The 288,358-nt window shown below is 37.7% G+C and overlaps 1 protein-coding gene across 1 annotated transcript; it reads right to left on the minus strand.

Annotated features, from left to right (window-relative positions):
- Positions 1-77,167: 77,167 nt before the first annotated feature.
- ANOS1 (anosmin 1) lies at positions 77,168-210,100 on the minus strand. The gene is made up of 14 exons (XM_054271968.1): positions 209,887-210,100; positions 185,338-185,385; positions 139,792-139,854; positions 136,434-136,656; positions 131,637-131,821; positions 124,586-124,715; positions 115,089-115,291; positions 111,756-111,903; positions 106,858-107,007; positions 88,722-88,816; positions 86,533-86,704; positions 85,107-85,327; positions 83,357-83,498; positions 77,168-82,664 (listed from the first exon to the last, which is right to left on the minus strand). The coding sequence occupies exons 1-14, from the start codon at positions 210,076-210,078 to the stop codon at positions 82,606-82,608; spliced, it is 2,031 nt and encodes a 676-aa protein (XP_054127943.1). The 5' UTR covers positions 210,079-210,100; the 3' UTR covers positions 77,168-82,605.
- Between the last annotated feature and the right edge of the window lie 78,258 nt (positions 210,101-288,358).

The raw sequence follows: 288,358 nt of genomic DNA on the forward strand, positions 1-288,358 counted from the left end.
GTATGGATTTCATGGAGCTTTCAGACAAATGGCTATCACTTAGCCATTATATTTTTCTACTGAAAACTCTTGAAAATCCGTATTTTGCATTTTTATAAACTATGAGCCACATTCTGCTATCTTCCTAATTGTTTAATTAATGTAGTATAAATTAAAAGTTTTTCATAATGATAGACCAAAATATAACATTATATAGCCTTAACTTTCCCATGAGCAAGTGGCATTTTTTAAGGAAAAATAAATAGAATAAATCCTTTGATCAGTGAAGGGTTTTCTTAAGCTCAGAAACAGCATTAAGTTACAGTTCAAACTCTTACTTTCATGTGGGAGATATGAATGTGAAGAAAAATTGTACTGATCCTTTTTATTAAAAGGAACTATTCATCTAAGCACTGTATTGCAGTGTCTGAGCGCTGTAAAGAGTAACATTCTTCCCTGTTCAGCTGTAAGTCACAAGCAATGAGGAAAACCTCCAAAGATACACAAAAGATGTTGGTCAGACTGAGTAGGATCATTATACCAACTCATACTTGGTTCAACTGGCAAAACAGAATACTGGCCAAGTCCCACAGATGCCAAGAACTCAGAAAGAAGGCTTTGATGCACAGTCTACTTTTATGATTTTAATTTGTATTTATTTAGGAAATGTATTGCAGTCAGCTATGTAGAACACTTTCACAATACTCTATTTCATTAGGCTGTGTTCTGAAGCTGATGCAATCTGGGCATGAGCTAAAAAGACCATGAAATAAATAATTCGATCGGTAGAGCAAAATGCAAAATGTGCTTATTCAGTGGTTTCTTAAATGGACAAACAAACCATATTTTGGTTGGAAGTAGTGTGTAAATTTCACTTCTTATTAAAAGAATTTTTTTGGTCTTTTTAATCTTTAAGAAGCAGTAGAATGGAATACTGTTATAATTCCATCCATGTGGAAAATACAAATTCATATTTAGAGCAGGTGATTCTCGGGATGTTGCAGGAAATGCTTGGCATGTATTCACATACTCAGAATAGATATTTGAATACTTTAATATCTAAACAGGTAAGCAATTTTCAAGTTATTTAAATGTAGCTGGCAACCATCAAAGAGAAGACAGCAAGATTCTGTTGGTACACACTGTGGGAATGGCACAATCACTGGCACAGGATGCAAAACCTTCTCTGGATTTGAGAGCAGACTCTAAGTGGCAGCTATACATATCTGTACCATTAGTACCATTCTGCATCATTCCACAGTACATGGGGATTTCCTACAGTGTTTTCAGACATTAAGAAATTCACCACAGAACAGCAGAACTGAATGCTTCAGAGCTCCAGACAAACATAAATCATATAAAACATCCCTTTGAAAATATCCTGTGAGTGTGCCATTTTCCCCTAAAAGGATAGTGCTGATGGAGCTCATCTAAACATCTGGGCTAGTCCCTTCACAAGACTAGGCTTCTGCACAACTGATGGAGAGAAACAGCTCACCTAAGATATGCTCCTTTAAAATAAAAATATTTAAAAACTTCAAAAAACCCATTGAGTCAGATACAATCTCTCCTGGGACCTTTCTTCAGTTGCAGGTTTGTTTGTTGACTGATTCAAATTTAGAGTCAGGTTAAGGTGAGATAAATGTTGCTGTATGTGTGAAAAACATCAGATACAAACTCACTGATCAAGAATTATGGTTGTAATGTAAGCCTATTTTTCTGCAGAAATTTTCCAAGAAGGATGAGACAAACTTTTCATGTAATCAGACCCGATACTAAAGATATAAATCAGCTGAGTCTTTAGTTGTTATGAAAAACTGACTTTTAAAACACAGTTCCACTGTCTATGTTTCTGATAGTCTAACTCAGCTTTTTCTTTGAAGAAAATCTTTATTCCCAGTTGTTTTCAGTCTGGGTCTATTTGGATGGTTTTAAATTTTTCCAGTCCTCTGAATCTCTCACTGGCAATGCTAGAAACACTGCTGTGGCCAGAGAGTCTGAAGCTCTTATAGAAGACAACAAATTTTTATTTGTTGTTTCAGCCACCAGTAAGTAAAGCACATTCAGAGGCATTTCTATTACACTTTGATGGTTCAATAATTTTGTTTTCCTGCTGGTCTGTTAGCAGAATGACAAACATCTATGGCAGAAAGGTTTCTGGGTGATATCAACCAAAATGAGTAATTTCTTTATTTTTATTGCTCATGAGAGTTTCACTCATGGGCAATAAAAATAAATTTTATTTAAAAGATAAATTAAGTAATGGTTGCTTTGCAATGCTGCTTTGCTAAACAATAAGGGCCCTTTCTTCCTGGGAGGCTGGAAAGACACAGGCATTAGTGGTTATGGTTACCTCATTAGATTTCACAGGCAAGTGCATATTAAAATGTGTAGATAGCAGCAGATCTAGCTGTCCAGAAGAATATGAAGAGCACAATTTTGGTCAGAGTTCAAGTTCACTCAAATGTTGTAATTGAACAACAATATAAGTCATAGTCCAGTCAGGGCAGATTTCTTAAGGGAAGTGGTTTACCATAATAACTTGATAGCAGTGTCACATTAGAAATATTTGGAAAATGTAACATTAACCAAGAATGTAATTCTGAGATGTCAAAGAATGTTTTGCCTAAGGATGTTTCAAACATCACAGTTGAAGCTACAAGAAAAGTAAAAGAAAAGACTTAGCAAGACTGCTGTCTCATATGAGAGTATGTTGGGGTTTTCCCATTGGTTTTAGCATAAAATGGAATAAGGAATATATCTCCAATTTATCCTACCCTTGATCCAAAGTCTATTGAAATCTGAGGGAAGATTGCTGTTATGTTCATGAGTGTGACCCTGGGATTGGGTATCAGGACCGATAGATCGCTGCTTGTGTTTGGGAAATCCCCCTCCCATTGCCTGTGTACCAGCCCCTGCAGAATAAAGAGAAGAGAAAAAAATGTGAAGAGCTGGGTGTCATGGCATGCTACAAGGATTGACAGGTATTTTTCCTAGTGTCAGATAGGACATCTCAAATCCTGGAAGAATTGAACCACTCTGTTCTTTGTTTGCTTTTCCTGATAAACACTCTAGCAGTGACTAGACGGTCTCATCAAATGATAACAAATTCAGCTGTCTAGCTCCCTAACTGGGACCCTCTGTGTATTACATTACTTATAGTATTTACATTGGATATTTCTCCCTGACCACAAAAAGCATAAAGCTTTGTTACCATTAAACAGATAACCAGGGAAAAGTAATATAACTCAAAAGAAAGAAATATCCCCATAAAATTCTGATCCTCATTTCAGTGGCACATAGCTGGGCCACAGAGTCTTATTTAATGCAATTCTAAAACTACAGACCTGGCTGTTCAGGTCTTGCCCCAGTCAGGGGTTGAAACTCTCTAAGGACAGAGACAGTAATGCCTCTCAGGTGACCTTCTCCACTGCCTCACTCCCCATGGAAACAATGAAGAAAAAATTATTTTTATGCCCAGCATGAACCCCATACAATCTGTATTTGTTTTCTCTTGCCCTCCCACCCCACACCACTGTGAGGCACCCAGCTCCATCTCCTCGATGACCCCTTGTAGATAAGCAGGGGCTATCAGTTGCCCCTGAAGCCATCACTTTTCCTGGATGATCCAGCCAAGCTCTCCAGGTGCCTTTTCACAGGAAAAGTGGTCCAGTCCCACTGCCTTGGGGACCATCCCCCAGACCTCATAATTTCTGCTGATTAAAACATTCTGTTAAGGATTTTGAATCTCTCCTTTCCCTAGAAGTTATAATTCCTTTCATAAATTGTCTAAATTTCTGTGAGTGATGTTTAATTCACTTAATCCACTTTAATCCATTCAAACTCAACACTGCATTTGTACAAAGAATATTTAAATACCAGACTAAAATACACAAAATTTTTAAGCTATAACATTTAAATATCAAAGTAAAATACAAAAAAAAACCTTTAAGCTTTAATTTTAATTCATAAACAACTATAAACTTCAAAACTATATCTATCCCATCCCAGGCACAAAACTTCATCGGTAAATGGCTGCAACTGCCAGTTACACACATATTCCTACACTGTACATTCCCTCAAAATATCTTAAGCTGCTATATTATTTCATTTGCACTTTTCAGTGTAAACCCTACCCTGAAGCTCTTCCATTCAGTTCCAAACCTTCTGAGAAATTTTGCCACTCAACTATAAATAGCTGGCAATTTAGCTAACTGTGAAAATGCTGACATAACGTCAATGTTTGTGGGATAGAGTTAAAATGAGAAAGACCCTGGATAGTGCAATCAGTGCCACTTGAGTAAATTAATTCAGTCCCTGAAGAGCTATATGGCAGCATGTAACTGTGGAATATATTTAAAGACCCAGAATAGAAATCTCACTTGAGAAAAATGGAAAATTCAGGTAATTATAAAAATAGTTAAGGAAAGTGAGTTATTACTACAATTAATGGAGGAAAAAATCTCTTCTTGTCGCTGAAAATAATTTTTCAATCATTAGGGCCTGGAAGAAATGATAGCAAAAACATCTTTTCTGCTGTCAGAATGCGAGAAGAATTCCCATTGTTGGGTGTAATCCACAGACTGGAGAGGTGGGTGCATGGGAGCCTCATGGAGTTTTCAAGACCAAGTGCAAGGTGCTGCACCTGGTGTCAGCACAGGCTGAGGGATGAGGGGTTCAAGAGCAGTCCTGCAAGAGGGAGATGGGGGTGCTGGTGCATGAGAGGCTGAATATGAGCTGCCAGCATTCCCTTACATCCCAGAAAGCCAATTGTACCCTGGCTGCCTCCAAAGAGTGTGGCCTGCAGGGTGAGGGAGGGGATTCTGCCCCTCTGCTCCACTCTGGTGAGAGCCCACCTGGAGCGCTGCATCCAGCTCTGGGGTTCCTAACACAGAAAGGACATGGACCTGTTGGAGCAGAGGGGTCCACAAAGTTCATCAAAGGGGGTGGAGCAGCTCTCCTGTGAGGAAAGACTGAGAGAATTGGGATTGTCAACCCAAAAATCTTCAGGGTGAGAAGAAACCCAGAAATCTTCAGGGTGACCTAATTGTGACCTTCCAGTACCTGAACGGGGCAAGACTATTTGCAATGGTATGTAGTGACAAGACAAGGGAAAATGGGTTTAAAAGGAAAGAGGGTGGTTTAGATTAGGTACTAGGAAAGTAATTTTTCACCGTGAGGGTGGTGAGGCACTGGAACACGTTGCCCAGGGAAGCTGTGGATGCTCCATCCCTGGAGGTGCTCAAAGCCAGGTTGGGTGAGGCTCTGAGTAACCTGGTCAAGTGGAAGGTGTTCCTGCCTGTGGCAGGAGAGCTGGAATGAGATGATCTTTAAGGTCCCCTTCCAAGCCAAATCATTCTATGAATCTATGGCTCTATGATATATTGATTAATCCAGCAATCTTTTTTGTAAGGGGGATACCTATTTCAAGAATTAATGATTCGACAGGATAAAAATTTAACCCTGATTTATCAGCAGAGGTTAAAGAACACTGCTGTTAATGGAAACAATTACAAGAAGGAGGGTCAGAGGATTTGGTGTTGTTGCAAAAGTAGAAGTCTTTTCCACAATGGATCTGCAGGTCTTTACTGTTGTGTTGAGCTCAGCAGGTCAGGGTGTTTCCTGTATCTGTTTTTGTTCCTTCTCCAAGAACAATTAGTAGAAACATGCTGAAGGGAAATAAACCACTGGGTTTTGTTCCTAAGATGACAATTGAACATGGAAATACTAGAAAATCTATGAACAGCCTCACCTCTCTTGAAAATTCTCTGGCTGTCTTTAAACCGTGTGGACACTGAGCCTCAGTCCTCAGCATTTGCCCTGCAAAGTCCACACTACCTGACACTGAGAGGGAGCCAGTACCATCTTTTAGAGTTTCCTTCCCTGAGAAATTAATTGCATGGTGAGAAATGTGGGCAATGAAGAAGTCTAGGCTGAAGCAAGGAGTTGCAAAGCTCTGGGACAACATGGCCATTAATCACTTTTGCAATTCAGGAGGCAAGAACAGGGAATCTATGCTAATCTTCCCTCCAGTCCATGTACCTGGTGATAAATGTGGAAAACTGTCTTCAGAAAGCAGCAAAAATCTCAAGGGATCTTTCAAATCAGTGTCCCAGAGACAGTAAATTCTGCAGCTTAGCCAAGTTTCAACTTCAAGAAGTGACTAGCAACATCAGATGGCTCAGTTTCTAATAATCAACTTCAGAAGTTCAGCTAGATCTAGACATTTGGTGCAATAAGTATTCAAGTACAAGAATATCTCAAATCTTATCAAAGAGAAGGTGTGAGAAAAAGAATCAGTAAGAGGAATATGAAACACTCTCTCTATTCCAGCACAGTATTATAACAATATTTTCAGAAAATTTTACTAGTAGCATTAACTTAAATTATATAATTAAAGATATTTAGATAATAACAAATACTTGATTTTAATGTTGAAAGCACTTGAATAGGTAAAGCTATCCTTGTATTCTAGATGGGCAAATTAGAAGATGCCATAAAACCATGATATTATGGTCACTATATATCATGCTATAATGTTTTGAAACAGTATTTTTAAAAAAGGCATCTCACTACTGTCTATTTACCATCCAATAGCGAATTATTTTTTGCTCCTATTTCAAGTTCTTGAGATGAAGACTTAGAATGTGTCATTCAGTTTCAGCTTATTTGAAGGGGCTTTTTCTTTCCTGAAAAAATATGGAGCAGTTCAACCAATTTTAAAGGAATATCTTGTATTTAAATTGAATTAAAGTTCTCAGGATAAGATTGCATTTAGGAAAAAAAGGCAGTCTTTGTCTGGGAAATGCCCACATAACTATCGTAGATTTGCTGTAAGTTCATTCCTGTAATATATACAACAGCTTTTTATTTATTTCTTCTTCTTCCTCAAGAGTATTTATGGGGTGAAAAAAGTAGTGACATTTGTGTGAATGCAGATTTAGATGCACTGTTCCCACTGTTTCTTAGAATCAGAAAAACAAATCCTAAAAGTGTTCTGAGAGATTGTCTTCCCTGTTCCTCTTCTCCAGGTTAGGATAACCAGAATGCACACCATTCCTCCTATGGTGGTCACACTGCTGACAATGTAGACATCACTTCAGGGTGACACAATTCACACTCAGATACTGATCTGTGTGTCACCAACCCTGTCACAAATGGCTTTTTGAGCCATCCTCACTGAAGACACCTCAGATCACCAAACTTCAAGAATAAGCTTCAGAATGGACTGAGAATATGAAATATTGACACCAATAATCATAGTGAAAGGTCCTCAAATAACTGTATCTTGAAAGTTATTTGCAAAGAAGTGTTTTTCTCAATGCATTTGTGAACACTTTAATCTGTTCTTAGTGAGGAGATAAACCTTGGCATACTGCTGTGTTCACAGTGCACTATTGGGATGGCAAGATTGATACTTTAACTTTATTAAAAAATTACATCAAAATGTACTTCACATTTTTCATAAAAAGGAAGTTAGCTGTTGAATCAAATCATGTTTTATTTTTAATGAATTGTACGATAAAACAATTTGATGTTCATAAAGAATCTGAAAGTTTCATTTCTTCAGGATGCCCTGATGAAAAAAGTTAAGACGCAGAAATGACTTCCAAAAATGGACAAAGGTGGGTCATTTTTTATAGAGATAAATAAGGTATGTAGAGAAAAATATCTTCCACCTATATGTTAAAAAACAACACTGTAAAAATATACTATACCACACTACAAATATCCACAATATTCTCTCTCATTAGCAGTATTGGAAATCTGGAACAAGCTTATGCCAAGGACTTTAAAAATCAATAACTGCTTCCAAATGTGCTATGAAAATATCATTATGTATTCTATCAAAATCAAGGTTAGAAAAGCCAATTTTCTATAACAAAATTGTAAATTGTTAAATGTTTAAGAAAAAAAAACACTGGCAAGTCACTGAGCATCACACATTCCATGACAACCTTGGGTTAAACAGTGGCACATACCCCTCTTGCAAGCTTTAGGCTGTAGCTGTAACTTGCTAAATTGGTGTGATTCTAAAAGAAGTTGTAATCCTTTGTTTCATGAACAGAAATAATGATAACAAATGTGTCAATTGTTGCATTTAAATGCTGTAAACAATGTTTGTATGAGTTCAAAACTTATTTCCTATTTTAGAAAATCATAATAGAGATAGAATTTAAACTATTCATAGAATTCTTTAGTAAAACACAGTGGGATGAGGGGTTATCAAATTAAATCTATAAAAAGAAAATCTGGGAAACTTATCCTAAAATGTATCCTCCTATTTTCTAATTGAAATCTGGAAGGAAACTTACTGGATGATTAATATATAGAAATGGTATTAAATAATAAAAGAGATTATGAAGAAATTAAGCAAGTTCTAATTCAAATAAATCTCTGAAATATATGAAAATTTTTGCACAAAGATTAAAAATAATGGACACAGAAAAATATAATTTGCTTGCCAATTGTGAACACAGTCTTTCTCATACACTTATGAAAGTGCTACCTCAAAAATATATTTTCACTCATCAAAGAGGTCAGTTTTAGTGTTTATAAGGAAAACCCAGCAGATATAGCCTATTTAAGAGTCCAAGAGTTATCAGGCTTTTATTATAGGTCTTTACAGAAACTGAGCACTCATTAAATGAGAACACATTTTATGCATCGATGTATGAATAGTTATATTGGAGGAAAATTACCATCAAAGTTTTGTATGCACCTATTTTGGGATACCTGTTATTTATTCTGTTTTGAATAAATTTTAAATGTAAGTGTGGCAGAAGGTTGTATTTCCCAGAAAAAGGTTGTTCATAACCATAAGGAATAGTATGTAAGCACAGAGCAGTAACAATATATACCTTCTTTGAACAGGTTAGTATACAACAACACTTGACCTAATTTTTTTTTTTTTTTTAATCTGATGAGCTTTTAAATTGCCATTGTTATTCACAATGTTTGTCTCGGAATGCATGGAAAATAAACCCCCAGTATTCCACAACAATTATGTGAAGGAGAGTTCTCAGTGATCTCCTGTGTCACAGTTACTGTGTTGCTGAGGGTCTGGGCATTTCTGATAACAAACTCCCTCTGCCACCATGTTGAAATGGTATTCAAACTTCTTTTATCGTGACCCTCCATGTCCTTTTATTTTACTTTCTTTTTTTCCTCAATATCTCAATTTTTCTGCCCCACTATTGCTATCCCACTTCTCCCTGAATATTCATTTCTGTTCTATAGAGGATCAATATTTTTGCCAATATTTCTTTTCCTGAAAAATAACCCAAATCCCAGATTAAGAAGTACATACATTGTAGAAACACATGCCAAAAAGCTCTAATTGCTTCCTCAATTTCCTGACAGTACTGAAAGCTTTGCACTGTGTAGATACAAAATGAGAATAGCAGAGATAATAAAATAGTAGTTATAATTGTTGTAGCTGGTCACTATTAAGGTCATAGTTCAAGAATATCAACAGGGGAAAATAATCTATAGATTTGTCTGCAGTTTTCATTTTTCTGCTTTACTTAAGCTTTATGAGAAAACACAATACAAATAAGGCTTAACAAAGCATACCACTAATCCACCAGGGTCTGGAAAAGTAGTAAGTTCTAGCAACATATTAATCTCACAGAAGGAAAAAAAAAAAAGAAATAAAGAGTATTTGTGCAGCTCAACCACTTACCATGACATTTTGAGTTTGTACCATACACTCTTTTGTAATATTGTTTGATTGGACTTTGTCATGCATTTTAGGTTTCTTGCTGCCTGAATTTGTAATCCTAAATAAAGACTTAATTCTGATGGAGTTGTCACTGTTGCATGGAAATTCTGCCACGATTTATTAACTAGCTTTTAAAACTGATTTCCCATGGATATATCTGTGTTGAATCTCTTAGTGTTATTCAGCATCTTAGTGTATGTAGAAAAAGATGACTTCCAAGACAAAAAAGTGACACTTCAGAGACAATGATTCAGAAATAGTGGATTTACTTGTTTATTTTTCTAGTATTATTTTAGGCCTTTTAACTATTGCAGTTAAGGTGTGTAAGCTTCTTAGCAGCTTTTATTTTTATTTTGAGTAAATACTATGCCTAGTTTCTAAGACAGAGCCTGATATTGTCAGTAGCCATCTCATCATTGAGAGATGGCTACTCTCTGCATCCAGAAATTCCACATGAGATTGCCTTTCCTTCAGGATACCTTGAACTGAAATACTGTCTCACAAACAAGCTGGACTTCAATTTCTAGTGAGTTCTCCGTCTTCCAAGGCTATTTTACTGGCTATTTTACTCCTGATTTGTTCTGCCAAGCTGGGTATCACATCTGTGCTCTGGAAAGTTGCTTTACTACTCTTCAGTATGGCAAGAGAAAATTATTTTGTCTGCATTTGCTGCTCCTTGCCATTCCTTCCCAGAGCACTCCTAGGCTGTGATACTGCTGCTCCTCCTGAAATGATGGTACCCGTGGTACTGCTCTTCAGAAGCCAAGCACTGTTCTGGCAGCACTTAGTTATGCTGCAACATCTGAAGGAATCAGTCACGTAAAATCTCAGTGAGGATATCTATCCAGCAAGCCAGCTGTATTCAGCAAAATTTAATTTAAGACTAATCAGATGTTTAAATTTTGATCTTTAAATGAGGTGAAATTCTTATCTGTAATTGGAGCTTAAAAACTATTTTTGTTTGCCAGTCCGCATTTTAAATACGTATGAAATTCAGAAGAGTTAGGTCAGCATTTATCTAAATTGAGTAAAATTGAGACAGAATTGCACAATTGTGATAAACTTTTACCTTCCCAAATTACCCTCCCAGGTGGTTACAAGTACAGATATACTCAAACTAGCTCATTTCAAGCCTCAAATTAGGGGGCAGTCAACTGGTGCTCAACCTAAACTGAAAAATCCACTTCTGCAGGATGATTTATTCACCTCTGAGCTCTGCTCTGCTGTGAAATCAGCAGTTCAGAACCAAGGAGACAAGTCAGACCAAGAGACAGATGCTGCAGAGGGGTGAGTAGAAACCCTAGGGAGTGAGGTGCATTTGAAATCTTGCAGCAATCCTTGCTCTGTCTTGATCTTTACATGCACAGGCTATAAATGTCCCTGACTGCCAGATGTACTCGTCAAATGGGTTTCCCCATCCCACACCTCTGCAAAACCTGACAGGGATGGGAGTTGCATGTACATCTGCTTCTGTTCCCAGCTTACCAGGAGTTTAGAGGCAGTAAGGGCTGGAGGAGCAGCAGAGAGCCATGCTGGTCAGATGGAAGGACCTTCCTCCTGTAGTGGGGGCTGGATGGGCAGCGGGGAGCCTTGCAGAGAGCCTTGGTCAGATGGAAGGACCTTCCTCACTCACCCTGGGCTCTGTGGGGCTGCTGCCCCAGCATGGAACTGCACCCAGGGGCACAGGGCTAGGTCTCTCCAGACTCTTGGCATGATACCTCCTCTCACAGCAATTTCTCTGGGCAGGAATCACTTCTACTCCCACCTTCCCACACACCTTCCCAGCGGGACCCACCTGTTGCTGAGATACTGAGTGAGCAACTTTCACAGCAGTTTCCAAAGAGGACATCTGCTCTACTTTTTCAAATTTTGCTTTCTTCACACACCCTCAATATAAGGTTTAAACATTCATGTATTTTATGTCTTTGTCTTTGATCTTGAAGCAGCAAGTTTATTTCTTTATAATGCTCATAACTGAATTAGGTGTTAAGGGGAAAAAAAAAAAGAAAAAAGAAAAAAGCACAGGATTTTTTTTTCCACACTAAGAAATCTTCCCTATATCAACAACTGGGGGACATTGTGAGGCATTTTCAGAGCTGATTTAGAAATGCACAAAATTCTCTCTTTGAACTTAAAAATTAACCTGACCTGGGTTTTTTGCTTCAGTGTTGGATGAGCTAGTCCTGTAGGGATGTTTACAGGAAGTAAACTTGAAATTCCCCTTATAGCTCCCAATGACTTGGAATGTTAAACTTTGACTGCAAAGATTTGCACAAAGATCCTACATAATAAATCAAATGGGTTGTTAAGCACTGTACCCAAAATACTTTCTTAGTGCACTACCTCAAAGACAATTTCTAACTCAGAAAGGAGATCTGACTTAGTTCACAGGCACAGCTGCAAATTAATGCATTCTTACCTTGTGTGAATGTGCAGAGAATATTAACATTAACCTCTGCACTTAACACATAAATATGATGAAATACAACCTATATTAATTATTCCCCAGCTAAGATGTTAATTATGACCCAGTTGTCATAGAATTGTTTTAAATATGCTAAAATACCCTTTTATATCTTTCTGGAAATTTTAAGTTTAGCCCAAGAAGTTTGTTTAAGTGACTATAATATATAGCAAGAATGTTGAAATTTAATGTTTTCTATGATTTTTTCAAGGTAGAATAATCCCTCATTATATGTTTGCATATTGCTCTATATGAGTAAGGCCTGATTTCAATTACAGTTCTAGTCACTGCTCTAATTACTCATAATGGAATCAGGTAAAATACATGCTTTTTGGAGTTTCTATGGGTTTCATAAACGGTATACATTAAATATTTATGTGGGTTCCTTTCCACATCCACATAGGTAACACCACCATAAATGAGTACCATATGACTCACCAAATCTTTTCACTAATTGCTGTAATGCAATATCCCAAATTCTGCCTGTTTCCAGGTCCTGGGTGTTATCTTTCCAGGTGCTGGGTGAATCTTTGTGCTGGAATACACTTGTCATTCTCAAGGACTGAGCATGCGGAGGGCTTGGGTGTTTCTGATATTGGACAGCAATTCCTTTTACTGAACTGATGCATATTTAGGAAGTTACATTGTACTGATCTTTAACAGGACCAGGAATCTTCAATCTTTAGCCCCCAGAGGTAGTTGAGGACTTGATGGAAACTAATCAAGTGTAATTGGGCTCCTGGTCACATGAGAAGCTGTGCCCAGGTGTTTCAGCTATTCCTGAGGACAGATGTTTAAGGGATTATAAAAAAGAACAAATAAAATAAAACTGTATTTATTGTTGTCTCCTTCACTTAAAATGCTATATACCAGTCTGAACCTTTTGTCCAAAAAGTAAATGATCTGGGTTTAGTTCCTGTTTCAGTCTAAGGATATTCAGATCTCCCATCTACCTGAATTAGACATTGCATTAGTCTAAAAAGATAACCACTTGAAAAGAAAAGAAAAAAAACAAAAAAAACCCAAAAAAACAAACAAAAAAAAAAAAAAAAACAAAAAAAAAAACCAAAACAAAAAAAAACCCAAAAAACAAACCCAGAACCCAACACCACACAAACCCTCCACCAAGCCAAGCCCCACGGTCTTGGTGGCAGAAACCATACTCAAGCAGCCTTGTACCTCAGATGAACACTAGCACCAAGCTGTGGCTTCTGGGAGCCCCAGCTCTGGTGAGAGTGCCCAGACTGGATGGGGAATCATATCCCATCCTGCAGGCTGAGCATCTGGCAGCAGCTCTCCAGTACTGACTGTTCAATGGGATACAGCTCCCTCTCTCTTGTAATTTGCCAAGAACTCATTTGTTCTGTGAACTTTTAATTGTGTATAATGCCACATGTATTGGTGATGTTATTTCAAGTGACCAAATGGAGTTTGATCTAGTGGTTTTAATTTAGACCTAGCCAGATTTAGGTGAGTGCAAGGGAAACCAGCTTTTTAGGCCAGGCAGCCCTGCCAATGTGTACAGAGAGCTGCAGGCACAGGAGAACTCACTTTCCAGAGAGCTTCCAGTGTCAGGGAGCTAATGAGGAAAGTTTCTCCAGATCATAATTTTCAATGAAAAAGCTTAAAACCATTTTGCAATTGACTATAAGTCACAAAGATATTATTACCAGAGTTACTGCATCAGACTCAGAGGTGCTCTCTAAATGAAAAAATAGGGCTTTTATTTCTCCTCTGGAGCGCACATATGATTGCCTTTATTCAGTCTGGTGTCTTTATGCTAGCACAGCATATTTTTTCATTCCTATTTACTCCCAGATGCTTTGTTAATTAAATTTTCTTTAGAACTTATGAAAAACCTTCTCCATATTTGCTGAGTCTTTAAGTAGGAGTATTCTCTCTTCCTTTGCCAAAGTATGCATAGCTTAACAGGTTTGAAGTAACCAATTCATAGTGTTAGCATGTGGTGGAGTATATGATATGTTTGGTACACAAAGCAAACAAATAAAAAACTGTAGTTTGAAAGATGACAACAAATAAATAGCTTGTTTTAGTAGAAATTCTCATCCTTAATAAAAAACCATAATCTGCTTAAGACACCAAGAAATCAAGTTAACTTCATCATCTCATCTATCTGAATGTCTGTATTTCATATTTTGATGTTCTTTTTCTGTATAGCTTTGCTAGAAAATGTATTTAAAGTCAAACATAACATAAATGTAGCTGAAAGTCTTTTTATATGTTTTAAACCACTTGAGGTTATACTGTTAACAACTCTGTTTTTCTGGATTTTGAAACCAGTCTGACTTTTAGATGCATAATATGAATGGAAGTGTATACTAATTTACATGTAATTAGCATTGACATTTTATACGGCTGATACAGTTTTATGCCTCTTTTGGTTGTCTGCTGTAAACAATCCTATAAAGAGAGCATTCTGACCTAGCACAGAACATACTGTGCTCCTGGTTTTCACAAATCACATAACTATTTTTTGCCATGAATCTACTGCCATCAAAGAAGCACGAACAGAAACAGACACTGCTTTGCTTCAGTTCTACTGGGGCTTTGTACTTCTATCATATGTTGCTCCCTATCCTTTTTGTCATTTAGACTTGGATGAAATGAATACCAAATGCCACTAAATACGAGTGGAAACCTTTCACATTTATTCTGAAGTGGCTACAAAGGGTACTGAACAGTAGAAAATCAGACTGAGATTAAGCTTCTGTTTAACTTGCTATATAAATTCAAATGAAGTATAACTTTTTGAATTGAGAGTGAAAAGGACACTAAAATAGACTTCAAAGAGGGAAAAAGTGAAGAAAAGTTAACTCCCAACTGGAATTTCTGTTATGGCAATCGGTCTTTCTCACTGTGAATCACACCATGAGCATATGTCTCTCAGAACAGCTCTGCTGATTGCTGTGGAGCTGTAAGATTTGCATCAGCTTAAGATGTAACCCAGTATTTCAGTGTGGTATCTGCTAACAATTAGCCATGAATTATTTTACACAAACAAAGCCAAAGACATATTATTTTCATTTCCTCCACAAAGCTCCTTTTGGTTGCCTAATAACAGATGCCATGTATTTCCTCTGCCAAAATTGATGTTATATTGGCAACAGAGTGTTTTGTGTTCAGCTAAAAGTCTTTTTTGCTTTCTTCTAGATTTAAATGGGCACCAGAATAAAACTTAAAAAACACAGTTCTGTGGAGAGAGATTGAACACACAATACATGCAAAAGATGAAATAAAGAAGATACCCAATTCTGTCCACTACTGAGGTCAAATAACAAACACCTGGTTAAGATATGGAAAAAAGAGTGTCTCTTGTGATTTCTTCCTTTACACCAGAAAAATGCTGAGGCCTGTCAGGCACACTGACACCAGCCAATCTGGCTATTAGCACAACTGTTATAGTGAAATCATAAGTCTCTTGTGTTTCCTTCTTTTCCAGCCATAAAAAGGTGAGGCTTGGCTCACACTTATATCAAACACTACATTTAAATATTGTAGTTTATTTTCTCTTTAGGGAAATCACCCACCAGGGTCACCAGGCTAATCACAGCCCACTTTAAATCTTTGGAAATTGGAAAAAACTAGGAGTGAAAGAGGGAAAACAGACAGATAAATTGTTAGTGACATTTCTCAGCTTTGTAACTTTTTTTCCCCTGAGATCTCTATGAGCTTCCCAGCATCTTAGAAGGGATGATTCCGTGTTCCCTGAGCTCCCATTCCCAAAAAACTGAGCCAAAATTTTCTGAAGAAGTTTAGCAATTTCTCTTTCCCTTTTATCCCTGCAGTTCATTTCTGCCTTTCTTTTCTTTCTTTTGTTCCAAGTGGTGTCTCACTGTCTGATCCATGAAAGCCTCCCCTCCCACCTTTTGGCAGTGGGAGCATAGCAACTGAGAGACACTCTATTAATAATCATTCTGGCTGCTAAAGATCTTACTTGTTTCTTCCCAACTGGCAAGAGCAGGAATGTACCCAAAGAGTTTACATCTGACTAGAAGTTTATATGAGATACTGCAAGAAACAGCTAAATAAAAGGATTGTTCAACTGAGACAACATTTCCTTACAGCATCTGCTGTTTTTACTGAACTCAGGTAGTAAAACAGCATTGCTCCAAACTGTTCTGAATTGCTTCATGGCCTGGATGTAAATAATTTTTCTAAAAACACACTCTGATTTCCATCCTAATAATCGCAATTACAGTTTTGACTTTTTCTTGTACATAATTACTAATTATTGTCTTGGTCTACAAACACAAATGACTTTTGAGTTCAGTCTCTTCTAGTCACCCATAAGTTTATCCTAGTCCTTGTCTCAGATCCCAACCTCAATCATCCTGCTGCTGGGAGAGCTAACCAACAGCTACTCCTCCTTTGCAGGGTGCAGCATCACAGTCTGTCTTGAGGCTATGAATCAGTCTCATCGCCAAAGCAGACAAGAGACCAGCCCACAAACCAAAGCAGAAGATTATGCTGTTATTTTGAATGATGAGCTTCTCAGCAACTGCAGTTGGATTTAAACATATGATCCATTAAATACACATTCTTTAACATAGAGTACCCTTTGATGTTTAACTGGAAGGGATTTTTATGACTGAAATATGACATAATGCATAAGGGTAATCTACAAAAATGAAAAATGGCATAAACTTAACAAAGAAAAGAATGTAGGAAATCTGAACCCACTTTGAGTCTGGATTTACTTCTGTTGTCACTATGCTCTCTTTGCACGATCAGGGTAAGATAAAAGCAAAGTTGAATGTTCTTCAGACTTAAAAGATTTGTTCCTCATTTGAAGAAGGAATGGTGCAAAGTGAGAGATTTTTCTTGTGAATAATCTCTGTAGAGGTTTTACTTCTTTGAAGCAAGACAGCAACAAACTTCATGCTATCAGCTTTGTCTAGAAGAATGGCAATACACACTGTACCCTGCCTTTGAATTTACCTTCTGATGAATTTCTGACCTGTCTGGCAGCTAACTGTGTCCCAGACAATGCCTGTGTATGTGGGGTTTGCTTTAGATAGGCAATTCCAATGTTTCTACAATGTTCTGGAGGAGATTTTAGGTGTGTGGCTGTAAATCATGGTTTGCCACTTAGACCCATATTCAGAGAATGATTAATGGCCTGTCTCATTTTGCAGAAAAGATGTAGCCTTCCTCTCTTTGAGATCTGAGAAGAGCCCAATTAATTCAAGTATTTTCTTATTCTCGGTCATGTGATTTTTACATTTTGGGAAATTCCTGCCCCAGGTCTTTTTCTCCAAGGCAACACAATCTAGAAAGTTTATTCCAGACATTTGCCACAATTCAATGAGCTTAAATCCCTTTACTGGTGTGTTACACAACCTGTCTCCAAACAGCTCTCTCTGTATTTGCTGTGTACAGGTAAGTCAGAGAAGTTCTGGCTCCTGCTTCTTTGCATCTTCAAGAGCCAGGTGCCATCTCACTGCTATTGACAGCTCAAGGGTAATTGTAATTGTTTGCAGATATTTTTACTGACCATGTCTTGACCATGACATAGCAGAGAGCTTCATTCTCCTCAAAAGAGGGGTGGTCAACTCTCACCTCAGAAGTCACCAGAGGCTGTGTGATCCCATTTTCTTGAATGCAAATTATAATCTAGTACAATAAATGGCAATATTCGAAATAGAATGGCAGTGTACATACAGGAAAAAAAAATCTCCTCTTAGTATATTTCAAATTTGTATATCATAAGTGCCCATTTTTACTTCCAATAACATTATACTTCAATTTTCACAACCTTCAGCTTTGTTTTTAAAATGATACTAAAGTTAATATATTCCAATATATTTTATCATTAATTCATAAAACTCAATATACACAACTGCTACAATAACTTCACTGAATTATGAGTACTATAAAGGAAAGGCAATTATTTTTTTCATTCCAGCACATTTTGTTAACTGCAAGTAAGGAAGCAAGCAAAATTATGGCAATAGTAAGAAAAAACATAATTCAATTGACTTGAGTTTGAAGCTAAGCCTTAGTGGAATTGATATTTAACAAGCTTCTGTAATCTGAACAAGTGTGTTTATACAATACTCTTTCAAATGTTGTACTTAAAGTAATAATAATAAAAAATGTACACAATTCTGTAAATTCAATGGTTTTTAGGGAAGCTGGATTAGGACATAGGCCTGAACTCAATTTCCCGTGTATATTTCTGAACCACACAAACATGAGTGCATGCACACATATGTGCACACACATGCAAAATCTCAGCATATACCATTCCTCATATAAATTATTCATACCTCACCTTTTGTCAAGACTCAACCCTTCAGTAGTGCTTATGACCTCTTATAAAGTTAACACTTTATTCAGAGATACAGCTTAATCTGGTTACACTAATTATGCCTGCTGAAATCCCTGACCGTGAGAATGCATACCTGGTATATCTTTTCATACATATTGTTTTTTTTACCTTAGTTTCAGTAAGGTTTACATTCACTACCTTTCAATTATTTTTGTTATTATTTTTCACTGTTACACTCTTACACATTCTGTGATAAACACTTACATGTATGAGATCAAGTAATTAATTTCTTTTGCCAGTATCATGGGAAAAAATACAACACAACTTTTTAACACTGTTCTTAGAGAAATTCAAGCATTCATTGAAGAATACCAATCATGAAAATTTTCATTCAGCATCTCGTGTCTGTTTCATCCTTAATAAATCTTAGAAAACACCTGTTATTCTCCTGTGTGGATGATTCTCTGTATAAACAGAAAATAGAATGAAGCTTTCTATTTTCTCTTTGTGAAAGTTAAACTCTACTTGCAGTCATGATTTTTTTCCATTAGCATGCCCTTTTGCATGTTGCAGTCTTCTGCATATGGCTGTCCTTACAGCCAATCAGAGCAAGTCAACCAATGCATCCTGAATTTTTTTTTTTATGATGTTTTAGTCAGTCATTCTGAATTGCTGATGAACTGTCACAATTGCATTCACTGCCATGAAGTTCCCAATCTATGCAGAGATACATTTTGCCTACATAATAACACAATTGTGCTCTCATGACCACCTTGTCAGCTCTGTACTTGTTATACCTGTTATATTTTAAGTAATAAAAACAAATATTGTCCTTGTACAGAATGCTAATGGAACAGATCATCCTAAGTGCCATCATATACCTTTGCAGGACAGCCAGGAAATCAGGTCTGGACGACACAGGGTTATGAAAGGGAGGGACTGCTTGGCCAACCTGATCCTGTGACAAAGCGACCCTCTCTGTGGATGACAAAAAAGCTGTGGACACTGTCGACCTAGACTTCATTAAAGCATGTGACAGCATCTCCCACAGCATTGTCCTGGAGAAAATGGCTGCTCATGGCTTGGACAGGTGTGCTCTTCACTGGCTGGGTGGCTGGGCCGAGAGGATGGTGATGGATGGAAGAAAATCCAGTTCTAGTCCAGTCACTGGTGCTGTACGCCAGGGCTCAGTAATGGGGTCAGTCCTGTTTAATATCTTTGTCAATGATTTGGACAAGGAGTTTGAGTGCATCCTCAGTAAGTCTGCAGATGACCAAGTTAGGTGGAAGTGTTGATCTGCTGGAGGGCAGGAAGGTAGAGCAGCATAAGGATCAACAAAGCAGAGTAACAGGCCCTTTTTGTGATTTACAACAACCCCATGTGACATTTCAGGCTTGGAGAACAATGGCTTGAGAGCTGCTCAGCTGAAAGGGACTTGGGGGTACTGTTTAAAAGCTAGCAGGATAGGAGCCAGGATGTGCCCAGGCAGCCAAGAACTCTGACCAGCAGCATCTCGGCCTGTTTCAAGAATACTATAGCCAGTAGGACTAGGGAAGTGATTGTGTCACTGTATCCAGCATTGGTTTAAACCACACCTTAAGAAATGTGTCCATTTCTGAGCCCCTCACTTCAAAAAGTACATTGTGGTGCTAGGGCATGTTCAAACAAGGGCTGTGAAGCTGGTGAAGGGTCTAGAAAGAATGTCCCCTGAGGACCAACAGAGCAAACTGGGTCATTTTGTCTGGAGAAGAGGAGGGGAGACCTCGCTGCTCTCTACAGTGACCTGAAAGGAGGCTGTAGTGGCCTGGGGGTTGGTCACTTCTGCTATGTCTCAAAGGAAAGAACGAGAGGAAATGGCCTTAAGTTGTGCCATGGAAGGTTCAGATTGGGTATTAGAAAAACAGCTTTCACTGGAAGAGTGGTTAGGCACTGGAATAATTTGCCCAGGGAGGTGGTGCAGTGATCTTCTCCAGAAGTGTTCGAGAGGCTCTGGATGTGGCACTTGGGGATGTGGTTTAGGGTTGATTGTGATGATGCTGGATTGATGGTTGAACTAGATGATCTTGAAAATCTGCATCTTCCCACTTTAATTATATGATTCTGTGTTTCTGTGATTCTGTGAAAGTGTTAAGACTGCAGAAAATATGTGGGATAAACTCATTACATTTGAAATGAACTGAGTAGTATTTGCAGCATTTCTATGGATAGACTACATTAAACTGAAAATTCTTCCAATTTATTTCCATTTTTTTGTGGTTGAAGCCTTTCTTTGTAGAATTTATTCAGATTCTCGGACTTTTTACTTTACAAGTCCTCTATAAATGCAAACTGTGTTTTTGTGAAAAACTGAGCAAAGAAAACTTTATTTAAATGAATGAAAAGACCTTTCAGTGACTCACTGTGCCTTCCAGATTTTTTCTTTGCTCTGGCCAGGTTTTCTAAAGAAATCTTTATACTTACTATCCACAAGAGTTTACTGCACAGCTTTAGATGAAAAACTACTATTGAATTTTAATGGGAGGTCATATCTTTTTCCAATTATTCAGCACCATCTCTGAAACCATTTTTCTAGATCTTTCTCCAGTTTCTTAGCATTCACAAGCAATGCAAGACCCAGAATACATTCTCAGGGCTGGACTTCTGCCCTAAATGCAGGTTGATGAAGATAGGAAAATCCATCAACAGTTTTCAGAGGTAGCTATAGGGTAAAGAAATTGAGCTTATTATTCCTTAGGATCTTCAGTTAAGAATTAGAAAACTGACTGCATCTTTCAGAATGGGAGAAATAATCACAATACAAATTAACATTCATAGTGCTTCCACTAGTGTAATTCAGTTTGTCACTAGAAATAACCATAAACTCATAAAATAGTTTGAGCTGGGAGGGATCTTTAAAGTCATCCAGTCCAATCTCCCTGTAATGAGCAGGAACACCTTCAGTGAGATAATCTTCCTCAGAACCCCATCCAGTCTGATGAAACTTGAATGCTTCCAGGGATGAAGCATCTACAGTGTTCCACCAACCTCATGGTAAAAGTTTCTTGCTTATGAAAAAAAAATATTTCTAATATCTAGTCTGAATGGAACCTGGGAATCTTCCATAGTGTTCTGTCTCAAATCTGATAAATATATAACAGCAATTTTCTTGAGCCTTTGAGGTCTGATAGGTAATGGATAGGTAAAGAGAAGATTTGGATTCCAGCAGTGATCCAAAATAATCTGGGATAGTGAATTTTTTTGTAGATTTTCAGGCTATCTGATCCAGGAGTTTCATCCCCCTTTGTAATAAGAAACACATCTCTTTAGGGATGATTTCAATATTATCCAGTGATTTTGAAGTGACCAGTAGATGTCCACATCATTTGGCTTATTAATAATGACACCTTAGAGTATTCCCGCTAGAATATGTCACTTCATTTCCAAAGAATTCTAGCAATATTATCTTCTTCATTTGAATTTTCCTGTCTCTGTCATATACAGTTCCAAGACTTACTTCCAATTACTTGACCTCAACAAAAAAACCCATTTCAGAAGAAAGTCATGCACAGTTTACTGCTCTGTTTTGTCTTCACATTAGTTTTTTCCACACATCTGTGTGTTTCCCAAGGTATCTAGAGCCAGCTGGATATACACTTGTTAAAATATATTCATCATTCTGTAAGTATTAACAATCATCAAGGTCCCAAGACAAAGCAATATTTCCTCTGTGTTGGCTAACAGTTAAAAATTGCAAGGACCCAGACTGTAAAGAATGAGACACAAGGAAAAAATTTACAAAAATATTCTCATTTGAGTCCAGATTTAAATATTTTAGATGGTATCAATAAAGTGCACATCACTGGAAGCAAAACAGTGTGCAATCAACCAAACACATATATATTTATCCCGTGCCTAAATCCAAAACACACTATTGTACACCAGCAACACCCTCAGTAGGTCCCCAAACCCCAGAGTAACTGTGCACTTGAGTAGAAAGCCAGTCCTTTGTGGAAAGGAATATTTACATCACCTACCATTATCAAACTGATTAATGGGTCTCAGTCAGGAGGATAGTCTTGCCAATATCCATACAGAGACACTGAAAAAACATAGACTATTGCAAATATGTTCCTGCCCTGAATCACTGTATTTAGAGGAAAGAAAGGGAGAAACAAATTTAGGTGCCTAAACTTAGGCAAGGAGATTCCTCAGAGCACTCAGAAGGAACTTAGCCTGAATATGCAAACATGGTGAAGTTTCCAATTTAAGAAAAATTAGATTGGATGAAACTCAAAAAACAGTCTGGAATAATTTTATGAGTGAATATGTGCCTCTGCTCTTAAAATTGGCCAAATTTGATGAGGAACATAACAAATCACCTTCTCGCCCTGATTGTGTAGTTCCTGCATTTTCTGTAAATTTTGCCTTTAAAATCAAAATGGCAGACAACAATGCAAAATATGGGAATAGGTGAAGAGGGTTAATTGGCTAAAGAAGAACAGAATTTGTAAAAACTGTTCCTTAAAGCTCCCCCAGCTCTGCTTTCAGTCTTCTTAATGAAATAATAAAAGTATTTTTACAGATGTGCAATAGCAAATAATTTAGAAATTAAAATATCATCTAAAGCATGGTGGCTTATTCACAAGGAGACTTTTGGTGAAAAAAAATCTCTGGGTTATAGGAGGGTAAGAATGAAGAGTCAATATGGTTTACAAATGCCCAGTGTGTGGGATAATTCAGCATGGGTAATCAGTAAAATCTCTACCTCATTAAATGAAAAACCTCAATGTGTAGATTTCTTTGGCTTTTATGACAATGTGGCTGATGAAGGAAGAATACACCTTATATTTTCTTTGTACCCTGTATTTTTCTCATAGACTCATGTGTTGCTGTACTTTTAACTATTGATAAATGTTTTAAGGGTTTTCCTAGCTGCAGATAAGGCTTATATACAGGTCAAATTATCTTTTAAAACACACAAATGTCCTTCACTCAAGGAGATCTATAGGTCATGGCAATCCTAAGCACATCTACAGGCTGAGTGGAGGTGACTGAGAGCAGCACTGTGGAGAACTTGGGGGTGATGGTAGATGAAAACTTCAATATGAGCTGGCAGTAGTGAAAACTTCAATATGAGCTTCAATATGCTCGCTCATAGCCCAGAGAGCCCGAGCTGCACCCAAAGCAGCGTGGCCTGCAGGTCAGAGGAGTGAATTCTTATGGAGGGGATTGACAGCTGGCCTACAAGCAAAGCTGAGTTAATAGAAGAAATAACACTTGATAATTTTCAAGTGTATCCATAGCAAGGAAGAAGACAAGGCCGTCAGCGTAGAAACCGATTAGAAAAGATGCATGAAAATTTTTGGAAGCTAGACTAGGTGTCTAAGTAGATGTGTATATGTGTCATTAAATTTCTGTAAAATTTTGCCAATTATATTGATGTTAATTGCTTTGCACCAGTGGATACAGTAAGTTACTGTGATGTAGTTAATGACTTAAGATCATGCTTTGTTAAGAGAATATAAGCTGGAGAACATGCAGAATAAAAAACTTTTTTCTTCTTGGACCCTGATCATGTGTGTATGTCATGTCCAGCCTAACAGTGACAGATTCTCCTCCTCTACTCCTCTCTGATGAGATCACAATTGGAGTTCTTCATTCAGCTCTGGTGCCTCCAGCACAGGAAGGACATGGAAATGTCAGAGCAAGTCCAGAGGAGGGCCATGAAGTTGGTAAGGGGACTGGAGCACCTCCTCTACAAAGACAGGCTGAGAAAGCTGAGTCCGTTCAGCCTGGAGAAGAGGACGTTGTGTGGAGACCTCAAAGCACTTTCTAATATCTGGAGGGGGCCAAGTGGGAAGCCAGAGAGGCTTCTCTTTATCAGGAACTGTAGTCATAGGACAAGTAGTAATGGGTACAAGTTGAAAGAGGGGAAATTCAAGTTAGATATTAGGAAGAAATTTTTTACTGTGAGGGTGGTGAGGCACTGGAACAGCCCAGGGAGGCTGTGGAAGTCCCAACCCTGGCAGTGTTCAAGGCAGGTTGGATAAGCAACCTTTGAGCAACCTGGTCTAGTGGGAAGTGTCCCTGACCTTGGCAGGGAAGGCTGGGACCAGATAATCTATAAGATCCCTTCAAACCTGAAAAATTCTATGATTTGGCACCATTATCCTGGCACAGACTTAGCAGAAAGAGACCTTCTGAATACCTGTTGGATGAAGTAATTCTAAAATTACCTCTTAACTTGCTTTAGAGGCTACTAAGCAAGTTCTTTCATAGGGATACAGGTAAGAAAGACATGCAATTCACTGTTGGGCTAAGAGCTGGGTTGATTTAAGAAATTCCTAATCTGTGGATCGTGGAGAATATCTTTTGTAGATGGGACCAAAAATACCTGATGTGCCTGTTAACACGTGTACAGATTAAAGAGGGGGGTTGAAAAGTAATGTAACTCCTATAAATAATTCCCTGCACTGTGTATGAATTGTTTTAGATGCTGTAGCTCTGAGGATAAGAAACATGTTGCTGGTGCTGGTCAAAATACTGCCAGGATGACCATCATCATCTCTACACATTCCCATTTCTGCCCTGTATGAGATCTAAACCTTCATTATTCTACCTGTGTATCACATTTAAAGCATGCCTATTACATAGGGGTCCCATATTAATTTTACAGGCATTTTTAATTTTCCTAGATTATTAAAAATCAATTTTAAAAAAAGTAAAGCAGAATTTGTAGTTCTTAGTCCCTTCCTGCAATTTCTGTGGACATTGTTTATTCTGCCAGCATCAAGCAGATCCCAGTGGTCTGTGTTGTACAGCAGGTCCTCCCATCCCTTCTCCCTCTCAATTTTTAGAGAGGCATTTATAGATATTAAGACCAAACAATATCAAGTTCTAGCTTCTGGAGAATACAGTCTTCCCGATTTTCATGTGGCTGAGAGTTCTATGTGTTTCCAATACTCTCTTTACCTCTTTCCAAGACAAACCCAAGCTATTTTTTTCTTTGTATTTTGCCTTTTAGATTTCTGTTTGCAGAGGGAAAGATACCAGCATTTAAACTGTCTTTATGTCTGCATTAATTTCTCTGTCAGCTGCCAGTGGGTTTACAGCAGTTTTGGAAACATTACTGTCTATGTTTGGGATGCTTTACCAACATAATGTGTGGAGACAACCAGAGCTCTTTGACATGATGGATAGTAGGATGAAATTGAGAAGTGAAATGATTAATTATCATTCATCCAAATAAAAGAAAAACAGGTCTCCAAATGAAATGACAGGTTTAAAATGAAACATAATTCAGTTGCTGAATTCAGTGTCACAGGATACCATATGGCCGACACAGTGAATAGTTTCAAAGAGTAAAATCCAAAGATAAGCTTCATCAGAGGCATCCAAATAGAGTAAAAAGAATGCCACCTCCACTTCAGAAGTTTTTAATCTTGTAATAACCAGAATCTTGGTTATATGATTTGTTGAACAGAATCAGCAATTCAGGGTACTGAGCTGATGGAGCTTCAGTCTGAACCATGCAGACCATCTTCATCTTCTTACTTTGCATGCTGTAACGCAAGCAAGCAGTGTATTCTTCTTTTAGAGCCACTGTGATGGGCACTGATCTTTAGCTTAACAAGTCTGCTTTTACCCTAAAAAAGGCTTAATGCTTGTATCAAATTGAGAATGTGATGTGCAGAAGTACAGTTTGTAGCTGTCACTGAGCACCCCTATCTGTGTGGTACTATTAGCAGCCAGCTCACATTTTCGGACTGTCATCTTCTGAGTCTCCTGTTTGCAAGCTGTGAACACTTTGCACAGACACCAGAAGACAATTCTGTAGGCTTCTACATTTATTAAGAGCAATTTAGGTTTACTAAATTTTTTTAAGTACCCTTACCTTATTTCTGTATTTATTGCAAAACATGTCCTCTGCAGCTGATTTAAGTTTCTGAATCCTCTTCTTTATCTGCCTATTTTCAGTAATTTCTTGTAATGTTTTTGCTCTGTTCTCTCACACATTTTTAAGTAAGCATATGTTGTTCTGAGTAGGACATAAAATGTTTCCGCACTATGACCTCTGCTGTCAATCCACAGCTACGGTAAGAGCAATCTCTTATTTTCTAATCTAAAAATCAAGGGTCCCTTTCTTTGTTCACAGTATAGCAAGAAAAAAAACCCAAAAAGGAATATGTTTCAAGTGTTTCACTGAATAAGCCATTACCTTGAATAAGGCTTTTGTGATGCCAATGCACTGTGACTCATGTAATTCAGATGTGAAGCTAATATGCTGTTTGAAAATGTACCCGCTGCTGAGATGATTCCTAAACAGGGAGGCAAAGAAGTGATTATTAGATAGGACAAGACATGAGCTGAATTACTGAAATGTGTGATAAAGAAATCTAAGCCTCTACAATTTGCCTGTCAAAAATGAAGATTTTAATCAATTTAATCAGTGTAACAATATATTAGCTCAGCAGCCTGCCATCTCAGCATGTAATTTTAACTATAAAGAACATTCTACAAATATTATAAAGCACCAAAGTGCTCTTTAAAACGTCTCTAAAACAAAAACAAGGTTTTTAATAGCCTGTGTCAGAAGGACTAGAACAAATCACAGGAATGTAATGAAGAAGGCTTTTCTATTTCCCTTAAAAAAGGATTCTACAGTCCTTGCTAGATACTTTGACTACACCCTCATTCTTCTTTGGAGGCAAAATTTAACCTTGATTTGTCATCTTCTCTCCAAAATCTCACTATTTTCATGCCTCATCGAGCTACTTATACTAATCTTCATTAGTTCTCTCAGGGTACTGAAATCATCCATTCTTAATTCCAACAGTATCCTGGCATACACACTAAAACACAAAGGAATGTTATAAAACAGTATTAAGGGCAGTAAAAAAACTTACCTTAAAACTGCACTGCAAGGCAGAATGAATTTTCATAGGAAAGTATTACTGTGTATTATCAGCAAGCTGAAAAAGCATGAAATCATCATTTAAATTATTTTGTTGTTTTAAAAAATTTCAATGAAGGAATTACTGTAATTAACTTTCCCTCATGTTTTCAGTTTGCCAGTGTCTCATGGTGAAAAATGCCTCCCCAGGCCTCTCACACACACAAGTCACCATGTATTTGAAAGTGAAGAAAACTAAAGGATCAGACACGTATGCATGATGACTTGAGACAAAAAATGGCATATATAAACACATTTATCTCTGTGACCTTGCAGTAGTATGAAAGCTTGCAGTAGTATTTTAATGCACCATGGTCTGCAAAATGAACTTTGGGTTCATTTGTGTATCAGAAATATACAATTTTCTGCTTCCAGCAAAACTATTTTCTATTCTTCCACCTTCCAACAGAATTTTCTTACCCACAATTATGGGAAAGGATGTCTTTGTCTCTAAACTTCTGTGATGAATTCTCTCTATTGGAAATTAAACAAGGGAGCAGTGATGGAACCTTCCACAGGAACGGAAAAGTGCTCTGAGAATTGCCCTTCTATCAAGCTGAGTGTGAGAAGAACCTGATGAAAACTAGCCCCCAAAGAAAAGCATTTGTATCTTTGTTCTGTAAAAGGAGAAAATCAATTCTCAGTTCCCAAAGAAGGAGATAGCATGTGCAAAAGGGCAGCAGCTGCACCATCACATTTAAACCTTAGAAGTTTATCCAAATGGAGAAACAGATGTGAATTTGGAATAAATGTAAGGACATTTCCTCCTCAGTGCACTAGTAATAGGGACAAAAGGAAGCAGTAGATTAAATCCCAGGACTGCCATTTATGCCTAGGCAAAGCATATATGTGAACTACCACATTAAAGAAGAGGCACTGTAGGACTCTGTGAATCAGTCTAATCAGCAACAGCTTTCCTCCTAAACCAGTAGTTTTCAAGTTTAATAGAAACGTTCAAAAAATAAAAATCAGTTTGTGGAGATAAAGCACACATGACCATACACCATAGTGCACAGGTTACTTTGAAAAAGTACTCCCCTATCAAGATGCAGCAACTGCTCTACCTGTAAAGTGCAGTGGGATCCTGGCATGTTTACTGCTTCATATTTATTGTGCAAGTCAGTAAGTTACTTTGAGAAACTTCTGATCTTGTCATCAATTTTATAAAATGGGTTTTTCTGGGGTTCCATGAATCCCTGAAGTTTGCTGCTCTCTTGCAAGCAGTTACTAAGAAGTATGGCTTTCATTTTGTTCTTTCTTTCTTATCATGTGAGTACATATGAGAACATCTGTCAACATTGGTGAAAACAGCCAGAGTGCATTTGCTTCCATTATATGTATAACCCTTTTAGAGGAACTCACATGTGCCTATTTCATAAATTTTAACAAGGTTGTTTAACCTTAAGCATAATTCACTTCAAGGAGTTTGCTTGGTCTACTCTTGTTTCAGAGCTTTGCATTGTACAGCAATAAATACACAAGTAAAGTTCTTATAATAGCCATTATTATACCATTGAATTGGGTAGTCAAACCAAACAAGATATTTCCTATTTACATGTTGTATTAATTTGATTGACCATGAACAATGTGTTAGCTCTGTCAAAATAGATCCCATAGCATCAAAAAACACATCTGGTAGGGATTCTAACATTCTAGGCACTATATCTCTTGCAAAATAATCTTTCCATATATCTATCAGCAGCTAATTATTTTAGACAGTTAATCACTTAAATTATTAGCCAAATATTTAAAATCCTTGGCTTAGTAAATCTTCATTTTCTCTAACAAGGGGTGAAGTTACACAATGTGTTCTCTCTGGTAGATGAGTTAGTGGAAGTTTATTTCCCCCTCCCTATTTTAGTGTTCATTCTCATGTTAATGCTATATTCATCATCCTTAATACAATCTCTTATGAGACTACAGTGTAAACCAGGTCACTTAGATGATTTTGAGTTAAAATAAAACATTGTAAAACATTACTGCATTTCTGCTTATGGTGCAGAACAAGTGAGAATACAAATGATTTTGGTGGAGGGCAGGAAAGCATTCAGAAAAAAAAAAGGCACTTCAAGATCTTGGACTGCAAACAGACTAAGGAGTTTTAAATATATGTGGTTCTCCTGGTTCATTTCCCAGGAGAATGTTTTTATTATCTGCATGCAAAATATCTGAAAGGAGCCAGAAGTCAACCTGGTAAACCATTAGACAAGAGCACAGTGCCCACATGACTGGCAGTGGCGGGTTAGTTCTCTGCTGGGAACTCTCTGTCCTAAACTGACACAGATTTTTCCACTTTTTCATTCCAGTCACAAAACATAAACAAAGGCAAGCTTGGCAACACAGAGCTGAAAACACAAATATACTTGCTTAACTCAATGTCTAGTCATGAAAGAGTGGGTTTGCATTTATTTTGTCCTTTAGAGATCATTTTTTTTCTTCTGGTGTCTCAGAATGGGCAGAAAAACAAACACATTTGGGTTTAATGCTCCCTATAAATAGTAATGGCTCCCGACTAATGAGCCAACTTTTTGGAAACTGCCTATCTGAGGAAAAGTTCTGTCTTTATCTGTGGTGTTTAGGCACTAAGTTTCCATTGGACACTTTGCTAGGGCCAGGTGAGTAACTTTTAGATATTTTCTGTTCAAGCATCTCAGTTGCCTCCCTGACTCTTTATTCTTGTGATCTTTGAACCCCTCAGGCAAAAAGAAAGGTCTGAGAGACCTGTTGTTCCCTGAATCCTCTCTCTGGCCATTCTTGTAGGTGGGCATCACATTTACTAACAGTCAACTGGAACCTTACCAGTTTGCCAGGACTGACGATAAATGGTGGCAAACAGCTCTGTGAGAACTTCCACCAGCGTCGACAGTGTGCTTGGATGAATCACATCTGGCCTCATAAACTTGTGTGCATCTAAACATATTATTTGCTCCATTTTTACTTACTGTGGGACATTCTAGAAAACAAGCTCTGATGTAGAGGTAAAATACACTTTTACCTGGTCAAATGAAACCTACTGTCATGACACAGCTTCTATGCAATGTACATTCTTCGTTTTCTTGGGTGTGTTTTTTCTATGTTAAAGCAACTATTAAGCAGCTACATGACAATTAACCTTGTAATTTGTTTTTGACAGGAACAAACAAAAAAAGAGAACAAACCTATTTTTCACTTTACACTTGACTGAATTCTTCATTTTGAACTCATGGAGAGTTCAACATTCTAGGCTAATTGTTAGACTGTTAACATATATGTATTTGAACTATATGTCTTTATATGGAGAGGATTAGACAGATTAGACATTTATTTATATTATATGCCCTTAAAATACTGTCTTTAATGCACAAAATCCTATGTATAAGCAATTGAGGTCTTTAAGACTTTTCAAATTACACTACACTGTAGCAAAAATAAAAACCTATATTAGGCTGATTTGTGTGCTTGCTTTTAAAGAAGGGCCTAAATTCTAAGAAGTTGAAGGAAAGATAGTCAATCAATGTTCTTTAGCCATTCAGCATTTCAAAATTTATATATTCTAAATATATTTCTAGCTTTTTTTCCTGCAGGTATTCATGTGAATACTAATACAAAAGATGCTATAAACTAAATAGGAGCCTGGTAATTATTGTCTAAATGCTAGAATCACTGGATTTTGATTCTCTAGAAATTACAGCTACAGGCAAATATGATGTGACTTACATGTCAGGTGCACCACGATATAAACAATGACAAATCTTCAAATTAAGAATCAGAACAGTGCTATTCTAAAAGCTAGTTGTTTTTCATAGGTTCTTATTAATCCCTTTAAAATATATCTAGTGGCTTTGGTTTCAATCTATCAATCTATCACATGCACAGCAAACAGTCAGATTCTTAGTTTTATATATGAAAAAGGCAAAAATAAAGGGAAAAACATTACTTTGTCTTAAAATCTGCTATTTATCCCAGCTTCTGCAGCCCTGCCATTTAATGCTGTTCCTACAACTTCTGACCATTTTATGACGTGATGCATTTATTCCATCTTCCATTCTATTGAGGCAGCTGAGCAGAGATCCCCCCTCCTCACTGGAATGTGTAGACATCTAGGGTCCTGCAAAACATTACACAGAGCTCTCCATGGATCTCTGACTCTATCAAAGTGGCCTGACATTCACTCTCTGACCATGAGGCTCCAGGTCATTTAATTTATAACTGTTCTTTCAGTTCAGGACTTCCGTCTCATGTCAAATCTTCCCTTAGTATAATCTGTCAAAGATGATTCTTGGTTAACAGTTGCGATGAATGTACCAACTGTGTGTGTTTTAATGTAATCACAAAAACTGAAGGTTTACAGAACTTGCATCCTAGGCAAAAATAGACATCACTTTTTTTTGTTGTTGTTTTTATAACGTTAACACATTTACTTTCCATATTGGATTGTCCAAATCCATTTGAGAAAGCAGTTAATATGGTTCATAATATGCTAACAGGAATCTAATCAATACATCATGTAATAACTGAAGCATTTACTTTCCTCATGTCTCAATTATTGTAAACTGATTCTGCTGGCAAAATAACAGATTTAAAGAATTCGGTTATGTTTGTTTCAGTATAAATCAAAATAAATCTGATTAAATGAAATTAGTTTGGCTGAAGCGGGATGGGTGTGAGTGAACACATAGAAATGAAAACCAAAGGTCTACTTTAAGTAACAAAAGCCTTTCTTTGATGCACGTACTTGGAGATAGATAGATAGATAGATAGATAGACAGACAGGCAGATACAAACATGCATATGTATGAGATTTTTTTTACATATATATATATGTATATACACGCACATGTACTGATAGGTGAAATTTTTGGCCCAGACTTCTTGCTGGCCAACTACTTCTGATTCTGTTTGAGGAAGTTAAACAACTGAGGATCAAAGGTTATTTAAGAAAATTAAACCTATAGGTCAAATCAGCACACTTGGAGAGCAAAGAATGTTAACAAAAGGAGCACACATGAAGAACTGCTTGCTTTCAGTCTAGTGACTGATGAACCCAAAAGCCCACCAACCAATCCAAACAGTCGGTTTGGAGAGTTTTGAGGAGTAATGTTTACATATACATATTTATTGTTTTATTGTCCCTTATGTACACAGAGCATGTAAAGATCTAAAGTTCATCATGGGTTAAAATTACTACCAATTGGCATACTAAATTATATTTGCCAGACTTCTGAAAAGACAGATTACCCTAGAAGCTGAACTAACATTTTAAGCATACTTACTGTACATATTGCAGCCATTAATATTAATGCACCAGTACTATATTAAAATGCATTCCATCAGGCTGGAATAATGAAATCCCACTGTAACCAAATGGCCATTAAGTTTAAGGGTTTACACACACTCCGAGTGTACAGCCCTCAGACTTAAGGCCAATCGTAGAGAAAGGCAAAACAGAGGCTCTGCAACAGAGAGATCTGGAAAAGTTTGATACTATAGACTTCCTTGGAGAGATGCATGGATAACACGTGGGAGAGTGTAATAAAAATTAAAACTTAAGTGCCATGGATAATGAAGTATTACTTGTTTTGAACTATTCAGATATATGTACACTGTAGGCTGTTGGAATCATCTACTAATGGGGCCTAAAGGGAAAAGTATTGAGAGAGGAAATCTGAAGATCTGTCTTTCAGGTAGACGAAATTGGGATGAGTTCTATTCTGAGAAAGGAGCTCTGCTTCAAGTATGTGTCCCATAAAACTGCTAATGAAAGCATGAGCTGGTATTTTTCTCATTGCTATAAACTTAATAGGAAACAGATAGTTTTCGTTAGTTCATTTCAGTAACAACAGTCACCAGAAAGCTACAGATTGTAATGACTTTGAATGACCTAGTCATTTAGTTGAGACTTAAAGAACTGACTAGACTAGAATTTAAGAAATTAAAATTACAATGCACGTCTTAGTCACTCATTTTTTCTGATGACTCCTCTGTCTTTAGAGCCAGGCTTCAGCTAGAACTGGTGTATTACCCACCAGGGGAACATTTGTTGCACCATTTAGGCTGTTTTCTGGAAAAGAACAATTCATGTCTGGTTGATTGGACCACTCTTAGCTACTAATGTTTGGCAATACTCAAAGAATTACATTAAAATAAACATTGTGATAAGTGCTAAGAGGCAGTCATGAAATTTCTTCCAAACTCCTTATCTGGTGCACACATCTGGTCATGAAGAGCATATTATGCAGGGATAATTTTGTAAACATTTTACATCTACATGTAACAGTGTCTGACAGATTATATAGGTAAAGCTGTGCAAACACTTAAAACATAGCCCAGCTGCAGAAACTGTCTCTGTGAAAACTGAAAAAAGACCTGATCAAAATACAGGGGAAAGTCAGCAGCAGCTGAGAAGAGCGAGCTTGAAAGACAGCAGAGATGTTCTTGCAGCCCAGACAGATAATCATGTCCCAGGCTGCATCAAAAAAACACAGACAGATGGTTGAGAGAGGTGATGTTCCCCCTCTGCTATACACCCATGAGACCCCACCTGGAGTCCTGCATCTAGCTCAGGAGCCCACAACATAGGGAAATCAGGGACTGGTGGAGTGAGTTCAGAGGAGGAACACAAAAACTATTAAAGGACTGGAGCCCTTCTCCTGTGAGGAAAGGCTGAGCTGAGGTTGTTCAGACTGGAGAAGAGTCTGAACAACCTCAGTCTCCAGTCTGAACTGGAGAAGAGACTTCCCCAAGGTCTCTCTGGGGAGAACCTATTGCAGCTTTTCAGTACTTAAACAGGGCTTAGGGAAAGATGGGGACAAAATTTTTAGCAAGGTTTATTGCAATAGGACAAGGGTAATAGATTTAAACCAAAGAGCTGATTTATACAAGAAATTTGAAAAAAAAAATTTACAATGAGGAAACTAGAGAAGGTTGCCCAGGGAAGTGATAGATACCCCAATCCTGGAAACAGTCAGGGTCAAGTTGGATGAGGTGGAAAATGATCTGGTGGAAAATGTCTACACTCATTGTGGAGTGAATCAACTAGATGATCTTTAAGAGTTTCTCCCAGCTCAAATTATTCTATGCTTCTGTGATGATTCTATGATGAAAATTGATTAGTTTACCCATCAGATCAAGAGTTTCCTCAGTGAAAAGTCAGTTTCCAAGCCTTACAAACTGCTTACAAACTGTAATACGTTCCACCAAGAGGTACTGATGATGTGACATGAAAAATGAAGATTGTATCAAGGGAAAAGTTACTTAATTTCAGCAGTTCCAGGCCCTGGAACTTGATCCATACTGTTAAACAAGCAGAATCTCTGGTATGTCCCGTGCATGTTTTTGACTTTCACATTTTACTCCCAAACCATTCCAAGGACTAGACAAGAGTTGGCATGGGCTAGGATCCATCAACAGCAAAGTCTGAGTGCCATCTCCCACTTTTGCAGGACAAGGTGGTTGAATATAACAAATGTGGTCTGTTCCACATCAGCTGTACACGTCTGTCCTCAGCACACAAGTACCACCCCCAACACATTTAGTGCTCAACAGAAACAGACACACCTTACCGCAGGGAGATTCTGATTAGATAAAAGGAATTTTTTTATGGTGACAATGGTCAAACATCGGTCTAGATTGATTAGAGAAGCTCTGGGATCTATCTCCTTGGAGATTTCAAGATTTGAAAAAGCCTTCATCAACCTGATCCACCTCAAGAGGGGAGTTGAATTAAATTGTGTCAAGAGGTCTCTTAGAACACAAACTATTCTGTGATTTTGTGATTCATGTTCTGTTTCAAAATCCACATTAGTCTGCACACAGGTAAGGATAATTTCATCCAAAAACCCCATGATTTCTTAAACTGCCACTATATATCAGATGGATGAATTTTAAATTCTTTCTATGAGAGTAACTAATGTAATTTGAGTCCCAAACAAGACCATTATTGAAAGATGAAATGAGCTATATTATGTTACATAAGATAAACAATAAAAGTTTGTGCATTAACTTAACAGAAACATCCAATCAGCACATGAATTACATCTGGCAAACGTGTGAGAAAAAGTATGAAAAAACGTCAAGTTCAAAATGCAGCTGAAAGGGATCTGAACAGCCCTCCATAATGGCCAATTCACAACATCTCTAGCACTAGAAAACAGACCTGCAGAGACAGGATCTTGGACATGCATGCAATTTTATATGTACACTTTTATTATTTTAAAATTGTGATTTCAATTAGATTGGTATCTTAGGGTTCTCATTTTACTGAGCATAATTTTCAAAAGTCCTGAAATATTTCAGCAAAATATGACCAATTTTCAAAAGTAACCAACTCACCTAAGAAGTATTTCCCACTAGAAGTCAAAATAGCCATTAATTTATACATTTTATGCAACACATTTTTTATGCATGTGTCTATGTGTATTTTCTTACTATCAGATTCTTCACCATGAAGTTGCACAAAAAGATTATGTATGTACTATCTTTGATGGTAAAAATATTGATTTAAATTGTAAAGATATAAAAAAAACTGAACAGTCATTGCCAAATTCTTTCAAGACTTAAACAAATATCATGAAGAAGATAAATAATATCTTGCAATTGTGTCTTGAAGTAAACATTCTTTCATGCAGGTTTTATTTTTATTTTCCCATGACATGACATGATTAAAAACACAGAAACATTAAGTGGAACTTTCATTTCTTATATTAAATGTATTGCCATCACTTGCTAGACTCTGAACAATTCAATACAAGATAAATTGTCCTTACCCATGAATCATTTACAAAGATTACAAAAGTTATTAATGATTGTATCACTTCTTGCTTACAGAGACCTTACTCACATGGATCACTGGGAAAGTAAACTACAACAGAAACTGTGTCAGTGAATATATGTCATCCTTAATCTGCAACTCTGCAAATGAACCAAGTCCACATACTGGTTACAAGCATGTTTTTCAACACTGGCATTTTTTTTGATGATTAAAAAAAAAAATTAAATTAACATTAAGGAGTACTAATTAAATTATTTCCCTTCTAATATACAGACCGTAGTAAACAAGATTTTGCACAGAGGAGATTGTAAAGCTGAATAGTGGAAGTATTTCTTTCCCACCTTAATCTAGGAGAAGGAACATGCAGTCAGCTAAAACAGAGACCTAAAGGCTGGGGTCTGGTAGGGACCACTCAGCTCTGTCCTGAAGCATTTCAGTCCCATTCCCCCTGATCTCTCTCCTCAGAGTACCTTTGGTTTGAATTCACCAGCAGTCCCTTTCTGACCAATTTTTGCCCTACAACTTCTTCATTAATTTGCATACCCTTTTTCTCCTTTTACTTTGTTTAAGCACTTAGACAGTTGCATCCTACAACTTCCCTTCCTGAAATTATTCCTCTAGAATGGTGTTGTATGCCACAAAACTAACCTTTCTGTGTGTTTTGCCTCTGTTTTTTTTATCTGTCTTTCACTATTTATTTGGACTGCAATAAGGTTATGAGAGGCACTATAGTACCTAGTGCAATGTGCCCCAATTCCTGAGAGTTTACAAGTCACCAGAACTCAATAATAAAAATTGTATCAAATTAATAAAATGTATCAAACTTATTATTTTCAAGAGTAGGAAATAAAATCCTGGCTTTGAAAGGGCTAGCTTTGCAATACATGCCTACAATCAGCTTGACACTGTTGGTCCTATAAAGCACAGCTCCTCAGGGGAAATGCTGGAAAGGTTGTTTCACCAGAAGGAGAACACTGTTAAAAAAGATTCTTTGGGGAGAAATAAAAAAAAAAATAGGGGAAGAAAGAAAAATTACTGAATCACCAAAGTCTTAAAGAAATTGTGTATTTTCCCATATATAAGAATATGTGTAAGAAAAATGCATCTGCTAAATTATGTATGAAACATGTAGGTTTCATACAGAGATACAAATTCTAGTCTGTCTGTTAAAACTGATCATTTTCTTCCCCACCCTTTGATTATGGGGCTTTAGAAAGTTATTATGCTGCCAAAGAGGATTAAACTGGATTTGAGATGCCCGATGGTCCTATTATTTCAAACATTTAGAAACAGCTTTTTGTTTTTGTTCAGCATTAAGAAAACTGACAACCTTCAACTTACCCTTCCTGCTGTGGTACACTGTGTAATGTCTGTAGCCTGCTTAGCTGGGGCTGATTTTCATTTTCAACATTACAGAGAAAGACTATGAACATTCAGTTAAAGCTCATGTAAAATATAGCTTAGTCTATCCAGCAATGTTAATCTTGGCCCCAATCCAGCAAAGCTCTTAATATTTCTTAATATTCTCATTACATTCAGCAGAAGAATTCAAAATCAAATATATAACTAAGCATGGAGCCAGTTCAAGGTTTTCAATATAATCTTTGTCATAACATTGAAAACAGTAAAAAGCAAAATAAACCAGAACATTATAAATCAGGAAGAATATAAGAAACATTTCTGATAATAGGTTAAAAAAAGAATACATGAGTTTATTTTTACTCTAATTGATATAACTTGGATATGGATTCTTAAACTGGAACTATTAATACTGATCTCCATTTGAAATGTCCTTCTCTCATCTGGAGAATCAGATGGCTTCCAGTGGATAATGCCAGGCTAAAGTTCTCTCTGGATACCCCTCTACTGCATTTTAAAAAGGCCAAAGGCTGAGGGCAGCACTGGACCACATGACCTTTAATGCCTAATTGTTCACAGCACTTCCTGGCTCCTGTTCCTTTTTGGAATACTCCAGCTTGCTCTCTCCAAGACAAATTTCTTACAGAGGTAGCTAGCCCTCAGCATTGTGGACCACAGCCAGCTGGCAGCAGTCAGCCTTTCAGCCAAAGATCAATCCCTGGATTTTTTGATTTTTTTTAGCAATATAGATGGAACTTTAGCTTCCACAGTTAGGAAATGGCTCAGTAAATTAAGCTCCCTTTGCAAGGTGCCTTGCTAAAGATCATTCCTTCCCCTACTTTTTGTCTTCATGATCTCTCTGCTATTGTAAAGGTTATGAAATCTTTGTAGCTCTATTAATGGATTTCTCAGTCTCTCTGTCTTTCTATAGCTAAAATAGGCTTTCATTCCTCTGCCTCAGGTTTGATAGAAGTCCTGAAAACCTGGGAAGAATATTACTTTGAAAAGGACCAGTATAGGTTTTAAGTAGCCCTCTAATTTAAAGGGGTAGATAACCAAAATATAAAATTAGAATATTTATGCTATCACCAAGTTCAGAAGCTGTTTTCATTCTTCCTGTCTTTTTCTTGACTGACTCCCAAAAGAAGAAACCAGATCATGAAACCAGAAAAATGTTTCAGTCTGGTTAATATTTTGTGGGTTACATTCTACAGTCCCCTATTAGTCTTATCTAATGGTTAATGACCAACACAATTAAAGTAAGTTTTCACATTCTTGATATGAAACACATAAAACACTACTAAACAATAAGAAGGAAAAAAAATTCCAGAACAAGAAGAAAAACTTCCTTGGATGTCTTCCTGATGAGATGCAACATAATTTCCTTAAAGGCATTTCCAACAGTCATATAGTAGCTACGCCAGCCTGTTAGGAATTCCCACATACTCTCAATTTGTGTCTTGCACAGAAAATAAAGGCACTCTCCACATCCAGTTGTTCTCTAAGCTGTGTAGTCATGAAATTTGTGGAAAAGTTTTGCTGTAGTTTGGATACAAATTATTTTTGACTGTGCACAGGGAGCAAGTATCTTCTTCAACTGATTACAATTTGCAAAATAGTTTTAAGGGCAGTGAGTGTACTGAGCAATAGCTGACACATGTCAAAAAAAACCAAAAAAAAAGATAACTCAAAGTTATTTTTCTTGCAAAAGAAAAAGAAAGAAAACAAGGACTTTTTATACCTATCACCTTATTAAAAAGGACTTGAACTGCAAGATGGTGTCTTAAACAAATGGAAAATATCTCAGTAAAAGAACTCAGCTATTACTTCATTTTACTGATTGTTTTGTAAGCAGAATAAAATGTTTATCTTTCACTCACATTAAAGTGAGTGAAAGAAGGTCCATATAAATTCTTGCCATTCAAAATGACATAATGGTAACAGCAGCTGTGAAAAATCATGAGAGACTATTCTTGAGCAATTGCTAGAAAATGATGCATGTAATTATGGCAGGTTAAATAAAACAGATTAACACAAGGAGAGGAGTTCTATGGGTATCATATGTGAGTGATGACATTATTTTTCCTTAATTTATTTACTTATATAAGATAACTTGTATTTTACCAAAAGTATACCAATCATGAATGATGTAATATTGACTTTAAATATGTCTCTCAACAATTGTCAAGAAAACTATTATATAGTACAACCATGGTAATAGCCTTGGGAGACAAATATTACCCAAAAAATGCAGTTAAATGAAACAAAAGCTAAATATTGAAACAAAAGCTAAATATTCTCATTGCTATGAATTTTCCATGCCAGGAATCTGGCAAAAATAACATTGTGTTTGCATACTTCAGGAATTGTTCATGAAGTATCCAAATGAAAGTTTATATGTCAGGACATAAAATGTGAAATGTCAGTCACATCACTGACATTGATGTGAGTTTTATCTTGCTTAACTGAAGGGACAAGCAGAAGCACTGCTTTCAGTTTCTGGCATTAGATACAATTTGCCATGCTGCTGAGGATCTTGGAATATGATATGCAATGTTCTGGACAGTAACTTCCACAGAAATATTTTATTTTTCCAAGGCACTAAGTCAAAAGGACATAAACACAGCTTATCTACCCCAGAGTCTCAAACTGAAAAGGCACAGCAATTTAATTCAGCCCAGCTGATCAGATAGGAACTACAATTCCTTCTGGAAGGAAGATCATCAGAGAAGTTTAAGGTCAGATACAGTGAGAAAGCCAAACTTCTCGAGGAAAACAAAAGTTTCTAAGCAACATAAAGGGACACTGATTAATCAAACCACCTAAACTCATCCCACAAAAAGTAATCCTACAATCCTACATGTACTACCTCAAAGTAATAGATCATGAAATGTCTGGTATTCAGTCAAAATCAAACCATATACTAGTCTTGGAACTCTACCAAAGAAGCAAATATAAGACATAAGCAAGTTCAAAATGTTCCTTCAAAATATTTTTCTACTCTCAATCAAGATGAAATGAAATGATGGCTGCATCTCAGCTCTGTAAAACTAATGTCATCTTGCAGAAAGAACACTGAATATTTTCAGGAGTGCCTCTGTCGAGCCAAGTGCAGTATCATTGTTTTTTCAAAGCAATCAAGATGACAAAGAAAGATTCTGATGGCAGCAGAAAGCAAGGCTATTGCTGTGGTTAGTTTAACTCCTTCTGTGATATTCTGTAACAAAAAAAATAACACCTAAGCACATGGTATGGGGTCAATGACATGCAGCTTCTATGTGTCAGAAAATATGCCCAGTAATCCAGAGCTGAGATTATTGAAATAAAATATTTTCAGGTTTGTAAATTGTTGTTTTCACATATTATTTTTTAAGAAATGTTTTTCACCCATGTTCACACAACCACTATAGTAAACTGAACACGTTTCTTAATTCCTCTTATACATTACAATGATTCCTGTTGAGGAGGGGAGAAGGCCAAGGTTCCCTTAGCCATCCCCCTCTAGCTGTCCTTTACTTTCCTGATATAGTTGTCAAGCCACTACAAAACAAAAATAAGCACAGGAAGAGGGTAGAATGAGAATGGAGCAGATGAAAATGTTTTACTTTATGAAAAAAAGTTGATAGCCTAGGAAAACAGATTATGACTTCCCAAGCTCATTTTAGCAAAGCAGATACATAACATAAATATAGCAATGCATTTAAATATAAATGCGTTTTCCACATGTACAGATTTTCAGAGTTACTGCAGTTTCATATTTCAGAATTAGTGAAGTTACATATTTTACTTGTGAACAGAATTACCAAAATGGCTGTGTGCAGTTCATACAGACAGGGGCTTTCTGTGGTCCTAAGCATATCAGAAAAACTTCTTTAGCCCCTGTAAGAGCTCTTTTTTCCTTTGGTTAGCTTTTTGGACATTTGACCTCTAACCTAAACCTTTCTGCAGTAAGATGCTATCAAATCCTTCCTGAGTTATGAAAAAATATGGAAAAAAATTCTTTCTTTAGATTCTGTTATACACTTCATTCATCCTACCATTGTTTTCACTCTGCAAAGATATGTTAAGCTTTTTCCAAGGCCCCCAGGCAGCACAACATTATTACAATAACATTTGCTGAAAGGTGTCCAAAAGACCTCCTACACTGCAATTCCTAGTTGCCTGGCACATCCATGAGTCAGTTCTTTTAAATCATGTGTCTCAGCAAGTATTACACACAAACTCATTCATAACAAGTGAACTTGTTGGATTTGGGGGCTCACTTTCTTTTATCACAGGTTGACATGTTGTTGAAATCAATCACAAGCTGTTTTCCCTAACGGCTTCTGCAGGGAAGTTGGGTATGCTGGAAATCCTATTGAGATTGGGTATAAAATATTAATGTCAATAGCAGCTGCTTTGTCTTATAATGCTGTGTAGAGTTAAATAGTAAGGCAGTTAGTTACATTAGGAGTTTACCTGGCAAATAAACATATGATTTGTCATATTGTGATACATTGTATGGATGGGCCTAAATTATGATTTTATTTATCTTTCAAATGCAGTTTTTATTTCAATACACTTAGTTGTTTTTCAGAACAAACAACTATCTATGGCTCATGGTTCCTTCAAGGTCCCATGTCCATCCTTATGACCTTTATAGAATCTCATACCAGTAAATCAAACCCAGGCTGTTCTGAACTGCATTCAGAGCAAGAACATTTACACTTCATGACACATCATTGGACTATTCTGTGAACCAAACTAAACTATTAGGTGGGTTCACAGAATAGTCTAATGTATGAAAGCTGAATTCTGTCCTCCAGCTGCAGAAACACAACAGCATAGACCTTCAACAGAAATCATCTGGTGGTGTTTGTGTTCATTTACTTCGGTCCAGATGACCTGCTCATACTTGCTGAAGGCTGTCTAATGAGGAGAGGAGTGTTAAGAAAGAAACCTTAAATTTTTGTGTCTTTAGAATGCTGTTCTCATCAATATCTTTCCTAAGCTACTGATAGTTTAAATGGAAAATAGCTCATGCTCCAAGTGAATTAGGGATTCATCTGTTGTCTGAAGCTTGGCAAGCCATAATGGTCAGACAATGAGTATTATAACTGATGAATATTTAAAACCCAGCAGGGATCAAGGAAAATAAGAATTATTACAGAGACAAGGAGATGGAAAGTGAGCTACTAACTTAGAAGGTGAAATTCATGTAAATGGGGCTTTGCACACATCAGAATTAATCTGGAGAACAGGGTGCTCTATATACATCTTGCTGTTGTTTCCAAAACTGAGAAAGAACAGTCTTCCATAGATCTCAAGCAATTTATAAAGAAGCAGTTCTGCCCTGAGAAAAAAACTGAAAAATATCGATCAGACTCTCATTTTTGGAACAATTAAGGAACAGTTTCACCTGACAATGTGTGAGAAGTCACCTATGCTGTACAAAGTGATTATACTTAATATATTTTCCTCATTAAAAATTTCCTTTTTTATGGTTAGGTTTGGGTGAGGGGGGCCTGGTTTTTGCTTGTTTTTTGTTTGTTTGTTTGTTTGCTTGCTTGATTAGATTTTGGGAGAGGCTGCATTTACTTAGCAGGGAAAAAGCCTTACTTTAACATCATTTCTTCTCAGCTGAAGAAATCCACCCACAGAATTAGTAAAAGAAAATAACCTGGTAATATATTTTATTGTTACATCATAGGACTGCATTTTCTTCTAAACAGGAAGAACAGCGTAATATTAATTTAATGCATTAAAACCCCCAAACAATACTTCTATACATTGGGAAATTAGAAAAGCAGAAAGTTCTTGATGCTTGAAATGTTGCATATTCCAGTTCAAATTAAAACAGCTGAGAGTTAAAAATGAAACCTTTAAAACATTCAGATTCATAGTGCAAGTGATGACAGATTTATACTTGGGCCTCTGTATGTGTGTCCAAATGTGAGACTCAAGTGATTGAGCAATCCGAGCAAAGTACACAAAATGGGCAACATAAAAAGATGTTTTCCTAAAACCAACTTTATATGACCCAAAATAAAGCATTAGCATCATAATAACAATAATAGGCAGGGCCTAGCAAGCTAACTGAAGAATTTATGCCTGCAAATGTGTCCCGCATGTCTAATTTTGAAGTTGTGAACACAATTTTCCTACTTTGCTTTTTAACAGGATAAGTCAATACCTTGTTCTTTCTCTATCCTGTCCTGTGTATCCATTCTGACTCTTATCAGACCATAAATCTAAAAAACTGATTTTCAACTCTGCTCCTATTCCATAACAAGCTTATATGCAATGGAGGATTTGAGAAAACAGGTGACTGTAATTGCTTGGATAAAACAGTTTCAACAGAAAAAGTGACTTGTCAGAATGGGGACTGTGAACATTCACCACTGTTAACATGGTGGAGAGAGAAATTCACCAGAGGAAATATATGACTGGCTAAACCTGCTATCACTCGTAGCCATTGAAATTACTCACATCTATAAAGTAAATTATTGTAAGATATAACACAAATAAGAATGATAGTGAGAAAGGTGGGAGGGATTTTTTTCAGATAGAAAAGGAACTAAAATTAGTTTCCCAAATCCTAGATGAGAGCCACAAATGGAAATACAGTCAACAAAACTAAACTCCACTTTATTCTTGTCTTAAAAAATGTTATCTATAAAATCCCCCAATATTGTTTAATTTTTAAAAACCATCCCAGTTGGAGAAGGTTGGTTGTTATAAACTCAAAAGAGAAGTTATGAAAAGAAATGGTGTTAAAAAGCATCTCCTATTCCTAATGTTTGCTGCTAGATTAGTTTAGATGCTCCTGACTCACCATGCTGCCAGCTCTGAATCTCGTTCTGCACCACACTGCCCTCATACTCTACTTAGAGATAATATTTGTGCAGGACTTTTTCCTCTGTCAATTACCACACTGCAGATAATGTCAAGCCTCATAGGGATCCTTGTTGTCCTTTGGTAAATATGAGTGTAGAAGTCTTGATAACCTTCAACAGTACACTGTCTGATGGATATAAAAATATTTCATAAAGAACTGAATGAAATGCTGTTCAGTGCTGTTTCTCCATCAGGGCTTTGTGGTTGGCAGAAAGTCATAATTTGTGAGAACAGAATGCAGCTGCAGTGAATATTAAGGGTTCTGAAAAACATCATTCCAATTATATATATTCTTAGCTGTTTTTCTTGCCAAATATGCCAGCCAGCTTCATTGGCCCTATTAATTGCCAGTTGAAAAAAATTATCGTATTACTAGTACTTAAAATGGATTTCAGGATATGACTACGTAGTCTTCACTGGAAGACCTGTAATGTTCCTCCCAACACCAATCATTCTATGATTCTAATGCTTATACTCGACTAATATAACTTGAACTGACCAGAAATTGTTTGATGGGGGCTCTTTCTAGCAAGAACAGAACATTTTTTTACCCAGTAAACCTACAATGGCCTTCTAAAGCAGAAGATTCTCTAGTAGGGGTGGTCCATTTTACAGGATTTTCAGCATCTAGAAGAATCTAACTTTGCTCTTTCCATTTGGAAAGTTACAAAGCCAACATACAGGTGGCCAGGAAAGACTGGACTAACCTTTTCTAATTATGAACTAGCTGGGTCATTGGGAATGCCTGCTGGCATACATTATATTAGGCAACTGTTGGATGGTAATACAACACTGGCCACAGTTGATTTTTAAACACGTGGATTTGCACAAATCCCTAAGCATATGACAAAAACATAAACTTTGTACCAGAACTGTGTGCTATTGGAATCATGAATCATTTAGGTATCTCTGGCCTAATAGCGATCATTTGGAGTTCCTGCATATTCTCAACAGGAACTACAGAGTAGCATTTTATATTTCTTCCAACAGCCACCACGTGTTTCCAATAAGAGCAGCAGTCTGCAGGTGCAGTTATCTTTTGCAGTACATAAATTTTAAGGAGACTGAATTCTTTTTCTCCCTTAACAAACACCTCTGAGACTTGCCATGCAGTTGAGACCTTGCCATTGAGGTGTCACCTCTGACCTGCAGTGCAATAGGCTGCAGAAGAAAGCAAACTCCCTGGTCTGCACAGAACACCTGCCTGAAACATCTGCAAGCAGCCAAGTCAGCAATTTAATGAACTGGCCTCCTCACAGCCCTGTGATTGCAATCACTCTGCAAGGATTCTTAAGGAAGCCAAAACTAAAAGTGCTCAAACATTATGATTTATAACACCAAAATGTTGACCTTTTGCAGACTCAGTATGATCAAACCTTATATTTCAGTTTGATGTAGACTGTTAAAAACACCAGTGCACTTGCCTGTTACATGCTAATGCTTCATGTGCTTAGTGGCTTCATTCGCCTTTTTACCTATGGACTTGCACCCATTTGGAATACCCAGAGGAGGAAAAGCCCACTGTTGAGTCTTGGAAAGAAAACCTCTGTCCACCTGTGACAGTAATACTCTATCTGCTTATACAGTGATTTGAGATCCCAGCATAAAACTGTTTCTACTTAAGAGTTTGCAAGTTTGCACAATCTAGGGCACTGTAAGGATGTGATATGTAGGCTCCCATAAAATCCCACAGATCTGTGTTGTCTATCAAGCTTTCTAGGAACTCCACTGTGAATAGCATCTTCAGGGGGTTTTTGGCAGGGGAAGTGTTGGTTTGTTGGGGAGGGGGATGGTTCCTGAAAGGTAAACAGTATTCAGTGGCACACATTTTGACATTTCAGAAGCACAGTCTGCTTGGGAAAGTGTTCTGCTGTGGGAGAACGCAAAGCTGCTTTGAAAGGCTTGTGGGTCACCTCTCCCTGTGTACTGGGGACTATGCACCTACCCTATGTACCTGTGTACCCTTGTGTGTGCACAATGAAGTAAATGGTGCCTGTCCCGCAGCCCTTCACCACCTGTCTGTGCCTTGTGACAATCTTGGCAGAGATGAGCTCAGTAAATGTAGCAATCACACCCTATTCTGAGCAGTACATCTCCTCCCGAAGTTAGTAGTTCTCACTTGCTAAGTACCTGAAGTCACACTGAAATCAAGGAACAATTCTGGTAAGCAAAGAAGACTGCTCAGGATAGGGTATAACACACTTTTTCTATACACACAGAATAATTATTCTTCCACTGCATAACGAGTAAAAATTTTCTGCTGAGACTTTGCCAAATTATAAATCTTACTCAGTTATCTAGAACATCCTAATTGAGTCATTAGCTCTTCCCACTTATCTGATCATTGCTCGTCTTATCTTTCCTATTTAGGCACAATTTTTTCTTTGCTTCTTTCTACTGCAAAAGTGCATGACATAGTCCATGCCTTTCAACATACTAAGACTGATAAGCCCCTAAGGTTCCTAGGATTTTAAATGTGGCAATCTTGCCTTTTGTAAGCCTCAGTGTTTCGAGGTCAGGCTCTTTATGTACTGCAAACTGTAATGTTGCAGAGCATAAATTGAATGTCCAGCCTTATTTTCTTAGATAAAATATTTTATCTGAATCTCTTAAAAACTGGCATTTACCCAATCATCCTCTATGGTAAGACCTGTAATGCTGATAACCTGACTGTTCCAGACAAGTCAATCTGCTGAAGGAACTGATGTTTCCTCTCTGTTAACTCTTGAAATTCATTCCAAGTAATCTAAGGCACAGGGGTGGCATAGCTCAGGTAGGAGGCTCAAAATACAGGCTCATTTTAACAAGTTGTAATGTCATGGTATGACAAAAGATCACTATTTGTGCTTGCAGGTTCTTGAGATATCCTGCTCTATATAATTTGAAAATTAAGTAAGTTTGCATGACTGAAAAACTCTTTAATATCATGGAAGAAGAAAAATCCATTTTAAAAAATTGTTATTTACATAATCTGCAAAAGTTCCTTTCCAGCTCAGTTTTTAATGTACCAAGCTGTCATGGTTTCTTGTAAGCATCCCTACATTTTTATTCCTATTGTTCTGTTGTAAGAATGATTCAAACTTAAATAGGAACTCCTTTACTCTGATGGAAAAGATGTGAGCATCTAGGGACAGAGATGTCTGAGAATGAACAAATTTATAGGTTCCCAGTTCATTACATTTCAGGATAGGTCTCTGTTAATGCCTTTCTTACCCACCCCAGTATTGGGTCTGGTGAAAATTATATCTGATAAATATCCCTAAGAAAAATAACAGAAAGACTGTCTTTCTCAAGTGAATCTCTATACAAACAGTCATTTACAAGAGTAAGTAATTAAGACAGTCTGCAGGACGTGTATCCACTACAAATTATCTGAATAAACTTCAAGTACTTCCAAAGAGTATGACTGACTTTATCCATATCCATGTCATATCCCCCAAAGGAATTTTTTTTTCCTTCTTTTGAATGGAAGAGTTGTCCATTTTCTAGGTCTGAAAAATCCTAATCCTGTCATTAGGACTCTAGCTCAGGGACCACTGCTGGCTCCTATAATGTTCAACATCCCCTATAGTGTTCAACATTAATGATCTGAATAACGAGACTGTGTGTGCCCTCAGCAAGTTTGCAGATGATTCACAGCTGGAAGGAGTCCTTCATACCAGATGGCTGTGCCATCATTCAGAGGAGCCTCAGAAGGATGGAGAAAGGAGCATAAAAGAATGCATTAAGTTCAGCAAAGGGAAAAGCAAAGTCCTCCACCTGAGGAGGAATTAGGCCTGTACTTGTACAGGCTGATTGCAGAATGGCTTGAAAGAACCTTGACAAAAGACCTTTCAATCCAGGTGCACAACATGTTGTCCATGAATCTGTAGTGTGCTCTTGTGGCAATGAAAGCCAGTAACAGCCTAGACTGTATTAGGCAAAACATGGCCAGCAGGTCCAGGAAAGTGATCTTTCCTCTTTGCTCAGCACTGGTGAGACTTATCCAGAGTGCTGGGATTAGTTTTGGCCTTCCCATTAAAAAATAGATGTAGGCATAGTGGAGTGAGTGCAGCAAAAGACCACAAAGTGGATTAAATGAATGGAGCATCCTATACATAAGGAATGCCTGAAGGTGCTGGGACTATTCTTCTGGAGAAGAGAATGTTCAGGGAGGATGTTACCCATGAGTGTGAATATGCAATGGAAAAAATAAAGAGTGGGACAGACAGTTCTCAGTAGTATCCACTGAAAGGATAAAGGCATGAACATGAATCTATGCATATCAGTAAACTTTTTTACTGTGAGGGTGATTCAGCACCAAAGCAGCTGCCCAGGATGTTGGTGGAGTCTCTCTCTTTGGAGATACTCAAATCTGACTGGACACAGAACAGAGCAACCTGCTGTAATGGACTCTGCTTGAGCAGGAAAACTGGACTAAACAATCCCAAGAGACTCTACAATACAAATTCAACTATTCAGTGAAATTCTGAGTAACCTAGCCTTTTTATGTTAAAATTAAATGTCAGTTCTGGGATCTATTTTCAAATTACATGGGGAAAATGGCCAAGACGGCTGATCTTGGTATACTCTGACATCAGTATTAAAATCACTGACTCAGAAATGTTAATAGCAATGTAATTTCTCTCTGTGCAATAAATTATCTGACTACACGAAGTATAGCAAGCCAGGTGGAGAAAACACCTCTGTCAGGTTGCCACTTATCCTCTCTACTTCAGGTTGTACTGTAGGGAAATGGGGAAAACAGAATCTGTTCTTCAGTTAGTCAAGGCTCATATAGAACCAAGAAGTTTTTAAAGGATCTTTAATAATTTTAAAAATTGAGCAATAGTAGTCTAGCTTCTAGGACTTATATGGCCAGAGGAATAAGAACTTTTTTGAGCAAGCACTGGCATGATAAAGTAGTAAAGCTCTTCTTCCTCCCCAGGCAGCCAGGAGATTTCATTTTCTCCTTGAACACAAACTAAGGTGGAATAACTATGTTGGCTGTCCAAGCTGGATCTTGATGTACAGGCAAGTTTCATATAAGCTTCCTGATCCTCAGTTATTAACAAAGTAACCCTTCTGCCCCTGCCACACCAGTAAGGAAGTGATGCTTCCTTTGGTTTTATTTTAAAAATATATACTTGTTTATAAAACTTCAGCATGTTAAATTCTCTCTTTACTCCTTTGGAAGATTTACAGGCTAAAAGAGACTTTTACTGATGGCAAAGGCTGTGTTTCATTAACCATTATGGTCATGATAAAATGAAACAAAACCCTTTCATAGGATTCATTTCATCCAGTTTGCCTTCCTCAGTTTGCAAGTTCTTCAGTTCTTTTAAAATTATACTACATAAAGCAGAAAGAAATAGTCATTGGAAACTAAAAGTATTTCACTGTACAGAATACAGAAATGAAAGACCATATTGTGAAAAGTGTATGAAGTAATTAGCACATTGAGCTGTTCTAAAAGCTGCTGGCAGTGTTTAGAGATTAAGTCAGTCTCTGGCATTGCTGATCGTTATTATTTCAGAGTTGCACTTTTAAAGAAGGATTTTAATGAAAGGCTATGGGATTAGTAGCTGGGGAAGAAAAAGTTTGTATTATTAAGTAGGTTTATAATGAAAGCCCATGTTGTTTGCAATGGCAACAAAAGCAGCATCGCTCTGGTAATGCAAATTGCTGGCTTTGCTTTATTCTGAGCTTTTACCTGAAAGCATGACTTTGAACAGCAGCCAGTTCACCTGTGAAATGGGAAAAAATGAATCTTTTTCTTTGCAAAAGAACAGAACAAAATAATCCCAATTCAGGTTCAAGATGTAGCTCCAAGAAAGTCGGCAATTTTCTCTTGAAAAGGAATTTCAGAAAAATGTGTTGATTCCTGGAGCCGTGCCTCAATCCTTTCCCTGATTCTCCAATATTTTGTTTTCTCTTTGGAATTTGAATGAACTGTTGACTTCTTCTCACTGAAAATGGAATTGTTAATGTTTTCCCTTCATAGTTTAGATATAAATGAAATATTCGGCAATCAGCGAGCCTGTTAAAGGCAAAGGTGTGAGTTACCAGGTACAGACTTTATCAGGACAATAAACATTATTATTTGTGAAGCAGTTCACGAAAACAATGTAAGCAAACCATACTCAGAATCAGCAAATTTTCCCTTCTGTTTTCTATGTTTTTTTAGGTTAACGCAGCTGTCTAAACACAAATACATACTGCAAAATAGATATTAAAAATAATTTAAACTTGCATAAAACAATTTCTGACTTTAGATGTGATGTACTAATTCACAAGAGTACATTGCTGTATATTCTTTGTATACCTAGGAAATACTAGGAAATCCCTAACTTAAGGATAATAAGAAATTCCAGATCATCAGAAACTAGAGAATAAACATTAGAAAAAGATGTTTGTCATTGCCTCATTCCATCTGGTCATGTTAAAACAAAAAGTTAGCTTTTGGAACACTTTTTTTTTACAGAAAAGTATACAGATTCCTATCAACACAAAAAATCTGTTTCTATGTGGACAGAATTAAATGCTTCTCAACTTTTGCTGTTTAAAGATTTCTCTCCTTGTTTTATTCTTCAGATTCCAATAGAGACCATTATAATAATTTGAAATAATGACAGATCTCAGTGTCACCCAATCAGATATTACAAATGCAATAAGAACCATTTTCCTTTGGGACAAGAAACATTCATTCTGGATGTATCTTGCAAAGAAATTATTTTCAGGATTCAAAATTAAAGTTGAAAACAAAGGCTATGTTTTTTCTTTGTTTGATATGTTGCTACAGGCAATCCTGTTAATAATATATAATAATAATAATAATATACAATCCTGTTTGTAATATTTCTATCACTTTACTCTTATACCTTTTATAATCTGGTGGGTAGTAAAGCAATTTGGAGTAAGCAAATGCTTTCTGTTTGCTTCTTTATGCCATCAACACACAAAAAAACCCATTCATTAGAGAACTTTATTTCTTATTCAGATGAAGTCTGAGATTTACCATTTTACAAAAACATATTCTGTATTCTCTGCCAGAATGAGACAACAATTTTATCTTTGAACATAAGGTGAGCAGTTCCTTAAAATGCAAATATATGTAAAGAAAAACTTCATACTGATTTAAGCCATAAACAAAGTTATTCTATTCATGACTTCATATTAAATCCTTATTAATATGGTAATGTCTTTTTAGCTACAAATGCAGTGCTTAGAATCAAATTAAAGATTAAATAAAAGTAAATTACTCTGTCACAGCCTCAATCTTTTATAGATACTTTCCAGGTGACTAGTATGCCTGAATGTTAAACAGGGCAAATTTGAACCATTTGGAACTACTTGGAAATCCTTTCATCATTTTCTTAAAAGAAATGTGTCCCAAATAGTTCAGCACATCATTTTCTGGAAACCATTTAACTAATTTATAGAAACAAGACCACTGTTGAGAGTGTGGCCTGCATCTAACAGACATAATGATGCTGCCTTATGTTTTGTTCCTTCTGGAAACAATCAGTAACACACGTGCCAGGGATAATATTTACTACATGTTCAAAAAGTACCCAAACACCAGAGACACATGCATCTCATTGACTAGGTGGGGAGCATATATATAAATCTACAACAACAAGAGAGAATCATATCCTGATATACATAAAATATTTTATTTCAGTGGCTGGCAGTTTCAGATTATTTTTTATATGTTATGAATCATGGTTCAAAAATACCATGGAGATAATACGTGAGAAAAAGAGGGGGCTGAGGTGAACTGAAAAGAGAAAGCTGCAGAGAAAAACAAAAGACAAATAGAAGACAAATTAAGAGTTTTCTGTGACAAATTTTCAGAGCTGCTAGAGATATTGAGCAGATATCAGTAATGAAATATCTCATTTCTACAAATTCAGTGTAATATGCAGCCAAATTATACCTGTTAGAAGATAAAACCAGGATATCTGAGAAGCACAAATTACTTTCCTGGGTCTACTCATGGGATTAAGTGTACCATTTTGGGAAATTCAACAAAATCAATTCCCTAACAATTTTTTTTCATAAATATTGTTGACAAGAACTTGCTTTCCTAAAATCTCCAATAAGCATTTTAGAAAACCAGCCAATTTTCTACCTACTTCAAAACTTTTTCATCTCAGTTAACAGAGGGATTTGGGGAACATTGCTGTATACAAAAGAAAAAGAATACTGAAGGCTGTATCAGTTGTACCTGATTATAAATATTTTGTTAGTGCCTTGTCAACTGTTATATGTGCCTGTGTACTACAAAATGTCTTTTGCTCTTGAATTTATTCTGCTTCGAAGGATCTCAGCTCTTGTTGGAACTGAAGATACTTTCCATTTGTCAGTTATGGACAGGCACAACACACAACATTATTGATAACAGTCTCTTTTTCACAAAGTATTTATGGGGATAAATCCTCCAGTGACAGGACTGGCAGCACAGTCTGCCTTTTAGTCCTTTGATGTAAGAAAATACACCCCTTCAGTAGTGTGATTTACTTTATTATATATTCAGAATAACTACACATAGGTCAATAGGTTGAAGCAGATGCAAATCAGCATTTTGAGTCAGATTAAGTAGGTGAATTAAGCGGTAAAATGTACTTTTACATTGAGGAAATAGGCAGAAACCACAACTGACCAGCTACAGGCAGGGAAGAGAAGTTACAGTCTGAGGGGCCCACAGGTTGCCTTAGCATAAAATCAATGAGGGTTCAGATTTGATCACACCAGATGAAAGGATTAGTCCATCTGAGAAATGTCAGAGAAAACAAGATTACAGTGCATGTGATACATAAAGAACTGAGGGTTAAGTATGCAGAGGGCCTCTGCCAGGTCAGCTTGCTGTATCTGCTCTTTTTCTCTGAAGGCAGAGTAACCTACTAGCAAATCTTCACTGACAATGCACTAATAACTGTGTGTATTATGGTTCAACTTAGAAGAATTATAAATGTTATATTGACAGCTGCAGCTTTAAAGTGTGATTAACACAGAATTAGATGTAGGTAAGTTAACAGAGGACTGGATGGCAGTGATAAATAAGCCCTACATGGCCTAGGAGTGTTTGATCCACGAGATGAATGTAACTGGCTGCTGCTGGCACTGGAGGACTGAGCCCACCACTCACCTGGGCTCCCCACCTTTCCCAGGGCCAGAGCAGGGAGGCTGACTCAGCCTTGCTGCTGAGAGTCCAGCACAGCACTCGTTCTCCCTGCATCCTCATTACTCTCATGTTTTTTTCACTAAACTCTCTGGAACAATGAGAGGATTGTGCTGTATCCCACTAGAGCATTTTTACCGTAAAATGAGACTGGGGATAAGTGACACTGCTGGAGTTGCTATGTGGAGGGGCGCTAGGGTGAGCCAGCAGGGGGACCTAAACGTGTGGTTTAACAGAGCACCCTCAATCCTCCTTTCTCTTGCCTCTGGAGAGTCCTGTCAAGGGAAACTTATCCAAAGTCTGGGCTTTGTCCCAGGCCTTGCTAGCTGGAGTGATCCTACCTAGGGTATGAAAAAAGCCAACAATTAAGTGATGTGGCTCTTAAGCACCTGGCATTGGAGCTTCCCACCTGGATGTCTTTCACAGCCATGGAGCCAGCACATGCATCTTCATTACAAAGCAATTCTGAGCATATCCTGCCACAGAGCTTAAGATGGTTTTCTAAACTCCACTTACCCACCACAGGATCACAGAATGGTTGGGGTTGGAAGGGACCTCTGGAGGTCACCTGGACACCCTGCTCAAGTGGGACCATCTAGAGCTGTTCATGCAGACTGTGTGCAGATAGCTTTTAAATATCCCAAGGATGGGGATTTCACAATCTCCCCAGGCAACCTGAGCCACTGCTTGGTCACTCTCACCATGAAAAGCTATTTTCTGATATTCAGAGGGACATAGAGTTTAATAAGTTTGGGAGATATAATGGAATACATATTTCCCTCCATTTACAACACAGCATAAAATTCAAGCAGTATCTCAATCTTGCACCCTTCTAACAGGTGCATCAGTCACTAAGAACTGTTTAATATTAAAGAGGACTTAGTTTAATATATATTAACGCTTAAAAATCTTACATCAGACAAATTATTTTCTCAGAAATATTTGTGATAACATAAGCAACAATAAATTTGCTCTAGTTTCACCTGGAAAATCTGCTTTGGTAGCATATTTTGGCTACATACGAAAGTAAGATGGTCTTCACTTTTCAATTTAGATTATTCCTATATTACTTAAAAAGGAAAACAAAAGTTAAAAATCAATGGCACAAATATTTAATATTTATATTTAGCTGTTATTTTGTATATCAATACATATATATATATATATATACGCACACCCCTTATTGTATGCATGTACACACACATAGATATAGATGTATATATACTCCTGCTGTTTCTAGATAAAGTAAGACTTTATTGATAAACAAAAGTTGTCAGGGGGAATCTCTGACCTGGGTCAAGCTGATGAGGTAACACTGACAGGTCATGAATGTCAAGACCTCTTTCAATTAACCCCACACCATGTGAGTGGTATTAGGTAATTACTGGTTCAGATGTGTCAGGGGGGATTAATCGTGTCTCTATTAGCATTTAGACACTGAAGTAGTTGTGAGTGATACTTACTGAATACTACTACAGCCTATGACCTGTAACATGGTAAATACTGATACTAGAAATATTTTTAAGTATGTAAATTTCAGGTTTCCATCACTTAGCATGATGGCCAAAACACTGTAATCAGTCAATTGAACCTCCCTTCAAGGCTTCAGAGCTAGGGGTAAGCACACAACCATTTAATTAAAAGACTAGCTACAGACCCTTCTCCAAAGAGCATGGAAGTCAATGACTGATGAGAGCATTACCTGATGAAAAAAATATATGTAGCCTTTAAAATTATTTACAGACAATAAACCTTTAACAAGTGCACATTATTCATGTACAAATATAAACTTATTCAATCTAACATCATAACTAGTCTTTTGTGGCTAATTTTTCTACCTTTTCAAAATCCATCAGCATCTTGATTTTACTTAACAGAGAAAACTTATGTTCATAATTCCAACATTTATAAGCTTTCTGAGCAAGGCTACAAAGGTAATTTCACTGAATTAGGGCTCAGATTTCTTTTAATTCTTTATCTACTAGTATTCATTGGTTAAATTTTTTTAATTTGCCTATGTTAAAAGGCAAGGGGGTGGGAAATAAACATGAGAGCAGGAAAAATGGCAATGTTTCAAAAGAATGCTTCAAAAGTTTTGCCTCTTCTTGGTTCTCATAGACTTTGGAGGCACACTAGCTGGGTAAACACAGAAATGTAGTTATCAAACATTCAAGGGCATGACATTTACTACTGGCTTTTACTACTTTTTTACTACTACTTGATCAGAAAATTGTACCTCTATTAACAACTACACTTTAGACTCAAAGGTTATTTTTGTATTCCATTTTCAATATTAAGTTATAAAATATCAAGGCTATTTATCACTGCAAAAAAATTCAACAGTCTGTATTCTCATACACAAAGACTGCTGTCTTGATTTTGGATGGGATTTTGGGCTCATTTTCTTCCTAATAGCTGGTACATTTCTCATTTTCTTCCTAGTAGCTGGCTGGGATGGTGCTGATTTTCTTCCTAGTAGCTGCTGTGTTTTGGATTCAGTATGAGAGTATGTTAGTAACACAGTGATGTTTTAGTTGTTGCTGAGCTGTGCTTACATGAAGTTCAGAACTTTCCAGTTTCCCATGCACAGACAGTGAGCAGGTACACCAGAAGCCAGGAGGAGGCAGGGTCAGGAGAGCTGACCCAGACTGGCCAAAGGGATGCTCCAAACCACAGAACATCATGCCAGTACATAAAGTGGAGGAGCTGGATGGGAGCTGCCCATCACTGCTTAAGGATGGGCTGGAAATTTGGCACTGGATGGTTTAGCAATTGTATTGTGTTCCACTTGTCTGTCTTGGGGGTTATCTCCCTCTCTCCCTCTCTTTTTTATGACAATTATTCTAAGTAGTTGTGGCAGTAGCATTACTATTATTATTGTTTCCTGTTTTTACTTTGTTTCAATTATTATCCTGCTCTTATTTTGACCCACAAGTTCTATTTTCTTCTGTGATTCTTCCCCTTATCCCTTCAGTGTTGGGGATGGGGCAATGAATTCACTTTAATGTGGCACTTAGCTGACAGCTGAGGTTAAGCCACTAAATTGCTATAAGCAGATCCCTTCTGCATGATGGCTTTCTCCCAGTTATGACCTCTGAACAGTAGATTTCAGCCTCTTCAGCTGTCCCTGCCTCTGCTCAGGATAAGGAAATCTGGTGCTCTTCTTTCCCCATGAGTAAGTTCCTGTCCAGAAGCAAACCCAGTTGTGGTGTGAGACACCAGTCAGAAATAGGCTTCTTTCTTTCACAGGAGAAAGGAGAACCCTGGTTACAAGGGGTAGCAGAAGTACCCTACTGATGGTTGTGTGCTTTGATAACAGCAAAGGATTTATAGCCTAAGACCTGGAAAATGAAATGTGGGAGGAGAAAAGTCACAGCAGGTGAAAAGATGGTACCTCTGGAAGAGAAGAGCAGTGGTTGTGTGTAGGTACCCAGAAGAAATCTGAAATTCAAACCTCCACTAAGTTTTGGAGCAGGTCTTCCCCTCTGAGCAGCACAGGGCAGTGGCCACAGTAAAGGCTCACAAGTAAACTACTACTTCTTTGATGAAAGAGAGAATGTAGTTTTTCATCAGTTTTACTAAAGTCACTGAAGTTACATTCATGACATTAGCATCCCTTAGTAGATGTGTCCTCATGAAAGAGGGTAGCAATGTTTGTAGGAGGAAAATGTATTCTTCTCCTAGAGCAGACTTAATGCTTTGAGTTTTTATAACACAATAAATTAGATTGAAAGACTCAATTTTTCAGGGCACAACAAAAAGTTTCTGCTTGGATTAGCTCCTATTCAGTTTCTCATCTATATGCAAACACCTAGTGCAGAAAAAAAACTAAAGCAGAACCATGAAAAAGCCTCAGAAGACACCTCTATATCCATCCCATTGTGACTTTCTGGGTTTTTATCCTGTACATGAGGAGGTCACTCTCAATGGGAATTCAGGGAATATATTTTGTCTAAAAAGGTTCTGTATCTAACATTTTTGCACCTGAAAATACCAGTTAATATAAACTAAAGACTTTGCCTCTGAAAGTTTGAATTTCTATGTATCTATAGTAAAAATGTTTTTTAAAACCAGAATATAATTGCCAGTAAAAGAAACAAGGTGAAGGATTACATCACAGAGCAGACCTACAGCTGGGTCTCCATCATTGCAAGGAGGAATTTGAACAATAAAATTTTCTTTTTTATGGGCTGGACGTCTGCTTTTCCATGGCCAGGCTTGTTCCCTTGTAGAATAAAGTATGGAAGTTCTCCAAACAATCCTTACTTTTTCTGGATAGAGGATTTGATGGAGTGAGAGAGAAATCGGGTTCCCAGTTTGAGCTGTGCTTTACTAGCTACACTGAAGTAAAAAATAATCTCTTTCCCAAAACACGCAAAGAGAAACAAAGTGGCTTATAACAATCCTTGCCAATGTTTTATTGCAAACACTAATGCAGCAGCATTATTGACCTCTTTTGACCTTTTCACCTTGGTTAACTACATCTTTAAAAAATACCATTTGCTCCATGAATTTTTCTCCATTAATGGCAGTAATTTTTAACCTTGTGGTATTTGTTCAGCATAGTTCAAACAGGAGTAAGGGGAAAATAAATGTTGTAAGCATAGCTGGTGGCATTATGAATACTGAGCTTTATCATTGAAAAAGATGTCTACAGGCAGTATTTTCTTTCCTTTTTTTTTAACTTTATATTATAGAAAAAAATTATTCTATCAGTTTGAGAAGAGAATAAAAGATTGTTATTTCTAATTTTAAATCATCGCAATTTTCAAACAAAATTATAATCAGAAGTATCATTAAAGTTTATAAACAATTAGTCCTTATTTTTTGCTAATCACCTAAAATGAAAACAGTATGTACGTCATTAAGTATGTGACCTTTAGAAACACAAATTCTTCTTTCACCTGATGTCCCTGCTTCTTGCTTAGGTGTTGGCTTTAGTGACAGAAAGCACAAATTTGATGACAGAATAAAAGGCTGAAAGCACCTAATTAATTATAGCCATAAAAAGGTTCATATTTGTCCCTGCACACAGTGCACATACTTATATTTTAACTGAGACAGAATCAACACTTCCATGTACTTTTAGACAGAATTCTTTTAGGAAGCAAATTTCCATTTCAAAGCTTTTCCTTTTTTCTTCTAAGAGTGTGTCACAAGGATACATTTCTCCCTCTCCAGTTCTTTACACTAACACTGACTTTATCCACATTCTCTCACACAGGGCTTTGCCCTTTTTTTCAAAACCAGAGAAACAGTACTCCACTGCTTTGGTTGCACTGCTCCTCATAGAAATTTTTCTTTATAATAATACAATATAATGCTCCATTCATCTTGGTCTTGATTTTTGCATGCAAATGTGTTGCCTTTACAGTCTCAGAGCTAGAATACCCTGAAAGGCAGAAGTGACAGAATGTGGACTGTGCTAGAGGAACACCTCCATTCCAGTCCCACTGATTCACTGAGCTGTTTGAGAAACTAAACCTCCCACGTACAAAATTAGTTTCAAAAGATATTAAGGTGATAAGGATATATTGTTTATTAAGATTATAAGGTTATATTAACTGTTTTGTTCTAAGAGCAGTACCAACAAAAGGCTTAGCTGCATTTGTGTTGGCAGAAACCACAGATTTTCTGCTTTCATTACAGTACTGATAACATCAGAGCTACCAGGGTCTATGAAGAGTAATATAGTTAACAGTTAAAGATTTTTTATCTGTAGCAAATGATGTACATGGCCCTAATAAAATGTACTGTTTCACAAATGGGAAATAACAAACCATCACATATTTCAGTGTGAAACAAAGCCTCAGGTAATTTGAGATTTCACATCAATCTAATGGCATTCATGAGCTAAAGAGCAATTTAATGGGAGGAAAGAATTGAAGAAAGGATAACACACCCACATTTGCAGGTTTTTTCAGTCAAAAAAGAAGTGAAAAAAATGTCTTTCAGATGTAAAGCAAGATAGAAGATACTGCATACCGTGGTACAGTAACAACTGATGGACCAAAGCATTCTTCAGATATTTATCTACCTGATAAGACTGAGGCAGTTTTGGAAAAGTATTCAACTCCTCTATAGACTAAAGTGTTTGCTCTATCATGAATTAATATTAATTAAATCACTCAATATCTCCTAAACCTTGGTTGCCTTTTCAAAAAGGAAGAGGGGAAAAAATCATTGTTTTGCATTAACTAAAATGTAATATGATTTGGCTGATGTTCATAAATTGTATTGCAATGTGATCAGTCTATTCCTTCCAAAACTCCACATGTCTATTCCTTGGATTAATAACAATTTTGTAGGAAAACAGAAGGCAAAAAGGTAGACATCTGAGAAACTAAACTAATCAAAGTGGTTTCTTTCAAAACAAACTTGATTTTTCTATACCAGACCTCAAAAAACTTACCTTCAATCTACCGGGTGTGCACATTTAAAGCTGTCTAGCTTTTTTACTGGGATACCAACAAGCAAGACATGTAACTTTAGTAATTACGAAGTACAGTGCAGCAATTTCGTGCGCTGATTAATCCTGCTATACTGGTATGTTGCTCTCTGAATCCAGAGGCCATGCCTTGCACTGAAATTCAGGTGGATTTCTTAACTTTTTTTCTGAAATACTGCAATGTAGAAATACTGAGATTTTGTAGGAAAATCTTAAGTTCCTTCAATGCCATTCAAATCATTAAATCCTAACCTCTATATGGCCTTATTTTACCAGTTTCTGAAGTGGAACTAGACACCTTCATTAGCCTCTCAGCTAAGTATGCAAAACCTGAGTGTTGGCTAGTCCTCGCAGTACAGAACACTTCTTATGAATAACTTGGGAAATATTCAGAGAGAAAATGGGCCTTGCTCTCAAATCATTCCAAAAATCTTCCCTTGCATCATAAAATCCCTGGATTCCTCCTCAGGCTGCTGCAATTTACAGGCTGCTTCAAGGATTCAGGGGAGAACAGTAATTGATTACTGCTTTCTTCTTTTGTTTTATTTTCCTTTTGTCCCTCCCTTGGGCTATGCAAAGCAATAATTTACAAAAGAATCTGGATTAAATGGCTCTGGAAAATATCCAGTTCACAAAGTGCAATAGCTATGAAAAACCATCATACCATTAATGGCCAGAAATAGCTATGTTATATATCTATTTTCAAATAGCAGCAGCAAGTTACATAAATGTTTTCTTACATGATTAATACATTAATCTATTATGTAATGAATGTCTGTGCTCACACTTCAGTAGTAAATATCCTTATAGTAACCTCTAAGAGTGGTTATAATACATATTAATATCATTTGAGCATGTTTAACTCCTTATGTTATGGAAATATCCTGAAATATCAATAGTCAATACCCTGTTTGTAATTCTAGAATTATTTATTGTAGTTAAAATACTGGTTTTTATTTGATGAGTATAGTGAACAGGGGTTGTGATATTGCTCAAAGATAGCACCTGAAGTCCGACAAATATCTGTGTGGATTTTTGCAACCAGCTGAATACCACTTTCGTGACAGCAAAATTGACTTCTAGCCTCACTATTTTGACTTGACCAATGAGCACACCTTCAGCATTTAGCATACAGCTTTTTCTTAGATTCTGCTGAATAAACGCTTGACAATAACCTTAACTGGAAGGGGAGGTTTCTCACTTCTACAGTTAATTTCTCTGCTGAAGGTAATCTTCTTATTTAATACTCAGTGATGCATATTTTTAAGAAGTTCAGTCAGTCTCTAGTCCATCAAGATCTTACAGAATCTTGGTGGACTAGAGACACTTAGAAAGGGGGGGAAGATATTGTCACAGGCCTGGAAGGTTATTTTAGATAGTAGTTCAAAGCATTTACATCAAAGCTCTAACTTTTTTGCCATTTAACATTGTTGAGGTGAGTTTGGCAGACACAACATCTTCAATTCAAAGCCAAAAAAAAATGTATATATCTCTAGGCTTGCTCCATTCATGTTTTCATTAGTTCAAAAAAAAAAAATCTATTGTTTTATGATTTTTTTTTTACTATAGATAATAGAATCACTTCAGAAGTAGCAAGAATTCTTGAAATCATCCACAGAACTATCTATCTTAAATAAGACATAGAAAAATTTTGTGGTCCCTATTTTTTTTTACTAAAAAGTCCTTCAGATTTCTCGTTCTCTTTTAGAAGAAAAGCCATGCCCTCACTGGTAGAAGATAGTTTGCTGAACAAACTAACTTCTACTGTTATGCTCAGCAGTGCTGATGGTACTAAATCTCCAAACTGTTCCGAGATGGGTGAAGGAGTTATGGAAATGGAAGGAGAAAACTGAGTGGGGATGAGGTGAGTTAAAAAAGAAAAATATTTTAGCATTTATATGGCTCTAGAATATAGTGATTTTTTTTTTTGATAATTATAAAACTTCTGTGTTTGAACCAGACGCACCTGCAGGGACCCATATGGCCTCCATTTACAGTAGTGGACTGCCAGTGTCTCTGTTGGCTCCTCAGCTCTGTGTGAGAAAGGACAACAAAAAGAAGGGCATATTTGTTGATGGGATTTGTTAACGTGGGAGCTGCAGTGACAAATATAAAGGAATTAAGAAAATAAGAAGAAAACAGCAAGGAAAAACAAGTTATATATAAACAACTATTTGAACATTCAGGGTAACAATATTCATTTCTTCAGGAGGAAAGGAAAATCATAGATTTAGACAGCCTTAATTTCATATGTTTCTTATACACCATTTGTAGAATACATCCTAACCAACCAAACTTTAGTTCTGATAGGGAAGTGGCTGTTAAAGATCAAGAAGTAAGGAAAAAGGGAAAGAAAGTAAATAAGGAAAACCCTCTCCTGGGTTACCTTTAGCATAAAACCCTTTAGCATTTGGGCTCCCAGATGATGTGGGTGTCAGCAATGGAGAATCATGCAGCATGAAGCCAACTTCTCAGAAATATCCCTCTTCCAAAACCCTAGCAGAGCTGGGAAACCTCCTTATCCAACATGTAAACAGAGCTGCTGTGCCATATTTGTTGGGGCAGCAGTCCCTCCAGCTGGAATGGAATCAACATGCAGTCACTTCAAAATGCCTGGAGCAGTGATATGGTATTTACTATTTGTGCTAATACTACAATTTGTAAGCAAAGTCTGAGGTTCCTGGAGTCACCTGTGGTTGTAGAAGTTTTGTTCACTGGGTTTTCCCAAAGCTTGGTGTATGCATGTGTAACAAATCAATGAGTTTTACCTACTCAATTATTTATTGAAAAAGCAGACACCCAGACCAATACTCTTCCTTCAACTTGAATGGAAAGATAACAGGGAAGCCAAATTTTTTGGTCATTTCATAAGCATTAAATTATCACTGGGGTTTCTCAAGTTCCAAAGCCATCTTTGCCTTTACTAAAGGCTGCTCTGTTTTGCATATACACGAAGTCTCAAAGGATGAAATCTCTGCTTGTGCTTCTGGCAAAAAGGAAAAGCTTGTTCGTTTGTGGTGATATAAAAGCTTAGGCCAGAGTTTTTAACCATTTATAGAACAATACTTTCAGTAGTATTGTTAACCACAGAAAATTACAACAACAAAGAAGCAGCAGCTCAGTGGGGTAACATAAACACATGCTGGGGAAGAAAGGGATGCTTTTAAGAAATGAAGATAATGTTTTGGGTTAATGAAAATTTTCTGTAAATTCTTGGGAGGTCTAACTGCATTCTGAGATCTTTGGTTTCTCATGATTGCAAAGCTTCTGAATCCCTACACATACACACAAAAAGCTGGTGGCATGTTCTATATAGCTGTGCAAAGAAGTGAAACTCTCTGTAAGAATAGCTCACAATTTTCTCTGCATTCCAGTGAAGCCACCATTGAAATGCCATTGAGGTCCTGGCATCTGTGGTTTTAGTAGGTAGTTGGATGGAAAAAAAAGCCTTTTGGGAGGTTTTACCCAGAGGACAGCTGTAGCAACACAGGGGTTATCACAGTCAGCATTGCACATTTGCCTCACTCCACCCATGCATGTGTGTTTACTAATGGAGTAATTAATTATTTTTTAAAGATGTACTCATTTCTTGGTTGGCTTCATAATCAAAGACCTGAAAAGCAGAGTTATTTTATATGGTAGGGTTTAGATTATCTGCCTTTATGCTTGTGTTTAGTGCTGTCCCTTCTCAGTATCCTATTAATCCACTGCTGTTTGAATCCCTCACCTCCTCTGCCCTGCTTTTGGTGCTGTCCTCATCCCATCTTTCACCGCCCTTTGTTTGTTACAAATAAAACATGATCATAGTTACACACCTGCTGCTCTCATTTCATGATAACATCAGAATACTCCTTTCCCAGCAATGTGAAACCAACAGCAGTCAGAGCTTTTTGTTGCATTTTTCTTCTTTTTTTGCACATCTTTTTGAATATTTGAAAGTAATTGAGAAGAAGTCTTTTACATTACCACTGTTTTGAACAAGCAAGGTTTCTATTCCTTTGAAGATAAGAACAAAAACAATCTACTCTCTGGGTGCATTTTTGCTATTCTGCTCTATAACGACAATATTGACTCTTCTCATGTCATTAGATCATCTACCTCAAGGCCAGGGCAATAAAAATGCTTAATTTGCCTCTCACCTAGCCTTGAAATTTATTTTAAATATGTGATGTGTTACGGGAGAAGCACATATACCATCATCACCTCCCTTCATTTCAGATTATCCAAATGCATATCCCTGCTCATGCTACCTTTACCCCTCTTTCCAGTAAGTTATTTCAGAGTTAAATCCTCTATTTAATTCCTGACTACCAGAAGCTAATAGTTTCTTTGCTTTTTGTTTTGTTTGCTCAGCTCTACTCTAATTCCCTGAATATACCTCATGGCCATCCCCTTCACCTTGTTTGCACAGTTAACAGTGCCAGCTCTCTATTTATTGCCCTTTCTTCAACCCATTTTTCCAGTTATTGCCCTGTGTTTGCTGTTGCCGTCTGCCTGCTACAATTACATCTCACCTAAAAAACTCTCTGTGCACACCTGAGTTGTAGATTGAGAGGTTTTTGGGGTTTTTTTTGGTTTGTTCATAAGTTTATTTACTGTCAAAGAAAATGGAAAAATTACCTGATTACTTCCTCTTAGTCTCCATTTTGCGGGGTGGGAGAGGTAAATTAGTCTTGGGTAGAAATATAGAACCAAGTATATTGTTGGTGCTGAACAACTATTGCATATGTATTTATTAACTTTCACAGAGATACATATTTAAGTGTAACAACCATAAAAGACTTTCACAGTTCCTTACTTTGCTTTGAATAAGCCTTTCATGTTATCAGCTATCATGTTATCAGTACCTGAGTCAGAAGTTAATCTGTTGCAGCTTTGGGCTAACTGCATAATGCTAAGATTACAGGGAAAGCTGTTACCATTTGCATGCCCCTCACATCAATTAAATAAATGAAGCCAATGAAACAACAAGCTAAGTAACATCACAGCAGATTTTAGTCATGATTACATGCAAAAAAATCTGAAATACACTGCTTGGATCCTGAAATCATCTAATTGCCTTTGAATTTGCATTGGTTAACCTCAAGTTGTAAATTAATTAATTCTCCACGCAAGCAGAATTGTATCCTATCTTGGCAAACATGAGTGCTGTTTATAATAATTTTATGAATGGAAATTAATTATATTGTGCATTTGACAAATGTATTAGAATATAAGATGGCTAAATATGTGATAACTTCAACACCACATACTAGAACTATTAGATTCTAAAATATTTTTGAATATGCAGTCTTCTATACTAAGAGTATTTTCTATTACTGATAGTGTAATGCTAAAAATGTACAAATTCATTTGAAAAATTAAAAATCTATATGATCACACTTTTACTATCTATATGTATTATAAATAAATATACATATCCTCAAGTCCAATATTGTATACTTTCACCTTTCCTGAAAAGTTGGGTTTTTTTAATTAAAATTCTGGTGTAACCTACTTTGGTCTTACCCAGGGAAGAGTTTATGCCAAGAATCTGTAATGTGGAAATAATTAAATAAATAAACGACCTGTAAAAACATAGATAAGAAGTCTTTTCCATCATGTATCCATTGACTATAAAGAAAGAATGGGAAATTCTGAATTTTTTTTTTTTGCTTAACCATCTCTTATCAAATTTCACTTTTTTTTTTGTCCTGTGACCTAAGTTGTCTGTTTGCTCTAATGAAGCTGAGCCATTCTGGGACACTGAGAGGACTGAAATGAAAGAACATGATGTAGTCAAAGGTTCTTATTTAATAAACCTTTATTAACCTCCTTCACGTTCCTCCTCATTATGTTGATTCCAGTCTTAGGAAAGATTCAAAAATACATTCAGAGAAACTGCCTGCTGTGGAAAGGCTTGGTTTGTGAGGAATGTGGTGGTATGCCAACTCTTTCAGCATGGAAAGAGAAAAACTAAGAATACTTACCAATTAAGGTAATGTAAGTCAGCAAGCCACAGCCAACAGCAAAATAATCCTGCTAAGAGTGAAATAATGTAACGGCAACATAGGAGTGCAATCCTAGCAAGGATTTGTGAGAATCAGTTCCTATAAAACAACTTTAAAATAAAATTAATTTGTGGCTGAAGACTTTCACCAAGGAAAGGAATACCTGGGAGGAAAATAACTGTTTCACTCTTTATGCTGTGACCAGATAGCATAAACCAGTAGAGACTAAATAAAACATTATTAAAGTCCCTATTGAGCAAGAGGATAATGGACTCTTGCAAAAAAACACTTTAATTGGTAGCACCTTAAAGTCAAAATAGCCATGTTGATTTACAGTAGCTGAGAAGGTAGAGTTTTATCTTCAAAGAACTCCAGCTGAAGGAGCTTTGAATTATATAGGACTAAAGTAATATTATTTCCCTCAAGACAGTTTTTTACTATAAGGGATGCTGCTACAGGGTGAATTTATTGATTGCATCTTTGGTGCTACTGGCTATAAGGAAATGGCACTGTATTTTCTCATTGTAAGCTCAATTTTAAGGACTTCAACATCAGTGCTCTTGCCTTTTGGAATGAAAGATGAACTTGTTAACTTGTTCTTGACCTTGAGGGATAACTGTCATAAAAACATTGTTCCCCATACATAGATTAATATTTCTCCTGCATTTCTGATTTCTAATGAGAATGCAAACCTTTCCCAATAAGGTCATAGCAGTAAGGACGTGTCCTTTTTTACCTTTAGCAATCTGTTCAGCAATAGTTTTAGATGTTTAACCCAGGTGTGCTTGCATTCCTCTTTGGCTGGACCCCATCTGTGGGAAACTCAGATATAAAACACAACTCTGTCTTAATAACATCACTGTAGGTGACAATGAATATTATGAGCATTATTGAAGGAAAAAATATGTCTACACGTACTCTGAGAAGCTCTAGTAGCTGTGGGAAGGCTAATGTTATCCCTGGCATCCCAAATATTGGACTTCCACATCAAGCAGCAGAGCTGAAAAAGTTGAAAATATCTGTGGCATGATGCAAAAGTTAATCAGGGCTCAGAACAAAATTTTGCTGACCAGTTACATGTCTATTGAACTTCTGAATAAACAATACTCCCCTTGTTTTTTACTTTCATGTTTCAAACACAGCTCTAATCAATCCAATATCCTCAAACATGCTATGTTCTCTCTGTATTGATTTTTCTGTTACCTGTTCAGAGAAAACAGCTTGGGATTGTACATTTGCTTCATACATATATAATTTTCTGAGAACATGTACTTCTTTCTCCTCCTGAATGTACAAAAATGGGGAAGACACCAGCTGTACTGTATACATAATAGTGGGATTGGTGAAGAAACTTGGGAGAGGAATTAGCAAGCAGAAGAGAGAAAAGATGACCAGAAGGGAATAATTTATCATGTACTATAGATTGCTTGTTCTAGCAGCAGGCTTTAATTATCTTATTAAACTAATTAAATTTGGATTTCTTAAAAATATCCAATAAAGTAAAAAATTCTAGAATACAGAGTGCACACTTTTGAAATTTCCTCTCTTTACTTATTTTCTACTAAAGAAACACCTAAGAGCTTGTGAATATATGTATTGATGCATTATAGAATTTTAGGTAAAATAAATCTCTAGTCAGACAAATTTATTACCTAAATAATAACCAAGAAATTGCTGTTACCTATATTTCCGTAGGGCAAAAATCAGGAAACCGCAAAATTCAGTGATTTATTTGCCAAAATTTATAAAGCAACTTTGATGCTTTGAATGAAGCCCAAATTGCTCTGTCTCTGGCCCTCAGAAAGAGGTGAGCTTTGCCTGCTGCCAGGGCTGGTATCTGCAGCACTTGTGGTTTAATGCTCTGCAGCAGGGCTGTGCTGGGCTGCAGTCCTTTGCCTACACCCATTTGTGCAGTGCAGCCTGAGGGACACAGCACTGCACTGCCAGGTGCTCACTGCTTTTTCCATGAATAAACAGCATTAAGGGAAAGGTCATACACAGACCTGACAGAAAAATTGCACAAAAGTGATGAAGCATGGAGAATTATCTAGTAATAGTGGAAACTCCTAGTCAGTACTGACCTTTCCTCAAGTGGCAATATTTCTAGGTGATGAATAACTGCAAACATACAGTGCATATATATACACATTACCAAATCTTTGACTTTCTACCTGGTTTTTGTCTATTTCATCAATCCTTTTTCCTCTTCCACTGCATTTTTCTATTAAAAGATAGAAACTGAAATCAGTCTTTTTTCCCAAAGCTTTACTTAATTTACAAGAAATTTTAAATTTTTTTTTTTACTTAAAGCAAATAATGTATGACCTCCTGCAATATCAACTTTACATTCCGGGGCGATAAACAGTTTCTAAAATACATCTGGTATCTTTCATCTCTCAGTCATAACTTTGCTTCAAAACCAGTGAAAATATACCGTGACCAGTTTAGATAACATTCCTGAAAAAGTAGAGTTGAGAGTAAAAATGAGAGTTGACTAACCTCTTATGGGTAAGAGGTTGAGGCTAGGATTTCTTAATTTAATAATAAAATTACTCATGGACATAAGAAACTCATGCCTAGATATCTATATATGTAAAAATTATCTTTCCATGTAATGAAAAACAACAAAGAAGCTTTTAAGTCTTCTACTCCAACACATCTGTTACACCAGTGCAATACTGATGCAGATAAAATTCAGTTTAAAAAAAAGCTACCATACATAGGACAGGCTCTTCTCAAGATCTCCATTTCATGCTATAAAGAAATTTTAAACAAATACTCGACATTCACTGAAGTCAAAGGAACTGCTCTTAAAAGTAATGTGATTCTATGACCTCTTTCAATTTTAACAGCAGTCCTCTTAAAAATAAGACTCTTTATAAAATAATCAGTCGCAATCTTGCACTAGTAACAGTACTGTTGGAATTATATACACTGCTTCACCTATTTTCTGAGAAGTATAATAGCATATCCACAGCTAGGAATTCAAGTTCTAAATAGAATAAAAACTCATGTTGAAGTCAGTAATTTTTGATTTGGCAAGAGGAGCTTCTTTGTTTCAAATAGTATTAAATATTGAAAATTGAAGAGAATAATTTATTTTAAAGAAGGGCTAATTCCGCAGTTACCTACTTCAGTAATATATGAGTTATTTTTTTTCCCTCTGCATTTGATATTCATTCCAAAAATTTCAATTTTCAGAATTTGTTTGACACTGCATTCCAGTCCTGCCCACGTTAATTTCAATATAAAGTTATCTGTCATCATTTTGCATTGAATAACTGTAATCATTTCAAATTTGGCAAATTGTGCTCTCCATCCTGCCATTTTTCCTTCAAGTCCCTTGGGAATCAATGAGAATAACTTTGCAGCGTATTGAAGGATACAACTAAAGCGTTGCAGAAAAGATATGCAGGCATTTATGAGAAGAACTGGGAAAGCTTCTTTCAGGCAGGGTATTACCATGCTCTCAATTTTCTTTCTAAGTGAAGTAGACACAGAGCTTTTCTTGGATCCTGGACTGAGAACAGGTGCTCCACTGGCCGGGAGCACCAGATGCAATAGGTTATGGTGACACTCAGGCTTCAGCTGGGAATTGGAACAGGTCTGGGGATGCTCTTCAAGGACACTAAGTTTGAACAGTGAGACAGATTCCTAAACTCTGAAACATGCAGCACAACGACTGAATGAAGAGCAATGAGTCATGGATGGGAAACAAAGTGCGCATGTGGCAATCACATAAAGTGGGTACAACTGATAACTGTGCTGCTTTACACTGAAAACCAAACCTGGATGTAAAATGAAAGTCACTGCTGTAAGGTTAAACAAAAAAATAGAGATGATTAATGCAGTAAAAGCATTTTCATCCTTTTGGAATGACAACACATAACAACCACTGCATGACGATGAGGATAAGTGTAACAGACTGGCAAACAAAATTAGCTCGAAATATCTGATCAAATTTCTTGGAGACTTTCTCTCCGTCCATTTCACTTGTGCATCTACCCAGATATCTACCTCTCCTGAAAAAAAGTCTTTCAGGAATGAAGTAGGAGACTAGTCCTAATATTTAATGCTGGCTGAGGCTTTCTAGCATTCCATTTAGCATTCACATTATTGAAAACAAAATGAAATTAATAAAAATGGCTGTAGTTTATTTCAGTGCCTCTTAAGCCCTGGAAACCACATAGGGTCTCTTCAAGGCAGGTTCCCTAGCGCTGTATTTTCTCAACTAATATAAAGTACTTCCCAAATACTTTGAGTCCATTAGATATTCATCATCCCGCTTCCGCATTAGTCTTCAGCTTGCCTTTTCTGAGCAAACTATATCTGTCAATTATTAATGCTGCAATACATGCCAAACACCCAAGAAATTTTTAATCAACTAAATGTAATTTACAGCAAAATGCTGCCCATGCAATAAGGCCTCTGCTTCCTCCTAGTTAATCCCTACACTATCAAATATATTTGTTAACCAACCCATCATTCTCTTTTTTGTCCCTTCTCTGACCTTAAGGTAAATGTTGCTTTATTTACCAATATTTAGAATTTTTTTTACGGGCAGAATAGCTCTTACCAATCTGGTGAGTTTTGTGAACCTGTCTCAATAAATCAGTAAACTAGAGAGAGGTGCAGTTCTTCTTTGTATCACAGGGTTTATGGAACATTATTCCATGGCCAAGGCAGCCGACATCCTGCTGGCAGCACCATCTGTTCACAGACATATTTATCTTCATGTCACATCTGTCCCTAAGACTTGACCTTTGATCAGCAGAATTAACAAAAAAGCCACCTGAGCTCTTGACCCCTTCACCTCCCCATTCCACATCCTTACAGTAGCTCCTAATCTGTGTAAACCCATTCCCAGGACTGTTATAAACACCCACATGGAACACAAGCAAGAAGGAGTGTCCAGAGGGCTGGAGGAGTCTTGGCAATATTTCAGTATCACCAAGGATTTGGGTTCCTCACAGTGAACATCTCCTACAATGTCAAGCCACATCAACAGTTGGGCCACATTGTCAGGCTCATCACCACTGCCATTGGCAAATCCTGTAATCTCACAATAAAAGTGGTGTTACTTGGTGCTCCTCATTCAACCTAATCTTTTACATTCTAACTTCATGAGAATTTCACATTCTTCTCTTCCAACCTCTCTCTCTCCATTTCTCTCACTCTTTTAAAACTATAATTTTTCTATTTACAGGGGAAAAAAGATCAAAAACAAATATTGATTGTCAATAAACCAGAAGGTAAATTAAACTGAAAAAAAAAAACCAGAACAAAATGCAAAATGTAACCTCATGTTTTCTCTCTTTAGAAGAGTCTAGTACTATTTAAAGTATATATGACTGCTAATTCCAGTGATTATTTCACCAATGACAAATAAAAGCACTGTAGAATAAAAGGATCCAAACTCATCTATCCTTAGGGGGTAAGAGGTTGACGGGAAGATAAAAGTCTTTAGGTCTTTAGTTAGAATCCTTTGCTTTAGGAAAACCTCTGGTTGAATTCCTGAAATATCTCCTGAAATAGACTCTATTAAAAAGTCCAAGCTTACAGTGAAATTAACTATACACATGGAGTGCAGTCCATAGACAGCGTCATCCTTCAGAAGCATTTTAAAGGAAACCTAGTATAACATCAAGTCAATCTTTTTGTGACATACTGATTAGCTGCTGTGAAGATGTTTCTTTTCTTAATTCTAGCATAAAAGTTTGTTGATGTATAAACAAGAAATTGAAAATTTTGCAACTGAGGTGTACATGATTGTATTTTGTAATTGGAATTTTACTTGCAGCTACTAATTGCACTTTGTCTTAAATGAGTAATGAAGAAGCATCACTGTCCAATCCAGGAAAAGTTCAAGATATCCAATTAAATAATAGGGGAACAGCAGTCAAGAAAAAGAAAAGGAAGCTCCCTAAAGAAACAAGGAACCCATAAAAATGCTCTCTAGAAGAGTGGACTTCCCATGGCAGAATTATGGCTCTCAGGGGTAAGGCAGAAGACAGCAGAGATGACAGAGGTTCAGACAACAGAAGCTGTCAACATCCAGGATGTGCCAAAGAAAAGTCAGAAGGATTGTCTCTCAAAAAGAAAGAATTAGAAAAATCACCAAATTAAGGGTAAGTGGTTCACAGAACCAAGGATCTGTTTTCAAAGTCAACAATGATAAGCAGGTTTCGTTTGTTGGTTTCAAATCTGGCAGTGCTACTATTAAATTTAAAATGGATTTAAGGGCAGAGGTGACTGTGATTTGTAAAGAGACTCTGCAAGAGATGCTCCCTGGAAGCAGATGGAGGAGTTACAGACAGTGCTCAGTAGCCCTGGGGACACAGGATCTGCCTTGTTCAGTGCAAAGCCTACCTCAGTGACACAGGGCAGGCCTGTGCCTTCAGCATACTCAGCACTAATAGGATTCCAGACACCAAAACCCTTAACTAAATCACAGTCATTGAGGAGATTAAAAGCAATTGGGAAAAGCTTGGCCTAAATCTGGAAATAATGGCCTAAAATCATGAAAGGGACCTTTTTTCATGCCTTTTGCTTATTCATATTTGCCATTCTTTCTGCTCATCTGGCTGAAGAACATGGAAACACCAAAGCAGCAGTCATTACTAAGCTGACAGTGTAGTGGACCCCTCAGAGATGATGTCAGTCATCACTCAGCTAAGCCATGTTAACAGCATTAAAATGTGTTAACAGTAATAAAATGTTGGTAAATAGCTGCAGTATTCCAAAATGTCCAACCTCACTGAAATGCTGCAACCAAATGCTTAAATGCTTCCAAACATTGTACAGTTGTTTTCCTCATTCCCATGATACATTAGAAACATTTTTCACAGACTGACAGTATAGATTTGCAGAAATGTTCTCTCCAAGTTTCTGACAGATTTTGTCACTTCATTCTTTATATATTTCCATAATTTTCTGATGTCTAAGTAATATGTTAAAGAAAAATAAGGTTCTTTGAATCATATTTTTTCACTTTTTACCTCATTAAAATACTTCTTGCTTCCCTTGAAGTCATTTTAATATAGGTTTCTTCCTACAGTGACTTCAGAAATTATCTTTTCTCAAGATGTGGATCTGTTCATTTAAAAGACAGCTAAGTATTCCATGGGAATATATGCTTATTCCATATGTATACTATCAGAGAGTGTACTATAATAATGATGGCATGTTGACATAGACCAGAATCAGCTTTCTTTGTTCTTTGCAGAGTGCTGTCCCCTGTCAGTGGCACAATTATTGTATTTGTGGGCAGCCTGGCTATACCTTGAGCAGTCCAAATGCACAGCAAAGAAGTGTGCAGGGAGACCAAAATTCACACCTGTCTTCCTTTGACTTCAGTCCCATTTAGTACGCCAGCCACGGTGACACTCTGCACTGAGGTCCCAGAGTTGCAGCTCTGCATCTGCAGATGCCTGGGCCAACGGCAAACAGCTATTTCAATGAAACTTCAACAAACCAAAGTTCCATGGCAGAAGGCCTGCATGGATTCCAGCACGGTGGGATTTGTGCCAGTCTTCCTTGCATTGTGTCCACCCTCCCTCTCACCGAGTCTCCTCAGAAAGACACTGGGGCTGTGGGGGGGGTTCCTCTCTGCCCTTGCTGTGGACACACTCTGCTCCAACAGCAGGGGCACCTCCCTGTGACCAGGATGGCTTTACAACCTCTCTGCTCCTTTTGTCAAGGCTGTGCTCATGCAGTCATTGCACCTCTCCCAGCCAGCCTTAGTGGGCACCTCTGTGCTCAGTCTTTCTCCCCTTCTCATTCTATAGCTCTGCAGCAGGACAAGTGGCCTTTCCACAGCATTTCCACTGAAGGCACTCCTTTCTTTCTGCTCCCAGACAGCCATCCCCAGCCTCCCTAATATCCCCAAGCTTGGGGACACCTGTGACACAGGCACAGCCAGCTAGGGGCCCAGCACACTCTTGCTGTCATTATATTGCAAAGGTTCCATATTGTTGTCTCCTTATTGCAAGAGTTTCATACCTCCTTGATGTTTCTTGCAGGCAACTCCTCTAGGCACTGACTCTTCCTTCTCACAGCAGTCAACCAACTCCAGTTCCCCCTCAGCTAACCAATCCACTCTTTTATAACACTCTTCTTTATTGGCTACAGCTGTGGCCTGTTAAAGTCAGGCCTGCTCCTAACCTCTAATAATTGGCTTAGCTGCAACTCCTTATGGGTAAGATTACTTTCTATGCTACCTTTATTTTCTTATATTCTATCCCCCTACACACTCTGCCACAGCAACCTGACCCACTCCCCTCAGCTGAGCTGTCCTGGGCCCTCAGCGGTCTCCTCAGAAGCTCCTACCCTGCCAAGAGAAATGTGCTACCTGACCAAGGAGTACAAAATTTTGGTAGCTGCAGTTCCTCAAATAGGCATATAAAAGAAGCAACACAAATGGGCCATTGCCATCGTCAGTTTAATGTTGAAAAACATTGAATGGTCAAAATGAAACTCATTCAATATGGTCAAATACCACATGAATCCTCATTCACACAGTTTTGCAAATTAAGCAACCAGTAAATTCTCTAGAAATATGGCTGATCAAGTTCTCATTTCTCAAGATTTGAGAGATAACTAATGTCTGACAAAATAAAAATATGTTGAGAAGTTGCAGGTTTCATTTTCTTTTAGCTTTGCATTCCCAGGGACAGTGTGCAAAGGGTTTAATCACAAACATACTGAAAATAAAAGAATGTATAAGCTTTTTCTTTAAAAGAATTTTCTTTTATTTCTTTGTAATGACAGGCCCAATTGATGTTGTTTATGCCACTTTTTTTTTCAATACAATTTCCTTGATATTTAAGATGTCACTGCTTGCCTTACTGTTGTTTCACAAGTAATTAATGAGAGGATGTGGAATCCCCATTCTTATTTCTAAAACATGAAAGGACGAGGCTCTGAACAACCCATCACCTGTGACAGAGATATGCTAGAGATTTTGAGGTTAGCTGAGATAAAAGAACAAGTCTCCTAGATAAAGTCTGGAGCTATGAAGACACCAATTATGTTGTTTGACTCCTAGTTTCCCAACGACTGTATATACAATTCTGAAATTTTTTTTTTCACATGTTTTACAAAGTTACTAACAAATGTTACAAAATCACCTACAAAATAAATAGGGGATCACCTTAGGATTTTATCAAAGTTTTTCAGATGAACTGGGATCCATTTTACTCAGTGTGACATATTTAGTTAACCTGAACATAAATTATTCTTAATGGCATTTATCAATGCAAATATGAGTTACATCTATGCATTCATTTGATATTTAGGTATATGTGCTCACCACAGTTTCTTGTGGCCAGCATAGCTGATGTGTAGAAAGATCGATTTTCTATTCTACAAACAAAACTATATTGTGTACATAATAATTTAAATGAGATACAGCTGCAAATATTCTTTATATTGAAGAACAAATAATACATTGCTGACAAGGAACCTTTTACTGAAATCTGCTATAAATACATTATATATATTATCTTAATGGGTTTATGTTCTATTGGAAAGGTATCATAAACCTGAATTTTTACAGCATTAAGCAGTGAAGAGAAACATGCTTGCAGTGTGCCATGTAGGACTAAGAATAGTAACAGAGGCAAGTCCTTCACAACAAAAGTAATGCACACAGATCCACTATAGAGCAAAACTAAAATCCACTTCAAGTTCAGGTTAAAAGGCAAGAGAAATTAACACCATCTTCAGACAATTAAAAAAATACAGGGTTCATTCACTGGTGTAAATCTTCTGTAAGCCCCTGGTGACTCAGTCACTCATGAAGCACTTTCACCAATTAAATGCTGTCCTTTGTGACAAGAGGTATTCCCCCCAAAGCACAGGAAAAATGTGCATGCATCTTCTTTGTCTACAGTATGATTCAATAAGCACCAAGCAAAAATAATAGTTGTCAGTAACTGCTCTGAGAGGACAACTAGCACTTACCAGATTATTTTTTTCTTGCAAATTCCTGTTTCATGGTTAGTCTAGCAGATCTTGAGGCGCATTCACGGAAAATCTGAAATATTTACATTTCAAGCAAGTATTGTAGCACGTCTCAGAAAAGAAATTTAAAATATTAATTTGAATGTTTGCAGATGACTACAAATACTGGAATTAATACTAGAAATTGGATGTTGGCAAAGAAATTAATACATCAGGTGAGCAGAATCTTTCTGTACCACCGATGCTCTTCTGTTCCCAGTGCCTCCTGTACCTTTCACTTACAAAAAATGACAGCATGGAAATTCCAGCTCATCACTCTTCATCTACTCACAACTGTGCAGTCTGAGCCATTTAAATCAGGCAGTATTTTCAAAATAAAATATAAAATTTTGACAAAAATGTTGACTAATCATTACTAATCAACCAACTCAGAGTTACTGTGAAAGACAGAAAATTTTGAACTACTGCACACATATTAATGCTGAACAGCTTGTGCAAAAGACAAGCAAGCTCTATTTGCTGTATAAATACATTTGCACACAAATATAAAGGGATATTTGTGTGCAGCATATTTGCCTAACTCCCCTGAAAAATGGCAGTCCACTGCTTCCAAAGTTGATTTTCCATTGAGAAGAAACAGACCTGCTGAATGCAGCTCATTATTAAGTAACATGAATAAATCACCAGCACAGGTAAGGAACTGGGTACAGAAGGCATTCATAAATTCTTTAGTTGCTGTGCCTCACAGCACTCAGTAAATGCTTATAGCAAGGTGTGTATTAAATATTCATCTGCACTCCTGCCAGCACCTTGAGCAGGAGCAAGAAGGAAATTAAGCACAATGCAAAGGGGACACAGCAATTCACTGCTTGCACACTGGCTCTGTTTCAAAGCTCTCATTCTCACTGCTCTCCCTGGTCCTTCCTTACCCTCCAGGTGCTGCACTGCCACCGAGGGCTGCAGCCACTGTTTTGGCCCAAGGCCTTCCTCAAGGAGGCTGGCATAGATTCAGAAAATGTCAATACAACACCTATAATCAGAAAATAGAAATGTGGAGGATTGGTTTTGTACTGGAACAAGCTTTCATTGTGTTAATTTATTTTATGAAATGGCATCTTTTGAGTGTATTCTGGTTTTAGGTGCACAAAAGCTAGGTTGTACGACCCCCAAAATGATGAATACTGTTCTATATGTAGTAAATTTGCTTTATTTCATATGCTTTATTTAATCCAGTCATTGTGTCCTTTATTCCAATGTAGAATAAAATATTTCTTTGAGGACATGGAAAGAGAAAATTAATTGCTATTCTGAATTACAATGTATAGAACAACTCAACCATTTATTTTGACAACTTACCCATTCACCTATTCAGGTGATATAGCATTCTTATCTGGCTTTACTGAACCACAACAGCAAATATTAAAGAAATAGTCCCACTTGCAGAGAAATTTAACAATAGGGGTGTTTCTAAATATTGTTCATTTATGTAAGAAGAAAATCAAAACTAGAAATGCAAGCAGTTATTCTAATGAGATAGAAATACCAGAAAATTTTGGAAGTTTTCATCAAGTTAACAAAAAATAAATGTTTAGTAGGTAAGTCAAGAGGTACTCAAAGGTGCATGTCCAAACTAAGGATATTGCACCTGAGAATAACAGTGCATTTATGAGAATTTGAAACAGTTAAATATTTGTACCAAGATAGATATTTATATTTGTTAAAAATACAAAATTTAAACCATGGGATACTGCACTTTAGAAGAGAAAACACTCCAAATCTAGTGCATACGCAGACTCACGAGTTTCAGTCATGAAAATCTTGGCTTGCAGGATCAAGCCACTGGCAAAGATCCAGCAACTTAATTAATTTAAGTTAGCATAACAAAAGGATCAACAAATCTTCACTATGAACTATCCAGTTAGGCTAGAGAAAGGGCAAGCTCTTATGCATGACTTTTTACTTCTACTATTGGTTTAAATGTAAATGACTCAAATAGTATTTCATTTTATTTTCACAATATTTTGAAGACTATATAAAGAAAACAAAATGTTGTAGTAAAGAGAAGGTAAAATGACTTCAGACACAATGAAATGTAGATGAAGCAGAGGTACTTGGTATGACACTGATTTTTCTTAGATGGCTCTATCTCTTCAACTGAAGAAAAGCAAAATTCTAAATTCTGTATGGAGGAGATAATGTAGCAATATTTTGATGTAGGATAGTTTATTACATAAACAGTATGTACAAATTCTAAACATGAAAATAGTGAGTAAAAGAAATCAGACTCTATTTACATTTGTATTTTTTTACAAAATGTTTTTACAAGTGTATATTTTTTCTCTAAATAACAGGACAAACACATAAGACCAATCTTTTTGTATTACATACATAAATAAATATTGACTTTAAATGACTGTTATAGGAACATAATTTCTACAGCCAATTTGGGTAACAGAGAAGCATTTGTTACCTTTACTACAATATAATTAAGTAAAAAGGAAAAAATTTACATATAGAGCTCTGTTAATTACTTTGTAAATAGTACCTTACTAATATATCAGTAGAGGTAATACAGTCATTATATTTCATGCCCACAACTGAACAATGAGTTTTGGCATGCAAACCCACATATAATCATCAACATCTGCAGGTATCCATTTACATTTTTTTAAATAAAGGGTTTTTTTAATCATTGAAAACTACATGCAACAGATTATTAGTAGAATATTCCTGGTTAAAATGCACAAGTTTTGCATAACATTATTTTTAGTAATTGATGTTCACAGGTACTGATCAAAAGGGTAGGAACATACTTGGCACATAGTATAAGAAAATGAATTAATAAATAAGTCAATATCACTATGACATTTACATATACACAAAAATAAAATTTTTTATGGTGTTTTACACAGAATTTAGAACTGTCTGGTTCCCCCACTTTGTTTTAAAAGGCCCTGATTTAACACATTATTCAAACAAACAAACTCTGACATCCATGCTTGATGCTTGATTTGAAGCATCACTAAAGCTCGTTCTTTACTGCACAGGTTTATTTCCATGCCACTGATTTCCTTTGTGCCAACCTTCCTGAATCAGGACCTGCTTATTGGTAACTCTCCCTGACTGCAACTGGGAGTATAGAGATGAAAGTATTGTAAAAAAAATTGACTCCGTGTTAAGGTTTCTGTACATTTCTGCTAATAACAATTAGCAGAATTGCCAAATTCCCACTCACGTTAGAAATGACTTTGTGTGTGACCATGCCAAATATCAGTGTCAGTATCAGCATTGCCACACCAGGTCCTCAGCTCCTTCTGAAGCCCTAAGTTGAGGATGTTCAGCATTTAAAGAATCAGACTTACTTATTGTCTGTGTGCTATATTCTTAATGAATATTCAAGTTGGTGCACATGGATGATACAGCACAAGTTCTGTCTTATTTTCTCCTGCTCTATAAACAACTCAAAAATGGTCAAAAAAAAAAAAAGATATAACAAGAACAAACCATTTTTTTCTTACACAAAAATCATCAGTGAACAAAAAAATCACTTCACAAAGCAGTTAGCAAAAATAGCACAATCTTATAATTCTCCTTTAAGAAATAAAGATAAACAAAATGCATCCTGAATTCAATTGACAAATCCATCCGAATTGTGCACAGTAAATAATACATTAGTGTAAAGGTGCAGAGTATCTTAAAATATCCCAATATCTCTAATATCCTCCCAATATTAACTCTGAATTACACAACATCATTAGAGAAAATAAATCTATAACTAGGGAATTAAGTAGCAAATTGCAACTCTATTGCTGAATTAAATGTTTAATGTGGCTTAGTCTAGTAAATTAGGACAATACCCTGTGTGATTCAGCAAACAAAGCTTTAGAATTAGGCACTAAAAACTTCAAATCTGTAGTGCTAATTTGAAAAAATAATTAGAAAATCACTCACAGCTGGAAATTTAACATCCATCCATGAGCTTTGTTGACTTTGTATTTTTCATTTTTGATTTGGAGGGTGATTTAAAAGGTGAGTTGATAAGATCATTTGTAGAAGGAAAAAAATAATTTACATCTTAGTGGACTCAGTATAATACACTTGATCACTAGACTTCTACTTTCAGCTTTTGGTTTTGATCAATCTAGTTCAGAAAGGGAAACCTCTCAGTCTTCTTAAAAGTACTGTTACTTTGAACAGAAGAATGTCTCAGAGAGAATGGCACCAGCAAACAGAAACCATTTTGATTCTTCACAGAAGGATGATTTCATGAGGACTCAGGGCTCCTAATTTACTGCTTATCTCCAGTGAATTGGCATCATTGTACCAAAGAGCAACATCTATTCTTTACAGTGCCACTATGAATGAAATGTAATTTCATTAACACAAGTCAGTGTCAATTTGATCCAGCACAAGTAGAACAGACTGTGATTGAAGGGTTTGCACAGAATTCTTCAGAGAAGACTGAGGTAATTACTTTCCCTGATCCTGCTGATCCAGCAAACACTACAAAGATCACTTCTAGACTTATCTATGCCCTGTGCAATCCAAATGTGAAAGCAGTGCTGCACACCAGTCCAATGCAAATTTTGTTTTCTTTGTAAAAACGTACACTGAAACACTCTCATCCTGACAAAAAAATATCTCAGACTCTCGCATTCTAAGAAAACTGAAAATAAACCTTTATACTACAGATTTTTGGAATAAGAACTCATCTGCTAATTTGCTAATGCATTTTGGAAAATAGAGGAAGGAATTCAAAGCACCATAACCTTTAATATATTTTAACCTATTGGTAAAAGCCTTTGCAAACCATGTAGCAATAGGAAAAGTCTGGGAAAATCCTTGGCCACTAAGTGAGAGACCAAGAGTGACCAATATCTAAAAACACAGCAACCAAAATAGAAAAGTATGCAAAAGAGCCCTTTAAAACTGAAGGTAAAATTGTAAAAAAATTGTAATGAGCAAGTGATCAGAAATTAATGCAGATTCCTTCCCCTCTGTGGTATAAAAGCTGTAAACTTCAGTACAGACAAACTGAATATTTCATGAACATTCTATGATAAACACAGCTCTGATCCTCAGTTTCAGATAGGTATTTCTTCATATTTGCTTTTTCACAAAACAGTTTGTCATCAAGACAAGGGAAATACATGTACCACTAATGTCCAAGCTCCTCTTATTGAATATCTCAGAAAAATATGAAGCACAGACGAGTCTCTATCATCTGCTGGTAGGAATAGTGGCCACTTTGTCCAGTTGGAGTCAAGTTTTGAGGTACATTAGTCTGATGTGATGATTCAAGGGGCAATGGAAATGGTGCCAAAGAATTCAGGAGCACTTTGAACATCTTGAACATTAAGAGCTGATTATGAGTATTTGTATGGATGTTTATTGGCAGATACTTTCCACCCTCTCAATAATAAATCCAAGCAGTTTCTGTTTACTGTTGAGACATGTGTCTCTGTGTGACAAATTATTCTAGACAGTTTATATTGCACAATAAGGCAATATGAATTCCCTTATGGTTAAAAAGGGCACCCTTCTGTCTAAATTTGAGTAATGAATTCAAATAAACTATAAGCCAATGTTTTCCAGATGCCAGAATATTGTCACATAATTCTTTCTGTAAGCAGAACAGCAAAATAGAGCCAATACATCCATCCTTCTGTTCTAAAGATCCACAGGGAAAAGAAATATGTGCATCAAAATTCAAAGCCAAAAAGTAGCTACTATAATAACAAATGTGCCCCATAATTTCAGTTTCTAAAACTTTAATGGTAACTATTCAGATTTTTAACTAGAAAATTGGTGTTTGTATTCAAGATAATGTTATACTTTGAAATATTATGTATCAAAAAATTGTAAGTAAGATGTTTAAAGTTATTCTTCCAGAACCTATTAATTCACTGCATTCATTGCCATAAGTTTTAAACAATTCTATTAATTGTCATTTGTTTCTCTACAATGGTGTTTCTACCCTGTATATCCTTTAACTATTAACTGTATTAATAGAAGATCTACATGACAGAACATTACCACTTTAGACCAGATGGGTAATACATATGTATCCTCCATGGTGACACTACAATTATTAAAAACTGGGTATTTCAAGGTTTCTGCTACTGTAATCTATTTTACTTATGTGCTCATTTCAGACAAATTGAGATATTCTTTAATAGCAAAACACACTAATCTTAAATTGGTGACAGACAGGGCTTTAAGTAAAAATTGATAATTTAAATCCATTAATGAGAACATCTTTAAAAAGTATGTATACATCACAGGACCTTGCAAATAGTAATATTGAATTCAAGAGGAGAAAAAGCTTTATACGCTGCACCGTTTTAAGCTACTTTAAACACAATATGAAAACATTATAATGAACAGTATAATGAATATTTTCTCCCAGGTGTTGAGTTGGATGTGGTCATCAGTTTGTTGAATAGTGCTGGTACCGAAATGATACTTGCTGTATGATTCATCCTGGTCATGGTGCAAACATTATTCTTCATGTCTAAACTACAGAGAAGTAGATACAGATCCTACAGGATGTTAGCTTCCATTGGAAAACTGGGTTCACTGCTCCAAGAGATGTGCTGTTACCCAGCCCTCATTTGGGAGCTCAGTTTTTTCCTCTCAGTTATTTGTATTATCATCTGAAACAGTTTAATATTTCTCTGGGGATGGCTTGTAGTGATGTGGATGATGCTGCTTCAGATGAGGTCCTAAACAAAAGAACAGGAAATTATGCACATATCAAACCCTGTATATGTAATGCCAACATTTATCCATACTGAAAAGGCTTTGTGAGACCTTCAGCTTTCAATCCTTCAGCTTTTAAGTGCTAAGTCTGTGCTGGCAACTATGTGTATGTTCAGTCCAGGCAACTTTAGTAGGCCTTTAAAAGGACAAAAATATTCAAGCAGACAGATTTTGAACTAATTGTATTTTTTACTTGGCTTTGCAACACTGACCTGTATTTTTCAGAAACACATGAAGTGCTGGAAATGGCAATTAAGAGGTTTGCCTTGCTTTAGAAATATATTTAAGCTCTAGCTATGCTGGACTGAGCAAACCCAGAAAAATCTTATCTTGAAAGCTATGCAATCCTCCAGGCTGCCCCTGGAGGACAGACCAACTCTGAATCCCAAGGGCTATAGGCATAGGCCAAAGATCTGTGGCTGCAACAAATGGCAAATGTTAGACCACAGAAACTGAGTGAGAGAAAGACCTGATTTGCTGATGGACAGTCATCAAGGGAAAAAAAAGCCAGTATTTTCACTCAGCTTAAGTTTATGGAATGCCACTGGAATCCACAAAAGCTCTAAGGCTTGAGAAAGGTTTCCACTCTTTACATGTGGAAGGCTGAAATTCTGTAACCTGTCATGAGCATGTTTTAGAGGAGGTCAGTGCTTACTGTGGGGTGCAAACGGAGGAAGGTCGGGCGTGCGGAAGGATTTGATCGTGGCTGGCCCTTCCCCGCCAGTCGTCAGCACCTGAACTTCCAAGCGGTACAGCATGGAGGGCCTCAGGTTGGGCACGGTGAGGATGTAGTGATCCTGGAAATAAACACATCACTTCAATTCTGAGACCATTGGGAAATAAAACATAGCTGCTCTGCTCACACACACCAGTGGTTTAAACAGGTACTATCACTGTCAGCAGCCACAAATTATTTTCATAGAATTCTGTTAAAAGGATTTAACGTATGCATCACTTTGTTGAGCGAGTGTGTTTCGAATTTTTTGCCTGCCAGTCCCTTTGAACAGACACATTTTTAACCATAATACTATGGTTTCATGTGTACAAGGTCCAAGTTGTTACAGACTTTTATGGAAAGTGTGCTGATCACTTTCCATAAAAAGCTGATATGCCCATCACTAAAAAACGAATCAAAATGTACTTTCCTAACCATTCCTTTTAACAAACATGTTCATTACATAAACTGGTTTTTATTTTGGATTTGCAAGTGGATTCCACTAATTGGTAATTTAAGTAGTGGCTGGCCTGGGGCCACTTCTGCAGCTTGTGGGAAAAAAAAGGATGACCACACTAATTTCAGATTTGTCCCAATTACACCATAAGAATTTGCCTTCTGCTCTTAAGGCATCATTTACGGCACAATGGATTCACTTTTCACTGCTCCATACCTTTTGTGGTCACTTAGACATGTGCTAAATAATTTCAAAGTAATTTCATAGAAACTTTCACATGGGAATACATCTAGCTAAAGACTCACAGACATTAAGGAATCAGAAGTTATTCATCTAAAATAAAATCAAAACTATAAATCATCTGCATTAAGTTGGAAGAAATCACTCTTCTTATTCTAAGCTGCAAAGGCCCCGGCCCAGGAAGGAGACAGCTGGAGAAATGATGCTGGACAGTGAGGACAGCAGGGTGTTCCTGCCACCAGCCAGGCTGGTCTGGCCAGGAATCCACAGGACAGGTGATTCAGGTGTACCTGCCCCATGAGGGGAAGCCAAAGCACATCGTGAGAATAACTTTGGTCATTCCTGTGGGACAATTTGCTGCTACTGCCAGAGCAGACAGTAAAAGGGAAAGAAGAGAGAGAAAAAGTGGGGGGAAACATGTTTTCCTGGCAAATTAGCACATATTCTGAGATGGGATTGCCCTTAACAGACCTGGCTGAAGCTGTTCCAAATCACATAAAATCTTGCATGGGTAGGGCAGAGAGAGGAGTGCACACATTGCACTTGTACACTCACTCTGCTCATCCAGCAACTCCAGCAGCTGGGCCCTGTGCAAATCAGCCCTGATTGTGTAAATACTACATTTTCAGTCAGAGTGAATGGTCCTTGGTATAAATGCCCTAAACTTTGGTGCTTTCTAAGAAACAGAAGACACTATTTCAGCTCAAATCAGAGGCTTCTGCAAGTTAACTGGGTGCTAAAAATAGACAGATATATACAGTTATAGATAATTAAAGGCATCTCCAGGCTCTACAGTTTAAAATGTTTGATGTACCATCAAGAATAGTAGCTATGCTTTGTATCTCCATCAAGGAAGAAAAATTAAGTACTTCCTGCTCCAACCTAGTTGCAGAACAAGTGTTTGACATCTGTATCACCACTAAACATTACAAATGAGGCACAGACACACAAACTTAGGGAGCCACTGGCAAAAGAAAGTAACAAACAACTTACTGCTGGCAGTATCTGTGACTGGGAAATGATGCTGTTGGGCAAACTGTTCTGCCGGCTCTCTGTGGTCACTTCTGCCCAAGTGACCTGAAACCCTGTCATGGGCTGGTGAAGGTCTGCCTTAGATATCTTCCAGGAAAAATGGCCAGTGATGTTACCTTCCTGAACAATGAAAGATGCAGACAGATTCTCGGGTTTGGCCAACACTTTGGGTAGAACTGGCACTATAAATTTGGAAAGCAAAAAAAGATAAGCTGAACTTTCACAGATAATCTTCAATAATCATTTAATTTCAGAAACCAAAGGCAGGCAGAGCTTTATTTCTGTTGTTACACATGATGCAGTCAGCTTTCCACCATCACATTTTCAGTGTTAACCAAAAACCTATGTTTGCTTTATTCCACTGACATTTTGGACCAAACTTAAACTTCAGATAAAATGCTCTCAGCTGCAGGTACAGAAAAGAAAGCTGTGGCATGTCAAGACCTAAGTGCCTCAGTCACAGGGAGCCATTCTCCTGCTCCTCATATTTCAGAATAGCTGAACTCAGACTGGAAGTTCTGGGGCCACAAGAAAATGCACAGGGTAGCACAGAACTCCATAATTCAGCCAAAGAGTAAAATTCATGCACTAAAAGTGTAGTACAAGTTAACAGGGCACTCTGATTAGGGGGAAGTTATACCTGAGTTACAGTTGCCCAGGAAGGCTGTAATGCTGGGAACTGTCAGGACAGCCATTAAGGAAATGGCAGTGAAGGCCAGCAGGGTTCTGGGTGACTTATGGAGCATGAGGGTACCCTTGGGAACAGGAGGGACTCCAGGTGAGAGGGCTTCCCTCCAACCAGAGAGAGAGGTATCCACACCTGGCAGTGCAAAGCCAAGGCTGACCTGAGCCAGGACCAGCTGACCACAGAAATCCTCTCCAACTAATATATCCATAATTCTGCAACTTCCATAGCCCTCTAGTTACACATTGTGACAATGCTGGAAAAGATTAGAGGGCCTCTATTTCTTACTTGAGAGCAGAATCAACCTAAACAAAATCAAACTGTAAAAGCAGCTTGCTTGCATCTGCAGCAAAACATTAAAAAGATGGGTCATACCACCATAATCATGTTTACAGTTAACTTCCATCATTATAATAAATACAATGGGGAACCATTCTTCCTTACAAAAAAAATTCACAACCATGCCATTACAGATATTTTTGTATGTCCACTACGATTGCTCTTAATTGACAAAACAGTAATAATGTACTAGCCAAAATCAATGCTGTTGTGTATTTCTGTTGATTTTCACATAAAGCATTAGTGATATTTTTATTTGTTTTAAATCTCTCATTTTCTATCCTAAAACTGCTTTTAAGACTCTCTTTTGGTGATTATAAATGCTTTTGGAACTATTTGGTAGTTCTGCAGATCATGCCTTACCTCCTTCAGCAGGACAATTAATGTGCTTGTGTTTTTTTTCTTTAAACGCAGAGCAAGGTGGGGTAACAAAGAAAGTACTCTCAGCCTTAAAACGACCTTTAGATTTTGCAGGCAGAACAGTTACTTTGTATTTGCATGAAAATGACAGGTCCTTCAGAATAATGTAGTTTTCCTACAACAAGAAAAACAAAAAGATCACATGCTGAAAATAGAGCCCAAAGGAAAAAAAAATATGAACAAATTGAAAAATAACTTTGGCAAAAGATTAAAAGTTCTCTCCACGAAAATATTTTCCTGGATGCTTAACAAATGCCAATGTGGTTTTAACTCAGAGAAGAAAGCAAGTATTGTCAATGTCATGATTATTTTCAGTAGTAAAATATATTAGCATGGTATTTGAAAATGTCCTTCAATTCTACACAGTTCCTTCGACACACGGCATCAAAGCAACTGACTTCTAATATTTAGAACAGTCTCTGTGAATGATGGCAGTGGGGGTAGCAATGGGAGGATATAAATGCTAATCGAATTAAATAAATATAAGAAAGCTGAGTTAAGCTGCTGTAAATGACAGGCTTCATCTATGTTTAACTTTTTAAAAGCACATTTAAAGTCAGCATTGCATTATGGATGCATGTTTTTCCACTTGAGTACATTAAGTACTTCTATATTCTTATCAGGAAGAAAAACTCCACAGCTAAATACAAAGCAGAAGTCTCTATTTAAGGACAATGAGTGGAGAAGAAAACTTTACACAAAGTGTAAGTGTCCTTCTAAATTCTTACCATTGCCTGAAGCACTTTTGAAAATTACAGTCTGAAAGCTTTAACACAAATCATATAAGGAAAAAAATGTTTGATTGGTTGGCTTTTATCCTGAAAAAAATCTCTAATAATATGTTACTGGCTAAGGTCAAAAGTCTTTTGCTACATTTTAGATCTCTAATTCCCTTCAGAATCACTAATTTCCCAGGTTCTTCTGCATAACTCCCTCTTTTTTCTAATTGCAAATTAGTCTAACCTTTGCTTGGAAGGTCATTTTCACAGGACATACAAACTGGGCTGAGACTGGACTCTGTGCCTTCCACCTGCTGGGAGAGTGCTCCAACAGGTTTGATCTCTCCTTAAAATTGTGGCAGGACTATTTTTATTTATCATGACAGATTGGATGAATTACATAAAATGATTGGAAATAAGGAAAAAAAAGGAAATAAGTTCATTAATCCCACAATGCATTTGGACAGATGTCCAAACAGTCTTTCCTGACCTCTAGTGGAAATGAACTTCTTAAATGTTGTTTCTCCTATCTCCATAACATTATGTCAAAATCATTTTTTAAATACACTTCTAATTTGTGCTTTGCTGACCCCATGAAGCAGTAAATCTTACAAGCTAACACCATCCTGTGTGAGAAATCATGTCTTTTGATTTACTCCTTTACATGACATTGTAAACCCCTGAATTGATGGGGTAGTACAGATCAGGGTAAGAAGGAAAGGTGAACTTTAATTTTGCCCATTCTGCATAACACACTCAATCAATTCTGATGCACCAATCACATTACTCTGTTGTTCAAATAATGTGATATAGAGACAGATGACACTAGATTGCCATCAAATTGAGTAGGAAGTACTGCCACTACAATATATATTTGGGCTGCCATGGAGCTTTTCTCCCCATCTGATATCTGTTCGACTTCCAGATTTAATATCCAGTATTTGTCGCCTACAGTTCTTTTCTTATCTATTATTCTCCTCAGGGAGAATAATCACCTGAAACTCATCTGCATGTCTAAAAGAAAACCTGGTTTAGTAATTACTATTATTACTGTTCAGTATTTGCACTGTGCTAAAGTCTTACATTACTAATTGCAGATAAAGCTCACTGTTCTATATCTTGTAGAGATAGAGAAGTACTTAGTTAAGAAGTTTCTCTAGTCTCATTTTCTGAATAACAACAAAAACAAATAAAATATTTTAGCCTAGTGTGTATTTAGGAAATCCAAGAAACCCAAAACCAGTCCAGATACGTAATTTTTATCTTTTCCCAAAGAGGAACGTAAAAAAGAAAGCATCCTTACTGATCTATGAAACAGGGTAAAACACATATTGTGTTATGTTACAGAACCATCCTTTCTCTTGCTGCCCAGGAACTACTCAGAGTCAAGCAGAGGGCTGCAAGGAGACTTACATAAGTCAGCTCTGTTACTTTCCTAAGTCCTTTGGTGTCATTGTGTGCACAGGACTCCATTAACCAGTGGACCTGGAATTGATTCATGCTGATATCTAAGTGATATAAAAAGAGAGGAAAAGACATATAAGTTTGTTTTCAACAAAAGACATAAAGTACATTTTCACCATTGCAACTCTTCTGGCTCCTCTGGATAAAAACAGAAGGAATTTTAAGTATTGTAGAGTTGGTAATTCCTCACTAAGGAATCTTTAATATAATGGAGAAAATATGATATACCAATGAAATTTAAACCTGGTATCAGCTAAAGAAGATAAATAGTGAAATTTCATTTTCAGATATGTTACCATATACTGCTCACATTGAAAAAAAAGAATTTAAACTGAGCATTAGAAAAAATAATCTCAATGCTGCTACTTCTAATCATCCTGCAAATAATGAGACAGACTTGGTGTCAACTGCCTGACTGTTTATATAGTTAGAGCATTGAAATACTGCTGCCTGGCACTGCTTGAGAATTCTGTGCCTGAAAATATGAGAAAATGCCTGTAAATCCCCAAGCTTTCTTCTTTCAGGATATGCCATAAAACCTTCAGTTCAGTATCTGTCCAAATAAAATTCTAGTCTTGATTCTTATGAGTAATACTGAAGGCTTAGGTTTACTCCCATTTAAATCAATGACAAAACTTGCTGCAGTACCAACAGTATAAGCTTTCAACTTATTTTCAGCTCTTCTAGCTTTTTGTCTAATAATGCCTGAATAAGGAAGCAAAACAAAGAGCAAAAAAGAACTGACAAAAGAAGGAAAACATTAGGTAGTGCAAGTAGTTCCTGACATTTTTCTGGATTTCATTCTCTATATAGGGGATGCAAAATTATGTCTGTTATTATTAATTAGCTTGGTATGACAGAATCACTAATGTGTCTGACTGTGGGTTTCAGGAGGGAAAACAAATGTCTCTGATGCCTTAAGGGCTGATCTGGTATTAGACTGCTATGAGCAGTCTGGATTCAGAAGAAAAGGATTGTAAACTAAAGAGAAAATTATTATTGTAGGAAAATAGCTGAAATGGCCCCTTGAAATAGGTTTTGCAGTAGCTGTTCTTCATAATAACATATATGCTAATTATTTTTGCAATTTCTTTAGAAACAATACTTCTTTCAAAAAGAAATCCATTAAAAAGTACATTTCCTGCTTTGTGATTGTTCCCTCTCATTTAAAATAAATAAAGAAATGGATGTGCTTTTGCTTATCTCTTCAAGTTTTCCCACATGATGTGCTTACTGTATGAAGACAAAAACTCACAGTGCATTTGTAAGTAGGTTTCACCTGATTCCATCTCTTCAGTTGACTCCTTTATCAAATATCATCTGCTCTATGATCCTTAAGACTTCTTCTGACCCAAACCATTCTATCATTCTCTAATTATTTTAAACTATCTTCATGGGTGGAGTGCTCTTTGCAAAGCTCCAAAATGTGTATTTTTGCTTGTAATACTTTTCACTTAAAATCTAGAAATAAATCACTCTCCTCTGGCTAAACATTTATCCAAGCCAATTAAACCTTGTAATTGTCCAGCAGTGAGGGATTGGATAAAACACATCCCTAAGGTAGGTCACAAAATACCACTACATGGACAACTGGGAAAAGACAAATCCCAAGCACAAGACCTTAGAAGAGCTCAGCATTCAGATATATTGGTGATATACAGATATTTTCAGATATACAGGTTTACTAGGCCTCTGCTCAGAAATGTAATTCAAGGTAGAATTGCAGAACCATCAAAGGGTTTGGTTTGGAAAAGACTTTGAGGATCCTTCAGTTCCAACCCCCTGCCATGGGCAGGGACACCTCCCACCAGACCAGGTTGCTCAATGCCCCATACAGCCTGGCCCTGTACACTGCCTGGAATGGGAAAAAAATATTTATTTCCAGCTACTGGCACATTGGAATCCTCTTGTGTTTTCAGGCAGGTCTACATCCATTAATTATGTGAGCTTCTACTCCCAGACAGTTCTTCTCTTCCTTCCTTCCTACTTTTCTGCATTAGCAAACCCTTAGTAACCCATTTGTACCACATTTGTATCAGTAACCACACCTGTGGTTACTGATACAAACTCTACTTGAAGAAAACAAAAATAGGTTAAAGAAGAATGCAGAAAATTAGAAACACATTTTAAAAACCTATCAGCTTGTACTGTATACGTAGGGTGAAGTTTTCTTAATTCTTTTCCTAATTTTATTTGAGCTAATGAATCTCAAATTTGATGGTATTCTGGTAGTCTGATAACAACATACACTGAAATAAGGGATTTTTTTAAGTATGTAAAGGTTATCTGAAAAAGGTTTTTGTACCACATCTACATCAGCTGTTATAAACTGGAAGGCATCATGACAGCCAGAAAGACTAAAACTTCTTCAGTTCTCACCTCTATATTTATGATTGCTGCTATCTAAAAAAATAGAAGATACACAGGTTAAATGCCATGTGTTAAAAAAGAGAAATGTAAAAATAATTTACAACAAACTCCCTCTAATTTTCTCATTTTAAAAAAATCTGTCCTGTCAGTATCTAAAGCCTGACTAATACCGTGCAATGTAACAGAATAAAGTATGAAATACAATAAGGAAGTAGCTACTTCTTGAGACAGAAACTTTTTAAAAATAGGGAAAGGTGGGAACTTTTGTGATTAAATAAAGCTAGAACCCTGAAAAAGTCAAAGTGTATATGCATGCATGAAGTATGCACATGAAATGACAAGATTGTTTAAGAAATTACCTTTAATATTTTTAAAAGCAAAAGAAGACAAAATGCATGAAATCATCTAAAAAAGTCCAATAAGAAGCTGAGAAAAATTATTAGAATGTGCCTTTGTCTCATAAAGTTGCTCATCAAGATCATTATTCTAAAGTTTTATGAAACATTAAAAAGCTGATTTTGTATTTACCACACATGCAAAAGAAAAGCTCTCCCAGCCCTCCTTTCAGCAATGCACACTGTCCTACTGAGATCACTACTATAATTTTATTTAGATTTTTGGGTTTAGCTGTCCAAAGCACACTGAGGGACGGGTAATGGATGAGCTCCAGCTGCACCCAGCTGAATGTCAGCCCCTGCCACCAGAGCCAAGGGTTCTGGATCCAGCTCAGCAAAGGTTCACACACTGAGCCCACAGCCACAACTTTCTCCAAAAAGCCATCTGAGTAGTTAATATGAACAGAATATTCATTACCTAATGGGACTGATTTTGCAGAGTTTTATCAGAAAACTCAGCCATTCCTGCTATAATAAGTACAAAACACTGCCAAGAAATTGCCAGGCTGCCTCAGTCTGCCTCCCTGCTATTTCAGATGTCACAGTATCACCCTCTTTCTGAATATCTGGAGTCTTCTTGATTCTAAATTTTCAATTATGAGTCTTTACAGAGCTTTTCAATTTCATTGTTCTCATGGTAAGAATGTCTATCATTTGATACTAGAAATAGTGATGCTTGCACAAACAGCAAGCATTCGTATTCCCCAGAACTCAAAATATTTGTATAGAAACAGTGAACCTGAAGGACATAATAAGTACTAGCACTTATTTCAGCAGCTCTAAGATTGTGAAATTAGTCAACAAAATAACCACTTAAGTACAAACAGCTGACAGCTTACTCAAATAATTATTTTATTTTAAATTTATATCAATAGAAAAAAAAAAAGGCAATCCAGGACAATTGCTTTAAAAACCTCTTAATGATACTGACATGGAAACTATCTCCAGATGCCCAAGCTAAAGACTTTTAGGTCTGTAAGACAAATGCACATAACTAATCTTTTCAAATGAACTAATAGTTGATGTTAATTACTTTGACTGTGATTTTTAAAGTAGATTTTCTGAAGTATAAATTGACTTTCTAGACTTAAGAAAAATGGCTGTACAGACACCACATGATCATGTTCTTAAAATCCCATGCACTCTTAGCTCTTTTGCTCAACAAGGGTATACAGCTAACTTTGTTGGTCAGAAATCTTACATCTCTAATTAGAAATTTATGGCTCGAGGAATGCTTTAAAGCATGGGGTTTTTTTAAAATTTACCCCAAACTGCCTTTATGTTCACATGAGTGAAAATAAAGCTCTAAGCTCTCTATCAATAGTGTTTACAAAGATGTTCTTCATCAGATTTTTGTGCTTTCTCCCCCTCCCCAATTTAAATGCGTTAGTTCAATTTTAATAAAAACAAATAAATAAACTTTTGATATTTCTGGATGCAAAATGTGCATTTATTCTATATCTTCAAGCTGTAAAAACAGCTGAAAATTCTAATGCCAATGCCAACTACATGTGTTTGCCACTTGGAAAACTTCAGGTTCATATGCAATATTTAAGCATCTTAAATTGATAGACCTCAACAGAGCCTAAGCCAAGGCTTCACAAAAGTTATTAGGAATACTAAATCACCTCCCCACAGAATTTAAAGCTCTGAGTATTATTCAAAACAATAATCCAACAGAATTTCAGGTAATTCTTCAAGTTCTCCTAAATGGAACTTCTGGTTTAAATGGTTCTACAGTTTATTTAAAATAAACTACATTTTAAAGGTTTTCTCTTTTATTTTTCTCATATTTTTCAACCTCTTCCATGTTTCTGTTTTGTACAAATACATTGCTGCCAGTTGTATGAATAATTTCATCTAATGTTTCTTTTTGTTACCATGCTACTGCAGACAGCTACTTTCTCTGCCTCAAATACTTTTTTTCCTTTATATTGCAGTTACTGTTCCAGGAGAGTGCCAAATTGACACTCACAAGGAGCTGAAGCTTTGTAGCTGAAAAACTGGCATAGCAGGGGCATTTCAGCAGTGAAATTTGCTCATGCAGCCCAACATCATCAATATGGAGCTACCCCAGAAAACCAGCTAAGCAGAGATTTTATTTATTTCTTTGTATCCTGTGATCCACAGCAAGAAAATTGCAGCAGACTGTGTCAGGAACTGGGGCAAGTTCTGCCACTGGTTTGCTTGAGGTCTTTAGGCAAAGTACTTCATGCTCCTTATCTCTGTTCCACCCTGTCAAGTGGTGAAAATGATAAAAGTGTGTGTTGTAAAAGTATTTCAGCTCTTGCATGTGATTCTGATGTGGGTCTCTACTATTTGGTAGAAAAATGCCAATTAATACCAGCTGTGACAGCACTATTATGCAGTCAACTAAATTAAAAAAAACTTATTAGAAGGAAAATCAAATGGGATTTGCTGGAAAACAAGGTTTCACAGCAGAATTGTTCAGCAACAGCAGCTCAAATTAAGGTTTAATTACAATAAAAATGTCTGGCATCAATAAACACGGTAACATCAAGGCAATTTCTGCATCATGACAGGATTCAAAGTAATTAACATGCAGAGTCTGATAGATTTTCCCATTAGAATAAAAAAAGGTATAAAAGTAAATATTATAAAATAAGACATGAAAACCTTTATCTGCTAGCATAAAATCAGTAATTTAATACAAATAACTAGCAGCTTTGAAATAAGTATTTCATTTAAAAAAAAAAAAAGTTCTGTACCTTTTGTCACAATACCTCAACAAACTGACTCCCTCCAAAATATTTACACATAATTAATATGCTAACTGTATGTCAAAAGGAGCTGTTATCAAAGCTTGGAAGATAATGAGCCATATGTAAACCTGTTGTCTTCATTCAAATTTCTTCAAACAGAATGCCATAAGGAGGATGAAATATCTCTGAACCTATTGAGCAAGAAAATTATTAAAATAATTTGTTTTGCGTGCAGCTAAAATTTATTATATTTTGTTAGTTCTGATATTTCATCTAGCAAACCACAATGATATTTTTTGACGTGTTTTTTTTTGTTTTTCTTTGCATACTGGCGAGATTGTTCTTACAAGCTTCTGAGCACAGGGGCCGTTATTCAACAAAGCACTTGGGCATATGAACAGTTGTGTTAACTTCAACAGTTAAGGGTAGCTAAAGCATCAGGCCAGAAAGTTTAGATAGAACCTAGCAAAAACAAGACACTAATGACCATCAAAAGTGTGGTTAAAAGAAGGTCTTGAACATGTCTTTGACGGTCTTAGACTAATAGGAAGAAAGACACATAAAAAAATTAAGTGATTTCCTTTCTGAATTATGTGTCCTGCAGTATTACTTCTGCAAAAATAGGCGAGAGCAAGGGGAAAATATTTTATATTTAATATCACAACACAGGGCAGAATCTGCTCAGGGCGCATGAAGCACATGCCTCAGTATCTACAAGCTTGATTAATTGATTCTACTGTAAAGTCATAGTGTGATTTTTCAGAGCTCTGTATAAATCCTGTGTCAGCATAGCATCCAGGAAAAAATATTTACCTCACTGTATTGAATGGCAAAGCTGTAGCAATGGTAAATGGTGAAATTAATGATGCCTTGCATAAATCAAAAGATATTATCAACTCTGAAGTGCTTAAACACTTATACAAAACAAAGGCTTCCTGAAGAAATGTTCCTGCTCTTTCTCCTCCCAGTACATAACCCTCTTTACAGATGAGCATCTATTACAACCCAGCACTTACTCCAACCCACCACCCCAGCAGAAGGATGAGCAGCAGTGTCTGCCCTGCAGCAGCACTTGCCTGCATTTCCACACCACAAACTAGAAAGGAAATATTTGAGATTAATGTGATGAAGTGTCTGCTGCTCTCTCAGCCTCATGTTCATCTGTTTATTGGACAAATATTGTCTTCCATGTCTACACAGACATCTAATATATGCAGTTTTCCATCAATGCTTTTTTCTGATGAAATTCAGTTGCTGGAGAGGTGCTGAAAAATATGCAGGGAAGGCTGAAATATGGACAAAATCCAAGTGAACAAATGAAGCAGTGTTATTTACTACTAGTTCCTTCAGTTTTGAAGACATGGTTAGTGTGAAGTGATTCACATTGTATTTTTTACATTTAAATAACAGCATGATGGAATATCAGTTTGGGAAGAGATACTTCAGTGTACTGCAGAGAAGCAAAATATGATCTCAGTCAGTAGTAGATCATAACACTTATTCATTACTTCATATACTGGTTCATGAGGCACTGTATTAATCTGATTCATGGTGTCCAACATTTGCAATCCAAATCTAATGATAGGACAAGAAGAAATAATGTAATAAGAAGTACTATTTTACTCATGGTACTTAAGCAAATGCAAAATGAGGTAAACACAATTTACCTCCAACTAATGTTAAAATGCTGCACTGATGTGCTAATGTATTGCAAGTCTCTCTGCACTCCCCTTTTCCTTGTAAAAACCACTTGTTTTGTCACAGGTGTTTTAGGTAAGTTCTCTTGAAAAAAAATTAAATTATAACAGCTCTGTGTCTTTTGCTTCCTCTGCATTGATTCACATGATGGTGTAAAAAAAAGAAAATCCAAAGTTTTGTTTGGTTATGAAATTCACAGTACTCGTGACACCTCTTGAGAAAAAAAAGCTTTTTGATAATCACCTATTCAAGCACTATATTTAAAAATAACACCAAAACCTTCAGCTGACATTTAAACTTCACTCAACAAACGATTCTTAGCAAGACAAACTATACTGTTTCCTGCTCTTACATGGAATATAAGCAGTTTCAATTAAATTACAAAGATTTTGTTTCTCACGTTATGCCATTTAAAACAAACTTTCTACAGAACACATTCTTTGTATAATAGAACCGTAAGCCTTTCCAGAAATGATATTAACAATTACTGTGTAATTTAAAGACAGGCCTGAAACACAGTATTTTTGTCCATATCTAGACCTAGGAAGCCTCAAGGTTTGAAGATGTTTATATTGAGGGATTTAAGCCTGGGATCATCTCTAAGCCGGATTACCTCTACCCTTACTTATTTTCCCACACACAACATCCTATACAAAGTGAGTTCAACAGTATCTCATTCTGGTTTTCCATTACAAGGAAATTTGCCTCTTGTAAGCTCCAAGTCTCACAATAGCTGCTTGTAGCCTGAATAGAGGCTTTCTACATTATTCCCTCATAGCTAGATTTTCAAAGCTAGCTAAGCATCCCAGACCTGAATTTAATGGAAAAGAAAAAAACCCAAACAAACAAATCCAAGGCTCACCAAGGTTATACATACACTGAAAATGTCACCAGGTACTCTACCATCAACTTTATACTTCTGTTTAACTTTGAAAAATAATTTAGACAAGCAGACTGTGTAAGTTTACTATATTGGGGGGAAGTAATCTTGGAATCTCTCCCAATTCCAGAGCCAAAGTACAGACTCATCTTGCCCCTAATTCCACAGTGGGCAGAGAGGCAGGGATGGACCAGCTACTCCCTTCTCTCTCAGACCTTACACGAATGCCATACATGGGTAGGTTTGCATGCAGTGATCCATGGAGTTCCAAAACTGGACTTTCCTGATATGCATTATGGAACATCATACCAGGATGTTGCTTTGCTGAACTGGTATTCAAAAACTTTACGACATTAGTCTGCAGTTTCTACATCTGCAGTTTAAGATTCATGTGTCTACGAGAAACAGAATACAGCAAAACCAGGTTAAATATCTATAAAATCATGTGCATACAGACAAGATAAACACAGCAAGAATTAGGATTCATATAAATGTGGAAGAGTTGGCTCCAAGACAAAAAAATAAAAGTGGTTCTACATAGAATGAGCACATAAAACTCAGGAACTCCATCGCTCAGGATGTTTCAGACACCCTGAAACTTGGTGACTCTCATAGGACACTGGATATTATTGTGAAGATAAATTCATCAGAAGTGAATAAATACAGTGAAATCACACTGAGCTCAGGAATTTTGACTAACTAGAAGTTGTCTGAAGCTGGGACAGTAATATGCAGAAATGCTGTTACACTCTTGCCCTATACTTATGTTCCTTTGGATTGGCTTTTGGCCACTGCCAAGGACAGAACACCTGTTGGGTGGGATCTTTGGTCTAGACTACTATGGATATTTTTGCATCTAGTTTATGGTAACAGGAGCAAAAGAAACTGACATTAACATCTCATTATCATCATCAGCTGCATATATGGGTCATCTTAAAAATTAGATTATAATTTCAGTTTCAGAAACACTTTTTCTGGTTTCTTTCCCTCCAACTCTACCTAGTCCTTCAAATAGTCCAGTTTCCTTCTCCTATTTGTAGTGTTTATGAGACTGGTTTTATGGCCACCTTATAAACCAGCTAATTAAAAACAGAGATTAAAAAGACGTACGTGGAGGAAAATTGACCCAGTTTACAAGAGGACACTCATTAGTTTAAACCACTTTCACCATAAGCATGATGACTCCCTCCTGACAGGTTAACCTCCCCTGGATCAAAAGATCAATGCTTCATCCAGAACTTAGGCAGGCTAAGAGAGCACTCATGAGCAGTTATTAGCCCATAGCTCATGAGAAGCATCCTGTGAAGTGCTGAACCTCAGTACCTTTTACTCACAGCAGGAATGGTAGGATTGCTCCAGGTATGAGAGTGTAAGCCTGTGAGACAGAGCTTTGACTTAATCTGACCTAGTGATACAGTTTGGGGAAAGGAGAGGAAGAGCTCAGCTGGTCAGAGCATGATGCTAGCAGTGCCAAGGTTGTGGGTCTGATCCCCATAAGGGCCATTCACTCAAGAGTTGGACTCAATGATCCTTCTGGGTCCCTTCCTACCTAGAATATTCTGTGATTCCATATTTGGATTGCAAAAAGTTTGCCATTTTATCCCTCACTTACTGAGACTGCCTCACATCAGACATTGCCATTGCCAAGTTTAGTGATACTATATATGTATGCATATATATTTATAAAAAGTACGGTGTTTGTTGTTAAAATAATTAGCTTTATAAGTTGTGTTAATACTCAGGAAGTAATTAGAACTTGAGAAAATTGTACTAGTCAGACACAGACATATTGAAGGTACATAAAGATGCTGAAAATGCATTTTGAAAATGCGTTTTGTCCTGAAGAATTAAAAATCAGGCAAGAGTTTATTAATTAGTTGGCCAGTTAATTTCTTCAGCGTCTCCAAGTGGATTAAGTCTTGATAAATGATTTTGCAATGGAATATTGGAAGTGTATCTGCAATCCGACTGCAGGTATGCATTCCAGCCAATGATGGTCTATCTTTGGATTGAACTCATGGACCAGGTAATGTGCAATTACATTTCTATTTAAACTTTTAATGTAAGTTCAAAAGAAATCAGGGTTAAATGTCTATCAGTTACTAAATTTAAGAATAAAAAGAAGACTTCTTTTAAATGCATAAATGAAGTCAAATTAAAAGCACTTTCACAATGACTAAAGATGTTCTGGATTATGATTCAGGTCATACTGAGGACTTGTGCACAGCCCAAACTACATAAATTAAAAAATTAACCAATAAATATATAAAGTGTACAAATGTACAAACCAGTCCAGTACAGCCTTCAGCAAACATCAGCGGGTGCCTGTTAAGTAAAATCAGTGTTCTATGCTGTCTGTGCTCTGGGAACTCAGTGGGTAGTTCTGATTTGACTTGTGATTATTTGATTTCCTGGCAGACTTTGAATCAATTCCAATTACATTCCTGAGACTAGCAGTTGGACAAACTTGCCTCTAAATCTCTCATACCAAGAGCTTTAACCACCTACCCTGAAAAGTCTGGAGGTTTGGAAGCAAGTGCAAGGCAACAAGTAATGGTTTTCTGTTCTGCCTGTGAAATCATGAAGAAATGCACTGAACTGTCCCTTTGAAAAGACTTACAATATTTTCCCATTTTCAGGGGAGATGCCACTGAAGTTGCCATCATTGCAAATGTAATTTTAAAACTTTTTAACTGGCCCCACTAATCAACTGCAGACTATTTGAGAATTTGAAAACCATCTGCTCTACCAAATTTTATTTGTGGTTGATGTTTTTAATGACTCCCACCAGCAACATTTTAAGTATTGTAAGTATTTCACATTTGGACAGAAACCAGGGTCCTATAGGCACTTCATAAAGCAAAGCAAGAAGAACTGGAGATGGGAGATGCTACCCTTTACATCCTTTTAAAAAAGGCAGAGAGATTTTTTCCTGAAACTACATTAAGACAATGTAAAGGAGAAAGACAAAGTTAGGGAGGGGTAGGAACCACACAGACACTTCTGACAGGATGTTCTTTTAACTCCAGAATAATTTCATATGATAAATAAAGCTTACAGCACTACCTATCTCCCCAGGCTCAATGCTGTGGAAGCCCATAAGATACAGGCATCTGAGTCAGGAGTAGCACATATGGAAAAGCAAATTCTGTAATATCTGCCAGTGCATTTCTAAAGAAGTGATCGAGTTGAAGAGTCTTGTGCTTAGAGCCAGCTTTACTAATTAAATCCCTAAGAACTAATGCATATTATGCATACCCACACAATCAGCCACTGCTGAGACAAAGTCCCTGTATTCTCCTGGAAGTCTGAGGGCAATATATTAGTGTATACTTCAGTATAATTAGTCAGGTCATTTTGTTGAAAGAACCATCTGGACCATAGTGATATCTTGAAGTACAAGTATTTTACTGCTACAATATCAATAATTAGAATATGGCCAGCTGCTCAAACACTAATCTGCCTAATGCAACAGCTAGTACCAAACCAAATAATGCTTTAGTGCTCAGCAAGTACTGCAGAATTCTTTACAGTAGGAGCTGGAAACTCCAAATGCCACTAAAGGATTTCTTTACCCTCAATGGCCCTACTGCCATGAGAAAGGACCATTTGAATGTATTATCAATGGGAAAACTTTCACTTCAAAACCTGCCATATGAAATACCTTATTACAAACAAAGAGTCAGCACACACAGTCACTTCATTTATGTCCCTGAACTAAGTGAAAGTTAATTTTGTTTTCCTAAGATCTGGATTTAAAAGCATTTGCGTTAGCTCTCTATTTGCTTTGCCATGCCTTGGATTTTATTCTTCTCTGTAATTTAATTCATTATTCTTGTTTGGTTGATTTATCAGACAATGGTAGATTTTCTGCCTCTTCCTGCCTTAAGTATTCTTTTTTCTTCTGCTTTAGCACTTACAGAAATACAAAGAAAGAAGCCTGAAGCCAAGTCTTAATGCATTTTAAATATTTGTCTTTTTAAGCAAAACCAAGAGGCAGATATATTGATTTTGAATATCTAGAGGTACTTAAAATGTTTAATTTAAACAGGGGGAAGTAAATGCACATAGACTTAATTCAAAAAGGAAGCTAAAGCTTTACTTGAGCAAGGAGAGTTGTATTACACTCAAATAACAGGCACTGAGAAAATGGTAGTGAAGGCAGAGTAATGACTTTAGAAAATATTGTTGTGACAAGTGCTTTGGAAAGAAATTACATTCTGATATTTTAGTGCATTATAATTATTGCAGCAAGTGACGAAAATTGATGCAGAGAGTTCATAAAAGGTGGGATTTCTTTTCTTATGTCTGTCTGGACAAAATTTTATTTTCATATACAGATTTGCAGCAACTTGGAGGATTTTCAGCTAAGTCCGATACTCAGCTCTCTAGTTGCCCAACCACAGAAAAACAGAGAAAACTTCAGAATTTTTTATTTTCACACTTTCAGTCTTGATTACTGCACAATATACTGAGGTTCTTAATCATCCCCAGTATACAATCACTTTAAATAGGGGTTTCAGAGTGCATCCATTTTTTGTAACAGATGGTACTCTGTGACCTCAGCATCAAGGAGTTAAAAGTGATTTGTTTAATTTGATTTCACTGCTTGATGATTTCTAATTTCACACATCAAGATGGCCAAAATATCTGGCTATGGAACACATTCTACTTTTCATTTACAAAAGGGGGATTCATGCTGCTTAAGGAATGTACTGTTTCTCTAATCCCTGGCCTAAGTGAAAGGCAGCAAGGAAAAGACACTTTTTTCCTTCAGAAAGAAGTTATTGTATTCATATACAACACGCTTTTGGATGGCTCTGTCTAGCAGCATCATGTGCACTTGCTAAGTACCTTGTACTGCCTGAAGTGTGGAGGTATTTTTGCTAGCATACATCCTGAAGTGATTATTGACATCATACAAAGCATGCAAACTGAAAGACTATTTCAGAAAGAGCTTTATTTTAATGTAAAGTCCAGGTTCTACATTCCAGTCATGCCTTATGCTTACTAAAGTTAATGGGACTTAAGAAATGACACTTGAAGAACAGGCCCAGATAAGTCTTTCCTGCTTACCAAATTGTGACACATTATGATGCATATATATGGAAATCCATTCCCTCACTCAGACTTTTATTCAAACACTGTGTTGAGTTTCTGAGTACTGATATGCAGTCACTCCTTTGCTGTATAACAAACTCAGCAATAGTTTAGTTCAATAATAGTTTGCAACACCCCCTCTGATGCAGTTGTTGCACAGGACAGAGGTCTGATGAATTCTGTTTAGAAGGATCATATAAAAATGAGAGCTTTGGCCCTGATGGCATCACTGGTCTTTTCATTTCCTTTCCAGAGGCTCATCTGCAAAGTTCACTGAAGAAAAGATCTTCAGTCATGGAGCAGCTATCTTTGAATAGTAAAGAGACATCACCATACCTTCTGTAAGTCATAAGGCACATTGCAATAAACCTAGATGGCGTCAGCAGGCTTGTATTGATGGAGGATGAATTGAAAAAACAGTGACAATATCTGTTACAGGGCCTTGCAGACAGAACTGAATAACTTTATTTAACTTCACAGTTAGTTTGACTTTGAGCAGATGGTTGCACCAGCTGTCCTCCAGAAGTCCCTCCTGCCCATTTAAACTCTTCTATGACTGACCTAAGCAAAATAGCTTCTCAGCTAAAATGGGACCAATGAAAATAAAGAAATCATCTAAAACAACCTTAGGAGCATGTTTGTGTTTCTTTAAATGATATAAAAATCTCTGGTCTGCATAGAATGACATGACCACTGAATTAGGAATACAATAAAAAATGAGCAGTTATTAATATAGAAAAGTAATAATGGTTTTTACTAAGAGAAAGACTGCTGTTATAGTAGCTATTAAAATTTTCATTACAGCTAAAAGAAACAATTTCAACATAACAAGGGCAACTGTAGGGTTGAACAAAGTTTCAGCAAAGGCAGGGTCCTGCACCTGGGGAGGAACAGCCCTCTGTGCCAGGACAGGCTGGGAGTGACCTGCTGGAAAGCAGCTCTGTGGAGCAGGACCTGGGGGTGCTGGTGCACAGCCATCTGTCCATGAGCCAGCAGTGGGTCCTGGGGGCCAGGGAGGCCAGTGGGATCCTGGGGGGCATTAGGGAGAGCATTGCCAGCAGGTTGAGGGATCCTGCCCTCTGCTCAGCCCTGGTGAGGCCACATCTGAGTGCTGTGTCCAGCTCTGGGAACCTGAGGACAAGAGAGATATGGAACTCCTGGAGCTGGTCCAGTGGAGGGCAACAAAGATGACTGAGGGACTGGAGCCTCTCATGAAGAAAGGCTGAGGTAGCTGGGCCCATCCAGCCTTGAGAAGAGAGACTGAGAGGAGATCTTATCAATGCTTACAAAGGTCTTAAGGATGGGTATCAAGAAGATGGAGCCACAGTCTTTCAGCTGTGCCCATTGGCAGGGCAAGGGACAATGTGCAAAAACTGAAACAGAGTAAAGTTCAGCTAAGTGATGGCGACAAAAAAAGTGTAACAGGATGCCCAAAATGGTTGTGGAGTCTCTTTCTCTGGAGATACTTGAAACCTGCCTGGATGAGATCCTGTGCAATCTACTCCAAGTGAACCTGGTTTAGCAGAGAGGTTGGAGTAGATCATCTCCAGAGATCCCTTCCAAACCCAGCCATTCTGCAATTCTGTGATAATATACTGGTTTAAATCTTCATATTAATAAAAACCCCATCCAAAATCTAAATAACATTTTTTATTTCATCATCTCTGCAACCACATCCTGTTCATGTTATGAAGTCTAACACAGAAAATCCAAAAAGACTTGAAAACTATACAAGACAAAGCAAAGACTACTACAACCAATTGAAATTTGATCAATTTACAAATTTCCAACATGTTTAATCTTGAGACATTTATTTCTTTAATTATTTTTTTATCATGTTAACTCTTATGCTTATCAACCTACTTATTTCACATGGTTTCATGCTGGCCTCTTACTTTTTCTGTTTTAAAGTTACACATTCTAATTTAGGACTATAGAATGGCTGTGTTTCTCCACCAAAAAAAAAATGTTGATTTTTAATAGCAAACTACACAAAAATGAGAACATTAGTGCAAACAACAGAGACTTCTGTGTTCACCCACTATGTAGGAGACAAACACATCAATTTTTTTGTCAGGAACTATTAGAACTCTAATTGCCTACCTGCAATAAAAACAGATGCCATGCCACTGAGCAGGCTCAGGTAAGGTCTCTCTCAGTATTTCCTATTATAGTTGCTGCACTCTACTACCTCCTACAAGTCCCTAAACACAATCTAGTGCAGTTCATAAAGGTGAAAGATGTGTGGGTTCAGTTCCCAGCACAGCTGTCCCAGTAACTGCTGTTTTTCATGAAGACAATGTGATTTTCCTGCTGTGTTCCTTGCACAGTCACACAGACCTGCTCTGCAGTAAATTGTTACTAGCAAATTTACAGTACCTCATCCATGCAGTACATAATCTCCAAACCCTTGCAAGAGCTTATAAAAGCTGCTGGCTCCTATACTTCAGTTCCACACAAGGCAATGTTCCTGCAGAGTTACTGCATGTGCTGTCACTCAGAATACTGATATTTTATTTTTAAAAAAGAAAAAAAAGGAAGGTAAGAGTGATGAACTGCCATATTCTGCCTCTCTTCACACACCTTTGCTATCACTGCTTGTTCTGCAGGAAAAAGGAAGGCATCTCCTACTGCAGGGCTGGGGCATGTACCTAAACACCCCAGTGCACCTCACAGAATTTGCCCCCACTCAGGGCCAAAATGGGTTTCTGGGTGTCCCCTTATGTCACTGGATGCACACAGCTCCACACAGGATGAGTCACTGTACACTCAGTAACTCAGCAATTCAGCTAGTACAGCCCTGGCACGAGGTGACAGCATGAAAATCCATGTCATTTTTGACAGGTCTGTGACCTAGCTGTCTGTGACATTCTCCAATTCTGGAAATTACACCACTTTGAAATCCTCTTATTTCCAAACTTTGAGTCACTATAAGGATGCTGACTGCATTATTTCTTTTTATAGACATTTATAGCCTTTAATACAAATATTACCTCCAGGTATGCCGCAGACAGTGAGATTCTGCTCCAGATTTAGATGGAAACATTTAGGTTTCTATGGTGCAATGCCTCTAAGTTCAATAACTACAATACCATTATAAATAGTGGCCACCTAGTTCAAGATATCTGTGTTGGAACAAGAATATTGCTGTTCTGCTCAGGATATCCCCTCCATTAAGTAAAACTAACTTTGGCAAACTATTCACAAGGTGAATGTCAGTAGGGGTGCTGGCATTCTGGTCACAGGACACATGCTCTTTCTTCTGGCAGCAGGCTGGCAGGAAAACAGCTGCAGCAGGATTGATTGTTCCACTGGGCTGAATCTGCAGACTGTGAGTTGCACAACCCTGTCTGACGCCTGTGGGAGACATCGTTGTCTCCTCATCTTTGAATCCTGCCCTTCATTTTTTTCAGCACAGACTGCCAAGAATAGAACCTCAGCTCACAGGGAGACATTAGGCATCTCTAAGGTTTCTACAAATGAGCTGTCTAGGCTCCCCTCTGTCCTCAGTAAAGAAGAGAGGCATCTCCAGAGAGCAATTCTGCTGCTGTGGGGGATGCATTGTTACAGAAGTCACCTGCTTTTCTTTTCTAGCAATAAAAGAAGCTTGGACAATGAGTTGACATCTCACTTGCAGAGGCTAAAGTTCAAGGTGATCGGTCCTGACAAAGCTCAGAACATATAAATGTCACTTTGGGTAACGAAAACCACATTTTTTTGTAAAATTGTCTCAATTTTATTTAAACTTTAAATTGTTCCAGCTTTCCATGAAACAACCCAAAAATGAAATATAAGGGGGAAAGGAAGAAAAAAAACCTAGCATAGCCAAGACAGGGACAAATATGCAAAATGTTCACGTACTCAGCTGAAACAAAGCTTGCAGGTTTTAGGTAGGAATAAGGATGGATTTGAAAGTAATTGGCATAGCAGGGCCTCGAAGGTAAGCATTTAAAAAGGCAGGCAAAGGATAAGAAGCAAAGGACACTTCTCACAATCCACAATATCCAGTGTGACATATTCCTATGTTACATAGCATAATTGAACATTTATACAGCCTGTCCTCTTTCAGGGTGATGCCACACACATCTAAACCCAAAAGCACTTAAATATTTCTGAAATTCTTTGAAAAATTCAAGATGAAAACATGACTATCCACTTTGTAGCCCTTGAGTTCAAGCACAAGAATTGAATGGATTTAATTTAGTAGTATTGCTACACATGTAAAATCCATTCAATTTTGATGCAAGCTAAAAAATGAACAGTGTGATCACATTTTGAAATAACAAAATTTTATGGCTAAAATGGAGCAGCCTATATGCTCTTAGATGTCAAGAAAGGAAAATCCCTTTTTTGATTTCTGAATATGAAGAGACACTATAAATTTATGTCATTTTCCTTTTGACTGGAGAAATAAACCATAGAATTGTTGTTAAGACTTTTCTGAAAATCAGAAGGATGCAGCCTAGAAGAAAACTAACTTCAAAATGTTTCCTGGCTGTGACCAACTATCCATTCTGTTCTAAATCAAGGCGACTGATAAAGTTTGGCATAAAGCTAAACATTCATATGTTCCTTAGAACTTTTGTGGGTAATGTCAAATTCTGCAATTTAAAACTTTACAAAGGTAATTCCTACCAAAATAAAAATTGTCTCAGCTCTGTGAAGATTCAGTGTCCCAGCATGACTGACTATAATTTTTGGATAGCTAACTCATGTCATTTCCTCCTGTAAGACATACACACAGACATAACACAAAGAGGAGAGGCAATGTTTCCCTCCAATGTGAAGATGGAGGGATGAAAAGATGGGTGTAGGATTCTACTATTAATTACTTATAATATTGTGTTAATGCTCTACAACTCTGAGATGGATGGGAAGAGTCCTCCTTAGAGAAAATAGTAAAGCAAAATTTGACAAACCTGTCTTCTTCCAGTAAACTTTGACCTGAAGTTGATTGTCCTGATAGAAGGGAGTTCCAATTTTAAGAAAACGAGTGGTTTTCCTTCTTTGAAAGGCTGGGTAAGGATCCACCAGTCCTTTCTGTGGTTTCCCAGCTGGTGTCCGTTCCTCTGCAATACACAGAACAATCCGGAAACTATTTAGTTAACTACAGTGCTGTATAATGGCTGTGCTAAATTTGGTGTAATTCAGAAAATAATAGTATCTTTATTCCAAATTATCTTGTTTCCATTTCTTACCTAAATGAAATAAATATAAAGAATTAATGGCTGAAAAATCACTCATTTGAAATTCAGTCAAATTTAGAAAGTAACCAAAAAAATAAACACGTTTTCATAGGGAAATGTCTGTAAATTTTCTGAAGAGTAATAAGGAAATGGACTGTATTTATATCTCAAAGAACAAGAAATGTTAACACAAAGATTTTTTAAACAGGCACGGTATCTACTAGTAGTTCCCTCTAATACTTCACAGTCTTTATATTCATGCAGTGTTTGAACATGCACAAAATCCAAGGACAGCATTGAATGTAACCCACAGAGCGCCACATGTGGTTACTACATCAAAGTAAATATAGGCCTCTGGTATGCTGTATATGAACACTGTGGTCAGATTAAAGATCTGTCTTGCCCACTTTCCTGTTCCCAACAGTGAATGGTGAAGGCTTAGGAAAACATTGCAAGAGCAGAATTTTCTTTCAGCAATTCCCTTGGTGCTGTGTGCCTTGCTTCCAACAAGCAATTGCAATTGCATGTCCTTCATCAAGCATTTTCTTTGGTAAAAATTTATCATCATTGAGCAGGGTTGACAGTACTTAATAGATATTTTCAGTTGAAAAGAAAGAAATGTTCATTCAAACTGCACTTTTCATTGCACACTTGCAAATGTATCTGATCTGATTAGGAGGATCAGATTATAACCAAAAAAAAAAAAGCTGCATTTAATTCAATATTATACCTAAATTAAAACTAAAGAGTCCAATAATAAGGAAGTGGCAAATTATTAACTACATACCTGAGAGAAAGAGGGAAAGATTCAGGTTTCAATAATTTCCAGGAGTAATATATAAACTTGAACATTTTGCCTTATATGCAGCTTCAATTAAAACTGACTTGCTTTATGGTCAAGTTTCACTGTCTTGGCCCTTTGCTGAATCTGATACAGTTTTCATTTTGTTAGTTTGTTTTATATTAAACTACCAAACTTAATTCTTTCTTAAGGTAACCATAAAGTTACTACTATCTAAATGAAAATGAAAAAGTTATAGAGAGAAGTACAAACTAAAATCTATCAGGTATTCCTCAATTTAAATTATTTTAATTTTATTAAATCTCTCCTTTGCTATCTCTGTCTGCTCTACTTCCACAAAAACCAGGACACCAATTTAGAATATTTCTATATAAAGATCAAGCAAGAATCTTGTACATTTCCCAGAAGTGAAGCACACAAATATAGTGAGGCAATGCCTTTCTGAGTGTGGGGAAATGTAATGCCAGAGGGCTGAGGTCAAAGCTCACAGAAATGTGTAGGACTAAATTACTTCAGTGGGGTGTGGGCTATCTCTATTCTGACAATAGGACCAGATACCCAAAAACCAGAGCTTAATTCCACACAGAGCTGAGTACCTAACAGTGGGACTTCAGCAAAATTGGCATGTTGCTTCTGGAATTATTTCCCAAAGTCCATGCAAGTCCCAAAATAAAGACAAGCCAAAGATGTCATGTCCTAGATAATATTTCAGGCAATTTTTTTTGTTTCTTTTTCATATGTCTCCATCTGCTTCTGAGTATTCTCAAAATTACATCAACCAGGACTGGCTCTGTACCTAACTAACCTGAGTGAGATATAGAAGATGAATTTGCATCTCCTCCAGGAGAGGTTTTTACTTGCTTTTCTATGTAAAATATAATCTAGCCATTTAAAAAATGTCCAAAAAGGCCTAAATACATCTCTCATTGATAGAGTGCTCTATCAATTAAAGTGAGTGATATCAGTGGTTTAGGTTCAAAGAATCTTGACTCTCCTTTACACCTCATGGCTTTAAGAGAAGGGATGCTCAATTTTTTTCTATAAATTTATTACTGAAATACTCAAACAAATATGTGTTTTACTTGGTACAAGCACTGATTTGCAGTTAAAGAGAAAACACTGCTCATTAAATAAATGGATGTTCATAATTTGAACAGTCAAAATTCTTGAAGTAAACAAGATCAAAAAGATATTGTTCCCAATGTAGTTTTACTCTAGTTTAAAATACAATACAACAATAATGAACCTTTTAGTACAAAAAAGTCACCCCAGTAAAGCAAAATAAAGCAGAAGGCATTAAAAAAATCTGTACTAATTAGACATAAGTAGGTAGCAGATTTTTAGAAAAACTACTGATGGTCCATTTTCTGAAGCAAAATCATGGAGAGGGCAGGGTATCCAAGCAAAATTGTGGAAGGAATTTAAATCTAGTTGTGACAATGAAAGGAAAGAGGTTCCACTGCAGTGGACAGATAATGATGAAGCAGTGGAGTCACATGTGAGGTATAGCATAAATGGGGAATTTATAAGTAATAACTCAGATGTGACCTGCATCAGATTCTGAAAAATGGTTTGAAGAAGGAAAACTGAAACAAAGATTTTCTCCAAACATAAACCCAGAGGTGATATAGACCAAGAAAGTCAGAACATTAGTGAGGCCACAGAGAGTTAATACAGACCTACCAGTGAAAGGATTTCTCACAGAAAATATGAAATGGTACAAAAAACAACATGCTTGTATCTCAATTACTCACCTTCAGTTTAGAAGGCTTTTGTTGTATGGAAAGTCTTTATTTACTATAATGTTTAAAGATTATGATGGTCTGACCTAATATCAGGAGTACCAATAAAGCATGACAAAGGTCAGTTGATTAATTTTCTCTGCTGCCAAGATGGAAACACTTATAAAGCTATACTGATAATATAATGAGACAAAGAACTCACAAAGCTTGCCCATTTTCTCTCTGGCTAGTTGTATCCAATGGCATCTAGAATTTTCTCCCACTTAGCAGGACACAGACCAACCTCAGACAGATAAAACCTCACCATCAGGATTCTTTGATTTGACGTAAACTCAGCTGTGAGCTGAGTTCTTACTTAAAGCTGTGATGTTGTGGTGACATGACAGTCAAGATGACTGCAATGAAAACTAAAAACCTTAAGGTTAGCACCAGGAGCCAGAACTTCACAGAAACTTTATTAAAATAAGCAGGAAATTGGGTAGGGGGACAATGTGGAAAAAAATTTTTGCTTGTTTATCTAGTGAAATTTGCAGGGGGGGAAAAAGAGAAGACAAAAAAGCAGCAAACCCCACAAACAATTCTTAGGAAAAAACCAGCAAAATCTGAAATCTCTCAAGCACCAATGATACTCCTCTAGCAGAGCTCAATGGCTCACTGTATGCAATTTAACACCCAGTTCCCACAGTTATTTTTTCCTCTATTACCTCTCCTGTGTACATACAGAAAAAAAAGGAGAATTTAATGTGATAACTGCAAGACGATTTTGATACCATGCACAGTCCTGCAAACTAAGCTCCTTTTCTAGGGGATGAAAAAAAGCAAAGGTACAATCTAGGAGGGCCAATAAGGAAAAGGCAGAACTCTTTTACTTACATTGGGCTTCACTGAGGATTTAACTCAAACTTGCCTAATATAGAGACAGTGGAGATTCAAGCTGATATTTTGGTATGGATTTGAAGCAAAGACTCAGTGCATGGAAGAGATGAAAACTTGACCTTCTGCTGTCTCTCAAGATGGCCCAAAAGAGTAGTAAAGATTAGTTTAAAAAGGAAAAAGAAGGATGCTTCAGCTTATTTTTTCTTCTTGATCTATTAATACCAACCATAGACAAGAAGGTCTGTGATAGCTAACAATCACATTGCAATATTTTATGTATACCCAAACAGAATATGGCAACAACAGCAGTTGATTAGTGAGGTTGAAATTAATTACAGATCTCTTATGAAAATGGCTACAAGTTTAAACTGTGAGTGTACTTTAAAGAAAGAATGTAAATGAATACAAAATGAAATGGAGTCAGGGCAGAATAATTAAAATCATATTCTTTAACATCTTATTTTCAGAACTCTGCTGTATTAGTTAATCAGCAATTGGGGCAGTTACTCAGTATTGTACTGTAATTGTATAAATAGCATTTAAACAAGGTTAAGATTCATGCTGTTCTGCCAGATTCAGATACAGTTTGCAACTCCATTACTTAGCATGTGAGGTTCTAAAGACCTTTACACTATAACCTATCATCTGAACACCTTGAATGTGGGTCCTATGTGTGCAATATTTTGAGAATGCATGGTTGGCAGACATGGAATGTTTTAGATTCCCTAAAAGAAGAGTCAGTGTTATATGGATCAACTCATAGCAGACACAAGCTTTTCTGTTCCAAGAATCTGACTTAAAGAGCTACTAAAAATGGCCAGGATTTTGGAAAACATTGCAGGTTAATACTGTCCAGTTAAGACACACAAAAATGATTTTATTCCACCATTTAGAAACACAGTCAGTATCCATACCTGTATTGAATCTAAAAAATATTAACAAAACAGTTATGCAAAGGCTTCCATTTTCTTTGCAACTGTTTATTTTAGGTGAGTAGAGTCTAAGTCAAAGAATTAGGCAAAAATTGTCACCAATTTTTAAATAAGAAATTTAACAAGAAAAGGTTACTCAAGCTGACCAGGAGATGATCACTGTGCTATGGAACAGCCTACTTAAAAAAAACGATTTTTTAAAATTTAAGATATCATTATATAAAACATTCAAATTCCAGATAAAGGAGAGAGACAGCATTCAGGTGTTTGATTACTCACTATTATTCCTGATGTCCTGAGTCGTGCTAAAATGGAGAGAAACCTTTGCACTTTTTAGGCGTATCTGACCCCAACGTGTCACTGCCTGCAGCTCCACATTGTAGTTGCTGTTGGGTTGGAGCCCCTCCAGGACCACGTAATTTTGGGCCTATAATAGAATAAATATACAAAGCAATTATAATATTGCTGAAACACATGCCTTTATTAAAAGCAGGCTTGTTATCTTAGGCACAAAACCTTTTTGAAGTTAGAAAACTCCTATATAAATTTCAGAGCAAAATTTCCTTTCTGCAAAAGATTTCTTTAATTGGACTCTGTTCTTCTGTGTCATTTTAAAAATACTAACCTACTTGATGTTTGCATAATTTTGGCAGTTTCTTGGCAATTCCACACCTATTGTTTGGGCAAAACCAATGAGGATTTCTTCCATATAACAAGGTTTTTCTCTTTTGCCAAAATCATTTTAGCAAAAGGAATTTAAGCACTTAATTCCACAATTTCTATGTTAGTAAAGCAATTGAAAACTTTTTTCTAGAGACAGTCAGTCTGAAGATAGCTAAAGTCCGACATTTAATAAATTTTTTCGTTACATTCTATTTATAGAATGTATATTTATATATTTATATATATTTTAAACTCTTGAAAATAAAAATTTAAAAAAACATGCACCAACTAAAAATACCCCCTCATTGGAAAGAACACTTCTTCTTCTGTAGAATGGAAAACAGAACAGAAAAAAAACAATTTCTAATGTCATGGAAGTGTACAAAATGGGGAAACAACAGATCAGGTTTATCACTCTCCAGTCAAAAACCCATTCATTAAGGCAAGGCACATGATATTGTGAAGAAGAGTCCAGCCTTCTCAGTCTTAAATTTTATTTTGCTAGATTTAATTATAAAAATATCCTTCTAGTCCATATGCCAGGTTGAAGACATTACTCCATGTTTTCGTTAGAATTTCTTGTGCCTTTCAAGTTTGAAAGTCCATATAAAGTAAAAAAGATAACCAGGTACCAAGGTAACCACCCTATATTTAACATTTAGGATGATGAAAGGAGATTGCCAGAAAGTATTTAGTATTAATTATCTTTACTTGTTTAGTGCTGACATATTGATTATAACTTTTGATTAACAGTGTCAATATTGCAGTCAAACTAACTCAATGTCTACCTGGAGTGAATTCATATGGAAATCAGTAAGAAATTATTTGGGTTGGGCTACATCTAAAGGTAAAATCTGGACAAAAATAATCTTCAGTGGTCTTTAACAATGAAGAATTTTCCACCTTTCCTTTTTTTGTTTTTTTAAATGTTCGTGCATTTGCCATTCTTTAGCCTAAGAGTTGCTACAATATTCAAATGACCATTGCTTAGCAACATCATCTGGAATGTCCTGAATCTCACTGGCAGTGCTGCGCAGTTTCATGACATGTTGCAGAAGAAAAAGTACAAGTCAGGAGCAATATGAGAGATATTGTAAGAATCTGCCTTTTCTATAAAATGCACCTTGTATTTCCCTGTATTCAAGGTCAGAATTTTGTCTCAATTACCCTAATGTTCTAATGGACCTGGTTTAGTATTATTTCTATGTAGGAAGTACCCTATGGAAAGGTGTTGAAGATTGCAATGCAAGATGTTTTCAATTACCATCTGTATGGCAGATTATCTTTCGTCAACTGGGCAGTTTGCCTTGTCTATCTCTTTGAGTGACCACATTCACACCTCCCTAGGGAGGGGACACCTGCTGATAACAGCTATTGAATGTCACTGCACGACTGATAAGAACTACAGCATCCCATTGGGAGATGCTCCGCCCAGAAGGAGGAGCCAAGCATTGCTACCCAGATATAATCCAGAGGTTTTTGAGACACAGCTTTCTCCACGGGATTCCCCAGAGGAACAGCAGCTGGATCTTCGGAGGAAGAATACAAACTTCTCTACAGGATTCCTGCTCCAGCAGAACCACACCTGATACTTCAGGACTGCAGCCACATTTCCAATTGGACTGCTACCAACACCCTGACCAACAGGGTGTCAGGTTGGGTTCTGACTCTGTCAGTGTTGTTCTAATGTACTGCATTGTTTATTTTATCCTTTTATTTATTAAAGAACTGTTATTTCCTGCTCTCATATTTTTTTTGCGTGAGTACCCCTTAATTTAAAATTTACAGCAATTCAGAGGGGTGGGGAGGGTTTACATTCTCCATTTCAGCGAAGGCTCCTGCCTTCCTTAGCAGAGTCGTGTCTTTCCAAACCAAGACAAAAGGTATTAAAGACGCAGCTCAGTTTTAAAATTCTCTGGGGTTTCTGATGTACTGACTAGCTTGTAGAGAGAAAGCTTCCTGTTATCTTTAGGCTGAAGCCTCTTTCCTGAAGGTCTTTACCCAATGTAAGGTTTTTTGAGGAACACAAACTTTTCTATGGAGCACAGTCCAATCCTACTCCTATCCTGCCACAATTATTTTTTTAAACAACAATAAAGAACTAACCTTCTTTTCTGTGCAAATTGACTTGCATGATTTCATCACACAGCCTTCACTGCCTTTATTTCTGTCATGGTTTGGTGACTGAGGGACAGAGGGGGAATTGTGTCCCTCTGACTGTCATTTATCACAGTGCAATGGGTAGACAGAGCCAAAATACAGTGGTAACATTGACATGGGGCCAAAGTCTCACTATCAAAAGCACTGAGAATCAAGTCATATCTAAGTGATTTCTGTTATTCCTATCTATTTCTATTAATTGCTCTAAAATAATATGCAATATCCTTAAGGATATCATAACAAAAAGTTTTCTACTAAAGCAATATTTAACATATTACTCAATAAACTCATAGGAACTAGCTGCTAAGGAAATATTGCCAGATCTTTGGTACAGGAGTTTATTTAAAGAGTTTTGTGTGGTTTTCCCTCAGACTTACCCTGACTGTTTAACGATTACTCTATGACTGTGTCACAAGTTTTACTTGCATAGTGAAAGAACAACGTGACAGACAATGACAGGCTTTCAAACAAAATAAACACTTTAAGAAGCACTAACTGAATAAGCCTAAATTTAGAGGACTAACAGCATTTAAATTTCATTCATCTTTCCTGTAAAATCTTATCATATTTACCTGTATTCTAAGGCAGAAACTTACTTCTCTCCCTGAGTTCAAGTAAGAAAAGAATTGAGAGATCAAAATATTCTATGGGCTTCATAATACTAAAAATTAGGACCACTATTTTACCAGTGGCTGAAATCATTGGAACTTATCACACATTTTATACTTACACTCTATTTTGCATAAACATAAACCATATTTCTGTCACAGTTACTGATTTCTTTCTTACCCCATCAGTGATCTTCCTTCTCTTTTTTTTTGCTGGAATTACATATTTGCTGTATGTCCAGCTCCAGAAGACTTTGTAGTGGTGCACTGGGATATCAGGCTCTTCTGGAAGATCCCAAGTAATCATTGCATTTACACTCCCATCATTGTTTGCACTGATATTGGCAATCCTGATATTAGATGGAGCTGGTGGAGCAGATGGATCTAGAATTTAGAAAAAAATGAAAATATTTTAAGGGAAAAATCATCTTCATTAAGGTAAAGATTATCTTCCCCTCATGTATTTATGAGGCATTCACAAACTGGATTAAACACCCTAAATACACTGAGGAAAATCTGGGCAATGCCATCCTGTAACTGATATGGCTTCTTGTAAATTCTAGAAATTCAAACTCTACTGAAATAAAAATTATGGGTTAGCATCTAGTTTGTCATTATTCTGTGTTGTTGATAGTTCACAAATATTATGAAGCTTTATCAAAATGCACCAGACCAACAGTTTTCCTTTTGTCACTCACTTCAAATACACAGTGAGTGTAAAATACTCAGTTGTACAAGTGGCCTTGTAGAGCCCCCACAGAACTGCATGGCTGAAACACTGAATATCTTTTCATTGCCAGATAATTCTCAGATGATTAAATTATTTTTTGACATATTGAATCTTTCTTCAAAATTCTAATATTGATATCTACCACCATGGGACACAAACACTTCCTTAGACTAAATGTAATTAAAGCATAATGATATATTACACTGTGGTAGAAATCTATAGGGGCTTTTTTAGAATGTCAAAAAGCAATTAGCTACCCCTTTGATTTATTTCACTATTCTGGTTCAATTCCTGGTCAATATCAACTGAGATTGTATTCCTTCAGTTGTCTTTGTGCTGACTCCAGAGTCAAGGACACACAACAGTCAGAGTTTGAAGATTAAATATTGAATCTTTTCCAATATTAAATGTAAGGTCCTCCTTGTGGATTCACTATATAATATCCTGGTCTCAAGTAATGTCAATCAATGAAGATTTTGCAACAATGCTTATGAAAGTCCAATTTGTTGTTTACTAATTCCTACTTCTTAATTCGACTTTTTAATTTTTACCATTTTTTAAATGTCTCTGTCGGCCAAAAATTGATGACAAAATACAAGGAAACTGCAAAAACAAAATTTACATAGAAGTAAGCAGTGAGACTAAAAAAAAAAAAATAAAAGCATATCAGAAGAATAAAGGAAATTCATAGCAATTAAGACATGTTATGAATGTACAGCCACATGAGCCATCACTTATTTGCCAGAAATAAAACTGGAGGTGTGAGGAGAGGAAATCATTCATTCATTTACTGTATGGTTCACCTGCATTATTTTAAATTGGTAAATGAGCTGTTAAATAAACATTCCAGACATACCTAATTCATCAGATAATGCCCATGACAAATGGCCTCACTAAAAAATTCTATCATTTACTTTATAAAAAAGACACATTCCAAATTAATAGACAGCATTTCCCTTTTAAACATCACCATATGTGAAAAAATTACTTATTCCTGTTATTAAACAGGACTTTTGCTGAAATAACAATGGATATTCCTGTTCCCTCACACATTCCATTTTCATTAAATAGTAATGGATGTCCCTGTTTCTTCACACATACAATCCAATCTAAATTTTGGCCATAAAAGTTCCAAAGCATACTTAAGAATTCTGGAAATTGAACATAATTTCCAAACAGTAATAATGCCTCCCTTCTCACTTGGGTTTTTTAATCCACTAGCAAGTCAGTTGTGTATATTTTTTCTGGCTTTGGAGAAGCACTGCTATTACACTTATTTCCTCACCTGTGAAGCTGCCAACCACTCCATCTTAAATAATACTAAACCATTTATTCCAGAATTAAAGAAAAATTAGCTAAATAGTTTGTACTATTCTCTCATACAGTTTTTAATTTACTTCTGTTATTTAAAAGGTAAGTATAGAATGTAATTTAGGTAAACTAAATATTAACAGAATCATGATTCACATGTGTAAGACATTTATTAAGCATTCATCTCCACTGATTTAAAATGTTAGGGGCTTTTATATGTTATACGACATTATATTAGAGATATAAAACATTTATAACCTGAAGTGCAACATGATCATATTACTGTAGGTGAATTATTCAGGTTATCTCCCAGAAGTGCTATGCATCATGTATTATGTATACAAAACATATGGGATAAAATAAAAGTGTTTCAGAGAATATACCTTCCCAAATGGTCAGATATAAACAAAACCAATTCAACCTATAAAACATGTTTGTCCTCATTCTGCATCTACAAGAGATAGAGTGTCATTTTAAAAAAATATTTTAAAAAATTAAATAGCTCCTTTGGACAAAGTGTATTACATGATTAAAAAGATTTTGAAGTTCTCCTCACCAATTTTTTGTAGGTCTAAAAACTAATGACCAAATTTAGGGTTTTTTTTCTTTTCAAATGTTTATATGTCCATTCCAGCAAAAGAAAGTAGTTAGAAAGAAATATGTGCGTACTGAAACCAATAGATCATTTCTTCTAAATTCTACAGCACCGGTGTATCTGTTCTTTCTATAATTGCACAGATTATTGAAAACATTATCAGTAGAATTTCTTCTGTGCTCACTAGACACAGAAGAAGTCAGCAGACAAAATGCTGATCCACATTTGAAAGAAAATCTATGAATGTTTCTACTTTGCTGTATGAGAATACAAACATTGCATTAAAAATCATTACAGTTAATGATAGAAAGAGTAGATAGATAGATAGATAGATAGATAGATAGATAGAAAGGGTAATTACAGTTAAGGATAGAAAGAATGTCCTCTTAGAAGGAATATACATGTGATATAACACAGCAATAGCAGATATTTTCCTGAGTGCGCTCTTTCTTCAAAGACTCTTTTGCAAGCCTCTCAAATGTCATCCATAAAAATGCCTTTGAACAAGAACAGTGGTGGTGGTAGAAGACAGAAAGGAGGAGATGTGCAGCTAACAGACATGAAAAGGTGAGACACTGAAAGTGTCTGAAAGACACATTTTCTATGAAAGCTTTATAAAAACTAGTAGATACATTAAGAAAATAATTAGCTATAAAAATATAAAATTTCAAAGATAAAACTTATTACAGTTTTGCATTTAATCAAAGGAAAAAAAATCCTGTCTTTTTGTATGGATGCATCAATAAAATACTTCATGGATTTGGGGTGTATTACCTGAAATATTAAGACACTCAGCGAGCATTTTATATCAGATTAGGATACATTCCATATTAAGTATTTCAATATCACTATATAATTTATTCATCTATTTTGATATATTTCTGTGACATTCATCACTATTACAAATGACAGAATTATCATTTTGTAAGTTAAGAACTCAAGAATATTAATTATTTCTTCATTTGAAAGAATTTAGTTTCACCAGCAAAGCAGACAAGTAAAAAGGAATAGCAGGGTAAAATAATGTGATCTCTGTTAACAGGAAGAAAAACCAAACAACCCAAACCCCACATTAAAGAAAGCACTGAAAAAAGCCCTACACCCAAAAAAACAAGAACCAAGAAAAACAAACAAAAAAAAAACTGTGACATGTTTATGAGCATGCTCCTCTACAATGCATGCCTGCCAGCTACCACATAACAGATTAGTTGTTTTTTTCTGCATTATTGAATGGAAAAGTCATGCTTCTACAAGGTGGTCTGTTATGCTTATGTCCATGTAGGCATTAAAAGCACTATACAATTCATGCTAAAATACTTCAAGGTCTAATAACTGGTACTGAATCATAAAGCTGACTACATAAGGTGTTTGATAACCCAACTATAAAGCTAAAGGGACGTTCTGCTGACTATAAAGCCAATAGCCATCCTACTGTTAGTCTTCATATACCTGTGATCCCTTTGACTGACTGCCCACATGTATAATTCAGATACACAGATGTAAAATTACTGGAATGAAAACTGCTGCCAGTTTTTTGAATGCAAAGTACTGGTACTTTATATACATGAATTTATCTGAGTGTTAAATCAAATTCTTTGGTTTGCAGAAAGAGTGATGCTGGTTGCAGCTTTTCCTTTCAGTTTATACAAATAAACTACAAGTCATTCTATATATCCTAGAATTTGGCACAGACAGCTGTCCTCAACTCCTAAAAAATTCTGGTCTCAGCAGCCTGACAAGTAAATCGCTTCTCACTGCTAGAAATGATAGCTTCATTAGGTCAAGGCTGAAGCTGCTGTTCCAGCACATGGGATAAGTACTCCATTTGTCTGGATTGTGTTTGGCTTGAGTATACCCAAAGGACTTAAATTCCTGTCTTGCTGGCTACTCAGCCATCACAAGCAAAATTCTGTCTCCAGTCCCCAAAAGGGAGGATCTCTTGCTGCAAATAAAGGAAAGAAAGAAAACACATCATCACCATTTCAAAATTAACATCTTCCCACACTCATATTTGTGAACATAGTAATAGTTTATATTTTCCAAAATTCTTTAAATCAATAGTATTTTCAAACACCTTTGCAAAACCTTAAAAAACAGTATGGACTAGCTAAACACATGAATCAAATCATACACTGCTTCAGTGCATCCACTTTGTCTTTCAATGTGGCAACTGGAGTGAAAACAGTAAATGATCTGGAATGGGTGTCAGAGAGGGGAATAATGGCATTGGAATCAGAATTCTCATTCTGAGCTGTAAAACTGAGAGCAAGTGTGATAATAATTTAAAGCGATTTTTTTTTTGAGCATTTTTCCTGACTTAAAATAGATCTCCCATTGCTATCTTTCAAACATGAGACCTTCCAACTCTAAGTCTGCTGAAGCTGCTCTACAGACAAGTTTCCAACCATTAAACAGTTCCAGGGTGTAAGCAGGAGGACTGGCTCTGCCCGATGGAAATGGCACACATAAACCAGCTGTGCAACAGCATAAAAAAATCATTGGTCTCAAAGGAGCAACAGAAAGAGTTTTATTGCCATGACTGGGTGTCTGTTCTGGTTTTTCTAACACTCAGTAATGTATGCATGAAATCACATCCAGCCTGGTACTTGTGTGCTGTGAAAACAATGTTGTCTGCTTCCTTTTGCTTGACAATCTATCCAGTGTATGCTGGCAATTGCCTTCATGGTGAAGCTAAAAGCCTTTAGCAGAGGTGGAAGGGTCAGATGGTTTGGGCTCATTGTGTTGATCTTCTTGTCTCTGTAAATGGCACAGCACCTACAGACCAGTGAGATAATACATGACATAGAAATGCCTGAGTCCTAGACTTAACTGAAGTCTCTGGCACTGAGAATTCATTCCCATCACAAATTATAAAAAGCTAGGGAAAAATAGCCTAGGTACTCTGAACCAAATGCAACAAATTAAAAATTGTATTACTAGTGCCAAGCAGCTTCTGTCAGATTAAGCTATCCAGTGCCTGCTTACTGGAAGAAAAACACAGGTAGTTTTCATCCAAGGAGACTAATTTATGGATTCTAGGAACAGTTCTCTCCTGCTTCCAGAAGAAAGGAAACAGCTTGGAGAGAGCCAGTCTAAATATGAATAGAAGGATATTTGTATCTTCATGGATCAAAAATGTTCTGTCAGGTATTCAGTTACCTTTATTTATTGCTGTTATTGGAAGTTGTTTCCATTCAATTAAAGATAAAAGGAAAGCACAAAAAATTTAAAAACCCTGAAAAAAGAAGTGGAAACCACTGCCAAAATAGCAGAAAATTTTGATCACTTTTAGTTGACAGTATCAATGTAAAAGTCCATGTGCACAGTTCCAGTCATATGAAAAAATCCACTCTCTACGTGCAATATTCACTTAATTTTCCAGCCACTCCATCACAGACTGATCTAGTCCAACCTGTGTTTTTGTAATTTTGGAGTCACATTTTGGCTAAACAAAGCTCCACTTTATTACCTGTGAAGGGTCATGTCAGACCAGTACATGCAAACCCTTTGTTTACTTTATAAAAAATAAATAAACAGAGTTTAAAAAGGAGCTCTGCCTAAGCTTTGAATATTCCAGAAATTCTCAGCCATGTCACTTTATTTACTACTTACAAATTAATGCCAACAAATTAATGTTCATCCTAGATGAACACATGAGACAGTGTAAAACAGCTAATAAACCTTCACCTCAAATGTTTATAGCATAAAAGCATCCAAAGGTGCAGTAGATCAGACCTCAAAACACAATTAGATGAAGAATGGCAAGTTGAAGTGCTTGATGAAATATTCTTGTTTTCCTGTTTTTGTCTTTTTCATGACTGAGAAATTAAATTACTTCGGAAAATGAAGAGCTTTATTTAGTGATAAATAAGTTAATGGTAATTACCTCAGAAGACTTAACATCATTTTGAATAAAACAAAACCTTATTTTGCTGTGTCTACTTAGAGAGCATGTTTTTTGCATTTTCAAAAAGACAAAACAGTATAAAAAGTATTGTGGTAACCAGACAAAAAATTCTCTCTCTGAGTAATTACAGCACGTTTTTGAATATTCCTCTTAACATCTTAAAATATTTAGTGACAGAGACTTTGTGGTGCCATACTTCTTCCTAGAAGAAGATTAAATATCATATTTGCCCCCCTTTAGAGGAAAAAACAAACCCAAATAATTTTCTATTCATTATTACTTATGAGCAATTGGTAAAAGTTCAGTATCTTGCGTGAGAAACTGTCTTAGGAATTACTGTCATGTTTCCTGATCAAAGGGTTTATTTTTGAAGAAACGTACTGCTAAGTTTGACCAAGATAATAATCTTCTCTTAGTCTTGGCACAACAGGGTGAAGTGAAACACTGATGTGAAATTCTGTCCACACTTCACACAAACACAGCACAGACAGGCAGCAAACTTCCAAAGGTGATGTGCCAAAATCCACTTTTCTTTTCCAAACTGGAGGTTAAATGTGCCTGTAGGAGCTCAGCAGGGGCCAGTAGATGCTGGCACTCAAAAAACAAGGCACATCTGAGCAGCAGTTTCTTGCCTCTCTACCAGGCAGGAGCTGTCATTTCCCACTGAGCTCCAAAGTAGTAATTAAATGTTCGTGTGACACTCACTGCTACCCCTCTGACGGCTCACCTGGGGATATGGAGGCTCAAAAACACCAACAGGAGCATCCCAGTGTCTTTCCCAGCAGTCAGCCCCCAGCAGCACCTTCATGTGAGTCACCTGGAGTGACTGCACATTTCATCTGGCAAACTCACATCTTCATAACACCACTGGCAGCTCCACAGCCCCCAGAATGGCCAAATGAGCTGCCAGCACAGGCTGATGGGGGCTAACTGAACTCCCTGCTGCTTGTCTGTCAATTCACAATCCTCTGCCAGGGGCAGGAGCTCAGATTTGAAAACAGTTATTTTGAGAGTTACAGAAGCCTTTTGAAGAAGGCTGGCTACATACTTGCTGCCATTATCAAAATTTTGGTTTATTAGTAAGAGCATGCAGAGGTACTGCTGACTCCCACTGCCCTCGTCACAAAGCCCTAAAAGTGCTCTCCATCTCCACTAGACAGCCATGAGCAGTTCTCAAGGACAGCAAGTGCTTCAGGGGTAGATGCAGAGACCACAAGAGGACTCCAGTATTCATGTAATGATTTCAAAACCACAAGTTCCTGAAACACAAATTACTGCCAGCTGGGAGACGATTCTGAAGAAATACCCCTATGTGCTTATCCTGATCTTACATTGTTATCCAGAAACCTACCTCTGGCTGGGGGCAGATTCTGGGCTAAAGAGACCTCCAGGATGACTTACCATGGACATTCTTATATTCATTATCAAGGATGGTATTTTGAGCATGGCTAGCACACCCAGTAGGGGACCAATTTTTTTCAAAATTATACAAATCCTGCCTGAAAATGTCATGTTCAAGCCAAAACCCCAGTGCTACCATGACATACCTTTCTGTAATTGTAGTAATAGTGGCTTCAAGCAGAATAGTTGGAAAATATTTACAAATCCAGTAAAACAACTGTCAAGGATTTCAATTTAAAAGAAAGTTGGTGCCAGATTCAGCAACAAACTGCTGTATCTGCTGAAGTTCAAGAAGTAAAGAGAAAGGTACTGCTGCTGAAGAGCTCTTACAGTAAACTCAACACAGCTCGAAGGAACTGTATTATTTTATGTTTCTGAAATTGTATACTACTTAAGTATCATAGTTCTTAAAATAATACTCCTTCTATGCATGAAAATGTTTGTGGTCACAGAAGTAACAGGACAGCTATGCCAGCCAACCTTCCTACCACAAATACAGCTAGGGCACCAAAAGGATTATTAAAGCTAACATATAGTTATTCAGTAAGAGATTAAAACTTCCATACCAGCAAAAGTATTTGCATGCCTCTATAAATGCACCACCAAAAAGATCCTTTTCTAGGACTGACTATGGCCAAACAGTAAGCTAAAAGCCAGCACAGGAACCCAAAGATGGAAATTGCTTGTACTGCAAGATAATTCAGTCTGCAGGAAGAGGAGGAAATACATTCCTCAAAGTATGCAAAGTTATACCAGTGTAAAGATTCTGTCACTACTAAAATAACAACAAGTCTTTCTATTAGAAACTGCTTCTATTAGTAGAGTGAAGAGTGCTGGATCTCATTCTTTGGCACTAAAGTCGACTAGTGTGGTCTGGATATGCCCACATTATTGACTGCCTTTAAGAGAGGGTGACCACATCCAGATCATCTGTCTCATGGCAATAGTTTCTGGCCTGTGCTAACCCCTATACTATGCTTAAGAGTCATCTGGGAAAATTCTTCTCCATGTTGGTCAAAAGCACACCAGGGAGAATGCCAGGAACTTCACAGGATGGGAGAACCGTTTCTATCTCCTCCATCCCTCATGCACCATTTACTGGTACAGAAATAATTTTCAAAGTTTTTTTATTGCCCAAACAGTTGCAAAACCAGAACTATCAACAAAAATTCCTAAAATACTTTGTGGATCATCAGGCATGCCTTTGTAATGAACAGAAACATGCTGCTTTGCATTTATGCTCTTTTTTACTCTTAAGCATTTACAATTAGTTCTAGCAAGGAGAGTTCTATTAACAGGGTCCAAAGTTCCATCAAAACAATGCTGCTACAATTATTTAGATACAGGCAACAAAATATACCAATACTCTATTAAATATATGACAATAACATATTCCTCATAATTAAAAAAAGAAGGAGATAAACCTCTTGGATTAACACACTGAAACCCAAGTTCTTCCCTATTTCATGGTCAGGGTCGTGAAGTTTGATACCAATCATGTGGAAAATATTTTAAAGGAGTTTTATTCATAGACACCCTTGCTGATAAAAGAATAATGACACTTCAGCTTTTAATTTGTTTGCTGACTTCAAGCAAATCTCACACCATTTCTAAAGTAAGTGACAAAACGACTCAAAAACCCACCTGCTCAAAACCCTCTGCCACAAAAGCCGGCAGACCAGGCTGTGCTGCAGGTGGGGGTGACAGGAAGGTGACAGCTCGAGGAACACTCACCTCTGGCGGAGCGGAAGTGCTTGCTGGGCGCAGTGAAGCCCCTGGTGCCATGCACGTTCACAGCGGCCACGCGGAACTGGTACCAGCGGCTGGCGCGGGTGTCCGGCAGCCGAACGCGCTCCTCCGTGGTCTGGGGGGAAAATGTCACACTTACACTGCTTGTCCTGACAAGGTCACCTGCCATCTGCTGTGCAACACCCCAATATCGGTCTGGCTGAGCATCACAGGCTGCATGCAGCCGCCTCACCTGGCCCCAGCCACCACTCTGCACTGCAAAGCGTTTACAGCTGTGAGCAAAATGATAAAACCATCCAATTTTACACTGCATTGCTGGTTTCTTCTGGAAAAAGTAGCCTTTAGAAACACGGTGAAGTGCTGTTAAATTCACACAATTAGTTCTGCAGTTATCACAACCTTCAAACCAGCGTTTAGGGTCTCACTGTTCAGGTGATATTTCAGGGAATTCGTTGCCTCAGGTGACAGGACTGATTTCCTCAATTCTCAATTCTCAGAGAATTAGGGTTCCAAAATAGCTTAATGAAATCCAGTGCTGTGAGAACCCACTTTTTCTAGTTCATAGGAAACACAAAACTCTCAGATAATGAATGTAAGCCTTCTTCACATCTTTGGCACTTAGGTCAAAAAGACACTTACAGCCTTAACTCTTCCCTGAAGACTTTTCTCAGGTCGTAGGAGCTGACCTTTCCTCCAACAACACCTACTGAGATTGCCAGTGTCATGAGTTCAATTTCCAAATCCTGAGGGGAGAACCACTGAAATATGGCATAAGCATAGATACAATCTGACCCCTTTCAGTAGCAAGTGCTTTACAGATTCTTCTTTTGAGCCCTGCTTTCTTCCATTTTTTTACCCCAATAAACTTTTGAAGAACGATCTTTTGCATTCTTTTTTTTCCCCCCTAAGGTACGAACACCAGAACTGAACACAGCCTCCTGGTAACCACTGAATCACCTCCAGCTACAGAAGATGTGGCATTTTTGTAGAACTCATCAAAAACATATCCACTTGGAATTTTTACTTTTACAATTACCTCTCAATTATCCAGTTTTCAATTTACTTTAACATGTCATGTTTACTACATTTTGATTTAATTCTTTCATCAAAGTAACACAAGAACCTGAACCAGATGTCACATACATGTCTAAATATATTATACAATCATCACTGACTACCATTACTGACCAAACATGCAAGCTCATTAAAAACGTAGTTGCACCAATTTATATTTACAAGCTCTGTTTTATACAAGTTCAAGAAGTCACCTTTCCTGTATATGATTCAACGTTACTTGTAATGATACTAAGTAGCTTTCAAAAAAAGGCAAAACATAATTTTTGCTTCTTGCTCCACTTTAAATCTGCGTAAGAAATCAGAAGCTGCTGACATAACTCAGATAACCAGAAACTGAGGAATTTGCTTCAGCTCTTCAGCAATGGCCTTTTAGAGCCCTGATAAATAAAATTTGTAGGTGTTATTCTCCACTTAGTCTCTTCATTTGGTGACAAACAAAATTTAGGGAAACAAATATCTCATTTGTGTGTGCATGTAGGGAAAGGAGACCCTTTCTAAACCATATTATTGACTCTCTCAGACTGCTGAGTGTTTCAGACTCTGAGTCCATCACATATTGCTGCTACTCAGAGTCCCTCTCCATTCAGACCACTCTCTTCTCAACTTAAGCAGGGGTAACAGTCCTGACAGTCTACCTCATCTCCTTTCCCTTTTTAACTTCTATGTTACTTGTAGAGTGAATTATCCAAGGTTTGCCCCAGGGAAGAAAGAGCCTACCTGAATCAACTTTTGCAATTATTTTTATTTTATGGAGTACTCAAATGTCCTATTTTTTTCCAACAGCCAGCTCCTCTATTGCTGCAACTGAAAACAGGTTCAGGGCCAATATATAATTGTAAATAACTAGTTACAGTCTTCAGGGGTTTTAAAAACATGTTTGCTGAACTTTGTAACAAGGCAAGCATAATCTGAATAAACTTAATCCCAAATTCCTCAAAGGAGTGTTACTTGTCACTGGCATCAGCTCATATTCTGTTGATTAAAAGAAAGTGTTTCAGTAGTGTCAGTTTCCCATGGCAACCACAAAATAATGTAAAACCAAATAAACTGTCAATCCATAATGCCAAAATTATTTTAACTTATGAACATGCCTTGGGCCTATTACTTTCATAATTCATTTTGTTGGCCAAGCTCCTGCTAAGCTCAATGGCATGCAGGAGGTCTACCTCCAACCACCATGATATAAACCACTTTGGCACCTCTAAGTACCTTTTACATAGAATTAATAAATTTCTAGAAATAACTAAGTACTGCTGAGATATCTTACATTACCTTAATGCTATAACTATTTTTTTTTTGTTTCATTGCTTTAGTTTAGTTAGTTCTCACTACTTAAGTATTTTTGGAGCTGCAGTCATAATATTCAGAGTCCTTTCAATATCTTTCACATTAATTTAAACCCACTAACAGCTATGCTGAGGGGTACCAAATAACTAATGGTTAAATTTCATCACACACCTAAAATTCTGTCTGAATATGAAAGACAAAACCAACACTTTTAAAGAATTTTTAAGAATCATAAAAAAAAGACAAAAACAAAAGATCACCACTCAAATCATTACAGAATCATAATTACCATTTATTTGGCATTGTTTAGTTATAAGATGAATGTTTGGAAGGTAGCTTCATATTCTAACAGGTGTTTTATTTGGAATAAAATAATAAATTAGTCCTCAAACAAAATAACTGGCCAACATGTCCACCTTCAGTATCATGCAAAGTTCAATGAAGACAAGGGAAAATCCCTATTAATAACATTAGGATACAACTTCATATAAGAGCAGCATGTAATCTCAATGACATAAGCTGGACAATACACATAATACCTTGACATTATTCTCAAGAGCTCATTTTAGGTCCAAGGGACAACAGACCACCTCCTGTGGCCAGAAAGCAGAACAAGGTTGGACTTTTTGTGAGAACTTTGCAGAGATTTGACAAGAACTGCTCCATTTAAGAAGCACTGAAAATTCTATTCCTCTTCCAGCAGCTCTTAACTGTTTAAACCCTGAGCCCTTTCCTGTAAGTAGTCTCCTCATCCTGTCCTTCAAAAGGGGATTATCTGTTATTGTCTTCAGCATGGCTGCAGAAATCTTCCTCTGCTGCTCCTACAACTGAGTAATGATCAAGAGCATCCCAGAGCATGGATGACCTATCTTCAATTCCATCCTTTGTATGAGAGGCAAGGGGAAGATATTCCCTAGCACCCTGGATGTTGCATGCTACTTAGAACTATGACTTTATATATAACTATAACTATATATATAACTATGTTATATATTTACATCCAAAACTGTTCCTTGGAGAAAGAAAGGCTGAAAGTTAGAATTTCTTGTAAGGAAAAGGTGGGATTTACTACAACTGGAAGGGAGAAGAAAAGAGAATGTCTCACCCAGCAGCATAGCAGTTTGACAATTCAGGTGGCATTCTCGTGTCAACACTACAGACAGTTTATATATGTTATGTATATATGTTAAAAATTGGTGCAAAGAACTCTTCACAGCAAAGACTTGCACAGAGGACTCTCCTCTATCCAAGGATTACAGTAATCAGTGGACTGTTTCACTGTGCTCATTCCCCACTATGAACCCTGGACTCCTCTCTGTAGCACAAAGGATTAATAGAAATAGAGAGTACAGTCTTACCCTGCTGAGTTCACAGCTCTACACCTTTGGAAACAACACAGTGATAAAAGAATTTGCATTTCAAAAAGTGAAGGGATACCACCTAGGGTATCAGAAAAGCTGAGCTTCTGTTTCCTGTGATACAAAAGAAATTCTGAGTGTTGTATCCACTACTCTAACAAAGAACAGCAGACCTGCCCTACTTCATGTGAATACAATCCCACACAAGGTGGGCTCATTTCTCTGCTTACCAAAGCAAGCCTCCCCTGGGAGATGGAGAAAGAAACCTTTAGTGTACAGGACTGGTGGTTAGCTCCATCCAGCAGGTATTTCTCACTGTCAAGGGCTGAGAATTTCCTTGTTATCCTCAGAATCAGAATTTTAGGTGTTTCAGAAGCTTTCTTTTTGAAGATTAGCTGTCCACAGAGTTTAAACAATTGCAAGGTGAAGCACTCAGGTCTGTCACAATCAAGCTATCAGTAAATACTGTCCCTTATTTGTTTTAGTAATGGACTAGACTGATGAATGTACTTCATCACTGCCCATATGTGTATATATGTATATATGTGTGTGTGTGTGTATACATTACATCCATTCACACAACACAGACATGCTCTGTCTGAAAATAACTGGCCTGGTATATTTTAATTAACTTTATTATATTATAGTAATATGATTAAATAGCTGAATTTCCAATGTAAACAGTAATGTTACTATTTTCAGAGAGAATTAGAACCAAATGGATTGGTAAGTCTGTTCACAGGACATGCAGTATTTCCATAGGATAATGCAGAAGGTCCTGCTCAGCTGGCTAAATATTAAGTTACAGGAAAACTTCAAATAACACTTGGGACACTCTACATCACAGCCAGCTTGGCCAACTGGCATCTTAGTTACCATAGTTTTTATATTCACCAATGCAAATTAGCCAAATGATTAATCATATCAATTTTTCCCCAAAATACGCAGTAAAAAAACTACGTTAAAATCCCTTCCTCCAGAAGTGAGAAATAACTAACATTGTCTTCAATGTGTTTGCTTTCTTATGTAGTTGGAGAGCAAAATAGTATATTAATAGATTGTGCCTTCGTCCTTAAAAAGAAAACGTAGAGATGACACAAAAAACATGGCACAATAATAAACAAACTTTTTCAAAATTATTGTTTCAATACAAAATAAAAATTTGTGTCAAAAATGAGAAATTACTTGCAAATTAGCTCCTCTAAGGGCAATAAAATACAGAAAGTTTTTTTTTTAAAGTTAAACCCCTTAAATTTATTGAAAATTATAACCCCATTTGATCTTGGGACATACCAAAGAATATTAGACAGTAACTCTGATAAATATTATGAAATTTCTTATAAGAAGATGCAAACAATAACTTTGTTTATGCTACATATGGTATAAGTATAGAGAAATTCAGATCCTCACCCTCAGCCTTTTTGATTTTTGATTACTCTTTACATGGTCTCTACCTTAAGTTGCAGAGTAAAACAACAGCCAGAATTATCTCCTCTGGACTGAGATGCTCTAGGAATTTTCAGTTAAATGGCTCAACTCTTCTCAGTCTTTGTCTACAATTAAGAGCTCATACCTCAGTGTTTTGGAATCACACAAGAAAAACATCTCAGTTACGCAGACAAGGGAAGCCTGGAGGCTGTGCACACAATCACTGTAGTCAAACTGGATATCCATCCTTGCTGCTGATATTGCAAAATAAATTCTATCACATTTGGCCAAACAAATTTGATTGCCTGGTGGGATGTCTAAAACTACAAGCACCATGGAGGTACACAACTCTCTAAAGACAGAAATTCTGATTACTAGCATCCTCAAGGGTGCCCAGCCTGCATGTCCCATAAGGTATACACAGTCAGGCATCCTGAAGTGTGCTTAGAACTGACATTACCAGTGGGGTCCACCACACAGTCAAATTTGTGTCTCCTGTGATGCAGAAGGGACAGGGAAGTTGTCAGAAAGCTGTCAGTCGGAGGAGGCTTCTCCTGCCACAGTGATTAACTCAGCCCCTTCTGCCTGCATTCACCAGACCCCAGGAAAGGCAGCTGTCAGGCTTCTCATTGCTCTAGCACAGGAACATGTTCCTGAAACACTCTCCTGCAGATGCACTGCAAGGCAAGGGTTCATGTACGTTCAGCTACCATGGAGCATATACAGTGCATGTTCCCAGAAATGTGCATGAGGTCTGGGATGAGAAATAGCAGAGCACTGTGCTCCCTTTGCAGCCTGGATTCACCAGCCACAGCAGCTGAGCCTCTACAGTCTATCACATCCACACGGCTCAGTAACAGAGAGGAGTAATTCAGATCTGGCACATTCTCACTACTTGCTATTTTCCTTGCAACAAAGGCAGGAGTTTGTTTCCTGGAATGGAGAATGCAGGTTCAAGACCTGCACCTCAGCTGAGAGATCAGAAGCCACTGTGACTTGATCAGTTTTGGAGATGCTCTCATGGGCTTGCACAAGCAAGGTTTCCTGACAGGGTCTGCTGCAGGGGGCTTTTCCTGAGCAAGACTACAACATAGTGACAGCTCCCTCTAGCACCATGCTGGAGCTAAGAAATTCACTTCTGAGTGTTCAGCCTCACAAGCTTCATGTTTTTGTAAGACAGCATTTTCCAACACAATCTGAATTGAGAATGAGCACAAATTGTCACAGAATTTAAATCCCTTATTCTATTTGGTGGATGGTTCTACTTATTCTCTCTTTCCTTTTTTTTCCTAGCTATAATGATATTTTGCAGATCTTTTCAAAATCAGCATTTTACTTTTCTTGTCAGCAGGGATAAGGGTGAAGCAGTAAGATAAACGATTGGAACTCTGCCATCCAGGTGGACTGTCAGCATGGTAAAAAACAGATTGAAACTGGGAAGGAACTAAGTGAAAATTTATGCTCTGTTGGCTGCTTCTCATTAAGAAACATTTACTCATGAATCTTACATTTTTAGTCTGGATTGCACTGAGTGATAAGAGCATGACATCACAGACTTTTCTGAATTGGGAGGGTCACACCTGAGAAAAACAACTTTACAAAGAATAAAGGTTTTAGTAATTTTTTTCACTCTGTTTTTTTTTTAGTCTTGTTTTTGGTTTTTTTGGTTTGTTTTTTTTTAATAAATAGCCTTTTCACCAGCTTGGTTTTTTAGCTTTTGACAAGAATCAAGCCATGCCTTGGACACTGTGCAATGAGTCCCACTAAACTCAGAAGGACTATGTCCCTAATGTGCTTCCTTGAATGGATTTTGGTCTCTAATTCTACATTTTTCAAGAGATTTGTGACATTCTGAGACTAGATCCACATTGCTTAAAAGAACTGACCTGTGCCACAGTTTGCCAGTTCGTAGCATCATCCTCACTTGGATGGATCCCTTGATTCCACCTCCTCTGAACAACATAGATCACAGGTTCAATGGAAATATTGAACTTTGAAGACCACTTCACCTCCAGGTCTCCAGACTGATGTTCTATGAATTTTAATTCTTTCCGGGGTTTCAGTGGAACACCTGTAGTAGGAATGCACAGATAAAAATACATGAGTAATTTAAAAGATATGATTAAGCTATTTGTATATGAAGATGTATAAAAAATTTGAAGATGTATAAAAGATTTGAAGATGTACAAAGAATAATTGAAAAAAAAGATTGTTTATTAGAGAAAATGCCAAAAAGGGAGGAATGATAAGAAGAAGTTTCAGAACTGTTCCTAGCTAACTCATATCTGTTAACAGTAATATTTCTTTTTTTAAAAAATCTTCAAAATTATTTCTTTATTTCAATAAAAAACTGAAGGACATGAAAGTTGTAAAAAAAAAACTGACTTTACAGAGAACATTTGCCCAATACAACTGGGAGGAAGATTCCTTTGTTTCCAAGCAGAATCAGCTGTACCTAATGTTAAGTTTTTCACCCAATTTATCCTTAAACACATTTAGTAACAAAATTTCCATAGCATCACATAGCAGCCTATTTCACTACTTGTCTATCCTTGCTACAAGAAAGTTTTCTCACTGCCTTGTTTAGCCTCCTCAGCTGCATCATAAACTCAGTAGTGGTCCAAGATGTTTGTGGATCATGGGGAACAAATTCTTTCTGTTATCTGTGGAGAAGCTTTCCATGTACCACAAGACTGTTATTGTGCTTCTGAATGTTTTCTTCTTCAGTCTAATAACCACAGTGCACTCCATTTCCCTTTAATTTCAGTGTTCCCAGACCCCTGTGCATTGTTAGAGTACCCTCTGCAGATTCTCCAGCTTTGAGCCCTTCTCCAGAGACAAGCCTAAAACTGCACACAGACTGTGTCTAAGCTCTCAGCAGTGCAGACCAGTGAAGTGTGATTATTTCATACATCTTACATTAGTCTGATGTACTTTAGAAAGCTGTTTGCTTCCCCGTGGCTGCATGATCTTATTGACTCACATGTGGCAGCTGTACTGCATGATGTGTCCCTCCCCACTCTTCCCTGAAGAGATAGGAAAGGTAATTCCAAGACATCTTGGAATAGATATGTTACTTATATTGTAAAATTGTTGCATTTCAGAGAAAAAGATACATTTCTAAAATATTACTGTAATTTCTCATCACACAGTGACACCAAAAGATGCTTATTTATGTTGTTATACTGGCAGTAATATCACTTTTTTGAAAACATCTGCAGTAGCTTGAAGGAAAAAACAACTCTTCAAATTGGACATCTTTTGATTAAATCAACAAATCAAGTGTTAGATACATTTCTCTAGACAGACATTAGGAATATTTATTTTTGAGTGTGCAGCATTTTGTCACTTGAGGATATGTCACAAATAAGATTTCTGTGTTGACATATAAACCTTCTTAGCAAGTTATCATATGCACTTTAGTTATTTTGCTGTTTCAATGACTGTCCACATAAGACCACCTGCATGTATTGGTTAGAGAAATTGTTCCCTACTCAGACTGCCACAGATGACTTAGTACCAAAATTTCCTCAAGTGAACAAACCACTTTTACATTTTAAGGCGTGTTCTTATAAACCTGAGTATACAAGGACCTAAAAGTAAATGAAAATCATCTTGTAGATCTTCAAGAAACCTAAAATCCACCTGAAAAAAAATACAGTACCTAAATGTGGTTATCACAGCAGTTTAGACCCTGGATATCCTTCAATAGCCTAATGTCATAGCCTAACATAATGAACATGACTTCGGATTTCCACATTTGCAAATCCTTCTTTAGTTATGATACACAATAATCCCACAATTTGCATGTTCAGAAAACTTCCATCTGCTTTGCATTAGGGGCAGTTGGATTCACTTGATTGCAAGGATCTCAGTGTTACGTAATCGTGTGCAGATGGAGCACGGCAGCACAAACAATGAGAGCACGGCACAAGTGCACTTTAAAATACTTCTGTGGAACCAGCACCATCAGTTTAATATCCAGATGTGAAGATCCAATTACTCTTCAATGTGCCTTTTCTTATGTAAGTGGTCAGCCCCTATTTTCATGCTGGAACAAATTAGCTCTCAGTCTGCAGTGCTCCAAAGTTTGCATTAGTCCAAAGTCTGCAGTGCTTAACCAAAGAATTCAAATCACTGATCACTATATGTGTGCTATAGCAGAGCCCAGGAAAAATGGTTCTAAAGTAGTCTTTCAAACAGCACATGCATTTCAGTGCCATGAAAAGTAGCTGCACATTGGTGTGTCATGAAAACCTGTATCTTAAACATTGGTTCCCCCAGAATTCAAAATGTCTCCATTGGAGTGCCTTGTTAAAGGGCACATCCATGGCATCTACACAACTGTACACACAGTTCTGCAAGCACTCAGAGATGAGCACACTTAAAACTGTACACTATGTTTATAATACAAAACTATTTTGCTTTAAGCATGAAGAGTCATAAAACTGTGGGTGACCATCTGACCCCAGTTATCCTACCATAATCTTGCCACATCATCAGACCCTTTGAATGTCAGAATCTTCCCTTCACAATTTACCTTTTTTACACAGATTTGCAGAGACACTTTCTCAAGTCCTTCACTAGTTAGAGAGAGACAGTGTAAAGAAGGGGGGAGTGAGGCCATAAGAGTAGGAGAGAACATTTGATATTTCCACTAAAGGGATATAAATATGTGAAGACTACATAACCAATTAGTAACACTCCCAACAGAGATGCAAATGTACTTGTTACATTAATCCAAAAGCATTTGTAATATGTCTTTGGTGGCAGTGTACTTATATTACCTTTTTTTTTTTTTTTTTTTTTTCAGGATTGGACTTAAGCACTCAGTATCAGACAGCAAATTCAGTCTGGTAATCCAACAAATCAGATGGGAATTTTATGTCTACTGTTGTAACTAATCTCCAGCACTTGATCAACAGTGAAACTATGGAAACTTCTGCAGACTCTTAGATTCAATCTGAGTTCATTTTCAAGCTGTGAGTGCTGTCAAAATGATAAGAATAAGTACTGAACTTATTCACTAGATCTTAGTCATGCTTGCAGAGTTTGCTCTTCCTTAGTGACAGGAAGGTCATTTACCCCTGGAGGAAATGAATAGCAAGGCTGCTCCACTTCTATTTGTCTTTTGTTGCAGTAAGACAGGTTGAAGAGGCTAATTAGCTGAATTCATCAGCTGGGAAGGCAGTAGGGTACAGAGCTTGCCCTTCCTCTGCGAGACATATGTGCTCTTACAAGCCAGCACCTCCTGCAGATCGGTGATAAGATGTTAGGGAAGGTTAGCTCTGCTCCCATTTAATCAGGCCAAACAGAGGAGACCTTCCAGTGTGTGGTTACAGAATGTATCACATCCTGTCATATGCTCTGTCAGCTCCAGGAGCATCTAATCTTGTTTTATTTGCTTGCTTGTTTTTACCTTCTCCAGTTATTATATTTACTGGAACACTTTGCAGTTGTGGCATGGAGCTTGAACGTGTAAATCATTACACACACAACATGAATGCCTCTCTACCACTCTGGTCATTCGTCTCAGTAAGACAAAAGAAACAAGTAAGTGATCCATTTTAATAACTTTAATTTTGAAAGGTGCTATGTATTGGTGTGTACCAATTCCTTAGAGTTTTAAAGGGGCTGCTCTAAAGCATCCTGCAAACAAGACAGTTTCCCTTCTGAACACACTGAAAAAGATTTATTAACATCTTAGTTAAAGTAATGAACTTAAAAATAAATTCACCATCTTCTTTACCCATTTTATATGTTTCCATCCACACTTGGAAATAAGCATGGATTCAAACCTAAGCCTGGAGTTTAGATCAGGGTTCTGGTGATTAGGCTCCCACAGAGAGCCCACTCTATCTGAATAATAAGTGAATAACTGAATAATATTTATTTTTTATCACTGACATAAGAAGATTTTATTCTTGTACAAAAACACCAACCACGTGGTAAAAGAATATTCTTTTCACAAATGCTTATTTTTCTGCATTAGGAGAACATTTTTCAAATATTTAAGTGTATAAAGCTTTTTTAAATTCCAGTAAATTAAACTCTGGAATTTGTCTAAGCAAAAAATTTCTTAGTTTATATGTTCTTTTCTAAGGATTTCAAAGAAAAGATTTATTCATAGAATCTCAGGACTCAATTAATTTTTTTTTAATAAGATTGCCTTAGATTCAAATGATGAATTAATATATATCTGTATGCAGATATTATAATTTTTCACTATGTTGTTCTGTGTTGAATTTTTTTAACCAGATAATTTCACAGTTCCTACTTGGTAGTCCCATCTGCTTGGCTTGTAGACAAAAATGTTATTTCTGATTACCTGAACTGTTTATCATTAAATATTTTCCTGCTGCATTCTCTCTCATTGGCATCAAATAAAGTGAGATTTCACCTAAATTGGGAAAGTTTGTTCTGCTTAAGCTGACTCAGCCACAAATTTACATTCCACAGATTTCCAGACATGGGCTTCACAAGGGGGGAAAAAATCAGAAATTTAAGCAACATTTCTCACTGGTTTTCCACCCTTTCACTGTGCAGGCACATCTCTACAGGTACCTCTCCTTTTTCTTCCCATCCATACAAACTCCCAGCAAATGGGAGTCCTGGTTTACCAGGAGACTTCACCATGGCCTGAAGTTGTTAGCCCAGTTTGAGTACATATTAATAATCTCTACCTTTATAGAGATTTTTTGGAATTTGGCACGTGTGACCACATCCATTGGAACAGCATTTCTTCACTCCAGAACATTCAATATCAGCTTCACAGCTTTCAACACAGGCAGCTGCAAAACCACTGGCCTTCTCAGGTGCTGGGCAGTCCCCTTGCTTCACAGACAGGATGTACTTAAGGAATTCACAGCTAGTTAGGCATTCATAATTCTTCTTGGGGAAAAGAGGCTAAAAGGAAAACAGAAGAAGGGTATGTTTTCAACAGGAACAATGAAAAAGAAAACATCCCAACAAACCCCATCAAAGAAAAAATGTTATAAATTTTCCAAGACCTCCTAAAGGATTATTCAGATTTCCAGCTTTTGCAAGACTTGCAAGACTATCCCTGAATATTTATATAGTCAAGCCACTTCTGGAAAAGCTTTCCAAGTACAGAATGATGAATTCCCTCAAGTAAGACCACCATATTTAATGGAACTGTGTTGTTTATATCTGCCAGCTTTCCCTTGTTTTCCTCATATTGACTGGCTATAAAGTTGCTCAATGACAGATTAAAAACACTCCCAAAACAAAGGGGAAGCAATGGTCAGACAGTCTGCTGTTTTTGGACTACCCCGCATTCTTTTCTCTGTACTTTACAACACTTTCCCCACAATATCTGATGTAATGCCATTCTAGATAAATAAGAGAAATCTTGTTTCATTATACTGTTTGGACTAAGTTGGCTAAGGGAAGATTTTGCAGCATCTTTATGTTCTTGCCAGCATATTAGTAATTGTATAATTCTTCATGGAACTGGAACTGCATTTATTGATAAAATGATCAGCAGAAAATAAAAATTAAAATAAGCTTTAAAGATATTGATTAAAAGTCAAAGTGAATGCTACTTACTTGAGAAATCTAGTCCTAGATATTTAGGAAGATGCTTCAATGCACAGACATTTTACAGCATCTGTTACACTCAGAGGTTTGCAAGGTCCACTTTAAAGAGTATTTAAAATAGCTTCTACAACCCTAGAATATGGTGTGTGACATGGGGAATTACATCTCCTCTTTGTTTAGTTTGGTGCAGAACCAGCTGAAGTGATTCCCTCAGAATGACTGCAGCATGTAAGTGACATTGTCTGCAGCTGGTCCTGCCATACCAGAGCAACCAAAAACCTTCCACCCTGACAGGTCTGATTTACAGGCTCCTGAGCCTACACAGGAGTTACAACCCACTCTCTATATCCAATTAGGCACGTAACTTCTAAAACTTCTTCCATATTCAAATGTTTTATTTTCTAGTTTTTACTCTTCCCATATTTATGGTGAAATAAGGAAGCCTTGGCTATTACAGAGGCTCAGGTGTTTCACAGACAATTCTCTCAAGTCGCTGTGGCACAAGAATCTATCCCTACATTACATCTCCCATTTTTCATACAGAACAGTCCAGGATTTTGAACCAAGCTTTCAGGCATGGATTTGGGTGTTACAGGCTTTAACCAGCCTAAATGCTGCAAGAATGAGCAATCTCTATGCCTCCTACAGACCCCAGTGACTCTTGGAAATGCACTCCTGCTTTTCCCCCCATTGGAATGCACCTGATGCCATGGTTAACCAGTTAAAAAGCTAAATGAGTAGAAAATTAAGTTTATAGGGGAAAAAAAAGACCCACAAAAACAAAAATAAAGAATCAGATCAATTGTCCCTCAGACATAAGGTTCCCTTTAACATTCAGTAATACACTCATTTGGTAAATAAGAAGTAACACATGAAGCAGGAACTTTGAGAAACACAAATTGCTAAATTGTTGCTTCCAGATTTTTTACAAAATGCAGAAAGATTGAAAACACTCTCACAGGAAAACAGCCTCCTTTCACTCAATCAATGTCTATGGAGTATGCATGAGTCTGAGATAAAGGAAAGTGGTCCCGGGCTTTTGTGTTTGAAGCTAATTTCAAATCCTAAAACATCACAAATTTGCAGCTATTTAATTAAAAATGTTATAGCTCCCTGAGGCATAATACATCCTCAAGGCTTCTCCTCCTCACCCTATTTCACAGCTCATTTTTCAGTTAGCTGCTAAATGTGCTGCTCCTCATTATGGGCCTTTGAAGTTCTAAATTTAGCTTTAACCACAAAACACTAATCAAAGAAGGATGCTCACTGTTTTTAACTACAATAGAAGAGTGTTCTACAAATGTTTTCCTTTTAAACCAATTTTATACAAATTTTCACCCATATCTGGAAACACATAGTCTGAGTGAAGAGCGATATACAAGAACAACAAAAATTAGATCCACCAAAACTGCTTTTTTACAGTACTCTAGAATTTGTATTTGCAAAAGTAGCAAACAATCTGAGATAAAAAAATTCTTGCAAGGCTTGGTGTTCATGAGAAACTTTTATTTTGTCTTCTGTGGTAACTACATAGATCAGTAACTTAGTAATCCCTATTAACACGTTGCTGCATCTAATATTTTTTAGTTGAAATTACAGCTTTTTCTAATCATCTTCATGATGCTTACAAAAATTTAAACACAGGACATTCTCTTATACCAGAAAAAAGTGTCCACAGTAAAGAGAAGGAATTAAATCAGTGTACCAGTAAGATCAATACATCAAGTAAGGTAATTTCTATTTTTTTACAGGAAAATATTAAAGTCTTCCTAAGAACTCACTTTCATAGACTTGAATATATTTGAACCTTTTTTGTAATAAGGCAAATTTCTATTAAGCTGATACTTCCATTTTGAATTAAAAACCACTTAAGAACTGCAACAGATCACTTCCACCAACTCAGAGCATGTTTCAAATCCAATAAAAAATCTCCTTCTTTGTTCTAGTTTGACTGATTCAGGTTTGCTTCTTCACAGATTATTCTGATAGATGGTTCAAAAATAGTTTTCAAAACATTTGCTCTTGAATAATTCCATATTTTGATATTAGTCTTCTGAACTTCAATCCAGTTAGTCCTGGGGAACTACTCTTCTATAAATCAGACTGACTTTCACATACAGAAAAGTCATCTGCTCTAGCTATCCTGCACAAGAATTTTTTGCACAATAACATTTTATCTTTTAAACAAAGATTGTCTTCCTTGCACATAGCAGCTTAGAGGAGGGATGTCAGAGCACCTTCTGAGAGATGTTATGTGTGACTGGATTGAGTCTTTACAAGTCCAGATAAATCATTTGGTCAGAAAAAAAAACATTTTTTAACTCAAAATTAATATGGCTACATTCTTGAATGTGTATCCTTTCAAATAAAGGCAAATGTTGTCAAAATACCATGGTTTTCAGCTGTCTCCTTGAAGCCAATAATTTAAATTAAAGAGGCTGCTCGAACAAAGTGAGAAAGCATGCCCTTGGGCTGACCTACCTCACAGAAGCTTTGGCAATGGTTTTTCTTCAGGTCCCAGGACTCTTTGCAGGGCTCCAGGCACTAGGAAGAATCAGCAGGCAGAGAAGTGTCAGAAAGACAATGAAATAAACAACCACAAATAACCTTATTTCTTCTCCAGTTTTTCGGCCCACAGGAAGTTAATAATCCACTTCTCCTGGGGATAAAATTGTGTCATTGAGTCATGGTGTCAAAACAAGGTCATGAGAAGTCATGGTTAGATCACAAGAAATATTTCAGTATTTCTTACAGTACAAGGCAATTGACTCACTTGTCTATTATGCCATCCTACTTCCCAACTTACTGGATGTAGGTCTTAACACCATCCAACACCATGTTCCTGGATCACAGAGACAATGCCAAAAGCACTACTCTAAACTACAGAAAGTGAAATCTTTTCCTCACTGACCAGCCTAAAGTAGACAGGCACATTTCCTTCCCAAGCAAGAAACTATTTCATTAGGTTGTGGAGTAAACTCAGCAGAGGTTAAAACACTATTTCTGTATAAATGGATAATACTCACTGGTCTGTTAGCAAAATCACCTTATTTCAAGTACCATACTATCATTATTTCACCTTCAACTTCTGTTGCAATTGTTACACAGAGAGCTGAGATACAGAGCTAAGCTTCACACAGCATAAAGGAAAATCACACTGTTAAGAGCATTTACAACAGCTGAAAAATAAATTTAAATTCACATCCCGAAATCTTTTCTCTACCTTTGTTAAACATAAAATGTTGAAAAATACTAGCATTGTTGGGAGCTAGTGATACCTACTCCTCCTGGTAATAGTGAAAAGAAATTTATTGTACCAAAACTAAAGGCCTTTGACATGCAATGCAGTATTTATGTAGTTTCCTTTTATGCACAGTATTAGATTGGATCAATATACATTTATGCTATTCAAAATCAAACATGAAAACATATAGGCTGCACCTCAGTGGTCCACCTGTATCATCAATAAACACAATAGTGTTTTAAAATTAAGCATTTTTCTTACTAGCAACACAGCCTAAAAATGTAATAAAACCACTAGTCACAGAGGCTACATATTTCAGAAAAAAGATACCACTTAAGCATTTTCTTTATGTATATATATATATATTTTTTAGACTCAGTTTCTAACTCTTCAAAATTCACATGCTGTATACAGATTAATTAGAGGATACATTATAAAATGTCACTGAAGTCAGTAAATTCAATTAATTCCATAGTTTTGTTCCTCCTGTGGTATAGATACTGCACATTTGAGCTCAATTCCCTGTCATGTCATTTTACAGTTCGCCTGTTCAGTGAATTTAGTCCAAAAATTGCTGAGGTATAAGTGGTTTAAGCAGAAAATTAGAGACATTTTGACCATTCTGTGACTTTATCAGAGGTGCCCAAGACTGCCAGGTTTGTTCAAGGTGTTTGTACCAGTCTGTATCTCCAGTGCAAATAAGGCTGCAGCACCTGACACCTCCTCTGGCTGCACTCTGTTTCAAAAGCCACTCAGGACAGCCCAGGCTGATTTCACTGGGCCCCAGCAGCTCCTGCCTCAGGGCAGGCACAGACAATGGGCACCCTCAAGAGACAATGGCCCTAGAAGCTCTGACTCAGGCAGAGACAATGGGCATCTTCAAGGGAGGATGGACGAGATGAACCAGGCCTGAGCAGCACCCTGCAGTCCAACTGCTCTTGGAATACGCCAAGGAAAAGAGATGATGGAGCCTGACATAAGGCCTGCACAGGCTCTTACAGACTCTGGTTACGGTACACACTTGCCTAAACACTTACATAAAAATAATCTCCCTACTGCTGTATGAGGAGTCCCCAGGGCACTGGGCTAGCCTGGCACCACGGGCAGCTGCAGAAGCCAACTGCCTGCCCTTACTGGAGCTGTACCATGGCACTGCGTTGGGTGAAGACAGTGGAGCTGTACCACTGAACTATGTTGGGTGACGATGGTGGAGCTGCACCATTGCACCATTTTGGGTGAAGACAGTGGAGCTGTACCATTGCACCACGCTGGATGAAGAGTAGCTGCTAGCAGACAAAAAAGGTGCCAAGATCTGGAACTGTCTTGCTGAAGAGATAGCTATTAACCTTGCAATAGCAGAGATGAGGATACCTCACAAACACAGGTTTGTAGGGGGATAGAAAATAAGTAAATAAAGGTAGTATAGAAAATAATCTTACCCCATAAAGAGTTGCAGCTGAGTCAATTATTAAGGATTAGGAGCAGGCCTGATGTTAACAGGCCACAGCTGTAGCCAATAAAGAAGAGTGTTATAAAAGAGCGGATTGGTTGGTTGAGGGGAGCTGGAGTCAGTTGGCTGCTGTGAGAAGAAGGAAGAGTCAGTGCCTAGAGGAGTTGCCCATGAGAAACATGCAGGAGGTATGAAACTCTAGTGATATGGAACCCTTGCAATGTAATGATAATAGACCTCTTGCACTATAATGACAACACAGGTCTCCTCTTGGCTAACCTGTTATGAAGGTTATTCTACTACCCTAAAGTGGGAAGTAGAAACATTGAAAGCTTGGACTCACCTTTGAGTCCTTGACTTAAAATGTGAACAAGCTGAGATCCCTCCCACTGCCTGGTGATCTGATTCAGGATAAGGAGCAATCTGGGCAGAGAGCAGCTGGCAGCTGGTTTGGGCTCTACTTTATCTAATAAAAAATACCTTGCAGACATTGCCACCGGCTCACAGAAGCTAGGCTGAGGCATGAAGATGGCAGACCTCCAGCGGGCAGCAGGGCAGTGGCACAGGGAGCATCCCAGCCATCCATTTGGCAGGTGCCACTGGTCCCTTGGTGCCACCACCCACCCTGCCCTGGCACCACTCGTGGGCTCTGCCCTGCTGAGGCAGGATGAGATGTGGGGCACAGCACTAAACATTAGGGGATAGTGGCACTGGTCAGTAGATCGTGAGGGTCAATCACAGTGGCCTTGATAACTCAAATCCTCCTAAAGAGCTTGTTTCATCAAACCCAGTGCTTAAATCTGGAACTTGGAGGCTTTATTTCCTCATCCAGACTGCTGCAGAGTGATTATTCTCTACTAAGTAATCGTATCAAAAGCCAAAATTGCTAATAGAAAGCACCCCAGTATTTGTCATCCCTCAAAATTTGGGAGGGCTGGGAGAGTGAGTGTACATGCACACACTATCACAGGTACAAATCTATACATAATATAATACTACAGACCTGCTGGTATTTAGACTGCATAAAATTGGGTAAAAGGAGCAAAATACTCTTTCACTCAAGGAAAATGGATGTGATTGCTTATAAATATGTTGGATTGTATTGTTTATTTAATCTTTTTTAAAAAAGTGTATTTAGGGACCATGTTAGAGAATTCTTTTCCATTCTAATTTTTACTCTATAAATAAAGCGACCAGAAGATTAGCATAATTATGCATGCCATTTACATTAGTTACTAAAGGGGCTTTCAAAATACGTCTACTAACACTTTTGCTTAGGAAATGATGCCTTTGATCTGACTAGAAGAGAACTACACCGACAGAGCACTTTTCAAAATCTAATGAATTGCAAAACATTATTTAAGTACTGAAATACATATTTATTCAATTACTATATATTTAATAAAATATCATATTTAAATTAAATGGCTGAAAATTAACTATTTTAACTATTTATACAGCCAAAAAAAATTTGTCAGAGTAGAAGAGACTATCCACAATATTTTTGTCTAATAAGGCTTTTTACCTCATCAGAGTAGAAACTAAGACATATGCAATCTGTCATAAAAACAATGGAATCTAAGTATTACAGCTGGAACATAATTATACTTTTCACTGTCACTGCACCCAACAGCAAGGTCAGAAATTCATGGCTTATGTTTACAATATATATACAATATAAGTGCTTTGCTGACCGATGGAACTTAAATATATGGAACTTATGGTTGGGAGGAAAAAAAAAACCACAAAACAGCTTTCACTGGACAATCGCCTAATAACTGGCCATGCTTCAGAACAAGTACCTGAAAAATGCATTTGCTCACTATCAGACACTACCTAGAGAACAGAGTCAGGAATTTACCCAGAGTCAGAGGAGACTATGCTGTTCATCAGTCCCAGAGAGAATTACTTTGTGATGGGTACATTTAACTATACAATTGCAGCCAATGGAACCCCAAGAGAAGTGATTTTGAATATGGAGATATCAGCACAGGGGCTGTAAACACAACATAAAATAGAAATAGGCAGCAAGAGAGAAATAACTATTTTGATATTTGGGCTTTTTACACATCTTTAATGTTTTAAAGATGCTTTTTAAACATCTTTAAGATATTTAAAAACATCTTTCTGTTTCTCAAAAATCAGATTGTGGGATGTCTAAAGAACAGTAAATGGACATTTAACTAGTTCAAACCAATGAATACCATGGTAGCTTGGTGAAAAATATTAGGAGTCTGGATGCCCATTTGAGGAATGTACAACATTTTTGTCAATGCATTTTATAAAAGTCTATTTACACATTTGTCTCTCCTGTGTTCATTCACATCCTCCTAAACTTTTAGATGGGACAGCAAATTACTTGCATTCGGCATATTAAAATGAGAGAAGTGCTTGTTTCTGAAGGTGAAGTTAAACACACTTTATTGAAGATCCCTGTTCTACATTTTTGAATCTTCAGTTTAAATCTCTTCCTCAAAAAACATAGGTGTGACTGTATGTAATAAAATTAAAAGGTCAACAGGACTATATGCAGTGAGAATTTCAAGAATGAAGAATCCTACACAGGCAGGTAGGTGAATCTCATTGCCCCAGGGGATCATTCCCAGTGCTCTCCAAAACCCACTTTTTTGGGCAGCTCAACTGATTCAAAGGCTGCTCATGAGCACTGCTCCATGTCAGTAACTCATGGTATGACACATGGTGTTGCACTCAGTTTGTGGGTACCTTTCTTTGAGACCAAGTGCCAAAGATGAGGCATTGCAGCACTTCAGCTATTTCAGCAATTTCAGGCACTCATACACCCTGTCAGGTCAGGCACCCCCTGAACACACCTATCTTCTTTAAAATAAACTCTTAGAAGTAAAGCTGACCTAAAAAATCAGTTACTCAAGCTGAAAAAAAATACATGAACCCCAAGAGAAGTGTTCAACTGCAGAATCAGTAGGTGTCATATGAGCTTGCAGGTTGATGTATGCTCTTCAAGAAGCCTCTGAGCATTTTGTGAGATCCATTTTATGCCAGTCAGGCTCTTGCTTCTCTCTTTTCCCTCTCCTCTCTCATTAGCAGAATGAATCATCAGAGCACTAGTCATCAGCTTTCTAGAGCTCAGTGTGCTATCATGACATTTTAGCTCTGTGCTGGTTTAAGCTGGGACAGAGTTAATTCTGTTCACAGTATTAAAATGGGACATGCTTTGGATTTGTGCTGGAAGCAGTGTTGATAACATGGGGATGTTTCTGATGCTGCTGGGCAGTGCTTACAAATGCTTACACACAGCATGAAGGCCTTTTCTGCTCCTCACCCCATCCCACCAGGGAGGGCTGGGGGTGCAGGAGTTGGGAGGGGACACAGCAGGGACAGCTGATCCCAACCAACCCAAGGGATATCTATCCTATGTCACAGGGCATCCTGCTGAGCACATAACGATGGGGAGGAAGGAAGGGCAGGGCATTCAGAGGGATGGCCTTTGTCCCCCCAAGTCACTGTCACATGCGATGGAGCCTGGCTTTCCTGAAGATGGCTGAACACCTGCTTGTTCATGGGAAGCAGTGAATGAATTGCTTTGCTTTGCTCAGATGCGCAACTTCTACAGCTTTACCTATAAAACTCTGTTTCTTTCCAACCACAAGTTTTATCACTTTTACTCTTCTGAATCTCTACCCCCACCCCATCATGGGGGGAACTGATGAGGGGCTGTGTGGGACTTGGTTGTCAGCTCAGTTTAAACCACAGCCAACTCCTAAATTCAGTTACACAATGTAGACTGGGAGAGGTCTACATATCTTCAAAACTTTGAAAGCCTAATGGAAACAGCTGTGAAACATAATCTTTTTGTGTAAAATAGTAGTTTCATGTGGCTACCTGGAGTTACTCCTCTGTTTATGTTAAAAAGGTTCTCATGAGAATTACACTAGTAATATATTTCCCTTGTAGCTGAATAAACAAAAGGGTTAAATGACAGAGAATGGTTCCCTGTCTGTGCTGCCTGTTTTCCCTCCCGTAGGTCAGTGAGCATCACGATTTGGTGAAAAGGAGTGATTTTGTATTCAAGGATCAAGTCTTAATTAAATTAGTTACAGTTGGGGTTATTCTGTGACATTATCATGTACACTGGGAATCCAGCTGATACTGTCTAAAAGTATTGCTAATTGTAGAGCTGGTTTTGAATGAAAGCCAGGTCTTCGGTTTTAAATAGTTAGGGGGTTTTAGATTTCTTGAAATGTGTTTTTTATTGTTCTGTATTGATGATATCCTGATGTGGATTGTGATAGGATAGATGATAAGGAACAGGTTGCTAATGTGGAATTTATCTCTGCAAGTACTACTTTATTCTAATTAATGAATGTTTATACCCATATATAAAGAAAAGGAAAAATCCTTCATTTGTAACCAACATTTAGACAGTCTAATCTTATGCTTTAGGGCTAATAATGATTGTGTTGTACATTTTAGAAGTCTACTGCTGAGAACAAGGAAACAACAAAATGGCTGGCACAGAAATGAAGGGAATAGTGTCTCTGTTGGAGGTGCAGTTACAGCTACCTTAACTATTCTGAATCCTCAATAACTGTAAGGTAAAACAATGAAGCACAAACCTCCAGGGTCCTAGAGCAGCAATTACAAACTGACGGGGACAAGGAACAGCAGCCCCATGGCCACCATCACATCAGATTGTAACACACCACACAAGGGTGCACCTGCAGGTTGGGATTCATCTGAGATGAACATCCCAAAAATCTTCCCTGGTTAATTCACATGGGACCTCAAGCAACTTGGCATTAAAAGTGCCCAGGGTTAGGTTGCAGGAATGCAGTATTTTGTCTTGAGCACTAACATGAAAACATAAGAAGGAGTATAAGCTATTCAGCCCTGACCTTAGTCAAGAGGGTATTTCCTGGCAGATTTTGCTACATCCTTTATGAAAAGAATAACAAAACTGTATAACAGAGACACAAAACATATTATATATCCAACTGAGATTTATTTTTAATAATTGTTCTCTAAGGAGGATGACATATACAACCTGCAGGTGAAATACAGAACGTAAGACATACCACTTATTTTAGATAAGAAATGCTTTTAAAAATTGCATTTCTAAACGAACATTAAAAAGTTTAACTTCTGTTCTCACATCCAAGAAGTGTCCTCTCAATAAACAGGAAAGGGTTTCTGCAGATGGGACTGTCAGTGTCTCACAGCAGTCCATTACAACCTTCACCTCACCAAGACATGCAGAACATACCTATAAGTATTTTCCAATTATAAAATTCTGAAGGACATAGAAAAAAAAATTGTTCAAAATAATATCCAGATAAGTAAGAGAAGGAGAATACACTGACACATTTCTTTGAAGCTCTATTTTGCTACTTTAGCAGAGATGTGATCAAAACCTTGAGTACAGCTCTGCTCACTCAGCCTCACACAAGGCTTAGAAACACAGCTAGTAAAACAACCTACAGCAGTTTTAGCTGCAACTGTCTCCTGTCTGTTACCAGCACTTTGGAGAGTGGCCTGGTCATTCAAATAATTATTTCAGAGCAGAATGGAGCATTTCTGAGTAATTCAACTGGGTGCAAAGTTGAGCAGCATACTTTAAACTGCTATGGCAAATAGCTGCATTTGGTGTGTATTTATTTTACTTGGGTGTGGAGGGACTGAAAGCACACACAGAGACAGGCATTACCACTCTCCACAGTTATGCAAACTTACCAGTATCAAGTTAGGACTTAGAGTAAGGGAAATATTCAGAAGAGCCAATTGTTGGTTATCTAACAAAAACATGAGCTTGCAACATTTATTTTTCTTAATTGCCCAGTTCATTTCAGTACACAACATCAGGGTGCCAGTCCCACAATATTAACTGTTAGCAATTTGAGTTACTGAATACCTTCAATACCCTAAGCAAATAAAGGAAGCCTTATGACCTATAGGATCTGACTAGGAACAGTACCAGTATTTCCTGGAACAGAGATAGGGAAAGGGCTAGTCGCAGTATATCATTTAAGTCTGTCAGACCTTTAAATATACAAAGTAGCATTACAGGCTTTGTTCCTAAAATTATGGCACCAGAAAGACCAAGACCATTGCCAAGAACTTCAGGTCAAATATTCTGGAAGTCCATGTAGCCTTTGTTGTTAATTCCCAAAATTAAACAGAAAGTAAAAGGTGCCAGAAAAAGTTGTACACATACTAAAGGCAAGAATCACTGAAAGTGTTGAAAAAGGAACTGTTTTGACATTAAATATTTGAGAAGTAAATTACTACTAAAAAATAAATTAAAAAATAGAAAACGAAAGAGGGGAAGTCATACCATCACACTTCAGCTGAAATGTAACACTTTCAACCATAATCCTTTCAGAATGAAAAAAATTTTCAACTCTGACAGCTTGGTATCTATCTGTATAGCTCAGTTGTCTGGCATGTCAAATTTTGCCAGCAGAAGTGTTTGTTTGAAAAGACAGAATAATCCTAAGACTCATTTCTATGTTTCTATTCTTTGTTACCTAGTCAAAATCATGGCCATCAATGTCAACAGAAAGTTGGCTCCCAAACATTTGTTCATTCCTGACCAGTTCTTGTCAAAATTTGTTTACAAGGTTTTGTACCAGCATATGAAACCAGGATATGTACTTTCTTCTCTTTTTCTGCCTCATAAGCTGAAGTTTAACAGTCACCAAAGAACAATTTGAGATCTTATTTTGCCTGATTTTGAAACATGGAATTGAACTCAAATTTCCTACATTCAAGATTAATCTCCTAAACATAGAGTATTTGATGGAGCCTTCTCTCCCCTGTTGAAGTTGTTTCCTCTTGTATAAGCAATGAGTTCTTCTCTAGAAGAGAGACTTGAATGTCAGCCCTTCACCATGAAGAGGTATGCCCCAGCAGCATTCCTGATCCTCCTGGAGTTCTTTTGAAATGCTTACAATAGGTACAAATATTTTGGCTCTTTCTCAGTGCCACAGCTGTTCCACCACCACTTCTTTGCTACAGAGATAATACTCTCTTATACTCCCTTCTTTTTTTCACATCTTTGATTCACCTACCAACCTACTATGGACTTAAAATTGTTTTTCTAATTACCTCTATTCAAAGTGTTGCCTCATAGACCATTTCCCTATCCTTCTGTTACCTTGCTTCTATGTGCTGCATCAAGAGCCAGCTAGTTTGGGGGTTTTTTCAACCCTTTCCTAGCCCTTATTCTAAATCTCCACATTCTGAGTTTTCACCCATCAAGATTTAAGACATAGAATTGGCAAAATGCTATGAAGCAGCAAGTCAAGCCTGGAGCACAAGTGCACACACAAAATACATACTGCAGCAAAGAGCATAAATTATTTCAAATCCAACTAAGAGTGATACACTTTAAAAACATTAAGAAGCTCTCTGTAACAGACTCCTTCTGATAGTGGTAATAGCATTAATTGCTTAGTGCCTTCCTGCTTCTTTCTGTGCTACTGCTTACATACAGACTTCTTTGGCAGTGTAGCTACTGTATTAATGAACAATGAAATGAGCTCCCTCAATTAAACAATATTAGCAGTTTTGCTTCTCTGTCCAAACTTTCTTCAGGCTGCAGCCCTGCAGTGCAGTTTACCAATGAACTGATTTGCCATGTTTGCATCTGTTCCACCAAACCGTCACAGATCAGTCAACCTTTTCCCTTCTGCTTTTAAAGCTTCTCCAAGATTGCATCTGGAACTTAGACAGTAAGCAACACAACAAGAAACTTTCCACCTGTATGTCCCTACTGTTTCTAGGCCACTGTTCCCTGCCACCCTCCCATGCAGATAGAATAAAAATAACAGTAAGATTTACTGCTACAAACAACACAAGGCTGCAAAATGTAACAGCTTTTCCATTCCAGACATTAGAATTGTGGGAGGACTTCCACCAGTTGTTTCCAGCAGCAGTAATAGTGCTCAGCTCACAGATAACTTTATAGTTGCACTTGATGACCTTAAAGGTCTATTCCAACCTAAATGACTCTATGATTCTATAAAAAATAAGACCATCTTATGTACTAAAATGTCTCTCTCATAAACTGCCTTTTCATTTTCTAATAGTTGACCATTTGCTTTAGTGATTACATAATACTTATAAAGTAAAAGTGAGCATAAATATTTTGACATTTTATATATGTAAAGAATTTCCATTGAGAAAACATCATTCTTTTAATTTTAAACAGACAAGGGAAAGCCTCTTCAAGCTGGCACTTTCCCCTTCCAATCTGTTACAAGGCAGCTTCAGAAAGCCACACACAGTCTTGTTATAAACACCATCTTGCTGTGTAACTTAAAGTGTCTGTCAGAGCAGCGCTGTTCTCTCCAAGAAAAGTCAATTTTTTTGTTGCCATTTTATAAATGAGTTAAACTAGTGAACTCTTCTGATAACAGATGACTTGCCTTATACATCACCCTGCAAATTCACACATACATTTCTGAATGAGAGAGCCGCAACTAAATGTTCTTTTTGCTTGTATCCACCACAGTTCTAAGGTTTTATAGACCACCGAACAATCAGAGAGGACAAAAAAAAAAGGGAGGCCCTCTTTGTCTAAATCGTTACTTTGTTTCTCTCCCCTGGCTTTCCATTTCCCTCCCAGCACTACCACCACCATCAGAAGCGACATATTCCGCATTACTAAGCAGCAAGAGCCATGGGGCTTTTCACTTCCAATTTCACGGCACAATAAAATGCAGTGGTTGTTTCACTGGGGGACCTGAAAAGCCTCCCTTTGTGGGGCTGCTCTGACCGCCAGCTCCAGCATCACACGCTGGCAGCGGGCATCTGTGCGCGCCTCTCCACGCAATTATGGCAAAAGGAACAGGAAAATTAAATAGGAGGTTGTCTAGAAAAAAAAATTAATCCCCTACTATGAAGCATGCGTTCTACTGCCTGGCCTAAAGAGTCTTAAATATATCTCTTGTCCACCTCATTGATAGACCAATCATTCTAATAATAGTAACTCAAGAAACTTTTCATTGCGCTCAGAAGTTATGCTTGTTGTAGATTAAAATCTATTGACCTAAAGTAGACTGATGATCTGAGTGGAAGTGAAAAAAAAAATCTAAGGACAATAAATTTGGATATTTTTAAATTTCAGAGTAAACCAGTGAAGATGATCAGCAATAACAAACAAATATGGTGCTCCTACAGATATTTTTAGAATTGCATTCCATTTATGTAATAGAAATCTTGCCTAATTCTATAAAAGTAGAAGCTATAATTCAATTAATCCCAAGTACAGCAAGAAGAAAAAAGCAAAAAGGTACAGGAAATTCTGACAAGTTTTCTACATTTATCTTGGCTTTTTTCAGATATATTCCCTCTATACACTGAATGTTTTTCTGTCCCATGTTTAGAAACTCTATTGTATTCATTGAATCTTTTGTGAAAAGACAATGTGAATCCTTTCACAATAATCTCTTCATGTATCTTAACACAGTCTAATGAAACATTGAAACTACTAAAATTCTTTTAGTTTACATGGTAATTCATAAAATAAACACTGCTTGGAAATATTTTGAAGGTTAGATAGTTTCACATATTAGTTGAGGGGGAAAAATTAAATGCAAAATAGCTGTTTTGTTTCAAATTCTTTTCAAGTTATTAAAAATGCCTTCTCTCCTATTATTTTTCAATGCATGCCTCACATGAGCAAGGAAGGGTACAGATCCATACTAAATTTCTTTATCTCTAATTGTTACAGGTTTTTAGGTTATGATTATACGATGAGTATAAACAAATCTAAATCCGTAATGCCATCAAAACAGGGGCAGTCCTGAACTGGAACTAGCTCCTACTAACCTACTTATTTTGATGTAAATGTGCTAAAAGAGGCATTCTAGATGAAAAAATGACCAGTTTTTAGGTAAGCAAACTTCCCCATTCAACTCACTTTGTAGTCTCATAAAAATCAGATGTCTGGGTTGGGGACTTGGACAAAAAAGAAAGAGAGGAGTCTGTAAACACCTCTTTAACTGATAGTCTGAACTTAAAACAGCTTAAGCCAGCCATAAAACCACAGTCTAAAAACCAGCTAATATCTGATTTTCTCTCCAAGGCTGAATAATGAAGGTTAACATTATGGTGCTGAGAGGTAAGCAGGACAAACTGGCAGCTGAGTTAATAAATAAATAGTTCTGATTAAACTGTCATAGAACATAAACTGTTAAATCAAACTTCAGCCTTGTGCTGGAAGAATTGAGCTGGATACATTTTCCCTGTCAATAGTCTGGGACAGACTACTGAGCATTTCTACTTCCATTTGTACTTCCAAGGCAGAAGGGAAGACAATTTGGCTGTCCAGACTGTCACAGACTGTCTGTACTCCTCAGGAGTACACTCTGCTTTCAGTGCACATGAATTTCATAGTTCACCTCTGCAGCTCAAACAGACATCACTACATTTCATCACTGTATTAAGTTAGATTGATAACCAGACAAACAAAATTCTTCTCAAATTCGAAATTTAGCTGATAAGTGTCACACATCATTCCTAAAAGTACTCTAGAATTGTGACTCAATAGGTATGGGGGTTTTTTTAACTTTAACTTGACAGCTGTGTATTGTAATCAATTATCCACTGATTTCAAATGTTATTCAAACACACTGATCTTTCCTGTCATGAACTGCAATACATAAAGGCAAAGACTTAGAGTAATACACTTCTGGACATCCTAAAGTGAGCTATCACAGTGTGCGGATGCAAAGATGATGAAATGATCTTTAACACTTGAACTTGATGATCTTTCCAACCTAACTGATTCTATGACTGTTGGAAATGGAATATAATTGTGATAAAGGTGATGCTGTAGCACAGTAAAAAAATGTTCATTGGCCTTTGGGATATGTAATGCTTCACCTGGTTTTCTGGCAATCATCTTAACAGGGCTCTCGAGCAAGTTCTCAGAGGAATCAGAGAGTAAGATTATGGAAGTAAATTGGCATTAAGCCCTCAGAGAACAACTGTCTTGAAAGCAGCACATTGCACAGCACTATGCTGGCAGATGAAATGGATAGCTGCCTTTTTATGCAAATATATGCGAGGAAAGGCACACTAGTTAATGAACTACAGCCAAAGGGTCTGAACCAGAAGTCATAATTCCAGATTAAATCAGCACAGATTGCAGGTGCCCACCAATCTCAGGAACTGACTCCCTCTGATTGCTCAGAGGCATCCTAAACCTCACAGTAAGGCATGTCTAGATAAGAGTACCAGAATGCTCAGTGTGGTATAGAAAGCATGTAGCTGCGAGCTGGCCTGTAGTTACTGTCATTGTAAACTGTAAAATTTGACAATCCTGAAAAATCTTTACTTGAGAACTCTGTGGTTGCAGCAGCTCTAACTGGATGATTTTTTTTACCACACATCTCAATAAAAAACAGGGTTAGTTTGGGCAGGAGTGATAAGATGGTAGGTTGGAGGACTCCCTGCAATTGGAAGAAAGAAAACAATGGCACAATTGATGAGGGAAACAGAAGAGGGGAGCTGAAAACACAGTCCTACAAACCTTTCTGTGTGAAGTCATCTGTAAGGACTGCAGTACATCCTTGAGGGTAAATTAATGTGTAAGCAAACACTGCAGCTTTTCACTCAGTCAGGATATTACCACGTGTTTTATTTTCCAATAGCTTTATTTTCTCTATAGCTCTTTTTATGAAATCTTCTAGGGATTTTCTTTTATTAATTAAAATCTCCTTTTTAAACCAAACATCAGGAAAGAAAGTACCAAGGACCATTGCCCATTCACAGATACCTATACCCAAAATAATGGGTAGCTTCCAGCTGCTATTCCTGAAAGCCAGACTTTTTCTTAGCTATCTCACACCTGCCACCCCACATGGATGCCTCCAGAACTCTAAAGAGGCTCCAATGGAACCAGGAGTTCATTTGTAAATAACACTATGTCCCCTCTGCAGGATTCAGTCTCAGATACCTGAGCTGCTTGAGACAGGTGCGGCAGGGACTGAACTTGTCACTGCTGATGGGGATCTCACCAATGCAGTCAATGGCAAGTGAAAAACCACCCAGTGGGTGACACCCTGGTGTTTCCTACAGGGCAGGATAATTATCTCTCTGGAGGTTAGTAATTTGGTCCTTGTTGACAACAGTTTGGATATCTCCATCATATAATAACTGTAGAGAATTCAAGATTCAGGTGTCTGAATCTCAAATCCTATCAGTGATCAAAGTACTGTTGATTTGATTGGCATGGTGGAATTATAATGTTGAGTAACCACTTCTTACCCAACAACTGTAATACTCCAGAATATTCCTGAAAACAGAATACTTCTGTAACAACTATTTCAGGCAGACATTTATAATCTTGTAGCTATATTCTGTTTCTGAAATACAAAAACACTCAGAAAAGTAGATAGAAAGAAAACTTCTCAAGAAGAGACTTCTGTCCAAGACATAAAATATAATCTGTTTCACCACCAGTCACGTGATTTTATATGCTACGTAATTTTTCTCATACTTATTCCCTCAACCAAATTTTAATTTATATAATTTAATATTGCTGTAATATTTTCAAATATTTCAAATATGTTTACGCCTATATATCGAACCAGCAAGACACTAGTTTTTGCTTATTCAAGCAAATTATCTTTGTCTTTTTATTTTTTCCACATTACTTCTTCGGGCAAATTGCTGGAGGTTAATATATAAGCACCTTAAGGTAACCATCCTATATTTGTATGAATAAATGCATCAATTGATAATGTATAATAAAAACTAATTCTCTATTTTCACCAATCTCAGTAAAAGTTAGATAAAAGTTTCCTACTACCATGAAAAATTGTCATGGCCTAATGACAAAACTACTAGTACACTGAAAATATTTACAGAATTACTTGTAACATAAAATATATATACAGTCTGTATTGTTTATGCCAATTGTTACAAACCCAATCAGGAAAAAAAAACCCTTTTAGGGAACAGCTCAAAAATTTTTGATTAGAGGTTTTAGATACATGAGAATGAAGAATATTTCAGGATTTGACAACTAAAAACATCTGAATAATGCCTGACTGAAGAAATATAATCCCTCTGTTCTGCATTTTACAATTGCCTAATGGAACGCTATAAAAGTCTACATGCATCTGACAAATGTGCTCTTCAAGTATCCTAAAATTGCTTACACATTCATATAGAAACAATCTCAGTATCAGAGACCTAATTTTGTGCTTCAATTAAAACATGCAATCTTCATTAAAATTAGTAGAAGCTGTCTAGGCAATCAAGGAGACAGATTTTGGCTCAAAGTATCTTAAGAATAATTTATGTATTTGGCACAAATTCCAAAACAACATTTAGGCCAAACCACTTACATAAACAATCTTTCTAGTCATATTCTTACAAAAGGCAAGAGCAGTAACAGCTGTCACAGCTCATTGTCCAAACACATCCATCTCTTTTTAATTTTAACCTCTTAGACTAATCTATACCTGAATTTTTAAGACACTTCAAATAATGTCTTTTTTAGTTTCCTTCTCTGAATATAATTTTCCTTCAGACATTTAGGAGTAGCTTAAAGATTCTATTATTCTACATTGTGTTCATTACAGTAGATTTACTTCTTTCTCACTCCTTTAATGCATTTTCTTGCTCAGTGTAACTACCCCAGTACTTTCCAGGCCTGAAGATCACCAACAAAAACAAACAAATACATCAAGATGTTTCCAGCATAAGTGCTTTTCCAGCAAGGGAGCATCACTGTAGGCAGGCATGGACTTCATCTGTGTTAGCAAATCTAAACTTCTTGAGAGTATCTCAGGCTTTATTTTGGTTACTAAGACACATGATACATACAAAGTCATTCTAATCTAGACGAATCTTACAGCACCATAAAATGTGCTCTGAAAGGCAGAGCCTATTACAGTTATGTTGAAACAGTCTGTGCCAGTAAAAGCCCTTTTATGCCATTGTAATTACATCCCTGTAAGTATTTTGATAGAGAAGTATTGAAAAGCTCCATACTGCCAAACCAGCTGCTGATAAAATTCTGTATTTGTCTCCTCTCCTGGACCTGACAACAGTATGGCAAAGGGATGGTGTTCAGGCCATTCAAAGTAGTCTTTAAAGTAGAACACTTCTAGCCAAAAACCTCTATAGCTCAGTTCTGGAATAGTGTCACCATATCTCTTCAGGCACAAATCCAATCCAAGAATTTGAAGAGAAAAAACATACCAGCCTCATCTGTAATGCATTTTAAGTTCATTTATTAGCACTAACTGTTCTCAAGTAACTGACTTGCACTGCAAATACTATAATCTAAGGCTTTCTTTTAAGAGCTTTATTTTATTTCCTTCATGGATACTTTTGGCACATTTTGCCCTTTCCCACTGTAATAGTAGAACTAAATTTCATTTACTCTGCAAACTTCCATGTAATATCTCAGAAGAAAAAAAATACTCTGAAGTTTGTTATGTACCATATTAATAACTCAAACTGCTCCAGTTATTCCCAAGATGGACAATCAATCATTACATTTCCTATATGAGTGTCCAAAAGCTATTTCCTCCATCACAGCATTTTAGTGCCTTTTTTCTAAATGACAACTACCTTAGAGCAAGATTTCTTTTTAAAAAATAAGCAGAAATGTAGCTTTAATAGGATTGCTTTGACTAATATAAGAGAATACACAGTATAGAAGATAGGGACATTTCATGTTTGAAACATGTCTTCAAAAACACAGGAAAGCAATAGCAGACTAAGCAGTGGCATTTTCTTTCCAAGTCTACACAAGGAACACATCATCAGTCCTTGAATACTTACCATCCTCTCCCTATATATAAATATGCTTGAGAGTGTGTATATGCTAAAGCTTTTCAGTGTTTTTTGTTTAGTTCCACACACTCGACCACCACCATCATCACCACCACCCCCTCCAAATTATGCTCATGCTTTACAAAAGCTTTACTCAACTTTATGCAAATCATGCACAGCACAAGACCTGTAGTGGGCTTTACCTTCCAGTGCCTTGCTTCTTGCAGAGCCTTTCCAACCAAGCACAAATCAAGTGACAGCAAAACAGAACAACAGTGCTGTCCAACTCACTCAATTCAGTTTGGGAATGAGAGATGGTGTCTTTACAAAGCAATCAGTGAAGGTTAAGTGAGAGGCATACAAAAGTTTTAGTCAAGATGAAGTCCAGAAATGGCATTCTCACCCCCAGTTGTTAATACTGCAAGTGAGAGGAGACTTCACTCCCATTGTCCTTTGTACCCACAGTGAGCAAGCAGCTGGCAGAGATGAGCAGGTGTGGGCTCCAAGAACAGCAAAAACCACACCAACTGCGGGCAGCAGCTCTGCTTGTCCTCCTGCTCTGCCTGGGCTGCCCACTGTGTTTCAGTATAAAAAGTAAACACACTTTTAGGCTGGCAGTGCTGAGGAGCCTCCAGGCGCTCATCTCCTCTGCCCAAGCAGCTTCCAGGCAGATGTGAGCTGCCCTTGCCCACTGCCAAGTCAGCATAAAGCACTGGATGGGACCAGGAGCTGAGGACAGCGAAGACTTTCCCTTCACACATCAACTGATACAGAAAACAGACTTATGGACAGCCAACCTCAAAATTAATTGTCTTGGAAATTTTCTTTTTTCCTCATCTTTTTACTAAACAAACAAACAAAAAAAAAAGGTATTTTAAAGTGACCATTAAATGAATAAAAAAGGAAGCACTAATGCATTTTTCTCCTGCATTTAGAAGATGTGAACTGCTGCCACAATCCTGAAAGAAAGGAGTACTGTATTTTAAAAGAATAAAGCAAGATTTGCCCTATTTTTGCTCAAGTTCTCAAATACAGACACGTAAATTTGGGCAATCTGAGAGTTAGAAAATGTACTCACAAAGAAGACACTAACGTCACCATGCTGCTTATGACTGGTCCAACTAACAAATTTTCACACAGAAATTAAAATTTATTCATTAAATCATTTTTATACTGTTTTAATTGCTACTAAATTAAGCAAAAAGCTTATACACTTTAAGGCTGGACAATAGTGTTTGCAGTAATATATATTGCATATATCTCAACTTCTTACTTTATCTTCAAACTGACACCTGTATTACTGTATTTTCAAACTGACACCTGTATTAAGAAGCAAGTCAAGCTATTTATTCTAATGTCACATGTCCCCTCTGAAAGCAAGAAGTTATGGGACTTGGAGAATTTGGAGGGATATAGGAATATGGGACTTGGAGGTTTCAGTTCTGGCCTCCATGGTCTGCAGCAAGAATTTCCAAATTTCAGCCGAGCTGTGAATTGTCCTTGCCTTTTACCACTCTACAATATCTCACCCTCCATGCCAACTACACACTCTTTGCTCCGCATCTTCACAAGAGTTTTAAGCATATGCAACTGTTTTCAGAAATTCTCTTTAAAAAAAGCTCAAAAGTTTCTCAAGTGCTTCTCAACAACATGAAAAATCCAGTCAGAAGGAGAGAGAAAAATATCTTTCTTCAAACTGATATTTTGGTAGAGAGCAAAAAATATAAATTAACAGATCTTTATCAAACACTGAAAAGCTTAAAATGGAAGAAATAAAGATATATCACTGGCCAAATGAAAATCAATCAGAGGAAGGGCAAGGAATTGCATTCTGAAAACTCTATCATAAAAATATTTTTTTTTAAACAGAAGTAGCCAATAAGGTTTAGAATCAAAGCCAACCAACATCAATGATATCTGCATTTACTTCAGCAGGCTTTCAATACAGCTATAATTGCTTTAATTGAGTCTTGAAAGATAACTTCTGATCATATCATACATGTCATGATAATAGATAGTTGAAAACTGAGACTATTAATCACAAAAGGTCTTTTTTCCGCACTCATTTACCATCTCTGTTGTTTAATGAATTAACTTTCTGCAAATACCTATCCCAGTTTGTATTTTTTCATCAGCAGCTTCTAAAGTTAAAGTTTTACATTGTTCAACTCTCTTTATGCACTTGTCTACTCGAGGTGTGAAACAGTTTCCCCTTTAAAGAAAAGTTGCAATTCTGTCCTACCATTTCTTTCCAGTGCAATTAGTTTTACATTTTATCAGGGAAGGATTAGTAGATAATTTTTTCCACAGAGCACATTTTCAGCATAATGTCAAAATATGAAACATTCAAAACTTTGTTTACTAAACTTCAACAATTTTAAAGCAATAAATATTGTATACAAATGTATTTTATTTTAAAAATGTCTATAAAGTGGTGATTTTATTATCTTGCTTCCTCATAGTTCTTGTCTATACCTTTCAACAAGTACCTAAATTATTGCACAGGATTTAACAGTGAACTTTGTCTGCTGAAGCTTCTTAACAATGCAGAATACACAAATTTCTACAACTTTACAACTGTTCTGGTTTTTAGACCATTTTACCACTTTTAAAAATATTGTGTTTAATTACTAACATTGTCTGTTAAATCTGATGGCAACTTTATTAGCATAACTTCTAGGTGTTGCATTCACACATTTATAATAAAGAACTGTTCACAGAAAATATGCGCAGCTCAAACTACAGTTCTTAATTGCTGAAGTAGATCCAAATTAGCATTCACAGGCTGCATTTCCCTAACAAGAGGCTTTCAGGCTGAAAATAATTTGTAATTCAAAAAGGATTTTGGTCAATAGATTCTGAGCATACAAAACATGTTTGGCACTTAAAAATTCCAAGACCTGTTGAAAACTTATGAGTTTACATTTTCTCATTTCCTGTTATTTTTCTGTGAAATATTGTAAAATGGTTGCACAATTTGATAAAAGTTGGAATTATTCCCAGACATTCAATTTAGACTAGGTTTATTGATAATATCTGATGAAACCTTAATCTATATTTACAACAGTTCCTTACTTTGACTCCAAATGATGTAATATCATTATAGTTTAATAAACAGGAAAAGATGTTGAGAAAAATAATCTTATGTAAATTTGAAACACACCAGACTCCCTTTCAAAATGTTTGTCTGTACATATATATAGATTATAAGTATAGCTTCTGCAATATGTTGATTCCAACAACAGATGCAGAAAAAAATTAGGTTGATACACTGAATTATTATATAATTAATTTCTGTCTAGTACTGAATGAGCATAAATTACATGCAATTACACTTTTATGAGGATTTATGGTATATAGCAAGCAATGAGATTTTTAAAAACTTAAAAGGATTTTCTTTTTACAAAAATAGAAAAGCACATTCCCAACAGTTTATATTTTCCCATGTTTGGTTGTTTTTGAGAGTCTAAAATATATAGAGATGATATGATGGAAGCAATATGTGGTATTAGTACTTCTGCACTGCACCACATTTCTATAAAAGTGCTGAAGAAGCTCCTGAAATAGCTCTCAAATAATTTAAAATGTGATTTCCCCTATGAAGTCAGTTTATGATTTATTTGGGCAATAGACGACTTCTCTTGATTTGCACTCAAGAAGACGAAGAGTGAAGCAACAGACCTGCCAAGTTACTGTGACACAAGAGATGCCCACCAGTCTGGCCTTCACATTAAGGGCTCTCTCCCTCCCTCTTTCCCCTCCAGCCTGCCCCTCCAGCTCAATTCCCTACCCAACACCCCTGCACACCCATCAGCTGCTCCAGCTGTATCTGCCTGGTTGGAATCAGCGCTTGCTAACAAGATTTAAGGGATCTGACAGCAATAGAAGCTTCCTGCAAGAAGGAAACTGTGCCTGGATACAGACCAGCCTATTTGTGTCTGCAAAGAGACTCTGGATTCTCAGGGAAGAGAGCTGCCTGCACGTGGGGAACACACTCCAGAAGATTCTGCTGTTCTGTGCCTTTCCCAGATGAAATATTTTCCTCTGAAGGGTAGAAGTGCTTCAAATAATTTCCCGATCACATGGAAACAGATTCAAGTATTATCTCAGCCCTGAGAACAAATTAGTGCAATGTCCCAGTCTGGGATTTAGGACACAGCAAGAATTTTTCCCTGAAAGCTTGAAGGTGTCACTTTGTCACAGCTACAGCACTTTGTGCACATCACAAGGCACATAAGTTTCATCTGTATTTTTATTTTGAATTTGTCTTATTGCATATTTTTGTTAGGCAGGCAAACTGCTGCTGCATTAATTCTGTCTGTTGAGTGAAAAAAAAACATGGAAAATCATGTAAAGAAATTTTTAAGTCAATTTTAGTATAAATACTCTGAAACTGAAACAACAATATATTAACTTCACTTCTTATTTTCTGAGTCATACAATATGTTTTACATATTTTCATAATTTTAGGAGACATGCCATCTAGGAAAAAGCAAGATCCACAGATCAAAGACTTGGCAGACAACTTTGTAGATTATTTCATTATGTAACCACCCTTCTATGCTAACTCCAAAAGTAAAAGAGCTGCTACAGATGGTATCTGATGTCAATTCTTTCCTCATTGTAATTGTAGTAAGACACATTAGAACAACTGACAGTTTAAATAATATCCAGCTAGGCCAGACGTATTTTGCTTTTAAAGAAAATTAGAAGAATGATCATTATGGGCTTACCCAAATCATTCCCCACCTTGCATATTTAAAAAAGTTAGCTATGATTGTTTCTCACACTCAGCTGACATACAGGATGCTTCAGTATTAAATTATTCAATCTGAACTCTAAATTAGATTTGTCTCAGACTCACTCTGTAGCTCTTCAGTCTCTAACAGCTGATTTAAATATGAACATGAAAGCCAGTTTTTTACTGAAGCTAAGAAAACACAGGAGAACAACATAAAATAGAGCAGAAGTTTTAGTTTCACAGGGAAGAGAAGGAAATAATTTGATTTCTTATGAACCTTATTATTGTATCTTTTACTTTCTGGGTCACAATATAGGAAATAAACACTATCCTTTCATAACATTTCACAACTCCATCATCAACTTCAACCACCATCACTAAAAAGACTGAGATGATTTACAAAGCAGAATGTGACAGCTTCAGTCAGGATGGCAAGGACATAGACAGAGGTCAAAGCAGGAAAAATACTATGTAGGCCACCAATCCACTAGTCATTTTCTTATTCCATTATGCCAACTGTTATCCAAAGACATTACACCCATAAAGTGCAAGAAGTTCACTGTCTGTTGTTAGCCATGTAGGAGTTAACTACAATCAACACAGTCAATGTTCACAACAGACAGGTACATATTTTAAATTGAAATTAACTTATCAAATATTATTAAGAAGACATTAATTTAAAACAATCTATTTAGAACAGTTGATGATATGTAAGAAGAATCAAGCTCTTTATCTATCTAGATGTAGTGCTGGAAACAGAAAAACAAACTATGGGAGATTTTTTTCACTCCTACCAGTTTATCATGGTGTCAGTTATCATCCAAAAGAAGGGGAAAAAGCCAGAATTAATCCAAAATGCAAATCTAGCCAAAAAGGAACATATCTTACATTATAACACATGGAATAGTCCATAAACATGCCAGTAAAGCTTCCACTTTGGGAAAGCCATTTATACCATAGTGTAATCCTTCACCTACTTAGCACAATATAATGTAAACACTGATATAATTAGAAGAAACTGTGAAAAAGGTTGATGATCTTCTTGGTAGAGAGTATAATGAGTCTTTTTCATTGCTGTGTTATTTTCTACTTTCTTTCTTCCTTGTACTAGACCAGCTGCCACGAAAAATGATTATAAAATTCAGTGGTATTAAATATCCAAGAAGACATTAGTGACCAGCACCCTACCTGCCTGCATGAGTAGCCTAAAAAGAACTTTCCAGTCTTATTCTTACTTGGAAAAAAAAAAAGGCGGCAATTAAAGCAATATAAAACTACGAGTAAAATTTGACAAGAACTTAAGCCTTCCTTCCACCAGAGCTGCCCTTGGATGCTATTCTTTTAATGTGTTGTGTGCTCGTATTTCTTTCTTTCCTGTCTCTCATTGCTGATTTACATAAATTCATACCAGACTTGAGCTGGTGCAGACTCCTAACAAAGACACTGGACAGTATAAGCTTCCTATGTTCACTGAAATATTTCATTCTACAAGAATGGGAGGTATACATTATTCCATTTTACAGATCCAGGGAAGTTATAGAATACAGAGAGCACAGAACTTGCCAAGACAACTTAAAATGTATCAGCAATAAGAATGTGCATTTCTCAACTGCAGGTAAATCAAAAGAACCTTACTCCTACCTGAGTTACAGTTCCCTATAAGTACCTATAAGTTCCCTATAAGCAACTTACCATTTAAAATAATCTTCTATCCCTGGGTGACAGCACAGACATCCCCAAGGCTGAAGTACTACATTCAGATTTTGCTATGGTGATCCCCATATCCCACCTCTGTCTTCTGTTGTGCTCTCTGCAGAACAGAATACTGTATCCTGAGATTTCCTCAGGCAGGTGGGTCTTTTGACTTCTTCCAATCAAATTTAAGCTGCTTATCAAAAACTGTAAATTTGTCCAGATTAAATTCTTTTGACTGAAACTGGTTAGGATGCGCTCATTGCAGCAGCAAAGTAAAGAAGCAGTAATCATGGGGATAGTGCAGGGTGGGAAGAAATGATAACCAGCTGGGGGACAACTACCTCTTCAGTGGTACTGTAAGAATCCCAGAAAGCACAGTGCACAAACCAGAATCTGCAGTGCCGCTTGAAGGAAAGGTATAGATTGTGCTAGAAGGAGAATTTACCTGGTTAGCACTGCACTAACCTGACCTCTGAGCAATTGCTAAGTGAATGCTCACTGTGACAAAGCTCAGCCCAACTGAACCACAAAAATGGTAAGAGAACGGGTGAAGGTAAATTACAGGTTTCAAAGGAGAGGAGAAAAAGCGATTGATTTATTTCTCATCCAAAGACTTAAGGCAGCCTCTCACAAGTAAGTGTGAATGAAAATCAAAAAGAAAAGGACATCATTCAACAAGGTAGCTAGTGCGCAAATTAACACTGGATAACTCTCTGTAATTGTAACAATATGGTCATATCATAACTCAGTTTAGAGTAATTCATATTTTTTTCTGTATTCCTCTTACAACTAAGAATTCCAAAAGTGCAGTGGTGTCCCCTTATGAATAAAGTCACCTGCAATCATAAAGTGACCAAATAACTATTAGTCCTACCTGCAATATTCCTTACTGATGCAGACTGCAAAGAATTAAATGATACTTTCTTGCAGCTCAAAAAACAGCCTGTGCAAATCTAAAATTAGCACATCACCCTCCTCCAAGGTGTTTTATCAATTCCTTTAAAATATTCACATCAACCTGAATATGAATTAAATGCAGCTTCTCTTATTTTTCTTCACTTAAACAAAATCTGCATTTCAAAGGAAACAGACATTTTTATGTTGGATAATGAAGAGAGTATCTGCCTACTCTTCCTTTTGTGTTTCACATTTCTTATCTCCTCTTTTCAATTTTTCTTCTTAAATCCCTTAATTTGGCTGGTAAGAAATGTGTTGTCCAAACAAGCACATATTATAAACAATCAGAGGGTCTGTTTTCTAATTTGTATAGTACTTCAAGATGATATCTATAGCAACTTCATGGAACAGTTAAAGCTGGAAATAATCTCTGGAGAGGATCTAGTCCAAATCCCTCTGCTCAAAGTCCACTAGTTGTTCCATATAGAAAGAAAAGACTGTTGCTATTTTACATGCTTTTATGCTACAGAGAAGGGTCATTCTTTGATTATGTTAGAATCCTACATGCACAAAAGCTCCATAAGAAACAATTCCTTTGTTTCCTATGCAAATAAAAATTATTCAACAAAAGACTACAGCACAACACATAAAAAGTAACTACAATTACAGATATGCTCAGCCTTCACAGTGTGTCTGTTTCACCACAGAACAGAAGCACCAGAACAAAAGTAACAGCAGAGATAAATTAAATGATACTGTCATAAAAAGCCACCAAACTGCTGTGTTTTAAGGGTTGCCCAAGGCCATGATGTGGGAATGTTTCAGTGTGGGTACAACTGGAACAGCCAATACTTGAGGATGCAATTTTAGACATGAATTAGATACTGGACAAAAAGATAACGAAACATTAGGCATTTAGTAATTTTTTTACTGTAATTCTGACTAACTAGATGTATCAGTTACTAACAGATATTTAATCTATTGTAAAAATAGCAACAACAACTTTGGTGTCATCCTAGTATTTTAGACAGACGTAATTCTTCAGTAAGATAGAGTTTATACATGCATAGACATTTTATCTAGACATTCTTGCAAATAGCACTCCACAGTTTCTAGGAGCTCAGGCTGTAATTCTCTGTGGCATTTCTGCATCAACAAAAAAAAAAAGGCAAATCCTGAAGTAGTAAGAACTACTCCAAGTAGAGCACCACTGTTTAGCTCCAGAATTACACTCTCTGCAAAGATGGTACTGCAAGTCCAATGAACTTCAGCGCTGTTACTGCACTGACACTTTCAAAGAAAATTACACTGACTTCCTTGGGGACTGGATTTTTACCTGAAAAACACAGTAGAGAAAGCATGCACAAGTATCTCTAAGTATCTTGGGGCCCCAGTGGAGAAATCTATGATGGATGATTACAAATTTAACAGATTTCTAGCTTTTCACTGCAACCTCCTACTGTACAGTCTCTTTTAAAAAAAGTTTTCTCTCATAATATCCTGATGGCTGTCAATATTTTGGAAGCCTTATTACATTCAAGAGGAAATATGGCCATTTTGGACATATGCTTGACTGGCCATGCTTTATAAAAGCATATACTCTAAAACAAAAATGAAAATCAGGATGACTCGCCAACTGGGTTGCAAGCAAAAAAAAAAAAATAGAGTTTGAAAATATTGTGTAATGTTAAATAAACAAGCAGACAAAAACTTCACAGGAACTAATGTATTTACTAAGACGAGCAGTTTGTTTTACTCATTTCAGAAGCTCAAAGCGAGGCAAAAGTCCCAAACAATTTTCTCAGTGTGCCACAGGCTATCATCAGCCCCTAGCATAAAAGCAACATCTTGTAAAGCAGCAAAAATAAGAACAGATACAGGGAGAAAAAAAATAAATCTGCACTTAGAACCAACTAGAAATCACAGTTTTCAAACAAAAATGATTCCCTTCTGTGGAGAAAAGGATGCCTCTACTTATCTAAATTAAATACTGGACTCAGGGAAAGGCAGTTAAATTTTTTCAGGGAAGTGACACCAGAGAATGGAAGCTGAAAGATGAGTTGAGATGATGAGTAGGACATCTGCAAGCAGAAAATGCCAAATGTTTGTGCTTCTTTTCTTCCTTTTCACAGCAACTCAAATGATCAAAGGCACATGCTTGTAAATGCTAGCAAAGTCATGACAAGAGTTAAGACTAATCCACATAGTTGAAGAATCAAAAGGTTCTCCAAACACACAGCCCTTTAAATTAGAATTTAAGCAAGTGGAAATTAGAAAGCAGGACAGATTAGCATCTTTGAGAATTGTGTATTCCTACTTAAGTAGATGCTGGTTCACATAGATAACACAGCAGAAATACAAGGGAAAATATTTTATCACTCACAGACACCCATTTCAACTTTGTTATTTGTTAAAAGCTCAGATATGGGACAAAACAACCAGACTTGAAATATGAATTCTGTATAAAACTGATATTTGATAAAAACATCCACCACAAACCAGTCACAAAGAATGAATATGTGTTATCCCAGCTGTGGCCTGCAACTGCCAAATAGAAAAATTGTGAGTTTGAAGCCAACGTGCAAAATCTTCAATGCTGTAATTGCTGGAGGAAGACTTTGCATGACTGTAGTTTCTTGAGTTTCACCAAAATTTTGCCTGGATACAAAGAAAGGAAAGACCCAGGAAATTACTGTGCTGGATTTGTTTGCTGGGATGTGTGACCAGGCCGAGGCCAGGTCACTGCCAATGTCAACTCACTTGCCTCAGTGAGAATAAAAATTACTTATTTTCAAATAAATATCTAGATACATACACACAGCATTGACAATTTGCATACTGCATTACAAATCTCAGGCATTAAATGAACAAGTTCAGAGCACAGAAACTTGTGAAAAAAGCAGGGAACGTTTCACTGCTTTCAGGAAAAGTCAGGAACTATGGTATCAGAACAGATTTAGATAATTAACATCTTGAAAACATATCACATTATGATATGTTTTCTTTATCACTACATTATTAGATCTAGGGATATCTGAAAAATCTGATATTCCACATAAAGGCTGACTGAGGGAGCCAGGCTGGCTTATCTACACTTGGGACTGAAACTCTCATTTGTTTCACAATTTTCTTTCAAATAGATTTCTGACAAGTTTTTATAATTTCTGTCTCTATAAATCAAGCATCATTAATGTATTTGCCACATATTCTGCACATAGAATATAACAGGAATAATAATTTTAAAAAACAACCTTTTTTGGGAGATGCAATTGCATGCGCTAATGTTCTCTACTGAAGGGCCCAAGCAAAAAAAAAAGAACCTTTAAGATTCCTCTAAAGAAATGAAAAGAATAAATCCCCTGAAGGTTGTCTCTTAATGTGTTTTTCCTTAAATTAGTGCTAGAAAATGCTGGAAGGGGAGCAGTGTTGTGTCCCACTCACTCCTTGTTTTTCTTTGTGGGAGCATGCTATTGTACAATAAAAATGTCTTTTCAGTAATTTGTCATCTGCTTTGAAATCATTCCTTTCAATATAACCTTTTGTTAAGATCAGGCAATAGAACACATCTCCTTCTGCAGAAAGGCACAGATTAAATTTCTAGTACACACTGGGTGGATGAGTTCTACTGCCAAATTGTATTTCATTAACATTAACAAAGAGGAGGACATTTGACACACTTATACCTTGTAAAAAGTCTGAGTTAGTACAAATCATCACGTTTGTATTCTCAAGCTTAAACTCAGTACCACAAGCTCCTCTTAAAACTAGTATAATTTGACAAATGTTAAACTTCATACTTTTACAAAATTATTTCTGCTTATTCCCTTTGTGTGTATATATATGTATTGAAGAGGAGAAAGCAAATACAGCATATTTTGACTTAGAACCTAAAATCATGTCTTCTTTTCACCTACTCCAATGTTCCCTGTGAAGTGGCAGCCCTATCATAACCCTTATTTCCAAACAATTTCCCGTAATTGGAAGTCCTGCATAAACAGACTCTGCAAGCTTGGACTTTTATGACTGTCCTACCACCCATATTTCACAAGTCTGAATAAAGTTTAGAAACCTACTTCTTTACAGAAAAATGTCCCTCCGCTTTTCGTGGTCAGATATTTCAACTACGTCTCATGTCCCGATGTGCAGAGCCCATGCTGCTAATGCCCACACTTGTGCATATAAATCTCTAATCTGTCAATCCAGCTGCCTGTGAATAGTCTATTTAGGTTGGGTTTAAAGCAGTGGGAAGTCGACCTACACGAGAGAGCTCCCTTGTAAAATGCCTGGAGGTCAGTGTTATTATCTCTGTGGGCTGCCAATGGTGCATTTGTTCCACCCTGTGTATGAGTCACTCATTTATAATAAGCTCCACTGCTCTTTGAAAGCTCTGGGAGGGATGGGTACAGCAGCTTATCTTCCGTCAATTGGCTGAAGCATAAGACGACTCCAAAAAGAGATGTCCTCAGTATTTAACTGCTCAACTAGAAGATTATTTAACTTTGTTATAAATAAATTAGAGACCTTACACCCAAATCCCAGCAGAAGTATGCTGTAATCCCACTTTCTATTCAGACTGCCACTTAGCCATATACTTCCCTCACTTTTGAAGTTCTCGTTGTTTATAAAAACCTGCTGAAGATGTGTATAGTAAACAGCAACTTCCCATTAAAAGCAAAAATAGTTACTAAAGCCAGTCTAAGCAATTAAAGTACAACTACATTATGCAGATGTAATTCTAGATCAAATAATTTCTCTTTCAAACACAGGATTTAAATAATGCAAATTAAACAAGCTCAGTATTCAACTGAAAGTAAGATACCTACAGATTTAGGTTCAAATTTTCCAGATGCAAAACCCCTATGTGGTTTCAACAGAGTAGAACAGTTCTCTTTTATAGGTTTCTTAAGGGAGTGAGAGAGGAAGGTGAAAGGAAAACACAATAAAACAAAACTATTTCTGCATTCCTGCAATCACTGACATTTGTAAATGGCTGTGAGATTCATGCAAAACACTATTCTTCTACTCAACATACTTGTAAAACATATTTACACATAGCCCTGTATAAATTTTAATACAGAACTGTTGTTTAAATGTTTCATACACTCTTCTGCTGAGGCAGTCTTGTCAGCCTTGGAATTCCTTCCACAATTTAGCTGCTGCTGGTTTTTTCCTAAATTATTCCATCCCTCTGAGGTCTCTCCTTAAAAGACTATCTACCTGTTATCTTTATAAGTTGTGGCATTTTTAGATAGTGGACTATAGACTGAAGGAGAAGTTAGTTAAAGCTTTCTTAATACAAGAGACAAAGGTGTCAAGGCACATAAATTTCTGTGGCTTTGTCTTGAAAAGATACATCGCAATACAACTTGTCAGCTTGACAATTCTTCCAGGCTTTGTTTACTGTTCTTGCAACATTCACAGAAAATGAGATCACCAATCAGACAAGGTCAGAATATCATGCTATCCAAATGCTGGATAAAATATAGCACTGAGCATGCAAAGTGAATGTCATACATCATTACAGAGAGCTCAGATTACTGTAGGCACACAGTACCATGCTTCAGTAGTACTTGGATTTAATGCAACATCTACCACTTTGACAGACCACCCCAAAATAACTACATATACAATTCATTTAAAGTTTAAAAAAAAATATTTCCTTTAATAGTGTTATGGAGCCATTAAAAATGCATTATCATTTTCTGAGTATCCATCTTTTTCATTTTGCAATGCATTTCTAAAACTTCATGTCCTTTCCTTGTTATGTGATGCCTCCTTTCAATTCAAGTACCAAATGTGGAGTCATTTGCAAAGCTGAAACAGTAGAATACAAACAAGGGGCAGAAAGATCAAAATAGGCCTGACATCTTTACAGGCCTGTCTTCTCACTGACAGATTTCCCAAAACATACTGTGCTTCTTGTTAAGCAAGTGTCACCAGTTTCTTTATTGTCTTCTTCCAAGGTGTTAAACAGCTCTGTACTGTTTGATAACCTGTCATCACCCAACAAATGTTAGCAATAAAGAAAAAATGCACTAGCTTTCTGTGACAGCATAATAAAACATACTCAAGAGCTCTTGCCTAAACTCACTATTTGATAAAACTAAAATAAAAAGTACAACTAGATTGAGGTTTTTCAGCCTTTCCCCAGGATAAAAACCCCAATAACCCAAACTATAATGCACTTAAAATGTCACCCCAGTCTAACTGATCAATTTAGAGAGTTTCTGTGCAATACATGAAATGTGCATGAAATACACTTGCCACACACGCAATTGTTTGAATTGCACTGTCCTACCCAGAAAACTGACAACTGTGGGGGTAAAAAAAACCTTCACATTATTACAGTATGGCACTTTCTTTCTTTCTTCCTTCAAATCCATGGTGAACAACTTTTTTTTTTTTTTTTTAATTTTTTAAAATAAGAGCTAGACAATTAAAACCACAACTCCTTTTTCTAAGAAGAGAAAGGTGTGGTAGGCAGATGGCAGAGGTGCAAAAAGCCTCCACCAGGATCCTGCTGGCAGGGCAGGAATGGTCCCTGACATTTGTTGGTAAAGATGCAAGTATGTGATCTGCCTACACTACTATGCTGCCTGCTCATTGCTCTTTCACCACCCTTCTGTGCCCTTACTTTTTTTTTTTTTTTAACAGAGCACCATGAATGTCTTTAAACATTTTTATTTAATCTGCCAAAAGTAGAAGTTTAAATAGCCATTAAGTGCACTTACGAGTCACTAACCCTTTTAAATCAGTATTGCATCTGACAATCTTTCCACCATAGAACCAGTAAAAAGGGGAAAGAAAAGCTGAATTTCTAATTAATTCAATCTTCCCTTATTAGTGATTAAAACATTCATGTATATGAATAGTGTTTGCAAGTCTATTTTGCTATAGTCTATTTTGCTGTAGTTGTTGTCAGGATAAAAATCTTTAAAGTACTGCCTATAGATACCCCCACTTCTTTACAATAACTACTTTCAAGTGTATTATGAAGTAAATTTGCATAATGTTGGACCCCAGGAATAATGAGGACAAATAAGCCTTTCCCTGAAGATGATGATGACCTACTTACTTGCCATTTAAGGAATTAAAGTCCTCAACTGCAATACTTTCAAACATTAATTAAACCAAGAAAACAGTTAAATATGATGATTTCCCCTACAGATGGATATTACTTGAATGAAGTGCACACTGTGATTTTTTGCACCACCATTAATATTTAGCAAAAAATGTATCTCCACAATAAAGCTACACCAATTTAGCTTTCCTGGTTTCAGTTTATTTAATGGGAGGGGTAGAAATTGAAAGAAAAAAGTAAGGCAAGAAAGCTACGAACTAAATATATATATTTTTAAACCACTCATTTGTTATTCAAATATGTTATTTAACTATAGAATAATTTTAAAATATTCAGTTATGATACAGAAAGATTTAATTCATCTTTTGAAAAAAATAAGCAATTAAAAGGGGATTCTTTTATGTATCATGGCCCCACCAAAAACATAGGTTACAACTATCACAGGAGTTGTATTTGACACAAATTGAAACATGACTTTGGATGAGGAAATTGTACAGCAGGAGAAGCTGAACTCTAAAGAAACACAATACTTCTGTCATGCAGATATCTTCAACAATAAATAGGAAAGGAAAATAGAATACTGAATAATATATGAGCAGAATAGATCAGCAGTTGAATGGTGTTGAACATTGAAAAAACAATGTTTCTTTAAGAAACATTTCCTGAGCCAGGTTTGGTAGTGCCTTCAATGATTTAAATAGTTACTCATCAGCTCTACTGTCTCAGTGCTTCTTTACAGATATAAATCCTAACATTTCAAAAATCTCACCCAAAAAACTGCAGTTCCCTCCCTTGCTCCTGGCTCTTTAGGAGCTTAGACCTGCCTCCTGGAGAGTGAATAATGATATCCACAGATATCACTCAACAATATGGTCCAGAACCAAAGAAAAGTTAACAAGTGCAGCCAGACTGAGCTCTGCCTGCTGGGTCTGGCCATACCTGCCATGAGCGTTTCTGCAAGCAAACCAGGTTTGTTCTCCTGCCAGAAAACTGCATGGACCAGGCCAGGGATGTCTGGTGCTCTGCATTGTGTTCTCAGGCCAAACTGAAAGAATTCCAGATTTAGGAATAGCACACATTACAATCCATGTAATGTTAAAGCCTGATTTAAGTGGACAAAAGTTGAAAAAAAATCATAAAGTGGTAAGTACTGTTTAACCAATATTTTGTTGTTTACTAGGGTTAACAGGGTGGTCATATTTATGTAAAATGAAAAAAAAATTAAGTCTATTTCCCTCCTGAGGGTGCTCAAAGTTCAGTGAGTAACAATGCAGGTAAACGTTTCACATAAATTAAAAAAATGAAAATATTTCATTCCTACTATGAAACCACTTTAAAATCTGATTCTTCATTCCTAGCTCTGGAAAATTTCTACTGTTTTTGGAGGGTGCAGTTCAAATCCCCAGTGCTGTAACTCAGTTTTCTTTTCCTGCTCATACCCTGATTTATTGTGGATTTTGAAATTTAATGGATTTTAGATATAACAATATCACATCTATGGGAAAAATAAACATAGTCAGCTGTATTCTTTATTCAAAGTCAAGGGCTGCAAACTCTGACATTCTTTGGAACCCATGGGTTTTGCAACTTAAAGCAAACAGAGTATTAGATATATTGGGGAAAAGGTCCTTGTTCAGTCTTCTGGTTCATACTCCAAAGGAAAAAAATTCCTTTACAGATTTCATTACAGCAATCCTTTAATTTCTAAATGCATAAGCTGAAAACACCTACCTGAAACAACAAATCCATTTTGTACACACATACACCAGCATCAAAACAAGGCTGAATAGTTATCCATGTCTTCTTTCATTTCAGTGTAGGGGATCCTGCTGGCATTCCTGCATGGACAACTCCTTACACTGAACACGAACACAAAATACTGCTTCACATCTTCCATATGGATTAAATGCACATGTCACCATTCAATAAATATGGCTATGGTTTCCCTTTCACTTTACACCCCAAGTATTTGTTCCCTAGTTTAAAATGAGATGTAAACCAAATGTAAATTAGACTCCAGGAAATTGCCTTTAGAACCACTGCAGACTTCAGAAAGTTTATGGTAACAGAAAAAAAAACCTCAATATTTTCCTGTCACTATCTCTATGTTGGGACTTCTATCTGTACAGTTACATGCTTCCACTGTGCACTCAAATTCCTCAGGCCACAGAAATAGCTAAAAATATTTGATATGACTAAGATCAGAATGTATGCTTGTAATCCATATAGTAGATGTGAATATTATGGAAGAACTGTCAGAACCAATTATCTTTCTGACCCATTCACCTGAGACCATACCCTGAACTGACTTTAGGCAGAACTTTTTAAGGAAATTCAGTAAGGAGATCTACTTAAAATTCATAGCACAAAACCCACTCTTTAACACTGCACCCTTTCAGAAGCATTTTTGTCTGTTGTGCACAGAGAGTTATTCTAATATACAGTCAGTGCTAAATGGCAATTAACTCTTCAGCATCTGATTAAATACCAAAGTTAGTGTTACAAAATAAAACCTGCAATTTCTGTTTAAGGACAGACCATGCCTCTGTGCTCAGACAGCTTTCCAATTCTTTGCAGGCACTCAAAAGTAGAAAAGAGTCATAGCTCTCACTTCCAGCTTAATGCTTTTCTTACACTTCAATGAATGCGTGGAGAAAAGGGCACTCGCATCCCTGCCTGTCTGCCTCAAAGACAGTTGCCTCCCTCTCAGCACAGGAACTCCATCTATCCAAGCACACTTTTATATCTTCTGCAATGTTACAGTAATGCAGAAACTCCAAGGGAGGTCACTTGAAAAAGCACAATCTTAACTATAGATCGGTGTAAAGCTTGTTGAAAGTCAGGTTTTTTATTACTTCAGCGGGTTTTCAATAATTCCCTGGTGCTAGTCAAGCAAAACTCTTTTTGAAGTCACAGATAAGATACAGACATATGTCCCTTTCCAGTGGCTTGAATGTATTTTATTGCTACATTAAATGTCAATACATTTTGTCTTTGTCACTTAACTAGAGCTGTATTTGACCTAACTTTGCAATTGTCTCCCACAAGAGGAGAAAAGGATCATACATTTGAACAGTCTATTACAGCCTGTTTTGCACTACAAATTAATTAGGTTAATGAAATGCAATGTAATAAGATAAAATCAATTAATTAATTAAAATTTAAGATAAAATTAAGATTCTCACCTCAACTGCAAATTTATAAATTTGGTACAGATTCTCTGCCATATTTAAGTTAAAATTTCTTAATAGTAATTCAGGCAGTCGAGCTTTGGAAACTAAGAATGTATTTGGGAAATCAAAATCTCAAATACACTTTTATGTCACATACTCCCCTCTGCATATAGCATTGAAAGTTATTGAAAGATGAGAAAAAAATACATACAAGCTTTGAGCAAACTGAGTGGTGAGACTTGGTAAAACTGAAGATTTTGGAATAAAAATCTGTTACTTGTTTTCAAGAAGATTTACTGCTAATTCTCCTTAATCTCAGAAGTAGCATCTGTCTTTACTGTCTGGCCAGTGTTCCTCCAATTATAATCATCCTTCTGTTAGATGTTACTTAATCAACTGCTTTTTAGATGACAAAAATTTACAGTTGATTAGACTGAATAGCTGCATTGGTATTTCAAAAGTTTCTAGGAAGGGATTATTTCTGTGCTCAAATACCTCTAAATAAAGGATTCTGCAGTCTGAATGTCCTTGGATTTTGAAGTGTTCACTGAAGCAGATAAAGCTAAGTTAAAGAAGCATTTAGTGCTTCAGCACGCCAGCTTCAATAATATCTGTTGTGTTTATATGTGAGCAGCCACATGCACACATTTCTCCCTTTAGCTGCAGTGTATGTCTCTATTTACCACAGTGTACACAGATTTAAAGCCTAAAGCCAGCACTGGCTTTTCTGAGAACAGACTTGAGACTGCTATGCTATCACCCTCAAAGCCAGTGTTGGCACAATTCAGTCATTAATAACAATTTTGTGTCCTTTCCCTGTGAAAGAGGGTTACTTAATCTTCAGCTGGTTATGCTGAACACTGGCTCAGTTTGCTCAGTATTCAGGAGTTCAAATTTCAAACAGCACAGTGATCAGAGTTCATTATCTCCTTAGAACAGATACAACTGGCCAAAAGAACAAGCTCCAAAGAACTAAACTTTTCTCTAAAGCCATGCTGAAGATCAGTGAGAACCTCAGCATTCCTCATTAACAAAACCTGAGCTACAGGGACACAAAACCAATCTGAGCCTTTCCTCCCTATCCCTCATAGGGGCTCTGGCAGTCGTGATAATCTTTTAACAAGGGAAAAAAAGAAAGTAACTCGATTCTAACAATTTATACTAGAATTTTAGAGACAGAAAGTTATCAGCAGCATCATTCAGAGTCAAGGCCAAGCAAAACACCTTCCATAAAGTCCTGAGGTCTGTTCTTCCAAGGCAAAAAATTGAAGGTGCACAAAACAGCAAGCAGCAAGAGCTGAGAAGCCAAAACTAGCATTCTGAAAAGGATGTATCCTTTAGGTTGTACAGTATCACACAAAAAAAAAGTAATAGAGTTTAAGGAAGTTGTTTTTTTTTTTTCTAGCAGTAGGTTACTTTATACCTACAGGTTTACTTATCTATTAAGCATCCAGCTGGCAACACAAGTGTTAGACTGGAAGGATGACTGGTGTGATCCAATATAGCAACTGTAAAGAATATGAACTTCATGTTCACTTATTCCCTGTTCACTTCATTTATTTCATGTTCTAACACAACTGTTTTTTCAATACCCAAAAAAATAAAACTTGATATTTACAAATATAGAGCAATACATCAGAGTATTACTGAGTACTGCAAATATTGTTTGTGGTATTGTTGTTGATTTAAATTTTGTTTATTTGCCAGTTCTCAAGGCCCTTAGGAACAAAGGGATTCCTGTAATCACAAACACTTATACATTAATGCTTTCGTATAAACACAAACACTCTTTGTGAATCACAAAGCTCTTTCTTCTATTTCTCCAAACACAAATATCCAGAAACTTCAGTCACCCTATTTATTACCTAGTACAGCTTTAATCATCTAACCACTATGGTTCTCTCAGTTCCCTCTACCTTTTTATAGCTGAATATAAAAGAAATCAAATAATGCATGAGAATGCAAACTATAAATATCACATCTGCCTGATTTCTTAGATGCTCATGACTTTTTATCTATTTAGCAGAACAATAATCTTATTGATAAATTCTTATGAATTCCAATTCTATTAAATGGTTTTACCTTAGTTTTTACTAGATGAAAGAAAAAACAATCTGTCTAGCAGATCAAGAAAGAAATTTTTATTCATTCCTTTTTAGACAAAAAACCAAAACATTCATTATCTCACCCTTTTATGGGTGCCACTTAAATCACAGTACCACTATTCCTGCTAAATTTTACAATGCTATCCCTATCCTGCTCTAGCTTTATTGTGTCAATAACAGTGGCTCAACACACTTTCCAGCAGAGATGTGAGTTTCTGGCTAAGAAACCTAGAATGTTTCAGCTACTTCAGGCTAATGATCTCTCAAATGCACACTAATATGTTTGATAGAAGTCTCTCAGCATGTGTGCACAGAATGCTTAACATAAGAATAACACTACTGTGGGCAGGGCAAATCGCTGACACTGTCTCAAACTGAGTTAGATGCTGCAGGCACAAATTAAAACTGTGAGCTTTCATTTCAGTGGGCTTTGACAGATGGAAGACTGCATCAAATCTCTAATTGTTTAAACCATTAACTCATCTTTCCACCTACATTATCTCTGCAAAGAGCTCAGCTGGAAGCCTGAAAATTGCTGGAATACGGAATTCAGGAGTGTATATTATACTCTAAATAGAAAGTAAACTGTCTTTTTGGGGTAGTCAAACAGTATGTTTATTTGGCTGCAGAATCCGGAAACTGTTTATCTTTATTTTCACATTTTCCTCTCAGTTCTGAAAACTCATGAAATAGCCTTTCAGCCTTCTCACAGAATCAATCTATCAGGGACCACTGCCTTGGCCACTGGGAACAAGAAAGTTGTATTGCAATTCACAGTGAGTTATGATGCTCCCCATTTATCTCGACTCCTTGGTAAATGCCACAGCACATGCAGCTCTAAATTATGCCTGCTGGTCTCTTGACTTTCAGCTGCCGACAAAAAAAAAAAAACACCTTCTGTAAAGAGCTGTAAAAAAAAATAAATTATGCCTACTTCACAAACTCTTGAAATGCCTTTCCCAGTCATTTCATCCCCCTTGCCCCCCCCACCTTAGGTCTAAAATACATTTTTCACTAAGCCAGCATCAATGCAGGACTCTGCCCTTTCAGGTTACTCTCAGCAGCAATCAGCTCTGTTGTTTTTATAGGGAAGCACCTGTTATATGCTCAGCACTCCCAAGTACTTGAGAAGAACAGCCTTGGAACTGTGGAGTTCACACTGTAAAAACAAACCTGAAAATTGGAGCAGGAACACCAAAAGTTGTGCATTTACATCCAATTTAACAAGAATGGCCACTGGAAGGCAATGGGACTTTAAGGACAGGAGCTTTGCAAATGGCAGTAGGAATGAGTCATTTGGGGCTTAGAAAGCATAAGTAGAAAAGAGGAAGAACACATTGGGCAAAGAATTTCATTTAGGGGCTGGAGCATCTGCCATATGCAGACAAGTGCAGGTATCTGGGACTGATGAGCCTGGAGAAAAGGTTCAGAGGGATCTTACTTATGTTTATAAATATCCATTGAGACGCAATGAAAAGGAAGCAGCCAGGCTCTTCTCTGTCATGCCTATGGACTAAACAAGAGGCCATAAGCACAAATCACAAAACAAGAAATACCAGAACTCTTTTACTGTGAAAACACTGAGATAGGCTGCCAAGAGAGGTTGTGGTCTTTACCTACGGAGATACTCAAATTCCAACTGGATGTAGTTCTGGACAACCTTCTCTAGCTGACCCTTCATTAAAAGGCGTAAAAGGGTTTTCCAACAACCTCACTGATTCTTTGATAGACTTATAAGAAACAGATCCATAGGTACACAGAATAGTGACACTAGTGGAGAGAAAGAGACAAAATGTCACATAAAAATTTTTAGAAGGTAAGTTAAGGAGAGGCAGAAAACCTCAACGCAGGAACTATGTAAAGATGTGAAAGTTAAATCCAAGAGCAAAGGTCGAGTCAGTGAAGGAATTCAAAACACAACAATTACTGCTATTTACAAAAAGAGCAATCCTCCAGTGCAAAGTTATTACCCTTGAAGTACTTCAGCCTTGCAGATTATTTTCTTAGGCCAGGTTTTGATAGTATTTCATCTATCCAGTAGTTCTTAAATCCACATATAGCAGTTAGGGAAAGATTGATCAGGAAATTTAATGGTTATTGTAATGCTTTAACCAAGTTAGTTAATCAGTGATATGAAGAGGCAGACTGGGATACAATGTTCACGGACTAGTGAAGTTTACAGTCCTGAGGGATATGGGTCTGGCAAAGAATAAGGTCAGGACCCTAAATATTAGGAAAGTAAAATTCCAGCTCTTCAAGATGCTAGTCAACAGAACTCTCTGGGAAAGCTACTCTAAAGGACAAGGGACCAGAAAAGAGCTGGCAGATCTTTAAGGACGTGTTCCATACAGCAAAAGAACTCTCAATCTCCAAGTGTAAAAAATCAAGAAAGGATAGCAAGGGACCTGCATAGATGAGTGGAGACCTTCTGGTCAAGGTAAAGGACAAGAAGGAAATGCACAGGCAGTGGAAGCATGCACACCTATCCTGGCAAGAAGGGTTAGGGAGAAGGCTGAGGTATTCCACATTTTTCCTCAGACTTCAGAGACAACCTTTTTATCCTCACGCCTCCCAAGTGGATGGGCTGCAAGAGGGGGACGGGAGGAGCAAAGTCGCTCCACTTGTAACCAAAGATCAGGCCCATAACCACCTGAGGAACTGGAACATGCATGGGCTATGGGACCTGATGAGATGCATCCCAGAGACCTGAGGGAATTGGCTGATGTAGTTGCCATAATATTTGAAAAGTCATAGCAGTTAAGCATAGGTGAAGATCCAGGTAGCTGGAAAAAGGGAAACACTATACCCAGCTTTGAAAAAGGTAGAAAGAAGGACTCTGGGAACTACTAACATGCCAGCTTCATCTCTGTGCCTGGGAAATCATGGAACAGATCCTTCTGGAAGCTATGCTAAGGCACATGCAGGATAGGGAGGTGATTTGAGATACACAGCATGGCTTGGTTTAACCAGGCTTTTAACATGGTCTCTCACAACATCACTCTCTCCAAATTAGAGAGATGGATTTGATAGTTGGACTTTTTGGTAGAAGAGAATGTAGTTGGCTGGTCTCATCCAGAGGGTGGTGTTTCCTAGAGGTCACCAGACCCCTGGGCATCAGTACAGCTTACTGCTGTCACCGGTGGCACGGCAGGACTGAGGGGGCCCTAAGCATGACCCTCTGCAGATGACACCAAGCTGTGTGGTGTGACTGACATGCCTGATGCCATCCAGAGGGCACTGGACAAGTTAAATGTGGGCCCATGGGAATTTTATGAGTATCAACAAGTGCGAAGTGCTGACCTAGGCAAGACCATCCTTTGTATCAATACAGGCTGGGGGATGGAGGGATTGAAAGCTTCCCTGTGGAGAAGGACTTAAGGGTAGTGGTGGGTGAAAAGCTGGATATGAGCATACAGTGTGCACTTGCTCAAACTGCATCCTGGGCTGCACCAAATGCAGTCATCAACTGACTGAGGGAGGTGATTCTGTCCCTCTACTCTGCTCCAGTGGGGCCTCACCTGGAGTGCTGCTTCCAGCTCTGTCCTCAGCACAGGAAATATGTGCCCCTGTTAGAGCTGGTCCAGAGGTGGGCCACAAAAATGATCAAATGGGAGAAGCACCTCTTCCAGCAGCAAAGCTGACTGACTACCTGTGTTGGAAATAAGCTGAATTATGTTTTAGATTAAATCTATACATTACAGGCACTACTTCATCCTGTATATAACCTGTACCTCATAATGCTTTAAAATAATCACTTAGGTAACACATATCATAAATATGATTAGTTGGATGGGAAGAGGAGGAATAAGCCCAAAATAGGTTATATTTGCCTACCTACAGGCCTAACTCATGTGAAAATATTATTTAAAGACAGTCTGAAGATGACAGGCATATTTTTTGCACTATTTTGCCAAACACCTGGCTCTGATGGAAGACTTTAGGCCAGATGCATAAGAAAACTAGATCCATCAGTTTCCAGCTTTAACTGTCTTTCCCCAACCAGACAGTAACCTCTGCAGAGGTTCTATTTTTAATTCTTCTGCTGAGCCAGCTGTTATCAACAGAAACTGGGGTTTTATGTAGTCATGTATGGGGAAAAAAGAAGGGAGTGTCTGTTTGTCTTGTTCTCTCCCCAGATAAGCTTTTACCCCTGTGGTGTCTAGGAATGAGTAGAGCTGATGAGATCCAGGTGCTGGTCCAACAACTGTGTTAAGAAATACTGAGCCCAGCTCAATCCAGCCCACTTTCTTTTTCAGCCTCTCTACTTTGCAGTTCAACTTCCTCATGCCATTGTTTATGAGTCCACCTTTGCATTACTCAGCAAGTCTGACAGGCTGCCAGCAACCTACTGGTGAAGTAAAAGAAATTATAAATTTTAACTTTCATTGCCTAGACCAAATATGAATGGAACCTCAGTACACAAACAATTCTATACCATGTAGTATCAATCCTAATGAGTGTGTCAATACAAGTGGAAAAATTTATGTGGCTCCTGGGAACGTGGAGGGCTGAAGAGTATGTGTGAAATGCCTCTACACAAACACAGTCTGAATCCATTCACCTTGTCCCAAAATGGCAACAGGGCCACAGCTTTCTAGCAGCACAGTGGCTTCCAACTCCTCCTATCTGCTGCCCACACTGCATGCACTGGTGTAAAGGCACCTCAGCTGGCCTGTCAGCCAGGTGCCCTCCTAAAGGAACAGCCCTTAATTCCTTTGAGATAATTCTCTGGTGTTTCCCTGTTGGTTTCTGTTACATTTAGAATCCCTGGCTTGTCTCCATAAGACTGCAAGTGCATTCCAGTGTGGTCAGCACATTTCAGAGTCCCACTGGCAGAGGGTCCTCTTGCACACTGTCCCTCTAACCTTCACTTCCCATCCCACAGGTCTCCAGGCACAAAGCTGATACTGTCCTCCTCCCCTATCATAACTAGTTTAAAGCTCTATCAATGGGCCCCTCTGGTTCCCAAGCACCTCCCTGAGAAAGGTGAGTCCTTACTGGTACAAAGCATGCTTGGTGCTGCATAGACCATTCCATGGTAAAAAAAAACCCAAAATTTTGGTGCTGATACTAGTCACAGAACCATGCAGTAACAGACTCAGCCCATCTGCTTCTTCCAGTGTTGCTGCCCTCAACTGAAAGTAGAGAGGAAATAGTAACTTGTGCGTCAGATTCCCTTGCCAAACATTCCAAGGCCCTGAAGTCCTTTTTGATCATCCTTGGACTTTGTGCTGCCACTTCATCCTCTCCTATGTGGAAAATCAGTAATGAAAAGTAGTCTCAGGACTGCTCCAGATTAGGAAGTTTCTGGGTGACATCCCTACCCAGGCCTGCAGGAAGGCAGCAGATCTTCCTATGGGTAGGGCCTGACTGGACACAGCACTCAGATGTGGCCTCACCAGGGCTGAGCAGAGGGCAGGATCACCTCCCTGCTGGCAATGCTCTCCCTAATGCCCCCCAGGCTCCCACTGGCCTCCCTGGCCCCCAGGACCCACTGCTGGCTCATGGACAGATGGCTGTGCACCAGCACCCCCAGGTCCTGCTCCACAGAGCTGCTTTCCAGCAGGTCACTCCAGTCTGTGCTGGCACAGAGGGCTGTTCCTCCCCAGTGCAGGACCTGTCTTTGCTGAATTCCAGGCAGTTCTTCCCTGCCCATCTCTGCACCCTGTCGAGGTCCTTCTGAAGGGCTGCACAGCACCCTGGGGTATTGGCCACTCCTCTCAGCTTTCTGTTGTCACTGAAGGAGGAGGCATCTGCCCTCTCATCCAAGTCATTGATGAAAAGAAAAACAATACTGAGCCCAGTATGGAACCATGGAGGACACCACAAGTGACAGGCCCCAGCCAGACCCTGTGCCTCATTATATCTCTCTGCAATTCGCCAGTCAGTCAGTTCTCAATCCATCCACTGCTTCCTGAGTGAGTTTGTTTCCGAGGATATTGTGAGAAAGTGTCAAAAGCCTTTCTGAAGTTGATGTAGAAATTATCCACTGCATTTCCCCATCCACCCAGGCAAGTTGTTTCATTGTAGAAGGCCATCAGGTTGGTCAAGGACTACTCCTGATCATCTACTTGTCATCGATGTGGAGATGGACTTCAGAGTGAGGCACTCCACCACTTTCACAGGGATTGAGATGAGGCTGACTGGTTGTTAGGTTCCCTAGGTCTTCCTTCTTGCCTCTTCTGAAGGCTGGGGTGACATCTGTTTTCTTCCAGTCCTCAGGCACTTTCCCTGATTGCCACAAACTTTCATTGTGTTTGGCCTACTTACTTTCCAACTTACAGGTCTCTCAGCACTTGTGGGTGCATCCCATCAGAGCCCATGGAGTCACAGATGTTAAGGGTTCTCTAACCCAATCCTCCCTAACCAAGGGAAAGTCTTCCTTACAACAAACACTCCTTTACCCAGATCTCCTGTGTCAGGTATTCCTGAAGGCTGGTCTTGTCAATGAAAACTGATGCAAGGAAGGTTCAGCAACTCTGCCTTCTCCTTGTCCTCTGTTACCACAGTCCCCATTCCATTAATTCCAGATGTGTCTTGGCCTTCCTTGCCTCATTTCTACTCACTGTGACAACCTCTCTGTATTCATTCCAAGTGGCCTGACCCTGTTTCCATCTCCTGTGCATTTCCTACTTTTATATTGGAGAAATGACATGAGCTCTTTATTCATCCACACAGGTCTCTTGCCCACTTTGCCCTATTTCTTGTTCACCAGGATGCATCATTCTTGAACCTTACAGAAGTGATCCTTAAGATCAACTATCTCTCCTGGACCCCTCTTTCCCACAGGACCTGTTCCCACAGGATTCTTCCAAGAGGACCCCTAAAGAGGCTAAAGCTTGCTCTCCAGAAGTCCACGCTTGCTTGCTGCCCTGCCTCCTCTTGCCCAATACTGAACTCCACAATCTCATGGTCAATGCAGCCAAGGCTGCCCCCAGCCTGTATATCTCCAACAAGGCCTCCCATGTTAGTTGAGTACAGTGGCACATCATTCCTTGTGGAATCTTCCAGCACCTGTCACACTCATACAAACCTCCTCCACTGAGGGGCTGAGAAGAAGTAAAAGGAATTTGCATTTTTAAAAGGTTAACTGAATTCTCTGCATCACTTTGAAAATTTTAGCTAGCTAAAGTAATTATTCTAACTTTGCATTGCAAAACACAAAAAATCAAAGCCATGCTGAAAAGAGAACATTATGCTAAAGTTTAGCTCCGCTAACAATTTGGCCAAGTTTACATTTATTTATTTTCTAAATATGGCAAAGCTGCTTTCTTAAGGAAAATATATTACCTTCCTAAGAAAGAATGAAAAACATAGGGTAACATAACTGCAAAGCACATTTTAAGTAATTTAAAACTTAAACTATCATTGTTTTGTAATACAATATTAATTTGTAGCATTCTTACACTGGTTTCAAGATACTGATTCAATTTTAAGGCAAAATTCATGTCAGCTTATATACACCTTATGTGGATTCAATAAACTTGTGAGGGACTCAGAGAGATAATCTTATAACCTCTGCCCTGCTTTAAAACCTGGACTACTTTTCTTGTGTGATTCCTTCTTTGTTGGGCAGACACAAACTATTGGAAAACCCTTCCAAGTACTTACCACAGTAGGCTTTGCAACCAAAGTTTTTAAAAACTGTATCAGAATCACTATGGAACAAGCGATGGGTCACTATGGAACAAGGCCCTCATGCTTTCCTGAAAAGGCAATTCAGTTAACATGAAATATGTACTTTGCACATCTGTTTGGGGTTTTCAAGAAGAATTTTAAGAATGATAAGATTCCCTTGCAGAAGTGAAATCTTTAACAGTGTGACACAGCTAATAGGAAATGTTCCATTCCATCATTTTGTTATATTGACACTGTTATACCCTGTATTTTAATACTGATAAAAGCAACCAACTTTGTTTTATTTACCTGCAACAGAACAGTCAAAAAATCGGCCCATTTCCAATTCCTTTTATGTCAACAGAAGCTAGATCAGCAAACATGCAACCTCATTCTTTAAATGTACACAAGAAATCAACATGGGTTAAAATCAAGGGTTAGCATCAGCATTTAACATCAACTGCATTATTGAAACAATACAGAACAATACTACTTAGATTTAATTCCATTTTCAGTACAACCTTCATGAATAAAAAGGCCTAAATTATTGTCAAAACACATTTTTAGGACCTTTAGGCAAATTTCCAGTGAAAGCATCTTCCATGAGATTTATGAACAGTCAGCAACAAATGTGCAATTCCACTTGAGCTAAACTCACTAAAGCTCCCAAATTGTTGCTGCTTCCATCCAGGCACCATACAAAGACCCTTGCACAGGAGAATCAGTTGACAATTAGCCCTTTTACCCTTTAGGTTTCCAGGGTTTGAATGCTAGCATGGGAAAGGGGCATCAGGAGAGTCACTGGGATTTGTGTCAAGAATACTTTCCAAGAAACTCAGGTTCAAGATAAAAATTAAATGCCCAAACTGAATGAAATGTTGAATGTTGAAATACTCTAGTACTGTTGGAGGAAAATTTTTAAGTTATTGACAGTTTTACTCTCTTCTGACTAAAAAAACTGAAAAAAACACAAATGAGACACCAGTTTCTAGCCAGTGTAAACTTTCTTAAAATGACAGAATTATGTTGGTTTAACTATGCTTGATATATGTCCTGCAACATGGTTCCTTTGTCCTGAAAGAGTAAATCACTTGGTTTTAATTTTGGATATTTTATTACAGGTTGAGGTTTCCAAATAAAATATAAACAGACACTTTTGAAAACAGGCTAAGAAAAGCACTTAATCTACAGACAAAAAAGACTGAAAGCAGATAGGCAACATAAATGAGAGAGGAAAAAACAGACTTACCTTTGAACACTGTTTATGATTCTGGCACCAAGCAAGTGACCCGTTGTTCTGAAAGACAAAAGAAATGTACATGAATGATAATATTTCTTTCAGGCTAGACATATTCTCCCTAACATATTTAAATGGAACACACCATCCAGTTCTGCTTAGAAAATGATGATGTGCCACAACATAAGTACGAATCCTGACTCTTAGTCCCTTCTGTGGAGTTAAAGGCTCACACAAGTGTAAAGTGAACATTAAAAAGTTAGGAAAGCATTTCAGCAGGAAAATTTGGTAGAAAACTGAACAAAATCATCTTTCAGTCCATCTTTATAAACACTTGCTGTCTAGAATTGCTAAGTTGTAGACAAAAGGTAGTACTTGCATTTAAGAAATTGATATAGATTAGTAGTGATTCATGAGAAGTCCATTAGATGCATTTCAATATTGCACATTTAAAACAAGTTGTCAAGCAAAGATAATAAACCTTTACGTAAATGGAAAATTCAATTAAAGGCAGTATGAGTTTCCCAAAAGAAACCTGTGCCAGTTTTATTTTATATTTTTGATAATAAAGTGCATTTCCAAGATAAGGAAACAGTATAGCTCTGATTTATCCTGACTGCAATAAAACAACCAATACAGTATAACATGCAAAATAATAACTTAAGCTAAAGGAAAAGAAAATACGATGACAATAGAAAGTCTCTGTGAAACTGGCACAGAGACAAACAGCAACTCGATATTCTTCTAGAGATGTTTCTGAAAGGTCAATTTTGGAAAAAACTCACAGCTCAGAAGTGTATGTTTGTGGTGTTAAAAGATGAAACAAAATAATGATTTACTTTCTGTATAGTGGAAGATTGAAACAACATGAGGAAAACCTAAATGACTGAACATGAGAAATTGGGTACAAACCCTGCAAGACATCCAAAGTCCAGGGTAAGGACATTATATGTATATACTTCTTCCATCATTTATAAATCCATACTCTGGAAACAGAATGGCTGAACATTCTGGTAAATCTATTGTTCAGAATTAGGCTACAATTGTCAGTCTATGAGGGAGTAAAAGGACACCCTTTCATAGGAATTAGGCAAGGTATTCCCACAGGGAATGTGACTGCAGTATTCTGTCACTGTTGGCACCAACTATAGATCTGGAAATCACTTTCCAGGGAGGGGGAACTCAGGTAGGCCAGAATGCAAAGTACTAATATAGCAGCTCTATATCTTTTTCTCTTTATCATTTTTTTATTTTTTTATTAAAAAGTGATGGAAATAATGGAATGATATACATATATTACATATGTTGGTTTCATCTGGCATAATTTTTTTCACAGTATGCTTTGGATTTGTGCTGGAAGCAGTGTTGATAACATGGGGATGCTTTTGATACTGCTGAGCAGTGCTTACAAATGCTGACATACAGCATCAAGGCCTTTTCTGCTCCTCACCCCATCCCATCAGGGAGGGCTGAGGGTGCACAAGGAGTTGGGGAGGACACAGATGGGACAGGTGATCCCAACTGACCAAAGGGATATTCCATACAATATGGTGTCCTACTCAACATATAATGCCAAAGGGAGGAGGAGGAAGGGATGGATATTTGGAGTGATGGTGTTTGTCTTCCCAAATCACCACCATGCATGACAAAGGGGATGGCTGAAGGTCTGGGAAATAGTGAAAAAATCCCTTGCTTTGCTTGTGGGCATGGTTTTGCTTTACCTATTAAATTGTGTGTTTATCACAAGCCATGAGGTTTTTCTACCTTTGCTGCTCTGATACTCTCCCCAGTCCCACCCATGGATCAACTGAGTGAGCACATGCCAAGCTTAGTTGCCAGCTGGCTCTTAACCACAATAACACAAAACTTTTTATATATAAAACTCACACAGATAAAATAAAAATTATTCTCTCAATCTACAATTCAGAAGGAAAAATAGACACATTAGAATCATTGTAATGGAGACAACCACCACAGTTTTTCAAAACTGCAGCATTTGTAAGCTTGAATACAGTGATTTGCTACCACAACTATGAGGCCCATGCTTTGAAGCTGGATCTTGCTTTGTGAATGTTTAAAAAGATCATGCTTGTGCATGCCTTCATACAAGTATGTAGTCATATGTTCACAAAGTTTCCAAGACATGGCCAGTAGGTCAAGGGAAGGGATTGTCCTCTTTTAATCTGTTCTCATGAGCCACACATGGAGAACTGTGTGCAGTTCTGGGATCCTCAGGACAAGAAAGTCAGGGACCTGTTGAGGAGGGTCCAGGGAAAGGCCACCAAAATTATCTGAGGATCAGAGCACCTTTCAATAAAGGCTGAGACATTTGGGGTTGTTCAGCCTGGAGAAGAGAATGATTCCCCAGAGAGACCTCATTGCAGCCTTTCATTATATAAAGGGGACTTGCAGGAAAGGCAGAGAGACCAAGGCCTGTAGGGACAGAACAAAGGGTAACAGATGAAAACAGAGAGAACAGATTTAGATTGGATCATAAAAAGTTTCTTCCCTAGAAAAGGGTGGTAAGATACTGGAACAGGTTGCCCAGAGAAGTCGATGTTCCATCACTGGAACTGTTCAATGACCAACATGATCTCATGGAAGATCCCAGGGCAGGAGGGATGAACTAGATGATCTTTAAAGATCCCTTCCAATTTCCATCATTTTCTGACTTCAATAATCGCCATAGTCAGAATCACAGAATGGTTTGGCATTCACCACAACTCTTACTCTGAACTTCAGAAAATTCCTATGTGTCTTTTTTTCATATGAGCTGAAATGCTAACAATATCTACTCATCTATTACCAAGAAAGCTATGGAGATAATAAATATAAAGACATACCCACTCTGTTTAACTCCTTTCACTAATTTGCAGTTATTCAGGAGCATTTTAAAACAATCAGTTCATAACATTTAATTTCAATATTTTATGAAAATTTATTTTATCTTCTAGCAGATTACCATGCAATACTACTTAATTTTATAAAACCATTTTTATCTGTCATTATGGTAAAATTTAGCTAAAACTGAGATTCACTAGCATAAGAGCAGCTAACTACGAGCATCATATCAGGTCCAAGCCCTTTGGAAAGAGACATAAATAAAAGAAATAAAACTTTAGAACAGCTGTAAATAACATAAGCTAGTGGGAATTCTTTAGTATTCCTCTCAATGCTGTATTAGGATTTATTATTTCCATTTACAAATCTAGCCAGCAGCAATGTTAAAACAATATTTTATGTGCTAGTTTCAATTTATCCCCCTTTCTTCTTCACATAAAATGTGACAGAAGTAGCTGATTGCAATAACAGATCAGTAGCTGCAATAGCAGCTCACCACTTTGTTTCAGTTATACTACTTTCCACTGAACTAGAAAAAGTAGCTCTGCTTTTAAATTAGATTTGTTACTTGAGACAATAAAGCCATAAATGCCCAGATGTGTGGTTCCCCTACTTGATAATTTCAACATCTACAACTGTTTTCATTTCTCTACTGAAACCGATTAGTACTTGAGTTAAAAAGGAAGTCTATCAAAATGTAAAAATATTGTTTAGCAACTTCAACTTCAAACTAACATGATGTGAATGATCTTTCATTGTAGAAGGAAAAACAAATTCTACAGCATTTCTTTGAGCAGCAAGGTATCAGAGCAAGCACAAACTCTAAATGAAGGCTCCACTCTGCATCTTAACACATGGTTAATCACAAACATTCAGCTGTGATTATTGCTTGTGCCAGTGTACCTGGCTGAAACCATTTCAATAACCAGATTTCAAATAACCAGAAATTTGGGTTTTATCTGTAGCATTGTACATGCTCCGACATTCCACTCTCAGTTCCCTCATGTCTGTTTTTCTTCAAACCCAATTCTAACTTGACTTATGCTGGTTTTGACTTCATCTTTAGTGGTGGCTTCAATCTGCAGTGCAGAAATGGCCTCAAGGAAGAGTTAAATACCATTTTTCCTACCCATTTATAAGCCTTGCACAGCCTTTCTTCGGGGCAACCCTGAAGCACCCTAATCTGCATACTGAAGAAAGCAAACTGCACTCAACAGGGCAAACTCCAAGCATCCCATCTTGCCAGGCCTGACCCATCATATGGAAGATGTCAGGCAGAGGAAACTAAAGCAGTCTCCAACAGCACATACGAGATGGATTAGAGGAACTCAGGGCTCAGAACCTGAGCCCCACACACTTTGAATCTGCCAGGAAGGAGAGGGTAGACAAACTTCAAGAATCACACCTTCAAAGACCAGGGCTGTTTGACAAGTACAACAAAAAGAGCTTACAAAAGCAAAAACAGCAGGGGGAAAAAAGCTAAAACAAAACAACAGATAAATATTACAAGACTCATAGGATTACAAGATCATATTAAAAGATTCATTCCAGCAATATTTGTGCACACTTGATTTCCTTTGTAAAACTACAAATGCCTTCTGTCCTAAACAGTTAAGACAAACATCTCTATACTGCACCTTGAAAAAAGGAAAATTGTGCAGCATCTCTTGTAAAAAAAAATACATGTAGAGAAGCAAGAAAAATCAATCTTCTTCTACCTACAGTAGGCCCCATGGGGGGAAAGAAGTTAATAACATTCACAAGCAAGTACAAACTGGTCTTTAATTGGAGCAATGTCAAAAAAACCCCCAAAAACAGTATAAAATTACTTAATTTGCATCTCTGTCCATAATTATGTCAGGAGATACAACCCTTCTTTTGAAATGCCAGACATGAGCTATGAAAATTAACTAGCCACTTCATCTGCTATGACAGTAGCTGCGTATCTATTATCAGTTGTGGAAGTCTCTTCTCCCCTGCCCAATCTTCAATCCACATTTGTGTGAAACCACTGTCTCTCAGAAGTGGCCTCTCCTGACAACCTCACTGATTCTTTCAAAATGACAAAAAAGCCTAGAAATAAACCTTTCAAACAACAGTACCCACTGAAGTAAAATAGAACATTTGAGTAGAAAAATCAATAACTGCTGCAATGAAGAATTTAAAAAGAGGCTCCCAACATACATTTTCTGTATCCTATCAAAAATCTTAACAGCATGAAGTTAAAAGTAACAGTAAAGTATAACCTGTGTTTAACATACATTTCCTGACTGCACAGTCACTGTGGCACAAATTAATACAGGTACTTATCTATGCCAGTGTTGTGTGTCCCCAGGCCCAGCTCTGAAATGTGGAACTAAGGTGAAAAATGGAATCAACAAAATCAAACTGGCATCCAAGCTCCCAAATACAAAAGTATGCACTCAGGAATGAATTTCAGATAAGTCTGTACACTTAGTGGTGAGAGATATCAAAACCAACAGACAAGAAATGCCAAAGAGAAATTTATTTCTTAAAGCCCTTCTATCAAGATTAAACACAAACTTGTAGTAAATGTATAGGCAGGGGAACCACAGTACCACCTCTCCCTGTCTATGGTATTTAGTTATGCTTTTGTATATAATAACAGGAACAGATTTTTTCTTTGAAAATAATGCAGGAAAAAGAAAAGAGGACACCCTGTTACACAACACTAAGAACACCTACCCCAAAAGTCTTTCACCAAGTTACAGCAAATTTAAGCCCTTATGCACTTTGAGATGACTCAGCAACAGGCTAGAGTGGAGACTAAAACCTGGCCAGTGAAACCAAACCACTCTGCAGAAATGAGTAGAAAGAGAAATGTAGAAACAGGAAAAACATGGAGCTGCAGGTGGTGAAGGAGCAAGTTATGAAGTTCAAAAGCAAGGTCCACCTCAGAAACAAAACTGGCTCTTTCAAGGGCAACTTACACAAACATATTTTTAGCATTGTTTCTACTACATGCTTGTCCAGTGTATGTCAAGTTTGAAGACCATCCACTGGAGAAGCCATGGATAGAAAAAGAACAGTATGAGATTAAAATGGCCATAAAATACAACAAAATAGCAGTAATATTCTGAATAGTAATAGTAATATTCTGGTTCCTTGGCTTCTGTTCAGCAAAAAAAAAAAGGAAGGAAATACAAACAACTGAAATTAGTACATTTTCCTCTTTATATAGTTCCTGATTTCATTTTATTTTACAGAAAGTACATGGTATTTTACAGAAATAATTCCCTTAGTAAGGGATTTTTGTTGCCTTATAATGGTTCTAATAAAGAACAAAACTGGAAAAAGTAAGCATCAAATAATAAATTGAATGTTACTGTGTAGCTTTGAGCCATTCCCATCTGTCCTGTCAGCAGATCCCAGGAAGAAGAGATCAGCACCTTCCTCTCCACTTGCCCTTTTCAGATAGAGAGCAATGAGGTCACCCTTCAGCCTCCTCCTCTCCAAACTAGACAAGCCCAAAGTCCTCAGCCACACTTCTCAGGACATCTTCCAGCCCTGTCACTGGCTTTGTTGCCCTCCTCTGGGATCATTCAAGGACTTTCACATCCTTACTAAATTGTGGGGCCCAGAACTGCACAGAGCACTCTGGGTGAGGCTGCACCAATGCTGAATACAGCAGGATAATCACCATTTTGAGCAGCTGGTGGTGCTGTGTTTGATGCACTCCAGGATGTGATTTTCCCTCTCGGCTGCTTTGGAACCCTGCTGATTCCCATTCAGCCTGATGCTGATCAGCCACCCCAGATCTTTTTCTGCAGGGCTGCTCTCCAACTCTTCCTCTGCCAGTTTATACTTGTGCAGAATCCAACATTTTTTTACTCATCAAATTTCATTCTATTAACCATTGCCCATTGCTCTAGCCTATCTAGATCCCTATGCAAGGCCTCTCATCCCTCAAAAGAACCACCAGCACCTCCCAATTTGGTATCATCAGCAAATTTGCACTAATGTTGCATTCACCTGCTGCACCCAGAGCACTGAAAAATGCATTGAACAGAGCTGGTCTGGAACCAAACCCTGAGGAGCACCAGTGATGGACAGACACCTGCCAGGTGGCCCCATTGATTACAACCCTTGAGCCCTGTCCTTCAGCCAGTTCTCCCAGCACACCATGAGCCCACTGATCCCACAGCTGTCCCTGGCATTCCCTGAGCTCATCTTTGGCCATGCCTGAGGCTGCTGATGACCCTGCACCAGCACCCAGCTCTGCACAGCCCTCGGAGAGGCCACAGCCTGCAGTGAGGTCACCCCAGCCCTGGGAGCCAGCCCAGGCTGAGACTGACAGCACAGGACTGAGCTTTAAGGTCCAAAATGACATCTTCATTTATTCCTGATGTGTAAGTCACGTCCTCAGACTTTATTCTAGTTAGCAAAAGCACAAAGCAAAATTTCAACACCAAAACCAAATAAAGATCACCCAAACAAGAGGAAACAAAAAAGCATATAAAACCTACCAGAACAAAACAGCAACAAAAAATACTGCATAGGACTCTAAGGTAGGAGCTCAAACAGCACTTAGCACCATATTAGTCACACTGTTTAATATATTACTATCAGATAACTTTAGGACTGTGTTATACAAACACATGTAGAAATTCAGCATTAAGCTTAACTATGTACATATATTTCCTCTGCCATCTTATAATGACATACAATACAACTCTTAAAAAAAACCATGAAAAAAAATCACCAAGCAACAGTATCCCAAAAAAAAAAGACACTGAGGGCAAGAAAACATTTTGGAACAAACACCTGAAGTTATTCTGTTACTGTAACTAACTACTGGGATTCCTCACAACTAAATCAAATATAAAATGCCCTTAGAGGAAGCCATTTTTATAACACAGATGTTTAAACCATAGAAAAGTCAATGCTGGTGACTGATTAATCCAAAGTAAGACTGAATGCAAGAAATACTTATAAAACTGATCATCCTAAAAATTCCTTCCCTGAATTTGCAACTATAAACCAAAATTAAATTATCATGGGTCACAGTGTGACTCGCACTGACACCTAATTTTAAACATCTGGATTTGACACCAGGAAATGGATATCACAAATAATTTTTAGGAAGTCTTAGTCAGGTTTTCTTTTGGATTTATGTTGACATTGCCATCATCTGTAATGTGCTGGCTCCTATCACAACATATGCTGGGTCCTCCTGTAGACAGATGGCTACAAATAGAACTATATTGACCAAAACTGTGGGTTGATATTTCCTAAACAGTTTATATAAAGTCAACCTTTATTGCTGTTGCAGACCAAAATATTAAAAGATACAACTTCACATACACCAAAAACAAAAAAAAAAAAAAAAAACAGACCAGAGTAACTAGAAAAGAAATTAAGAAAATCACCAACCATCACCTGTATCATGATACACAACACTATTTGTTCTCTGGCTGTCATCATTAGTAGGTTCCTAGAAAGACAGCCATCAAAATCCAAAATCCATCACCAATGAAGCAGCAAAAGATGGAGATTGGTACTTTTGAAAATAGACTATGCATTGCTTTGATTAAATTTACATCTCTGAGTATGGGACACCTTTCCTCTTTTTAGAGCACTGTCTTCTCAAATGCACAGAAAAACTACTAGATAAACACAAGCTGTAAAAACAAATGAGCACAGGGATCCTTGTGTCTCCACACACTTGTGAGTTATGACTGCCTTCTTGTGGTTTCACAGACTTCACTCTTACCACTTCTAAGACTAATCTCAACTGAGGTCTTATTCTGTTTAGCAGAAGTCTTTACCAATCTGTAAAAGAATCCAGATGCAATAAACTTCACTTCTCCCTGCAACAGGAGGAATTAAACACACAGACACCCACTTGAAGCTATTAAAGTTATATATTGAATCTCAAACTATATTTGGGCCAAATTTCAAATACATTTTTTGGGATTAAGTAATCCAGTTCAAGTGAATAGAAACTAGTCTGACAGCATTAATATGGGAAGCAAAAGACAGCTTGTCAACTACTTGTTCATAGGCTCTATTTCAAAATCCCCACCCTTTTGAAATGCTAATGCACCTCTTCTGTTGTGTCATAAACTTGATTGTCTATACATATGAAATAATGAGATAATAAAACTATGTGCTGGCTCGAGGATGTGACAGAAGTGTAGCCTTGGGAAATTAACACCAAAAGAACAAAATAGGTTCTAAAAATGTAATGCTTGCTTATGTAAAATACAACATAAATGCAGATATATACAATCTACTTTGTATTTGAAAAAAATACAAGTGGTTCTCAATATACTGTAAGATATTGCATGCTGCTTTGAATGCTGATTTGATTTTATAACTGAGAACTACAGTCCAATTACTATTCTGTATAATTATAAGATTACTGGTTAGCTGGGTGACTCCCAAAGCATGTGATGTGGTATGTTTATCACAGGCTGCATTTGCCTCCACTGCCTACCAACAGAGCATTCCACAATCACCTACAAACTCCCTAGGAATCATGTGGACCACAGAAACACATCTATTGAGCAAAACACCTGGTCTTGATGAGCTTGATGTATGCACTACACATATTTCAACTTTCCCCTTTCCTTCAACTAATTCTAGTCTGGTGCCACAGACACAATGCCCATTAGTTGCTAAAGCACATTACATCCCTCTGGATTATCTCTCCCAGTTATGTTAATCCAGAAGAAATCCAGTGCATGAACTCTCCGATTGGTACATAAAGAGAAAGAAAAGGTGATCATGATATCTAAGAGACTCACTTCCAAAATAAACTCTGATCCACATTAAAACACTAATGTGAAGTAGCATCTCAGACATTTCTAACATCTCCCAAACAAACAAGAGTAGTAATTCAGTGCTTCCTATTAGACTTAATTTTCCTCAAAGGGCACAGTTTCAGGGTCAGTCAGGGCAGCTTTCCTTTCTGGACTTGCAAAATGCTTAAGGTTCTGTTGTCTCACATCCTTAAGAGACTAATTACACACACACAAAAAGAGTAACAACCATGCATTTTTATATCAACTAAAACGTCCATTATAAATAGGCCAACCATAAACTACACAAATACAGAATAGTCAATGCATGTTGCATTGTCATGGAGTAATTTCTGATCCCAAAAACTGCTAAATGCATTTTACTGCACCACACACTGGCCATGTGAAGTTTCACTGCATTTTCTCCTATTCTGTTCTGGCAGTATGAGAGGGACATCATTACCGACCACACCTGTAACTTTGGCAAGAGTATGGATACACACACCTGTCCTTCAAACTTAGCAGCTCTTCAGTGCCCATGTTATTATGACTCACTCAGGTACCATCAAATTACACACATTCTTAGGTTTAACATACTATTTATTGCCAATATAATTGCATGAAATTCACATAATAAATTTCAGGAATGCATTTCCTTTCTCTTTGGCATGTGTTACCAGTTTACAAGATACTAAATATTTCAAGCCACAGTAGCAGCCGCATCCCCACAAACTGATGGATACATATATTTTCATTTCCGTTTTAAAGGAACACAAATGAAAATATACAAATTCCATGAAGCACCTCTCTCAACATAAAATATTTGTGACAAGTATCTCCTTATTCCTATTGTCTTGATGTATTACTATAAAATTTTCCCTCTTTGAAAGCAATAAGCTCAATAAACATAATTGCCAATATGAATACTGTGTTTCACTATCTTTTAATACTTTTAAAACATCTAGTAAATTATAAATTCAGCAGTAAAATTTAGCACAAATAACAATCCTACAGATGAAATATGCAGTCTAAAATTTGACCACAATTATTCATTCAGCTCCAAAGACCTATTAATATTTGCAAAATTTTTTATACAAAAATAATGTTTTGGAGGAATTATTAAAGTATGTAGCAAAGCTCTCAAAAGTAAGAAGTGTAAAACTTAACACAGTCCTTGGAGGTCTAAGAGTTGTGTAAACAGTCTTTGGTGATTTTTGTTCCATTTTCCACAGAAGACCTGTCTCAGTGAGTGAAGTGCATCTCACCAGACCTGGGACTTCCTACAAACATTTGCAAAAGGTTTGTGGCCATTCAGGAATTAGAGATTTTGTCAAATAAAAATTACTCTTGGACTTAAACAGAATAGCCTATCTGCAACCTGAACCAAACCCAAAATATTGTTAGAACTTACACACACACAAAAAAAGACTTTCACCACAACAGATAAAGCAGCATTTCAGAAAAAAAAAAAAAAGTATTCTTTCCCTGATATATTTTAGTTATTAATATTGTCATACATCTGCCTTCACTGTAGATGCTGCAGGGAGACAGAAAAGATGTAATGGGTGCAGTTTAATAAGGCCACAATTTATTGTTTCATCTTTAAAGCAGAGCTCAACAAAAATCTTATCAGACAGGTTAACACTCTTCTCTCCATTGCTCCTATTTCTTTGGTCCTTGGCTGTCCCTTCCCAACCCAGCTCTCACTTCTGCAGAAGGCCAACACACAGGGCTGCCAAAGGAAGCCTGTCATAAAGACTGGGAGATGCCAGTGGCACTGCTCAGACACCACACATGCCATCACATCCCATCACTTTCTGAATACCTCCTCCCAGCACTGTCACACAGGCAGAGGAACTCCTGGTGCCCTTCTCCAGACCAGCCAGTGCTGCTGTCTTTCCCCAGCTCCCAGACCTGCAACCCCTGTTGGTGTTCATGGGCACACCACATCCTTTTTCCTTTCCTATTTTAAGGAATGGTAACCGATCCCACAACAGCAGAAGTTGCAATGAGATTGTGGTGACCATGGATGAAAAACAGACCTCAAGTGAAGGAGCACCCTGAAGGGTGGGTGAGTCTTTCCCTTTCCACTTGAAATTTAACACATCTGCTAACCCGATTCTAGCAGAGACCCATTGGCCCTGCAACACTGACAGTATATTCCTGACAGAAACAACCTTTTAATACAAGTTACAATAGATTCCTCCCTTTTTCTAAGGGGCTTTTTCCAGTTTAAGAACTATATGCTACAAGAAATGTATATTCCATGGGACAATTGCTGCAGTCCATTGTTCTAGACCACTGTTGCAGACATATTTTTCACTAAAAATCCTTTCTTTAGGATTTTCCCTTCTGGGAAGCTGAGGCCCCAGAAAAAGAATATAAACAATGGTTATCTGCTACTCTGGAATGCAACAGGTGGATTCCTGATTGGGCCATCTTGGATGTTTATAATTAATGGCCAATCAAGGACTGAGCTATCTCAGACAGAGTCTGAGAGAGCTGCCTTTGTTATCATTCATTCTTTTCTATTCTTAGCTTAGCTAGGTTCTGAGGAAACCTTTTCCTTTCTTTTTCTTTTAGTATAGTTATAATGTAATGTATATATCATAAAATAATAAATCAAGCCTTCTGAACATGGAGTCAACATTCTCGTCTCTTCCCTCATCCAAAAACCCCTGTGAACACGGTCACAGACCACCTTGCAAGCAACCTAAGACTGTGAAAGGACAGATGAGAGAGAGAAGAAATCAACATTAAATTATACTGATAACAATATACTAAAACTACTCATACAATTCAAGGTACAGGGGTATTAACTAGGTCTTTCTTCACTGACAATCTTCAGTGGAAGATTTATGTTGCTTCATCACATTGCCATAAAATTTCCCACAAACATAAAAGCACTTCATATGTCAGGTTTTCAGAATACAGTCTAACTAACTAATGAAGACATACCATAAAAGGAAAATAAATCTCCCTTGAAGGCAGAACTGAAGCATTTGTCATTAACACATCTGGTTCCCAGAGATGTAGCTGTTATGCAGAACAAGCATTTGCTGACAGGTCCATCATGTTTCAGACCTTCCTGGCACCAGGTGAAAGAGCTAAAAATTAAATCAGGTTAATTTGCATTGAAGTTATTGAAAGGCTTGTAACATGAGAGATGTCAAACCACAGCCTAAGTGCCTGCCCAAGCCACAGAATTTTAAAGCCTTCAGTTGATGTAAACAATTGGATATGGAATTTCACAGAATTCCACTGCAGGAATCACACCAGTTGTAAAGCCCAGCATTTGCTTTTATATCTTTAATCTAAATCAACAGCCACAAAAGAAAACCATTGTAATATATATCCTTAAGCTCTAAAATGTGGATGACTGCAGTTAATACCAGTTGTCAATAACTTGTACTATCGGCAGGCATTTTATATTAAGGTTCTGTTTCTTCCTTAAATCACCTTTTTCTGCAGAACTGATAAATATTTCAGTTGTTCCTTTTTGGAAAGTCGTTGATACTGGTGGTATGCTCCAGGAATTCTGTCCCAGTTATAAAGTTTCCCTCCATTTTACTAGCCTTGTCACCTGTGTAAAGCAACTAAGAAAGAAAGACAGTGAAGAGGGCTCTGGTACTCCAAGTAGATTGATAATATCCAAGTTTCTTTTTCATTAGACTGAGGAGCTCTGCTCGATTTACTTTCTCAGTGGGAAGTTCATGGGTGAGAACAATTAACTGAGGCTCGATCTATACCAGATGGATCTCCTAGGTATGACTCAGCATCTTAGAGGCATAAAAATTTGACATCTGCTCCTATAACTAAGAGAACAAGCCATGCCTGTTGATGAAACTTAAAGGGATACTTTGGAATCACTGGAGTCACCTAGATACATGGAGTAATAATCAGAAAATGGGCAGCATCTAATCTTTAAAAAAAAATTTGTCTACTGTCTTTAGAAGTACTTAGCTGTGGTTACATTAAATTGTTTCTACCTTCCCTTGTCATCTGAAAGAATCTCTTCTACAAATATTTAAAGGGGCTTTACATCTAGCATATAACTGGCAATTCAGTTTTACTTTGTCCTAATGGCATTGTGTCATTTACTACCACTGAATTGAAAAGATGTCATGATGCAATAAGATGGTATTTAACAAATTCAAGTTAATTGCCTTTAAAGAGCATACTGAGAACTTTTTGGTTTTTTATCTATAAACTGTAAACAGGTATTTCTATTATATTTTCACTGACCTAAGCTTGTTTCCATTGAAACTGTGGGGTGCATTACTATCAAATGCAGAGATATCAGACTCAGGCCAGAAACAAAAACTCTTGAAAAATCCCATCTTAGGCTATTAATTACATAAATGGAAGAATCAATGAGTATCAGTCAGAAATCTGAAAGATCCCCAGTTAAAGTAAACAACATGAGCCTACCCTACATTAATTTGTAAAGTTCTTCCGTTTTTAAAACTAACCAAGTCGTGTTTTCTATTCCAAAACAAAGGCAGCCAGCATATATCCTTTAGGAAACTGCAAATGTTCACTTTTCTACAATTTGGAAAACAGCTGAGGTTAAACTTAACTTTCAAGTTTAGTTCACACTGCTGCTCTTTTTTTCTACATAAGGACAGTTTTGAACACAGGAAGAAGACTTGAAATAATTATTGTTTGCTGTTCCACATCAATTGCCACTGAAAATTCTGGCTTTGATGCTGTCCAGTGCTCAAACGCACGGGTGTGAATCTATGAATAATCAAAATCTTTTACAAGATGAACTAATATTCTGCATGTGCAGCATGTGTGCATTTCTACTGCACTTGGTCAGTGAGGACCCACTAGACAGAAAACCCATGAAACTTACCAGAAAGCTCCTGTCTTTCACATTGTGCATTCAACTTTTTAACCCAAAGAAAAAATCCAGCAATAAGCTCCTAGCTGTAAAAATCTACATCTTCTTTCCTTATCTATCCTGACAAACATGTCCCATAGCTGCTACTAAGTACTATATGAAGTGACACACTCTTCATTAACTGGATTATTTTTACCTCTTTGTGTCAGTTTGTCTAAGCCCAAATGTTTCTTCCACCTACTGCATATCCACACTGACCAATGTTTGGCTAATTCTTGATCTCAGTTCACAGTTGCATAGAAGGAAATTTCAAAGCAGAAGAAAGCCTCAAGCTCTTTTGGTTCCAGTTCCCTTCCCAAAATTGTTAGGTACAAATTAAATGTCAACATATTATACACTCTTTGTAACTAATTAAAATGGCGGCAGATAATGATGTGATTCATTATTGTCTAGTTGTAGTTACACATTAACATGATTTTATTGTTGTCAAAAGAGCTACAACCATCACCTAATCGAAAAAGAAAAAAAAAAAAGCCACACAGTTGAACTAGTTTATACATAGGGATACGAATTCTGGGGAAGAGAATGACAAATAGTCACTGTATTAAGACATCATCATCATAATAATACATTGTTATCACTCCTTCCTCACTATTTGCTGCTTCACATATCTGTTCAGCCATGTGCTAAATTTAAAGGAAATCCAAAGTCTTACAGCACCAAGGTCAAAAAAATGAATTTGTAGTGTCTAGGTCCAAAAATGCCCTGAGGCTTGACTGGAATGTTCCAGTCATTAGCAGTTAGAAAATATGATCAGTTAAATACAAATGACATATTGCTCTATGCTCATGGCCTAAATCACTAGCTGAGAAATCACATTCATGTACATGAACTGAGATTGCTTTTCTTTCTTTTTTTAATATAAATTACTGTGAAGATAACTTCCCTAAAGAGTAATATATTAAAAAAAGAAAATCAGAACTATGCTTCTAAATTCTCATAAAAATAGCAGGGAGAGTTGAACTACGTTTGCACTAGACTAAATGAGTACATTATTCTCACCCGATCTTCACCATCAGCCTCAATTTCTGACTGTCTGGATACAAGACGTTTGCTCCAAAGCAATTCTATTTCCCTCATATTATCTTTTACAGGATCCATGACAGCTAGATTGCTGAAAAAAGAGGCTTCCCTACCTCGGCCAGGTCTGCAGTTTCAGCTGTGACCACTTGAGGAATTACAGTGGCAGCAGTTTATCTGAGTTCTGACATGAAATACAATGTCAGCTAGAACTTCGTTGTGAATTTTCATAATGGCCTTTCCTCTTCAATGAAGACAAAAGGATTTTCAAAACATGTTTAGTATATTTCAAAAAAGAAATATTATTTTTTTTAAACCAAGTAAAGTTTCAAGCAGCTGAGAAAGGACAGAAATAAAACATGTTTACAAGAAACAGTTACAAACAACTCTTCCTACAGACCCATTTCATCTGTTCTCTGCTTCCATAATTCCTTAATTTCAATTAATTGTGTCACAGGAAATTTTACAGTGTCCTCTACTCTTACATAATTTCTCCTTCCAGTATTGCAATCCTGCTAGAGTCTCCCCCTACCTCCACCTTTCTACATTCTGAGATTGTGTCCCTTTTCTTGCTTTTCCTATAAGTTCTGAAGACATGTGCTCCTCAGCAAGCTCAGTTGCTTACCAGCGGAGTCCTGTCTTTTGCAAGCTTGAGACAAGTCTCTTCTTTTTTAAGGAATGTAATTGCATATGTGTGTACATAACTTTGATGTCACATCTCTTTGACAGACTAGAGAGACACATTGGTGAAAATGTTATTCACAGAAGACAACAGAAATGCGATTAAAACTTTGGACTGGGGTTGTTCCCCAAATCTGGAAATACCTGATATTATTTTCAGTGGATAGAATGTGTGCTTCTTTTTAATCAGAGATGAAAAGAACAGTACTCTGCTTTCAAGTTTAAAGGGTCCACTTACCTTTCAACACCCCCAGTTCTTCATCTCTGTGTCCTGTGACCTCTTGGTCATCAAAAGACTGAAAAACAGATACAACTGGAGCTGGGACACCCAGTTCACAGCACTCTACTGTGTTGACTACATGGACCTTGTGTTCACACATGGACCTGCTCCAGCTGAAATCAACAGAAGGCTTTTCATGGACTTCAAAGGTTTTTGAAGTATAAAGCCTTATAAGGCTCAGCTGTGGGAGAGATCAAAAAATGAAGATTCTTGGTGTAAACTCCTGGGCAAGGAGTTTTAGCGCAAGGTTTACATTTGCTAGGCACCAGCTACTAAATATCAATACAGATGTGTCTGTCTTCTGTAGGATGCTGCTGATACTCAGTCATTATTCCTACTTTCAATCTCTAAAGACATGAATACTAGATTATACCACTCTCTTTTTCTGTTTACAAAAGTTGGCTATGTACTCCAATCCAGCTAGTTGGACAGAGTAAAAATTCTCATAGAATGGCCAGTGGAGATGCAGGTCAGAATGTGAAGAACAATTTCTGTTGGTAAACACAAATTCAGCACTCAATCTTAAGAAGATGCCCTTTACAAAATGACAAAGGATGAGCATCTGGAAAATCAGTCTGCTTTTCAAGTTGTGTCAGAAATCTAATATTCTGGGGTTTTTTTCCTTATACAACACTTACTAAATCAAACACATTTTAATTGAGTTCAGAGCACTTGTTCATCACAGAGACAACCCATATTCAGACAACAAATAATGCTTTAATAGTAGTTTTAATTTGAACACTACCCATCTGAAAAACCTTTTGCTCAGTATTAAGTGACTATATCTTCCAATGGAAAAAGATTTACATTTTAGAACTGACAGCATTTTCCTTTGAGAAGTTTTCTAATGCTTTTCAAAAGCAGCATTTCCTCCCCCTCACCAACATGACTGTGACATTTAAACTACTCTTTGCCAATATTTTCTATATCTAAAATGTCTGCTTTAAAACCTATTAGTAATTAGTATTTGGTTTCTTGCACCTGGTATCCAGCACATTTATCAAATTAACAGCAATTTTAATTTTACAAACATAAGCATAAAGAAATTGTTTTCTTAATATATAAGAATACACAAGTAAACATGAGAAAAATATCTTGGCAACTCCTATTGTTCAGTACAACTCCTCACCATCCACTTATATTTTCATACAGTTCACTTGATTTGCATTTAAACTTACACTTGAGACACAGACAAGTATTTTAATTTAGGACAGCAATGAGCAAGTCTGAGTAATCAAAGCATCTAGAAAACAATGACCCGGCCATGTAAACCCCTGCACTCACATCAACTATGCAAGCATCCACTGAGGGCAAAGAGATTTGGGTCTGGTTGTGAGAAAGTGAAAACTCCCACTGAGGGAGGTTCATACCAGACCAGGTTACAACAGCAAAGACTAACTATGGCTCAGTTACACAATACAGTGAATAATGCAACTGTTTTCACTAGCTGCAACCATTGTTATTCAAAACAAACCTTTCATTTTCACAGGTTTTACCCAAGATTCTGTTGGATCTGGGCACCTTTTGTTCACGACTGCAGATCTTGATAATCAGGGCACACCAAATGCCAGAATAATTATCCAGATCATATGCCATATGAACATCAAAAACAGGAGAAGGATTGGGCCTCTAATGAGTTTTGAGAAAAACAAAGTAATGACAAATGCTACAATTTGTCTGTGGAAATAAATTAGGAGCAGTGTGCTTTGCAAGACACATGAAAGTCAGAATTACTTAACACAAGGGCTATTTTTGGAAAGGAGATGAGTACTGAAACAGCAACAAAAGCAGATGGCACACATCCTCACATTTAGAAAAGGTTGTGAACATGTCCCAAGAGAACTAAGCAAACTCAGTGCTTGGGCAGCCTGTCCACTGGAACTGAAACATTCTGGGAATAAGACACCACATATCTCACTGCAGAAGTACCACATATCTTTTCAAAAGATTTAATAAAAACAATTTATAGTTTCAGAATTATTTGAGACAGTTACAATAAATGGTTTCTTCATGATTTCCAGCTTCTCTACAGCAGAGCACAGAGAGACACAAGCATCCTGGACTTTCAGCCTGGCCATCACTTTCCCAGCTGGGACCCATTGCAGATTATTGCAGGTGCAGTCACTTCAGAGTTACAGGCAATTTGAAGGCAGATGTGCTGGCTTTGAGACAACCAGCTTCCTGACTTGTAGGTGAAATCTGGTATTGCTTATCTAGAGGTAATCACTTGCACATTATTTGCTTGCAGATATAAAATCTGAGAACCTTTTATTACTCACTTAAAAGAATTGCCTGTTTTTCTTCAAAAACTTTAGTTGTCCTGAAAGGCAAGAGTCCTTCTACAACACTAAAAACAACCTCCTACCACCATATAATCATCAGCCATTCAATATAACAAACTTCTAAGGCCTTACTCTTCCCTTTTACAGCTACTAAACACTATGCAACATATGGTTCTATTAGCTTAAAACAATATTTTTCCATACTTTCAAAAACAATTTTGAGTTAGCCTTGGCTCATCTAGCTTAGTACTAATTCCTAAGTACTAAATCATAGTATATTACTATTAGATTTACACTAAATCACATTTACAAGAGGTAATTTCTCTCTAATTTCCTTCCATATATCACAAAACTGGCTTACCACTTGAAGGACGTCTATGTTGTATCAAAATTTTCAGCTACAATTCATCCACTTCACAAGTAAGTCAACATGAACACAGCACCTCTATGTGACCAAGGTCACCCACGGTGTTGCCTGTATGTTTCTAATCAGTGCCCATTTTAACGAGTTTAAACAATCTCTCATGAGCCTGTTCAAGCAGCAATCACAATGCTGGATCACAAACCATATACACATCTCCATGTACCTGGACTTTCCCCTGATGAATAAACAAATGGATTTGCTAAGATGCAATTTACTAATGAAGATTACCCCCTCAAAAAAATTTAAAACTACAGTGAGATGTACCAATATCTAAAAGGATGGAAAAAAATTGATTTAGCATTGATTAGCATTGTAGTTTTAATGCACTGACAATCATAAATGGTCATATATGAACTCATGCAAAAAAATCTAAATCATGAAAATTAATTTAGAAGCAAGTAACAGGCAGGCATTATATCCTTAAAATGGATATCAGTAAACAGTATTTAGCAGGCATTATATCCTTAAAATGTAGCCAATCCTGTTCTCTGTTCTAGTCACTCCTCCACACCTGGAGTGCTAGGTCCAGTATTGGGCCCCCCATTGCATGGAAAGAGATGGACTTAGTGGAGAGAGCCCAGAAAAGGGATAGTCATATCTCTCACATGAGAAGAGGCTAAAAGAATTGGGAATGTTTGGTCTGGAATAGAAAAACCTCAATGGTTTCTCATCAATGTTTGTAAGTACCTGATGGGAGAGGGTAAAGAACCAGAAGCCAGACTCTTCTCAGTGAAGCCCAGCAACAGCACAAGAGGCGACGGACACATGTGAAACACGGGAATCTTAATCTGAACATGAGAAAACACCCCTGTTGTTACTGCAAGGGTGGTTAAATGCTAGAACAAGTGGCCAGGAGGTGCTGTTCAGCCTCAGCATACACTCTGTGAGCATAAGGCTGTAAGCTCTCCAGTGACACCACACCACAACCACAGGCAATCTTACTGGCAACTACTCCAAATTCCTAGGACATGTTCTACCACCCTCTCAGCTTTTGACCCAGTAAACAAGACTGACCAGTCCTGTGCCTTAGGTAAATTATCAAGTTGCACATATTACCCAGGAAGACACTTGAGCTTGGGAGGTCTACAACAGATCCCAGCTAAGACAAAGATCAACGAGTCCACAGGTCAAAGTAAAGTTTGCTCACCATAACATTTTTAGCCTAAATAGTTACAGTGATGTTCAAGGTCTTATTCACAAAGAAAATTTTAATCATGCCAGTTTTAAAACATGTCTCAGATGGCTGGCAACAGAGATTAAAATCCAAATTTTTTTTTCCCACTCAACTTGAAAACAAAACACTAAAAAGGTCACTGACATGCCTGGTCCCCCAAAACAAAACAAGTTCATCCAACCAATATCACAAATGGGAAAGGCTACACCCACAGATAGCAATGCAAGGAGTTTAGTCTCACTCCACTAAAACAGGCAGGATATGCAGAAAAGCTCTACCAAAACTAATCTGAACATTCAGGCCTCTTGGCCAGCTGGCTCTATGAGGTCCCTGTTTATACCCATACCCTTTAAAAAAAAAACCAAAAAATTTGTGCAGTAACTGATCTCATCTTCATGGGGCTTTACCTATTGTGATAAATGACTATAAAACCTGACTCATAAACAAACTTTGAATATATCAAATTAAAATTTGTACCTTTCTCCTGGAGATCAACTCAAACACTGAGACAGAAACTGCCTTAATAAGAAAATGTTGAGGAAAGAATATGTCCAATGACATCGCTGTACAACTTCTGTCCCAAAAATAGTATGCCTTTTTCCACACAAGATTCAGAGTCTTGGTGTTTCCCGTGGAGTCAGACACCTTAGTCCTTCCTCTCATTTCAGACTAGAGGAATTGCCCTGCCCATCTTATAAGGGCACTATATTAACACCCAGGCGTGCTCTTTTAGATAACAGCCAAATGCACACAATGCTGATTATGTTATAGGACTTCAAGGTTCAAATCTATACCTTCTCCTGAGCAGGCCATTTGATGGTAAAGCTCCAGCTTACTGGAAGAGCATCCCTGCCATCCTCCCCTGTTCAGGTGTTTTAGTGAGAAAAAGAAGCACAGCACTAGGAACTCTGCTTTATCAAGGCAGTGACCCAAGAGCATGGACAGGCTCCAGTGAATGCTCCAATTGCTCCCTCATACATGTTTTGCAGCAGTCAAACCCCAAACAGTCAACACCCAAAAGGTTTAAAATAAGTACTCTGAACATAAGGCTAAAGAGATGAGCTCTCTTTGCCCTTACTCTTTCTGGTCACAGGTCAATGAATGCTTCACTCTGTCCAGGGGCCTGAGTTACACAGTTGGGATCAAAATGCTTTCTCTCATTTGCAAAATTTCAGAGCAAGCTAAAGCCCACTACTGAACACATTCCAGTAAGACAGAAGTGATATGTTGAAGTCTCTTCATTTAGTGATTAAACATAATTCTCTACTGTGGATGAGCATGTAATCAGTAAGCTTTTATATAAAAGAAAAATCCACTATGACCCCTCCTGATTATAATTTTTTTTGATTGCTTAGGATGAAAGGCCTTTGTGTAGCATGCTCTCTGTGAAAGATCATGGCCTGGAAATAGGCCCTAGATATAAAAGACACACACTTCATTGAGTCTAGGACCCATGTAGTGCATAACTCCCATAATTATCTCATGTATCCTTTGGTACAACCTCTACATGGAACTTCCCAACACCACCAGAACTGGAAAACCCCCCAGCCATGGAGATTTTATAGGAATAAGCAGGCATCTGCGTCCCTCCAACAAGTACTCTGAAGATCAAAGATTTTTGATTTAGGTGACCAATTCTTTTTCGAGCCCAAAGCAATAGTCCACATGGAATAAAAAAATATATTATTTGACCTATGCTTCAGTTCAAATAATTGCTACTGACATTATCTACTGACAATGTACATTTAAAATAGGCTTAGAATTGCTTCCCAAGTGTAAATTATCAAATAGGCTTTTTAGAAAGAATACCTTTCTTGAAACTTTAAAAAATAAGAACAGTAAAGAAAAATGGGTGAAACTTCTCTGGAGAGGATCAATTAAAATCCCTTGTGAACATTTAAAACATTGGAAATATATTAGCTGCCATTCAAACAAGAGCCAGAAGGTACAGAATTAACCCAGACTTCCTATTCATACTACCTGATTCTCTTTAAAATGTTGTTAGTAATGTGATTTTAGTACCATAAACTATGTGAAATTAAGTCTCTGTGAAGTTTTGGGGACATCATCTCTTGCAAAGCATGTCCAGCTACTGTCTCCCTAACCCCCACCACTGAGGCTGCATCTAAAGCAGGGCTGAGAAAGGAGTCTTTCAATTCTTGCCTAACTGGGAGACACTAGAGTTCCTTCCTGCTCTGATTGGGAAGAGCTAGTGTTTAGTTTGCTTCAAAGGTTGAATCAGATTACAAGATAAGTGGACATCTGAAATGAAAAGAGCTCCAGAAATTGCTACCAGTTGAGATGAAAAGGGGAGGGGAATGGCCAGAAGGAGGGAGAAGAGAAAGGAATGGAACATCATACCCTTTAGCCCACATGGAATTATCTGGCCCAAACTTGCACATCCTACACTGTTTTATCAGTCTCCTGTGAGAACACTGGATGCCTGATGTACTTTAAAACTCTCCTCCTTTTCCTCATTCTAAGACAATGGAGAGCTTAACTTTTATAAACGAGAGCATTTTATCTTCCAAACATTACAGTCGTTTCATGTCTAACAGGAGTTTAATCCGCAGTAATTAAGATAAATTACCACGTGCTTTAGCAGGTTGGGGTTAAAACTCTGAGATTTTCAATTGATTACAAAAAAAACAGCCAGTTATCAAGTCCTAACTGAGTAATTCCCTACTTATTTTACTCTAGCTAATTAAAATGTAATCACGATTGTGTGCAGTGTGCATTCTGTCAGCAGTTTTACGTTGAAAAAGAAATCTTGCCAAGAAAACACACAAAAAGGAAAAAACAAGGAAAAAAAAACCTTTCGCTGTGAAATTGGCTTGATCTAAATTGCCTCTTTAGCCACTGAAACTGTAAAACAAGTAACTTACAACCGCTTGACAACGCAATAAAAAACACTGACCGCTCTCGGGATAATGAGCTATATTAATGGGTATGCTCCCTTCAGGCCATCCCGGGATGCACGGAGCGCTGACAGCGGCCAGACCAGGCCAGGGTCGCCCTTCTCCGCTCGGCTCGGGTCGCAAGCCCGGTCCCTTCAACCCGAACGCGGCTGACGGCACCCAACCAACTCCCTGCTGCCTTTACACCGCGCACACTCCGCTCTCCTTTAACATTCCCTCTGTTTTTGTCTTTTTAAATCGGTTTATCCTTAAATACCTCTGAGACCTGCCTCTGGTGCCAACACTTTGCCCCGAACATAAACTTCACCCCAGGCGCTCGTCCGGCCGCTCCCGGTTCCCGAGGGACGGGCACGCCGGGGTGAGCGAGCGGCGCGTCCCGGAGGGCCGAGGGGGCTCCCTTCGCTCCGAGCTGCCCTGCCCTTCCCCAAGGGGCTGCGGCTCTGGGGACAGAGAACGGCTCACAGCTCGGAAGGGTTTCCGTCATTTGGGTGAATTCGAGGAGGTTTAATATTTGCGCAGTGAAGAACAGGTGGGGAAAGGGAAAGGTGCGCGCGTAACTAGAAGAGGGGGAAGGACGGGCAGACACCCGCTGCTCTTGCACTAGCTCCGCACTGCTTCTAGCTTTCATTTCAAGCCCCGCAGGTCTCCCGCCACTTCAACTCCATTTCTCCCCACTTTATCCCTGTTCATCCCGTTAGCCAAATATGTGCCTCTCTATCCCAGGGGTAAAAGAAAAAACACAGCGTTACCCCCACCTTCACCTTCCAGGAGGTCAGAACCAAGTATAACACGTTCACGATTATCGCTCTTGAAAATCAGGCTCAAACTTTCCCACCGGGCAGGGGAAGCGAGCCACCTGCGGCGGCCGGCTGGCGCACCGGCGCTCGGCAGGCGGAGCCCGCGGGATCGCCGCCCGGCAGGAGAGCGCACGGCCGGCCCGGGAGCTCCGCGTCGCGCCCGCCCCACCGCCCGGACACCGCCGGAGACAGCGGCCGGGAGCGCCGGGCACCTGCCAGGAGCCAGGGCAGAGCGAGCCCGGAGCCCCACGGCCCGCCAGGCGGGGAGCCCGGCCGGCACCCACAGGCACCGACGGGGCTCGGCGCTGCCGCTGTGCCCACCTGCCCGGCGCCTCAGGTGCTGCCCGTCCCCTGGGGCTGCCGTCCCCAAGTTCGCCAAGCCCCGGCCCCGGCTGTCCTTTCCACCTCGCGCCCCGGGGGACACCCACTCTCCGGACGGTGGCAGAGGCTCCCTGCGCCGTGCCATGCCCCTACCTGGAAATGCTTGAAGAAGGCGGAGATGCGGGTGATCTGGAGGCTCAGGCACCTGGAGGTGCATCTGGCGGCGGCGAAAGCCTCGTCCTGCCTTCGGGCGGCGGCGGCGGCCCCCGGCCCGTCGGGGCTGCCGCAGGCGGCCGTCACCCAGAGAAGCAGGGCGAAGGACACGCCGGGCGCCCTCCGCACCATCGCTCCGCGGGAGAGGAGGGCAGAGGGGCGGCCGGGGGGCTGCGGGGGGCTGCGGGCGCCGGGGTGAGCTGGCTGCCGCTCGCTGGGCTGGTGCCGGGCTGCGCCGGGGACGGACACCTCCGCGCCGCAGAAACTACACAAGAAAGTTCAATCATTCAACTCCCCTCACCCCCGTCCTCCCTCCCGCCCGCCCCGGCCCACGGCCCTCCCCCGGCGGCAGCGGGCGGGCCGATGCCGGCAGAGCCGCGCCATTGGCTGCGCCGAGCGCCGGCGGCGGCGGGCGGGCCCCGGCCGTGCCCGCGGGCAGCGCCGTGCGGCCCCAGCCTGCCCGCCCTCACTGCCTCCCTGCCGCCCGCACGCCGCCACCTGCGGGCACGGCCGGCCGCGGAGCCGCGCGACCTGTCCCCACACACAGGCGTGGGGGTGGCTGGGCCAGGGATACCCTGGTTATGTCTCTTTTCAAAAATTGATTTTTAAAAGAAGAAATAAAAGGACAGGGAAGCAAGAACGGAGGGAAATCACTTTTTGAAACTCGGTGTTTCTTGCAGAGTAACGCTGCTGTGAGCGCTCGTCCCAAGGTGACACACATACAGGCTCCTCTGAAGAGTTATTTAAAAATGAAAATCTACAAGTCATTAGTGCAAATATCTCTGTGCAATAGCTGCAGAGATTAAAACAGCACCTTGAGCTGTAAAATGGCCCCCATGCAGTAAAAATCAGCCTAACATCCTTTCCCTCTTGCCGTCGGCTCCGGGGCCGGAGCGTGTGCCTCAGGATGTAGCACAGAGGTTGCCTACCACATTCCTCTCCCTGTGCGCGCTGCGTGCACTCCTCCCGGCTCAAGTATGTGCTGCCAGAAGGAGCCAGTGGATCGTTTCTCACCGGAGCCTGTGGATTGAGCCTCCTGAACTTGAAAAATCCCACGGTTGTATGAGCTGAAATAAGTAACTTTTAGGCCATTTCAGGAGTTAGTACTAGGTCAGTTACTACTATAAGTAGCAGTTTAGTGTGGTTACTAAACCCTGTATTAAAAAGGCTTCAGGCGGCATCTTTACTGGAGCAAGTCCAAGTATAAGTTAAGTGTTCACTAGGAACATAGTTCCATAAAATCTCATAAAAGTCTGCAAGATCTTCAACCCTTCTGGCTGGTACTAATTTTACATGGCTATAATTTTTCTACGAATGTTCTTATGTATACAAATGTGAAATAAAAACATATTCCCCAATGTTATTCTCACCAGGCTATATGCATACATCTTTTGTGCACTTATATATCAGAAATTCAAAGTATAAAAAAGTATAGTGATTTCCTATTTCCAACTAGGAAATCACTTGTCCAATTCTACCCATATATCCTAGCTATAGTTTTAGTGTTTTACCACAAAATTAAGGCACAGATTAAAAAACGATTTCTTGTCAGAAGTATTGCTAACATACAAATACACCAAAAAGCAAGGCACATTTTAGTTTAGATGCTACTTTGCAGCTTGTGGTCTCTCTTGTCAGCTGTCAGAAATCTTCACTTGAGAAAAGCCAGCAGGCCAGAGTCAGCCCTGCCAGAGTCACCAACTGGAGGTGACACTGTGCCCTTGGATGCTTGAAGGGGCACAGCTGCCAAAAGGCGAGGTCACCTGCCACAGGTCCTGGCACAGAGGGTGCCATGCTGTCTGCACTGCTCACCATACTCTGCCAGCTGTTTTGGAAATGCCCTGGCTCATCAAAGGAGACCATCTCAGCTACACCTCCTGAAGGGGCATCGGTTGGACCTGACAATCTTGAAGGTCTCTTCCAACCTAGTAATTCTGTGAATTCTGGCAATTCTGTGTAGCTTCCTCATTTTTGCAGCTGGAATGGTCACCTTTCCTCTTGTAGTGAGCAGACATCATAAGGGATTCACAAATAAATGCTTTTATTAATTCTGACTGATATCTCACCACTAGAAAACTGGTTACTTTGCCCGATCCAGCATCTCTATATTCAAAAAGTAAAAACAGCACATGACAGAACAACACAGAAATAAATCCACAGTCTTAGCAATGTTATGGCAAATAGTGGTGGCCCCATTCAGGCCTCAGTATTAAGTTCAGGACTTCCCAGTTTCTAGCTGAATCTTTTAAATAGTTTCTCTTAAGCCTTGACTAAAACTTTTGCAACTTTTTCCTTGAGTCATGAAAAGAAAATTGCTTTGCTGATTCATAGTGTTTACAGGTACACTGAATGCATTGAACTTTTACCATAGATAATAAGAACTGCCTGAAAAAAATATCTAACTCTGTAAATCAGATGCAAATCTAGAAAAGCCCGAAAATTCAGTGGATATATCCTCTCCATGTTACTACTAATGTCTTTTATGTCATATATTGTATGACATAACCCCAGTTTTAAGTAAAAGGGTATGAACCCTGTTTCTTTTCTTTTAAAAAGTCTGGTAGCAAAGGGCATAGAGCCCTTAATGATTAAAAAGTTAGTGAATACACAGTTTGCTCAGTTGTTTTTGTTTGAAAGTTCATGGTTACAGAGATCATCAGTGTAGTCACTAAATTCCTTCTCAGTAAGGGCTGACTTGGTTAGCACACAAAAGACTGGCTGTTCACTTCCAGTAAAACTGTAGTCACACAGGTCCTGTTCCCTATGTGGAGATTATGAAACAGGCTCGGTAGCTCAAGAATTTAGTAGGTAATTAAAACCCACTGTGGACTAAGTGTCTGCTAGACCAAAGGGATAGATATGCAAGTTTGTAAATATACTAATTTTAAAGATGTAATAATTTGGCTACAGAATAAAGAAAATTGGAAATAAATTATGTGTACATTTCAACCAACCTGTAAATATAATTATGGTTTTTAACCAGATAAATAGATGCATGAATACATTCATATGTTTTGCTCATTCCTTTTTTGTCAATAAATTACATTCAATATTAATTTTGTATTAGAAATAGTAGAATTAGTGCTAACAAATTTTTGCGAGTGCAGAGTATTTTGTGCAAAAAATATCCGCATTATTTTCATGCCTGTGCTCCTGAAGAGTCTGACAGTGTTCAAATGAGGTTTTCCGCAAGCCAGGGGCTGTTTTTTCACAGGAGACAGCGCCACATGCTGGCATTGCGGGGCGAGAGCCACTGGGCCTTGTGCCGTTTAGTTCTGGTTAATGAGCTGGGTTTAATCGATTCTGAATTAAGACAGCTTCATCTTAAAGAATTGCTTCTTACTCTATAGGGAACTGCCAACATCAGGTTTTAATTTCAGGCAAAAAATAAAAGAGATACTGTTAATGTTAAAAATATTTATTGTTTTCATATAAACCACTGTATTCTAGCTCATGGATTTAGTTTATTGTATTAAATCATCCTGATATGCCATTTATTACTCAATTGTCTTTAGCTTTAACTGTGTTACATCAAAAATGATCATAGTTCTGGGTACAACATAATGCCCCAAATCCTCTTCAGGAAGTCAGCCTGCAGGGGTGCCTCTCCAAAGTGCCTATGGAGGCAGTATGGGGAGTAAAGACAGTGAGTCAGGGATCCATCTGCAGGGCCAAGATCTTGTCAGGACCAGGGAGACACGGTGGGATGGATCCCACGACTGAAGTGCTGCCATGGAAGAATGTTTGTCTTGTATGAAGGACAGGGGGAGCAGGGGGAGTTCCCCGTTGTGAGAGGTCAATTGGAGCGTGGGGAGCTCAGTCTGGGGGTGGATGGAGAAGGGAGATGAGCACATAAGGGTTAGGATTAACCCTTATTACCACATAAAAGAGGACAGGTAAAGGTGATGTTACATTGGGTGTCTGCCATAGGCCATCTCACTAGGCCCCCAGTTCTTAGGCCCTGGTCCTCATGAGGGACTTCAACCACCCCAACATTGGCTAGACAGACAAGATAGCAAGGCATAAGCAATCCAGGCACCTGGAGTGTGTTGTTGATAACTTCCTCCTCTGAGAGACAAGAGGAGGCAACAAGAACAAGTGATCTGCTGGACTTCATACCAACATGGAAGTGCTTGTTGAGATGTGAAAGTTGAGGGCACTCTTGGTGGCAGACACCATGAGATGTTCAAAATCCTGAGGGCAGGGAGGAGAGGAAAACTGAGTTCAAACTGAGTTCAAAGCCCAGCAGAGCATATTTGCCCTCTTCAAAGATCTGTTTAAGAAGAATTCTATGAGGTAAGGTTTTGGGGAGAAGAGAGACTCAAAAAAGTAATTTAATATTTAAGGATCACCTTCACCAAGCTCAAAAGCAGTCCACCCCATGAACAGAAAGGAGGGCAAAAATGCCAGGAGAACTCTGAGGATGAACAAGGAGATCTAAGCAATGCTCAGATGCAGAATGGAAGCATACAGAGGGTGGAAGCAAGGACCAGTAAGTGGGAAGAATACAGAAACATTGAGAACCCTGGGATTAAGCCAAAGCTCAAATGGAATTGAATCTGCCCAGAGATTTCAAGAACAAGAAAGGCTTCTGTAAGTACATGGGAGACAAACATAAGACTAAGGAAAATATGGGACCATTCCCTTATGAGACAGGGGACTTGATTAAACTGAATGTTGCCTTTGCTCCAGACCTTATTATCATGACCAGCCTTCAGGAATGGCATTTCCAAAGAGCAGGGGGAAGGCTGAAACAAGAAATATGTCACCTTGTCAGAAGAGGATCAGGTCAGTGAACATAAAAGTAAAATGTCCATGATTAAGTCCATGGAACCTGACAGGATGCACCCACAAGTGTTGAGGGAGCTGGCAGATATCATGGTGAAGCCACTTCTGGTAATCTTTGATCACTCACTGGGAGAAATGCCCAAAGGCTGGAGAAAAGCAAATGTGACTTCTATCTTCAGAAAGGCGAAGGAGGACAACCCGGGAACTGCAGGCCAAGCAATTTCACTTTGATCCCTGGGAAGGTGATGGAGCAGTTAATCCAGAAATACATTTTCAGGCACACTTCCTTAATTCTGAATATCTTCTTTAATGACCTGGCTGGTGGAGCAGGGTGTACCCTGAACAAGTTTGCTGAAGACACAAAAGAGGGAGGAGTGGCTGATATACCAGTGAACTGTTCTGCTGTCCAGAGCTTCAACAGGTTGGAAAAATGGGCTGTCAGGAACCTCATGAAGTTCAACAAGGGGAAGTAGAAACTCTTGTACCTGAAGAAGAACAACTCTATGCACAGATACAAATGCTGAGGACCAACCATCAGGAAAGCAACTTGATAGGAAAGGTTGTAGGGGTCCTGGTGGAGTTCAATATGAGCCAGCAAAATGCCCTGACAGAAAAAAAAGGTGAAAGATATTCTTTTCTAGGGTAAAGTATTGCAAGCAGATCCATGGTGGTCATCCTTTCCTTCCTGTCAGCACAAGAGAGGCAAGGACATGATGGAGAATGTCCAGTAAGGGCCCTGAAGATGCTGAAGAAGCTGGAGCATCTCTCTTATGAGGGAAGGCAAAGACAGCTGAGGCTGTTTGGGCTACAGAAGAGAGGGAGGAACCTTAATGTATATAAAATCCACAGGGACACAGGCTCTTTTCAGTGGTGTCCAGTGACAGGACCGGAGGCAATGGACACAAATTGAAAACTGAGGAGCTTCCATGCGAACATTAGGAAATACTTTTTTTTTTTTTTTTTTTTTTTCTGTGAGGGTGGTCAAGCACTGATGCAGGTTGCCCAGAGAGGTTGTGACATCTCCATCCTTGAAGATACTCCAAAGGTGTCTGGACCTGGTACTGATCTCCTAGCTGTGTCCCTGCTTGGGCCAGGGAGTTGGACCAGATGACTTCCAGATGGCCTTTCAACCTCAACCAGTCTGTGATTTGAACAGTACAATAGCTGAACAAACAAATGTATTCTCAATTACACTTCCCAAATGGAAAAGAAATTTAAATAAAAATGTTCACTTTAAATGTTTGCCTTGAAAACTAATTGCTGGCCCTAGTCTTCATTGAAGTCTGCAGGTACTTTTTTAGAAGTATTTATTTAATGCAGAGGTACAACTATATTTGAGCATTATGGGCCTTTTGAATATCCATGGTCTATTTGTTTTGTAAATGAATTCATAGCCAGAGATTAAAGACATTTTTATATGTCCCAATTACAGTGCATGTTTAGTTCACTAATTCAGGACATACACAAGGAAGGAAATATATATAAAAAAGATATAAAATAATTTAGTTTGAGTATTAGGTATATTTTTAGCTGTATTAACTGAATGTATAGACTTAGTAAAATGTTGGAGATAGCCAGGTCACCTATGATTTCTTGATTGTTTTCTTGCAAGTAACAGTTCAATAAAGAAATTGTAATAACTAGAACTCTGCTAGACACCAGTCCTTATTCTTCTTTCTGAGCTTTGAAATCGGCCTATAGTTTCCTATAGTTTTCTGCTGCTCAAGGGAAAATTGGAAATTACCATGGAAAATTAAGGGATTTTGAAAGATGCTTCCACAAAACCATTTCTTTTTTCAAGTAAAACAATGGAAACCAGAACAGACATTGAAAGAATTAATTTGTGCCAGAAATTATGCCATCTGAGGACAAATGTTCATGCCTGTGAATGGGAGGAGGAGAAATATTTCTTATGGCTTTGAACATTTCTTCAAGGTTTGAATACAACTCCATTCCTTTGGTAAGGACTGCATAGTAACTCTTTTTTCCCCAGGGATTCTTATGAGTGGTCTATATCATTCCTTCTTCATTTGATCCCTGAAGTTAATGACTTTCTCCAACTCCTTTTGAGAAATTTTGCATAGTCCCAGGTCAAACCTGTGAGTAAATTCCAGAAATCCATCTCTGTGTCTCATAAAGTTGATATTCTTCATTCATAGATTGAGTCCTTATAATAATACTTTCTCCTGGGAGCAATTCAATAGGAATTTTCTGCATCACCACTTCCTCTTGGCCAAGGGAAATCAGTAATAGGTAGTACGAATATTAATAGAGCAGTTATCAGTCATAGTGGATGGCAGGATGAAGTGAGGATTCACTGTTCCAAAAATCTCATCATTTGTGTGTAAAGCAAGAGGAAATAGATGTCTATCCAAAGATTTTGAGGAAACAGGAAACCAATTAGGTAATTTTGAATATGTGGTAAGTCTCATATTGCGTGTTTGAGACACACAAGAGCAGTGAGGTCTGTGGAGGGGTTTGAAGCAAAATGATGGGATAGTTTTAGTGAGATTATTCCCAGGTTTAAGAAACATAACAGAAAGCATGAGGATGCTTATTTGAAAATTTAGGAATGAAAAATAATTGCTGATATCATCAGTTGTCTCTAAGAAGGATTGAGTTTTTCAGTGTTGAGCTACAACCTTATGGTCTGTGTCTTCATGCAGTGCAGAAGAGAAGCAAATTCAGAAATACAAAGAGAGACAAGATAACTCAAACAGAAGGCTTGCCTGCTGCTGGCAAATAAATATTTGCTACTACATCAAGAGCAGAGAAAAGATGTCACAATGGAAAATTATAGGAGTTTAGCTCCATGGATGAATATAAAGGACTGAATATTAGAGACATTATGCCAAAGAATTCAGATTTAGAAAAGCTTATTTTCAAGAAGCGAGGATCAACCCCTTGGACTCCAAGATGCTGCTCAAGTGATGATCCTGAATAAGGTTTCATACACGACACTAAAGAGAGAAGACTAAATGAGATAAATTAAGAAAATGTTGCGCTTGAGACACCCATAAAGAGGGGTCAGAGGCAAACTGCTATTAGTTGAATGAACATACTTATTTCCTCCCAGGGGCTCTCAACCTCTTCAGGGTCACACAGAATAGGGCAAAGCCAAGCTTCACTCATTCCAAATCTGTGTCTTCAACTTGTTTGCAAAAATATGTTTTCCAATAAAAATATATCTTACTGGCATCTTCCCAGCTGCTTCTTGTCACTTCAGTAATTTGATCTGATTTTTGGTTTCAAACAGTCCACAATTCTTCATCTTGTGTTTTGTAAATGCCTTACTTCTGATTGTATTAGAGCATATTTTTAAACAGGCACCCCTCTTTATATCAGGAGAGAAAACAATGTAAAAAGCAGCATATCCTCAGGGAAATTTTTTTCTGTTATTGTCTTAAATTAAGAATGTGTACCTTATTTCTAGTCTGACTGCAGTATTTATTAATGTTTGAACATTGAACTTTTTTTCCACCTTTTGGATAGCTGAAGACTTCCTTTCACTTTGAAATCTCCCTGAAGATAGGTCAAGATGTATCTGAAGCTAAATCTGGGATACAAGGTGGTTTCCCTGCAGACCACTATTAACTTCTTTTATAAATGAAACAAACTGAAATTTCTCTGTGAAATGTTTGCTGCATTGCAGATTCTGTAAATCTGTTTGTTTCAGAGACTTTCCAACCTTGGGGTGTATAAGGATTGGACATTTTGATTCTAGTAATGGAGTTGATAATACCATACAGACGAAATATGGCATCTATAATCTCTTTATTTGTCTTCAACTTAAACAGTTAAGAGCTGGATTAGTCTTAGTCACTGTATTTTGCTGGGAGCTCATGTTCAGTTCGTTATTCACCAGACCCCAAAGGCTTTCAGAGACAAAAGCTTTCCAAGAAACATTTGTGTCTGTGAGTGTGACCTACTTTCTGTGTTCCTAGATGCACAATCTTGCATATGGCAGCATTAAAATGCATGATGTTTAAAAATGAATTCAGATTACTGAGTGATTCAGAATTCTGCATATATTATTTATCACACGAGTCGATAATCATGTCACATGGAAACTTTGTAAAAATTGATTTTATTATGTGTTTCTAATCACCAATACATAAACTAAATAACAGAGTCCAGAACAGACAACACTAAACTCATTAATTTGTTAAGATTTTTCATTTCCAATTAGTTTTGGAGACAGTATAATGATAAAGATATTTTTCTGGTCTACATAGCACTAATGTTTTACACTGGTTGTTGCTGAATGTCAAATTTTAGTTAGAAAGTCACATAATAAAACTGACATGCCCTTGACATTGCCTTTGCCAATCAGATTTGTAATCACCTAAAAAGACAAAATCAGATTTACTTTTTATGAGTATGATTTTTTTCCAGGCATTTATCAATGTAATTTTTTACTGTACTTTCCATTATTGCTTTTGCCAGGGAAAGACAGACCTATTGATAGATCCTCTTGGGCTTGAAATCCATCAATGGATGTGTGTGGTGTCTGAAAAATTGTAATAATTCTTTTTAATTAGCCTTACTCCTAAGCAACCACCCAGCCTATTACATGACACATACCAGTTGTCAACTGATTGTCAATTTTAGGATTTATTTGCAAATTATTTAAGGAAACATCATTCCAGATACCAGAACTGCAACATAATTAATTGATTTAATTATGTTTTTTTAAACATATCTAGCTAATAATAATGAAGTCTTTATATTCCTGTTCAATGTCTGCAGTAGCATTTTTTGAACACAAAATAGTTAAAAGAAAAGCATGATATATAAAAACATTGTGTTCCCTTGAATTAAGAGGAAACCTTTTGATGTGCTTGAGAGGTTGTTGTTTGTGTACTCTGTCCTTCAACTTAAAATAACACCAAAAGTGAAAGAATGAAAAATGACAATAAGTCAATGACTTAAGAAGAAGCTGATCCTTCAAATTCATTTTTTATGGAATTTCCTGCTCTAAGATTTTAAATACGTAATAATTCAGACTATTGTTCACAGTTTTTTCTTCAAGGTTAATTAATTTTGAAATTAATAGAAGGAAAATCCATGGCAATTTTTTTGCCCGTATACCAAATATTTTATTAATTGTACTAAAAAGGATTAAATATGTAACTGTGCTTCTGCATGTGCAGACAGACGCATATGAGAAAAACTCCTAAGTGTATTGAAGGACTCCAGAAAGGTTGCTTTCTTTATCTCTTTTCAATTGGTAATAAATTTCAGTGGTGTTGTTCCTTGTACCATTCAGAAGAACAGAGTCTGGTGAATGTTGTATGACTCTCTGTCATACCAGAACTGAGGGGGATGTGACCAAATAATATAAACAGGAATATCAGTACTGTGAGAGACAACTGCTCACTTTGAAAATTTACAAAAATACAAAAAAGGACTACAAAAGGAAAAAGCTGCAGTGCTGGGAACTGCCCCTTGTGTACATCACGTGCCCAGTTCATCTTCAGGATGGATGCTCAGGCTTTTGTACCCCTGGGGTTGCACCAGCCAGCCCTGGCCCCTCCCAAAGTCTGTCAGTCAGCTCTTCTTTGCCATTTATCAGTGGAAACTGCTTTCCTGTAACTGGATTGGAGGTCAGGTGTTGCCATGCTGCTCCCCCTAAGCACCAAGCTTTTCCATTCCCAGCTGCCCCATGCCAGGGACACCTGTGCAGCTTCTTTGTACCTGTGCTAGACAGCGCAGGCTGTCTGATGGCAACAATACAGGGGGGAAAGGGAGCTGTGGGGAGAACAGAGGACATCTAAACTACAGTAACATAACTATACAGCACTAAGCTTTTCCTAATATTCACACAATAGTTATTTTTTAATTGTGAGAGTCAATAATCTCATTATCCATGTATAACAGTACTGATATGCACCCTCCAATGTCATCAAATTTTATTTTAAGAAAATACTCCAGTGATCTCTGCTGGTTTGTCGGTCCTCAGCATGTGTTGGTGCCTTCTTCCTTTTCAGGTGCAATGCATGTTTTGTTTCTTGAGATTCCTGTTGGGCCCTTCCTCCATCCTGCCTGAATCCCTTTGGATGGTGGTTCTGCCCGTCATCACATTTACTGTTTTCCCAAATTTGAGGTCGAGGTCACTTGCAGCCTTGGTGAAAGTGCACTCCATTACCCCCTCAGGTCACTGATAAAGCTGTTGAACCTGACAACAGTGCAGAGCCCCATGGTGCCCTCTTGTCACAGGCAGCCACGTGGAGAGCTCCCCTGGCCACCCATCCCTGACCCTGCCCACCCAACAAGATTTTTGCCATATTCCTGTCCAGCCATGGGTTGTGATGGTCTAATTTGGCTCAAAGAAGTAATTAGTTATGGCATAGCTAGACATGTGAAATGAGCCTGTCAAATGTCAAAAATGCATCCCCTATTACTACTAAGAAGAATTCCTTCTGATTCCTCCTGATTACCTCCAAGGCTATTTTTGAATTGTGGCTCTCAAGCAACACGATTGGTTGGTCTGATTTGTCTTTACAAATGTCACTGAGCAGATGGAGTTTGGCAGCTTGTCCAGGATCAGTGTATGTACTTAAGATATTGGGTACTCATCAGGCCTTCAGTAGCAAGAGCTATTAGTTATAGGAACTTCCAATTTCTCTTGGCTAAGAGAAAAAAATCCTTCTTTATTTTTCCCCCACAAAAACTCTGAAAATTTGGTTCAGAGTTTGAAGTAGTCAGAGCTTAATAGGGAAAGAGTGATACAGTGTGGTGGCTGTCCCACAGCATACATTTCAATGTTTTAAACATTTTGTGCAGAGTTGATGCCACTGCATACCCAAATTAAATAGAGAAACAAAGGCTTGTTTACAGCCAGCTGAACTGATCAGAATTCTTTCAGGTAAATGTATGTCATTGAAAAATATGCTTTTATATAGAATGGAAATGTTTTTGAAAGATTTAATTTTAACTAAAATTTTCTAGGTAAAGACAGCTTTGAAAAGAAAACATGAAGCAATTAGATACTTACATTAAATAATCTCCTGTTTGGGTTTGTAATGAAGTGTTTTACATTGGGGGAAAAAAAGAGGACCAGTGTTTGAAAAGTGCCAGAATCAATTTAGGGATTGATTTAAAGAAAAATAAAATATTTCAATTTTTTTTCTTACTGTCACATGCCAGTAGCAGTGCTCTAGGTGATATGCCTCCTGCTGATATGTCATGCACTAATAATTATTAAAAAACCCACATAGGATAAATTTTGCAAATCTACCAAATAAAAAAAAATTATCACTACAGTTTGTTTTTTCATTTTAGCTAAGCAGAAATCACCTCAAAAATTATGTTTTCCCCATTTCTGTTTCTAGCAGGTTTTTTTAATGTTTAGTTCTAGTTCCAAATCAGAATTAAACCCTTTTTAGAAGTGCCACAATTTCAATTTGAATTAGACTGCCAAGAATTTAAAAGGCCTGTCCTTAGTCTTATCAAAAGCTGTTTAATAGTTTTAATATCTAGGAAGAGATGTACTGGTGTCTGACATTTCTGATGTCCTGGTGATCTGAAGCAAGATGAGGCTTCTCAGAGAATGTTTGGGTTTTAACATAACTCTTTAAACTTCTCTAATTTAATTGAGGAGCTGGGTTTTAACATAACTCTTTAAACTTCTCTAATTTAATTGAGGAGCTGGACTGACATTGCTCTGGGCTGGATGTTTAGCATTTCTTTGGACAGCTTTACCCATTTGTATCTGGTCTGTTCACCCTAGCTGAAAATATCCTTCCCTACCCACTGCTCACTTAACAAAGTAAATCACAATTTTAATGTTTGTTGCTGCAATGACAAATCCTGTTGTATTATATCATGGTCTTGACAGGAAATCCCATTTTTCCTGACCTTCAGGTTATTTGTGTAGTTTTGCCGCTTGTGTAATGTGCAGCCCTGTTTAATAAGGCCTGTCTGATCATCTGTATTGCTATGAAGACTTTAAAAGCAGAAAGACAATGTGCTTGTCAAATGTTTTATCCCTACCAAAATTCTTTGGTTGTCATGGTAACTATGGAAAGGAAGGAATAAAGGAAAAGCAGATTGTGATTTTCTTAAAAGATAGTATTTCATGGTTTTTTGAAATAATGTTATGAGAAAATACAGTGCTTTCCTCAGTGCTTTGTACGACAAAAAAGAATTGGTCCTAATTTTTACAATCAGAAAAAAAACCCCAAATATTGTTTTATGCTCATTAGAAATGACATCAAATCTTCATTCCATTTCAGTCTTCCTAGCCCAGGGCATTCCTGACAAAATAACAAAACTCAATTCAACCTCTGTATTTTAATAGCAGAAAACCCTTTCATAAGCATTATAGTTTTTGAGAGCTCTTTTGTTTTGTTTTCCTTCTTTATCACCTTATCATCACAAAGGTGATATTTTTCACCCTCTTAAAATAAAATATAATGACTTTGAATAAGCTAGATCTCATCTTAGTGACAAATTACATTGTGTTAAAGGGCTGCATGACAATTTAGGAGACAAACCATTCTAGAAACCTATGGATTTTACTGAAGATTTTTTTTTTTCAGAATTGGGTAAATTACTCCTCATTTTCTAATTTACCTAGTTATTCTAAAATAAGCCTAGTCAATGTGAAATGAGTGACAGGATCAGATTGCAAAAGAAAAAGTTTCTTCCCATTTTCAGTCTAAGGAAAGCTTTTTCTTTTAAAGTATTAAACTTCCAGTGGTCCATTTATTTTTACATTCAGACATACAGTTTCTTTCTATGTTGAGTCTTTCCATCTCCAAAAACTTCTTGGAAATGGTCATATGAAAAATCTATGCAACTGCTAAATAATTGTACCATTCTGTCACTGTTGAAGAAAAGTTTCAAGAGTCACACTCAGTGTATTTGGAATTTACTTTCATTTTGACATAAAGGGAACTGCAGGGAAACTGTCCTAAAGACACAGGAAGTCTAGCTATAATGGTCTGTATGGTTCTTAGTTTGCATGAAAAACATCTACCAGCCTAGCCCAAAACTGTTTGTGAATTTCGAATGAGTCACGTGTCTACTTTAACAACTATTGGAGAGGTGTTTTCATGCCAATTTGTTGCATCACACTGGAGATATTTAATTAGTTCTTTGTGGGAAATGGATTTGTAGAGAATTCTCAAAGCCTGACAGGAGGCTCACGTAGTGTGCATCTGTATGCAAACTCTGAGATAAGAAATGCTGACTGAGAAATGCCATGGAATAGGACAGACATTGTTGAGAGAGAAATGGAACTAGAAATAAGTTTCAAAAGATGGCCTTGCAACTAAGACTAGATACTTTAGAGAAATAGAACTATGAAAGATACATTGTAGTAGGACCCATGAAGGGTAATTTTAGATTATTGACTTTAAGGCATTTGCAGTATAGTGTGGCAAAAGCTGATAAACCAAGAAATGCTTGTAATTTGTTGTAATTGAGAAATAGCTGGCTTGTGATTGTGATGGCGTGAATTATAACACCTGTATTGTCTCACCCTTCACATGAGACTAAAAGTAGAATAAGTTTTTTAAATGCCTCTCAGTTGCTCCATCTCTGGGTCAAAAAAATGCTTAATCCAACAGTTCCTCTTTGCATGTTGCTCCCCACTGAACTCAGGAGGATTCAGCCCTTATGTGACAATGGCATACACTGCTGTGACTGAATCTGAGAAGTGTGTCACAAAGTACTTCTGTGTGTCCTAGAGATTATTTGTTTCAGGTTTTCCTACACTGTAGCAAAGCTATTGTCTCTACTATTAATGTCTTTCCTCCTTTCCCTGCCCAGCTCTCCATTTCCAGAACTAAATATACATTTCAGACACTCCAATCCCTGGGATGATGACTGTCTTAGAAACACATGCTTCGTTAAAAAATAATTTTTGTTACCAAAACAAAAATTCTGTGGAACAGTCAGAGAATTTACAAACTTAGGCTTCTCTTCTGCTGAGTTTTGTGCTGTGACCCTGAGTAATTCTTTTAACTGTCCTGTGCTTCATTTCCCCATCTTCACAAAGAAGCCAACAGTTCTTTCTATTCCACAGAAGCTATATGAAGAGAAGTGATGACATACAATGTGAACTATCTATCCAAGGAAGACTGATATTCATTTACTTGCCTGTTTAATACATATGTCTATTTTTCAGCTGCTCATTTCTTGTTTTCTTCATGGTCATTGGAAATAAAGAAGTATGTCCAGGGCACAACTTGTCTCATCTTAAAGGCAACATTGAAAATAAGTGAGCTAAGCAATGTGTGTGTTCCTCTCCCCACATTCCTCCTCCATAGGAAATCTCAGGTGTAGGTCTGTAGCTGCAGGTGTTTGGTCAGATTACTCAGTGAAAGAACTCCAAGTTTCTTATAGTAAGGAAGTTCTATTGAGGTCAAGAGAGTGCTTGCAAGCTGAATCACTGCCTATCACAGAATGAGAGAAAACAATCTGAAAGAGACTTCAGGAGGTCACCAACTCTAAGTTTTTGTCCACAGGCAAAATCAACTGTGCCTGCCAACTCTGATAGATGCTTACCTACCCTGTCTTTTGCCTTAGAGATTTCCATGCAGATAAAGTGTGGGCAGTTACCAGGTAAAGACATACCATCTTCTGAGTGCAACTTAAGTGTCCATTACGAAAGTGTTTATCTCTATAAAAGTCATATGTTATAGACATGTAGAAGATTTAATGTGTTTCAGTTGTTTATAATGGTGAGGGAAGCAGTGTGGCTTTCTATGCACACCTTGAAAATTCAAACCCAACTGTCACCTGCAGTCTTGAGAAAATCTATATAAGATGTTATATTTTTTTATCAGAAAAAGAATTGTGGGTTACATTTTCAGCCAGGAGCTCTACTCCTTTTATGCATTCCTAGTTACTTTCAAAACACCAGACATCTCTGCAAATGTCTTTCTGAGAGGTACTTTCTTTTATAAATACTCTTATTGAAGCCATGAGTTTACTTGTAGATTATATCTCTGCCTATCACAGAAAGAGAGAATAACAGTCTGAAAGGGACCTCAGAAGGTCTTCTACTCTATGCTTTTGCCCATAGGCAAAATCAACTGCACCTGTCAACTCTGATAGATGCTTACCTGACTTGTCCTTAGAGATTTCCAAGGACTGCAACTCTAAAAGCTCTTCAGGCAATCTGTTTGAGTGTTGTCATGATCCATGTTATCAGAAAGTTCTGCATAATATCTATCTTAAATCTTCCAAGCTGTAATTCAAAACCATTAATTCAGTTTCCATCCTCTCTAGGTAGGGAGAACTGATTATTTTATTCTTCATTCCAGAAGTATTTTACGTTCTTGCAGATCACAACAATACTATCCTTCTTTATCTGTTTTGTGTTGTTTTTGTTTTTTTTTTTCTTGAAGCATTCATAGTGGAACAGTTTTTCAGTTCCTCCTTTAGAGGTTTTCAGTTTTGGGGTTTTTTGGAAGTGCTTTTGTCCATGTTTTAAATAGAAAATATAGGGTTATCCTTCCAGTGTTAGAGTATATCAGGTGTATGTCCCAAGGTTTTGGCACCAGGAAGGAGCTACAGGGGTGGCCTCTGAGGAGACCAGGGGCTGCCCAGTGCTGGACACAGCAGTTTCCAGCTGGATCTGTAGCAAACCAGCCAGGGGACAGTGCTGGACCCACCAGCCAAGCTGATGGTGCCCTTGGCAAAGCACATTTAATGAAGAGCAAAACACCACATAGCAATGAGGAGTGAGGAGAAAAAAAAAAAAAAAAAGAGAAAGGAAGGGAAACAGGTACTGGAGCACATTCCCTTGTGGCCTGTGTAACCATGCTGTTCCTTTATTCACACTGCAGCCCATGGAGGACCCAATGTTGGAGCAGGTTTTATCCTGAAGGCCTGCAGCCCATGGAGAGGAGCTGCTCTGAACAAGGGAAAAGTATGAGGTGGAAGAAGCAGCAGAGAGAAGGCATTATGTGCTGATCACAATCTCCATCACCATTCCCCACCTTCCTTGCAAACCCGGGTGAGGGAAGAGGTCAAGGCATTGGAAATGAGGGAGCAAAGTTGAATCTGGGGGGAAAAAGTGCCTGGGAGGAAGGTGTTTTATTTTTATATCTCACCATCTGGTTAAAGTTTTAATTGTTGAGAAATTAAGTTCATTTGTCCAAAACTGAGTTTATTTTGCTTGTGACACTAATTGGTAAGTGGTCTCTTTATCTTTATCTACACCCATGAGTGTTTTAAGGTTGTTTATTTCCCTGTCCTACAGGGGAATGGGAGTGAGAGAGCAGCTAGGTGGGTGTCTGGAAGTTACCCAAAATCAACTCACCATATTCCCACTACAGCATAGTCTTTAATATTAAACATTTTCCCTGCTTTTTAAATACATTTTATATATTTAATGTAAAATAAGTCCTTTCCAATCCTATCTTTCTATTGCAACTCCATATCTAAAAAAAAATACAAAATATAATTCAAGCAACTGGACTTTCCAATGCAGAACTCAAAAATTTTTGCCAACCATCTAAAACCCTAGAAGTTCAGATCATCAATGATTTCGCCTGCAAGAAGCAAACCAAACAACGCTACTTATTTTAGTTTAGAAAAGTCAGTCATTACTAAAAATTAGATTAAAAATCTGTCCCTCTCTCCCAATGGTTATATTTCTAATTATGTTAATTCAGAAGTGTTAATTAACCAAGATGTCATTTCAGCCATCCATTTAGAAAGGAAATAAAAATGTTCGAAACAGTAGGAGTTTTATTTTTTTTACTTTATTGCTTTATTTATTTTAGAAAGAAATCACAAAATTTTAAAGTCAGAAAGAATTTTGCTCATATACCATACCATAATGATAATAATATTATATTGTTTTAAAAAAGCAGTCAGCCTTCAGTCACGTCTTTCAATACAGCTTCAGAGTCTAAAATGATGCTTTAAATCTGAAGTTCATTTTAAGCATTTTATCTTAGAAGTATATTGAGATTCCATAAAACAAATAAGGAATTGGGCTACAAAGAGAGAAATTGCCTCATCATTCATCCTTCATAATTAGCATGGTTGGGTTTTATAAATTAATATATGCATTCCTGGCTCTCCTTGCTTCAGTGTGATAGTGTTGAGAAACGTGACAGATTTACAGTGTGGAAAAAAAATTGTAATACAGTTTCTTTCCTGTAAGTTATTTATGACAAGACAGTTTATATGAAGCCCTAGGAAGTGCAATTTGTATGGGTTTATTGATTAAAGTAAAATTATAGCACAGGGGCAGTAGAGTAAGACATTTTCTTGAGAAACAGATGATGAACAAGATCTGTGACATAATTTCTGTTTCATTCTTATCATCAATCTGTTGAAATATGTTTCAAAGACTCACAAACAGGGTTCTCCATTACATTTCTGGTGGTGTTACAGTCAGCACTTCATAGAACCATGGAATGGTTTGTTTGGAAGGGGCTTTTAAAGGTTATAGACCAATCCCCCTCCATGGGCAGGGGCGCCAGCCACTGCACCACTTTCCTCAAACCCCACTGACTCTGGCCTTGAAGTTTTCCAAGGATGGGGCACCCACAACTCCCTGGGAACCTCATTCCAATTTCTTACCACCAACCTTTTTTCCTTATGTCCAATCTAAACCTACTCTGTTCCAGTCTAAAACTGTTGCCCCATGTCCTGTCTCCACAGCTCTTCCCTGACCTCGGTGCCTGCAGGGCTGTTTCTCTCACATGCTCCCACTCTTGTTTCTCTCACATGCTTCCACTCCTATCTCCTGGCTGCTGTTGTACAGCAGGACGTCAGCTTCTTAGATATGTTATCCCAGACATGCTTCCGCTGTCCCTGATGGACTTGCCTTGGGCAGCAGCAGGTCCATCTTGGAACTACCTGACTTTTGGTCCCTCCAACATGGGCAAAGCTCCTTGGGTTCTTCTCACAGAAGTCACCTCTGCTTCCCCATGCAAGACCAATACAAAAGTACTGTCCAATTTCTCATCCAACAGTACCCCCAAGTCCTCTGCAAGGATGGTCTCAATCCTATCATCACCCATTCTGTGCTGGTGATTGCCCTGACCCAGGTGCAGGACCTTGCACTTGGCCTTGTTGAATTTCATGAGGTTCATGCAGGCCCACCTCTCAAACCTGTTGAGGTCGCTCTGGAGGGTATTACTTCCCTGCAGCATACCAACTACACAAATCAACTTGGTGTCATCCGCTACTTGAGGGAAAAAATTGTTACAGAATGACAGAATCACAAAATGAGTAGGTTGGAAGGGACCACTGTGGGTCATGTGGTCCAACGTCAGGGTCATCCCAGAACACACTGTGCAGAATTCCATCCAGATGGTTCTTGAATACTTCCTGTAAGGGAGACTCCACAACCTCTCTGGGCAACCTGTTCCAGTGCTTGGTCATCCACATAGGAAAGAAATTCTTCCTCATATTCAGCTGAAACTTCCTGTGCATCAGTTTCTGCCCATTGCCTCTTGTCCAGCTCTTTGGCACTACCAAGCAGAGCCTGGCTCCATCCTCTTGACATCTCCCTGATACTTAGTGATGAGGTTCTCTCTCAGCTGTCTCTTCTCAAGGCTGAATAGGCCAACTGTCTCAGCCTTTCCTCATAAGGGGCTCCAGTCTCTCAATCATCCTTCTTGCCCTCCACTGGACCAGCTCCCGGAGCTCCACATCTCTCCTGTGCTGAGGAGCCCACAGCTGGACACAGCACTCCAGATGTGGCCTCACCAGGGCTGAGCAGAGGGCAGGATCACCTCCCTGCTGGCAATGCTCTCCCTAATGCCCCCCAGGCTCCCACTGGCCTCCCTGGCCCCCAGGACCCACTGCTGGCTCATGGACAGATGGCTGTGCACCAGCACCCCCAGGTCCTGCTCCACAGAGCTGCTTTCCAGCAGGTCACTCCAGTCTGTGCTGGCACAGAGGGCTGTTCCTCCCCAGGTGCAGGAAAAAACACTGCATTTGTCTTTGCTGAATTTCAGACTGTTCTTTGCCTTGACTGAAGCTGAACCTGCTGTAGCTGGTGGGGTTTTTTTTTCCATTAGACTGCAGGTGCAGTCTGAGAAGTTCTGTACACTGAAGTGGAGGTTTAGGCTTTAAATGAGTGCATATAAGATTTTGCTGTTAGTTTCAAAGCCTTTTTTGGTTTTCTGCATCGCTGTGTAACTTATGCCTGACAAAAGGGTATCAAAGAGCATGATATTAAAGTGCATTGAATGTTAAATTATATAACAAATAATTGTGAAATTCTTAATGAAAGCTTTACATCTGGATTTTTGTTTTTTATCACAGAATAAAAAGCTTTGCTTTTTTGGGATCCTTCCAGTCAGTCCAAAATATTCTCTGAGATAATTCATTCTGCAAAAAATTATGCCTTCATCCTATATTACTTTAGAAAGCTGGTTTTTACCTCAAGCACATATGTCATGATTCTCTGCTGTGTTCTGATCTAAGAGCACTTTCACAGGCTCCACTGGGACTCCACTAACTTCACTTCATTTCAAGTCCATAAAGAAGATTTAAACCAGATCCTATAAATTTGAGTGTTGTACAAATATAATGGTTGTCTGATGGCTACTACTCCACTTCTCTTCATACAGTGTAACTTAGTAAGATGATCTCAGCCAAGGGTAATGTTTTTATGCAGATAGAATCCGAATCTGGGAAGTAGTAATCCTATTCTCTGTTCCCAAATATGTTTCAGATTTACTGTGCAGCCATAATTAGATGTGATGTTCTGTCTGTGCTTTGGGTTGCTGTTTGCACAAGACAATAATGCTTCTTTACCTTGGACAACCTTTCCAAGAAATGTGTGTAAAAACTATTTATCTGGTGATTACTTACCTTACTTATTACCTAAGGATAGCATCACCATAGCAGCCATCTATTACAGTAAGATTCCATGACCTTTTATCTGTCTTCTGTAGTATTTAGGATTTTGCTTTTGGAAGGACTTGGTATCTTGCAATGGAAACAACATTATATGCTACAGCTATCATAGCTGCAAGATGAGATAGAAACCCATGTTGGAATTTAAGTTTTTGCTTTGTATGTTCCAGATATTCTGGTCTAATTATTCATATCTGTCAGTGCTTTCTGCATGTCGAGCGAAATCTTGCATCAAACTGAAAAGTTTTTGATGTGGTGTGTTCCTTTATTGTCTTGTTATAACCAACATTTAGCTTTCTAGCTTTATATGCTTCAACATAAAATAATGATGTAAGAGTTGCCTAATACAGTTCTGCTTTTGTTCTGTGGATTTTGTTGCAGGTACAGTGATAATTGGTCTCTTCCTGTTTCCTTCAGAGTTCTTCACCACATGCTATTCCCAACTATTTCATGCTGTATTTTATATTCCTTTCCAGCTAGGTTAATAGATCTACCCATAAAAATCTTTTAAACCTACACATAGTGTCTATATTTGGAACTTATATTATTCCTTTTGTCCATCTCTCCTCAAGCATACATTGTGCAAAGAAGCTGCATATCACAGTTAAATACTCAAGCATTTTCTTACCTACCTTTGCCTACATTTATGATATTTTTCACTTCCTTCCTTTGGCATTAGTATCCCTACTGTTTTTCCTGCTGTGTACATAATTATCTGTTCTGTTATTGAAATGCACATTAGAAGTCATCATTTGCAGTGACATTTAAGATTTTGTAAATTTTTCCTATTCTGCAAATACAGAACAACAACATTGTTTCTGCCACAATGCTTTGGAGTAAAGCCAGTCTTTAAGCCACTAAGCCGCTATTCCTTAATAGGGATCACTGGCATTTTATTTTACAGTTCACACAACTGCAGTTCCTACAGTAGCACACCAGAGCCCAAAAGTAACTCATAAATATGGACTGATGCTACCCAGTATGTTTTTATATTCATTACTTTTGGTATTTAAGAGTTATGACGTACACATGATAGTTTAATTAAATTAAATGGTTCACACTTTTGGGTACCTTTTGTCCTTTGTTCCAATAAGAAAAAAAAATAGATTCTCTGACTTATTAAATGGATTTCATCCTTCAGAGAAGGAGCACTTCTAATTCACAGTGTGCCACAAATCCTGCCTGTCTTGCAGTTAGTGAGCTTTGGGAAGATGCCAGACTGGGAGCAGAGGTGCCCAGAGGCAGAAAATCAGATTTACAGTCTGTACACACCACATGTGCAAAAACTGCCCTCAGGCTCTCCTTTGAGGGGTGCAGCTGGCCTTGGACACTCAGAGAGCCTGCAGGAAGGCCTGGAAGCTGTCTTTTATGGTGACTGTGCTGGACTTTTGGAACTACTATGGATATCTGCAGTAAAGGCAGAAACTACATAAGGAAGATGGACTACTGAGATAATGTCCCCTACAAAGATTTTATTCCCTTGCCTCTAACCCTCCAAAGTTAAACACCTCTATCTACAGCACTTAGCCTTCAAGTAATAATTCAGTCAGAGCCAGAAGACCATGAACACCAAAGGATGAGATATCTTTTTAAAAAGACATTTTAATAAAGAAGAAATTAGGTAAAGCACAATTGCTATGCCCTTCATAGGATAAATGGGGCAAATGCTCCAGTGGCACAGGCAATCCAGACTATTAGAAATGAAGTGCTGTTCCTACATTGCTGCACATGGTTCTTTATGGTTCCAGTGGAGGAACATAGGGTAAGCAGCAAGAGCTGAAAGTTCTGCATTTAGTGGATCAGAGACCTTCTGGATAAGGAAACAATTTCTATCAGTGGAGTGAATACCTTTTATTTAAACACAAGTTTTGTCATCCCACTCCATTTGTTCTGACTGATGAAAATATAACATACTCCTAAGTGCTGATCAAGGTTTATCCAAAGGTCAGGCTGAATTCTTAAAAGAAATCCTGAATCTGTTTGGTATCAAATTATCTGTACAAAAGGCTTCGGACTCTTTCTCATACAGTTACTATTAAAATATGGCCTCAAAACTAAATGAAATAATGTTCAGCTTTGTGTCTGAAACTATTAGAAAAAGAAAACCATAGCAGTAATGGAGGAAAGGATAATCTATCATATGTTCTTCAAGATGAATGTCATGCATTCTCCTTTGCTGTAAAGTAGCTTATGGGATACTGCATTGTCTTCTGCATTTCATTAAGGCACTTTTACAGCAGTCTCTGAAATTCACCTAGAGCTAGTCCTGACAGGGAGTTCTGACCTTTTGATGGATGTAGTTCTGCCTGTAAAGTAAGCTAATGGTTAACCTCATTCCCAGTGGGCAAGTGTCCATAGTGCAAAGCCCAGCAGTGCTCAGCAAATCCGGGTCAAATCCTCAACTGGTGCAAATCATGATTGGTTCACCAAGTCACTATGCATCAGCTGAAATTTAATTTAGCCTCACTAAAGACAATAATGAAACTCATATTGCTACCAGTGAAACCAGGATTTTGCACTTCAGATTCAGCTAATATCAAGTCAAGATAGTAATACTATTATAAAGTAAATTTTGAATTTAAATGTGGTAATATCCCACTTAGACTAGACTAGGTGCTTTCATTTGGAAAGCACCTCTAGCTCTACTGTGTAATAACAGGGCTTTTGTGCAGAGATCTTTGCATTCTCCCATGCAGCAAATGCTGTGTATGACTTGGGCTCAAACCTGATAAAAAAGGAGGTCTTGAACCCTTCTCCTCTTATAACAGTTCATGGTGGGGAAGCATGAATTTAGTGTCTGGTTGAAATCACACAGAACACATTTTCCAGTGACTGTCTGGCATCTCATCTCTCTGGTTCCTTGGCTGTGACACATCAGTTAAAAAATCAGAGAAAACCTTGCTGCTGCACTTCCTGCTGCATTGGCCAAGTGCGGATGTCCTGGCAGGGCAACGGGACATGGGGTAAACTCTCTTCTCTCTCCTCTTCTCTCCTGTCACTGGTGACATTGATTTTGGGATTTAGGTCTTCTCATATAAATGTAGTCTCTTCCCCAACACCTATTTTTTATTACACCTTATCTCTTTGTCTGCTGTTGAGCCTCTTCTCCAAGCTGTGTTAAGAATTTGCATGGAAACACTTTAACATAAAAGACATGACAAGTGGCATGGTTTTGAAGTGCTTGACATTTAGTGCTTTCTTCTGCATTTCTGTTCATCTCTTTTTGTTTTCCATAACAACTAGCTCCTTTTCCCTCCAAATGTCATTCTGCCAAACATCTTGAGTCATGACCTTTATGAGTTTGACAAACTGAGCAACCAGAAATGCACAGCCAAACACAGTAACTTTTAGATGTATGTACGTACACAGAATGATGCATTTGTAGAACACTTACAATGAAGTTTGATTATTTCTATATATTAATATAAATGATAGATCAACTGTTGAAGGGTCTCCAAAATTATATTCACTGCAGCCCACATATGTGCAGGTGATGCATTAGTCTATTTAGAAGTAAGGATGACATAAAATGCTGGATAGTTTTGCATGAAGAGCTTAAAGTATTATCATTATAAATATATTTGATTATATGTAAGTTACGCTGAAAATAAATCCATCTTAATTAATATTTCTTCTCTGATTTTAACAGTTCCAGAGACTCAAGCCAGTTGCAATATAATTATGACCAGTTTTTCAAATAAAGACAAAACCTGGAAGCTTTTGCAGGGAAAAAAAATGAAACAAGGTAATAAAGAAATTAATTTTATAAGATGTTTCCACTTTCCCCCATAAAGTTTCCCTGAATGATTTGCAGTAAAGCAGCACCTAATTTTTTCAATCAGTAAGAAATATTTTTTATCTTTATTGATTTTTCTTTTTTTTTCTTTGTTGCCACTGGATTTAATTTAAAGTATTTTGTGGGATTAGACAGTTTTCTTGTTGAAAAACAGGTGAGAATAATTTACTCCTTATAATAGTTCCAGTATTGAGAATATTTTGAAACATTATAGAGCTGGAAAAAGGAACAGAAATATGAAAGTGATGAGTCATTAATATAGATTTCAATGAACTGACAGCAATAAAATTAAGATTGATGGTATAAATGTTCCAAGATTAGATTTCTTTGTTGTGACTGAGAAATAAAACATAAACTTTAGCTCAGACCAAAAAACCAAGATTTGTTTAAGAGACTGATATAACAAATAAATTTAAAAATAGGGGAAAAATCACTTGTCTATGTGGGCTTTTTTCTTTCTAGCGATATCATGGGTATAATAAAATCTATTTCTCTTCTGTACAAATTTGGACTTCAGTGAGATTAATGATATCTTTCTGCAAGGAAAAACAGAACCAACAAACTTTTCAAGAAAAAAATATTTTAAAAAATATATAAAAATACAATCTACATCAAAGTTATGATTGGAAACAACCTCTTCCATTAAAATATAAAATCAACTCCCAACTAATTACAATTAAGAATTAAAACAATGTTCACAGGATTATTACACAATACTGCTGATAAATTACATGTAAATACCTGGAATTCCTGCCATTTCTGATTAATGAATTTCAGGAAGTCCTTAGCAGTCAGTTTGTCAGATTTTCTTCTGAGGTACTGCTTTTGGAAAGTAAGGATTCCATTTTCATAATTTCTGATCATCAGATGTCATCTGCTTGAATCCTGCTGGGAATATCTCAGACCTTTAGGACTACCCTAAAAAGGATTTTTATGGTTCAAGGTATACTGAAGACTTTTGTGATCAAGAAAACCAAACCAAAACCAACATCTGATGATCACCACATCACAGTTAAGATCTGACCACTGTCCCAAAATTGAATTTATTCCATATATACAGAGCACCTGGGCCTGCAGCACATAACCAATATCTATGACTTAGAAAGCTCTAAGTCGCAGTCACATATGCTTGAAATAAATGTCAGACAAGAGGACAAGCACAACTTCATCATTTAATGAGAAAACACAAAACATTCAGGTGCAGCAGGTGCATTTAGCAATCTATCAGTAATTCATTCCCCCAACAAAGCTTGGTTAGTGTAAAAGGTCAGGACCATTCCCTCCTGGATTTGTAGGTATTTGCTGGTCCCTCCTAATCACTCAAAAGAACATGGTTTTTTAAACATTGTTGCATTTTAAAGCAAAATTGCATTTTAAATACATGCGCTTCAAACTGTTACATTCTCTCCTTTTTACCTTTCGGGTAACAAGATATGGTACTTTGCAGTCATGTATTTCTGCAGAAATACAGAGGTGGCTTAGTGTGACTGTCACATGCTGCACCATACATGTCATATATCATCTAAGCCATGTCAGAGCCTGTGTCAAGGGCCTCAGCCTAATCTTCGTCTGCATTGTTGAAAGTTAGATGGCCTTGCCATCCTCAGCAATATGTAATAAAAGTGATAATTGAGCCCACAGTTTCACTTCATATTACAGCTTTTACTTAGATCATGTTATACTTTTTAGGAATTTCCCTGAAAGTATTTTTTCTGCAATATTTAAAATACGAGGCCAAACTGAATTATTACTTTTATTGTTGTTGTTGTATTATCTCAAGGTTCCATCTGGTCAAATTCATAAGTAAAATTTAACTTATTTTTTATAATATTTTTGTGTCCTGAAACACTCATTTCAGTGTTTTATCCTGTTATTTGTAGGTAGAATTAAAATAATTTTCATATGAAAAATTACTCATTTGAAAAATGAAAGCCATTTCTTTACAGACATTTTTAGCTCTTTTTTCCTTAATTTTTGCTATTTTCTTCTTAATTTCTGCTAATCGTTTTTTTTGTTTACTAATTGCTATTGTCTGGATTGAGTGAAATGTAAGAAAAATATTTTTCTTGCTTTAACACATGATGTTGTTTAGTTTGGCAAAAATAGTTCTAGAAGAGAACTGATAGCCAAAAACAGATTAGATAGTAACTACAATTGAAAAGCAAACTGACCTAAAGGAATCTTGGGATTGAATCTGCTTAAATTAGAAATATTGATGAACATCATGAAAAAAATTCTAATCAAGATATCTGTAGAAAAAAAGACTTTAAAGATGATTACATAACAAAGTAATCCTTACCCTAACTTCATGAACATCTGTGTGAAATAATTTACTCTGAACTTGAACTTTAATTATAAATTATAAATTTTGTCCATTAAACTGATGCTGCCACTCTGATTTGAAGACTCAGGAATTCACCTATTATCAGAGGGGTTACATTTGCAGCCATATTTAGAATAATGAATGCTGTCAGCTTGTTGAAAAGCATAAACCTCCCAACAGCCTTGAGAATTCAAGCTGTGGAACAAAATCTCTCATTGACTTTAGTGGAAAAAATTGAGCCTGTGCATTGGTATTTTCAGAGAATTTTACTCTTTCTTAGAATTCCAGAAGTAACCAAGCCTTTAGAAGAATCCAGTGTAGTGGAAACTACACTAAGGAAATGTTCCTAATACTCCTTTATATAACACCTTGCAAGTATCCCTAATGATAGAAGCTGTTATTGACAACAATACTAGAGAGATATGAACATAATATTGAAATATCTTCATATCTATTATCTCCTTACTCAGCTGCTCATCATTTTTGCAAAAAGAAGGGATTCCCTTCAGTCAGAGGAAAAATGGAATTTACTAATACATAAACTGCAGTTACATTCCCAGGACCAATCCTTCTCTCAGAGGAGAAAAATTGTATTAATTACACATGCACTCCAGTCGATTTTTAAAGCTATTTTATTCTGAAATTATTTCTCCATTCCCAAAATGCCTAAAGCTATTAAATAAATTTTCCCAGAACTGCATTAATATTCTCTAGTGAAAATGAGGAAGAACTTGTGTTAGCAGTTAGATACATTACCAGAACATAAATACTTCTACTAAGGTAACAGAAATTAAAGAAGTAGTTATAAAAGAAGAGGTGGCACTAGTCAAAATTATCTGTCAAGGCTAAATCTGTCATAGTAGATAAAAAATGTACAAAGGTGTTAAATTCTAGCATAGTACTACGAGTAGGGGGAAAAAGCAAATTCAGAATCCTGTAGATGTTGATGGCAGTGGGAAATACATCTCACTCTTTATGAAGAATGTTGTTTTGCATGTGCAGTACAGTCTCCCATGGCACCTCATTCATACAGTTTTTCAGCTACTCAAATCAGCCTTGCAAACTTAACAATTCCATTATTATCTGTGCAAGTCTTGCAGAATTTAAGCGTTTTAAATTAAATTGCTGAAGAGTCCCATTTCTGACATGTCTTCAGCTTTCTAACCTTTTTTACTGCATATGGAGTATTAGACATATCCAATAATGTATTTTGTGGTTCAAATTCAATATGAGAAAAAAAAAATGGAAGCAAGTCGCCTAAAATATCTCCTGGGTTTTTTCATCAAAATCTAGTTAATAGATGGGCATGTCTAAAATGCACTTCAGTTGATAAAGCATATTTGAATTTAATTGAAATGGGAGGAGGTCCATGTTAAGTAAAATTTTTTATTCCTTATGAAATATTTAGCAGTTCTTGTCTAAAGCAGATTGGAAAACAATAATACTCAATTTATGATAATAATTGATATATACTGGCTACATAATCTGTAGCATTGGCCCCATCACTGCTGGGGTTTTCCCTGTTTTGTTGGGTCTTTGCTTTAATGCCCTACATCTCTGAACTGTGGGCCATGATAAGCTGCACAGAAGTAATGGTCAGTTCAGTATACCCTCTGTGGCCACACCAGAGCATCTCAGATTCCTCTTTTTTAAGGCACTATGCTTAGTGTCCATTTTCTATTCTTCTTTTTCCTCCTCTAAATATTACTTACAAGAAGACAAAAGAACTTTGTTGTCATCATGTCTCTTAGAGGTAATGTAAAACTAAGCAGTTTGCAGGGTTTTCCACTAATCTGAAACTGCCAGGACATCAAGATTACAGAAAGGCAGCTGTTGTGTTTCTTTTCTCTTATGAAATTAAAATAAGATGGGAGAATGATAGTAGTAGAAAAAAATACCTAAAATAGATTGCATTATACAGTTATTTTCCCTCTGGGTTTTTTTTGGTTTTTGTTTGCTTGTTTGTTTGTTTGTTTGTTTGGGGTTTTTTTTCCCATTGTAGAGCAGATAAAGAGACATTCGTATTATTCCTCAGAAACAGTTCATTATAACATGGTGAACAGATGAGTGAATGAGTGAATAGGAAACAGAGACCTTTATGGAAGCATAATCCCAAAGGTGAAATTAAGTTTTATCTAGTTCTATGTTAGGAACTTCTATGTTTATGAAGTTTTTTCCTGACTGAACATTTAGACTCCAAGACATCTTGTCTCTAAAGGCCTCAGGTCTCAATTCACACAGATTATGTTGGAAAGTATATAGAGAATTTTTGTGGGAAACAGCTTTAAATGAGTCTTTCTTATTTTATTGGAACCAAAATCTTTGGAGTCCTCTAGATACACTCAGAGTTAGCTTCTGTAGCAAGCTGAATGCTGCTCTCAATTATAGTTTAGTATTTTCTATATTTTCAAAAAATTTGTGCCAGAATTCATTTTTGGTTGAAATTTCTTCTTTGTTTCTGTAACTGTTTATTTTAACCTCACTGCTTTCCATCCTAAACCTGGAAGACTGTACATTTCTTAACTGTTGTCTCCCTAGGGAACCCCTTTTCTCTTGTTTCTTTGTCACCATCCCATAAGATATTTTAATAATGAAAATGAAATTATATGGGTTAAAAGAGTTTTAATACCTTTATATTACATATTTTATATTTTAATACATCTAAAATATAGCCAAAGCTTATTCCAAGTAAATGTTTAGAAATTCAACACCATGCCACTTGCATGCTTTCCTTAGTTTATCCATCAAGTATTTTTTCGTTGTGTGCCTTTAGAGTATATAGATGGTTTGTCATTGCCATGAATTTTCATTGTCCATTTCAAATAATAATTACTCTTTACAATTCCCTGATAAAGAAGAAAAATTTTCTCTTGTCCTCTATTAAAAAAGAAATCATTGTTTTATTACTTCCATTTACAGCTGCAGGTGAGTAACTAAATTCCATTATCAGCCCTCAGAATGTTAAAAGCATAATGACAACCTGGACAGTAACCCCTGATTCCATTTCAGTTTTTCTAACCCATGGCTTTCTAATCATGAAGATTATTCTTCTTATAGGTGTTGAAAACAGAAACTATTTCACTTCAGATGCCTTGAAAATCCTCTGCTATTTCTCTATTTGAAATAACTGAGAAATTTCAAAGGGAGGTGATAGGGAGCTTATAGAGTTGATCCTCAGTTCAACCATTTTACACAGCTGAAACTCAGCTGTAAGTCAACCTGTAAAAGTCACTGACTATGTCCTGTCATGAAACAAGCAGCCACAGTGTCTCACTCATGATCTTTCATTAATTGAAGCATCCATTTTTATTATTTCTCGGCCTTTATTTCTTTATCATGCTGAAAAAAAAAACCAACAAAAAAAAAAAAAAAAAAAAAAAAAACCTGAGTTAGCCCTTCTAATACACAGAGAAGCATGCAAATAAGAATCAGCATTTTACCTATTCAGAAAGGTACACAGAGAGAAATAGTGCATGCAGAAAGTACAGAAAGGTTTGTTTGGGGTTTTTTGTGTTCCATTTTCCCTTCTCTAAAAAAGTTTATCCACTTTACAAAGTAGGCGAATGACCATACCCATTCTGGATCAGCTGTTCTTTCCACTTCATTAATTTTACCCTGTTAACCACAGTTACTGCTGAAAAGAAGTGCCTTAAAACAAAATGGAAGAAAGGCCAAAAATGCTACCCAGAATGAAAACAAGTTCTTTAAGGTGGCAATCCAGTATATGTTTTAAGGCCAGGAGTCCAGAGACATTATTCTGTGTGAGAAATTAGAATATTGTTTCTGTACATGAAATATCTTGAGTTTTCTGATTTGAGTCAAATGACACTTACAGGTTATTTTAGGTGTCACTCAGAACCACTTTCAAAAAGCCTGAAGAGCAAACACAGCTGTCTTTGATATAAAATGATGTCAGCATTCCATTTTGGCACTGGTGCATGATGTACCTGGGGGACTCTCAGCAAAGCCAGGAAACAGGCTCTAAAAGACCACCTAACTTTTATTAAACTTGAGTTTTCTCCTCATTCCCTGCTTTATTCCTCAGAACTGCCCCATGAGGAAAGCACACATTCTTCAGCTTCCCTGAGGACAAGGGGTAGCACACAGCTGCACAGCGCAGCTCTGCTGAGATGGAGGTACAGGAACTGTTGCTCTCCTGGCTGGGAACCTCAAAGACACCCTCTGGTATGAATTACTGCAGATGAACAGATAAACAGAAAGAATTAATATTGATTTTCATATCTACATTCATGGATGTATAGGTGTGAGCACTGTTGTTTACCCAGGCATTTCAGGTTCACAGTGTGAGCTGAGGTGGGTTTGAACAATTTTGTTTCTTTGTTTCAGTGGTCCAGAAAATAGAGCTGGATATTTATGCTAAGAAATTTGGACTAAGGTATTAATTACAACATTTTTATATACTGTGAAAAATACATCTTGTCAAATGGCCTGATTTTATTATTTTGTAGGGGTATGTGATTTTGATACAGAATTTTAATAAGCCTCTGACTTAGTGCTACATTGTAATTTCTGGTGTGCCATTAAAGCAAGAGTAACCCTAAATAAAGTTGTCAGTGAAGCTTCACTTTTTTGAAATAGAAAAAGTGTTTTCTATTCTGTTTATTTTTTAATAAATAATAAAAAATATTATTTGGTGGATTTGGATCTATTTTCTTGGCTTCCAGTCACATTCTACTTAAAATGTTTCATCATTAAAACTTCCAACAAATAGAGTGTGTTAAGTATGGAAGTTTGAAATATTTTTTTTCCTGCAATATGTAGATGCTGTCAATTTCATATATAATATATGGGGTGACTAAAATATTTACTGAGAATCTTCAATATTTACTGATAATCTGATATTATCAGTAAATAATATCTGATTATTTACTGATAATATAAGTATCAGGTTGTTGCTTTATTTAAGTGGAAGGGGAAGGTTTTCTTTGAGTGTAAGTCAGTGTTGGGACCTGCTGTGAGAGTCAACATTCAGAAAACAAGATAAAATGCAGAAAAAAATCCCTCTACATCCATATCTATTGGGGCTTTTGCCATATTCAAATCTGTCAAAGGGGGGATTGGGTCGGTGGTGTGTTTTTGCATTGATTTTAATGGAAGAAAAAAGAGCTTGTAAGTAAGACTGTGGCAGAGAACAGTAGAACAGAGCAGTATTTTATGTGTTTCTGTGCTAGCTGACAGCAATACTCAAGGAACACAGAGTAGGAAGAACTGGATTTGCAAGTGCAGCTCATGTACAAATCAAGATCTTCTACAGCATAATGAACTACACATATGTATATTTATCTTATATAGACTAAAACTGAAAGATACCATAGTTTTGTGCCAGCTACAAAAAGAAACCCAACAACATAATTTTGCAATTAAAAAGAGGAAGTGACAGTTTGTTGTTGAAAGATCTTTGGTTGGATATGGAGTACTTTTAATTAAATCTTAAATCAGAAGGAGGAAGATGTTCCTGGTGGCATAAATACAACCGAAAGAAGCTAAGAGTATTATTTTGGGGGGGGGTTTGTTGGGTTCTGGTTTGTTTATTTATTGGTTTGGTGAGGGGTGGGGTGGTGTTTACATGAAGGTGAATTGCATTTCAATTCATTCAAAGATGCAAACCAACTGGAGTGCAAAACTTCAAAAATTGCATGGTGCTACTATGCAGAGGGGATGGGAGTGGAGGCACTGGGGAGTGCACTGTGTTATTTTGCTGGAAAAACAAATGCCAGAAAAATCAGTCCTTGCATCAGGCTGACAAAAATGAAGTTGTGTCAGAATTTCATGCAGTCTCCTGTGGGTGATGCATTGCAGATCCCAGAAATACTTTTCCTTTCTAGGCACACAGCACTGTCCTCCATCACCATACCCATGATTGCTGTCACTAAAGCCAACCTGGTTGTGAGCCAGGGTCCCTTAGCTCATGTATGGATGTTTTCCCTTGACCTTAGTGCCAGCTCACTGCTTTGACCAGTCTGTATTTCCTGAAACCATTGATACACCTCATCATTCTTAACAGATAACAAAACTCCAGAATTTTAAATTTCTGGATAAATGAGAGGTGCTATTAAACCTCATCTTCTCTTTGCTCTCTCAGTTTTTCTGGAAATAATTTCCAAGCAATTGGATCCTGTAGTCACTTGCCCTTTTGAGAACTGGCTTTGATAAGCAGAAAAATTGACATTGCTGTAATTCTTAGCCCGTGGAGAGAGATGACCTTACATAAATCTATAAATGTCAAATTCTGGAAAGAATAGAGGCAGCTCTGTGGGATAGTTTGAGTCAACTATATATGTTATTTTACGAATTCAGACTAAACATAAAATTGGAAAAAAGGCAGTCAAAAAGAAGGGATTTGTCTACTAAATCTTATTACTAGATAGCTATAATGTGGTACTATGTTTCAATGTGATTATGACATATAAAACCTAGCTTGGACTTAATAAAAATAGGATAAAGACCTAACTTCCTGGGTTCAAGCACAAATCAGGAGAGAATTTGTAGATTTCTGCTGAATAAAGATGCAAGGTAAGACATTAGCTATTGCAGTGAAACAGGAGTGGAATATCTCCCTTTATTGCTCCTGTTTTCTTTTCATGATCAGCAATTGCCTTGATTGTGATGACATGCTTTTAAAGTATGTAGGGGTAGACAAGAGAAAAGAGGAAAGTTTCTTCTATCAGCATGTTGAAGGGAAAGATGAAAAAGTATGTGAAGAACGAGCACATTCAAATTCTTATTGCAGACTATTCAGTCCTTTTCTATCAGTTTCTAAAATATTTCTGTTTATAGCAAAAGTTGTAATTTGGGTATTTAATGCAATTAACCTAAACTCTGGCTTGCTTTAACTCATGTTAATCAGAAGAAGTTGCCATAATTACTAGTTTTCAATGTGTCTAATTAAAATTAATTTTCAGACTTAGGGACATGAAATGTTAACTTGACATTTTATACAATTTGACAATATAATACAACTTTGAAGCCCTTTTAAAAATTATTTTTATGGTGATATTTTAAGTTAATTCTATTCCTATAAGAATCTGATCTATTGCTGCAGATTATTATAACTAAGGTTTGAAAACATTTTCTGTCTTAGGTATCCAAGTGCTGTTTTATATCCTGAAACACTAGCAATAGAAACCATTTTTTGATTTACTTAAAGTAAACCATTTCTCTCTCTTCTTTGCTGCTAATTGACTAAAGTGAAAATTCATCTGAAAGGTTTTATGTGTTTACTGATGACTTTCAGAGAATGCTTGTAATTGCCATTCATTGAAATGAGGATGCCATCCATAGTACCAGCAGGTTTTCCCACGCTGTTTCTGACCTGCAGGATCCCTGCTGCTCCTCTGTTTGGTTTTTCTTAAGCAAAGACCACCAGTTGTGTTAAATTATTCTGTAGTGTGTGTCTGAGGAATTATGTTGATTTCTGTGCCTGAAATATATCCCTCTCCATTGACATAGGATGACTACGTAAATCTTCCATCTAATTTTTTACATGGAAGCTCTATTTTGAAAAGGAAACCTTCTAAAATCTTGCTTCCAAGGAACTTGTTTAATAGAATGTGCTGCATTACACTTGTTTAATAGAGCATGCTTGGTTATAAAATGTTTCCTATATTTCTTCTACTATGTTTGCATAGGAAAAACAGTCACACAGTCAAATAAGCTTAAGAACAAGTATCTTCATTAATACAGTTTTACAGAGAGCAGATTTCATCCATTGTTTTTAAAGCTAAAGTGTCTTGACATGGTCAAACTCATGAAAATCATGTTACAATTTCCATGCTGCTTATAAATCTACTTTAAGTGTTTAGAAAGGATCTGATCTCACATTTGAACCTATGTCAGTATAAGACAATAACATATACTACTGCTGCTTGTCATTTCTGTCTAATGAATAAATTTGTTTGAAGACACTCAAATCACCAAAAAATATAAAAATCCCCATTCCTCCTTTTTAGGAAAACATGATTAGTATAAAGAAATTCATTAAAATTTCTATGAGGTTATTTAGAGCCTTAAGACTCAATTTCCAAAATAACTGCTTTTCATTTTCTCATTCAGCACATACTTGCTTATAATAAGTTATCTAGGTTTTCACAGCTGTTCTGTATTTATAATCTAAAGGGAAATTCACTTGTCAGGGATGGTATGACAAATAAATGTTCCATATGTGCATTTTATTCTTAGGTGTATTTTCTTATTAGCCAACAAAATGTCAAGAAATACAGTTTGAGACCATTTAACAGCACACCAACAGAGCCTGTAGGGTTGTTTTGTTTTTTTTTTTTTTTTTTGTGGCATATCTCAACCAATTGAGAAATGATCTGCAGTTTTCTTAAAGAAGTGTCAAATTTTACTGACCTTTCAGACCTCTGGGGACTCTTCACTCGATTTCTGGAGCTCTTGGAGTGGCCAGATGGAAATCATCCACTTCAGTGTGGCAAGGGAGAACTGTAATAAATTTTCTACTTGTCATCAAAATTTTCTGGGCAGCATCTTCAAGACAATGCATGAACTTCTCTGTTTTCTCCTTGTTCTTTCCCAGGATAAAATGTACACTGCATCATAAGGACTTGTAAGGAAACTTTAACCTAATATTCCAAAATTCCCAAAAGCCTGAGCCTCCCCATCCCTGTTTTCAGAAGGGAAGTTGCACTGAGGAGTGTGTTTCTGGCATCTTCTGCTGGGATGGCCTCTGTGCCCAGGTTTGCTTTAGTGTGTGGGCCAGGCATGGAAATAAGTGAAAGTCTTGGTATCATTCTTGCTTTTTGTAGGCACAGAAAATGAGCCAGCATATTACAGCAGAGATGTGCTGATGACAGAGATTCCTAGAGTAAATGGGACCTGGAAAGAATTATTCATGACCTTTGACATTTTTCATATACATTTTTGCCTATCTAATGTATTATCCATAGTAATAAGTTCCTATTACATTGCCAAAAGGCAGTCATAATGAAAATGGAAGTTTTATTTTAACTTACCTTAGGGCTGCCAGACAAGTAATAATTACTGAGACATTTATTGGTGGATGGTTTTGGTTGGTTTTTATATTTTTTTTACTAGAGAGTAATGTAGCAGCAAAATGAATTACACATTATTTGTGTAGGCTATAATAGAATCATCTCTGAACTGACATTCATCTTGCCAGTTATGAAAGATAAAAAGCATGGCAATATCCACTAGAAAGATCGAACTTTCTTTCCTAATTTTCCTTTGGCAAAAGATCTGGATTAGATCATCTTTGATCAACAGGGAAAGCAAGAAGTACAACCCCCAGGAATGCCACCTTAACAAGTAATTATCAGGAACACTAAGGCAAACCAGGTCCCAAATAGGAGACTCCAGTGTTAGGCAAAACTCCTCTATTGTCTAAAAACTAGGATTGAGTTGATTTTTCTGCCCTGGTTGTCTTAAATGATTTTCTCTCCAGCTGCCTTTCTCCTGGGACTGGTACTGGACTATGGCATTAAAATGTGATCCCTACAATTATGTTGAATGAATAAATGTCATCAATGCATAGTGGAGAATAAATAACTATTTACAGTAATAGGTAATTTTTCTGCTGCCTGGTAATGTTCTACATGGAAAGCTATCCTCTTGTAGTAGATACCGTAGGACTAAACATTGTTAGTGCACTTGTGTAAAGAAATGTTGGGATATTTTTGCCATTCCCTGCCTAGAATGAATGTAATTTACAAATAGCATTGCCAAAATAATCTCTACTTGTATGAATTAAGCTGTGAAAAACTCAGTTTTATTGAGCTGTCTCCTTCCAATTATTTATTACTACTGAAATAAATTAAATAATACATTTAAACTTTTGCAGTTTATCTATAACCATATCTCTGCTGTTAATAGGCTCCACAATAAAACATCCCAGATATAACAGTTACAAACACAGCTCAAGATTCCTAAAAATCATATTTTTATTTGGTATTATACACAATGCTGGTGGAAGTGTATCAGAGAAGAATAATTTTCCAAGCATTTAAGAACATTTCAAGAGAAATAGCAAGTGTTTAGATTAAACATTTAAGTTACAGCTTGCTTAAGTAACTGGCTAAAAGTTTTATTGGAGTGCAGCAGCTATGATGCAAAAAAACCTTCACAAACTCCTTGCTTCCTTAACAATTACTCTATAAACTCCTGGTGTGGAAAGCTGCTGCCCAGAGCAGTCTCCACAAGGAACTCTCCAGTTCCTTTTGGCTCCTAATGGTGAGTCATTTCCAGCACACCATGGCTGAACATTGTGCCCTATGGATCTGATTATTCAGAGTGTGAATCCACACCAAACCCTGGCTCACCTCCAGCCCAGAGATGTCCTGACATCTCTTCTGCTGATCCCTGAGTTTGCTTTTGGTGCAGGACAGCCAGAAGCTTTCTGAAGGTCCATGCCCAGACCTTACTCGCTCTTCAGTAATTCAAGTTCTGCACCTTTGCTTAAAACAAGTGAAGAAGGAAAGGAGGGGTTTTCTTGAGGGGTTTACTTGTGGAACAAGTTTCACAGAACAGTCAAACTGTGAAAGAGTCTTAAGCACAGATCATTGTCAGGGTTGACCTAAAATGTGATTCCTGTGAAGATATGTCCTCACATATTTTTATAATGTTTTTATAATGTAAGTCATCAGCAAATACCCTAACTCCCCTAACAATGTAATTAAAATCTTTAAAATGTGGTATATTTACAGCCTGGCAAATACATTTATCTTCTCTTCACCACTTACCTGACTTGCTAAAGGTTTTTAATAATGCCCAAAGTAATGGCACCTGAATAATTCATGTCCAGATTAGATATGCATTAATGATCCCAGTGTAGTTAACTGGAAAACTAGGATCTAGCTTAGTGTATGCTTAGAGCAATAAAACACCTTGAAGGCTACTCTGACTGTAACTGCTAGGTTCAATAAAGGTGAGTCACTGAAAAGGAGTGATTTAATCTTTCCTGTTTACCTTCTCTGAAGTACACTGCTTGCAGAACTGCTGCATTAAAGGAACACTTTCATTTACATGGTCAAATAATCAGATTTTTGCTAACATTATTTGCAAAATGCAATCATTTAATCATACCTTTCCCAGTGAAACTGATTACGTGCATTTTATGTATCAGACTGCTTAAAATTTAAAAAGTTTGATAATTTACCTATGGATTGAAAATTAATCGGGCTGTAGCTTCCTGAGCATTATCTCTAATTTTTCCCACGGCTTCAGCTGAGAGTTAACCATATCCAGATAGGGCTCTCTTTTGAATGAAAGGACGAGATTTATTACAAGGAAAGGAACAACAAAATAAAATAAGATAAGAGAAAATAAAATAAAATAAAATAAAATAAAATAAAATAAAATAAAAACACAAAAAACCACAAACAAACCAAAACCCCCCCCCCAAATTACAGAAACCCCCCGAGCCGGGTGCGCTGCCGGTTTTGGGGGCTGCAGGTGGCGCTGCGCCCCCGGCTCTGCCGCGCCGGCGCTGCCCCCGCGCTCCTGCCCGGCGCTCACAAGCAGCGAAAGGAATTCACGCTCAGCCTTAAAATTCTCTTCAGTTTCGTGGCCTGGCATTATTCTCTCCAATCACAAAAACCTCTCTTTTGTTCTCCTTCAGCACTGCTGACGATTTCATATTACGCTTTAAGGCTATAAACTTGTATAGCAACAAACCTCTCTGACTCTCGTGTTGTGGCTGCACCATCACTGCAATGAACCTTTCTGCTATTTTTGGCTGGGGTGGAATCAGTGTGGGGCTATGTTTTGGGTCTGTGCTGAACACAGAGTTGATGATATAGAGATGTTTTTGTTATTGCTGAGCGGTGCTTACACAGAGCCAAGGCCTGTGCTGATTTTCCTGCTGCCACACTGGCAAGGAAACTGGGCATGCATGGGGGATTAGGAGGGGACACAGCCGGGACAGGTGACCCCAGCTGACAGGCGGGGTATTCTAGACCATATTACATCATGCTCAGTATATAAAGTGGGAGGAAGAAAAAGAAGGAAAGGAGCAACATTAGAAGTGATGGCCTTTTGCTCTCCGTACGAAACCGTCTGTTTCTCAGCACATACATTTTCTAGGTTTTATGCTTTCCACTCTCTCCCTGACCCTAGTGGTGGGGGAGTGAGCAGGTGGCTGTGTGAGGCTTGGCTGCTGACTGGGGTGAAACCACGACAAAATCTTACCACATTTCTATGTAACATCCTGTATAATTTAAATAGGTTAATTTATCCCTTCTTCACCATTTCTGTCCCTAAGTTTGTGAGCAATTGAGAGTCTATGACAGTGGCAGACCAAAATATATAGATGATACAGCAATTGTCCCATTTTGCTTGTATGCGGCCATTTTCACCCTAAGGCAGCCCAAGTGCTCAGTGCAGACCAGAGGCTGAGTGAAGGAACAGATGGCTTGTGTCAGCACTGCATGGCCCAAGCAAGGGCACTAAGGAGCCAGCAGAAGGCAGTCATCTTTGCCCCTTCTCAATTCATCTTTGTCCCTTCTCAATTCAGTTTGTTCTTCACTCCACAAATAAGATTCAAGATCATATTTGACATTGATTCTGAGCACTGTAGCCTAGATAAGAATATGAGGGCTAGTAATAAGGAAGGATGAAAAAAATACACAGTATCTTTCTTTTCTCATTTTTATGTCTATACAGTAGTGATGCTAAAATGTTTCAATCTGAAATAGTTCTAGGTTACAGACAATATAATTATAATTTTAATATGTAAAACCCTAAAGTGGATGGCTGTGTAAATTTTACCACAGTAACAGGACAGCTATAGAGTAATGGAACAAAATAGTTTGGAAGGAACCTCTGAGGTTATCCATTCAACCCCCTGCTCAAAGCTGGCCCAGCTTACACCAAGTTGCTCAAGTTCTTGCACAGTTGGATTTTGACTACCTGCAGGAACTCAAATTTTACAGCTTCACTGTGCATCTCTTTCCAATCTGTGACCACCTTCATGCCCTTCTTTGCTACCAGGCCGCAGGGTTGACTCATGGTCAGTTTTGTGCACCAGGTTTCCTTGGGCAGTTCCCAGCCTGTGCTGGTGCAGGAGCTGGTTCTCCCCAGCCAGGGCAGGACTTGCATTTGCCTGTGCTGAAATTCTCATGGTCCCTCTCAGTCTGCCAGGGTTCCCCACGGATGGTAGCCCTGCCTGCTGTGTCCAATACCACCTCTAATTTACACTATCCCCAAAATATCTGAGTGTCTCATTGTCCAGATCATGACTGTCTGGTTTGAGGGATGCTTCAAAAATTGACTGGAATAGTAATTAGGAAAGGTAAATTGAGGGGTGTAGGAAGTAATTTAAGGGTGCCCAAAAAGGGCTGTTCAGAAAAGAATCATGCTCAGTGGGCAGAGAAGTGACTGATAGAGAGCAGAGTGCAGATTACTGGTCCTAAGGTTCAAGAGGCAAACAAATGGAAATGGTGAAGATCTGGAATGAAAATAGTCGGGCAATGGTTGGAGACATAGTTGGGACAGCACTGTACAAAATGGGAAGAGGAGGCAAGTACTTTTATATTTTTAGCAAAGGAAATAAGTTCATATTAAACCACTCTGTATTTGATGATATTTTGGTTCAGTTAATGAACTAAAAGTATTGTTACTTTCTTAATGCCTGTGTAAAGTACTAGAGTGTATCAGTATCGCACAAACTCATAAGGGTTAAAAAAAAAAAAAGTCTCTAAAGCCCCAGATTGTTCACATTTCAATACTCTGACTGGGTATCCTGTATCAGATAAAAGAAAAACATTCCTCTGGAAAGGAATAACCCTCCCTGTCTTGGTAAATGCTAAATCTGTGTTCTATTTAAAATGTAGCCAAGATCTTCAATGAGATGGAATTTCAGTTCACTTGCAGCAAATGTGAAGCAATACTCTGCTTATTTTTTCCTTCTAGAGTCAGTATTACCAATGAATTTTCTTCCATTACAATATGCTTAAATTTGTGTTTTCTCCATTGGACAAAATTATTGTTGCAACTGGAGATATTGAACTTTCCTTTGGTCTATGTGATTTCTAATTATTAGCTTTCCTTCAAAGAGACATGAAAGTTAAAACACAGAAGAGCACTGTCCTATTCCCAACCTTAGATCTGAGTGATAGGAAGTTACTGGGCAAGAAAATGAAAGCACTGATTTTAGCTCTATCACTATTGGGCAAAATTTGTATAGAGGTCACTTTAAATAGGGAAAAATACTCAAATCAGATGATGGTTGTAAGTGGAAGTACACACAGATTAACAATAAGAAGGGGAGACAGTTAGTTTGGGAAATCCTCAATTTTTTGCTTTGAGAACATTGTTTTGTCTCTTTCCTCATGATTTTGAGTTTCTTAACTTGACTATTAATCAATTATTTAAATCAGAAATAATATGCAGACAAAAATGCACATGCATAAAAGGAAGAAAACCACTGGTAAATCCAGTTGTATAAAATAGTAACACACTGCTTTAGGACCTAACGCTATTTCTTAATGCATCTAGACAAAAGTCACTTTCTTTGACCTGAATTTCTCATTGGGAACTCAGATCCCTAAAAGCCCTTTTTTGGTCTCATTCAACACTTTTCATTGAAACTGTTAAGGATCAAGTGAAGCAGCTAATTTCAATTACGATTTTAAGTTTCTAATGATCTGACATTTGAAATAAAACCAGAAATCATGCAAACAAGGCCTGAATGGGTTTCTCTCAAATCTGTTGCTATTCACCAATATGAGGACTGAATTGGGCCCTGAATTCACTTTACTATAAAATGGACAAGACTGTCTCACAAGACATTCTTGTAAGCATTACACTAAGCTCTCTGTCCTACTTATCATCTTAACCTATATTACATTCCTCTGTTAATTGATGAGAAGAAAACTGCTTTAAGATTTTTAAACATCAAGTGTACTTTTACACCATCAAATTTAAAAAACTCAACATATCCGGAGGCAAATGAAATTTATATTAAACCTTCATGACTTTTGAATTAGAACTTCTTCAATCAATATATGTAATATATTCACCAAATAGTCCCAAACTGAAGACTTGAATCTCTGTAAATCTGTCATGTGAAAAATGAAGCATGCTTTTGTCTTAAACTAAACTGAGCTATTCCTGCACTGACAAAGATTAATATTGAGTTGCAAAATGCTGCCTAGACTGCTAGGCTATTTGTGATGAGACCTTGATATCTTAACTTCAGGAATTAGCCTCCTGCTCTAATTGACCTTTCTTTTGAGCAGAGGTGGGACTAGACTAGGGACTTTCAAAACCCTTAAGTCCTGTGATCTGTTTCAATCATGTCAGATACATTTTGTTACCGTTCCAGGTGCCTTCTTTATGCACACACTGAGGATTACCATCCTGTTTAATGACTTTGGTTAAATGGCATCCTTATCCTCTCCTCAGCCTCTTTACAGCCTCACATATTGATGTAACCAACCTGCAGCTGCTCCAGCTTCCTCCAGCAATGATCAGAGCTCTTCCTCATCCATCTGTAAATATAACATCATAAGATTACTGTTGGCCAAGCATGAAAGGGCAAAAAGTCTCTTCAAGTTCACCTTACCAATATCTGCTCTCTTCCCTGTCCGTGTTCAGTACATGTGTCAGTGGCATGCTTCAATGTCATTGTTTATCTCTCATTGCAGAATCTTTATTTTGGCACTGTCTGGACAGTTGAGTAGATTTTCTGCTAAAAGATATTAAGAATTATGCTACTTGGTAACAAAACAGTCAATCCTTCTCAAAGCACTGCCCTGAGACAAATTGTATCATAATATTTTTGTAGAGAATATGAGCCTTATTATGTATCAAAATCTGTGTACTAATTGACACACTCAGACAAAATCAGTTTTGGTAAGTCAAAAGTCTCAATAACACCAGTAAAATGATTAATCTAAACCATCACATTTAAAAATAAAAAGACTAGAGTGGGTATATTTCGGTGTTCATAAGTCAAAGTCAATGATATTTATTGAAGTGCCATAGGTAGATAAAGCTCTCAGATTAAACAGGATGGACTTCCTTTCCTCTCTTTATATTTCTTGTCTTCAACTTGCTCTTATTATATCTTCAAATATTATCTTCAAGAATAAAATAAAGGACTGTTCTGCACAGACATACATTTTAATGGACACCTGCTTGTTAGTCCAGATACCTTTGGAAAAGCAATTGTTGGAATGACAGTTTGCATCCTATATAATGTCATATAGCACAGATTATTTAAATTAGATGATAGACAAGTGTTTGCATTCTGTGGAACAATTCGCAATCCTGGAGCTTGCTATCATTCCTGTGTGGGGACCTGAAACCTCTAGCCCAGTGGGCTTCACTTTGAGACTATGTTGTAGGAGAGAATTAAAACCTAAACAATACTAATTTAGATGGTAATTAAACCAACAATCCACTGACTGGTGATATTGTAGTCTGTTGCTTGGCAACTGCTAGGAGCTGACAAATTAATTCTTTCTTTTAGACTGATATTAATTGCCTCATTTTATTAAGTTAGACAAAAAAAGAAACAAACAGCATTACAATGAATTTAAAAGTTAAGGCAACAGAAGATAATCTGAGGAGAGATACAGGATTTAATCACATAAAAGGAAAACAGCTAGAACAGAACAAGGGAGAGGAGAGGAGAGGAGAGGAGAGGAGAGGAGAGGAGAGGAGAGGAGAGGAGAGGAGAGGAGAGGAGAGGAGAGGAGAGGAGAGGAGAGACAGGATGCCTAAAATATGTTGGTCTTCAGTGTGGGAACATTGACGTAGCAATCATACTGCTTGGTTGATTTGTTTGGTTTGGTTTGTGGTTTGCTTTTTGGGGTTTTTTTAGCCTGGAACCTTTTGACAAAATAAAACTGTTTTGATGCAATGATTTTTTTTATAAATATAGACCTCGATTTGCATAAGAATTTTATTAGTCTAATATTGAAGACCCTTCAGAGTAATCTTAACCTAAAAATCTCATTAAGAATATTTATTTAAACAATCTTTGAAAGAATAAGGAAAAGTAAATTCAGGTACTTGCTCTAACCAGAGTAGAACAAAAACTTGGACTGGATCTTCATTACTGAAGGTGATTTTATCCCACATTGCAATAACATCCTCTCCTGCCTTCCAAGGCTTTAAAATGTTGCTCTATTTCCAAAATTACTTTCTGCATAATTTTTCATGCTGCTTATTGGAGAATTCCAAAGATCACCTTCTGCAGTGAACAGGACAATTTGTAATTAGCTGAGATGATGAACATGGCTAGACTTTGCCAAAAAAGACCAGCTTTCATATAGCTCAAATAATTCATTGTAATTAGTTCACCTGATTATTTGGGTTAAAGGAAAGAAAACAAAAACACATTATAGTGCAGGCACATTAACTACAATATAATTAGTGTAATTGTAATGTAATTATAATGCAGTTGTAATTTGTTAAAAATTATTTTGGCTAATGTATCTGAATTAAAAGTCTAACAGAAGTTCACTTGATAGTTTCATCTTCTATATAACACAAGAGAAACTCCTTGTCCATTGATTCAGTTGTCTCATATTTTTGGTTTTGTTTCTCTGAAGGAACTGGGCAAAGATCCCTGATATTCCATTGATATTGCAATAAGGATGTCCAGTCAAATGCTTGATCAGCACATCTCCTTGTGTGGAACCAGTGGTTTTGTCTTGAGAAGGGGATTTGGATTGACTTTCTCTTCTACTGCATAAAATGTGTTCAGGCTTAGTGAGTCCAAGTTATGTTGATTCATAACACAACTTTAGGTGATTCCTGATATGATGGCAAAAGGACAAGGATGTGCCAGTTCTGAGCACCACATTCCTGGGCCATTCCAGGGGCCAAAGTTGCAGCCAAAGCTGAAGGCTAGTCTGCTGAGGGAGTGAGGCAGGAGGGAAGACAGCCTCCCTGCTGCAAAGAAATGTTAGCTTAGTGTCTCTCATTTAACCCTAGAGCCAGGCCAAAGATGAGAGAAGGTGCTTAAGTAAAATCAGATTTCATGCCTAAAATGATGTCTGGGATTTAGGTGCTCCCTGGCTTACTCTTTTTCCCATAGTGTTGCTAGGAGGAGTTGCTGTCACTCACCTTTAGACAAAGTGTCTTAACTTGATTTGAGGTGAGCCAAACGAGCTCAAGGGCTCATTACTTGTGTCCCAAATGAGCATCCTAAGTGCTGCAAAGAATTCCCATCCTCTCTCCACTGCCCTGCCAGTCAGGGCAAGGGAGCACCAAAGGAGTCTGATCCAACTGCCCACTGGAAAAGGCACTCTGCTGGGAGGAGGGAGCAGGGAAGCCCTCTGAGACGCTGCTGCAGACTTTTTCCCATGACTTTTCAATGGAAAAAATGCCAAAACAGTTGTGGGAGAAAGAGCCAGGGCTTCATGGATTACATACATCTCCAGCGCAGTTTGCTAGAGAGTGCTATACCTTTTCCTGGAGACAGCAAGAATTGGAGCACTGTCTTGAAAGTTTAAATACCAAAGGGGAGCTTTGGAATAACCTGCAGGAATGAATGACCTCCCAAGTTTCCATGAGAAAGGTGCTGGAATGCATCTTGAAAGAGATGGGTTTCTATCCTTTTCTACAGCTCCTGACCTCAATGGTATCTTGTGAAAAAGAGAATTGCAAGAATGCAGGAGAAGCCGTGGTCTGTCAATTCTACTTAGTTCTCTGTATGTGGAATTAAGTTACTAATTAGGGTAGGGAGCCGTAAGAGAAGTCACATGCTCTTTTGGCCTGAAGATCTTAAAATTAAAAATACTTGAAAAGACATTCTTAACACAGAACTGGGAACTAATTGGTTGTGGCTGTACACAAGGAAGCGTTCATTATTTTCAGTTTCCAAAATATCTTTATCCTTAGTATTTCAAGATTCTTGCTAGTACTTAGATGGAAAAATATCATTAAAAGTAAATAGGTTATACTGAGGGAAATTTTTTAGTGTGAAGTATTCAATCTCTTGCCAGAACTTAATGAAATTTATGATGTGAGAATGTCTACCAGCTGGAAAAAAAAAAACAACCTTAACCCAATTTTTTCGTCTGTAACAATTCTGTAATAAAATAACCTTCGGCGTAGCTACGTCTGATTTTCACAGGCACCACACACACTAAGCATAGGGAAAGGACTTGCTGTATGTGGGAGACCTGTGATGATTTTGTTGTGTAGAAGTAGCTAGTCCAGCCTTTCTTTGACAGTTGTTCCCAGCTGTATACACTGAGTGGATCTCTTATACCTAGCTGAAAATTCTTTGACTGGATGAGTGAAAGCCCACAGGTGTTTAATGACACTCTGCCTCTCCACTCCATAGGACAGCAGCTTCTGTTTGTGAAGAGCGCTTTCTGTGCAGGCACTTCAGCTGATGTGGTCCTCACAGAAATCCCCAGATCTTCCCAAGAGCTTTGGTGGGTCCAGCCTGGAGCCAGGCACTTCCAGAGTTCTGAGCTGAGATGGGCACCACCTGCCTTCCTGCCTTCAGTGAGGCAGTAGCAGCCCTTGCTGCTCAAATAGGAAAAACCTCAGGAAAGGGCATTATCCAGATGATCAAGAAGAATGAATCAGAAATGTGGGCTTTGTCAGCTGCTGTGAAAAGGATATTCTTCTGCATGACGAAGAAAATTCAGTATATGGAAAAATATTATTATTTAATGAACTCCCATTGTCATTCTCATTTGAAGTTGCTAATGAGGCTGAAGTCAATATTCTTTGTCTGTTCAGTAAAGTAAATTCTTCATCTTGACAGTCCAAGATTGCCAGTGGGTAGACACAGATTTGTGAGAAGAACTAAATGGTGTTTACTGTGGTGACTGATTATCTCCTGAAGAATCATGTGTTTTTCTCCAACAGTAGAGGATATAATTTAATTAGACTGTTATTTTAAATGTTCTGACTTTTTTTAATGCATTAACTTATAGCCTGTGGCTGATAGAAAAGAAATTAACGCTGACTCCTTTGAGTGTGGAATGAATTGCAGTTTGCAAGGGGAGAAAATTAATTATAAATGCCTGCTATTTAAGTTTTCCAGATTCAGATGATAAATGAAGCAATTATTACATGTCAAGTATATAAACAGTAATTCGTCAACATTTCAGCTTATTAATTCTAACATTTGCCATTCCATGTAGCATATTTATCATGTTTTATTGCTTGTTGATGAAAAATCTAGCTTAGTTCCCTCAATTATCTTTACACAGCTGCATAATGAAGCAACAAAGTAAGGATGTATATCACAGCCCTGAATGCCATGAAAGGACTTTTGTTTGTCTTGACTTGAGCTCAGAATAAAGCACCGAGACCGGAGCCTGGCCCAGCCACAGGTGTTCCTCATTTCAACTTCCCCGCCTTGCTTTCAAGGTGTTCTGCTGCCATGCTCCTGATTGCACATCAAAATCCATTTCTTATCAATAGGCTTGAGCCTGTTAATATGTGGCTCAAGCTCCACTGATTCATTCTGCTCTTTCTAATCCCATCTCTGTGGGTTCCCTCATCCTTTCTCTATGCCTGCAATTACGTAAGAGCTGGACTGGGAGAGCTCCATCAATTTCAGATCTGTCTCTGAAATCCTGGTGCTCTGCTGCCCTCCCCAAAAACTCTGCATTGGCATGTGTGACCCATTTTCTTTCATCCTCTCATTCTGAGACATTTGTCTAATCCATGATTCTCCAAATTTTACTTCATGGACTGAAAACAAAGGCCTAAACTCCCTCTTGACTAAGACAGAGATGTTTGCTAATGATCTATTTACGGAGCTGTTGTAAAATCTTCCTGTTCTGCACTGCTGCTTCAGTCTGGAGGCTCTTCTGGTTCAGGGTGTCAAAATGCAGAAGCTTGGCCATGCAAGTGAATGGATCACAAATCAGACAGTCTGGGTTCCCTAACAGCTTTTTGCTGCTGTGTTATATGTGATTCATTGTTTTATATCCCAGGGTGAAATTCTGACCCAAGTTACACTGCTGGAAAACTGCCGTGACTTTCACCCCTGGTGTTTTGTTATTCTTTCACAAGATTAGCCAAACCAGGTTTTGGGCTGCAAAAAACACAGTAAACAGATGCCAAATGAATTTCAAGGAAATGGAAAATTTAAAAGCACATTTTACAAACCAGTCACTTCGGGAAAGGCATGAATGATGGAAGCTGCAGACAAGGCTACCATAAACTCATTCTAGGCTTGCCTGTAATCAAATGTCTTTGTTAATAAACTCTAAGTCTTCTAGCCTTAAGGCTGCATCAGCCCCTAGGACCATTTATCCACAAACACATGGTGCATGTGCATTATGGAATAAACAAAAACCTGCACAGAAACACACATTTGTGCCAGGCACCTTTGCACCAAGAGTCTTGATCTTATTCCCCTGTTGACAAGACTGAGGCTGAAGCAGACCATACATGACCAGGGTGATGTGGTTTGTGATTTGTCCTGGAGTCACACAAAACCCAGTTCTGCTGGGCCATCCAACCTCAGAGCCATGTGCATGGCACCTCTCTCTAGACTTATGGGTCTTAAGTCCCACCTTAAGAACAGCTGAAGTCCTTCCCCTGCCTGAAGGGAGTGCTTAATAACTTTTAGCTTTTTTGCCTGTTTCAGCATATAACACATTAGAAACTATGACACATCAAGTAACTGACATCGCTCTGATGCATTCAGGAGCAAAGTAATTCAACTTGTTTGTGTGCAATACCTTTATATTTATTATGAAACAGTATGTTTATAGGAGCTGCCACAATGTCAGCATGGGATAAATTGGCACCAGAGTCTAACAATATCATATAAAAGCAACATTTGATTTAGTTATCATATACATCAGTCTTACTTGCCCTGATAAATTAAGCAGACATGCAGAAAAACAGTTTCAAACAGAAACTTAGAAAGAAATACCCAAATTTGTAAGGTTAGTATATATTTTTTAAATAGTAAAAAAAAAAAAAAAAAAAAAAAAGCCCATAAAAAGCATTAAGAGTATTATACTTGAGAACACATGGAACAAATGACAGGCTGACAGTTTGTTCAGAAGGCTGCACAGGACAGCAGTAAAAATAGAGTGGAGGATGTCATAACATCTGATATCCCCAAAAAAATTATGGGCTTATGAACAGAACTTTTTAGTTGACAATCTCAAGTTTGTTCCACACTTCCACCCATGTCTTGGGGTCAAACAAATGTTACTTCTTTAACAGCAGCCTCTTTCCTCATCTTTCTGTAGTTCAAAGAACCACTTGCAGATGTTCAAGGTTACATTCCTGCAAGAGACAGGGAAGTTATTAATTCCTCTTAAGAAAATAGAGTCTTCTACACATTTGCCTAATATATGTGTCAGGATGTGCTGCCTGTGTTATCTCACAGTAAAATAAAATCTTAGAGGCTATGTTAGTTTATGAAGAGTCACTGAGATATTCACTGTGTAACCAGGCTTTGTGGTCTAACCCCAGCTGAGAGCTAAATGCCATGGAGCCCTTGCTCACACACCTGTGAATAAATCCTCTGGGTAATAATAACAATAATTAATAAAGAGGAGATGACAAAGAGAGAGAGAGAGGAATAAAACACAGAAAAAGAAGTGATGCACAATCCAATTGCTCACCCCTTGCTGAGCAATGTCCAGACAATCCCTGAGCCATGAAAGGCAGCTCCCAGCCAGCTCCTCCCAGTTCACATACTGGGCATGATGTTCTGAGGTGTGGAATAACCCTTGGGCCAGTTTGTGTCAGCTGTCCTGGCCCTGCTTCCTCCTGGCTTCTTGTACCCTTGGGCCAGTTTGTGTCAGCTGTCCTGGCCCTGCTTCCTCCTGGCTTCTATCCATTGGCAGAGCATAGGAAACTGGAAAGTCTTTACTTGGGGTAAGCACTGCTCAGCAGCAAGTAAAGCATTGGTGTGTTATCAACATTGGACTGTAACAGCTACTAGAAAGAAAGAAAAAAAAATAAAATTTCTATTCCACAAAACCAGGACACTAGGAATGAGAAATAAAAGAGTTTAATTTCTCTTTTAAATTCCTGTACACTCTAAGAATATCACATATAGGTATCTCTGAGATGATTACCTTGTTTGGAAGAATCAGAATTTGTTTAAATTTCTTCTTCTCTGCAGTAGTACTTTCAGCTTGTATGTTTTAATGAGAACTGAAACAAATGTTGACTTTCATCTGGATAGTATCTGAAGCATGCTTTGCAGATACACATGACCCTACTCAATTTAACTGGCATTAACAGTGTTCGAGGATTATTTAGATGTCCTCTGCTGACTCAGTTAAGAAGCATGCTAGAAAAGCAGAGAATCATGTGCTTATCTTGTACCATCCTGTGCTGCTTTTTTTTGATTGATATATCTGAAGACCTCAGTCCATGCAGGGTGATGTCTATACACTCTACTTAGCTGGAAGATAGAGGTACCTCCTAGGAGATGGGATAGAAATATTTTAATGAGAATATTGTATTTTTAAAAAAAATCCTTGCAGTAAATAAATCAAGTTTGGTTTGGTTTGGTTGTTTGTTTGGTTTTTTTAATGGATACACTGATTTTTACAAAGATAATTATCTTGCACAGAATCAGCACCTTCACCTACAGTAAAGGCTCTGGGAATACTTTCCATGCAGCCTCAGTCCAATTAAGAGTTCTAACTCTCCATTTGAAAAGGTAATCAAAATTTCATAGCAAAAATCTAAGGCTGACTTATCCAAGCTGTTCTTATTTGGAGCTGGACAAGAAAATGAGAGAAAATGTCTCAGAATCTGAAGGGTAATGAAGGGAGACCACTTCAGATAATCCTGAGCATAAATCAACTCACTAGCTAAATTAAGGTGTCCATACTGTGCAACTTCAGCTCACTCAAAATGCAGAGCCTGGGGTTTTTCGGGTAGGCCTTCCAGCAAAAACAGTCTCAAAATAAAAATGCATAAATCCATTCCAGTCTGGGCTGCCTGCAGGGATGTGAGAGAAATAAAACATCCCAACAAGATGAATTTATGACATCTGGAGCCGGCTCAGTACAATGAGGTTTGGACCAAAGACTGCACCACCTCTTGCTGAGCTATCCACAGTGCCAGTGAGCAGAGAAGGAACATAGCAGACCTTTTACCTAATAATTGAGCAAATAGTCTGGATATTTTTTAACAAAACTATTTTGAAAAATATTTCAGTAACAGCTAAAAAATGTGACTAATAAAATCCCTAATTTTGTCCAGGAGCACTTGCAGTAAGTCACAAAGAATGCAGCCTCTATCCTCTCTGTATACCATTATCAGCAAAGAAATAAAACAGGTAATTTACAAAATGCCAAAAAATTGCTTGCCAGGACAGAACAACTCTATTTATTTTTGTGCTTGGCTGAAGGTCTTCTGTTACTTTCTTAAGGGGTGGGAACAAGAATAGCATTCTGCTGAATGTCAAAACAGCTTGACAATTTTTTAGCAGCATTACAAACAAAGTCATGATCTGCTTTTGGTGTTGACAAAATTAAAGGTATTATGGAAAAGGTAAATATTCTATATTTCAACCAATATGGGTTGAGTGAATTTGACTTTTGGAATTTCTTGCACACTATGAAAAGGAAATATCATGAATATTAATTCTGTCTCTAGGTTAAAGAAGGAGCAGAAATACTGCAAATTAGATTGATCAATATTGAATACAGAAGTAATTTAAATTCTAAACATGTTTTACTCTTGACAATATTTGATACAGAAGTCACATACCTGTCTCCTTATACAAAGAGAAAAAATAAGCGATTTTTTTTTTTATATGCTTCCTCAAAAGTCTTTAACAGCATCTGGATAAAAAAAAAACCAAATTCACAAATAATTTTGACAGCAGAAAGCATCAAGCTAAAGAATACCTGGATTTTAACTGATATATCTGGTATAAATCCTTTCCTTTTGGTGTTTGGATTTGCTAAATCTTGTCCTTCAGTGCATATGTCTTCATGTCTAGTTTTAAAAGTTCTTATTTTGTCAGAATCTTTACAATCAAAATTCAAAGTAATAATTTTGTTTAAGCACAGAAACTGGTTCAGGATAGTCGAACAACCTCTCATTTAGAAAGAAAATCCATTGGGAGGGGAAGAGTAAAGACAGAATGGAAGTTTTCCAAGAATCAATAAACATTTAGGAAAGTACTGGAGAGGAGAATGTACAAAATTGTTATCAAGCCTCCATGTTGGTGCACCTATTCATTGTTCTTGGAAATGTGGAAGTGTCAGTGTGGTGCTGTCTCCACTGAAGTCAGAGGGGAAGGAGTTGGTTTTCTGATGCAGATCCAGGTGAATATAAGAGGTTTACCATATCACTAAGGAATGGTTTTTCTAAAAAGTACAGAGAATATCCCAGAGGAGCCTTGGTTTGCAATATGACCTGGAAAAACACTGTACTTCCTTTGTAACTTGGTGCCATGAAAACTGAGTTACCTGCAGGAATTACAGTCATGACTAATGTTGAGTTTAAGGTGTGCAGTACCTTCATTAATGTGCAATTAACTGTCCCTACAAAAGAGAGGAGAGAAGCAAACTGAGCTTTATCTTTAATTCAGTTCTTTGAGAAGTGGTTTTCAAAAAAGTCAACACCAGCATTCCCACAGCCATAGATACAAATCTACATGGAGCTCATGTCCTCCTTATTTACTTTTTTAGGTGTATGATGGGTTTCTAATCTCCTCAGAAGTTACTTTGCTACAGCAATTTGTAAAAAAGTCCTGAAGCTGCTCTGAAAGTCTTTCCCCGCAAAAAAAAGTAAAAGTGACAGGTAAGAACCCAGAGGCCCACCTGCCTGGCTGCATTCTGCAGGTAACACCGCTCTGCACGAGTAGGTTTTATGACATCTGGCAGACAGTGCCAGCACGGCCAGGAGCTTTGTGTGGACTGTGGGATGTGTCCAGCCCTGGCAAGGTGTACCATGACACCTGGGTGCCTCAGAACTCCTTATCAGGGGGTCAGCCTGCTTCTCCATCCAGAAGAGCTGCTTGGCTGTGTAATTTCTGAGGGTCCCTGTTTTGGTTTTGCTTTGGCTGGCTGGAGTGTGGAGAGGGACAGCACAAAGTGGAGAGGCTCCAGCTCCCACCTTGCCAGCTGCTGGCCCTGGAGAGCCCTCCCTGCAGCAGAGCCCCTTCCTCACTGGCCCCGGGGGTGTCCCTTAAGCTCTGGCCATGGTGTCAAGGGATGTTTCACTTTAGCTGCAGGATAAAGTGAAGATGTGGCTAGGAAAGCAGCAGGTGAGCTCACAAGAGGAGCAGTTCTTGTGCATATTTGGCAAATTGCAGGCCATTAGGTTTGATTCAATATTGGCTGTTTATGCAGGACTGCTGTTCTTTCCTCCTCAGACTGGTGCAAACATAAGGAATAATGCAAGTCCACTCATGAGGAGAAGTTTTCAGGGGATTAATGTCTCAGGCATTAAACAGATCTCAAGAGTATTATTATTCACATCAGGTCAAGGAGCACTTTGAAGGCTGCTCTTGATCTCATGTAGGACCTTCTTCCCTGTAGCTGCAGCCTGACAGACCTCTGCACTTGTGTTTCCCAATCTCCAGATTAATGTTTCTCTGAGTATTTGAATTTGACTTTCAAGTTTTATCTTTTCATAATGTTGCAATGTATTTTCTCATCTAGACAGTATCAGCTTAGCTGGCTTCAAAGAAGTAGTCATGGATAAATACAGTTTTTTTAATAAAATTTTCACTGTAAAATAACAAATTATTAAGCATTATCTCCATTGTATTTCTCTTTACATTTAGCCCATTTTATGTAGTCAGAGTTCAAAGTGTGCAGTTTTTGATAATCAAATATAAATAAAAAATTCTGTTTCATAAAGTGTAATCATAGAATGCTTTGTGTTGGAATGGTCCTTACAGACATACAGACAGTGTCATTCCAGCCCCCTTGCCATGCACAGGGACCCCTTCCACTAGACCAGGTTGTTCAGAGCTTCATCCAACCTGGCCCTGAATACTCACAGAGATGGGGCATCCACACCTTCTCTGGACAACCCATTCTAGTGCTTCACCACTCTCACAGTAAAGAATTTCTTCCTAACATCTAATTTAAACCATCTCTCTGTCAGTGTAAAGCCATTCCCTTTGTCCTGTCACTGCATGTCCTTGTCAATGATCTTTCTTTATGTCTCCTGCAGGGTCCCTTCAGGTACTGAAAGGACAGAAGTTGGTGACTCCAAAGCCTTCTCTTGCCCAGGCTAGACAAACACAGTTCTCTCAGCCTTCCCTCATAGGAGAGGTGCTTCATCCCTTGGATCAGCTCGGTGGCCTGTGATTAACACAATCACATGGGAAAATGCAGAACAAGTCCTATTTTTTCTCTTTCTTTAGTGTTGGAAACAGTTTAATCATGAGTTATTGGAATCAGAGCCTGCACTGGTTTTAAGTCCAGCTGGAGGTGGAACACCACACTGCCTCTCACCTGACCCTTCCTTTCTTTCCCTCCCACCTCAGTGGAATAAGGAGGAGCATTGAAGTAAAGTTTGTATGTTGAGATAAGACCAGTGGAATAATTGAAAATGAAGTAAAATACAAAAATAATAGAAAACAGTAATAATGATAATGAAAAGGGAAAAAACCCAACACATGATGCGCAGTGCAATTGCTCACCTCCTTCTGACAGAACCCTCTTCCCAAACCCAGATCAGCCAACCTTGCAGGCAATTCCCCCAGTTTATACACAGGGCATGATGTTCTGTGGTGTGGAATGTCCCTTTGGTTAGTTCAGGTCACCTGTCCCAGCTGTGCTTCCCCCAGTTTGTTTTCTTTTTTTTTTTGCCTACCCCTTCACTGGCAGAGCATGAGACAAGGGAGAAAATAGTCCTTGCTTAGGATAAACCTGATTTAGCAAAAGAAAAAAAAAAAATCAGTGTCTTATCAACACCGTTTGCATTCTGAATCCCAACGGGAGCGCTGTGGCAGGCACTGGGAAGGCATTCAGTGTGTGGAGCCAGGGCAGAGCTGCTCCAGGCGGGCACAATCCGCTCCCGGTCCCGGGCCGCTCCGCATCCTCCGCCCAGCCCGGAGCATCCCCATCCATCCCTGCCCCAGCCCGGAGCATCCCGATCCATCCCTGCCCCAGCCCGGAGCATCCCGACCCGTCCCTGGCCCAGCCCGGAGCATCCCCATCCATCCCTGCCCCAGCCCGGAGCATCCCCATCCCTGCCCCAGCCAGGAGCATCCCCATCCCTGCCCCAGCCCGGAGCATCCCCATCCCTGCCCCAGCCAGGAGCATCCCGATCCGTCCCTGCCCCAGCCCGGAGCATCCCCATCCCCGCCCCAGCCAGGAGCATCCCCATCCCTGCCCCAGCCCGGAATATCCCGGTCCCAGCCCGGAGCATCCCCATCCGTGCCCCAGCCCGGAGCATCCTCATCCTCGCCCGGGCCCTTCCCCGCTAGATGGGGCTGCGAGGCACGGCATGAGCGCAAAGGCAGCCTCTGGTGGGAGGGAAAACACTCGTTTCTGAGGAAAAACCCAAATGACAGCGGCAAAAATGCTTGCAAATGTCCTGGAGTTCTGGTAGATGCCTTGCAAAAAACATGTCCTATTTCCAGTGCGTGAATTTTGTGGCATCTACACCTCACTGTAGTTTTCTGAGGACTCTTTGGAAGGAAGGGCTATATTCTCAAAAGAATGCAGAATTTTATTTCCATAGCTGTCAGTTTACTAAAAATTGAGAATGTGAACATGCTTGCAGGCATTCTGCAGGAAAAACTAATTACACAGCTTGAACTTCTGATATTTTTTGCAGCTTCTTGAAAAATTTAAATTTATTTACATCTGAGACTTTCTCTTTTATTCTCAACCAGATCTAACACTATAGTGTTTCAGGTCAGGAAGACAAGCTTTAGAACACTTGCATATATTAAAAAAATATTGTTTAAGTACCTTTTATTATGGACTAATTAATGTTACGCAACTTAGTGAGTTGTTTATTGAAATAGCTGTTTTCCCATCCACTCCATGAAAAAAGAGACTGCACAGCAGGGGATGTTAGCTAGTACACAGTCTTTTTCAATGTTATTTCAATGACAGCTTTGGGTTGGTGGTTGACATTAAAATGAAAGAAAAATATTTTCCAGCACAGCTAGCTGAAGAGCCAAGGCCATGACAAAGTTGTTTAGCAGTAAAAGAACTGACTTTTAGAGACTCTTTAAAAGAAGCCTGAAGCAACTTAGAGGCACAATGTCATATCAGATAGTAGCACCACTTTTCTAACCAGAAAATAAAGCTATTTTGAAGATGCCAGCTCAATAATTGTTTTGCAATAGCTAAATGCAATGATATCAGCATTTTCAGAGTCTGTGAGACTAGTTTCCTTTATGTTGCTATGATACCATATTATTATTTGATATGATATGCTCTATCAGGAACCAGAGTAGGAATAATGGTCAAGCATAAAAATGAATAATTCAAATGAAGAAAAATCTTCCTTTTTCAAAAAAACACTGTTTATCACACAGTTTTCCTCTGAAAAGAGACCCTGTGAAACTGATATCTGTAAGTTTCATGTTTACTGTCTTTCAAGAGCTCCAGTATCAAAAATGGTTACTTTCCAAGCTGTTTGCTTTTCCTAATTGCTATTTCTTCAAACTAATCTATGGTACAGACTGATTTCCTGGGCCTCAGAAATAAAACACAAAGGTGAGATTTTTGCAGAAGATACTGAAGATGATTTTTGCAAGGGTACAGTTTGTACAGCCCATTGCCAAGCTGATGAGGGTAAATAGGTACACGAGAGGCAGCAGACCAAATCATTCTCATGGGAATGGGTAAAGCACAATAAACTCTGTCTGTTTATCAAAAGTGACAACAGAGGTCATTTTTCACTAACATTTTTTCACATGCCATTTTTCACTAACATTCAGAGAATCAAGCTCAAGGTCCTTTGCTTGGATCCTTTGGCTGAGTTACCTTCATCCCTGGAGATCTGGAGGTCTCCAAACTCCACCAAGGACCCAGGAGCCCTGAGTCCAGCTGGCTCTGAGGAGAGGCAGGGCAGCCCAGCCAGATCCAGTCGTGCTCTTCCATGGAGCCAGGGCCACAGCAGCCAGGGCTTTGTCCCACAGGCTCTTGGTGCATTCAGCTGTTCAGTGAGGTTTATCTACATTTGAGAAATTCAGTCGTACTGCTACAGGGCCGTAAGGGTCTGGGGCACATGGGGTCAGTGAAGCAACATTTGAAGCTGTTACAAAATGGAGCTTCTAAGAAATTTGTAGTTCTCAGGAAACTTTGAATAATATCACTTGATCAGATGATTTAGAGTGAAATCAAATTTTGAAATGTAATTTGTCTTGAATTAGAAAACCTTCTTCTGTGCAGTGAAGACATCTTCTGCCACTAACACAAGCAAGCAAGAATTTGTATACCAGGTTATCATTAGGGTTAGAAGGGTTGCCTTAAATTTACTTGACACAGGAAAAGCAAACTCAAGTTCAGACTGTTTAGGACAAAAGCAAAGAAACAGCTAGAGAATAGAAGAAAATAAAGTTATAATTCTCTACTCTACATTTAAATAATCCTATTTTCTACCATATTTTGTGTCCTTGTCTTTTCCCACTCTGGTAATTACCTCTTTAACCATTTCCCTTGGGAACAGACAATGTTCTGTAGGCACATGGTACCGAGGGAAACAAATGCACACTGGTGCAATCCCCTTGAAACGCCACACTAGGTATGATGGCACAAAACAGCACTACAGAGTTTTAGCAAAACAGAGCAAGAACTCATATTCATTTCTATTCTGCACATATGTATTTCCTATGGCATATATGCAAGAAATGAAAAGCTGTTTTATTAACAACCCACTCATACAATATTATTCTTTGTTAGCTTAAGTTTCCAGTGTGAAAATTTAAATATGTATATATATGCTTAATATTTAGATATTATGTGCTATAAATTATTTTTATTTACATACTTAATTCACCTGCTGACATGCTTTGTATACTAATGCAAATTAAAGATAACTCTTGCTGGTTTATGACATGCAAAGTTCTTATCATTTGTTAAAAACAGCTGGACCAAAAGACCACAAAAGCGATGTGGTTGCCTTCTCCTGGAAAGAGAGAGTCTGTCATGCAATACCATGAGGTGATAAATGAATTTGCTACAAATGAATCAATGTGGCCAAAATCAGTACAATTCCTGCAGGAACATCAGTCCAGACTGACCAGTTTTATCTGGCTCGTATTAACATACAAAGTATGCCCATGGGTGAATTTAACAAAAATTCATTCTTGCACTATAAGCTATCTTTACCTAGAGACTACCTTTACCCAGAGCAAAGACCACTCTCTTCAACATCTAAATAAAATCTCTTCTGCTTTGTGACAGGACAATAAAGGTTGATTCAGAACATTTGATATATGCTAATTTAAAAAACAAGAGGAAATTGTTTTCTAGGAATATCCATTTAAATGTCTTTCACAAACGTCACAGATATTTCTCAAGAACAAGAGAGTTAACACTGCATCTGCAGTATATTTTTAAAAACACCTGAGGTGTGTAAAATGCACTGGTTCTCTAATAGCAAAAACATAGAACTCGGAGGGCCCTGAAACAGAGAGATTTGCTGCCACTGAGTATTTAGGCACTGGCAAGAATTAAAAGAACTTTCTTAAGCAAGCAATTAACTTACTGCCAATTTTTACACTACTTTGCATTTCCTTTAAATGTCTACAAAACTCCCCCAGTCACCACAACTGTGTATTTCTACAGGTGCCAGCAGGACTTTGCATAATTCTTTGTCTATGGTGGGGCTGTGGGATGTTGGCTGTGATTTGCTGAATGAGCAAATGAGTCTGTGGGTGACTGTATGTTCTTAAGGACCCACTCACCATGGTGACATATGATTTACTTAGTGCATGAGTTAATGGTAGTTTCAAAGCTATAACCTGGGCTAGTGAAATTAGAATTCACAGCTTTCAAATTATGTCCAAACAAGCTCGGTCAACATTAGCTGCCATTTTTATTGACAAGCAAACAGAATCTCTTGATTGTCAAATTTGAACTTATCTTCATCAAGCATGATTTGTTCTTCACCTCCCAGCTCTGGATCTGCAGGTGGATGAAAAGCACAGTGGGAAACAGGCATGGATGGGCCACATTTTATCCCCTTCTTTCCCTCCTCTCCTTAAAGCTAGATACTACTATTTTGTCTGCAGCTACTTTGTTCTTTATTCTGTTTCTAATATCTCTACATCCTGAGGCTCTTCCAGTTTAGTACTGATGTATCTCAGAGCCCAGATTTACTTCCAGACCCTTCAAGATTCGTTTCTTCAACTTATGATCTCTATAAGAAAAAATCCTTTCAGGCAGAGGTGGACAGAGTCATCAGCTTCTTTTCAGTATATAAATGGCATCTGCTGGACAAGGTCCCTTTCTTCCAGGTTAACCTATGGGCAAGGCTCAGGTGTGGCAGTGTTACCAGTCTGTAAGTTGTATCCGTTACACATGTTTTATTACTTGCTTGGTGCTCTTTTGCAGGGCTTCTGGGAGTACCAGGCACCACTAGAACCACAGTGTAATTTACACCAGGTCACTGATGCTCAGAATAATATTGGGTTGTTTGCTCCTCCACTTGTTTCAGGAAGCATTGCAGTGATCTGGCAGCAGCAGTGGCTTGCCTTAGCTGTATGATGCCTCCCTAGTAAATGCAAAGGCAGAAAAGGAAGGTCGCACCTCTTTCAGGAGAACTTTTTTTATTTTTAACTTGGAGAACCCAACCATGTGAGCAGGGTTGACAACAGGGCTGTCACAAACCACATTATTAGTAGAAAACAGGATTCTGAAGTGCCAAAGAATGAGCTTAAGTGAAAGCTTACCCTAACCTTGTCAAGGTCACAGAGGTGTGATGCTGCCTTCATCTCTGTAGGAGATCTCATATTTCTGAGGGTATTTGCTGTTGTTTTGGAGAGCAAATGCAAGATTTTCAGCCCTGAAAATAATACACAGCATAAGCAGCTGGGGACAGCTGAAGCTGTTGTTAATGTCTTGTTAAATGGATACTGTTAAATATGCTAAGTACTTTCCAGGAAAAATTTTATTGAAAAATTTTTCTCTGATATTGCCATGCTGTTACAAAAGGGAGCATATACCAAAGAATTCATAGCTTGGTCCACACTGTTACATGTTCACTGCTAAAAAGAGACATAAATAATGTAAAAATTGATTCTCATGTGGGAACATCCCTTGACTCATTCAAGTATCTATCATGCCTTCCTTCCTTTTTGTGTAAGACCTTTGAATTAGATATGCACATTTCTGCAAGTGTCTTGTGAAATCAGTTGTTGTCTGTAGAGAGAGATGGAGATGCTTAGTATGCATTGCCATATGCAAAGTGTGGAGACAGACCTTGTGCAGTACCAAACTAAATAACTACAGTAAATGGAGTCATTATTAAGTCAATCCTTAAAACTGAAAATGTAAATATCCCCGCTGAACCAGAAACCCTGTGTCACTTGTGTCACCATAGCTTTAAAGCTAGAGAGAGTGCTCTAAGAAAACCTAACTGGAAAGAAGAATTTGATCATGAAAAGCAGTGATTCTGTTTTCAGAAAGGGAGTATATACTCTTTTCCCTGGAAAAAAAAAAGTATTTACTACAGTAAGCTCTGAAAAAAATGGCTAAACAAAGCTGCCCTCAGCTCAACCAGCAACATTGTGATTCCTGTAACACACTCCAATGGTTTCTGCACTGGACTTCTAACTGTGGTAAATTCCTCATATTATAAATCCAGCTGAGTTGTTAAAAGTAGTACTTCTAAGGATAGATGGAGAAGGAAAAGAAGACTACTAAGTAAGGTAACAGAAGTTTGTAGGTGGAAAGTACAAATAAGAAGGAATGGTTAGGAGGCAAGTAAGAAATTAGTTGAAAGGATAAAAACCCTTAAAAGGCTGCCTCTAATGCAGCCTCTATTGTTTCTATCTTGTCAAGTATTCATGTTGATAAATCATGTGTGGCTGGAGTGAGAACCCTGGTCTGGGGGAATTGCTCTCTAGAAACATTCATCTGCCTCCCACTGCCAGTGGCTCAGTTCACTTCTCTTTTATGCAGTTCTGCATTTGAGAATGTGTTCACTCCTTGCAGTGAGCAAACTACAGCACACAAAGAATCTCTCTTACTGGAGAGTTTTGATTTTTTTTTCTCAAGTTTTAAAAAATTTCTCATGTTCTGCAAAAATAACATTTGATACAGAAAACTAAAATGTGAGAGATCCCAGAATGACCTCTATCAAGAGCTCAGTGTACATCATGTATATGACATTCAATGTAGCAATGCACAAACCATCCATGACAATGTTACATAAATTGGCAAGGAATGCAAATAACAATAATAACAAGGTCTTCTACAGATACATTTGCCAGAAAAATAAACTTATTCCTATAGAAGTCCTCTAAAAACTTCTAATTGTGGTAAACAAATGCTTTCTGACCTTTTATTTTTAATTTTGGAAAAAAAAAAAAAAAGTCCCATCTGAGCTATTTGTCTCAGTATCGGCTACAAATAACGCAGAAACAGGCTCCTCTAGAGTACTGATCATTAAACCCTGCAACAGTACTCAAAAATAGATCAGATAATTTGTACCTTCTCTCCACCACCTACAAAGAGAAGACAGATTAGTCATTTAGAACATGTCTGTAAATAGACAAAAATGAATCCTACCCCCAATTTTCTATTAAGTCTGTCGTCCCTAACTAAAATATTGTAATTTTCTGTGTCCTACAATCTCTCTGTGCTGGTTAGAAAAATTACAGGGTTTTTTTAAGAATGGTTATGTTTTTGCTTGCCACCAAGTAAAATTGGGTACAGCTCTCTCAGCAATAGTGTAATATAAATAAATGCATGTGTTAGCCAAAAAGCTTAAAAATTGCTAAGCATCAATTCCAGTATCTAAAAGAATAGCTTTATTAGGTAATAGGCAGTTGCATACAAAATCCTGCTTACAAAATCAAAAATTGAAATGTAGGGGGAAAGCAGCTGTCTCGTTAAAACTTCTTGTATCTGTAGCACAGTGTTTCCCAACTTCTGCAGGGACCACTTTTGGATAGATTACTAGCAAATAAGCATTTTAATCGATCTCTTCTTACTTATATTCCCAACATAATCCTGGAAATCTGTTTTGAGTTCTCCTGCTTCATGTTTCTTTCTTCTAGGACTTCTCTCTCTTCCATGGGGTCTTTATATTCCTTGTCATTCTCTCTTTTTTGTCCTTTTGCTTGAGACTTCCTTCCTCATATTGTCCCGGGAAATTTGGATTAACACTTATGTCATGAAGTCACCAAGAAAGCTTCCATGGCAATTTCATGTAAGTTTCTTCACTGATTTCCATAGATGCTTCCCCATTATAGCAAAAAAAGAGCAAGATAATAGGGAAAACAGCTTTTATACTGCAGTTCATAGCCAGGTCAGTTCTCCTGGACAGAAGGTTCACTCTTGTAGTAAAAAAATGCCCAGCATTTTTGGGAAGTTGTCCTCCAAAAGCCTTTCTAAGGTTCCCCTCTGGAGATAAGGCAAAATTTGCAAACAAATCACCAAATTAAATCAAATTAATGGGTACAAATATGCTGAAAAGCTTCACATTTATAACATGTAAAACAAATCTTTATCCAATAGTGTGGAGAAGTATTAAGGAATACACTATTTCCTACAGGCAAACACAAGGCTCTTATTACACAAACCCATCTCTTTCTAAGCCATTGCCTTGCTTCTGGTGCAATTTTCATTTTGAAAAAACATCATATAAAATATCCTTGCATGCAGGGAACTTGTTTGGATTCACTAAGGTTAGTGCTTCAATTCCTTGTGGAATAAGGAACACGTGTCAGCTCTGTTTGCCTTCAGGCCAATGGAAAGGAATCTGTCCATGGAAATTAGATAATTTCTTAGCAATACAATTTAAACATTCCTCTCTTCTCCCCATATTATGAGAGATTGCATTAAGCACTGCAAGATGAAAATCAGAAGTAGCTCAGACATTCTTGTTGGCTTGCTGACTGTGTATTATTTTCCAAGACCATGCAAATTACTAACAGAATAAAACAGCATTCAAGATGCTCTTGACTTATTCATAAGAGATAAGAGATTCCAGATATGCACAAGCTCCCTTAGTTTCTGAAGGAACTGAGGTTCTTCAGCAAATTACTTTGCCCCAAGATTTTGAATCTTTGTCATTTCTCTTTGGACTACTAGTGAAGTCATATTTGAAAGTGACAGATGATTTATCTGAGATTATAAAGTTAGCTGTATTTTATAGTTTTCTGTCACAGTGCCCCAGCAAAAACATTGCAAACATGAAACTTACCAGATTCTGGATGAGTCTGAAATGACCTAGGTCTGATAAAACCCACAGAGCTTTGCCTGAGCAAATCAAGCCTTACACAACAAACCAACCAACCAACAACAAGAAAATCCCAAACCACAACCAATTAAATTGAATTTAAATATCTTTGTCTTTCTGGGGTGATGTCCAAAATCAGCTTGGAATTGGATTTGGGAATGGTGACCTCTACAGATTTTTCCATGGCAGGTCATGAGCATTAGAGGATGGGTGAGTACTAGTCATCATCTGCCAGTTCAAGGTGCTTCCAGGCTCAAGGGCTATTTATTCTATTAGAAAAGTTTCAGGAACTTTGAGAAGCTGCTGTCTCAAACTCTGATTTAGCATATGCCTTATAATAATAACAGCAATCCAGAAACAATGCAGGTAAAGTTTAACAGGCTGCCTTTGGAAGCCCTCGCTGTAATATTGCTCTCTAAGAGACAATCCCTTCTGGTATTTCCTGTGGAGTAGGTAACTCCCCTTCCTCCATCCTGCCCCCAGTCCAGGAAAACATTTTGTCTTGTTCCTTATATCTGGGAAAAGTCCAAATAATCATCCCAGGGAATAATAACAATAAATTGATATTTCTGATCCCCGCAGGAGAATGTACAGTAACACTTCAATTGATAACTTACATTGTCTGTATGAAGTATGTAAGTCTTCTAAAATAAATTACTAATGGTACTTTTAAAAGCTAAATTACTAATGGTACTTTTTAAACCATGCATTTCCCTTATTTAAAATATGTGCAAAGAGAGAGACAGATGTATGTATAGACCTTTGTATGTTCAAAACGGTCCCAAATAAAAATAGTAGTATAAGATAATCCTAAAATGTATTGCTTTTGGAGTACAGTGCTTCATCCAATGCTCAATATGCTTACTAGATCTTTATATACTAAGAAGAAAATTCAGACCTTTCCTTCCTTGGAATCTCTTTTACTTATAACAGATTTTCATATTTCATTTGATACTATCTACTGACCTGGTTTTCCATGTATGCCTTAACCTTTTTAATTGATCTCCTCATTGCCCAAAGCATAGTACTGCAATTCTACAATCTGTTTTTCACTTTGCATGAAAAAAATTCCTTAACTCCTCAGGAAGTTATTGAACAGCATAAACAGCAGACTAATCACAAAGTTGATTTATGTTTTTAATCCTTTGGTTGTAGAGCATTATTGTTCCTTACATCAGAAAATAAATTTGATAATTGTGGAACCAAGACTTTATCACTGCTAACATTCTTTTGGGAGCTCTATAAAGAACTTTGGTGTAACAACACAAAAAATAGTGCCACAAGGAAAATGCAGAGAATGCAGTGAGAGTTTCCAGGGAGTTCTAAGGCCACATCTTAAAATCTCAGTGAATCAAATCTCAGGGCTATTTTCTATTATAGCAGTCTTGCAGCAGACTGATCTGACAGAAATGATAATACACTGGGGTATCTGGTTGTGACAGATTATTGACTTTCATTGTGTGTGGGTGCCTTTGTATCTTTTTTTGATCAGAGCTTTAGGTACTCTGTGTGAGTTAAATGTTAACACAAGTTGTCTTTGCAACAGCTGTTTTCTTGGTTTTGCTTAGTCCAGTGTACTCAGAAATCATCCAATTGCAAATCACTGAGGTAAGGTGAAGGATATGAACAGACTAATATGGAAAACTACACAAGTGAAAACTGAAAGAGGGGAGCATTATTAATTACAGTATTGGCATGTTCAATATAGACACATATTTTAATACTGATAAAATTTGAAGAAGTTTAGCAGGCCAGGTCAAAACTGGCCACTTGTCACAGCAGCACATGTTAAATTGTCACCAACTCACCTGGTATTATCAGGAAACAGTATTCAAAGATAATATCATTTTCTTATGACCTACGGATTATAAGAATTATTTTTCTTTTTTCATGTTTTCTATTAAAAATATTAACCATTCCAAATGGTTTCTGCTTTCTGTCTGGAACTGATATTGTACAGTTTCTGTCTGTGCTCATGTCTCAATACTCAGAGGCTGGCAGTCTTAAACATGTAAATGTACATTTTAATAAGCCAGAAACCCTTAAAAAAGGCAGCACAGAACAAGTTAATAACATTTTCATGTAAAATTTGTCAATAGTTCCTGTTTTCTTTCTGAGCTGAATAAAACCTGCTGGAACATCCAAACTACTGAGGCAGCTGAGACACAGGGATGCCACTTCATCTTCAGTATGGAGCTTGAGGAGGAAAGTGTGAATACTTCCTTGCTCCATTTGAGTCAATTTAGCCATTTTTATTCAAATTCCTTGCTAATCTCTGATCTTTAACTACTGCCAGCGAGAAGTGAGAAACCAGAGTGTAGGTCAAGTGTGGGAAAGTGCTCATTCCCCTGCATGCCTGAGGCTTTCATTGATAATACTTTAAAATTATGTTATTTTCCTTGTGACTGATTTAGGTCTGTTTTTAATGACAGCAGTTTAAGAAATCATTTTTATTTTAGTCACAACTCAAGTCCAGGTTGAGCTTCAAAAGCAGAGCAATCCCTGTCAAGTGGCAAGAAACCGTGAAATATAATTAGAATTACTGGTAGCCTGTACTCAGAAAAGACTTAAACCAGAATTATGTAATTATTTTTCTTCAGAAGTGCTTGTTGGCTGGATTTACTTTCCTATTAAATCCAAGAATAGAGTAATTCTTCTAACACATTCTGTCAAACAGCAGTACAGAATTTGGTAAAAGAATTTCATTGACTTTAACTCTGCCTTGCTCTGGCTGTTTTTGTGCCTAGGGAGAGTAGGGGTCTTTTGCATTTCTTTTCTCTCCATTTCTTTCTCATTATCTCTCTTCCTATCTTCAAGATAGGAAGCTCCCTTAGACATTTTCTACACACTCATGGCAAAACCCCTAACTCTAGTCTCCAATCACACATTAATCCTCAGATAATCTCTCCTCATGCCAGGATTCTGACACGGTGCAATGTTTTACTGTTTTAGCTTGAAGCAGAGCTGCAGGAGAGGCCTTTGTTCTCATGGAGCTGCTCCTGCTCCTCGTTGCTGAGGGGCACAAACACTCCACAGACACCAACCAGCACAGCACTTCTGTCAAGCACAACAGCCTCATCTCAGTTTACCAATGGAGCAAACTTGCAGAGGGAAAGAGATTAAACACAGGTCATCATTTTTACCAGGGCGGGTAACTGGACCCCAAAAATTCTGACCCTTAGTTGCTCACTTATCTGTGTCCAAATGGAAAAGAGAGGGTCCATCAGTTAATACATGAGTCTGTTCCAGCTGCAAATGCCAAACTCAGTCTTATGATGGGTCATTCCTGATCTATTTGAGCAAGTTTATCCCAAGTTAGTATGACTCATTTTCTGCCTTTTGTTTGGTTTTTTTTTTTTTTAATATGTCTGTTATACTTTCTGTACTAGAGATTTCTACCTTTCAAAGAGAAATAGTGTGCAGTGATTTTTTGAAGCTAGGAGAAATACTGATGCAGTATCTCAGTGTATTATAAAAAAATGCTGATTTCAGAGTCACAATGAGAATTATACATTCAGGATGTTTACCTTAATAGAAGGAGATAGGAAGTTATTAGTTTTGAAGACACAAAATATATTTTCCATTACATGTATTAGACAATTCACAACATGAATTCTAAGACTCAACACGTCTCAGAATATTAAAGTCTATATTTCAATATTTTTCAGTAATCTGTGTACGGACGGGGTTTATTGACCCGATTTCTGATTTTTCCCTGTGTGTACTTGGAAATAGAACCTCACATTTGAGGCTTCTTGGAGACCCAGTAAGAATGAATTAATCAAGTAAAAATGAATGTTTTCAAATATTCCTCAAAGGACTTGCATCATAGTAATTGTGATCTTAATTTTAATTGTATAAATGTAAATGGGCTCAATTACCCAATTAAAATTTTTGTCTTCCCAGCCACCTTTGCTGGGAATCCACAGGCAAAAACCTTGGGTTCACGTTGGATTTCTGCCGCCTTCTACATTTTTTGCTTGCAGTAAAGGTTTTGCCAGTCTGTTGTGAGCTGTCAGCAATTCAGATGGTGCCCTCAGTGCAAAACTGCACGAGTTCACCCAGACTGACTGAACTTTGAGTCATGAGGTTAAAACCCAGCCTGTGAATGACGTGGCAGGTGGGAGACCTCATGCCCCTCATTTCCCCTCCCCATATCTGAAGGTAAACATCCATTACATGTCTGCTCTCCAAAACTCACAGAAACAAGCATCAGTAGATGCCCTGCCATCAAATAAGGAAATAAAATTAATAATACACAATATGCAACAAAAGGAATGTAGTGAGAAAACATCTTTCTGTAGCAATTTTTGCAATAAAACAGGATATGCAGGTAAGTAATATCCCTGAAGAACTTCATCCGCTGTGTGGCTGTAGAGCATTGCAATTCAAGGAGTGATAAAACAGCAATTTCCTCACACTCACTCATTAATACACTTCAGCTCAGCTTTGATACGGCTGAATTGATTCCTACTGCAGAATTCAAATAAATGTTCAGGAGTTCTCCTGAGATATTCAACCACATCACTATGTTGCATGTAAAACTGTAACCAGAAAGGGCCTCAAAACTGTGTTTTGCCTCCAAGCAAATTTTTTAGAACTATAGGCAACTGACATTTGTTTCCCTTTCAATTTTTATATAGCTAAACTGCTTATCAATATTTGCTCTTCCCATTTAACTGCTTGAATATTAGCTCTGCCTGGTTTTTTGTATCAAAAAATAAAAACAAAATATACGCATACTCTTTTATACACATGAAGTTTCCTCCTTCATTTCCTTCAACCTGAGCTAAAATTTGTTTCCCCATCATTACTTTGCCCATTTTTAAAAGTTTGATTCCATTTTCCTAGATATTTAAAAAGAAATGTGTTTTAAAAGAATTTTTCCTCATTAAATGTCAACAAAAGAAGATGCTTTGACATGGTGAAATGAAATGTTAGTTTAATTTTTATATCAGTTCCATCAGCTTTTCTACCTAAATTAAATAATAAATCCACTTTATAAATATTATTAGTGTGATTGTTCTAACTATTTTTTCAGGGGATTTACCATTTATTTTAAAAAATTCTTCATACATAAATGGAAATTTCTAAGACATAATTTGGGGGAATTTACGTTATAAGAGCTTCAGAAAAAGGATTTTATTTTTATAATGCATCATTTGCCTCTATGATGCCATTGAAGCAATGAATCATAATTACAAAATTTGTAAGACATAAGAAAAAATGTTTTATTCTTTTCTAAATATCATAAAATATTTAGCCTCCAGATACACTCAAGAAAATGACATCTTATCAAGGGCAACTAATGTTATTAATCAAAGTGACATTTGACTAAATGGCTTTGACTTTATACACAAGGACAATACAGATGATCTGCAGATTCCAGTTGTTTATCACACTGCAGTATTTTGTTTAATGCCATTACCTTGTCACTGATTCACTGGATGCAAGCTACTTATCATTTCAAGGCTTATTCTAGTGGCAAAATATGAAATGAGAACCTTATGAATATGCAGAGTCTTTCCCCATGGCACTAACTGAGGTCTATTTATGGCTGTGATTTATGAGGCTTATGAGCACAGCTAGAATTTTAGTTCAACATTAACATTCCTTCTATGCATGACATGACAGTTTATAGTTCACAGCATCTCTGCATCACATTCACTGGTAAATATAAATGATTTTTTTTTTAATCCATTCATTTAAGATAAAAGTAATCTCTCTAAACCTGTAAGCTCAGTTCTCATATACAATTGTGTAGGGAGGAGGGACAAGAAGAGATCATGGAGAGACAGCTCACTGAAACCTATCCCTGGAAAACATCCAAAGTCTTCTGATTCCCAGCGAAGCAAAGAGTAGTGTCCAGCTGCAATGCTCCCCACTAGCAGGAAGGAGTGAAAATGCAATAGCTGAATCCAGATAAAGTTGATATTTCTGTGCCTTATGCTTGGTACATCTCTGCAGTCCTGTCCCAGGTGCAACCTCAGCACACATAGGCAGGTTTGCATTTGGCTGCAGGAACAACTTCCATGGATGTCAGTGGACCTCCTATGCCTGGATGGCTGCCACAGCCAGCAGGAGAGTCAGTGTTTGCCCACAGCTGGGGGGGAAGAAAATGGGGATAGAGGGGGAGAGCAAGGTCAGGAAACACCGAACTGCTGCTTTGGGAGTGCCTGCACCAGAAAAGCAGAGAGCTTTGATGTACAATTGGACAAGGAAGCAGAAGAAAGAGACACAGTTTGGGGGAAGGAGTCTGTAATTAAACAGCTTTTGGGTGGCTTGAGGTAATCAAGAGAAAGGCATTTTATGAAAGGAAAAGTGTTAATCAACAATAGCCATAGGAGAAGAAGAATAAGGCTGGCTGTCACATAGGTAAAGACTGGCGTTTGTAACCATGACAGGAGTGCATTAGGTGCTCAGTTTGGCCTTTTGGGTTGGGGCTTTCAGTTCTTCAATGCAGACAAGTATTTTCCACAGCTAGGAATAAGATAAGCAGGGAATAGAGAAGTTTCTGGGGGCATTCAGATGTCAAGTGGCAGGTTTGGCTATTCCAATGCTCCTCTGGTGTAAGTTTATTACAAAATCTACCTTTAGGAGAAAAGATTATTGTTTTTTCCTAGCTCACATTTGTAGGGCCACTGTTGTTATTTTTAATCTAAAGTTCAATTTTATATTGATATTTTTTGGAGAATTTTCTCCTCTTCATTAATATTGTCATTCCTCACTTTCCAAGAAACACCTTTGTATTTTGTCTTTCAGAATTGCTCTTTTTAAAAATTTTACTCCAGGAACCTTAGGCAATAAACTGCCTGTTTCTCCTACTTTCCCCTCAAGGCACATTGTCTGGCTTTAAGGCTTTATTGCAGGTTTTTATTTTATTAACATTAGTGGCAAATGGCTTTTGGACTGCAGCATTTGAAGCAGACCTTCCATGGCCCTACTGGAAGGCTATTTGCAAGACATAGCTTGGATTGGATACAGATAAATTTTGGTTATTTCTGGGCCCCTGCCTTTGCTATTCTCATCACCACAGCAGAGGTCTGCAGAACAACCCAACTGTGCAAGCTGGACAGGGGGTTCTATGCATTTTGGCATGCCCTGAGGAGAATGATCTCAGAAACCACATGCCCTGGGGGATATCCACTATATCCCAGCCAGTCATAGGTCTGAATGCAAGGCACTTGTTGCCTTGCAAGAAGAGTTACAGGCTGTATTTAATCCATGTAATTTGAGGACTCACTGCACCTCACAAAGGCCAAAAGCAGAAGTCAAAATGTTCATGAACCTGACTCCTCACTTGGTTCTCTTTACAGTGTTGCAAGGGATTTAAAATTAAGCACTGATCAGGAGGCCAAGTAGCTCCTCACAGACATGTAACACCACAGCTGTCTGTTTGTAACCACAGAAAGCAGATATGTCTCAGAGAAATAAAATTGTGACTGTAGAGTGGAAATGGTCTGTCCTCTGTAAACAGAAGTAGAAGTAGAATCTCCAGATTTTTTTATACTGTGACAGTCGATGATTTCAGTAATTTGGAGCATCCAGACAGACTTCAGAAATTTCACTAAGCTACAGGTCTTTTCATCATGATCTCCCCACCTGCAATGGATTTTTTGGGCTTTACTCATGCCAATCCAAAGATGCTTTAAATATTGCATAATTCAGCTTTTCAGGGTGGGTAAAGTTAAGAGTCATGAACTAAAGAAGACTTCAAAAATAGTTTGAATGGAAAATTCATGCTTATCTCTGGCAGAATATAGGCATATTTCTACATTTATATTGATGTGCAGCTAATAATATTTTATACTTAAGGAATCATTACTCACATTGGAAAATTAATAGGAAGTCTAGGCTGAAGGAGTGATTTTGAAAATAAAACTGTATTGAGCGATAAGAAATCATTGATCATTGATTTCATGCTTGTATAACTGTAAAAACAGAAGCAATTTTATTGAACATAATTTTATGAGTGTACACAGCAGAAATAAGCCTCCTGCTTAGGCTTAATGGCTTCTGACTCGTCACAAGTAAACAATAATTACAGAGAGTGTTAAATGTTGGTTCAAAGAAGCAGAGATGAGGGCCTCTAATTGTGTCACTTTCCTGGCCTTTATCCTTAAAATATCAGGTTCTTCTTTACTTATAGCCATGATGTTAAGATTTTTGTGGATTCATGCCCCTGGAAGTCATGAATAGAGCCAGCAGATTATTTGCTCCTAACTTGTATTTGTAATTGCACAGAAAAGAATGTCTCATTCTTTCTAAAACATGTCACATTCATATTTTTTTCTATAATACTTTTCTTTAAATATGGTGTTCAAATATCAAGGTCCCTGCACAGAGACTTCTTGGAACACAGAATTTTCTATTCTTAGAAAATTAAAACCCCATAATCATAAATTGTTCCTTAAGATTGTGCAGCTCTGATCCCATCTGTTCTGTGAAAGGGAATCTGACCTTCAATTCATTCTCTCTCCTTTTTTTTATTTTCTGTTTCCCCTTCTTTTTTACCTCCTTCTTTATTTGGCTTGTGCCTACAGGAATGCTTGTCAAAGCTGTCCTCTGGTGCCACCCCTGCTGACACTGAAGTCTTCAAACATAATCAGCTAATGAGAGAAAGTGACACAAGGAGAGAAGAGACATTAACTTAGGGATTTCTCTACAGTGTTTGAGGAGACAAGAGAGTGTATATGGAGGACTATAAGAAAAGCCCAAGTATTGAGATGCCCTGGTGGTCCCTTCCTTGCTGCTTTGCTCCTGGCGCCATGGCCAAAGTGGATCAGCTCCTGAAGGCATGGTCATAATATTCACAGACATAAACAGGAAGCAATGCTCATTAAAAACAGACATTCCTCACTAACAGTGTTAAAATAATTGATAATGGAAGCTTTAGATAAAAGGAAAAAGAAAACAATTGTAAGTTCATAATATGAATAGAGGTTGACACACACTCTATTATTATCCAGAGAAGTTAGTATCCAAGCAGGAGGACCCAAAGGCAGAACTATTCCAGAAGCAATTTTTCCTTAAAGAGATAATATAAATGTACCTTTTCAACAACTACCATTAAATAAATAATCAGCTGGGATACTCCTACATTGTAGAAGAGAGCTGCCCCATGCAGCTATCAGGTCTTGAAAGATGCAGTAATTTGTGACTAGCAAACAGGGATCAAAAGTTGAGAAGCAAATCTGAGAATACTTTTAGCTTTCATGCTAATAGCTAAATGTTTTGGACAAGTGGAAAGTAAGACAGTGTGCCAAGTCAAGTCCTGAAAGTGAATCACAGCAGTCTTCATCTGCAGTACACAATTTAATTTTATTTTTTTTTAAATGGAAGTCAAGAGGTTAATAAACAAAAGAAATACTGCAGAGAACAGAAAAGTATATTAAAAGCACAGATGTGCAGATATGGTGGTAAAATCCCAATGAAGGGACAAGGTTAGGTACTGCTCTATCTCTGTGCACACTAATGGTAAATATGTATTCATATCTCCTGCATCACTTCTGCCTTGAAGTAAGGCATCCTGAACTGCTAACCAGAACTGTGATAGATATTAAACACAAATTTAAACAATCATATTGTAATCTATCAGAGAAACAAGCAGGAACTAAAGAATGAGACTGTGCATGGAGGATATTAATGCAGCACAAAATGGCAAGAAATGAAATTATTTGTAAAGCTCAGAGGCACCAGATGCAGAGACACAGCAGCACACAAATAGGTAGATGTATGCCAAACAGACAGCAGGACACTGATGAATGCACCAACTACAGTGAGTTCTGGCATTGTGGAAAAGGAAAAAAAACCAAACCAAGCCAAGCCAGACCAAACCAAACCAAACCAAAGCAAGAAAAACTAAATCACAAACAAATTTAAATTACATAGACAAAAGAAAATTTGGAAAATGTGAATTGCAAGTACATAGTCAAGCAAAAGCACATAGGCTTAAACTTCAGAAATGCCATAGCCTTCAGTTAAACTACCAGCGAATACATGAACCTAATAACACTGGAAATGTGACAAGAAAATTTCTATGAATAGACACAAGAGTTAAATATGTTTTTTTAAAAAGCCAAATAATGACAGCATGCCTTTAACAGCATTGTGAGCCTGTTGGGTACTGCAGTCCCCGTCTCACAGAGCAGCAGGGGTGTGGTGGCTCTTAGGGCACACACTGGCACCTCCTTCAGTCATAGTCTGGTTTCTTCTCATTGCAGGAGCCTCCACTTGGTGATTCAGGGTCTTGGTTCTTGTTTGTGTTTGTATAAATTCAGAAACAAAAGGAAAGAAAAGAATCAAAGAAAGCAAGGCACACTGCTGAGGTCAGGGTTCCCAGAAGCTGGGTAAGTAGTGCAGCAATTATTCAGATGCATAGGTCCAAATTGTTTAAACAAAGCAGTGATTAAATGTTACTACACAGAAAATACTAAGAAAGATGGAAAATTACACTTCAGCACTTCAGTGCAAAAAGACTGATTTTGACAAATTATATTGTGTGAGAAATCCAATTGCCTTGCTACAAGTTGAACATTAATGTTGCTCAGAGGAAAAAAAATTGTGAGGAAAACTATTGGTAACAGTATAAAGTCATATCTATATTGCAAGTCAGTGAGTATTCTGCTGGCTTTAGGAAATACCCAGGAGACACATGACAAAAGCATTGCTTATAAGGACTACAGTGGGCCAAATCTTTCTGATAAATCAGAAAATTAAAGTAAAATTAAAGATGTAATTGTATTTAACTGAAATATCATATTCAGTACACTTGTTAATCTCCTGCTGTAACATGATTCTAAAAACACACAAGCAACATTAGCACAATGTAGTGGCCACATGGGCCTAAAATTGTGAAAGAAATTCAGGAATAATACTTTCTTTCAGGTGCATGCAAATGTTTTGAGGCATAGAACAGACAGAGATGCAAGAGCTGCAGTTACCTCAGCCAAACTCTGTTAACTCTGAGACAATTTTAAAAAAGTAGATTGAACAACATCTTTCTTTCTCTAAATAAATACAAATTCTCCATTCTGATCATACATGTTTTCTCTCAATTTCTTTCCACAGGAAAATATCTGATGAAATCAACAGAGTTTATAAATTCCCATAACTTCAGGGAAAATTTGCTGTCAAATACATTCCTGTTGAAACAACTCTGACAGACTTGAGAACATGAGTCCAAAGAGCTGACAAGCATTGCACAGAGCAGAAACATCATCTTTTTATGGTTTGCTATTTAGGTTTCTGAGGACCAGGTAAACTCCAATACAAGACCACAGTGAACATTTTAGAACCAGAAATGAACCACTTCAGGCACAGAGTGCCCAACTGCATAGTTTTGATTTGCAAGTTTTAATTGTGCCAGTTCTGTGCACCTTGCTGGGAGTGAAACTCTAACAGCATTGCAACAAAGAGCAGGCAGCCTAATGGCCACATCCAGCAATATCTAACCTTGGCAGGGAGGGTTGGGTTAAAAAAAGTTAAAGAAAGCACACAAAACAAAGCCTCTCCCTGATGAAATAGAGCTTTCAGCCATGGTCTTAACCTCTGTACAATGTTGGATGTTAAAATTTTTGTCTGCCTTGCTGTTACAGAGTTTTGCCTTACTACAGCTAGGTGCGACAGAAAGAGATGCTGAAAAGTCAAAATCGGTGTGTGCAAACCTGACAAAGTTACTGGGGGGTTGGTGGGGTTTTTTTAGGATAAATAATATATTTGGAATGAAACAGTGTATTAAACAAACAAAAGCTGCATAGTTATTCACATGTGATGGCAGAAGACTTTTATATGTCTTATAAAAATAAGTATTTACAAGTTCCTAACAGAAGACACAATTGCAGAGTAGGAAGTACACGTTTGTCTGAGACTGAGATGCAGGATGGACAGTAACACAGCCCAATCTCAGCAACCAGCAGAGACCAGCCAGGTCACCTGGATAAAGCAAGGGGTCTTTAATCCTTCCTGAATGACAGATTGAAAATTTTGTCTGAATAATTATGCCTTGGGCACAGAAGATGAACCTTGAGAATAAAAAAACAAAACAGCCTAATTTACAAACAAATCATTATTTAATTACTGTTAAAAAATAGAAAGAGATAGTGAGAGAGAGAAAGGGACATTTACTGCAAGTTTGTTTCTTCAGTGATAAAACTTCTGAGCATATCTAGGTTGCTGCATAGATTAGAAGGTTATTAAATACATTATGATGTTAGTCTTGTTAAGATTGACTGCTTCAAACTAGATGTATTTTGCTTCCCTTCTAAAAACATTTCAAAGTAAACTTTAGGCAATGGTGTGACCTTTGGAATAAAACATTAACAAACAAATGGTAAAGAGTGATTCCAAGCAGCTCTGAGGTTTTTTTGGAGAATGTTTTCTGTTGTACAAAGTGTATCAAGTGTTGCATTCTGGATGAGGAAAATAAAGGGAATGAGAATTTCCTCCCATAAACACTATACCTTCCGCATCAGGTTCAGAAGGAGCATTGTAGTACTGAGATTACAGCAAGAGCCTTTCTTGTGACATCAGTGTTGAATTCTGTTCCTGATACTCATAAACAACACTTGGTAACTTGCTGGAATGGAAAAAGTGTTTCTACAGAGCACTTCAGAGACTCTGGTCCTACTTATCTGTAATAAATTCAGGGTCAGCACAAGGCTTGTATGAATATATGATATGCATTCATGTGTCTTCTCTAAGATGCAAGCTCCATTCACAGCATCACTCCCACAGCCTCTGTCCCTCCCAGCCAGTAATGGGGATATATCTGCACACATCTGCATGGATGAACTACAAAGAAAATAAACTAGGCAAAGAGGTGATGCATTTTATCATAGAATTCGAACAAATACCCTCTTTTCCTCTTGCTGTACAGAAGCACTGGTAATAAAACCAGAGAGCTTGTTACTAGACATTAATTTCTTTTTACCGGGTATAATGGACTGGCTGCTTCAGCCTCTTACGGTCTGTCTTGCATTTCTAAGCCATTCCAAAGACCCAGGCTAGCCCTGGGGATCTGTCCTAGCTCATGGCTGCTCCGAGCATCAGCACAGCTCTCCTGCACAGCCTGCTACAAAATACAGCGTGGTGCTCAGTGTGAGAGCACACAGAAATAATATATAGGCAAGTGGAAAAGGGAAGCAAGGACAAGGTATTTGTGCTACTGAGTAGCAGCCTCAGGTGCATTGCCTAGTTCCTTTTTCTGTAAATGTGAAAGATTTGATCAGGAAGGTCTTGAATTGGAGAAGTCTAAAGAACAAGGGTTTCGTCTTTATCAATGGTCTTGAATTGTGTCATTCCACCTACTCTGAAAAGCAGACTTCAGACAAAAATAATGCTACTCATCATTGTTTTATGTCATGTTCATCCACAAGATAAAACAGGCAAGAAATCAGGACAGGTTTTGTTTTAATGCAGAACAAAGTACCAACTCTTATTCAAATCAAGGAGAATAGTTACTTTAACTCACAGAGTTAAAGTAAGTAATATTATTTTGTTCTGTGTTCCCACAGACAGAAAATTCAGTAATGTGTTTTGTAGCAGTAGCAAAGAACTTTCAATATTGTTTCTGTATGTGCATGTATTTGTAATAATTCTGTAATTGCTATGTAAAGTTCTGTAAACTTTTCAACATAACATCAACCTATTTCTTTCCCAGGCCCATATAAAAATATTGCCTCACACATTAAAAAAAATAAATAGAAGGTAATGCAGAAAAAGGCATTAACTAAACTAAATTACATTTAGTGTGAAAGGAAGGAAAGACACAGTTAAAAGGAAAAAATAGGAAAGAATATTTTCTCTCTGGTAACTGTCTCTGCCAGATACTAGCTACTGCTGCAGTCATATTCTAGAACTAGAAAAACTAATGATTTTTCCCTGTCTCAAGACTTGCTGGAATTCAGTGCTCATTTTGTAAAAGTTTTTGGTTTATTTGAAATGTCAGATTTTCGTGTATCTTCTGGCAAGGATCAATAATTACCATTCTCTTTTCCACATTAAAGATCTAAAGCAAGTAGGCTGTTCTTCACAGCTCAGGATGCAACATGGCACAGTAATAAAACCTGCCATATTGACACAAGTACAATAGAAAGAAAAATATTATATAAAATACTGTACTGAAACTTTGGAACATTCCTATGTGTTTCTAAAAGGGTACATGAAACTTGCAGAAAAAGTGAGCAGCAGGGTGAAGAACATGAAGAAACAAAAGATGTTAAAATCTGATTCACAGTGAAAGTTACTTTCTTTGTGTTTTACTTTTTCTTTGTAGAAGAAAAAAATACAGATTACATCCTTCTATGTTCTTAAAAATAGAACAGAATGTTCTTTTGCAAGGCATATATGGCAGTATTTTTCTCTGTTGGATGTCTAGATTTAAACTGAGTATCAGACATGCTTCTCAAACTGCTTATTATATAGATTTGTCCTTTAAAAGTGGGAAGAAAGTCAAAATAACAGTACCAATCCTCAACCTTAGTGAAAAATGACATTCCAGGAAACTGTGCTGCATGGTAGGTAGCCCAATTGTGTGGGCATGAGGGAAGTGGGCTGATGATCTTCAGGGAAATGAGTCCTCCAAAGGTCTTCCATGGAGAGTGTTCAACCACTGCCCTGAAGGCAGGATGAGGCAGCAAACTGACCTTGCACCCTGGATGTGGTCAGATCTTGGAATTTGGTCCCTATGCCTCAGCTTGAATAGCCACATCTCTCTATATGTATTTCCTGCTGCAATTCATGCTTTGTCTTTAATCTTTATACAGGTCAGGAGGAATGTGTCCTGCATACCGCTGATGGTCATGACTAAAATATAAAGGTGTGCATGTAAGTTCAGGGGCTGGGGAGTAAAGCATGGATCCTGTGGAAAGAGATGTCCTTTAGGTGTTTTCTCTCACTCTACACTCCTCCTTCTGGGGATGTGATAGCTCTGACAGGTTCTTCAGAGCACATGAAGCATCACTGCTTATTAGCCATTAGATAAATACCCAATTAGACCTGAACTAACTCTGAATGGAGCCCATGTGTGGTCTTTGCCTATGACATGACTGAGCTCCAGCCAGGATACATCACTAACAGAAGATAACAGAAGCATTTTCTTCTTAAATTCACTATGAACCTACTTAATTTTTCTGTCTTGAATTTATTCAAAGCTCAGCTTCATTTGAAGCAGGATCAGTAATAATCAATCCAACTCTGTTTATGAATTTGTCCATGTGGTCCTTACACATTCAGAAGACTGTCCTCACTAGCAGTTTTACCTTTCTAAAATGGTAAACAAATAGCTTTAACAGATTTTATACAAGGAGGATCTTTTCATCCTCCTACGCACCAGCCACACTTCCAGGAAGGACTGAATT

The sequence above is a fragment of the Melozone crissalis genome, unplaced genomic scaffold (genome assembly GCF_028551555.1).
Source record: "Melozone crissalis strain CALT ecotype California unplaced genomic scaffold, PUWL_Pcris_2 ptg000013l_1, whole genome shotgun sequence".
NCBI lineage: Eukaryota > Metazoa > Chordata > Aves > Passeriformes > Passerellidae > Melozone > Melozone crissalis.

What these genes read in the sequence shown, in the direction of transcription:
- ANOS1 (XM_054271968.1), bottom strand. Translation starts at nt 210,078, where the DNA reads ATGGTGCGGAGGGCGCCCGGCGTGTCCTTCGCCCTGCTTCTCTGGGTG. An exon ending in CCTTCTTCAAGCATTTCCAG is followed by an intron (nt 185,386 to 209,886) that starts GTAGGGGCATGG and finishes TTTGTCTTTCAG; the next exon opens with AACAACGGGTCACTTGCTTG. An exon ending in ATCATAAACAGTGTTCAAAG is followed by an intron (nt 139,855 to 185,337) that starts GTAAGTCTGTTT and finishes GATTCTTCCTAG; the next exon opens with TGCCTGGAGCCCTGCAAAGA.